The following is a 287,438-nucleotide window of genomic DNA, read 5'->3' on the forward strand; positions in this document are numbered from 1 at the left end:
AGGGGTCCGGATACAACTAGCAAAATGTTGGAGATACTAGTTAATGAAAAACAGTCTCAAACACAGTAAAAACATGAAACACTATAGCATATAGTCCCTCTACATACATTAAGTCTAATAAGCATGCCACTACCCCGGAATTACTACACTGATTGTAACCCTTCTATGTCAAACAAAAGTCAAAGACAAAACAAAATAAAACAGAAAAGCTGGGGTTAGTTATAAGCACAATAGAATAAGGCAAAAATCAAACAGATAGAAAAAAGGCAAATTATGATTTTTTTAAACACATATTAGGCCAGGATTATTATTATTATTTATTATTTTTTTAAGACTAGAACTAACAAAATCTAATGGCCAAGCATTTCTCTGACCATTTGTCCAAAAGCTGAACCTAAAAGGGAAATCCTTTTAAGATTGCCATGCTGCTAAGCTACAACAGGAAACCAGGATGGGATCTACTACTACTATTTCTCGGAATTCACTTACTCCTGAGGGCAGTCTGTGCCAAAAAAGTAAAAATTCTGTGCACAATATTTCAAAATTCAGTAAAATTCTGCAAATGTTATTTGTCAAATAAATATGAAGGCACCAGCATGGCATTGGGGAGTACAGGCCACTGGCTGCACAGAGGTAGATCACACTGCAGCGCCCTCTTGGGACATGGCTCAGTAGTGAGGCTGCACCCACCCTGACACAACGCAAGGACCAAGCCTGCCCCAGAAACACCCCAGAGCCCTGCCCCTCCATGCCAGATGCACTAGGTGTGAGCAGGCAGGCTCAGCCGGGCAGTATAGAAGTGAGGAGGGGCTTAGTTTGGTGTGTGTGGGGGGGGAGATGCAGGTGTAGCTTGAGAGGGTTCTGTGTGGGGCCATCTGGGTGTGGAAGGCTCGGGGGGGATCTGGATGCAGGGAGGATCTGGATGCACAAGGGCTTGTTGGGGGATTCTAGGTGCAATAATAATAGACTCTTCAGGGAGAGTTCACGTGAAGGTTATTGGGGCTCAGCAGGGCAGGGTCTGGGTGTGGGAGAGGATAGAGTTCGGCAGGGGGGTTGGTGTGCAGGGTTCAGTGAGGAGCGATGCTGGGATAATGGGGCTCAGTGGGGTGGGGATCCAAGTGGAGTTTGTTGGGGCTCAGTGGAATGGGGATCTGGGTGCGGGTGGCTTGTTGGGGTGGTGCAGGGGGAGTGGGGTTCAGCAGAGCTTGTGTGTGTGTGTGTGTGGGGGGAGGTGAGACTTGGTGGGAGGGTCTGGGTATGAGGGGGGTCTGGATCATGAGGCTTGGGGGAGCAGCTGCCCATACTGTGATCCCCTGCAGCTGAGGAGCGGTGGGTGGGGAGTTTGCAGAGCTTCCTGTAGCCTGGGGAGAAATCTGGGGGTGGGTCTAAGGAAGAGAAAGTCCCATCTTCCCCAGCCCAGCCAGGACTAGCAGCTGAGCCTGGTGCAGGGTAGGAGCCACGAGCTGGGTCTTCCCCAGTCCCACCCTCTCCTGCTCCTCCACAGTGATTTACCTCTCTGCCAGCTGCCCTGGGCACCCAAAATGTACTGCTAGGGATGGTTGCATGACTGCTTGTGTGGCTTCCCTTTGCTCCCCATCAGAAAGTAATTTTTCTGCAGGGAAGCAAATAAATCTGTGAGGGACATGAATTCTGTGCATACGCATTGCCGCGTACTTTGCACAGGTGTAATTCGCTGTCCACTACCAAAAGAGCCATGGACATAATTAGAGAGAACTGAGGTGTTTTGAGTTTGTTGCCCAGAAAAGTTGAGAAATACCATTTTGAATGAAAAACTTGGTTTTCAAATATATTTTTATAAGAGATGTGCACTTCTTACCTTTCAAGCTATTGGGTGGCTGAGCTGTGCTTAATGACTAACCTAAAATAGTTTTAAGCCTGAAGATGTTTCTAAATAATTGTTGTTCATCCATGTATGTTTTTCTTTCATTATCAGATGAAAAGTCTCTTTTTCTCTAATAAATCTGCCCATTCAGCTGAGCTCTGAGGGAGCTTATTGGTTAAGAGCTAAAACAAAAGTATATTTCCTGAGCAAATCCTCCTATGGATGCCTCGAATTCTAAAACTAGAATCTATTTAAATTTATTTTAATGAAGTTTTGAAAACATTTTGGTTTCAAAACTGATGTGCACAAAGCAATAGCTGAATCATAGCAACATAGTTGGAGTTTAAATGATCAGCGCCACCATCATTACCATGACAATGAAGTAACTGTCTGAAATAAGCCACACATAAAAAGAGCCTCTGCAACATTCATGGAGCAGCAGTAGACAGTATTCTGCTGCATTATCCGCTGTTAAAGCCTGGCCTGGTAACCCACTGTACAGTCACCAGTCATTTGCAAGTGGACCTAAGTGCTGGGTCCCACGTGCTGCTAAAGCAACTGGGTCTGGATAGGGTCTACTCGCTGTTTCCAGCTCTGGATCTATAGCAGTGGTCTCCAGCCTTTTTACACACAAGATCCCTTTTTGAATTTAAGTGCAACCCAGGATCTACCCCACTCCTTCTCCAAGGCCCAGTCCACTCCACACACCCCCTCCACTGCTCGCTCTCCCCCACCCTCACTCACTGTCACCAGGCTGGGGCAGGAGGTTGAGCTTCAGGAGGGAGCACAGGCTCTGGGCTAAGGGGTTTGCAGTGTGGGAGGGGGCTCCTGGCTGAGCTTGGGGCTGGGGGTAGAGGTGCAGGAGGGGGTAAGGGGTGTAAGCTCTGGGAGGGAGTGCAGGATGTGGGCTCTGGGAGTAGGGGTGCAGGAAGGGGCATGGGGTGCTGGCTCAGAGGGAGCTCAGGGCTGGGGTAGGGGCTTGGGGTACAGGAGGGGGCTTGAGGTGCTGGCTGTGGGAGGGGGCTCATGGCTGGAATGCAGGCTTCCACTGGGGGGCACTTACCTTGGGCAGCTCCTGGTTGGCAGTGCAGTGGGGCTAAGGCAGGCTTCCTGCCTGCCCCGGCCCCACTCAGGCACCTCCTGCCCATCACGAGCCAGGCCACCCCCACACACACCTTGCCAGCCATTAGTGCACCACATGGGCACGCCGATCCTGGAAGGGGCCAACATGCCCCTGCAGCCCCTGTGAGGTGCATGTGGCTCTGTGTGCTGCCACTCTCTGCAGACACTGCTCCCACAGCTCCCATTGGCCACAACTACCCATTCCCAGCCAATGAGAGCTGCAGGGGCAGTGCTTGCAGGCAGGAGCAGCATGCGGAGACCCCTGCCCCCCCCACCCCAGCCCCAGGGGCATGCTGGCTGCTTCCTGGACTGGCATGGGACTGTGGCAGGCATGGAGCCTGCCTTAGCAGCAGCAGCCCCACGGAGGTGCTGTGGCTGGAGATTGTGATAGACTGGGAAAGTCTCCAGGATCAACCAGTTGATCGTGATCGACTGGTTGGTGACCACTGGTCTATAGGGTACACTCCCAGGTGCAGACATCCTGTTTGACAATGACCCTCCTTGGGCCACAGCTGCTCAGCCACTTTACACCCCTCCCCACCTCAAATCAATGTTTGAGACATCCAAACCCTCCTAGTCACTTATCCAAATGTCCCCAGAGCTCCACCTAGACTGTTGGCTCTCCGGGCTTCTAGATTAATCTGTAGGGGGAAAATACATCAGGAAAGCAAAGAACACTGGCTTAGCAAAGCAATTTGTTAACCGTAATCACTTTACTGTTAAAAAGCACTGAAGAGTTACAGATCTTTGAAAAATAAGAAGGAAGGTCTGAATTACACTTTCCAATTCCAAGGTTTGTCAGCATTTCGGTCTGGGCAGAGTCCCTCTTGTCTTTAATCTTGCACTTCCTGCCTACTTGTGGCAGTAGTTGGCCCTCTGCACAGAGCATCACTCACTTTTAAAAGGAGTCTCTGTCTCTCTTGCCATGTGATCCACGTAGCATGCATGTCCCGTCCACCTATGGACTCATGTAGAAAATCCATTGTTCCATGGGGATAGACCAGTAGTTCAGAGACAGAGTCAATGGCAGGGCCGGCTTTAGAAAGTACGGGGCCTGATTCGAACAGTTTCAACTGGGCCCCAGCAGGGATGACTGAAAAAAAAAACAAAAAAAAACATGTGGGGCTTGTACTCACCAGGTGGTGCTCCTAGTCTTAGGAGGCGGGTCCTTCACTCGCTCCGGGACTTCGACGGCACTAAAGAACCTGCCGCCGAAGTGCTGCCGAAGACTTGGAGTGCTGCTGGATGAGTAAAAAGTAGCCTCTAGCCAGGAAAGGGATTCTCGGCCACTTGCCCACCCTGGCGGCCATGACCCTAGCTAAAAGTGCCCTACCCATAGGAACCTAAACCCTAGCTCCAAGTGCCCTACTCATAGGAACCCTAACGCTAGGACGGGACACCATACCCATAGGAACCCTAACCCTAGCTCCAACTGCCCTATATTTAGGAACCATACTCTAGCTCCAAGTGCCCTATCCATAGGAACCCTAACGCTACGATGGGGCGCCCTACCCATAGGAACCCTAATCCTAGGGAGGAAAGCTCAACCCAAAGAAGCCCTAACCCTAGCTCCAAGTGCTCTACCCATAGGTACCCTAACCCTAGCTCCAAGAGCTCTACCCCTTAGGAACCCTAACCCTAGCTCCAAGTGCTCTACCCCTTAGGAACCCTAACCCTAGAGCGGGAAGCCCTACCCATAGGAACCCTAACCCTAGCTCCAAATGTCCTACGCTTAGAAACCCTAACCCTAGGGTGGGAAGCCATACCCATAGGAACCCTAACCCTAGGGTAAGGCATCCTATCCATAGGAACCGTAACCCTAGCTTCAAGTTCCCTACCCAGAGGAACCCTAGCCCTAAGGTGGGGTGCCCTACCCATAGGAACCCTAACCCTAAGATGGGATGCCCTACCCATAGGAACCCTAACCCTAGTAGCTCCAAGTGTGCTACCCATAGGAACCCTAACCTTAGAGTGCGGTGCCCTACCCATAGGAACCCTAACCCTAGGTCGGGAAGCCCTACCCATAGGAACGCTAACCCTAGCTCCAAGTGCCCTATCCATAGTAACCCTAACCCTAGCACCAAATGCCCTACCCATTGGAACCCTAACCCTAGCTCCAAGTGTACTACCCATAGGAACCCTATAACCCTAGGGCAGGAAGCCCTACCCATAGGAACCCTAGCCCTAGGGCGGGAAGCCCTACCCATAGGAATCTGAATCCTAGCTCCAAGTGTCCTACCCTTAGGAACCCTAATCCTAGGGTGAGGCATCCTACCCATAGGAACCCTAACCCTAGCTCCAAGTGCCCTACCCACAGGAACCCTAACCCTAGGGCGGGGTGCCCTATCTATAGGAACCCTAACCCTAACTCCAAGTGACCTACCCATAGGAACCCTAACCTTAGGGCGAGTGGCCCTACCGATAGAAATCCTAACCCTAGCTCCAAGTGCCCTACGCTTAGGAACCCTCACCATAGTCCGGGAAGCCCTAACCAGGGCCGGCTTTAGCAAGTGCGGGGCCTGATTCGAACAGTTTCAACAGGGTCCCAGCAGGGATGACTGAAAAAAAAACACACCCTTAAAAAAACAGGTGGGACTTGTACTCACTGGGCGGCACTCCTACTTCAGAGGTGGGTTCTTCACTCGTCCCAGGTCTTCGACAGCACTCAAGGACCTGCGGCTGAAGTGCTGCCAATGAGCTCGAGTGAGTGAAGGACCCGCCGCCGAAGACCCGGAGCTCCGCTGGGTGAGTAAGAATTAAAAAGGAGCCTCTAGCCAGGGAAGGGATTCTCAGCCACTTGCCCCCCCTGGCGGCCCTGCCACTGGGTGTGGGGCCCTCTTAAGCATGGGGCCTGATTCTGGGGAATTGGTGGAATTGGCCTAAAACCAGCCCTGGTCAATGGCCCTAGATTGCCATCTTTAAAAACTGTCACCGAGAAGCCATGAAAAAGGTGTCTAGCCCTTTTCTTGGGTAGTGCATTGTCTGGAATGCATTACAGTAAGTTGCCGTGGACAAGCTTATATATGCGATATGTGCAGTAAATAATACAAAATGCAGTTCATAATTGGCTATAGACGCATCCCACTGTGACACCCATCCCTTATGTGGTGGGGGTGTCTCATGTTTAAAGGTAGAGGCATAGCTACTTCTTGCCACCTTGTCCTTATGTTTTTTTATAAACCTTTCTTAGAAATAAAAGTGTTGCAGATTGTGTGCATAGCCTTGATCTTGTTTAAGGTTTCCCTCAAATTGACAGAATCTACCTTTGGTCTTGGAAAGTTACTACACACCTGTTCCCTCCACATCTTTCCCAGCAAACCAATCAACACAGAAAAACAAATAGCTTCTATTTATTGAACCAGGTGGAGACAGTCCAGCAGAACAGCTCTCTCAGAACTTCAGCTTCTGAATGACTTTTATGGTGACAAAACACTTGCAAACTGATAGAGCCTTATCTCAAAGATCAGCAAAAATAAAAAAAATATACACTTCGCCCTCCTAAACATGTAGCCATTAGGTGTGTCTGGTGATTTGCAAACACCTTCAAATAAACACAGAAAGCCAATATTTAAATTGGATTTTCAGTGACCTTTTCTATGCTAGAGAGAGAATCCCATACAGTGGAACAACAAATTTATCTAAAAGTCCTGAGTTTGATACTTTCAAGTCTATTCTACTCTATTTTACTGGCCAATGGCATTAGAGGTAGCATAGTTTATATTGCATGGCACTTCCACTAAACGAACTAGATTCAGATTTCAGTTATACCAAAGTAAAACCAGACTAACTCCACTCAAGTCAAAAGAGTTACTCCATTTACATCGTGAGATCAGCTCTGATCTAATATGTCCACTAATTTAAGCATCAGCCAAAGTATGAAGATATTAAAAAGAAACATTACAAAATGGCAGTTTTAGTAACTAAGAAGTAATATCAGATTTGAAAAATACCAAATTTGCTAATTTTCACTTTTGACCCTTTGGGTCACTCAGCAATTGTGCTTTTAATTTTCAGAGCTCTTTACAAACATTAACTAAATAACCTGAAGAACAAAATCAAATCAGTGATAGGGAAAAATGATTTATTTATACAAAAATAAACTAAAATTAGGATTATGGCTGTTCACAAGCACTACTCTAAAGCATGTTGCCTCAATTGGCTCTTGCCTCCTATGCTTTGATTTAAAGTTTTTTTCATCACAAAAGTTCTCAGACATCCAAAGTTTCACAATTTTGTTATTTTGAATGCAAAATGAAACTGAATTGTCATGTAGAGCCAGAAACAACTTTGTTGGCCTTCAAGTTCCCTACAAGTTCCCTGATAGCTTACTTTGATAGGACAACGAGCCTTGTGGATAAGGGAGAAGCGGTGGATGTGGTATACCTAGACTTTAGTAAGGCATTTGATACGGTCTCGCATGATATCCTTATCGATAAACTAGGCAAATACAATTTAGATGGGGCTACTATAAGGTGGGTGCATAACTGGCTGGATAACCGTATTCAGAGAGTACTTATTAATGGCTCCCAATCCTGCTGGAAAGGTATAACCAGTGGGGTTCTGCAGGGGTCTGTTTTGGGACCGGCTCTGTTCAATATCTTCATCAATGACTTAGATGTTGCGATAGAAAGTACACTTAAGTTTGCAGATGATACCAAACTGGGAGGGATTGCAACTGCTTTGGAGGATAGGGTAAAAATTCAAAATGGCCTGGACAAATTGGAGAAATGGTTTGAGGTAAACCGGATGAAGTTTAATAAAGACAAATGCAAAGTGCTCCACTTAGGAAGGAACAATCAGTTTCACACATACAGAATGGGAAGAGACTGTCTAGGAAGGAGTATGGCAGAAAGAGATCTAGGGGTCATAGTGGGCCACAAGCTAAATATGAGTCAACAGAGCGATACTGTTGCAAAAAAAGCAAACGTGATTCTGGGATGCATTAACAGGTGTGTTGTAAACAAGACATGAGAAGTCATTCTTCCGCTCTACTCTGTGCTGTTAGGCCTCAACTGGAGTATTGTGTCCAGTTCTGGGCACCGCATTTCAAGAAAGATGTGGAGAAATTGAAGAGGGTCCAGAGAAGAGCAACAAGAATGAGTAAAGGTCTTGAGATCATGACCTATGAAGGAAGGCTGAAAGAATTGGGTTTATTTAGTTTGGAAAAGAGAAAACAGAGGGGATATGATAGCAGTTTTCAGGTATCTAAAAGGGTGTCATCAGGAGGAGGGAGAAAACTTGTTCATCTTAGCCTCTAAGGATAGAACAAGCAGCAATGGGCTTAAACTGCAGCAAGGGAGATTTAGGCAGCACATTAGGAAAAAGTTCCTAACTGTCAGGGTAGTTAAACACTGGAATAAATTGCCTAGGGAGGTTGTGGAATCTCCATCTCTGGAGATATTTAAGAGTAGGTTAGATAAATGTCTATCAGGGATGGTCTAGACAGTATTTGGTCCTGCCATGAGGGCAGGGGACTGGACTCGATGACCTCTCGAGGTCCCTTCCAGTCCTAGAGTCTATGAGTCTATTAGAGTACCAAAAAGATTTAAAAATAGCAATCAAATGTGAATATTCACTCCTTAAAATAGAGGATAATCAGTTATGTGATAACATCTGGATCACGGCTTCAGTGTAATATCACAAATGACAAAATGAACTATCAAAACTAAGGAATTCATTTCTTTTGGGAGCAGCAAACAGAAGGCTGCATTGGTAATGCATAATATTTATAGAATAACTAACCCTTACATAATTTATCAAGCCTGTCCCCCAGCACAATATTTTTACCAACAAGAGTGGAACTTTCAAGGATTATTGTCCCAAAATGCACTTGTTGGACTTGTTGTCACTCACTCACTAATTTCTGTGCCTCTGATTCATGAGTCACCCAGGGTGTGGAGAACTATTAAAACAAACAAAAGAGAAATTGTGCTTTGATATTCTAGTATAATATGAATGGAGACTGGCAATGCAAAAAGATATTCCTTGCACTCTTCAGTACTTAAAGCAATTAGATTAACTTTATGTAAAGACAAAACCAGATTAATGCTTAAACTGTGGAAACCAACCATTTCCCTATCAGTCATACCACAATGAACCTGCCTTCAGTATTTAAATATGAAGAAAGCATGTTGGAAAGGGACTTCAGAGGACCACACTCTCCTTGAGATACTTTGGGGAGAGTTACCAACAAAATCAAAATATCAAAGTAACAAATTTGGCGTGACCACAACAAAATATTTCACATTAAAGCAGCAACTGTAGTAAAGGTGTCACATACAGGAGGGCTGCCAAGACACTGATCTTTATTTTCTGTTCCCAGTCACCCAAATTCAGATCAGGATTACAAAAAGAGTATACCCCTGTCACACAGTGGGGTTCAGTAACCATTGATTCCAGTGGTTATTACAGCAATGTACTTTATGTTCTGAGATTTTAAACTTTGGTGAAAAGTGATTTTTTTTTTTAAATTAGCTGTAACTATCCTTTGGACGGCTTTTATAGCTATTTGTCAGCTCAAAATATATCAAATGCAGCCAAATAAGGTATTTCAGGGGTATGGCAACAATTCCAGTAATTAAAGGAAATGTGAAAGGGGTAAGGAGGATAAATCAAAACTCCAGATCCTAATGACTGTGTAATTTAGTCCAAGTACACCATGGACATGGGACAAAATCCTTAGAAGAGCAGACTAGAACAGAAGTTCTCTCTATAGCCAGGGAGCCACATCCCTTTACCTTTCATATCCTATAAAAATCATCAGAGCTGACATCAGGCAGGTCCCATTCAGAGCTGGTCTACACTAGGAACTTATCCCTGAGACACATAGCTGTATTAATGTGTGAAAAATCCACACCCGAGAGATGTAGCTAAAACCAACATAATCACCAGTGTAGATAGTGCTAGGTCAATGGAAGAGTTCTTCATTGACCTAGCTACCACTTCTCCACGAGATAGAGGTGCTCCTGTAGCATTTTAAAGTGTAGATATTCTCTTTGTTCAAATATTTTACCCTATACATAGTTATATGACCCTTAGAGGACTTACAGACTCTCTCAATCACATTGTGAAACTGAATGACCAGGTGCTGTGGAATAATACCCTAGTTGCATGCCATTACCAAGGAAACATAGGATATAAATTCTAGAAGCTAGCTCTGCGGAGGTGAATGAAAAGGCAGTTAAGTCAGTTTTGGAACAATCTTTGATGAGAGCAAAACAAAACCAAATTTTTTAGTACACTGAAGGGCTGAGTACTTAACGCAAAAAGGCTCAGTCATCTTGCCAAAGACTGAAAAATATGACAAGTTACATGCTGTACGGTATGGTCTATCATGGGATCCAACTGCCAAATCTCCACACAAATTGAGGAATGTAAAACCATCAGAGTTTTGGAATTATAGATGAGGAAACAGGTAAGAGTTATAACTCAAAGTCGCACAGGTTTCCACCCCGTAACTACGTACATGGTGGTTCAAGATATTTTGTTTCCTCCAGCATGTTTTTTTTTCCCTATTGTTGCATTCTTGTACCATGAACAGTAGTATTGGAACCTGTAAATAAAAGTAATAATTTATGTTCACCTACCTGGCGGAAACTATTAAAGTAGCTATAGTAATATAGACAAGAGAACAGACTATTAGGACTACCTTTCAAATATGCTATTTGGTATTCAGAGGGATCCAGAGAGACTACCTTTACTAGAAAAAAATCTGAAAAAAAATTTGGTGACTGCTAAAATATAGACTATTCTACCTTGTAGTAAAATGATCCACCTAAACCAATGTTTTCAGGCTGACATATTAGTTGCTATCCTTCGTTATTAATCTTTCCACACAATATTGTATGGACACCTAGCCCCATAAAGAAGGAAATACCTGGAGATCCCAGGGCTTATAGTCTTGGAATCCAATGACTGGGTGCTTCTCTAGAGTCTCATCTTTAACCTTTTATTACTCAAAGTTTATTACTTTAACATTTTATATTGTTTTTTAAATTTCATATTTATAAATTATAATTTTATATCAAATACCTTGCAAACATGGATCTCCAGAAGAATCCTCTTTGTTAATGAGACTGTAACAAAGGAAGTCTGGTCTGGTGGTGCACACTTTTGTTAGCAATCTTATTCTCCTTAATCATTTTTCCCTTCCTACTATCAAACATATTGCTTAGCTGCTATTTGCTCTTCTCTGAAGCTATTTCACTGGATTCCCACACATGGGTCCTGAATTTCTAGTGGGATAGAGGAGGAAATTCTCATAGCCCTTTAGGTTCCTTGCCCCCCTTAAAGTATTTGCCAGCACACCTTACACACGGACCAAATCCCACTAACGTTTCTCTATCTGAAAGCATAAGCATGAAGAGACCCCAGTGAGCAACTGACCTTTAGGAAGGCCCCATGCAAGTGGCCTTGAAGATCACATCTACATGTTATTCTTACGGACATGGTTGTGAATGTTAACCACCATTGTAAAATGCTGAGGAAATACATTGTGCTAGCTTGTCAGAAAGAGAATCATATCTCAGTAACGCACCTAATTATTTTCTTGTGAGGTACTCTGATATATCAGTGAATGGTGGATGTCTATAGTACCTTATTCCTCCAGACACTGGCTCTTTAACATATAAAACATTGCAAAGCCAGGAAGAGAGTTTTTGAAACAAAAAACAAAACAAAACAAATTAAAAAATCCATCTATCCCAATACCCTAAGAAAAAGAAAGACTCAGAACTAAGACCCCCTTATATCCACATGGAGCTTTAAGTACTTCATGTTTTTCCATATTAATCTCTTTAAAAAACTGTACTATTACGCCTGTAGCCCCAGATTTGGCAAAGATCGGCACATACGCTTAATTTCATACACTTTGCACATGCAAAATTAAGAATGTGTGCAAATCTCTGCAGGATTGGGAACCTAAAGCAGAGTATCTGATAATTGCTGTCTTTTGTTGCAATTTTTAGAGAAAAAAGTGAATATGATACATAAAAGGAAATGGTCATTATAAAATGTAAGTTCCTAGGCATTTATATTAAACCACAAGCATGGCATTTTTGAAGCACTTATTGTCAGATCTATGCAGTGGTAGTTGCCAGGGTCAGCTTTTACACTCTGGATGAAGGGTGTGCTTTTGGAAGAGAACCAGTGTGATTTGGGGAGGTATTAATAAAAGTCTATATTACACTTTAGAGAGACTATTACACGAGAAGGTTCAAGCATAAATGTGATTTGCAATGGAATCTAAGTTTTAATTCTATCTCCTTTAAAATAAATATTTGTTTCAGATGCATGTTACATTAGGTTTGATGTTTTTGCTTTATTTTGGACAGCAGTGCTAAAATAGTTCAGTATTTATGGGTGTAGAGAGATCTATACAATATTTTCCAAACAAAACAGGATAGAATATATATGTTGCCTTACAGGTGGAACCCAGAGCATCCAAATTCGTTTTTTCTCTGGTAGTAACTGCCGCTGCCACCTCCTCCTCCCTCCCTTCCTCCAATAGGTATGCTTAAGGATTTCCAACTGGCCCCAAAGGTTACAGAATATTTGATAGATTACATTATCATCAGTTTTCGCTCACACCTTAATTCTATATTATCATTTAAATTATTTTAATTGCATGCATTTTTAAAATCAACAACCCTTTTAGTATGAGCAGTCTTTCACCTCCAGCCATCATTCTGTGCAAATGCTGAAGTTCACCATAGTGGGCAAACAACATTCCCAGGACTAATATGCAATTCGTGCCAGATGCTGAGAGGTCCATGTAAGTAAAGACAATATGCATGCTGTCTCTCTTTGGATAGACAATGGCAGCTCTGTTCACCTATGAATAGACTATAGCCCAACCAACCCATATTTATGGATTTGAGTATCAGCGACTGGACTGTCATGTGGAGAGGCTAGAAACATGAGTTTTTATCCAACAGACATACAGTGTTGGAGAGTTACTTTAGAAAAGTTGTTCAACAGAAAAAATAGTTGCCCACCTTACATTAACATGGTTCTTAGAGATATGTTGCCCACATGGATTCCATGACCCACCCTCCTTCCCTGCTACTACAGAGTCCTATTCCTTTGGGATTCTGTATGGCTAAAGGAAGAACTGAGGGACAGCTGGGTCCATTCTGTGCTCCAATAGGGAGGCCCAGCTCCAACAGACACTGCTGGCCAAAAAAAGTATGCAGCCCAAGAGTGACCATATGGACAACACATCTCAGAGAACCACGTTTACCATAAAGAGAATGGTGAGAAATGGGAGTCCTACTTAGACTACAGGACAGCCTTACCAGAATATTGTCTTGAAAAGTTGTGGACCAAGCTCCAAAGAGCTGATCTAGATTTCAGAAATAAGGACATCTGCCAAACAGACAGTAGAGGCTGATGGAGCTCCAGTGGAAAGTGCTGATGCAGTTAGATGGATCAAACCTGGCTAACTCACATGTTCTTATGCAGTGATCGGTTTTGATAATTTATGTTACTGCCTGACCCATAACCCTTTCAGCAAATGAATGCCAGTGTGTTCCTGAATGATTCTGTCCTGTTACAGGATCATAATACCCTTAAACATCATATATTTAATGTAGTAACTTTCCCCACAGCTGGATGAAGCTTGAAGACGACTAGATGAATGAATTGGTTCATATGAAACTCAAACAAGTCTGGGGAAGTACTTGGCATGAGGCCTCAGAATAACCCTGTCCTTATGATACATTGTATAAGGGGGACCTGCCATGAGGGCCCAATTCTCCCCTACCCTTCAGATTGATGCAACAGCTGCCAAAAAGCCAGTCTTCATTGGTAGGTGGTAAAGGGAATAGGTGAGTAAGTTTCTAAGGTCTCCAACACAAGGATCAATCAACCCTGTTAATATTACCCTGAGGTCACAAGAGGATTAGGAAAAAAAAATTAATTTGTGAAATAAAGCACCAAGATGAGTACCTCATGGAGAAAAACAAGCATGTCTAAATTAAGAATAAAATGAGTTTTTAAATCCACGGTTTATACAATTCCCTGAAAACTACTGGATGTAATTTACAGAGGCTTTGAAAAAGGTTTTGATAAAGGTTCTCTCATAAGGTCTCAAGAAAATAGTTATCCAAGGGCATTCCTTTAGTATTTGGAAAAAAAAGTGATTTTCCCCATATTTTTGCAAATGTTTAAGGGAAGAAGCATCACCACCTCACACATACCTCTCTCTGTGCACAGCCCTATCTTCCTTCCCTCCAGCCAAATTGATGCCACACAGAGTATTCACGCACCTTCAATTATAGTCTTCCACTGTCCAGGGTAACTCTTGCAGGAAGTACTCTTCAATCTCTATAAGGCTGCTACCTCCCCACATAACTTCTTAGAGAACACCTTTTCCCTCCTCAAATTGCTCACAGATATGACCATACAGCTGCTGCCTCCTCCTGGAAACACTTGTAACCATTTTATAACTGCATGCTATGCAGCTATTAAACAGTATTACTTGTATTACTAACGTTTTTAACTGTAGCATAGGCAGAAATGGAGGTGTTTTTAATACTGCAACAGATAAACATAGCTGACAAAGTGTAACTGAACTTCGTAGGTTTTAACACAGAAAGGACATAGGACAAAGCTGCTCAGAACAGCAGCCGTTTCTGAGACGACCACAGCCTTGCACAGTAGAAACTGGGTGGGTAAAGTATGCTACTCATCAGCTGAATATTCCTCCCTCTATATAGGACATTGTTAGCTGTGAGCAGCTGGTGAGAGAAGCAGGGTGTCAAGCAATTCCTCTCTGAGACCTCTGTGGCTGACCGGTCAGTTGCTGAGTCAGAAAAAAAGGTGTCTTTATTCAGCCAAGACTCAGCCAGCTCAACTCCACTTCAGAACGGGACTCTGCTGCCTTCCACAGAGGCTGGCTAGATAGCACAGTGACCTCAGGCTGAAGTTAAACCATAGGGTGAGGGGTGATGGCCTGTTATGGATAAAAATGTGTCTGAGATCAGAAAAGAACATGACTAAATAGGTTAATGCAAGAGCACACAAGGAATCACTACATATTAACTAATTTATAAGTGGAGATAAAGCAAATGAGTGAATTTGGGGGATAAGATTTAGGTTAGTTTGAGAGGAACACCTTAAGATCCAACACTAATTAAGCAACATGATTGCATTTTGTTTGTATAGACAAGTCTAAGATAATGCTATGGTTTCTGTTAAAGAAATTTAATTCAAAATTCATTAATTGGTATAAGCAACTCGGCTGTAATTTCTAAGGAAAAAAATGTAAAAGTCAGCATGGACAGAAGCAGTACATACAAGTCTTTTCTTACCTAATTAGTATGTCAACAAGCAATACTCTTTAGAATCTTGTAAACATTGACCGGCAAGCTTGAATTACAGTTGAACTAGCAAGTTACTGCACTAATTATGCAATTGGCAGCCCCACTGGGATATAGGTGAGCAATGTTACCTATTTAGTTTGGATTGCTACATTTTCTTCAATGTATTTAGGACTGCATTTGCAGGCTGGACACCTCTATAAATCTCCATTCTTATAAAAAGATGACAGGACAGCTCATGTTGAGATAATATTTCCGAAGCAGCATTTTATTTTATTCATTTAATTCCAAAACATTGAATTTAGAAGTCTGGCATCTCAGAGAGTCATCCATCTTAACATGGGCTAACACTGACATGGTGCTGTCAGAATACACAGACAACTAAACAGCCAAAGAGTTTACAAAAAATAAATTCATGATTTTTCAAAACAACTGCAAAGAAGGTTACAAGTATCAAAACTTTTAAGTAGATGCATTGCATTAAATGAAAGTCTGTGCACATCATAAGTTAGAGAGGCAAAAAGCAAGTTGCTACCAAAACCTCACATTCTGAACAGTTTGTAAACTGATAAATAGAATTAAGTTGTCACTTCACATCAGCTTTTTAACTGTTTTCATTGGTTGAAAAAGTTTTCAGGGTGGCTAATTTGCTTTGCATGCACAAGATGTACTGCTCAACAAAACACTATCAGCTCATTTTGAATGGAAAATTTAAGATTAGACTTTTGATTAATTCACTTTCCATTATTCTTGCCCATGTTTGATAATCAATAGGCAAACTAAAATGCCTCTTTAATATGCATCTTTTTGCACCATTCAAGTGCAACTATGATAAACAGAGCAGATCAATCAATCAATCCAGCAATGCTCATGAATACTTATCCAGAACTGCCTCCTGATAAAGTGGACTGCAGATCTGAACAGCTGTGCTGACAATAAAGATATGCTTAGCACTAGATATTTAGTGAAACTGTGGCAAGGAAATATTGTGGGATGGTGATAATGGGGATGGTGGAGATGATGAAGGGCTGGGACGAAAGCTCTTTAGTTATTGCCCTCTCCTGCTTCCTCATCCTGCTGGTCACTTGTCCAGAGAGTGAGGTTGTCTCGAAGTAACTGCATGATAAGTGTGGAGTCCTTGTAGGAATCCTCATTTAGTGTGTCCAGCTCAGCTATGGCATCATCAAAGGCTTGTTTGGCTAAAAGGCAGGCCTGCTCAGGTGCATTCTGGATTTCATAGTAGAACACTGAGAAGTTGAGTGCCAACCCAAGCCTTATTGGGTGAGTGGGCTGCATGTGCTCTTTGCTGATTTCAAAAGCCTCTTTATAGGCAGCCTCTGAAGCTTCCACAACACTGTTCTTCTTCTCACCAGCAGCAACTTCTGCCAAATAGCGGTAGTAATCTCCTTTCATTTTCAGATAAAAGACCTTGCTCTCATACTGGAAGTCATTGCAGTTCTTGATCAAGAACTTATCTAAGAGGGCCAAAACATCATTGCAGACTGTCTCCAGCTCCTTTTCTATCTTCTCCCTGTATGCTTTAACTTTTTCCAGCTTCTTCTCATTCCCATCCGCCATAGTTTTCTGCTCTATGCTGCTGATGACTCGCCAGGAAGATCGTCTAGCCCCAACAACATTCTTGTAGGCTACAGACAGCAGGTTTCTATCTTCATTGGAGAGGGGCTCATTCAGCTCAGTCACCTGCAAATATACATAGAAAGATCAACTTAAAATAGGTTGGCTTTGAGGAAGAAGAAAATGCAATCATTCAGTATGACTGATTTAGAAACTGCAAGAGGAAAAAATTCCTTCTAGACATGATGGCGTTCTTGTTCACATTAACCAAAATTGAAGACCTGAGTGCAACTCAATTCCTTTAAAAAATTCACATTTCACTTTAAAACTTTACCATACCATCTCCCTAAGGTATTTGTAAACATTTATACTACACTTTTAAGTCTCATCAAGGAGTCTTAAGAACAGCCACTGAACAGCGTGCATCTAACTGGCAAGATGAAGACGTATTCAAGAGGAAGACAACTGATTTGGAAAGTCTTTCCAAAAAGGCAAATACACTACAGGCTTTTCCTATTGAATTCAAATGTGTTATACTGCCCAACAGCCTAGTGGAAGTACAGGGCAGTGCCAGAAAATGCAGTTCCTCTCCATATTCAACCCTGCTGTGGGGTCCAAGGTGCATGCTGAAGAAACCGTATGCTCAGCCACTGGAGGAGAACTGGGTTGTACTGATCCACAACACCTCCTTCACTGCACCTTCGGGATTGTAATTCGCACAATCTGATTAAAATTTGTCCTGTTTTCAGCTAAAATGGTGGTTGCAACCCAGGATTTCAAAGCTGGGTAAGGGAAGAAATTATATAAAATGGAGTAAATTGGAAAGTTCAAAAAACAGAGGAATATTCCTTGGGAGTAAATTAAAAACACATACTGCAATAATTACACAATGAATTGTTACTGACTCATGAAGCTTCAGTAATATTTTTAAATATCGCATATTTATAATACATTTGATTCACTGCACTCTACAACAGTTTGTGAAGAAAGTTTCTAGACTATAGATTAGGATCAGTTCTATTTTAGCAAACAATTGGAGGTTTTAAACTGGGGGGTGGTTCTTGGTGAATGCAAATACTTTGACTTATCTGAGTCTACAATACTAAGCATATCTCATTAGCAACACCATATTAAAAATTGGCGACAACTGTGGAAAAAACCTAACGTGGCAAAGCAAATTGTTGCTTCCCATTGCCAATGACATGAAGCCAACATGATATCATAACTATTAAAAGAAATTTAAATATTTACACAGCAATATACAGGCATGCTACAAATAACGAAATCAGAAATTAAATTTCTCCTCGCCAAATTGAAGAGGATAACTTCTATTTCTAGAGTACCGCAGTAACCCATAAACTATTCAAGAATGGTGTCTAGCTTTTCAGATATAAAACAGTTCATCTTAATGAAAAATCAGAATTCTAAATGTGATGCAACCATTATTGCCATTAGAATCTCTGTAGAGATAGTAACTAACTTCTTTAGTATGTGCTTGCTACCCATTCCTCCACACAGCTCTGTGACTCAAAATTTAAGAGTATGACAGGGAGCAGCATTTTCCACGGCAACCTAGGGAAAGCTAGGTTCTCAAGACCCAACTACAGATCTCTTCAATGACATCTTCATTTAAACAGACAATTTGAATGATAACCAAAGCAAAACTATGTGTTGTGCTTGCTATTTAGAGAAACTATACACCATCTTTAGCCTCAGTTCATTGTATCTATAGCATATTTCTTAAAGCTAATGTAACCCATCAGCAGTCCAACTTCTTTCCATGCCCATGCTTCTCATGCTCCTGCCTTTATCTCTCCCTCCCGCTTAGTTTCTCTCCACTTTCCAAGGCCTTTATTTCCACTTCAAACTTAAGCATCCCTAATTTCCCACAACTGTGTGCGTAATGGAAATTTAAAAAATGTGAAAGTTGAAAATAAAAGTGCATTATAACACATGGATACTGGACAGCAAATTAGTACATATTAATTACAAAGCCATGTGACAAAAATAACTGAAGAACTCTCCCTCTCCAATCATAACAGAAACTCAAGTTATGTACATACCCTCCAATAAGCAAAAGGGTGAGTAACTAGAATACTTAGGGGACTGGTGAAAAAGTCAAACTGATGATCAGACCAACACAGGAAAGCTCGTAGCATCAAAAGACCTCAACTGAGAACACTTTCCTCCAAACCCCTGGCAACTAACAATCTTTAAAACTGACTTAAGTCTTTTAGTGGATCTTAATTTTCACATAAAGCATCAGTCTACACAACAGCCAGGATCCAAACCACACATGCTTTTATAGCTCAAAATGAACACAATTTATTATACCTACAAGAAAAATAGTAGGCTGTGCAACTTCCAGAACAGAGGTCTAAGATGCTCCACACAAGAAGCACCAGTTAGTGAGCCACTAGATTCTGTATCACCTGAAGCTCCAAAAAGGTGTTTAGGAGCACAAACAAGTCACAAGCATGAGGCTAAATGGAGCATGTATTACACAAGAGGAAGGTTGTACCTTCCTCACCAGAGGCACCAGTGAGAAAGAAACCATTATCCAGGATCTTCTCACAGATAGGCACCTAATGGATTTGATTAAAAGATTGAACTGGGTATCACCAGCACACATGGCTACATAGCTCAAACTGTCTTAATATTTCTCCTAGTGGCTTATTATGTACTGACCAGGAGGAACTGACAGAACAGAATTTAGTGGTATACCACATAAGCAGCAATCTCAAGGCAAATAAGCAATTTCCTCAACACCACTCTCTGGAGATCTCTTAAGTCATTTCTGCAAGCAGGTCAACTGGAACAGAGGCTGTTGAAAGATATAGAAGCAGCAGTATGGACATCCAATTCATATCCATCACTGTAATGCCACTAAGCAAGGAGACCAGCAGTGTCTTTGTATCATACTCCAATGCTACATTAAGTGAGGGGTTTCAGAAGAAATCAGAAGATTTTGTTCTGCCATACATACATTTCAAGATTTTTTTTCCTGTTAAAGGAAATTTAAGAACACCTCGGTAACTTCAACATCCCAACAATAGTATGACAAATAGGGCTTGCTTTCCACACAGCTGTTTTATAGATACAGTCCCTTTGCAAATCCATACTGGGGAAGTCATGTGGCAAAACACGAAATTCCCACAGTGAGTGCAAAGCCAGGGTCATGAAGGATAATCAGCATTCAAGTTGAAGGAAGCAAATACCTTGATTTCTTGTAGAAAAGATATTAAAAAGGTGATAAAAACCTAAAAATCATTGTGGGTCCTTTTTTGCTGCTTTATGATTTATTAAGGTAGCCTGAAAGGGAAGGTGTTTTTGTTAATAGAAGATTCATTCTGATCCTTTTTTCTTTTTAAAATGTTAGAAGTTTTCTGCCCTAGGAAGACTACAGATGGTGGAACAAGAAATAGGATTTTAAGATTGCAAGTATCAAGGAAATGAAACCTGATTAACTCAGTTATTTTTATTCTTAGTTCAAAACTGTTAACACCACCTGTTTTTTTCTCAAATATTGTGGTTAGAGATCATTATCAAGGATTCAGCACCCATTCCTTTAATTAAGGGAGGAGAGAACTTCCAGAATACATCTGAAACCTGCAGTGTGAGAGAGAGAATGAGAGCTTTCAGGCTGTCTTTATACATCAAAGAAACTAAAAAAGTACAAAAAATAAGTTTCTTTTTCTTTTTTAAACAGGGTACCTTTAACTACCTCACCCAGTAGTGGTCCCAACACCACTTCCCATTTGCCTTTGCCAGACATGAGAGGTATGGAATCTTGCAGGCTGTATGCTGAAGCTATCTACGCATCACCATGAATCTTCAACCTGGAATTATATTCTGAAAATGTTTTAGATGAGGAATACATACAAGTGAAAAACAACAAACCCACACCATTCCCAAATCTATGTGTTCCATGCCCCCCCGCCTCCCACACCTCTTCACCACAGGATTATAATCAGATTCGTTTCATGCAGAAACTGACATCGACATGATTATCTTCAAAATAGGCGTTGGCACATTGACCTCTGTACACAATGGTGACTACAATACAGTATGTGGTACATACAGTGCCTTCAACTCAGTGTAGAATTAGTGACCATACACTGTTAAATCTCAACAGAGTTTTGGAAAAACCTGTTGTTGTTTTTTTTATCAGGGCTGCCTGGGTGGAGTAAAACTTCACTGCAACCTCAGCTTTTTGGCCTGTCAGTTGTCTACAACTGAGGAAAAGGGACTCAAGATCTGCAACTCAGCAGTAGCTCACGCTAGGAGGAGGCTATTCAATGTACTGAGTTATTTCAGCACTGTTCTTGTACTGCTCATGGCAGGAGTTCTCTACAGTGTTTCTCAATCTTTTTGATTCCAGGGACCAGCTTGCTGCCTTCCTAAACTATGTAAGGGAAAATCTCAGGGACTGGCACTGGTCTCCGAAGCATTCCCTGAGAAACACTGCTCTACACTTTCTGAAGAAGCACTCCCTGCCTTCCCGTGATCGACTGATGGGTACCCCTCCTTTGTAATGTAGCCTTTCCCCTATGTCCCAGAATATCACTTTTTTCTGTCAATTTTCTTTTTCCTGCCCAGTTTTCTCATTTGTGTTTTTGGAAGGGGTTTTTTGCACTATTTTATTGTTCACTCACTCTGCTGTCTATTCATTTAGAAGGTTACCCACCCATCCAGAGTTGCAGGTATCTAACAGGAGTCTCAAGGTTCCAAATCACATTACTCCTGTAGTTTGCTTCAGTGAGAGAAGCAGAGTGTTGCAGGCCTGCACATTTAAGTTTCTTCAGTGGCCAACCGTATTAGGGTATACTGTGGGAGAAGGTGGCTGTCAAGGTGTCACCTCCTGCTTTACCCATTGCAGGAATAAATTTTTGTTGGTGATCAATGACACAAATTTTGATGTAATAAAGAGGTCCATGGCAATGCAGACAGCTTCTCAACCTCACCATCTCCCACATATGGTTGAAAAACACTGAACTGAAGGACAGAAGGCAGCTTCTCTTACCCTATGCCCATAGCCATCTCTTCCAGGAGGTGGAGGGCTCTTGGGCTTTGCAGTTGGTAAACTTTACCTATTACCTGATGGTCAACTGAAAGCATGCTCTCACATTACCATGGTACAAGCCACAGCAGTGCTAGGAATATGAAAAGGAACCACTGACCGTGTGTCTTCATGCAGTTAGCTCAGGTTCTTATTCAGGTGTGCCCTTGACCCTCCTCCCATCCACATAAGATTGGAAATTTGACCAATCCAAAATTAACTGGTCAATTGCCCAGTCAAGCTTGGTCAGATATCAAAATTGGTCAAATATTTTCAAGCACTAATTTATTAGAACAGGATCAACTGTAACAAAAGGAATAAGACTTTACGGTCCCCAATAAGATTAGCCTCAGATAGATAGTTATACCTCATTTACAAAAAACAGGTTATTTAACGGAGTTATTTTAACTCAGAAAAATGCAAAACAATAAAATTCTAACACACTCCCCCCAAAGAAAAAAAGAATGGCACCGTGATGCAATCAAAAAGATAGGCTGGCACCTATATCAGGACATTCTTGCTGAATATTTGACAGTCAAATAATAGGTGGTCAAGTAACCCGACTATTCAACTGACCACCTTGCCAAGCCTACTTCCACACAGAAAATCCACTCACTTGAGTCTACCTGTGCTTTCAACTCAGGCTAGCTGGCCTGTCTGGGAGCGTAGATTAAAGTACAGGTGCCGATTTAACTCAGGCTGGTAACTGCCTGCCATATTGTGCAGTAGTTACATCGACTAAATCATGAGTACTGACAGTTCTCTAATGTCTTTCTACAATTTGACTCCCTTCCTCCCAGGTCTTACCAACTAGGCACTCAAGATATGACCCCCAAAGTCCTAGAGAAACACAGGTGACAGCATCATCAGAGAGAACACAGTAACCTGGGTATGGCTTTGCGGTGTGGCTGCTCACACCTGGGCAAGGCTAACTTGGAAGCCAATCTCACGAGTTAACTCTGTATTGAAAACATACCCTTAGTATCAAACCAGCACAAACCACTAGATAGTCTTGCAGCAGGCAGGGGTAGCACTTAGATCAAAAGCATCCCTGCTTTTCCACATACACAGTACTACCAAAAACGGACAATCACTGGAAAGAGAAAAGAGCCAGACGATGTAATACTGAAAGTGCAAGTCTGTCAAAATTCTTTCACACCTTATATGAAAAAGGAAATTTCAAAAGCTCCCTACAAATTAAGTTACAGCCCTATTATATATATAAAGAAATAAAAATAATATAACTGAAAATGGTGTGCATACCATATTCATTAATGTTATATATTTTCTTTCCATCTGCAGTGAGCCTTGGCAAGGAGTTCAGTATTCCACATATCACACAAGTATTACTTAAGATTACTTCCTCTCAAATTAATAATTCAGTTCTACTTACACTAATTTGAAATGAATAAGTTATTATAAGATATGGTCACTATGTTGCTACATTAAATAGCAATACAGACTAATCAAAATCTTGAGCAAAATGCATAGGAATTCATATATTTTGAGTTCTACAGCTCATGGTGTAATACAGCAGAATAGCTTAACTCCTTTTTGCTATTAGTCAGTATTTCATACCATTTCTGAAATTCATTTGAACAAAGCAGCATTTAATGCAATATTGCTTCTTCATATAATTGTTCAAACATCACAGACATGTGAAGTGCCATATTTAAAGTAAATAAAAATATGCTTTTAGTATACCTGTTTTTTTCACAGCTTTGGCCTGTTCCTGTTCTCTGTATAATAATTAAAAACATCAATATGGAAGTCCAGCACAAGTAGTAATGTTAGTTTGCTGGAGCCCTAGAGAAGGGTTTACTTAAATGAATGTACCACACCCTTTGGCAAAACACCATTTTACAGAGGTACATTTAACTGTATTTCTCATGGAGGGAACGTTAAGGTTCTGAAAGAAAACCAAACTCACTGTCTATGTCACACTGCAGTCTTATCTTCCTCTCCTGCTACTCATCATGGTAGGTGGGAAAGAGCTGGCATTCAGCCAAGAAGAAAAACTCAACAGCAGTTAATGATTGTACTATTACTTTAACAAATATATAGTATTTCCTATAAGGTTTAAAACATTAGAATTTCTACATTAGCTAGCTTTTTACAAAACTACATTAACTTGAAAACATACTGTTAAACTCTGTAGTCTATTAGAAAGCATGGGATGTATTTCTCCCACTATACACAAGTTTTTTTGCATCCTCATATCAAGAAATGTCTTAGTTTAAGACTATTCACGTCAGTTTATATCTGTGTGTGTAATTGTCAGATAGCAAATATTTCCCTCTGTAAATTAGTTAATGTTTTTACAGGGGTAGGGCTACTTTAAATGATAAAAGCTTTTTGTTTAGGTTACATGTACTGAAATTAGAGGAAACAGTTGTGTGTAATTGTAAGAGCCCACGTAACACATTGCCTTTCATATAAAAATCTAAGCTCCCACTCTTTCCCCAAAACCTGCCCAAAATGTACAAGGATGTTCTAGAAGTTGCATCATGTTTTAGAATGAAAACCTGCAAAAAAAGTATCCAGCTAACCAACATTGTACTCAAAAGATACTTGGAGAAACTGGAGTTAACTATTTTTGTATTCAAAGAATAACTACAGTTTTCATCATTTGTAACAAAGTGGAAACATTTTAACTTCCATTTTAGCTATGTTTATAATTGTTTATGTGAGGTATATATTAAAGAAGCAATTAGCACCTTTGTCTAAATTCAATGCATTGAGACAAATATTGAAGTTAGAGCCCTAGAGGAACTGCATTGTCAAATGCATTATTGGAGGGTAAAGGAAATATGGAAAGCAAAGACAAATGATTTTGAAGGATGGAATGATAAAAAAAATAGCAAAATATTTTAAAATTTAAAATGGTCTATTAGACAAACACTAATTCTCTGCAGCATTTCCTGTAAGACGGTAGCTCCACTCTGCTTTTGTTTTCTGATTTCATGCATTCCAATATTTGAATAGGAAATTTTGAATAGTAAAAATATTTCAGCTGCATTAAATTTATTTCAATTTTACCAAGTATTTCCTGGGTCACCAATAGACTTCACTAAAACCTGTACATAGGCTTGGACAAGTAAGTATTTTTTTAGAATAAGCAATGAAAGGTATTTCTAAAGGTAGAGTCATTCCCACTTCAATTAGCAAATCTAGTAGTGCCATTAATATATTTTCTCACTGCAAACATAATAGCTCTGTTACAGACATATCCAAATGCACTTTTGTGTAAGAATTCTATTAGCCATAAGAGGTTGTGCTGTACGAGATTACATACAAAGCAGACCAGAAAAATCAGTACCAAACAGAATGAGAGGTTCTTGGATGAATTTTTATTTTAAAGGCATGTGATATAAACTGAGAGTCTGATGTATTATAACATTTTGGATCATGGATGGATGGATTTTTTTATAATATGAACTCCACATGAAGCCCAGTTCTTTGGGGCAGGGACTGTCTATTTAGACAGCACTACTGCACAACAGGGCTATGAATTAGCTGGGCATCTGGGTGCTAAGACAATACAAACTAATGTGATCATAAATAAGAATTAAGTAGAGCAGACATGTTCTGGAAGACCGGATCTCACATATAGTTTAGACATAAGAAGTTTGGTTTGCTAATTTATTAGGTGTTCAGTACAAGTTACTGTTAAATGCTTCCTTTTAAAGGGGCTGGTTTAATCTACCTTTAAATACTATTTGAATGCATTTAAGTATTCAAAACGATGTACAGATTGTAGGCAATATAGCAAGCAAATTCTTCTACTGCCTCGAGAAAAAGAAAGGCATGCCTTGAAGGATCTTGTGCTGTGAGTGTTTAGGTTTCTGGATGCAGCTATTACACGATCTTTGAATGAAAGCTCCCCAGGTTGGTGGGTAAGGCCTCCTCCAGGTATGCCTTCTTGATGCCACAGAAACATCTAGAAAGGAAAGGGTCCTCTTGCCATGTTAGGCTTCTCCAGACCCACCTCTAAGCACACAGACTGACCAGGCCATACATACAGCACCATCAGCCCATGCCTACCACTTTAGGACTGGTCCCAGGTTACCTGGAGGCGCTAAATCAACACTCCAAGGTCAAACGCAGCATCTACGGCCCACCCCGGAGGACAGGGGGGCCCCGGGCCGGCGTCAGACAGGGGCGGGGCAGGATCGATGGGGAAGAGGAAGTTCCCCCCGGCAAATGCAGGACAAAAGCATGATGCCATCCGCTTGCCCCGGACACGCGCCGCGGAGAAAGAAAGAGGAGGCACCCGAGCACACGCCCTCTGTGAGGGAATGTCAAGAGCGTACCGGGGCGGGGGCTCACACTGCTGCCGGAGAGCGGAAGGGCTGGACACCCCGCTGCAGCGCTGGGGAATCTGGCGCCGGCCGCTGGAAACGGACCATCCCCCTCCACTCCCAGCTCCGCCGAAATAGCGCCCAGGCTCCCCGCGCCGAGTCACAAGGCGCCACCCATGATTCTTGAGGAGACACAGCAGCGAGTGGGCCGTGGTACGGGACTCCACTGCGCCCTGCCTCCCTCAGGTGGGACCCAAAGGCCAGCTGCATCCCCCCACCCCCATCCCGGGGCCCAGCTCCGCCTTTGCCCAGCTTCCCGCTTTCCTTCCGCGTCGGACCCGCAGCCAACACCTTGCTCCCCACTCACCGCCTTCATGGCTGAGGCCATGTCGTCGTATCTTTCCGCCTGCTCGGCCAGGCGGGCTCGCTGCAGCAGCTGTTCTCGGTCCCCCATGGCCGCTTCCGTAGTGACTGCCGGGCTGGGCACTCAGCGGCACCCCTCTCGCGCGGGGACTAAGCGGAGAGTTCGCGCTTCACGGGTCACCTAGCGCGCGAACGCGCTCGCTCCGCGGCCGTTGGCGCCTTGCGCTCAGTGACCGTCGGGCTTTCCGGCAGCCGTTGGCGCGTGGCGCTCGCGGGGCAGTGGTTGATGGGTACCTCAGCGCCTGTGGCGGAGTGAAGATCGCGCGCTCGCTCTGTTCTCTCACCAGCGTGTAGAGCTCGCGAGTCGCGCCTCTCTCTCCCCGTTCTGTGCCTCGCGCAAGGTTGCCGCCGCTTGCGCCTGCGCTCTGTGAGAGCAAGAAGGGGGCGGAGTTGAGCAGACCGCAGGGGAGGGGAGGAGGCGCTGCTCCCCCGCGGTCTATTTCTAGGTGACGTCACTTACTATAAATAACCACCCCAGGACGCAACTGGGGCAAACGCATGCGCACTACGAATGCTGCATTTTACTGCTGCAAAGGTGGAGGTGGGAGAGAGGGAGGGGGTAGTGCAGAGCAGTTGAGGAAAGGAGGCGGTGCTGGGGCTGGCCTGCTGCCATGCATACACACTATAGCTATAGCACTGAAAGCAGCTGTTACTAACCTCTTGAAAGGAAGGACCTGGCTGCCATGAAATCCACTGACCACTCCAGAGAATCCCCACTAGCCAATGTCCAGGCCCCCCTCAGCTGGTGGCTAATACCTCACAAGGTCATACAACAGTGTTAACTGTATGCCAGCAGCAATCATACAACACATCATACGTTGCCTTACAAATGTGTGTAATTTTTCTCCTATGTACAATTTTGCTGAGTGTAGAATGTTTCTTTGTGGTATTTTCTCCAATGCATGATTTTACCTGAGCATTATTGGTATTGTGTATGAGAAACAGAACACAGAGTTCTCCCTTCAATATAAGCTTTGTATTTTTCACATACTCCCCCCCCCCCGCCTTCACTGAAACTGGTGGTCACTGTAAATGCTGCATACCAGCTATTATGATCCTCCCATAATGGGAATATGCCAGTAACATTATGCTGCTTAAATGATGGCACTAATTTATATTTTAGTATATATTTTATTTTACAGTATTAGATATTTACCAAATTGACAAAGTAAATGGTGTACATAAAAATACTTCTAATGGGCAATATTACAGAAGTGCTGCAAATGCTGGCAGAGCCTGCAGAAATGTTAGCTACCACATTGTTCATTTGCAGAAATAAAAATTAAAATAAATAAATATCAACCCAAATATATGTCTTGTCTATCCCTGAAACTCATTGTAGTCAGGGCAGACCAGCAGTGGATTGTTATCCCACTTCATGCTTCCAAAAAGCTCAATCTCATTCATTGCAGTGTCATTAAAAAGGTGTGTGCTTATTCCCTACCAACTCCCCAAATATGCCCATTTATCACTTTCAAATATAGATACCGTACAGTTCTTAGTATTCTGTTGGGGCTGCATTTCCTATAGTAAGTGGATACAATCTTCTTCTTCTATTCACTTAAATAGCTCCGCTGCTGTAGCACTTCAGTATAGACAGTAACTACAGTGACAGGAGGAGTTTGCCTGTCAGCAAAGTTAATCCACTTCCCCAAGAGACAGCAGCTAGGTCAATGGAAGAATTCTTCCATTCACCCAGCACCGTCTACACCAGCAATTAGGCTGGCATAGCTCCATCTCTCCGGGGTGTGATTTTTCACAGCCTGGAGAGATGGAACTATGCCAGAGTGAGTTCCAAGTGTAGACATACACTGAGACACACAAAGTTGAAAAGTGTCCAAGGTGTCTCAGAAGGTGAGTGACAGAGCTACTAGACACACTGCCTCCCTAAAAATGTAAGGTGACATCCAGGCTTTACCAACAAGAATGGAAAAAGCTCATCCATATGAGTTATAGGGAGGTGGTGAATTCTGCTTCCATTCATGCCAAGTATAATCCCATTGTTTTCAGTGGTATTTGCACTGTTGTAACCAAGAGTACAATTTGGTCTATTATGTCAATCTTAAATTTTAGCCTTAACTCCAAATTCCTAGGAGTTTAGGCTCGACCTTTAATGTTAATTGTAATATTGTAGCTAGTTTTTAAAAAGGACTAGATAAATTTAATGGCCAGTAACAACAAACTGTAATTAGGCATAAAATATGGGTGATAAAAATCTTATGTTTAAAGATATAACATTGTCAAAAGGATTTTGACTTGTCCCAATGTGGGCTCGGCCACCCTCAACAGCATCAAGGCACTGAGTTGGGATGAAGGGCCCAATGGCACAGTTGCATACGCCATCGCAGAGGGGAATATCGTGGGCACCTTTTACATAAACAGCACCACAGTTAGTAACAACTTCATCTCTTCATGCTGTTACCCTATTTCTCCCATTTGTTGGTTAGTTTCCCTCACACTAGACAACCCACCGCTCGTGTGTGTCTTTTCAGGGGCAGATCTGCACTGTGAAGGAGCCTGACTACAAGATCAGCCATGGACACTACACCCTGGTTGTCACTGCCACAGACCAGTGTCCAATCCCAGCACGCTGTCTCACAACCACTACAACGGTATGTAGCTGATATGGGAGCACTGTTCCACAATACTCTAGACCATTAGAGAGGGGTGGGACTTGCAAAATTCTGTGCAGCAGTGCCCCTTGGAGAAGTTTCATATCCCCCTTCTATGGAATGCAAATAGTTCTACACATCTGGGGTGATTAGGTCATTTTGTCTAGTAGTCCTTGCTCAACGTGTGGCAGCTGCACGCTATTATCCACAATGTTGTTGCAAAATATGGAAGTGAACAGGAAGGAGGCAAGTTCATTGTGATGATTCCCCCGTACTCCCAAAGGAAGCAGCAGATTCACACTGAATAAATGGGCTGAGACATGAGCCGTTTCTGACCCGTCATCAGAACACCTCACGTGACAGGTGCATTAGGGGGTGAAGGATCAGTCTTCCTCTGAAGAATCAACCATGCACATATCATGGCTGGTGCCAAGACGTTGGTCTTGAGAGGCCAATGGTCTAATAAGACTTGGCAAATCCTGTGTTCTTTAGTGTAGTTCTTTTGTGATGTAATTTTCTTTTCTTTTTAGCATATATTTTTAAGAGAAGGCAGTGTTATCAGTTCTAAAACCATAGGAGAATGAATACTATCAGTCCAATCCTTACTCATGCAAAAGTCCAACTGATGTCAAAAGGAGCTTTCTGTGAGTGGGATCAGGCTCTGAAAAAGGGGTAATTAGACTTTTTGGAGATATCCTTATTGATTCTTACATTAATCGGTAATAATAAAAGATGGGCCCAAACCAAAACCACAGATCAAATGCCCAAACTTGGAAAGAGCTGGATCCAGGGACAAACTTTGCAGCTTGGGTTATCCCTAGTAATAATTAACCAGCCCCATAAATTGTACCTACGCTTTTGGAAACTTGTACTTTCCAGGCGCGTGGAGCTGTTTCAGACATGTGAGGAGCATACATGAATATGTATTTTTAAAACAGGTACATTTATTTAACTGCTAAACCAGATAATCTGTATTAGACTGTCATATGAATGTAGATTTAGCAACAAAAACTAACACTCCCATGAAATGTCTTTTACAAAGTTGCTTCCCCTCTGTAACAGCCATTCTTCAGTCTAAAATATCCCAAGCATTGTGTAACAGCGCAGGACTCACCACCGCAGTGCCTCCTGGAATTAGCTCAGTCCAGCTCTGGAGTGGGTGTCTTGCCCGTTGTCTGCTCTACTCTGCTGTGTTCAGACCTGTGTTGCTCCCCTACTTGACGGTGTCCTCTTCAGGAGGCTGCCCTTCAGCAGTGCCCACTACTTCTTTCTCACCCCTCTTCTGGGGTCACAGCACTCCTTTGGCTTGCACCTGCCAGGAGGGCCAACCACAACCCAAAGTTTAGCCCCTCACTTCTGGGGCAAATTACAGTCTGTATTGGCCATGCTCCTCCCCAGCCAGGTGCAGTGCAAGGGAGAAGGCGGAGGGGACACCCCGGCCCACACGCTACTCTGGGTCCTGACCTAAGGACCCTCTAACAGCAGCCTCTCTGCCCTCCCCCCCCCCCTTGTCTGCCTATCATCCCTGGACCACTTCCCCTTGGCCCTTGCACCTTCTTGGCCCTTTCTCTGGCAGGGGTCTGCAGCCTAGCTGGTGAGCTCTGGTCTGTTACCTCACATTCCCTTGAGCCTGCCCAGCACTGCTCTAGCTCAGGTACTATCCCTAGGAGCCAGTCCTCTTCCCTTGCTTCTCAGGGAGAGACTCCCCTCTGCTCTGCTGGGCAGCTCCTTATATCTGTGCTGCCCCAGTAGCTGCCTCCTAACAAGCCTCGCCCTAATTAGCTGCAGGTTTCCACAAACTCCCTGGCTGCTTCTGCCCCACCACACATCTTTTCTCATGAATTTACAAAATGGCATGTCACATGATGTCAAACATCACTCCTTTAAAATCGAAGACCTTTCCGAGTCTGACAGTGGCAAAATCCAAAATCGGTCAAGATTTTATCTAGTATGTGGATAGTTTGATTATAGCCAAAGAAGGGACAGATAACTGATTTAAAAACACACAAGCTATTTGGGCAGGAACTGTCTTTTTGTTAAACATGTTTACACAGACTAGCACAATGGGGCCTCAGTCCCTAATTGGGGCCTCTAGGAGCTACCACAATACAAATAAGAAATAATCATTAATATGTCACTAAGGACTTGGTGCACTGAGATTCATTCAGTCACAATATCTAGGGGCTGAATTATGAACGCCTTGAAAAAATGAGACTATAAATGGAGATGCTGACAGACCTTTAACTAGAGCATTACATGCCGTGTACCATGCTGCAGAGTGCCAGGGCTTCCCACACAACTCAGACTCCAGGCATTTTGCATAATGCTGCAGAGCTCCAGGGTTCCCAGCAGAGCTCAGAAATATTGTTCTTATAAAATGGGATTCAAAGTTGTTGGCATGGTTACCACATAGAGCAGGGATTTATAGCTGGAGAGATTGGACATTTATGGTGCTGAGAATCTCATCACCACCTAGGGCAGCACCAGTACTTTGTTGGAATGTCAGACAGCTATAAAGAACTGACATGCCACACGAGGCTGGCAAGAGTCCCTTGTTAAAATGTCATTTGTCCTCGCTGCTCTGCTACATATTGGAGCCATAGGAAGAGCAAAGCTGTTTTAGATCAGTTTCTTTCATGTTACTGACATGGAGCAGGAATGGAGTGCAGCAGATGGGGCAGAGCTGCAGGGGCCATTGGCAAGGAGGAAGCAGGTGGCAGGGAAAGCTGCCAGGATCCCCTTCCAGAACCATCTTCTCTCTCCCTCATTTTGCTGCAAGTCCAACCTCCTTGGTTGCAGGTGGTAAGAGGCTTTGAAGTATCCTCTTCCTTCCCTGTACCCTTGAGGGCAGCTGCAGAAGCAGATTGAACAGTGGAGGCACACACTTCTGCATGCCCTCTGCGTCATGGTAGCACCACAATGGCAGCCTAAAAGGTTCCTGCTGCTGAAAGCCTCTTCATCTCTGGAGCAAGCAGCCCTCCGTCTGTCCTTACCCTGCAGTAAGGAGACCTTTTCCCCTAGGGACTCTGATAAGCAGAGAGAATAAAAGGAGCAAAGCACTGAGGAAAGGAGAGTGAGAAGAGGCAGAGTTACCAAGTGATGGGCAGGTAAGGCTAACTAGCTTTCTCCGCCCCCACCCCCGTGAAGAATCTGAATTTGCCAGGAAATAAAGACGGCAGAGAAGTGAAGAGGGCGAGAGAGGGAGATGTTGAGGATCTGGACTGGGACATGTTGGGGAGTTCACCTGGGACTAGGGGGAATGGGTGATACTATGGCGATGGACTGTATAATATAGCAGGCTAAGAGCCACCATTTTTACTGCACTAAAGTGAGAATTTTACATCAGCAAGGGCAGAATGCTGCAAGCAATGGTCGGGTCAAAGCAGAAGACAGGAGGGGGCATAGTTTAAGTATCACATAGAAAAATGGAATCTCTCAAACTAGGTAAGACTGTAAGTCAATCACATATTTCTAGTCAAGCCATACATCCCATTTTAACAACCTGTAGAGGCCCATAAGCAGTCATGGTATGGTCTATAATTCATCATATTTCACCTTGATCATAATCTGTAAGCCATTTGCATTGAAACGTCCTTACAACTGAAAAGGATGAAAGAGTGAAGCATGAGAAAGATTATGCTGGGTTCGACACAAAAGCATTACAGTCATGCTGTGAGAACATATTCAGCAAATGTGGGGAAGTACTCCAGAGAAAAGGGAAGTGGATTCTGCAAGAACAATGAGGCTATTATTCATTAAGGTAGTGGGTAGGAAGGTCTGTATAGTATAGTGAAACCTGCCTGGGGTCATTGCACAATATTTAATAATGCTGAGTATTTACAAACAGTAGCCCTTTGCGTGTTCAAAGCACTATCTCATGCCTGGACAATGATAAACATCCCTCACAATGTGAAATACAATATTCTCAAGCACTTTTCACTTCAGCGTCTAATGAAGAATGAGCACTATGTTTGAATAAAAGATTATGGCTGTGATTTCCCTTGCCAGAATGATTCAAAGATATGCACAGGGAGCTGTGAAGCATACTCAGTAGTGGAATGTTTGTGCAATGGCAAGCACATCGCAGCTAATGCAAAGCAGCTTTATCTTTAACTCTTAGAGGGGTGGTTCAGACCATAGTGCCCTCCACGGTCCTGTCGAGACAGGAAATTAAAAAAAAAAAGTCGAGATCATGTAATTAATCAAAAGTAACTAATTAGAGATACAGGAATTAATAGGAAAACAAGCTAAGTTGTCATCACAAAAATTCACTAGAACACACTACGGAAGAATAGGAGAGAAAAATCTTCCTTCTATAATCAGCAAACATCAAAAGGGAAAAAATTAGGATATTTTGCATGTGTTTTTCCAGCAGTGCTGAGGACTTACAGCTTCCTTTGGCTTCATATGCAGTTTCAGTGTTCAGCATTTCTGAAATCAGGTCCAAATTGACTTGGGTTGGGCACTCAAAACTGAAGCACTAGAAATCAGTGGCCACTTTAAAAAAATTGGCCCACATCTTTCACAAGAAATAATTTTTATGGCTGTTCAAACCTTACGATCTATTTTGAGTCATGAAAGACCTTAGGGATAAGATGAATGAGGTGGAGAGACAAAATGAAAGTACTACACCCTACATTTTCCAAAATGGCTTCTTATTTTAGAGGCCCAGCTAGAGTCACATGGTGCCTGATTTTTAAAAGTGCTCCTCTGAAAACGAGGCCAAAGTTGACTTAAACTGAGCACCAAAAATTGAGCACTGAGTGGTCACTTGAAAATATTGGCTTTGGAAGCTGCCTCTTCTGCCATTTGTTTAGGATAGGTCTCTGATCAACCATTTCAATACAATTGCTGGCAGAGACTGCGCAGGGAACCCAAAGCAGGTAAATCTATTTCCCATATAATTAATTCTCTTTGGTGTTTGAGTTCAGTAGACTGAGTTCAGAGAAATTTTTCATGGGCAACTGCTGTGCAAGCCTCCTCACACTGCAGGGTAATGTACTTCATTCCTAACCCCGAGGACCACCCTTACAAGCAAAGTGACAGCTCAGTCTCCATGTCCCACTCAGTCCTTAGCATCTCTGCTGGGACTGCCAGAGGTGCTGATTGTGGTGGCTGTTTTGTTTTTGTTTGTTTTAAGAAATGTGGATACTTTCCTATTTGGAAATGGATGGAAACCACTCGTCTCGTTGCAACAGTGATGACTAATCGGGATTTGCAGAAGTTGCTTATGGCAGATTTCCATCTCTTTTTTCATGATCATTTAACACAGTGGGTACGCAGAGACTGGTTTTTGTTCTCTGGGGACAAACTTACATTTTAACACAGAAATGCTGTAACTTTGGTTTCTCGATTTGGGGCAAAATCTTTCCTTTGCTAGGCTGTGCCATGTTATAAGGGTGGAGGAATGATAGCAGTACCAGAGCAGAGCAGCAACATGCTCAGCAGCACTTCTTACTGCTGCTTCAAACAGGAAGACCACATACACCCATATCCACAGCGTGCTACATATGGCAGCATAAGCATGGAGGAGGGAAGGACCTGGCTATTCCCAAAACAGGTGTAGCACACTTCTTGGGTCAACATTGTGTTAGCTGGGTCCTGGTCTAGCACTGAAGGGAGCACAGGACTGTAATCCTACTCTGCTGTTGCACAGGTGAAGATTTTCTTTGCATCCATTTTCCTTTGAGCACACCTACAGTAGGCAGGACAGGATATTGCCCTGGCTGGGCTACTCTGAACCTGTTTAGTTCTGCACTCCTGTAGTTTCTATTGACTGTATTGTATCAACAGGCAAAACCTTTAGGAAGCCACAGCAAAATACCAGGGCTGTAAAGCACAGGAAACTAGAACAAGGCAAGATGCAAAGTGGATGATTTTAATACTGACCCAGATAGTGCTAGATAACGTTATTTAAATAATTTCCCTGCCTTCTCCCTTAAAGACTAACTCCTCTCAGCACCACTTTTTGTAGGGCAGGGAGGATCAAGCAATACAGGTCACTGATGTACAGTGCTGACTCATTGGCTTTTCTTCTATACCCTCACCATGGATCCAGTCTGCCAGCTTACAGATGGGGAAATGACAGCATATCTCTGAACTCCACTCTGCTCCTAGTAGGTCAACATGAAAAGCCAGATCCTTTGAGACTTTCTGCAAGAATGTCTTTTCCAAATACCTGTTCAACTGCACTTAGCTCCTCAAAGTCTCTCATAAAAATTCAGTATTATTGAGGCTACATGATGCAAAGACTGGCTGGGGGTCAGATTGGGGTTCTGCTTCAGGCACCTGACTTCATGCATCTTGCAGATGAATATGAAGAACACACTTTTTTTAATTTGTTGGGTACGATAGACCAAGACTTAAATGATCAGGTAAGAGAAGTAATAAAATATTTCATCTGGGAAATGACCTAGAAAATTCAATTGTCCTCTGAAGAGCACTTGTACCAAATTTGGAAACTTAATTAAACAAACAAACTGTGAAACAGAGCGGTTTCATTCCTGCTTTAAGAGCAAATCGTTATGTAAATTTCACTATGGAGTAGCTAGCAGTGCCTCCAGATAAGTGTACCTCAGGAGTTCTGAGGATTTGAGCTTCATTCTTGCATCACAAACCCCCCCCCCAATTCTTGGATAGTTTAAAAAAAATAAAACACTACAAGGTGGACTGTTGTTGTAAGGTAAGAGATCAAAGGATAATTGCCTCCAGCACTCACAAAATAGGATATCTCAAACAACTGCAAGCCTTGGAATGTTACTTCTCTTAGAAAATGGTGTCTTTAATTTTAATCAATAAGAATGTAGGAATTGCTACACTGGGTCAGACAATGGTCTAATAATCCAGTGTTCTGTCTTTGACAGTAGCCAGTACCAGATGTTTCAGAAGGTGCCAGAAATATGCCTCACTACGACACAGGCATAATTTTCCTTTTAATTCAAGGCATTTCTCTTCAGTAACAGTGACATGGAACCCTCCACAGTTCCATGCATATACATCACATACCACAGAATGACTGTATCATAGATAATGATAGCGGAAGATTATTCTGTTGGGGTAAATGATAAAATACCTTCTCTGTTCTATGTCTACATTTACCAGGATCCCTCATGAATTGGGTAACAGAACGCCATTTCAACTCTGGATTTTACACCAGAGTCACTGAGATCACAATGCAGCCCTTTGTTCACACTGGAAATGCCTGTTAGAAGCAGTTTCTGGACGTGCGTGCTTATTTTTCCACGTCTTGTGAAGATTCCAGCATTTCCTCCAGAATATGCTTATTTATTCATTTGCCACTTGCACATTAGATACACAAGGGAAGTGCCCATTGCTTTATTGTTCTTGTAAGATACTGCAGTCTAATGTATCTGTCAGACCGAGCCATCTTCTGCTGTTGCTATGGCGCAACAGCATGCTACAGCCAATTGCGAAGGAGATGGATATATCTGTCTCTGTTGCTAAAGGCAGACCAGGATCCATACCCAATCAGGAGGCAGAAGGAAGCAGGACTGAGACTTGCTTTGAAACATCAGCTCTCTAAAGGGACCAGCATTTTCTTCTCTGCATTTTATTATTTATGTATTTTTTAAGAACGACGAGAGGCCTGTGGCAGCCCTTCCATGCTGCAAGACTATTCTACACATGAGAGGGATGGGTTAACTAGCCAGTGTTGAAAATGACAGCACAAAGCCAGTCTGTTAAAATAGGAACAACACATTTCAAAATGACCTGAAAGAGGCCCTCTGCCTCCACTACATCAAATGACTGCTTCCTTCCTGACCACATATACACTCCAATTCATCTAAATCCCCCTCATTAAAAAACAGCAACAATCTTATATAGCCCCCTCCAAACACAAGTGTCTCAGATGCAAAAGGTTTGGAAACCAAGTTAGAAAAAGCAATCAAATGCCAGCACAGGTACTGAGACTTTGGTAAGAATCATAGAGATGGACTCCTGAGGGAGCTGCCTGCACACCCTGCAGTAGCACAAATATACCTGAGGCCTGGTGGAATTATGCTTTTTAAAAGTCTTTTTATAACCACATAATATCCTACTCTGTGGAAAATGAACCATAGAGAGAGATGTCCACTCATAACCTTTATTTGCAAAATTACTTCATTACAAGAGAGTCAACGTGGACATCAGCCTTCCACCAATGAACCCTAAGCCTGGACTCTGGGCAAGAAGGATCCTCTTTTGTGATCCACGATCTTTTTTAAAAAAGTACACAATTGTGGTAAATACTTAAAAAGCTAAACAATGATTTGCCCCTCAGTGTTTTTAAGCCTGGGTCCAAATGAACTCCTCTCCCCTATTTCTCTCACAATTTCCATTTTCTAGCTCCGGGATGAGATAAAAGGAAAAGTGTAGGGCTCCTGATCTGTGATATAACAAAAAAAATACAATGGAGAGGGAGCAGAAGCAGATGGCTTGAAGGCTGATTTGGGAAAAAGTATCTGAACAGAGGAACTGTTAGCAGTGTACTCCTCCGATCAGAGCTGTGATGAGCCTCAGATATTTGCCCAATATTCAGGTATTAGACTTCAGCTGAATACAGTTATCAATTTCTATTAGAGGCCACATACTCCTGCAGTCTGAGGGAATCTGGGGCTGCACAACCCAAAAGCGGCTTCACAAGGTACTCAGGGACATACAGGGCCTGCTTCTCCACTGCCCTGCACCTCAAGCTGTCAATGTGTACCTGCAAAATAAACGCGAAGTCAATTTAATATGCTACCGAATGAAAATGGCAGTGTTCTACATTCACTTTGTACAGGTGTAAGTGCAAGGCAGTAGAGAATCAGGCCTTCATTTTCACTCTTTTGCAGACTGTGGGAAAGGCAACCATTAGGACCAGTTGCAGAGCTCCTGTCCAGCTGGAGTTGGGAATTCTAAGTGTGGATTGAAAGGGTTCATATGTCCCTACCCTCTCCATTCCTCTGACCTTCATGGGGAATTCAAGGTCCACCTGCTACTGGGCCCTGACACTCTGGCTTTCCCCATCTCATCCTCTATAATACAGTTTCGTTGGGTGCTATGAATTCTATAGTGCTCCAAAATGTGCGATCTATGGCACTATGGGATTTGGAGTGCCCCAGAATTCACAGCACAGGTGAACTGCAGAAGTGGGAGGAGACAGCTTTGTATCAAGGCTCAGCTAGGTCCCAAATTCTCCAGCCCTAACAAACCCACAGGGCATCCACACTGTAGATGACATTTCTGAGGTTTTACTCCCTTTGAACTGAGGGGCTTTTTACACAACTTCATCAACAACAACAATAGAGGGACCCAGAACCATCTCGTCCAGATACACAGTTATGAATACGGGGTGACCTGAACAATTTAACTTCCATAGAACCAGTGACTAAATACTTGCAACGGCTACACAGTTTCAAATTGTCCCAGTTAAAGTCTGTGATCTGCAAGAACCACAGGGAGCATTGCTTTTGTTTGTTACTTTTAAAACTCTTGATAAAACTGTAGCCAAAATCAACTTGGTAACAATTAGAAAATGTCTCCTTTCCCAGTTAACCTCCTTGTGTTATCTGACTGCCTCTTTTGGCGAGAAAGGGGCAATCACTGCAGAACTGCAGACCATCATACAGAGTCTCACTGTGCAAGTTACATTCGACCACCGACTGAGAATTCAAAGAGTAGCCATGCTGCCCAGAATGTGTCGCTGCTCACGGGATCACTTAGTGGATTCTCCAGTACCTGAAAGACAATAAAAGGACCACAAGCTTCATTGTACACTTCCTTTAAGAATGCAATTACCATCTGCAGAGGAGCTCCTGTTTTCCTTCTTGAGCAGAGATAGGAGAGCACAGATGTGTGTGAGAGTACCGGGGTGACAATGGGGTATATGTACAGAGGGGGCTGAATGCAAGAGGTATTCTTGTTCCATTTCCTGAGTACTGACAGGGCAAGTCATTACACAGAGTGAGAGAGCGAAAGGGAAAAACTGTTTACCAACAATGTCCCCCTTGCAGATGGGAGAAATGTGAAAGCTCTAGCAACAGAGAGACTATGAGCCCTGGAAATCTTAGAAAAAGCTCATTCATCATCAGTGTCCGAAGCTTTCCTACGCATCTGGTTCATGTTATGGCTGTAAAAAGGTCATTTTCCAAGATAAAGATCTTCATCCTGCCACTCTTAGAGGCTCAAAGGGCCTTTCTGTTACTGTCTTCAGAGCTGCAGCTGCCTCCCACAATAGAGTTAACAGACATTTTAAAATATATTTTCAAAACATTTGTTCCAGCACATTATCAGTATAAGAAAAACAGAAACTGACGCAAAGTGCTCTCTACGCTAATAAATCTGAGGCCAAGATATAAACGTGACAGGTAGTTCAAAATGGATGTCAGATGGAAATTTCTTAGTTGTATGTTTATTACCATCCAATTCAGAAATGTGTCAACCACAACTCTCGGCCCATAGTGAATTTCTTGCTGCCATCCTCAGGGACGTTGCAGCCTTAAAAAGCAGTGTTAAAAAGCAGGTCATCTAGTAAGGAAACTAACTCATTTGTTTTGTTTACTATTTCCTATTGCAGCATTGCTTTCTGCTTCTATAAGATGGCTGTTAAGGGGGAAAAAAATCCCTTTTCAGGGGCGGTAAGAAACGTTTTGTAATGAATGTCATATCTAAAATGCTAATGACACTGGGAGAATAGTTTCAAACTAGAGATGTAAATATTGTTTTTTTAAGGAACCTATTTAAACTATTCAAATATCGGTTATATCGGTTAATGGCTTGATCGTTAACAAGTTTACAATCTACCCCACGTATATATTATCTTTGTCATTTTTCAGAGGCCGAACTAGCCTAGTACTGGCACCCAAGTGAAGATTTGTGCTTTAAATATATGATTTTTGACCTGATTGGGTCCCTTGAAAGCCGCTGCAGACACATGGCAAATAGGCCAGCAGGAGGGGGTGTGCAAATGGAGGCAATGAACCCCAGAGCCCCAGCCTGTACAGCAACCGCAGGAGGCCATGGGGACAGTGGGGCTGGGTGTCCAGACACACCCATGACGAGCACTTAGAGTCCTGAGCGAGCACGGGCTGCAGCTGTCCGAATTGTGTGGATAGGGGGCCAGGGACAGGCTGTGGCACCACGAGGCAGAGACACATGATCACACATCGGGTCATGCCAACAGCTTGGGTGGAGTCTCATGTGTTCCCTCCCTTCCCTTCCTGGCTGGTGACAACTGAGTTGTCATAGTAACATTAGAACTCAGAGGCTGGGAAAGTTCCGCTTCTGCAGCCCCATCCCATTATATGACACCCCCACCCTCAACCCCAACCCAATGTTAACTGCAATATATTAACAGTGAGACTAATACTTCTGGTTAACGGTTTAACCATTTAATATTTCATATCCCTAATTCAAACCATACAGCTGCTGTTAGAAGGTGCATACCATTTAAGCATGCACAGTCTAGGGTGGTTAGCAATACACAGTTCTGTGCAGACCTCTGACAGTGTGCATAAACAGTGAGTTAAATGATATGTTATAAGAATACGGGCTGCTGAATCAGCAGCTACAGTGACATATGTTTAATTTAATGAGGGTTGGATAAGCAATTTACGTGAAATAAAATCCCTCTCTAGTACTTGGTGGACACTGCCCAGGGAATTGGCTTCTGACAACTTGCCTAGATTGGGTTTGGAGACCTAGGGGCAGAGGGGCGTCTCTGAGCATTAAAAGGAGAAGAATTGCTAGGACATGAATCAACATCTTTAATATGCCACCAGGAGCTAATCCTTCCTGAATGCCTACTGGACTCTGTGACTGAATAATGGGACTGAGCAACAGGGGATTCCCCATAGCAGGCTTCTCAGTCAGAAACCCAAATTGCTCATCAGCTATTCCCATTTCAAGGATTTGCCTCTGAGCATGCAAAAGCCAGTAAGCAATGGACAGCACTGAAGGAGTCTATATTCTTCATAGGAAGAAATCTTATCACACTGTAAATATCCTGAGATTACAGGCAGTGGCCCTAAATATCCAAGTCAATGTACATGAATGTCAGAGCCAGGCTAGCCTGCCTTACACAGGGATCCAAGACCTTTAAGGGACACAGGAATCAAGATAATAGTAAAGGAGAAAGGAGAACACTAGTCACACCTGCCTCAAAAAGAAACACTCCAAAATGTACCAATATCTTCACTTTCTTTTATAGGATGGGATATGATGTCATGGCTGAGGGAGGAGCTAAAAACAAAGAGATAAATCCCACCTGTACTGAGGGAGAAAGCCAGTGGAAATTAAACCTTAGACAGTCAATGCTCAATCTCCTAAAGAAAATGCCACCTTGTAGAAGGCTGCGGGTGGAATAGCTAGGTGGCTCCCTTGCAAGGAAGGCTGGATTTTCTGAAGAGCTCAGCTTCTATACGGAGTTCGGCACCCCCTTTCAAAAGAGCCCAGCACCCAACATGTACTGAACGCGCTGAGCTCTTCTGAAAATGAATGGGAATTATGAGTGCTCAGCATCTATCAAAATCAAAGCACTAAGTTAAGTGCTTATACCAATTTTGGTGACTAATTTTAGGCAGCCACATTTGAAAATGTTGGTCAGGGGAGGGGACCTACCTCTGGTGGGAGAGCCTGGAAATAGAACACTTGCATGCATTTTTTCAGCACATCTTAATAAGGTCAGCAATGGGATATGCTGTTGTTACCTATCCCATCATGATGATCCTTAAAGAAACCCCCTAGTTTCTACGTCACATCTCCATCTGGAGAGAATTACGCTCTAGATGTCTCTTCCTTTACAGGTTGGGTGCATTCTCTTACCTGGCTGTGTCCCAAGGCCTGGATTTCCTCCAGATGGGATGTGGAAACTGGTGGGCACTGGGATTTGCCAAGCACAACCTGAGGGGAACTGGAAAAAACATCAGAACAAGTTAGCTCAAATAAGAACCTGGGACCTCCTTGTGTTCCTTTTGCAATTATGCACCATCCACCATCTACTTTAGCCTCCCAGCGACAGGTCTGGAGGAACATTTGCAGGAGAAGGTTCTGTGCACATACTGGTGAGCACTACATAAACCCACGCCCCCTCTCCACCCTTATTAGAATGATTAAACAGATCCTGCAGTGAGAGCATTCTCACTGCCAGGAGTGCTAAAGAGGGCTGGCACATAGATTCCAGATTTTGCTTATGTACCCAGAACACACACTACAGCAAGGAGACATCTACCAAGGATTGTGACTATCCTGGAGTATATGATAAAAACAATGATTTTAGAGTCAAGATACACAGCTTTTGGAACTAACCAAAACATCCTCAGTGCTGCCTCTACAGTCTTTCAAGGCATCTAGCGGAGAGTCTCAGATCTCAGCCTGCAGTTTGCCTCTCATCCAGACTTCACATCTGGGCTTTCCCAAAGGTCAGAACAGAAATGCTGGCTATGCACAGAGACACAGGTGCTAGGCCAAGGAAGGAAGAGGCCTGGCAGAGGGGATGAACGCATCTCTCCCTTTCTCTCAATAACCATCTCAAAGTCTCAGAGGTACATCCAGATCCTGCCTGCTGTGTTAGCAGCACTGTCCATCCTGCTCCCAGCAACACTCCTCACTGTCACTTGGCTTACAGCAGATGCAGAGCAGAGGACCCATTGCTAGAAGCATTCCCAGCAGTCTGAGTTAGGGTCCCAACAATGCAGACAGCATCCACAATTTGCAATGACCATTGAAGCATTTGTACATCCTAAACCAATATGCTCTCTGTAAAATCCAGCTTTTCTTGCTTCATGAGGGTGAATGGGCTTTTGTTTCAAATGCCCATCACTAGGGAGTTTTGCTCTGCATGAATCATGAGCTGTGCCAAATTTCACCCACTTCAACCAGAGGAGGAAGGAGGATACAGCAAGGTTGGCCATTGCTTGGGGACCCACACTGAGTCACAGTTTACTTGCTGGACACAACTCGTCCCACCCAGCAGCATGACCAGATAGTCCGATTCCTCCCCCACACTCATTCCTTGCACCCCTGGGCCCTGCAAATCACAAAGCCGGATCTGGATACAGTCCAGGGGCTTAAAACAGACTATGAACAGATGCAGAAAATCTACTGGAGTTGTTCTAATGAGCTTTCAGGCTCAGTCCAGTCAGGGTGAGCTCCTTTACAATGAGACAGAAGCAGACTGAGGCTCCCTCGGTTGACCTGTTAATCTGTCCCTGTAACTGTCACCAACCAATAAGGGATAGACGGTGATCTGGTAGCGAGAGCATGTGGTTGGAAGTCCATTCCAGGCACTAACAGCATTTGACCTTGGGTAATTCATGTCCCTCTCTAGGCCTCATTTTTCTCATCTGCAAGGTGAGGACAATGCCATTGACCTGCCTTACAGGGTGTTTGAGAGACTCCTTTCATTAATAGCTGAGATCCTCAGATGGAAGGAGCCAAGTGCAATATTAGTATTCATTACTGTTGTTCTAATTGGGTGGAAGGAACCGGAGCTTTTCCTCTGAGACAAAGATTAGCTGAGGTTACAGTGGCCCAAAAGCACAAAGATATTCCCCTCTCACCATTGGGCCAGATGTCCACTGATTAGAGGTCTAGCCCATACCAATTAAGGACAATCCTCTGTGGCTTCCAGTCTCCATGGGTAACATTTTCAAAAGCACCTAAGTGACTAACGAGCCCCTAAGTCCCACTGGCTTTTAATGAGACTCAGGTCCCTAAATGCCTACGTCACTTTTGAAAATTCTACATCTTGTGCCAATTTCAGGACCCTCCTGGGAGAAACTGAGGTAGGTAATAAGTCAATGTACAGCAGTCGCAGCAGGGATAGGAGAAGCAGAAACTAATTCTGTCCTCATGACTAGGTGTCCTTGCAATCAGCAAGGGTTACCACTGCCAGGAGTATGATAAGGAGGGATGGCATGCAGCTCCTTGACATTGGTTATGTACCCAAGTCACATACTGAAACAAGGAGACATTTACCATATATTTCCCCTAACTGCAGAACATATTTTAAAAATAAATATGATTCATTCCAGAAACAGAACATATGGTTTTAAATCCAGCCAGAACGTCACCAGCAGCTCCTCTATGATCCTTCTTGAACGTTAATTGCTATTTAAGACTGTGTGAATCCCAGAACTCAGTCTGCAGCCCTGCCCCATTGCGTCTATTACAATCCCCAGGCCTGGGCAATCCCAAACCACCCAATATAGGATATTTGAAATGCTAGTTCTGGCATGAGCTGCAGGCACCAGGCCAAGTGGGGAAGACAGGAAAAGTATCAAGATGTTTCAGCAGGGGACTGGGAATGAGAAGTTTTGAGTTCTATTCCCACCCCTCACACTGACTCCCTTTGTGCCCTTGGCAAGTCACATAACCTCTCCATGCCTCAGTATCCTCATATATAAAATGGGGATAATAATGCTTACCTACCTACTAGGACTTCTGTGAGAATTAATTACATAGTGTTTGATAATGTCATTATTACACAAATGGTAGAAAAAATGGAGGAGAAAGGCTGGGATAGGAGGTTGTTGCTTCTATTTTGTCCTGCAGGTCAGCAAACAAAAGTAACTTCATGATATTTGCTCTGTGGCATCTACTGCTATGTAACATCATGATGGTACCAGGACATTTTTGTATCCCATGAGCTGCAAAACCTGCAGGGGGAAACCTGCAACAATGAAACATCTAGTACAGACAGAAACCCTGGCACAGAAGGAGACAGACAGCGCAGCTGGAGTTCAGGGGCTACCACCTCTGATAGCCTGCTGTATGGAACAAACTTGTCCTGATGCTGTGCATCTCCAAAAGCTATTTCAGGTTGATTCACAGGCTCCATAGACCCAGCTGTCAGGATTGAGGATGGGCCCATCACAGTCAGGATGTGTGGCATCCACTGTTAGAAACAAGCTGGGCAAGCAGTTCAGATGCTGAACCCAGTTCAGATGGGAGTGGGAGGGATGGATTTATCCCTTCTTTTACAAGACTGAGGGCCTGATTCTCCTTTGCCCTGCACCACGTGGAGCCATTTATGCTGCGCACAGTGAGTGCAATTATGTAGCATTTCACACCACTGAGCACAGATGAAGACGTCAATACAAGTTCAGGGCAGTGGGAGAATCAGGCCCCCAGAGTGGGAAGTATCATCATACTGCTCCCTAAGCCCTACTCAAAAGGCAGGGAGGCTGGAGACCAGGGAAAGGACTGATCACAGACCTCCATTCTCAGTTGTGTCCTCCGCTCCCGTTACCTGTGGGGAAGAATGGCTTCCAGGGACCCTAGCTGTCCTTCTCTAAGCACGAAACTTTCAATCTCTAATTCTGCCTGGTGACTGACGCTTTCTGAACTGGCCTCAATACAGCCATCTCGAGGGACCCTGCTCATAGAAGCTCTGACACCTGCTGGAGTAAATGCCAATGTTAAGAGAGCTGCAGATAACAAGGCTCAGCCCACAAACCCAGCCTTCCTCATCAGAGGCTGCGTGACCAACGCACCATAATCCCACACCCGCAATTATGGCCAGCCACAGTAATTAGCTGGCACCTAGCTGCTGCACAACTGGCAGCTCCTCTCCCCACCTTCTTCCATCCAACTTCCCTTCTCGGCTCTGGAGACATGAATTAATGTGTCCAAATGAGACCATTCCAGAGAAGGGGGAGAAGACAAGGGGAAGCTGCAGGATCAGTGAACTACATGGGTTGAGACAGGATGGAGCAAGTGAGAAGGCAGGGGAAAGGAAGGGAGAGGTAGGAAAGACGAGGAGTTAGTAAGGACAAAATAAAGTGAAAAAGGGGGTGCTTCTGAAGGACTGATACTCTCTGCTAGCAGGAGGGCTTGGGTACCCTGGAGTGACACACAGCCAGGAGGTGAGTGCCTGCTGAGAGGGATTGCCTAGCCAGTGCCAGGGCAAGCAGCACTCGGCTGCTGAGAACCAAGGGGGTTTAAATACTTAAAAGCCAGCAGCCGAGTAAGGTGAACAGCAAACAGCTGAAGGGAGTTGGCCAGAGGAGTGGCTAAGGAGTAAGTGTGGCTTCACAGAAGTGGCTGGAGGGCCAGCAGCCTGAGCAAAGAGGTACAGGGGTAAAAATAAACCCAGGTCAAGTCCAGTGGTCTAGATTTTCAGACTTGCTCCCTGACCTGTTGGGAGCAGGATCCAAGAGCTCAGGTTAAGCCCAGCTACCCTGCTTGTCACTAGACAGAGGAGCTGCTGATGGAAACAGGAAGGTCTAAGACAAAAAAAATCAAGCAGTTTTCAAACCAACAATGGCTCTGAACAGAGGGCAGTTCCACTAACCTGCTGTACCAGGGCTCCACAGAGGGCACTGACTGCTTGCACCGGAGACCCCTTCTGCACTGGTAGTTGGCTGCCTTGCGTCCAGATGCTCTGTTTGGAAGGGATGTGAGCCACAGGAGCACAGGCCAAAGTTCTCCAGACAGGGGCTAGTGGCAGTGTAACTTGACATCTGTCTGGTCTCCATGGTGGCAGAGCTAAGGCTTATTCCATGCTCAGTCTTAGTGCAGAAAGCTGCTGGCTCTTCACTGTTGAGAGGGGTCACTGAAGTTTTAGTAGACCTCATTTCCTGTAACTCACTGCTCTGCAGAAAGCTGTAGCGATACAGAGAATGAGAGGCTTGACTTTACTGCTCTACTAAGAGCATCATCATATCTCAATGGGAGAGAGAGCTGCTCAGTACCTAAAGCAGCTCCACCCCAAGCCCCCTCTCTCCTAGAAAGGAGTGACTGCCCACTGAACCCCAGAGCACCAGTCCAGGGGGATGGGGAGTCTGTGCCAGCTGCTCAGAATGGCTGAAGCTGATTTGGGGGCACTGATCACTCCCACCTATGAAAGGAGTCAAGGCTCCAAACTGGTCTCACTGGGCACTGCCAGCTTGATGGGAATGTTAGTCCTGTGTGGGAGGTTAAAGTCACACAATCACTGCACTCCCTCATACATCACCTGGGTTCCAGCAATTCTGAAAAGGTCCCATCAGCAGAACAGTCCAGACCCGCAGCTGACTGCTCCCACCCCGGACCACAGGGTCCAAGGGTAAGAATCTCTTTCTGCTCTGAGCCAACACCTGCATGAAATGCCGCTGCAAGAGATAGAACAGGGCAGGTGACACGAGACTCCTGGGAGCCCTAGGGTCAGTACAGCTGTGACACCGAAAGTAAACTAACAAAGGCTGGTGCTAGTGGGCAAATACAACCGGGCTCTCCTCATCATTATTAATGACTGAATTCTGTTTATGACCCTGGAAGGGTGCAATGGAAATGCTCAGGTTTGGTACTGAGTTTTACTGGCGTGAATTGCGGGTCCAGGGTCACAAGTCTGCACTGGGCTACCCCACTTATTAGCTTGCGGAGCAGGATTCCTCTACTTATAAACTATTATTTTGTTGCTAGCAACTCTTAGTATTCATGACCGAGATAGGCACTTTGCATCCAGTCCAACCTTGACAAAACATTTCGATAGCATGAGAGATGTAGGTGCAAACCTTCGGATTTTCACTTGCCAGGTTGGTGAAGGACAAGACATTAGGAAAGTGACATGCTACATCCATGGAGGTGTGGGGATGGAAGGAACCAGATGCCAACTGCACCAATGCATGAGCACTGTCAAGTGCCATGACAGCTGCTATAACCTCTCCAGAGTGGTGTCTACCATGGTAACAGTTGGATGCAGCATTAGGGAGCAACTCTGCTATAACCCTTTTGACACCCACTGTGTCAACGATGCCCAACAGGAATAGAGTGCTGCCCTCATTGCAGGGAGGAGGTGACTGATACAAACTCCCTATTTCCACACACTGATGGCTAAGGGGAGTTCCAAAGAGGATGGAGCTAGGCTGTTCTCAGTGGTGGCAGATGACAGAACAAGGAGCAATGGTCTCAAGTTGCAGTGGGGGAGGTCTAGGTTGGATATTAGGAAACACTATTTCACTAGGAGAGTGGTGAAGCACTGGAATGGGTTACCTAGAGAGGTGGTGGAATTTCCATCCTTAGAGGTTTTTAAGGCCCGGCTTGACAAATGCCCTGGCTGGGATGATTTAGTTGGTGTTGGTCCTGCTTTGAGCAGGGATTGGAATAGATGACCTCCTGAGGTCTCTTCCAACCCTAATATTCTATGAGTCTATTATTCTAACAGCACAAAAAGGAGGCCTGTATACCAGAGCATAATCCTGCCATGTCTGCTTGATTCAGTAATGCTGAGTTACTGATCCCAAGGAAGCAGGGATAGCTAATAATGCCCCTCTGTTTATCATGAGATGATCCTAAAACAGGCTTCCTTTTGCCTGGACCCACATCCCAACCCCACTGGGAGGAGACCAACCTGCAGCTTGTGGAATGCAGGATCCACTGTCAGGCTGATGTTTTGCTTGGCGAGTTGAAGGCTCCTCATCGATTGAGCTGATGAGCTTCTCCAGCCGACTGAGCCGTGTTTTTTGACGACGACGGTAATTGGCAAACCAGTTATAGACCTGATTTGGCTGCAGGTTCATATCCTGAGCCAAACCCTCCTGTAAATCCAGGTAACCAAGGGAAAAAGAATAAACCACATCCAAATAACCATGCTCGTCCCTCCAGTTTCCAAAAGCGATCAGACAATATGAGCTTCCAGACCCTCATGCAGGTTTTTGGAAAAACATGCATGGCTCCCACTGATTGATCAGCTCATAAGGAGGAAGAGAACAGAAAAAGTTAACTCTCCCTTTACATCCTATTTGAGAAAGGTAACCCCAAGAATTCCAATGGATTTTTGCCTTATTTGTAATTTAACTGATATAAATAACCAACTAATGGAAATAAGCAAATTTTTAAAAGTGAAGGTAATTTACTATTGCAACATAAATTATTGGGCTCAATGTAGGAATCACTGGGTGAAATTCGATGGTCTGCCTTATGCAGACTGAACTTTCATAATGGTCGATTCTGGCCTTAAAAAATAATCTACAACAGGTTTTAAAAATCTCCTGTGTATCTCTTTAAAATCTCTAAATTAAGAGAATATTTGATTTAAACAATCTAAAGTCCAGAAATGCCACAGTTAAGGTTGCACATATAACCTTTACTCTTCTCCTTTGTATATATTCATTACTATAATCTTTCTTAAAATGAGCATAGATTTCTTAACTACAGCATAACAATTTTTTTCTATGTTAGATACATGTGTAGCATCTTATAATATATTTTCATACTTTTAAATTTACTATATTATTCTTGTGATAATGAAACTATGTCTTTACTGATTTTGGCTATTCATAGAATAATAGATTTTTTTCTCTCTCAAGTAAGTAGTTTAATAATTTAGTCAACATACATGTATTATATATTTTCTTTTCAATCAGAAGTGCAACCTTCCTGGGGTGTAATTCAGGGAACTAGGAAGTTAACTACAAGGCTAATTTAGTCACAAACTTGGGGGCCTTATACATGCTAGCAAATTTCACTATTATTCTATGTTGTTATATTTTATCAGTAGAATACTGCGTACGAATAGCTTGTCCTGTGCATTGCATAAAATAACTTTAAGAGACTCAAAGCAGTACACATGCACATATCTAAGGCTGCAGAAAAATTATTATATTAAACTACTAGATAAATTACATGATCATGTATCATAATGCCCACACACAACAGGACAACGTTATGGTCTAGTGTGCTACTTTCCTCTGTCATTTCCTGACTTAAGTGCTTAACTGAGCAACCGTAGCATTCTCTTAACACAGATTTTTGTAAGTTGCTGCTGTTTTAATGAAAAATATTAAAAAAAAACAAAACAAATTTCACAATGCAGAACTAAGCTAATCATGCCCAGAATAACCTGTTCCCCACACACCTTGAAGGCTTGAAGAAGGGAGCACCTTCGGTGAAGATTTTAGGAGTGCTGCAGTTTTTACCTTATAAAACCCACTGAATCAGACAAGGATTCCTGCCAAGTCCTGGCTCATCCAGAGGCCACTTTCACTACATTTGTCTCTGTCCAGCTAAGCTAGATGCACATATGCACAGGGCTGACTATCTTGGCTGCAAACTTTACAAGTCTAGCAAGAAAACTCAATGTACTTTTAAATGGGTTATAACTCAGTCAAATCACAACCAGTTAGCACCAGAACACCTACAGTGCTTCTTAGTGAGAGCTATTTCCCTGCCAAATTTCACCCAGCCATTTCCACACCTACAACTGTTAAAACACTATTATAACAGGGAAGACTTTTTCTCCCACTTCTTTGCTCCACATAACAACTGAATTTATTTTGCTTAAGCTTAAAAAAAATATTAAAACGCCCTTTGGGCAACGATCAAACATGAGAAACTTCAGTCCAAACTGACTGAAACAAGGGATTAGATTGGAAACATTTAGGTCGCCTTGATCACAGTAGTTGCTGCTGTTCCTGGGCAAGGCAACATTTAGCAACAGCCTGAGTAACACTGTGGCATATAGCATCCATACCCGCTGATCCTTGTTTGGATTCATTGTCACGTTTGCAGCAAATCTGTGCAGCTTTTGGCGCACTTTTTCTGGATAGTTTCGATTCTTTATGCCTTCAGGACACAGGGAAACTGGTGGAGGATTCCTGTGCAAAAAAGGAAGTATAATCACCAAGGTCCCAAAACTGTGCCTTTAAACTCAATGGAAGTTTTGCCATTGATTGCAATAGGAGTAGGCCAAAGTTTCAAGTTAACGGTAAAACCTGTTCCCCAAGAAATGTCCATCTTAGGATGCAAATACAGCCTTTTAGTTTCCATCCACCACACCCCCAAATCACAGTAAAGGAAGAGCACCAGCTCATCCCACTGCCAAGGTACCTCTTCCTGCACCGGAATTTCTGCACCGGTGTCAGGGAATCTGTGTGGTGTTTCTCCATGACTTTGTGGTAGTGGATCTCATTCCAAAGTTGCAGCAGCTCCTTCTTATCTTCTGTCCTGCAACACTAAGACAATGGTAGGGCTGAGCACTCCCTCTCCAGACAGTCAACCAATGACTTTTACAGGGGGGAAAAAAACCTCAGCATTCTGAAATGTACTGAAAGGGATTCAGCTGAGTTGGCGGCATGCCCCAAAAGTATGAGTCTCTTGCATGGCCCACTGTTGCTTCTCAAACCTGCACAGGACAGCTCGTGCCAGAAAAGAGCTCATTATGCACCTATTGCCTTTTTAAACAAAAACGGTGAATTTAGTCCTGGTGAATGGTCCTAAGCCGACAGCTCTGGAAACTAAAGTCTCTTCTCTCCACAGAACACACACAGCATGATCACTGGCAGCCCAAGCTTCCTCACACCATCCCACTCATGGGCTCAATCCTACAAGGGGTTGAGCACTCAGGACCTGATTCAGCAAGACACTTAAGGACGTGGTTGGTAAGCTTTAAGCACAAGAAGGATCCCAATTCCAATGGGAACTGCACTTGTGAGGTCCCTGGAGTCTTTTACATTCCCAAAATTGTTTTTTTTACTAACAGATGTTTTGTCCATGATTTCCCTACAGAGCTCAGCACTGTATACCCCTCCCTCAAACTGTTGCTGTAACACTGATGTTCTGACCCCTGACATGTATGTTATCATAGCGTGTCTAACACCACTTCCTGCCCTCCCTGTAGTTTCACTGAAGTGACCAAGAACACAATCCTACCTCCAGGAGTCTGCAGGCTGTGTCATGCTGACCTCTGTGGATATGGACAAGCACACAGGCTCGGACTACATTGATGTTGGTGAGGAAATATTCCTGAAGCTTGCACCCCATCATTGCCTCAACCAGCTTCTCCAGGCTGGGAGACATGCTCTGAAGATCGTGGCAGAGCTGTCCTGCTAGATCCAGCAGCTTGGCCTGTGGAGGGTCCTTGTTTTTATTTTTATTAAGCAGCGCCATGAACCGCTTCATGCTTACATTCCTCCGGACACCTCTTCTATGCAACAGAAAAACAGCATCTGATGTTTGAGCTGCTAGACGAACACGCCTCTCCCAATCAAGACACATTGCTAGCTTCTAATTCTCTCTTATACTATATGTTAAAATACTTCGCTGCACTTCTATAGCACTTTCTACCTGAGTTTCTCGAATTACAAAAAGTAATTAAGCCTCTCGATCCTCCTGTAAGACAAACAGCATTCCAGGTTTGCAAGTGGGAAAACTAAGGCACAGATAGGCGCAGTGACTTGCCCCAAACAAGAAGACAGTGGAACACTTTGTCATCATCCAACTTAGAGAGCAAAAGCCCTTTCTTGCTAAAATACAGGGCAAATGAGCATCCGTAAAAGTCAGAGAGCGCTAATACACTGAATACGTGGGATCTTTACAATAATTATTTATAAAAATGCTCCTCCCCCAAAACACTCAGTCTGCTACATAATTATAACCACCGACCAGGTTGTGCAAAATCTAATTACCTAGCAGAATGGAATAACTAAAACCTCAATCCGGATAGGTGAGATCAAGTTACTTACTGCCCATCGGAGCATATAAAATTCCACAGTGCAATAAATTACAGGAACAAGTGACCTGTAGCTGATTCACTGGTCACTTGTATTCTTGTAAATGCCATCCACTGGTAACTGCTCTGCACACTGGACTCTGGAAGGGGCACCTAGAGAATTAGCCATATATGCTCCTCTTGAAGGACAGGATAGAACAGTGGTTCTCAAGTTGTGGGTTGGGACCCCAAAGTGTGTCACGAACCCATTTTAATGCGGTTGCCAGGGCTGCCGTTAGACTTGCTGGGGCCCAGGGCCAAAGCCCGAACCTCACTGCCCAGGTTTTGGCTTTGGCCCCTCCCCCCAGGCAGCGAGGCTTGGATGGGGACTCAGGCTTCGGTCCCCTTTCCTGGGGTCCTGTAATAATTTTTGTTGTCAGGAGGAGGTCACAGTGCACTAAAGTCTGAGAACCCCTGGGATAGGATGCAACTGGCTAAGAGACCGAGAAAGAGTTTAGCTAAGTAGACTAGACCAGTGGTTCTCAAAGCTGGTCCTGTTGTTCCGGGACAGCCCCTGGCGGGCCGGGTCGGTTTGTTTACCTGCCCCGTCCGCAGGCTCAGCTGATCGCAGCTCCCACTGGCCACAGTTCGCCACTCCAGGCCAATGGGGGCTGCAGGAAGGGTGGCCAGCACATCCCTCGGCCCGCGTCGCTTACCGCAGCCCCCATTGGCCTGGAGCAGTGAACCGTGGCCAGGGGGAGCTGTGATAGGCCGAACCTGTGGACACGGCAGGTAAACAAACGGGACTAGCCTGGCCCACCAGAGGCTTTCCTGGAACAAGCAGCAGACCAACTTTGAGAACCGCTGGACTCGACCATATGGGCAAGTCATCCATTGCTGACCCTCGGGCTTTGCCTTCACTGCAGAAAAGGTGAGGTTTTGCATCAAGGTGGCCATCTCACTGTATTACTCTAGTGGAGATAAGGCACAGGTAAGTTTTTACCTCGATGGAGCTGGCAGGGGTTGATCTCAGGTTTCACTGAGGTGAAAACTTCAGTCTGGTCTCCACTAGGATTTTACATTGAGATAATGACATTGATTTAAGCATACACTTTTTAATGCAGCGAAGACAAAGCCGGATGCCTTTTCTTGATGAGAAAAAGGGTGCATTTTTAAATTTGTTAACTAATCTGTGTTAAAATTCTAGCAAAGACAAGGCAGTTGCAGGTTTTAAAACATATTAGCAGGTCAAGGTAAACCCAAGCATTTAATCATTGTTGGCCCATGCTTAAGTCTTCTCCATCCCCTCCCCCCCCTTTTTATTCAAATAATGCCTTTATTTGGCTGGTAAGTATTAGTTTTATTTTTAATCTACTTCTTGAAGATTAGGAAATTCTACTGTAGAATTTACCTTGACTAGCTAACATGAGTTAAAACTACAACAACCTTGTCTTCACCAAGATTTTAACACAGGTTAGTTTAACATGGGTTAACAAAGCACTTTTTTTTTCTAGTGAGGACAAAGCCCTAGTTGCATTTGCAGTGGTTCTGAACTGGGAGTCCAGTTTTCATTTTCAACCTCAAGTCAGACAGGAACAAATCCAACACCCACTGAAGTCAATAGAAATCTCTCCACTGACTTCAAGGGGCACTGGATCAGGCCCTCAGCATGCACAGGAATTTTAAGTGCTGACTGGCTCTGCAGCCTTGTCCTTCAGGTAGGGTCATGTAATATCCATACAACAAATTAATTTTAATAACTCATCTTGGCTCCAAAAATAATCAGGACAAACACTTTATCATCAGACAACCACACTGTCGATCCCAGTTGTCCTTGGACAAGTCACCTTAAAATGAATTTCCTAGCCTGCAAACAATAGGTGAAAATTAAAATACAAAACCAAAAGCATATAAAGGCATCACTTAAAAGACCCAAAACACACAGGTGGGAAAAAGTAGTTATTCTACATGAGTCCACGGCAATTAAAACCAACTGCACATCTGAAATTGTGTTTTTGAATATGTTCAAAGTTGTGAAAGAGTGGTATGGTGTACGTCCAGGGGTTGGAAGTCCCACATGCTGTGGGCCAAGAAGAGTTTCCAGGGCACAATGGGGAAACCCCTACAACACCAGTGGTGTGAGACAGCTAATACTGTTCTGATAGAGGCTCATGAACTTCCCATGGGATATCCACTACATACAAATGCAGCTGTGAAAACTCCAGGAACTCAGGATAAAAAGGCCTTATCTTCTCACATGGCTAACAGGTCTAGCTAGCACACACCCACCGAGGCCCGGGCATGGCAGAGTGGGTAAGCTAATGCCAGCAGGAAAAGCAAGGGGACTCAGGCCGTTACATGACACACAGGCAGAAGCCCCCGAAGGTGTTTGGATGGGTCTGGAACAGCACTTTTAAAACCTCTTTTCCAGACGCTTTTCAGGGGCCAGCAGAAGGTGCTGCGCTGCTGCCCCTCCCAAGCCCGCCTCCTCCAGCCCCTGCCCGCTCTCCCCGCAGCGAGGGCACGGGCCGGGGCGGCTGCGTTGGCCCCGGCGAGCCGGTCATTCGCTGCCCTGCCTCGAGAACCCCGCGGGAGGCTGAGCCGCCCCAGCCAGCCCGCGCCCCGCGCTGTACCTCTCGAGGGCGGACATCGGCTGCCTTGGCGCCGGCCGCGCTCCGAGCCCCAGCGGTGCCAGCCGCCGCCGCGCAAAGCGCCAGGAGCTGCCGCGGGGAGGAGCTCGGGGCCCCACCCCGGCGCCCTCAGCCGGACACGCGGCGCCCGTGGGCTGCGCCCCGGGGAAACACCCACTGCAGGAGCGGAGCTGGGGCTCTGCACTCCGGCGAGCGCTCCTGCTGCAGACCGATTTATTCCTGGTACAGCGCCTGTAACCGCTACAGTTCCCAGGGTCAGAGCGCTCATCCCACTCCACAGCATGCAGGGGCGGGTGCGCAATGGGGGATACAACAGCTCCCGCCCCAGGGCTGCAAGGAAAGCAACGCACGGGCGAGTAGAGACGGAGCAGCATTTTCATTCAAAGTTATACAATCTAACCACACTGCAGTGTAGACTGAACCTTCCAGAAATAAATAGAGCTGCTGAACGTTAGAAAGCAACACAGAGCTGGGGTGGTCTCATTGTAAAAAAGTGGTCGTTTATAAACCTTGAAGTAAACATTCCAACCTGATTTGCTTCCCCCCTTCCACCTTCCCTGCACATAGAAAAAAAAAAGCTTAGTTACACTAAGTGGCTTTCCTACCCACGAAAGCCCATGCTCCAAAACACCTGTTAGTCTATAAGGTGCCACAGGACTCTTTGCTGCTTTTACAGATCCAGACTACCACGGCTACCCCTCTGATAAGTGGCTATTGTATATGTAAAATAGATACTTTTCATACTAATTCAGTTGAGTAAAATAGGTGAGAGCAAGGTATGTGAATGGTAGGAGATAACTAAAAAAAATCATCTAATAGGAATCAGACATGCACTGGTAATTACAATACACTTAGATGAATTAAATGAAGAGGGTGGTAGGCAGCTCAAAGCAGACAGTCTTTTCTACATGCTACTATCTGATATGATATAGTCACTCAAACAATGGGCCTTGGATACAGAAACTTTTTTGTGATAAAGACACATTTTTGTTGAAACAATGTTTATGATCTTTCTCTCCTGTCTGTTCACAATCTTCCTCATTCTGTAATCAGCTGCATCTTATGTTTAGCTGTCATTGATTTCTCTCTAGACTTGGATCCTTGCCTACAGCAACTGATTCCTTGCTCCCGCAGCATAACACACATCTCTGGGTCCAGAGCCCAGAACAGCAAGTCCTGAAATCTTAAAGGGCAGAGACCCACTTCAACTGAAATGTAAAGTAATTGTGACCTTTTCCTGATCATTAAAGCTTCTTGCATGCTATAGGAAACAACTTCCTTCTGGCAAGGCTCCATCTTCTGCATACTCCTTTATTGACCTATAGAGCCCTGCAAATCCACGGATCGCAGAGTGGATAAGGATACACATTTTGTATCGGCGCAGGGCTCTATTTACTCACTGCCTGAACTATGGCAGAAAAACATTACACTTTTGATTTTCTGCATGTTTTTTTATTTAATATATTAAAACATATAAACACTTACCATGACTGTATATTACAGTGTATCTTACATATGCACACAAACATATACGCCAGAGATGTGAGGCATGATTTTGCCTGACATGTCACAGGCTTACAACACCTGGTCATTTCCAAAGATCACAGAAATGTATGGCGACCTCTTCCCTGTAACAAACCCCAGGTCTCAAAGTCTTGCCTTCACTCAGTTTAGCTGAGTACTGGCAAGTAGGGGATGCAACTATTTGAAGCATGGCTCTGTTCAGGTGATCAGTATTGGTGTGATAGGAGTGGCCCTGGGATATAGTCTCTTCTCCCAAAAGCCTACTCAGATTCTACTGATTATCAACAGGAATACTGCTCAGATTAGGCTGGGTTCCAAGGTAAATTCACCCTAAGAATGGTCTTATCTGGTTGTTCTCTGCATCTTCTTCCTCCTCACACTCCCAAGCTTTTAATTTTCAATCCGGCAGATGCACTATGTCATGGTGCACTGGCATGCATCTTATCCAGACAGCCAGTCCAGAACAGGACGAGTCGGCCATCTTTGTTCCAGCAGAACTCTGTGAAGTCTTTCAGCAACCGATCTGCAAACTTCTCATCCCCTGTGGCACTGGACCTCCATGTTTTGGTCAGCATAGTATTGTAGGCCCAATTGTAACCAATGCGCTCTTCACAAAACATGTTCTGATTGGTTGAGCTGGTGGAGTTGCGCCGCCGTCGTTGCTGCCCACAGGAAAATTTCCGCTTGGAGTAAGGCAGCTGCAGAGAAACTGTCCCTGTGGGAAATGGACAGGAGTTTAATCTGTGGTCAAGTCTAGGTCCTAGCATTGTCAGCTGACCCAAATGTTTTCTAAGGGAAAACTAGACTGAGTTTCATTTATTGTCTTGGGTAGCAGGTAAAGATGCACTCAGCATTACCTCACTGCTACCTGCAAGGGTAATGAGGCTCAGAGATTCCTTCAAGCAGGTACTCAACCTGCTGCTTTTTACTAATGGCAAAAGTAATAATGCTTTATACTTATTGTAGGAGATGATTGGTCTCTCCACTGCTTTCTGTTTATGACCCTTTGTCCCAGTTGCTACAGCTATTGCCAGCTGATTAGTGCTACTGAAGGAGAACATTGGAACTAGGAGTGCAAGAATGGCTCTCCCTTGCCTATAATCCCTCCATGGCTCTCATTGCCTACCAAGCATTGCTTACCTGTGACATGGATGTACTGCGGTTTGTTCTCAGATGGGAAGTTGAATGCAGAGGCAGAGTATTTGTCTTGCACAAATCCAAATCTGGGGAAACAAACACTAGAAAGAATGAGGCTATTCCTGTTGGGACTCCTACAATCCATGGGATGGGAAAGCGTCGGGAGGGCGAGGGGGGTTATTTCCCCAACACATATGCACATCCTTCTCATGGCCCAAAGGGAAGGAGGCAAAGAGGGGAGGAAGGGATCCCCAGATTCTCCAATCCTGTTTTTTCCTGAGCATGGGGGTGGGGTTGGTCTCCTAGCTAATGTATGAAGCAATGGAACTGATAACCGAATCTGGGATGTTATCTGGCAGTCTGTTAAAAGGACCCAGCTGTGTGTGCGTGCGTGTGTACACACACACAGAATTAGGAGAAAGCTACAGAAAGGCTTCTGGTATGGTGCATCAAGTTATAGGAATTGTTTGGTCAGGCTGGACAGTCCTGTCAGATGACTAGTACTGCTTTGGGAACACACAGTCCCCTCTGGGCTGAAGAAAACACCATTTTGAAGCAAGAAAAGGTCCATTCCAAGAGCCAGCTTCTCTATAATAGAAAGAGAACCTGAGTTAAGCACTGTGAAACCAACTGCCAGCCAGAGACCACACTGAAAGCTTTGTGAAGATCCATAACAGGATGTTACACAGCCAGCCAAAGGCAGGAATGATCAGCACTGGAAAGCTTATTTGTGCCTTCCAATGACCTCCTCCACTCTTACTGGCCTGTCTCACTAAGTAGTGTTCAAAACAACACCATCAATTCCTCCTCAAATTGTTCCCAGCCTCTCACTACGGGTGTCAGATCCCAGTTACCTGCTTATTATCAGTCACTTAACCCAAAGATGGATTTAACTCTCATCTACGCTGCTCCGCACATACCTGTGTGCAATTGCCTCCTGGAGCAGATGCATGCGATCCCAGTAAGTTTCAGGTTCAAAGCCTGAAACAAGAGAACCAGACAAAGGCCAGCTGAAACCATTTAATCTTTACCAACCCATAGGAGGCTTTCCCAGGTCAACTCCACTGTGTGCTTCCCCCTATTCCTTTAAGCCACCTCCTTTGGTACTATTTTATCTGTCAGCCCTTGCCCTGAATCCCCGCATCCCATTAAGAGAGTTTTTTAAAAACACCAACAGTTGATTCATAAACTGAACCCTGGATTTGGCTTTCGTGACCCTGGAAGGAACATACACAAAACAGTAAATACATAGGATTTGAGAGGGGCAGTTTCACGGTTTGTTGCTCTTGTGATACTATCAAAATACTGTCCCATGTTTCCACTTTGCCCACCTTTGGGCATCAAGAAGATCTTTGTTTTGGCAATGGGAAAGGCCTGGGGTTAAGACCAACTAGCCCTCCATGAGGGTCCCTAAACCCAAATCATGAATACATTTTTATTTAGTGAGGATCAGAAAAAAAATAAAAATGAGCGTGACCACCATTTTGAGCATCACAGCATTAAAAATAGCCTATTTAAAGCCAGTGGGGCTACACCTATACCACAACACATACAGAAATTCCTTGTTCTTTCTGCATTTACAGTCAGACTCCAGGAAGAGTGTTACCAGGGGTGAGAACAATTTAATCAACAAAATGACGACTTTTTAAAATTTGTAAACTGGGTTCCTTTTCATATCATCCCTTTGCACCAGCTGTATGATGGATCTCTCTGTGTGCCATGAAGCTCTAACCTCTGGGCAAGGCTCACAGTTGAGGCTTATCACAATAGCGTCACTAGGAAGGGAGAGAGGTCATGCTGAAGAAAAAAAGGATTGCCATTCCTAGCACTTAATCTCATGAGCAAACCTTCCTATCCAGAATGTAACCATGGCAACAAAAAGAGGATGCCAACCATGGAAGTCTAGCCAACGTAATCTCAGAGAGGAGGGAACAAACAAATGCAAGATACAACTGCAGATAGGCTAGTGGGGTGGATGGGAGCTGCTGGCAGAATGGGCTTTTATAATTTTTACAAAATGACAGCAGGGTAACTACCTGATATGGTTCCTATAGGAGCATTCAGAGTCATGGCAACAGAGGAGAATGAAGGACATGGAACTCTCCCTGATGATGGGCACCTCTCACTACCAACATGATGCTGTGGTGTGTGCCAACTGCCCTGAAGTACAGCTTCCCTCCTCATCTTTCCTCCTTCATGCTGAATGAGCTGTATCCTTCACAACAGATTGGGGAGAATGCAATGGCAGGCATCTTATCCAGCCAGTGAACATACTGTAGGTGTGATTCACATCCCAGTGAGAATTCTCCCTGCAAGAAGGTACCCAAAGCTGGCTGGCGAATATTTCTTACCATCAAACAGATGTTCACTGCCCTCCTTCAGCAAGCAGCTAACATTGAGTGGGATGAACAACTGTGCTCGAAGTGGGTCTCCATATAGGTAACTGGGCAATGCAAATGGACCCTCCAGGACTGGAACTAACAAGAAACCACAGGATGTAGCTTTCCGATGCCAACCCTGAACCTGTGAAGGGATTCAAACAATGAATCACATCATGTATAGCTGCATGGAAAGGAGTACTTATGTGCATAAGAGCAATTTGTCTCGCCAAGAACAAATCAGACATGCTCAATTACCAAAGGACTTTGCCTACTTTGCATACTGAGCATGCAATTATCTTCATAAGCAAAGCAGCACAGATACAAGATTTCAAAATTGTATTTTTTTAAGGCATGCCACATAAATCAGAATGATCAATTAGATCAGGCCGGTGCAGAGAAGCTTAACTGAATTCTTTGCATCAGTCTTCACTGCAGAGGATATGAGGTAGATTCCCCAACCTAAGCCACTCTTTTTAGGTGACAAATCTGAGGAACTGTCCCAGACTGAGATGTCATTAGAGGAGGTTTTGGAACCAACTGATAAATTAAACAGTAATAAGTCACCAGGACCAGATGGTATTCACCCAAGAGTTTTGAAGGAACTCAAATGTGAAATTGCAGAACTACAAAGTGTGGTATGTGACCTATCATTTAAATTAGCTTCTGTACCAGATGACTGAATGTGACAACAATTTTTTTAAAAGGCTCCAGAGGTGATCCTGGTAATTACAGGCAGGTAAGCCTAACTTCAGTACCAGGCAAACTGATTGAAACTACAGTAAAGAACAGAATTATCAGACACATAGATAACCATGATTTGCTGGGAAAGAGTCAACAAGGCTTTTGTAAAGGGAAATCACGCCTCACCAATCTATTATAATTCTTTGAAGGAGTCAACAAACAGGTGGTCAAGAGTGACCCAGTTGATATAGTGTACTTGAATTTTCAGAAAGCCTTGACAAGGTTTCTCACCACAGGCTCTTAGGAAACTAATTAGTCATGGGAGAAGAGGAAAGGTCTTCTCATGGCTCAGTAACTGGTTAAAGATAGCAAAAAAGGGTATGAATATATGGTCAGTTTTCAGAATGAAGATAGGTAAATAGTGGTGTCCCCCAGGGACCTGTACTGGGACTAGTGCTGTTCAACATATTCCTAAATGGTTTGGAAAAAGCAGTAAACAGTGAGGTGGAAAAATGTGCAGACGATACAAAACTACTCAAGATAGTTACATCCAAAGTAGACTGTGAGAGTTACAAAGGGATTCAGAAAACAGGGTGACTAGGCAACAAACTGGCAGATGAAATTCAGTGTTGATAAATGCAAAGTCATGCACATTGGGAAACATAATCCAACTATACATAGAAAATGATGTACTCTAAATTAGCTGTTACCACTCAAGAAAGATCTTGGAATCATTGTACATAGTTCTCTGAAAACATGCACTCAATGTACAGCATCAGAATATTAGGAACCATTAGGAAAGAGAGAGATTATAAGAGAGAGAAAATATCATAATGCCATTATATAATACACAGTACACCCACACCTTGAATACTGTGTGCAATTCTGGTCACCTCATCTCAAAAACAGATTTATTAGAATTGGAAAAAGTACAGAGAAGGGCAACAAAAATGATGAAGGATATGAAACAGTTTCCATATGAGAAATTAAAAAAAGATTGGGACTTTTCAGCTTGGAAAAGAAGTCGATCGGGGGGCTGGAGGGAATATAATAGAGGTATATAAAATCATGAATGGTTTGGAGAAAATGAATAAGGAAGTATTATTTATCCTTTACACAACATGAGAACTATACGTCACCCAATGAAATTAATAGGCAGCAGGTTTAACACACACACCCCCCTGTGGAACTCATTGCCAGGGGATGTTGTAAAAGCCAAAAGTATAACTGAGTTCAAAAAAGAATTAGATAAGCTCATGGAGGATAGGTCAATCAATGGCTATTAGCCAGGATGATCATGAATACAACCTCATGCTCTGGATGTCCCTAGCCTATGGCTGCTAGAAGCTGGGAGTGGACGGCAGGGGACGGCTCACTCGATGATTGCCTGTTCTGTTCATTCCCTCTGAAGCACCTGGCACTGGCCGCTGTTGGAAGACAGGATACTGGGCTAGATGGACCACTGGCCTGATCCATTATAGCTGTTCTTATTAATGCACTTAAAATGGGATATTTCTAAGGAAACTGATTTAGCCTGATTACAGTGAGTGGCCAAGGACTGCTTAACTGGAACAAAATTTCCATTTGAAAGAGGATCTAGGTGACCAATGCCGAGGGGTTGAATGGGCAGTAAGAAGTCTGGGATTTCTGAATGCCAGTCTCTTGATACAGAAGTTGCCAAATAACAAAAAGAAACAAAAGTTAAAGTAAACAGCAAATGTAGAGAATCGTTTTTCTTGTATTTTTATCCTTGGTATTGTCAGTGGGTTTTTAAAAAACCTCTTTGCTGAACTGGGACTACAGGATGCCTACCTAAGGGACTCCATTAAAACGTTTTCACTGCTTTTCATTTTAAAATTCAAGGCACAGTGGGTTAAACTGTGCTGGCTCTTTGCACAGGGTCAAAGCCTACACAGAGTGGCTCAAGCGAGACTTAAAATGATACCTTGGCCTCGTGCTGGCCCTCTGCACAGGGTGAGTTTAACCCATCACAAGTAAGAGAATGCTACAGCTAGGATAGGGTGACTAAACACACTGATTTATAGCAATGATAAGAGACATTCAAACTCAGCAACACATGCATAGCAGTGGCAACAATCAGCAAAATTGTCCTTCAAAAAAGATACAAACTTCACTCCACAGCATCTGTCCTAGAACTTTTCACTGGCTTCCCACTAATTGCCTTGCTGAATTTCCCTGCGGACTCAGGTAAGGACACACATTTAATCAGTCTGGCAAGTTTGAGAGCATCCAAGACACAAGGACCCTTACCATCTCAAAGAGAACAGCTGCTGTTACTGCCATCCAATGCAATTTGATCTCGAAGGCCGCATTTAGTGAGAAATTGCCATGGTAGTAACAACTGCACCATTCCAGGCGGTCAGTACGATTATTCACATCCACATCCAGCGTCACTGTCCGCTGCTCGGGTACTGTGGCAGCTATGCAGATATGGAGTCAAGATTTAAAAAAAAAAAATGTATCCAGGAGGGGTAAGGGGAGAGAAAGAAAATTAAAATGAGACATTAGTTTTAGGCATGGGTTGTTTCATCTGCCTGCCTTGCATTTTAGGGCCAACAAAAATAGTCCAAGAATCTTGCTAGCCTAAATCACAAGAATGAAAAGGAGAAGAGAATTCCACCCACACCAGGGAACTCCGCTGCCCCAATTCCTTTCCTCCAGAAAATACTACTCTAAACAGTCCAGTGACATCTAAACTGGGGTAGACAGGGATTCTCTCCTCTAGGAAGTGAGCCAGTCCCTGAACCTACCAATTAAAAGTGGAGTTGTTCTATAATTTAGTAGTATTCCAGTGTGGAACAGAAGGTGCTATGGACGGTTAACCGTGTAACATTTGCCTCTGAGGCATTCCAATTTGATGATAATGTTCTTTACATATCTCCATATAAATCACAACACTGCACATTTTTACATCAGGGAAGGAGTATTCCAGAGTCCCACAAAAGTGGTCTACATTAATGCAATGTTAAGGCGGCACATTAAAATTTTTAAAAAGGAAAAAAACCGGAAAGGTTCCTACAGCATTATCATCTTTAGCTTATTGCATTTAGGTAACATTCTTTTCCTTTTTTAAATTAGTATTTTTGTAGTGCCTAGTGGCCTCCTCCAAGATCAGGGCCACATTGTGCGAGACCATATAGTACAGTCAGATAGTAAAAGAAGGTCCCTGCTCCCTAGAGCTTACACTCTAAATAAGCGAGGGCTTGTGTACACTTACAACTAACTTGGCATTGCTGCGATCGATGCAGTGATGTCGATTTAACAGGTCTAGTGATGACCGCTAAGTAGATGGGAGGAGTGCTTTCCTGTCCACGAAGAGCAAGGTAAGTCAGTGGGAGAGTGTCTCCCGTTGACACAGTGTGGTGTAGACACCTCTGTAAGTCAACCTAAGTTACATCAACTTCAGTTACGTAACTGAAGTAGCATAACTTTGATCGACTTACAGCTTTAGTGTAGACCAGCCCTAAAACACAAAGGGTGGGAAGAGAAACAGAGGCACAGGAAGGGGGAGGGACTTGCCCAAAGTCACACAGCAAGTCAGCAGCAAAGCCAGGAATAGAACCGAGATCTCCTGACTCCCAGTCCAGGGCCCTACCCCTTAAACTAGGCTGCTATTTCTTGTTTTTCTTATTACATGCCTTAGTTTAATATATTTCTATGCTGTTCAATACTGGACACAAAACACCAACGATATGCACTATGGCTGTGTTAACATCTCGGTGACATTTCCCAAACTGCATATTTGAACTGTCTTTCATTAACTGTTTGGTATTTTTAAAGCAGAAAAAAGGAATTGCTCATATTTTGTAGTCTTAGCATTTAAAAGTTCCCAATTAAGTTTTGAAATTCACCCCCAAGATGGAAGGAATTGGGGCAGGGGCAGAGTTCCCACCTTTGCTTCTGTTCTAATTGGTCTGGAGACCATTTTCTGGGAGGCTGGGTTAACATTGGAACATCCTATTGTTTATGTGCAATTACTTTAGCTTGGCAACGGAAAAAGAGAAAGAAAGAAATAATGATAATAAATGCCAGAGATGTCATCTTGGAGAGCACCATGAAGATTCTCTTTTGTAAATAAGTCTCATCACTTCCTGGCAAAGATTTATCTCCTCCAACTCCCATCTAGGCCAGGTATTGTCAGACATACCAAACGTCTTATTCTTTCATTTTTCTTGCTGCTTTTTACTCAGATATCACTGAAGATGCACTGTTGTGGGTGGCTTGGGGGCTCATCTTAAAGTTACAATACCAGCTTTTCAGGAGCCATGCAATGTAACGTAAATGATGAACCACCACAGAAACCCAGTTTGGGATGTTTGAGGGCAGCATCCCAATAGGAGGTAAAGCAGAAGTAGCTCAATCAGTAAGGAAGGCATGTGCTGTCTGCCAGCGAAGCCGCCAGACACAACAATACACCAGCCAATTTGTATAAATTAGCACATGCTGAAGAATGAACTCCCTGCTCCACTACTAGATGGTTCTGCCTCCAAGTTACTGGTAACACAGGACTCTCCAACAAGATTGCAAAACTGTCTTGTTCTACCTTACCCGGTGCCTCTATTCGCAGACCAAACAACTGGAGGCAAATCCCCATAGGAGCACTCCTAACAATCCCAAAACTTCAAAACTATGACTGGATTAGCATCTTAAGTGTCTCTAAATTTAGGAGACTCAAATGGGTTCTTAGAAAATGGTCCTAATTTGACGTTATAATAGAAGACCTCTGACTTTCCATACACTTGGCTGATTTTAAGAGGACTCACCTGCTTCCCAACTGTGTCTTGTACCAGTATTAACTAATGAGTTATAGTGCACATTGGAGAGGAGCAGACAGGTTATTCTTCAACCACAGATTAACTATGTACATGGTTATAATTACTAGTGCAGCATGCATTGCTATAAATCAAAAGGGACAAGATTACGTATATCACAGATCAGATTTTCATTGGGAAGGGAAAGGGGACAATCATCAGGCAAGTCAGAGGGAAGTTGGCAAGGATAAGGATTTTACGGGTACACAGAGCTTGTTCCAGAGCTCCCAACACTTGCATGCTGTTTCATATCACAGGCTGACATTTAGAGAAGGTGGAGGAGAGGAAGAAATCAAATGCAGCCAAAGCCAAGAGAGGAACAAATGAAGTCACGTGGACCGGCTACCACTGGGATTAGTAAAGCTTCCTGCCTCAGATGGACTGGTAATGTTTTTGGAGTCTTTAGATGAGAAACAGCACTAAAGCGGCACACAAACTTGTTTCCTTCTGAAAACAGGTAACACCACATTGTTTACTGTGGAAAATCCAATCATCCTTTAGAACAAACCGTAATGGACAACAGCAGCAGTATGGAAGCACTTTTCATCCCAGGACAGCAAAACTGATTATGGATCATTATCCCCATTTTATGATGGGGAAACTGAGGAACAGAGAAGTGAAGTGGTTTACCAAAGCTGCACAGTGAGTCAGACATAGTTTCAAGAGCAGAACCAAGGTCTCCTAAGCCTCAGTCCTCTGAACCACACACTATCTGGACACCAGGTTGGGCTCAAGTTCACCTGGCTGATTAATAATGCCAATAAGGTTTTGTACTGGTCAAAATGATAGCTTTAGTGTGTAGCAGATAAAGACCCTCCTGTTCACATGGTAGCTTAAGATAATAGAATTGTTAGCTTATTGTTCTAGGCCCCTCCCCTCATTTTTCTGTTCCTTATGCTGTTCCTCTTCGAAAAAAACTTTCAAAAATATAGACAGATTACCATAGCTTCAGATTTAGAAGATACAGTTACTATACAAGGAGAAGGGTGATGTCACTTTTCTTCAGAAGAGTCAAACATATCATAGAAGAGCATTGGGGAGTCTCTCTTTCTAATTTAGATGGGACTTTATAAGATGCATCTTATAAATCTGAAGTCATGGCAATGACTTTTCTAGCATGTTTTACAGGGAACATATAGCATATGGCAGGAACAAGTGACTCAAGCTGGCCTGGAAATGCAACAAGATGACAAAGCACACATATTAGGACATATAACTAGTGAGTTTCACTGGCTGTTAGTGGTAGAAAAGGCACCATGTGGTCTCTGTGGCACTCCAGTGAGAAGTGCTTTACAATGTAAGGAGGAGATTTCAAGATTGGATAATGATACTCACTCCCATTGCATGCCCTGATGTTCCAGATTCAAAACCCCAGTTCATTCACACTGCTGGTATCTTTTGTAATTGTGGCCCCAGGTGCCTGACCTGGATTTCTTCCCCATTACACAGGGTTTCAGCCTAGACTGATGCCACCACAGTCTCCAAGTGTCACAGTACACAGGACTCTCCTACACTCCACTCTCCACAGGTGGAGTATCACAAGGGCTCTTACCACTGGCAAACACTTGTTGAGCAAGTGTTAGACTTTAGACTTAGTTAAGTGAAGTTTTGGTGCTCTGTTGTTCTTACATGTCATCATTTCCATGTGCACAGCAGGGACTGAACTTCATCATGTGGTTCTGAAGAGTCACACCTGCTCCCCATGAAGATGGGATATGAGTATTAGCTCTTCCTCAAACTTTAGAGGAAGGTGGGATTATTTTACTTTTAGATAAGAGAGAGTACAGATTGTTCCTCTCAGCCAGTGAAACGCATCCCAGAGACATGACAATGAGACCACCTGCATGACAAATGTACGGCCAGCATGAGATCTGCAGCGTGTTACTGGTCCACGTGAGATCATACCCTTGGTTGGCTGCTATTCCCCTTCAGAACTACTCCCTTGTACTTCACCAGATGTCATCTGTGTTCCGCATCTACCTAATAGTGCGGCTGCCTGGCTCCGTCCTCCGAAACTGCGGCTAAAGGAACTGTGCCTACTTGCATAAGAGGCTGGGCGGCTGGGAAGCCAGGGCAGGAGGAATGCTGGGATTTCTGAGTGCAAGAGCTCTTCTGCCACAAATGCCACCTCAAACCATTTCCTCTGGAAAGTGGAGAAATCGTCCATTGCTGCTGTGTGCCACATGGTGGGTGGCTGCTGCATACCCACTGGATAAAGGCAATGGGAAACAGTCGTCAGTCAAGAACAAGGACCCCTTAACAAACCAGGTTACCATTACACTTCCTGAGTTTCTAGAGCCTAGGTTCAGAGGGAGCTGGAGATATCACATTTGTCCTCCGATTCCCATCCTATGAGTTGACAGTTCAAGGTAATTTGGTGATCTTTTCTAAAGGGTATGTAGTGAGGAGGGTGGGGAGAGCTGAATTGCCCAACTGTCATTAAATTACCCTTTATTTTTTGGTGTTAAATTCACAAAGGCTAGGGCATCTCTTTGGATCCCTATACACTATCCCCCATCCTCCAAACATTTATTTAAGAGTGCTCCCCTTTTCAAATCTCTTATCAGGATAAACTTCTGCTGCAACACCTACAACTCCACAAAATTCAAGGTCTACACTGAGGGGCAACAGTGGAAAGCTCAGTAGTTACATAAAAGTCTGACCTCGGTCTGGCTCCTTATCAACGACAATCTTGTAGAAGTAAAACCCATAGATGAAGGTGCGCAAGGCCTCTCCAGATGCGTGAACAATCAGCTGCTCATCCAGCATTTTCTAAAGAAAAAAACAAATGAAAAGCAGCTTTCAGTGATGAATCGGGGCTTTGGGGTGGGAATGGGGAGACATTAGGAAAGTGAGTCTTGCCTTTGGAGATATTAAAGGTTCAAGCACCTCACCTGTAAAGATGAGAACGGCAGAAGTGCTTCCCTAGACATGCCAAAAACATAGCGGGATAGTAGTGAACAGGGTCAGAAGTCTTCATCTTCCAGATAAATTGTGTTTTGTCCCTTCAAAGTTCCCTATTAATAACTAGTCTCTTTCCAATCTGCCTACTACCTCCAGCGTTTGCCCTCTTACTTATGTGCCTTTGTCTTACATATGGGTTTTCAGGGAGCTGCAAGTAGCCATCACGTGGCTTCAGGGCTCAGAAAGGTTCTAGGATTCTCTGTGCTAACTGATGTGGAGTCTCAGTAAAAGTGAATTCTAGAGCATTTCTGAGCCTCAAAACACAAACCCTGATGTGGTTCAACAGGGAAGAGAAAAACCTACCACATGAAAAAAAAGAAAGAAAGTGTGTGTGTGTGTACGTACTTATTTAAGTATCCTTGAACAGAACAGTTTTATACTCACTGTTCTCGTGACAGCCCTAGTACCCACAGCAGTTAGAAGAAAATACAACCACACTGCAGTGACTTACACTCCCAGCTAAAACTAGGGCTTTTGGTAACCACCAGTCAGTGTGAGACTGTATGTAAAACTGCCACCATCACACCAGCAGGGACAAAAATGCAACACCTATTGCACATCATGCTGCTCTGTGATAGGATATCTAAAATCAAACCATTGAAGAAAATATTTTTTCCAGCCAGTATCTGACTTACAAAACAAACATTGTTGTATATTTATTGTGATCTCCATCTAAAACTAACACTTATTGGGGGAAGGAGAGGTATAAAAACCTGGTGAAAGAAGGTAACATTTCCTTACATATACATAGTAGTGGAGACACTCTTGAAAAATATATTACTAAGAGGATTTTGAGAGAGAGAGAGAGAGAGAGAGAGAGAGAGAGAGAGAGAGAGAGAGAGAGACTTTCCCCAGTTAATGGGACATTTCTGGCTCATCCACCAGCCCTCTTGTCAATTCTCTCACCTGCATTATGTCAATGGCCATAGCTTGGGTCTGCACCCCTTCCAGGTTGTTCACCAACCAGTGGACTACCTCAGCACTGATGAAACAATACGGAGAGAGGCCCTTCTGTTCAGATAGAAGCTGGATCCCTGTACTGAATCCCAACAAGTTAAACATGTAATTAACATGAACTGAAATCACACAGAAACACAGAAAAATTACTACTGCAGTGGAGGAAAACCCAGAATGAGAACTCTGAAGTTCTCTGTAGCTTGTGTACCATTAGTCTCTGAGACTGCAGAAGTTTGTACTTTGCAATGGAGAAAGCTCCTAAATTACTCCCTCTACAGTGGTTCCTGCTTAGGCACGCCTGGAACTGTAGCACCTGAACTCTATGCAGCCACATTTGTACCTTAATTTCTACAGTGACTCCTGCTGGGAGAGGCTAGAACTGAATAATACAACGATTGCTAAAGAAAAAAGTTATTCCACCATAGATCATGAAACTCTTCCATTGGATGCCCACCCATCAAATCCTGCTTCAAAGTCTCACAGTAGGATTTGAGGCATGTTTTGACTCAAAACTTACGTTGGGTGCTTCATGGCTTCAAGAATCTCGATCAGAGTGGAGGAAGTAGTCAGGGAGCTTGCAGAAGACTGCTGGGAGCTGCAAAGTAAATAAAATTGTGTTTAACAGTTCTGTAGCTGCCAGTCTAGTTTGGCAGATGTTTAGGAGAGCTGCTGTTTCTTCTCTTCACAGCAATAATTGTTCCATGTTTTATCTTGGGTTGTTGGTGCATGTGCCAGTAATTTGCAAAAGGGAGGAGAGTCCACGTACGTAGCTCTCGCCTCAGGAAACCTCCTTAGTGAAGCATAGAGCAAAGGGGAGGAGTTAGTTACCTTTAAGGAATAAACAGAGATGACGAAAGAACAGGTGAAAGCTGTAAGCACATTTTTGCACTGGATTTACCCATGCTATACAAACCCAATTGAATGCACTGTAGTTCAGAAGCAATTCAAAACACGCTATTTTAAAGATACTAACATGGGAAACAGGTGCTACTGTAGTTTATTTTTAATACCACTTCCCCCACCGTGTTTCACCACCAGATTGGAACCCTTGGATTCCAACAACCCACTTGATCCAACTATGCACTGGAGGGACCCCTTTCTCCTCAGAGAAGAGAAGGAATTGATTTCCATGTCCATTCAAACCCTGGCTTGGTGCTCCGCTAATAGACCACAAAAAAGTTCTGGAAGGAGCAGACTGCTGGGGTGAGGGAAATCAGGCTCATGTCCACTCAGTGCTGGACAACTGGGCTAGAAGACTCGTTTTAGCGCCACTATTCAAGGACAGCATTCTTCATCTAAGTCACAGAACATGGTCTTCAAGTGATATGTGCCTTCCGGTGCTGACACGCTGACACACTGACACTGGCATGAGCACAGCACATACTGTCCTATGTTTCCTATGCTAAGTACCTCCACCCCCGTTACCAGCAAGAGGAATGTATTGAACGGAATATCATTACAGAACTGCGGTGCTCTTCTTACCTGTTCTCAATGGAGCCAGTTGTGGCATGTCCCTGGTCTCCTACATTCTGGGAGCCTCCAAGGGGCTGAGTGCTGCCCCTATCAGCTGACTGGCCTGTGTTTATCAACATGTTGCCATCTAGGGCTGGAGGAACTGTCTGATCTATAGAGACCTGTAAGGACCGCAACATAGCAACACCTTTATGTAATTCACAGCACAACCCTTTTTCCACTACCCCAGCCTCTCGTAAGCACCCCAGCTCAGACTCTTCCTGGGGCAAGCAGTCTTTTATGTAACCATATATATGCAACAAAGACAAACACAGTCTTGTTTTGGTCAGAGTTACTGACAGCTCTGCAATTCGTTACATCAGTGTCCCAAATTGACCCAGATTAACAGAGATCATCAAGTAAGCAGCAACCGTGCTAAGAGAACTGGTGGCAAGGCAGCAAAGCTGGCGGCAGTCTGATATTTTCAAATTTTAAAACGAACAAGAAAAGATTTAGATTTAAGAGAATAAGCACCACCATACAGCCATGGCAACTGATAGAACAGGATCTCAAGTCACTGAATAGAAGCGGTGAGCAATTTAAAAGATAACCTCAGCTCTTCCTCTGAGATTGATGCAAGTGAATTCAGCAGAGGGATTGCAGCTGTCATTATGCAAAACAAAACAAAAAACACCCATGCACACATCTCTCTCTCTAAAAAGAAGCCATAATCCATCTATCTTTGATTTTTTTTTTTAGGGTAGTATCAGGAGACTGATTGGCACTCGCCCACAGCCATGTCACTGAGTGATACTACAGGATACTTTCCTCCCGCAGGAACACTTGTACTAGTCCATGGCAGACTGAATAGTTAGCAAAAATTAACATAAAAGCCTTTCAGAAAGAACGGGAATGCAGAAAGATTCAGCAAAAGACAGGCTGTAATTATCAGCTGCCATCTGCCATTAACACATATGGCTTAGGGAAAGACAAATTATGTAAAAGCTACATAAGAGGAGTGGGTGAAGGAGACGAACAGCAGAGAAAGTCTAACTCAAACAGGTGTACAATTAGGGCTGATCTGCCTTTGTGATTCCACAGTGCCCAGATTCAAGCACAGGGCCTGATTGACGGCATACAGCTCCACTTGGCGGCATACAGCTCCACTTGGCAAGGAATTTGATGGAAGATGACAGACAATTCGGGGGGGTTGGAGAAGGCTTTACTCTGTGTCACCTCTCCTCACTGCCACCACCCAAGCTCTCACACTTTGCAAAATGTGCCCTTTCGAAACAGCCAAAAGTGGCAGATGCTCCATATTGAAGTTACAGCACATTCATCCCTCTCAACCCCAGAGCTGGCTTGGACTAGCAGCACTCTCTGAGGATGTATTACCCTGTAACCAACTACTAAGGAGTGCGCAAATGGCATCTGACACTACTACCCCATGAGACCATAGTGAATTCCACAATGTTTCCATCCCTGAGTGACCTAAGAATTCTAAGGTGGCATCTTGACCTGGTTCTCTACAGCACCAGCTATCAAGCAGATACCACAGGTGATATTTAACAGAAAATTAAACAAGAGCTATTGCCATCCTTGTTTAGTGAAGGAAGGTAGAAATCAGGAACTTACTAACTATGTGAAAGCAAAAGTTTGAGTATTTGGCAAGTAAACAACAACACAGAAGGGTACAGGAGTATCCAAAACTTAATACAAATACAGAGCTGTGGATGGAAATAAGTGCATTCACCAGCAGTCCCTTTATATTAATTACTGTCCTTTTAGTGCAATGCACATCTCACCACTGCAGAAACCAGTGAGCACATGTGGTAACTAGCCCAAGCCTAGTTTCCTCAGTTACAAGTTCAGGACCTGAGATGCACTTCATTGTTTCAATCCTGATGCCAGGGATGGGAAGATCTGATTCAGAACTGACCTGTGGGTGGAAGGTCGAAGTTGTGCGTGGGCTGCGAACAAACTCCATAAAGAAGGCCCCATCCTGAAGGCATCGGAGGAAGTAGAAGCAGTAGCAGCGGCAGCAGTGACAGGAACAAGGAGGTGAAGAAAAGCAAAGACAGCGTTGTGCAAATGTGCAGTCACCACAGGGAAGGAGTGAAAAACCAAAAAGACACCTCTGTCCAGATAGGCAGGCACATCAGAGTTCAGAGCATCAGCAAACTCTGCTCTGAGATATTCTGCCTCCTTGTTACAGATGCCCCAGTCAATCACATTAGACCATCACACTGATCATGGGCCTGTTCAAGCACATGCAGCTCTGAGCACAGCCTCAAATTCTATTCCAGTGCAGGGGAGCGGGAGAGAACACTGTAGAGAAGCTATTTCACCAATGTCAAAGCATGCACAAATTAAATGGGCACTCCCCCTCCTACACACATACCTGGCATGGACTCTTCCCTTGCTGCTAACCAAGGACTTTTGCCAAGAGCCTCCTCCCACAAAAGATAAAGCAATTGATCCTCTCTAGGTTTTCATTTGTGTTTTCATTCTTTGTTGCCTTCTTTAGGCACAAGCCTTTCTCCAGTCTGAAGTTACTAAGCTGGGTCTGTATCTGGGGTACATGTATACATGACTTATGTCCTCAGGGACTTCACTACATGGTTATAAACCTGGCACCTTCTTTGGTGCAGGAACATGGCAGGTGAGCTGTGGCCCCAAACACACATGCCAATGAAAGCAACTTCACAAACTGCCAGGTGTTCCCCAGATAGTTTTTGTACCAAGCTAACTCATCATGCTAACCACTCATAGTTGTCTGAGAACTGCCTGCTGAATTGATCCACCGTAGTGTCCTGCAGCCTGGGAAGGTGCACTGGTGTGACTGACTCAGAATGCTCCCTTTTGTCTGTTGATGTAACACACAGCTGTGGTAGTGTCTGTCAGCACTTGTTGTTGATTGTTGATCCCAGGGGTAGCAGCAAGGATCCCTTGCATGCCAGGTGGATGGCTCTGAGCTCTAGGATGTTTATGTGATGCATGAGGTCATGTATTCCAGAAGTCTGAGACATGCTCATATTGATGTTTTTGGGTGAGTCTGAAGTTGCATGATGACATTTGCTATTGTTTGGAATCTTTCATATACAAATGGAAACAGTTAATTGTAACCTGTGAATGTGAAAATACCCGTTGCTTTCTTTAAAATCTCTATTTGTCGGTATTTATAAAAGAGTTTAATCACTGGAGTATCCAAGCACTGCCAGTGACTGATGAACTTGTCTGAACTCTACACTAAATCTTCCATGAAGGACAGATTTTTATATGGTTATGGCCAGCAGCATTTGTGCTTAGAGCAAGGTCTCCTACATAGCATGTGATAAAACACTTTGCCAGCGGAGTCAGCAGGAATCACTGACAGCCAAGCTATTCCTTCCTCCATCTGTAGAGCATGCTGGTTCCCCATATCACTCTCCTCCCCCGCGTCCTGCTATGCGACATCCCAGCAATGGTGCAAAAAGCAATGTGGTTTTTAAACTAGGGAAGAAGAGTGAAGAAGTGCAGGTTACTATGCAGTAGAGGTTTAAGATGAGATTTATAGCACAAATTAGGGTCTGAAGGTTTGCAAATGTACTTCAGTCTTCATATTCTGCACCTAGCTTTTCCAAGTTTAAGTGTATCGATCTTCTCCTCTCAGGCAGCTCAGCGAGGTCCATGTCTCCAACACAAATACATGTTTATTAATGAAAAAGTCAAAACTTCAGTGCCAGTTCAACTGGCAATACAAACTACATTCAAACACAGATCTTTAGGGGGATGCTGTATATGCCCCGGGTACTGTACCATCGACACTTTCTTAATGGTCCGTACGAAGGTACCAAAGGGGCCCTTCTCAGGCTGTTGGCTGCCCCTCGACAGTTAATCCCAAGACAGGTCAGACTTATGAATCTTGTGTCTTGACTAAGTAGGAACCTGTGTCTCAGCTCTAGAGCAGTGCTCCTTCCAACCCCATCAGACGTCATCAAAGCCAGAACGGAGGCAAATAACTGTAGCTTCTCCGTCAACATAGCTCTGGAGGCTTAGGGTGGAATCTTGGCTCCCTGGGGCTCTGGAGAATGACAGACTGGAGGACTGAGGTCTAGAGTGGAATCCTTCCTTTCAGGGTCCAATGAGCTTGCAGAGTGCTCCAAGAGGAACAATTTTAAGCAGGTTTTTCTAACTTTGAGTTTGCTTAGAAAAGAGGTGATACATGGTACATCGCTCAGGAATATGTCCCTCTCCTAAACAAAATAGACACTTAAAGAGCTCATCATTAAGTGGCATTGAAATCTTCCCACAAGGGGCAGGTTTCAAACCTCAGAGATTTAGCTTCTGACATTTTGCCAGAGCCCCTGTATGGGGCTGTGTATGTGATGTTTCTATCTTAAAACCTGAACCTGTCTAAAATAACGCAAAACAAGTTGTGTGTTGCCAATGGGCAAGAAGACTAACTTAGCACAGTGTACAGAGCAGCAGGCCAACGCCGCAGGGGTTCTATCTGGCTGCCACAAGTGTTAAGAATGAACTGAGGGACAGCTGGACCTGCCCCACCCTTTCTGCCATTTTGGGGTGGGGAGACACACAAGGACATCTAGGATGCAAAGCAGCAGCCCCAACAGACGTCGCTAGCTTTAAACATATCTGATCTCACATGCATGGCACATATGCAAATCAAGAGTGGAATCTATGTGTAACAGAGTTCTTGGAGTGATTGTAATTTCAGAAGAGACTCTCTCAAGTATCAACTAGAGACTGGGCCAGAGTGTTGTTACCTTGCGAGGGCTGTCCACATAGGTGGGAGTGATGGCAATGCTCCCACTCTCAGCAGGTTGGGAAGAGCTCTTCCCAGAAAGCATTGCTGCTTGCTGCTCACCCAGGGTCCTAAAACAAAGGATAAAAAGCCATAAAGATTGTACGGTCCAACCTGGGACACTATGTAACACTGGCTGAAAACTATTGTTTTGGGAAGAAGCATTGCTATGCTTTCTAGAGACAGATGCTTTCCCATACACTCATCCTCAAAAGGGTCTATCTGCTTCTTAGAAAAGGATGATTTTACCCCATATACACAATACCTTGGAGTCCTGAATCTATTAACTGCTTCTCCTAGTGCACAGTACTTGCTGCCCTCTGAATATGTTCAAAGCTCTCCCTTAGTACACGAGCATCAAACTCCTTGTTTTCAGAGGTATATCTAGTACCAGCACTCTTGGAATTTACTCACCATCATTCCTAAATTATTGCTGGTAACACATCTACTTAGCCTCAGTTTTACAGCCATTTTAGGCAGACACTTTTGTGCAAATGCAGCTATCATAGAGCACTTTCCATAGGGATTTGCAGAAGGAATAGTAATAGAATTTATAAAATGCGACTAACTCTGTTGTATTATGATGGGAGTTGTTAGAGTGAAAATCTCTTACAAGTACTAAGCATTTTGTTTGTTTTTAAGAGGAAAATGGCAGTTGGGGCTGCCAAATATATCTTTTTTTTCTTTTTCTTTTTCACATGAACCTATAGACTATTTCTGCCTGAGCTGATGAATCTCAAATATGGACATTCAGTCAAAACAGAGCCAGTATGAACTGACACAAACATTTTTGAGATACAGAAAAGAAGATTACTTGACATTTCATGTACAATGAACAGGTACTTGCCCTCATCCCACAATGTATTGCTAAGCCCAACACAAAAACAGAGGGAAGAGGTAGCTAGGAGGTTTGAGGCCTTGGTTATGCTGAGTTATTAGCTACCAGTGCAGCCACACCCATACCTAATCTTCAGTGCGGATGTGATTTAAAACAAGGTAGCTCAGTTTCTAAGATGCACCAATATAAATTGTATTGCACCAGTGCAAGACATGTCCATTCCAGAGGGTTTGCACTGGTGCAGCTACACTGGTGGCTGAAATCTCAGGTGTGGACAAGGCTTTAGTCTTGCACCAGAAAATCAAACACACTGAAGCTATTCCAATAGAGAAGGAAGACAGCTCATAAAGCTAGCGCCCAAACATAGTTAACCAGCAGTGTCTCCTACAGTGTATGAGCTGTGGCTTCAAAAATCCTTCTGCAAGACTCATCTCCCTGCTGGTGTCACCTGCTCAAGGACTTGAATTCAATTCTCTCCTCATGCTGGAAGGAGCATGGGAGTGTGCGCGTAAAACTGATCAGCACAAGTGGGCGTTAACAAGGAGTTAGAATGTCTGTGATAATGGGACTTACTCTCAAATCCACCCACAGCACTGAGAGCAAAGCAGCCTAGTGTGATAAAGTGCTGGTATCATGCCAAATTCCAATTCCCTGTTTAGTCTCTTTCCTCCCTGTACGTTATATTTCCCGAGTTGAAGTAACTTTCCTACCACCTCCTCTGAAGTGTTTTAGTTCATAATGAAGATTTTGAATATTCTAACAACATTAATCAGGAGATTCCAAACAAATTTCTTGTGTCACTAAAGATCTTGGTTTAAAACCATAAAGATCTCTATGGTTTGGGATCTGGTTAACTTAGAGACTGCCTCTCTCCTACACAGTTAATGGATAGATCATCTGAGTAGCTATGGCTGTTAGTCATAGATGGGTACTAACGGATTGGAAGCAGGGTGTCTTCAGCAAGGGTCTGGAAATAGTTTTGTTTGCACTGACATTGGTACAGCTTTCCTGCTAGCTTAGTCTTAATATATCACACACATTCCCATATAATGTTTAGTACCCTCAGAACAGTAACAGTAATGGATATAAGCAAGCATGAACACGAGCTTCATTACTGAAATGTGAGTGCAGTTGGGAGACCTGCTGATGTCTGATGTTATAACTCAAGGATGTTAATGATATATTACTGGACTCGACAAACCATACCCTCAAATGTTTTATGAACAATTCTATACAAAGTAATGTTATACTGACTGTGTTGTATCCTACCACCTGGATGGTGGTATCTCAAATGTGGAGCTCAATCCTTCTCAACTGTTAGTGTCAGAGATGATCATCCTTCAGAGCCCGGTGCAAGGCTTATCTTTTTACCCAAGACTGTGCTGGGTGGATCTAAACAAAGGCACTTCCTTACCACTTCCTCCACTTTCCTTATTTCTCTCAGAGTGGGTAGGTGATTCATTCGGGGGAGGGCCAGTATTGTTGCCTGTAGCAAGTGGTACAAACATGTTTCACGTGTGATGTACCAAGAAACTACGGTGATAATGTCCTTGTAAATTACTAATATAATCTTATTTCTTTGCTACCCTTGCACTTGTACAGATGTAACATATCCTGTCCTACTGAAAAGGATGGCATTTCCTCACTGTTGTAACTCCTCTCAGGGAGCAAAATCTGAGGTGTTTCCTTTGTTTGATGATAAATTCCCCAATGTGCTGAAGCCTGTGCCAGGTGGATGCTCTGTGATAAGGGTGTTTATTAACTAAAGTGTTCAGACTCACTTCTGACTGGCTTCCATTTCCAATAGGGCTGAAAGGGCTGAGGTTCCCTTCTTCCCAACAGGTGGCCCAGAAGGCTCCAGAGAGTGAGAGGCGATTGGGCCAGCTATCTGCAAGCCTTTCATAGCAGCCCCTTTCTAAGTAAAATGGAACAGAAGAGGAAACAATGAGTCAAGGTCTTCAAGGTTCAGCTGATCAACAATAAAAAGTCACACCTTATAACAGTGATAATACTTAGGAGACAGCATGTAACAAAAGAGTAAGGGCTTCTCTACATGAGGAAACTGACTAGAATAGCAATTCCAGAGTAGCTCCCCATCGGGTGTCTTTTCCAAAATAAAAGTGACTTTGTTCTGGAATAATTACCGTGCTCACAAAATGGAGTAAATATTTCAGAATTTATTCCAGAACAGTATCTCCACACAGGCGAGTTATTCTGAAATAGGTATGTGGTTCATTCTCCTCCTTGCAGACAAAACCTAAGATGGGAAAAATAATTAGACCCCCTGAACTAGAAAAGTTACTAAACATACTCTCCTTCATTTATACACTTCTTAAGCAGCACAGGACTCTTTGGGTGAATTTCATATACCTGTAAGCAATAGCTAATAGTATTGGCCATTTGATGACTCTCAAAGTACAATTATAGACAACAGATCCACCGACCTGTATGACTGCCTTTACTCGAGCTGCTGAGTGCAGCACTCAGCCTGCTCAGTTCAGAAAAGTATATCGTTTCATTCCATAGAGGACGGGGATCTTCTGAGCATCATTCCCTTAGAAGCAGGATACACAATGCCCCCACATTCACTATTGCCACAGTACAAAGCAGTGAAAGAGTCCTTCAGTGGATGGTGGTTCCCAAATATCAGGCTTGTTTCAGCAACAGACTGTCTCTGAGCAGAAAACAATGAAGCCAACAGACGTAGTGTACAGTACAGCACTGCTTACTGCAATGCCAGTCAATTGGGAACGTTACTAGAGGGCTAGAAGTGCTTAAAAAAATTCAGCCTCCCACCCCACTAAAGTTTAGTTACAACACTGACTCACCCTGATCATCCGGTCTGATCGATGGCGCCGACGAATGCGATTCAAACCCTCCACAAAGCGGATGAAGCCATCCAAGAGCTGCCATTCCTCTTCATCGGAGCGGGGCTTGTCTCCATACACATCACAGTGTGCTTCACCTTCTGTAATGCGCTTTGTGGCACTGATGCAGGCTGGGAGCAGCAGAAAGCGCGTTCTCCAGAATTTCAGTGACTCAATAAGGCTGGAGGAAGGAACATGGTGGACAAATTAAAAAAGCAGACAGGGTACAGCATATCTCACAGCTGTGAATGACAGATTCTATACAACATGGTTGTGTGCCAACTTGCTTAGAGTCCAACAAGCAGATTACAATATCACTGAGTTACAACTGCAAAGATCACCAGGTCCCTACTGCATTCCCACTTCAATTAACGGAGTTAATACTTGCTTACATTCATGGTTTTAATGGATCTCATGGCTGTGCCATTAAGCATCTAATGACCTACATGCAATGGGGCATTCAGCAGGATGAATGTCAGTGGGAGGTATTTACCACAAAGCATGTTGAAACAGTACTGAAAAACTAATTTCCAGGTTGATAATGTCACATGGACCTTCACTTTTAATGTAACGCATTAGGCAATGCTGTAACAAGGTTTTACTGTAAAAAAGAAAGGAAAATAAATTTCAGAGATACAGGCTAAGGCACAGAGGATTTCAGCTGAGACTTGAAATGAGATGGAAAGATACAAGGAGGCTGGTTCACCCGACAGATGATACAGAGGAAAAGGCGCTCAACCCCTTTGGAGATACTCTGAAGGGACAAAGAGAAGGCCAGTTTTAAAGCCGACAGAAGGGAGGGAGCAGAGTCAAGCAAGGTCTGTAATTTGAGCAAGTCCACAGAAGGTTTTAAAAACTAAGGAAAGAAAATTTGAATTGTATCTAGAAATGAATGAGAAGTCAGGGAAACTGTCCAAGGATGAGAAAACATTGTTGTACTTTTTTGCATGCACGGGGGATGGAGGCAGGTAAGAAACAGATCACAAATACCAGCACGCGTGAGACTTTGCACCAAAATCAGGCAATACAAAAATGGTACTATGTAAAATTCAGACAAGGGTAACAGAGCTGATAATAGCATATAAATGAAAGCAGGTCAAACAATCCCTCAAGTACCACGTCACCACAGCTATTCAAGCCTTCACAGGGAAAAATGTTGGGTCAATTGTAGATCAAAAGGAAAAAGAAAAAAAAAAATAGGACACAGAGCAATCAGGATGGAAAATGAGATCTCTCACCTGAAGTCTTCAGAGCCAGCAGAGCAGATATACTGATCCAGGTAATTCCATTTGTATTCTTCCAGCCGCTCGTGGGAGAACTCGACCCAGCAGGAGACAAATTCAGAGTTAGAGTGTGAAGGGCACAAGCTGTAGGTGTAGTTTATCTGAGCAGACTCATAAGGATACCTGACAAAGACAAAGCAAGCCTCACCAATCCTGGCACTCCTTGAAACAGAAGGCACGGAATATAGTCATCCAAGCAAATACAGGTAGGAGGAGACAGCAAGTCCGCTGGACAGGTGGTGCTAACTTACTTGACTGGAGAGATACTCACTTTGGCAGATATCGAGTGACTGTGATTATTTTGTCCTTCAAGATGACTTTGTGGAACGTACGGCCCATGCTCAGCCAATATTGATCTTCCTCCTCAGGCTGATTTCGTGATACAAGGCCTATAAGTAATACATAAAGAGAACATCTTTCTGTTCACCTATGTTAATAGTCACAGCTTTGTTGCACAAACGGCACCTATAACATAACATTCCATGAATGAGCCTCCAAACACGAATTAAACCAAGTGTCATCTTTAATACCATTTCTTTGAGGAAGGCTTGCTCAGCAAGATCAGCAGCAGACATGCTGCAGGAAGTGTTGTGCACCTAACTGATGGGCTGGTAATTTCAGCACCATTTCCCATCCTTCTCTGTGCTTCATTCCTGGAACTAATCCCTTAATGTGTTTTTCCAAACAAGTCTCTTCATTTAAGCCTCTCCTTCCCACCCAAAACCACGAAGGGTAATAATTCTCATTCCTACTCTCACACATTCACCTCCCTCAAGCCTCCCCTTACTTTAAACTTTGTCCAAAAGACATCATTAACAACAGTTTAAATGCAGCAAAGAGTCCTGTGGCACCTTATAGACTAACAGACGTTTTGGAGCATGAGCTTTCGTGGGTGAATACCCACTTTGTCAGATGCATGCATTCACCCACGAAAGCTCATGCTCCAAAACGTCTGTTAGTCTATAAGGTGCCACAGGACTCTTTGCTGCTTCTACAGATCCAGACTAACACGGCTACCCCTTTGATACTTAACATTTTAAATCAAATCCTATACTTCGACTGTGATTCCAACACAGGGAAGCGGGACCGCATTACCTCACATAATCTAGAGAGCATCTACACTGGGTATTAAACTGCGTTAGCTGAAGCATGGTTTTAAGACATTTCTGGCTAACCCTGCCCACTCTGGACTAGACACGGCCATTTTAAAGTCATGTTTCAAAAGACTTATTCCAGACTAAAATTGAAAAAAAAAGTTTCAGAAATAGCTGTACCTGTTCTACAGTGACTAGGCAAATTGTATTTAAACCTGTGTTAGCCCGAACTATGTTAAACAGGCTCACCTACATATTTCAAATCCTAGTGGGTACAGGGCCCATTTCTTATAAGTCTCCAAACAGAGTTCAGAACTGCTTTCCTGGGTACACTCTGCCCTACCTCCCCAACCCCATATCCATCTCCTGCAATCACAGCTGACTCTCCACTGTCTGCACTTGTGCTGCTCCCTATCTGGAAATCTCTCCCTCCAAGTAACCAAACTACATAAGACAAAGTAAAATGTGAAGAGAAAAAATGAGTCTGACTGATCACTGTGGAGGCTGTTGGGGGAAGAGGAGTGAAGGAAAGACAGGACAGAATTTATTATGGAGTAAAGGAGCTACAAAGCAGGTTACACTCACCTCGGCTGTAGAGGGGGCTACTGCTCAGAGGGGGTGGTACAGTGGTAGTTGGTTTCTGTGGTTTGGGATGCACAATGATTTGATATCCTTGCATGAGACGCTGACAAATGAACTCCTCAAACACTTGTTGGGCTGTCATCTGCACACCTTCCTCATCTCTCCTGAGCACAAGGGGTTAATCACAAGACCAATCAGCTAAGGAACTGGCCAAACACCTGCTCTTGTTTCCACTTTTCCCAGTTGAGGCCCTATTACTGCAGTGGAATCTGCACAGGTGGAGCCTTGTGCCTGCACAGATCTACTTGCAAGATCCGGATGTAAGACAGCTGCACTTCTATCGCTTCTATCAACAGTTCATGGGGATGGATATTACCAAACTGGCTGGAAATATTAGTTGGCATTTTGCAAACAATTCTGAAGCTAGTGAGAATAAGAGGCATTATGACCATCAAGATTTATTTACAACAGCAGCAGTTAAACTTCTGACAGCTGTATTTTTCAGCACTTGTACTATTTAGCAAATATAGTCATAATGATATTCACTTTTATAAGACTTTTCATCAGACAGTCTCAAAGCAGCTCGGTAACATGAATTTAAACTCAAACACCTTTAAAATGGTGAGAACACTTTCCTTCCTCAGAAAGGGACAATTTAAGGCACAAAGTGGTTAAAAGATTGGCTCATCATTGCCAATCAATAGGAGACCTGAGAATAAAACCCAGAAGTCCTCACTCCTGGTGCTCTGCTGTAGCCAACAGCACCTATATTCCCTTCTTCTCCTGAATACTGCTATCCTGCTCCCAGAGGGGCAGACATTTCTCCAAGCAGATTGATTTACTTTAATAAACCCATATATTATACCTTCTAAGTGCCTAAAGTGTAATATTTTAGTCTCTCATTGCAAGAGGTTTTATTCCTTCCTAACAGGGCAGTAGCCAATATAGCTCTGTTTTGTTACTTCATAGTTGGTGGGAAGTTTCAGAGACGTTGAAAGGAAGATGCATGGTTTTGGGAAGAGTACTCTGCTATCTGGTGGCTACTGCAGAATTGCAAGAGAATCTCACAGTGTCTTTTGGTTTATCACATCACGATGGTTTTCCTTTCAAAAAATTCTCCCAACAAAGCATCTCTGGAAATGCGGTGGAGGAGTGTGTGTTTGGTTTGTTTTTTTTTAAAGAGATACTCTGTATTCCAGGACATTTATCACAAGAAATATGGGGGTTGTTTTTTTTTTTTTCTTGGTAAATAAACAACCATGTCAAAAGTTTTCTACCCAAACTAATTTCTAAATTTCTAAAACTAACAGATGTTACCAGTGGACAAGGTGCAAAGCTGTCATCTACAGAGAAAGGCTATCTATTCCACCACTATGTTGGCAACTCTATATATTGTATGAAAGTCACAAAATGTTAATCTTTAACAGATTATCCCTGCCTGGGATTATCTGGAACTTTTTGGTTCAATGCAACAGACTGTACAAGAGGACGTGTTGGCACAAACCTGTCAATGTCAGCTTCTGGGAGCAGATCATAGCAGCCCTCAGTGTAGTCATTCTGCAAGCTCTGGCGGTCTGGGAAGTAGTCCGTGGTGAGAGGAAGGCATGCCGGAGTAGTGAGAGATTTCCAGTCCACCCCAACTGTACAACAGAAGCCTGGCACTACGGGGGGAGCAGACAGTGTCAGAACTGCCTCGTTGCATCATGGGGAGAAGACAATGGGGGTACGTGTGGTCACACATGAAAAATTAGGGGTGGGGAGGGAGAAGGAGGACGTGTGAAGAGAGGAAAGTTGGAAAGAAAGGCAAGTGTAAGATATGAATCAAAGCACCAGCAGGTTGGATGGGGAGGGAAGGAAGGTGAGTAAGAGAGAAAAGGGGAGGGAGAGAAAGACAGTTTGTTAAACAATGCAGTGCACATGCTAATTCAATCCCATCATGCAAATGGGATTCAAAGTTAATACCTTAAATTATCTGTTGATTGTAAGCTAGAGCTGAAATAGCTGCTGCGCTGCTGAGGTTACTGCAGATCAGGTGCAATTTCATATTATTAAACATATAAAGGAAAAAAATCAACATTCCAAGTCTGGACAAGCAAATCAGACCAGCTGCTTCTCCTGGATGATTGTAGGAGAAGTTGGTGAGGGAAAGAATAACAGCCTGTTTCTGGAATAGGTAGCATACAACAGCAGAAGAGAGAACATTTCTACAGTTACAAAAATAGAAGACAGCCAGAAGAGGTGGGAAGAAAGGAAAAATAGTATCTTGTAACCTGCTTTCCCCCCACTCCCCTCTAAATTTAGGCTATTGTTGTAAGATTCTGGAGATCTAAAACACAGATAATTCAACATCAAATAATATACATCAATCATTTGCCCAGGGATGCCTGAATCAACCAGCCCTAAGAGCTCTGGGCGATTACTGTTACATAAATCATTGCTGCACAGATCTCATCGATAAAGCTGTTTCGCTTTACCTTAAACATTTTAGTTTAACATTAATGAGGGGGGAAATACTGTTGCAAGAAACTGATACAAGACAAACTGTTGCAAGAAATGTTCTCTGAAGCAGAGTCATGCCCTCACTCTTGTAACAGATGGAGGCATATAAGCTTCAGTAAAGGGTGTCTTGTACATAAAATGCTGGCCTTCCTTCTCTTTCATTAGATTGCCCAGCTGGCATCAAAACAGAACCTATATGCTTCAGAGGCAGATCAGGAGAGTCCAACAGCCTCTTTAGCTCTTTATGTAAAAATTATGGGCAGAGGATGAATTGAGGAAATGGTACAGCTATTAATTTAATCAATTCTTAGACAGGAACAAGTAAAGCCATAGTATATAAGGGCTCTACAGAGAGCCACTAACAATCACAGGAAAGCAGAATGTAAACCTGACTGCTGCCACATATTCAGGGCATAACTTCACTACAGCTGCAGTGCCGTAGTTTAATGCTGCATCAATGGACGTGGTTTTTCCATCAGTGAAGTTAGATTAACTACACTGATGGAAAACTCTCTCCGAGAGGTGGAAGCTAGGTCAATGGAAGAATTCTTCTGTCGACCTGCCCTCTTTACACAGAGGGTTAGGACAACCTAACTACAGCGCTCAGGGCATGAAATTTTCCCCAGCCCTTAACAACATAGCTACGTTGGTCTGATTTTTAAGTGTAGACCAGGCCTCACTAGACTCCCAACTCCTTGCTCACCAACCCCTATTGCCTTTGCATGTGCACACACCCCAGCCCTTGTCTACCCAGGTCTCCTGCCCAACCCTCCCATCCCGCTTACTTGGATCCAGAGAGGTGGAAACAGCATCTTCCAATGAATCTTTGTTCTGTGTTCTGAGGTTCATCCCTATGAGAGGCAGACGTGTATTTTATTACAAATAATCATTTGTGCATAACATTCATTCCTCTTCCCTCCAAGAGAAATTCACACAAACGTGCGTAAAGCTCAAAGTAATTGTATAATGCCTCTCCCCACCCCCAAGATATTTAGGGCAATGCATAACATAAAATATGTAAATACAGCCAACACATAAAAAGCCACCATCTTTAAATTCAATTAAAGTGGTCCAGTACTAAAATGGATACCATGGTGATGGGCAGCTTTATAAATGCTTGCAATAAACAATAATTGAGAGTTACCCATAATTATTTAGCTTGCTAACCTCTAGATTTCACATTTAAAGGCTAACCCAATTTTTCCTAAATTGGGCACTTTTTTTTGAACACGCAGGATGTTTCTATTTTTTTCTTACTTAAAGAAAAAAAGTGAGACGAATTAACATATATAGAATGTATCGAGGAAGATATTAAATTTAGTAAAAACAAACAATGGAAACTGCCACAGAAATATTTATATAGCAAAAGAGGAAAAATAAGATTTACTACAGAGTTCAAATAACTTATGAGAGTAGATTATGTGGATTCAGGATAGCCCAGATGTTTTAGACACAGACTACCAGTGTACATGGCTTTCTGAAAAAACAAAAGAAAACCAAAAAAAACGGATGGTCCTCTGGATTCAGCCAGTATAGCTCTACCTGGCTGCCTGGGCACTTACTGAGCTGGAAATTTGGAAAGCGATGACCCTCTAAGAATTATTGCAATAGATTACATCTGCAAAAACAAACCACTGCTAAAATACCTTTAAGTGGAGAATATTTGGGGATGATAAAAGTAACCAAGGCGCTGAAAATATGGACATTCATTTATAAACTGTACTTTCTGCACCATTCTAATATAAAGGGGAAAAAAGACAATATATTCATGATCAAGAGGGAAAAATTACAACTGTTGTGGGCATTTTCAGATTTTGAGCCAAATTTTCTTCTGTGCTAGACTTCATCAACACTAACATTGAGTTAAACGGAGTTACTGTGGATTTATGCTAATGTAACTGACTGCAGAATTTGAACTTGTGTTTAACATCTTAACTATAGTGTTAATGATATGAAATAGACTCATAGTTCAGATAACTTGGAGAACGCCTACTGGGCAGAGTTTCTAAATATTCACAGGGGCTGTTTTTATAAAGCTGGAACCCGCCACTTTATCCAATAAATTAATATCCAAGAAAATCATGTTCTCTACATTATATAGCAATTACTGAAAGAACAGATGGGTTTTTGATTCCATGATGGCAGGAAATCAGAAGAGGAGGCAAGGACAAGTTGCCACTAATCTTACGTCAAACTCATTAATGACATCTGCCATCCACTTAGGAAAATTCATTAAGACTTGTTTTCTCTAAACTGTCATCTGGCATCTGCTGGACAATACAGATAACATGTTGAATGCCAATGTAAATAGTTGGGGTAATTTTTTTTAATTTTTTTTTTTTTTTTTTACTTAGGAGGCACATGTTGCAATACCTGAATGAACTATACTGTAGGCAGGAGAATGATGCCCTGATGTGATTCACTAAAAATCATTGTTGGAAAGATCTGTTCTGAATCACAGATGACTCATACCATAGGAAATGGAAAGATATAGGCTGGAGTCACATCCATGAATTAGTGGCTTCAGCTCATTAGAGAGTTCAGTTATGAAGAGATGCTAATAGGGAATTTGAAGAAGCATGATAACTAGAGACATAATTTTGCCTATAAATCACATATGTAGTGGCTACTACAGGGGTTTTGAGGCTTCTCAAAACAATATAGTTGAAAAAGGAAAAAAAATTATTACTAGGAAAAATTATATATTCTGTGCATTCATGTTGCACAAATTATATACAGTATTTGAGGTGCAACAACTACCAGGTGCAACAACTACCAGAACAAAAATATGAAATCAACTTGGAAGATAGAAAAGTAAGGTAAGAAAATTAACCAGGAATTCAAATGAAATTCAATTGTTCAAATGAAACCCTGAGAAGGACATAAAATAGAAATAAATGTACAGTGGACTAGTTAACTGATATGGATTTACACACAATTATAGCTGCAAAGAAATGTTATTGGCAGTAAGTTTGCTAGCAAATTGTTTTGGACACTGTGGTGTGTGGAGGGATGTGTATAGTAAGTGCAAAAATCTTAACTATACATTGGAAGGCAAAAACTCAAAATGAACCTGTGAAATCAGAAAGAAGAAGAGAACAAGGGGAGTTTAAAATACTCTGCTCGAAGTGTTGGGAAATTCTACCATTGATCACGTTTCATCTAAATAGTAGATGACACTTTGAAAAGTTAGGCCACAAACAGACAGTTACTGCAACAGAATGCTTAGTTTGGCAAATCTGTTTTATTGGCTTTAAAAGAGTCAGAAGAAATTTTCAGTATAAGAGACACACTCGTAATAATCTGCAATTTAACGTTTAAAAGTGCATTTTATTTCCTCAAGTACAGATTCTCATCCAATTGTTCACAAAGGCCCAAATCCAAAAAAGCAGCTGATCACATTATGTAATCTTGTTTAAAAATAGGCACATGCTTAACTGTTTAGTTGGATCCGGGCCTTAAAGGCTGTAAAAAGCTCTGCAACCCAGAACCTACAGTTCAAAATGGAAAACCTTATTTACAACTTCTCAAAAGCCTATAGCTCACTACTAATTATCACAGACTTTATTCTCTGAGAATTATTAGAAAGATGGAATCATCTCAAACAATCAACTCAGATATTTTAATACATATTCAGATTCATTTTGCTTTAACCCAAGAAGGCAAACACTCAGTATAGTATAGCACAGTAAAGCACATCATGGAGCCTTAGAGAAAAGTTGTCTCTGGTCCCCCCCATGTCTGGACACCAGATTTTGCATTAATGGAACAGATTGCCTTACTTTCAACTGAACACACTGTAAGAGCTTATTTGTTAAGCACAAACAAACAATGGACATCTTTTCTATACCATGACATTTATAAAATGTAACTAGAGGAGCAGAAAGACAGATACAAAACAATGAGGGGATAATGGACATTAATTGCTCAATGTACAGTTGTACATTAGTTTGGAACTATTAAGTGCTTAGTGTTATTCATCACCTGTATCCTGTAGCTCCTGGACACACCCATGTTCCATGGTTCCTAGCTCTGTTACTTTGTGACGGTTATCCTCTTACATAGCATCCTCCCATAGCTCCATACCACTAGTCCTTTCACACTTCTATTTAAAATCCCCAAGCCTGCTCTGTTGATTAGTACTTTATTACCTGCATCATTACTGCCGACCAAACTGCTTGAAAACTCATCCGTTCCACTAAAGCTCAGGAAAGAGATGCTGTCACCTGGATGACGAGAAGTGATGTGCCTGGAGAGAACAAGATGCTGACAGATTGGTTCACTACAGGGAAACAATATCCCCTCTCATAGTTAGGTCAAGTCTTTTAATCAAAAACTCAGATGCAAAAGCAACCTGGGGTCTAAGCTCAGCCTTTGGTGAATCAATGCTCCATGCAACACACAGGGACCAGGACAAACCTGGAGGGATTTTAGATTCTGTACCAATGCAGAATATTGATTCCTATAATTTGGTACCCAATCTCCGGCAATGACCTATATTATATTCTCACAGGATAATGGATTTCATAGATAACTAGCTACTCACGCATCCACTAGGAGACAAATACAGCTAAACAAGGCTGAAGAAGATTCCCATGTTATGCGCAGGTCCAACTTTAAAAAATGGAAATTCCAACCAGGTCCAAATCTATCATGGATCTATATATGTTCAATAGGGAGGAACCAACTGAGACTATGCGAGCAGGAAAGCCTGATGTTAGTGACCACAATTTAACAGGTAAGGAAAAGCTTCATATGAAGTATCATGCAGCGTGTATAGATTTCTTTTTTAAAAAGCAAAATTTGGGAACGAAAACTTGGTAAGCGTAGAATAATGGGAATATTAAAATCCATCATGAGTGGAAGGAAGCTAGAGAATTGTAGAAGACACCATTGTTTAAAAGGTGAGACTAAAAATTGTCTGGAAAAGAAAATTGCAAAGAAGAAGAATTAACCAGTGTGACTTCCTGCAAAACTAATTCAAGATTGGAGGGTGAAACAACGCTGTACTGGAAATAAAGAAGGGAGAGAAAACCAAAACAATGAGGGTCAATCAAAGTGAGGGCTTGAAGTGAAATGCCAGAGCAGCAAAAAGTAAAAGTTCATGTCAGCCAAGAGATAAAAGGGGAACAATATGGACTTTTACAAAGGGTATGTCTACACTACTCGCCGGATCAGAGGGCAGTGATCGATCCAGTGGGGGGTCGATTTATCGCATCTAGTGTAGACACGATAAATCGACCCAAGCGCTCTCCTGTCGTCTCCTGTACTCCACCGCTGCGAGAGGCGCAGATGGAGTCGACGGGGGAGCGGCAGCACTCGACTCACCGCAGTGAAGACACCACGGTATGTCGATTTAAGTACATCGACTTAAGGTATGTTATTCACGTAGCTGAAGTTGTGTAGCTTAGATAAATCTCTCTCTCTCCCCCCGCCCCCAGCGTAGACCAGGGCTAAGACATAAGAGAAAGTAATGCTTGAAAGGAAACAGACCCATTAAAGTTAATGATGGAGGAAAGAGATTAAGTTAATGATAATTCTAAAGTGATTAAGTTACTAAAAAACATTAAAAAAACTTTAATAAAAAAAAGTGAAAAACATGGATACAGGAAATAATAAATACCTTGTTAATAGAGATGTAGCTAAAAAGCTAGTAAGGGAATACCTCGGTGGGAGGAGTGGGGGAGGGTAACTTCACAACTCAGCACATAGACCCCTCACGAGATCTAGGCTAACTTCCGAAAGAACTTAAAAAAATAAATAAATCATATACATAGTGACTACTGAATGATTTAGCTCTCTCGGGGGCAAGATGCAGTGACTATGCTGATACTGCAGGTCTGTGTAAGCTCCCAATACTGTTTGGTGCATTGAATGAGATTTGTAGGTAAACAGAAATCTTTAATTTAAGAACAGCTAGCCATTCTTACAAGCAGTCCAGCTCTTGCATTGCATTTTTCACATTTCCCTATCCTGTCAAACATGGCTTTATTTCTCACCAGGTCTCAGTAGTGGGGGAAAAGAGGGGTAGGGCTGAAATTGCTTAAACAGTACTATAAGGCAAAGCCTTTTCCTATGCTTGAAATATACTTCTCTGGAATGGCAAGTTACAGCTTTTGAGATAGCAACTGCTTCCCTGCACTAAGTAGTAAGGTAGTTACTGAAGGCCTAGGGCACCTGCCGTGGCCATTTCCTGGATGATCCCAGAGGCGATACATTGGCCTGATTATGGGTCTCAGACATTCAGCAAGAAGTAACCTAAGTATGGATGGACTATGGGAAAATAAGACCCATTTCCATGCTTGCTCCTGGGGCCTTATGCCTGACAATAAAAATTGTGGCATAGGTACACAGAGCTGACACTGCATACTACAAAATATGTATGTCCTGAACCTTTATTTTCTTTATCCGATATGTGGCTAGCTTTTCACACACTTTTTTTTAAAACTCAGATCAATTTCTTTACTTGGGGGATGGCCTTACCTGCCAGTTGCCTCATGGTAAGCTAGTTCCAGCAGCTCAGCAGAGGAGTGCGTCAGATCCCGCTGCCCGTTGCCCTGCATTTCTGCCATGTTCTGACGAGTCTGGTGGTGGATCTGGATTGCTTCTCCTGATGGACCTATCCAGTTATATATTAATCAGTCTCACTCAATCTTCTCTTGTTGCGTTAGTTTTCCCCAATTCACCCCCAACTCCTCCATAGCAGAAGCACCACTAATTGATATGGAGGACTACAATGTCCCTTGGAAATTTTGTAAGACACAGTCCTCTCAATCTGCAGGAAGTATCAAATGAAATACTGAAGTTTCTCATTCTAAAATACAGACACACTTTTTGGAAGGCCTTTTTACAAGACTCAAGGCAAGCTGGCCATAGTTCAGAATTTGAATCTCAAACCTGGAACATAAACTTGTGCACTTCCATAATAATTCACTTATTGAGCTCAGTCACAGCCCCGCCAGAACCTCCTGTCTAGTAAAGGCCACCAGAAATTCCCATCTGCTGCCGACAATAAAAAAGGAGAACTCTGGGCTTCCATATCCTCCATCTTCCATAAACTTGCTCCATGATATCCAAGCACTGCAGACACTAGCAGATGACAACATTCTTAAGAGACAACACGGCATCAGGTTGTGTCAGTACTTGGCTCAGTCCCCACTGTGCTGCATTCTACCTCAGGAAACCAGAACAGTTCACTCTGCCAGCTTATCTCTGCCCTCCCCATGTTAAAGCTCAAAGCTTTAACAGTTTCAAAAAACATACTATAAGACTCACCCACAGGAAAAGTGTGCATCCAACGCCTCCTATTGGATGTGAGTTTCATGGGCATGCGGGATGGTGCAAAGGGATTTATTAATGCCCGCTGTGGCGTATACCCCCCAGGACGAATGTGCAGCATGGATTCTGCACTGCCTACGTGAAACCGCCCTGGTGCGCTAGAGTCTCGCTGCTGTGACTCTAGCATATTCTCAAGGACATCTGCAAAACACAATTTTCAGTTAACATAAGACCAAACAAGAGCCACACAAAAGAGGGTGCACTACTTAGTAAAACAAGGGCCACTAGGACAAGTGGGGATGTGCAGAGGGAGGCTGAAGGAGGCAGATGGTACTAATCCAGAAATTACACTATAAATGAGAGTATAGACAAGACAGAACCAGGATTTTCTGCATTTAAAAGCATTAAAGTAGGAAAGCCAGAGAGGAAGCAATTTCTAAACAAGCCATGAAGAACTGTTATTTCCTCCTATTTTTCAATAATAAACAAAGGGTTCTCACCCAGAACTCTAGACATTCCTGACAAGTTATAACAAAATATTGATGAAGCAGAAATTTAAAGACAGCAACTACAGCGAAGTTATAGGAGATTGGGCAAAGGGGAGATCTAAGGAAGTAAAGTACTGCATTTTTTTTTAAAAATGGGCAGTTTCAACTATTGAAAGAAGTGGTAAGAATCATTACACTACAGCATGCTTTCACCACAGGATACAAGATCTTGGTGAGCTCGTTTAAGTCACTACTATCTGATGCACAGCACAAAAGCATCTATTTAGAATTAAGTGTAAATGAAGGAAGTGGTGAGGACTGGAGAACACAGAAGAAGTGTCTTAGACAAAGGCATACAGGGCACCTAAGGGAAAGTTAGTGAAGAAGTTAAGAATACAAAAAGGTCCAGACTATGCAAGAGGAAACTCAAGGCAATAAAAGTGTGGAATGCAGAGAAAACTGCAAACAACAATGAAAGAGAATATTTAACAAGAAAACAGAGTTCCCAAAAGCAGTAAAACGAAAGATATAATTAAAGAAGAAAACAGGTGTGACAGAAATACAAATGGAAGAGCTAATAGAATACATCCTGGGCATAGTTATAACAAAAAATGAGAAGGGTGAAGAAGAAGCTTAAGACCCTATCCATATGTGGCAGACACTCCTGTATCAGGTTTAGTGAGGCAAGAGGGATAGTTTCCAGGTTACAGAAGATGACATACACTGATATCCATCAGTACGAGCAGATGGGCTCTACTGCAGAACTCTTAAGAACCCAATAATAGCTAGCTAGCTTATATAATCCTTTTCATCCATAGATGAAGTACATTACAAAAAGGTAAGTATTAATTATCCCCCATTTACAATGGGTAAACAGACTCAGAGAGGAAGTGACTTGCCTATGGTCACACAGTTGGTCAGTGGTAGAAAGGAACAGAATCCAAGTCTTTGACCCACTCCCTCAGTACAGTCCCCCCAGATATTGCTTTACTTTTAAGGAAACTACCTGAAATACCAGCATCTTATTTATATATTGCTTGATATACGGAAAGTACTGGAGAACTTAAACAGCAAAAGCAGTAGTAAGTTTTTAATAGGAAAAGAGACAGTTACAGGCCAGCATGTCCAACTCCTATCACAGGGCTGATACTGGTGTCAGATGAGATGGCAAGACCTCAGTGAAAAGGAAAGCATAAGCAGCCTTCATTAAGAGCAGATTGAGTTAAAAAAAATCTGACTGATTTCTTCTAAAGAGCTTCAAAGTACTGGTGAAGGGTGGACAGAGAGTGCAATTTACCTAGATTTAAGCAGGGCTAAGGAGAAGGCACCACATGCTGTCAGAGGACGAAATTAATAAAAAAGGGCAGGCACCAGTGCTAACATAGCAAAATGGCTCTGTTAGCTGGCAGGAGGAAGAATCCAGAAAGTTATAGTTAATGACAGTAAATCTTCATGGAGAGGAGTTGTAAAGGGGGTCCCGCAGGACCCACTGCTGAGAGCAACTGTATTATACAGATTCATAAGTGGCTTGGAAAATGAAACATTAGTTGCACATATCCACACCACAGACGATCCAAAGGTAGGAGGGGACACAGAAGAATAAAGATCTCTTTAAGGAAGATGTTAACAGGGAAGGGAAATGGGCAGATCAGTGTTATTGCCTATATAGGAAAAAGAACGAGGAGTACTTGTGGCAACTTAAAGACTAACATTTATTTGAGCATAAGCTTTCGTGGGCTAAAACCCACTTCATCGGATGCATGCAGTGGAAAATACAGTAGGAAGACACACACACACACACACACACACACACACACACACAGAGAACATGAAAAAAGTAAAGCAAAACAAAACCTATTTCCCCATGCTAATTTTTCCCCCTACTGTTACTCACACCTTCCTGTCGTCAACTGTTGGAAATGGGCCATCCTGATTATCATTACAAAAGTTTTTTTCCTCCTGCTAATAATAGCTCACCTTAATTGATTACTCTCATTACAGTTGGTACAGCAACATTCATTTTTTCATGTTCTCTGTGTATATATATCTTCCTACTGTATTTTCCGCTGCATGCATCCAATGAAGTGGATTTTAGCCCATGAAAGCTTATGCTCAAATAAATGTTAGTCTCTAAGGCATCACAAGGACTCTTGTTCTTTTTGCGGATACAGACTAACACGGCTGCTACTCTGAAGCCTGCCTATATAAGGTGAGCCAATAAAAGCACAAAAGGGAACTGGACAAGTATAAAGGGAGCGACAGCACTGAACCCAGAGTGCAGAGGTGTGCACTGTGGATAAACATATTTTCAAAGCTGTAACATGAATGCTGAAGTGAAAATTGCCCCCTCTGTGCTGCTTTGAAAGTGACTGATTTGAACTCAGGACCTCTCTCTTCCTACCCCAAAACCAATGCGCAGCAAAGGGACTTCCCTATCTCCATTCGTGCCTCAGTCTGACCTCGGGTGCTGGTGTAGCCCAAGGAGCTGCTGACTTCATATTGGTGCAAATGAGGCCGTGGGATCATCAAGATGTTGGAGATCTTCCCCAGGGAGCTGTCATCGGAAGCTTGGCTCCTCACCTCCTCTGGGAGCAAGGTGCGGCTCTGCATGGAAGGGCTGGATGAGACATCATAAGAGCTAGAACTCTTCCTGGTGCGGCTCTCTCTCTCCCTCGCAGACCTACTGAAGGATACATAGGTTCAATAGCACTGAAGTGAAATCCCACTTCCTGGGCAAATCAAGAGGATTCAACAGCTTCTCACTTATCCAGGAACCTGTAGATTGATAGCTGAATCCAAGCATAGTGCTAAAGGGTTAGCGTCACCATCTTTGAATATATGAGTGCAATGGCACATTTGCCTTCCATGGCTAGCATATTAAACAGTTATCCATCAACACAGGATACTGAACACTAGAAATCTCCTACCTAGGCAGCAGTGCTCCAAAGGAAGCCTGCTCAGCACCTCCCACAATTCTGCAGCCATCAAGCCAGCCATGGCATTGATGGGATTTGGAAGGAACCAGGCTGAGCCCTACACAGCTAGAAAACCAGACTGGCCAAGAAGCTCTAGAGCTCCCTTAAAATTAAATTAAAGGTTTTCAGAAGATACTGGCATCTTTTCAAGCTAAGTTCTATCAGCTCAGTACATTGAGTGAATGAATCCATGTATGCAGATGTTTGTGTACGAAGCTCCCCTAGACCAATACAATGCCTCCCAAGCCCTGAAGCAAAGCTATAACTGACGACATGCTGAAGCAGCCCCATTAGGCCCATCTTCATGAAACTGCACCAGGAACTTAGGGAGATTGAAAGTAATTAGCCAAAAAAAAGCATCTGGCCAGGACATCAGGATGAACGCCCTACTCAGGAGGAATGCCACAGAAATTTTCAGTGACCCCATGGTCATGAGCTCTGTTTCAATTCACATCCAGAAATTAACCCTTTGAGTTATTAAAGGATTCTACACCCCCTACCCACTCTGTTTGGTATCATCTCAGAGGACAGAGCACCAATCTCTGAATGACCATTTCCACTTGCAGCAGCTCCGATGTGTTCCTCAAAAGTCATCCAAGTATGAAACCAGCCTAATCATGTTTAGCTTGCAAAATCTGACAGGATCACAGGAAAGAGAAAGATGGCTACAATAATTTTTCTGTTTGAACAAGCATGCAAAATTTAAATTGGATGGAAATATATTGATAGTTATTCCTTTTACTAGTTCCCATAGCATTAATATGGCTTCACAGTAGCATGGTGCGAGGGCCGCTGGCAGGAAGCTCACTGATATCAGCTGAAAATATTAGTTCTAAACATTATTCTCAGATAAGTTTTAAGCTCTTGGTGTTCAGCCTTCCCCATCTTTTCCAAGAGCATTTTATTTATGTCAGCAAATGCACTTAAGTGGTGAAGCTGAACCAGAATCAGTTTGCTTAAAAGCTTCCTACCTGAAAGTGGTACAGCGCTGGGCTCGGGATGGGCCAGGCAGTCTGAACACTTGGGCATCATAGCCATCATAATCAACTTGAATGGGAAGGGCATTCTCAGCATCTTTAGGAGCCCCTAGTGCTGGAACACACAACATTTAATACTAGCGTCTCATTTACAATTACTGTTAAAGATCTGAGATTGCTGGACAAATTATAAGCAGCCAGAGACAAGGAACTGTCCGCAAATATATGGTGAGGAACCGCAAAGAAGAGTCTCATGTATAGAACAACTGAAACAGATCCATTGGCTCAACTGGGAAAGCAATCATCTGGGAACCAGCGATTTAGACCCACTATTAATTCCTCCCATACATTCAGTCATTCGCTGACAAGTCTTCCTATTTGTATGAGGTGTTGTGACCACCTCCAACCAGGATGTGCAGGTTTGTAGAAATGACCTCATGTGTAAGGACAAAATAACTTCCCCTTCTGTTCACATGCACATTCCTGAAAAAAGGTGGTATTGCAGTATGAAAGCCAGAGATTATGTAATTCTGTATATAAGGCATTTCTAGCCCCTAAAGCACGGCAGTCAAGGCCCATCCTTCCCTCAAGCCACACTGCTAGAAGGCCAAGGCCTATACGTCAACTTGACACCATCTCCTCTAGCCACTGACAAGCAGTCAGGGCTAAGAACCTACCCCATTGATCACATGCCAGGAAGTCAGCTTAGATACCTATACGAGCACCCCAGGACACATGCGTCTTGTTTTGCTGCCTTTTGCCACAATTATCCCCTTTTCAGTCCCATCAATAGTCGTTTCATTGCCTTGTTAGAGTCATTTATTGTTTTTTAAATCAACTGGGTCATTCCAGTACTGAATTACTCACAGGGGTCTCGACCGTTTTTCACTTTCTCTGTCAGCAACTGGAGGAGCAGACACAGGAAATGTGATGAAGAAAATAAAACAGGTCAGCAAGTTCCAAGGAAATTTGACCCCACAGTGACTGAGGGTCAGACTTAACACTTGGTATCAGACTACAGGGTTTATTCTTCTGACTCAGATCAGGCAGCCAGACCATCTCAGTGATGCAGAAGTTTGACACCCAGTCACAATCCCCACAGACATTTTTTTCCTGCTCCCCAGTGTCCCTTCTCCCTCAAACTTTTCCCATGATAGACAGAAGCTTTTTAATATCCCATATTATCTAGAACAATTCACTTAAGTTCCATGAGCTTCCCTTCACCCCATACTGGCAAGTGCAAGTTTTCAAACTAGCCCCCCTTTCATAATCGCTATCACACCGAGGGTACATACTGCAAAGTAAGGTGCAACCAGTGTAGTACTGGCATGGGTAACAGTAGAAATGAGGATATTGCAACATGGGCTTCCATACAGGCTAGCTGGTCAAGTACAAGCCTGCTGGATACTCTAGCTACATACTTAAGTTGCTGGCCTGTGCTGGGTTTCATGATGCCACATCTACACTGCTATTGTTGCCTGCACTAGCTAGATTAAAGCTGTCATGCGTATGCCTACACCATGCTATTATTACACATTAATTTCCAGTGCAGATGTACCCCAAGAATCACAGCTTTGAATTCTGTCACTAGCACAGAATCCAGTTAGTCACCACTGACAGAGCTAGAAAAGGGCTCTGAAGCCTGGCACCAAAAAGAATTACAAGTCCTTTTGAACGATAAGGCGGCAGGGGTTCCTTTAGCTCACAATTGAATTAATATGGACTAGGGGCGATGTGGAAAAGACAAGGACTGTACACCATGCCTCAGCTAAGGAGACACCAGTTTGTCCAGATGACAGGAAGAAGAGAGCCCAGTGACCAGCCTACCTTCCTTCCTGCCAGTTTAATCCGTGGGGTGAAGCTGTTACATAGGAGCTGGCTTTTGGATGTGTAGAAACTAGAAAGGAAAAACAAAAGCTTGTTTAGTTAACTTTTAGGAAATGAGCATTTTAAATAAAAGTGTTGAGTTTGGCTTATTTTCTGTCTGTACAGGCTGGGGAAAAGGGAAGGATTTTGAGCCAGGCTCTTTCTGGAAAAAAGAGATGAAGTAGACATCAGGAAAGATTTGGATAGATGGTTACAAAGGTACTTTAGGTCAAGAAAAAGCTGGAATCTATGAAGCCCCACCCTTAGACTCTCAAATGTAACTTAACTCACAGTTCACCTCAATAATCTAACAATTATAGACTCAGACTCACAGACTTTAAGGTCAGAAGAGACCAATGTGATCATCTAGTCTGACCTCCTGCACAAAGCAGGCCACAGAACCCCACCCATCCACTTCTATAACAAACCCCTAACATATGTCCGAGTTACTTAAGTCCCCAAATTGTGGTTTGAAGACCTCAAGCTGCAGAGAACCCACCAGCAAGTGACCCATGCCCCATGCTGCAGGGGAAGGTGAAAAACCTCCAGGGCCTCTGCCAATCTGCCCTGGAGGAAGATTCCTTCCCAACCCCAAATATGGCAATCAGCTAAACCCTGAGCATGTGGGCAAGACTCACCAGCCAGCAGGAAAGAATTCTCTGCAGTAACTCAGATCCCATCCCATCCAACATCCCATCACCGCCCACATGGCATACTTATCTGCTGATAATCAATGATCAATTGCCAAAATTAAGCTATCCCACCATACCATCCCTTCCATAAACCTATTAAGCTTATTCTTAAAGCCAGATATGTCTTTTGCCCCCACTACTCCCCTTGGAAGGCTGTTCCAGAACTTCACTCCTCTAATGGTTAGAAACCTTCGTCTAATTTCAAGTCTAAACTCCCTAGTGTCCAGTTTATACCCATTCGTTCTTGTGTCTACATTGGTACTAAGCTTAAATAATTCCTCTCCCTCCCTAATATTAATCCCTCTGATACATTTATAAAGAGCAAGCATATCCCCCCTCAGCCTTCTTTTGGCTAGACTAATCAAGCCAAGCTCTTTGAGTCTCCTTTCATATGTCAGGTTTTCCATTCTTCGGATCATCCTAGTAGCCCGTCTCTGAACCTGTTCCAGTTTGAATTCATCCTTCTCAAACATGGGAGACCAGAACTGCACACAGTATTCCAGGTGAGGTCTCACCAGCGCCTTATATAACGGTACTAACACCTCCTTATCTTTGCTGGAAATACCTCACCTGATGCATCCTAAAACCGCATTAGCTTTTTTAACGGCCATATCACATTGGCGGTTCATAGTCATCCTGCGATCAACCAATACTCCAAAGTCCTTCTCCTCCTCTGTTGCTTCCAACTGATGCGTTCCCAATGTATATCTGAAATTCTTATTATTAATCCCTAAATGCATGACCTTGCACTTTTCACTATTAAATTTCATCCTATTACTATTACTCCAGTTTACAAGGTCATCCAGATCTTCCCGTATGATATCCCGCTCCTTCTCTGTGTTAGCAATACCCCCTAGCTTTGTGTCATCCACAAACTTTATTAGCACATTCCCGCTTTTTGTGCCAAGGTCAGTAATAAAAAGGTTAAATAAGCTTGGTCCCAAAACCGATCCTTGAGGAACTCCACTAGTAACCTCCTTCCAGCCTGACAGTTTACCCTTCAGCACTACCTGTTGTAGTCTCCCCTTTAACCAGTTCCTTATCCACCTTTCAATTTTCATATTGATCCCCATCTTTTCCAATTTGACTAATAATTCCCCATGTGGAACCGTGTCAAATGCCTTACTAAAATCGAGGTAAATTAGGTCTACTGCATTTCCTTAGTCTAAATAATCTGTCACCTTCTCAAAGAAGGAGATCAGGTTGGTTTGGCAGGATCTACCTTTAGTAAAACCATGTTGTAATTTGTCCCAATTACCATTGACCTCAATGTCCTTAACTACTTTCTCCTTCAAAATTTTTTCCAAGACCTTACATACTACAGATGTCAAACTAACAGGCCTATAGTTACTCGGATCACTTTTTTTCCCTTTGTTAAAGATAGGAACTACGTTAGCAATTCTCCAGTCATACTATACAATCCCCGAGTTTACCGATTCATTAAAAATTCTTGCTAACAGGCTTGCAATTTCATGCGCCAGTTCCTTTAATATTCTTGGATGAAGGTTGTCTGGGCCCTCCGATTTTGTCCCATTAAGCTGTTCAAGTTTGGCTTCTACCTCAGATGTGGTAATATTCACCTCCATATCCTCATTCCCATTTGTCATCCTTCCATTATCCCTAAGCTCCTCATTAGCCTTATTAAAGACTGAGGCAAAGTACCTATTTAGATATTGGGCCATGCCAATCCTTAACCTCCTTTCCATCCTCAGTGTTTAGCAGTCCCACTTCTTATTTCTCATTCCCTTCCTCTTTCTCCGGAAAATTGTTAACTTCCGTTAACTTTTGCAAGATGTGATGCTACGTGCCATTGGTGACTCTCTCCCTAATTGACTTGCCCCGAATGATTGCACCATAATTGTTTATAAGCTACTCCCCACCCAAGCTTCTCCCATCTGAATTTGCAACCAGTCAACTATTTGCGATAATGTGTATCTTGCAGTAAGAAAAGATTCAGATGAGATGTCCTAGAGCACTCTTTCATATAAGGCAAAGAGCTACCAGAAGTTCAATCTACTTGGAAGGACAGAATATGACAGAATCTGTGTAAGTGGTTACTGGTCAAGACACCCAGGCATGTAGAGACAGAAAGAGAAAACTTACCTATGCTAGCAGCAGCTATATGGATATTGTTGAATGTGTGCACGTGTGTGTATGTGTGGTGGGGGGTAATTCAACCTCTGGCCCAGCCTCTTATGAAAACAGAGAATATTGTCAGAGTACTTAACAAAAAGATACTTGAAACAATGGAATATAACCATACCATGGCTTGGTGGTTGAAAACATCACACTACAGCCCTCAGTGTTTCACTAGGATCATATACCTGCACCAATCTTTACCCACATCAGACCCATTTTCCTTACCCATCACAGCTTATTCAGGATTTACTCCTGAGTTGGTTGAAGTGATCTGACCAGTCCATTCTGATTTGCTTAACTTTCGGCATTTGCTTAACAAACTTCAAAGACAGAAATGAGTTTGCTGGACATTGAGCCTCAGCAAGCCTCCTTCCTTTACAAATTGCTCTATAAGCTTCTAAATTTTGTATGTATACACTTTGCTCTACCTGTGCTTTGCATGCATAGCAGGAGAAACTAACAACATGGAATGAAATGAAGAATTCAGCAGGTCAGTAGAGAAGAACACGCAGCATGAAGGCTCAACACTAACTGATATTTACCTATAACCCCAACAACACACCTACCTATGGTTTATCCAGTGTGGAATATTGTAGTCATCTCCTAAGCGAGAATCTCCAAGACCACTGCGATTGTGCAGCTAAGAGAAGAGAGTTCACAGATGCAACAATTACTGAGAGTTTTGGCCAACTAGTCTCATAATAAGCAGCACTTTCAAGGGAGCCAAGATTCTGTTACCTTGAAGAGTGGAACAGCATGCAGTGGTTGCTCCCCCATGCATACTAAATCTACACCAATCCCTGAAAACAAAGAAACGAAGGGGTTAAGCCACATACGATTCAGAACTGTTGCTGCTGGCCTAATCTAAACAAGTCATAAGTCTGAGATAACGTTACATAAATCTGCTATATTTGAACCAGGTTTTTAAATCTGATTACAATAAACTGCTAATGATCCCATGCTTTCTTCGCATTAACTACCATGAAGCGGAAGCAGCCTTTTTTATAAGCAGGCTGCTCTTTCTAGTCAAATATTTAACACAATGCATTTGCTTCCACGACAGTGATCTGCAATACCAAAAATGATGGCGAGCACAGGTGTGCCCAGATGTTGTTATTGCTGTGGTTTACCCATACAGAATGCAGGAAGGGAGATATGCATTAGTCATGGGAAAACTTTTCCTATCAGATAAAATTGTCTTTCAACGGAAAATTCCTCCTGGCCTGATTTTAAGAAGTGCTGAGCACTCACAAATCCCAGTGAAACTAACTGGAGCTGCAGGTGCTCAGCACCTCTAAAAATCAGCGTATTACTGCACTTAATTTGGAAATAAGTCTTCCAGCTATAAACTGTCTTCAAGATGGATACAGGACCTTGCGATGGTGCCTTTGGGAGAGCTAAGGGAAGCAAAGGACCTAGATGAAATTAAGGCTGTTTGCATACACAGAGGTTGTAAAACATTGCCAGTTAGTTACGAAAACTATTTTACCATTATCTATCATGCGCTGTTTGGTCAGGATCATGAGGAGACGGTCCACTTCAAACACACCCACCCCAGGTGTGATAACCACAGACATCTGTCCAGTCCGGTCAAAGTTGCGGTTTATGTAATGCTTGTCAAACACTATGGAGATAAATCAGAATCAAGGAACACACATATTTTAAAATAAAATCAAGTTAAAGATTTCATGAGTGCTCAAGAAATAACGAACTCACTACTGATGGTGCTAGGAAGCAACCTTCCCCAAACATGAGCGCAGCCAGTTAGTGGCTACAAGACCATGACCAAAAATGTTTTCCCCGATTTTGAAAAACATGGTGGATTGGCAGTAGAGGTAGGAAGAAGGGCAAAAGATGATGGGTGTAGGCATGCATATACATGGGTGCCTGTCCTGTCTGCTAGAGTTTGCTTTATTGCCACCTAGACAAGATGTCAAACACAGTGAGCAACAGGATCAAATAGTATGATATGCCTCTCTACAAAAATATAAAGCCACTGCATCATGGTGACTGGAGGACTCTGATGTATAGAAGCCACACTGATACACATTAGACAAAGGAAAACGAAATATTTAATGCAGACAAAGCTTTGCAGTTGGTTCCAAGAACCTAAACTGCCTAACTTTAGATCTTTCATCTTTAATACCAGTTCTCATTGAAATAGATACAGACTAGTTACTGTTGAATGAAAGACGTAACACCTTAAATAGTTTTCTCCTCCTTGCTTTCCCAGTTAGTGCTAGGCAAGCAGCACTCCACAGAAATCTACTGGCTGTAGCTTTCTGTGGTCCCGCCTCTCTATACTTTGCATAAGTTTATTCTTCATTACTCACCATTGAATGAAAGATTTATGGCCTCCAGGTAGTTCCCTTGTGCTGAGGTAGAATTATACCCTGCGGGAAAGCCATCTGGACAAGAGATTGAAAGAAATAATTTCATTTTTAATATATGCAGACAAATGGACATTTCCTGCATGTTAGAATTATTCCCACACCTCTCCCTTATACAGAGTAGGAACTTGTGCTTCCCAGGCCATCTCAGACAGAGCCACAAGAAACTGGAAGCAGCAAGAATGTCATTTGTGGCATAAGCACTGGAACAGACAACCTCAGTGTAGAGTGTTGCTAGACCCAGAGCTAGAAGCTTTGCAGCTAAGTTTCATTTAAAAACACGAAAAACAAAACAAAGAAGATCTCCCTACCTGCCTGTTCCAATCGCACCAGCACCGGGTACTGAATAAAAAGTTTTTTAATGGTCACAAGCAATGACGTCCACTCTTCTCGTCTCTCATTCTGTACTACAACCCTGAAAGGAACATAACTTTTGAGGACCATAGAAAGAAAGAGAGCATGAGGCTTCTCAGAGGAAGTTTTAAGAGAGAGAGAAGGATGCACAAGTTACAGCTTGAGGAAATGGATAAAGAGAGTGGATACGTCTACAACTCTGTCTCCCAGGTGAGACAGCTATGACACATCCATCTTATGTGTATTAGTATCCATTCATACCTATAATGTGCTAGGTGCTGTACAAACATCAAAGCAGACAAGGTCCCTGCCCTGAAGACCTTACAATGTGTGGATTATACAAGATCTTACATTATAGCCTACATGTAAGAGAGAAATATAGTAACATGTTCTATGTTTAATATGAAAAAGCATCATTTCTTTTTAAAGGAGGAACTGGCATTCCAAGCTAGACCAACTTTACCAGCTGGCAAAAGCTTCAATAACCATATCCCATCCTGATCAGCAGACACAGGACTCAAATACTTAACTGGAAATATAATCAAAGTTTCAGCATTGGCACCCCACAAAGGGTCCATCTATCTTTTGGCTACTCAAAAAAGTAAACATTATAAAGACAGCCAAGTCTTACACAAAATGCTACTATTAGCACTACAGAGAAAGCCCTAAAGCCTCTGAAGTTTGTCATCGATTTCTATAACTACGTAGCAGCAAAATGTGAGTGTGACGAGAACTGGTCAATTTGCCAGGACTCAGAGAGGGATGTTTCTCATTGTGCTAAGATCTTGCCCTTGTGATGTATTCTAGCAAGAAATGTGTCTCATTAATCAGAATTACATATGCGTTTGTTGAAAAATATCCCTTAAAAAAAAAAACTGTCACAGGGGAAAATATACTTGTAGAAATCTTCATAAAATCTTCCCTCGTGATCCTGCCGAATTGAGCCACGGTGTATCTCAGGAAACTCATCTGAAATGGAGAGGAAAGCAAGGATGAAGATGGTTCATTCAGAAATCTGAAGGGGGTCCCAATATGCTTACTCCCTTTTTTAGCAAAGAGAAGTTATTTCTAGAGAACATCTAAATCTGTAAGAAAAAAATCAGATCTCTCCGACAGTATTAAATTTGGTTTACAAATGAAGTCACAGAGATCTTTCTACAAGAGTGAGTACTTTAGGAACAATTTGCATATAAGCCCTACACCCTTTCATGTATCAGAGGGGTAGCCGTGTTTGCCACTTTTACAGATCCAGACTAAGAGTCCTGGGTCTCAAACTCAAATGACCAGGGGTCTCAAACTCAAATGACCACGAGGGCCACATGAGGACTTGTACATTGGGCCGAGGGCCACATTACTGACACCTCCTCCGCGCCGCCCTCAGCCCCACCCCCCCTTCCGTGAGGCCCTGTCCCTGCCTCGCCTCTTCCCACGCCTTCCCTGCCCCCATTCCAACACCTTCCCTGAAATCCCCAAGCCAACTCCGCCTCCTGCAGGGGCTCAGGGCAGGGAGTTGGGGTGTGGGGTGCAGAAGGGATGAGGGGTGCAGCAGGGGGTCAGGGCAGAGCATTGGGGTGCAGGAGGGGTGCGGCAGTGGGCTCAGGGCAGTGGGTTGAGGCGTGGGGTGCAGGAGGGGCTCAGGGCAGGGGGTCGGGTGCAGGGTGTGGCATGGGGCTCAGGGCAGGGGGTCAGGGTGCAGGGTACGGCAGGGGGTTGGGGTGCAGCAGGGGCTCAAGGCAGTGGGTTGGGGTAAAGGAGGGGTGTGGCAAGGGGCTGAGGTGCAGGGTGTGGCAACGGGCTCAGGGCAGGGGGTTCGACTGGAGGAGGGGACAGGGTAGGTAGGCACCCTGCCTGCCGGCCTGCCCTGCCCCTGCACCACTCCAGGAAGCGGCTGGAACATGGGGGTAGGAGAGGCATAGGGGTGTGTGTTAATGTTGCTTCAGGCACCGCCCCCAGCATCTCCCATTGGCTGGGAACGGGGAACTGTGGCCAATGGGAGATGCTGGGGGCAGTGCCTGAAGCAACATCAATACACATCCCTGCGTCTCTCCTCCCTCACATTCTTTCCACTTCCCGAAGCGGCGTGGGGGCAGGCAGGCAGGGAGCCTGCCCTGCCTCTGGTGCGCGTCAGGCTGGAGCCACTCTAGGTAAACTCTGGGGGAGAGTGGGGGGACCGTGAGGAGCTTGCAGGCTGCAGAAAAATAACCTCGTGAGCAGTATGTTTGAGATCCCTGTTATAGACTAACAGATGTATTGGACCATGAGCTTTCGTGGATGAATACCCAACTTCATTGGATGCATGTTAGGTTTTTCTTTAAAGGATTCCCATAAGGACTGATCAAGCACCCACTGTGTTTGGCATGGACTCCTTTGGACCGAGAGTGCGTCCACCTAACACAAAGAGGGAAGCTGTGCTCACCTTGTGAAATATACCTGAGTTAAGGTACAAGGAAATAAGGTTCTCTGCAAGTTTACAGATACACTGATCCCTTCTCTTCCCCACCTGATCCCTTCTCTTCCCCTCCATGTCTGAGGAGAACAAGGACTGAACAGAAATCTTAAAAACAGACTCAGAGTTATACAAGTTGTACATATGCAATATGAAACCATGGAAGACAGAGGAACGTCTGCATCTCCTGAAGCATCCACGATCACTGATACTCCCTGCGTAACACATTCCTAATCAACTACAGAACACAGTACCCAATAATGAAATTAAGTTCCCCACTGGCACAAACTACTGTTAGCTAACACCAGCCTCCAAGAGATAAGGGGGACAGACTGAAGGCAAGAGTATGGAAAGGGGGGGGGGGAGAGAAGGAAGAGAGGAAAAATATTATTCAATAGCTTCTTACCTATGGACTTTGCATCATAAAAAGTTCTAGAAAATAGAACCACTGTCACCTCATGGCTGCAGTTCTTCTCCTGTTCAAGAGGAATAGAAAGAAGTGGACGGGGGGGAAGAAAAATAGTTCTTCTCCCTGCAATCACATACTCATCGGTAACTAATAGTGCACACACACAAAAGAATAGGGAGCGGAGATTATCATAAACAAAAGGAGAGCAAACACTGATATACTTGTAGTAAACAGTGCACAGGGTTTATATGCAAGTGAAATATGGGCCCAGGTGAGGACTGAAGAGAAAAACACTGAGATATCCAATAGGATAACCAGAGGGCAACATCTCATCCTCTTCCCCCATTCCCAATATGAAAACAAAATATACTCACAATAAAACAGACATCTCACATAGTTTCCAGCTGCATAAAGTCTTACACGGCTCCTATCAATTTCATAACATTGCCGAAAAGCAGCATGGAGATAAGATCACCCTAACATGCACACTTCTTGCCTCCTGGACATCTGGCAATTTCAGTCACACTTTGCATGCATTTGACATTTTCAAGCTTTAGAGCTTTTGCAGATTTAAATCTATCCTTGCCCTCTAATTCGTTGATTTCACATTCGCCCCCATCTTAAGTGTCTTATTCAAGATTGCTATGATTTTGCTATGATTTTCCTATTTAAACTCCACTTTTTGGTGCCAAGGCCCTTGTTTGTGAAGGTCCATGGCTAAGGGAGTCATGGCCACTGGAAATTACAACTGATGACTCAGGAAATGTGTATAAATAAATCAATCAATCAATCAATCAATCAATCAATCAGGGTCTTAACTTTGAATAGTCAGTTTGCGGCTCTTTTTAAAGACGCTATCAGCACATTAGGTAAACAAGTGATGCTGGAGAATGGACAAATACATCTCTACCTCAATATAACGCTGTCCTCGAGAGCCAAAAAATATTACTGTGTTATAGGTGAAACCACGTTATATCGAACTTGCTTTGATCCCCCGAAGTGCACAGCCCTGCCCCCTCAGAGCGCTGCTTTACTGCATTATATCCGAATTTGTGTTATATCGGGGTAGAGGTGTACATGGGATGACTTGTTCTTTCAGAAGCAGGCTCTATACGAAACTGCAACAGTACCTTCCATTTGGTGAAAAGATCAGCAAGGAAACCGTTCACAGCTTTCTCAAAGTACAGGTCCCCTGCAAAAAACAAAACAAAAGCAACACAAAGGCATCAGAAAGCTTCCATTTTTATTACACACAAACCCACGCACACCCGTTTTGAGGTAATTTTACCTTGAGGATTCCAGTACAAAGAGTTGTATTAGCATCAGGGCTGCCCACCTTACAGGCATTAAGAGTCACTACTGATGTTACCAGAGAAAGGAACATGACGAACAACAACAGGCAGGGCCAAGGTTTTAGATGATGGGAACAAAAGCACAGCTTTGGTGTCAATGGCAACCGACCCTTACTTCATATTTCCAATGCATTGTCTATGTACAAGGTAGAACTTTTAAATCTACATACCATAGATGTCAAAATCCCACATCTCACAGCTCATCTGGATAAAGATGTAAACCATAGCTGAAGTTGAGCGGAACACCACCTACCAAGGAGCGAGAGAGAGTGTCAAGTGGTGACATACCTGTTGAAGGATTCATAAGGCTATTAACTAGAAAGAAGTTGTTTAGCTCCTGAGCAGTTATCCCAGCATCCCTAACATGGACATGAACTATCAAGCTATACATAAGCTCTGCCTACTAGATAGACAGCACTGCAGTCAGTTCAGAGGGGTTTGCTTTTCAAAGTCCTGTGCAATTCTTAATGTAGTTGAACTCATTGCACTGACGGTGTTAATCACGTGATTTATGGAATATGTTACTATTCCCCACATCCTTCATAGCCAGCAGCACGTGTCACCATTAATTTGTGATCAAGCAATAATGAAAAGAGCTTCACTTAAAGCAGTGGGTCTCAAAACTTTTTTACTGGTGACCCCTTTCACATCACAAGCCTCTGAGTGCAACCCCCCCTTATAAATTAAAAGCTTTTAATTTATAATTTAACACCATTATAAATGCTGGAGGCAAGTGGGGTTTGGGGTGGAGGTTGACACCTCATGACCCCCTGAGGGGTCCCAATCCCCAGTTTGAGAATTCCTGACTTAAAGTATCTGTTAGCGAATGAGGCAGCACATTGTCCCTTGGTAAAATTCCATTTTGTTCAGAGTTTACATTTCAGCATCTGTGTTATCCTTTCTGCCAGTTCAGAAAACAAAAAACAGTTAATAAATGCTTTCTGCTAGGGCTGTCAAGTGATTAAACAATATTAATCATGATTAATTGCGGTGTTAATAATAGAATATCATTTATTTAAATATTTTTTAATGTTTTCTACATTTTCAAATTATGGATTTCAATTACAACACAGAATACAAAGTGTACACTGCTCACTTTATTTTTTATTACAAATATTTACATTGTAAAAAACAATTGTATTTTTCAATTCACCTAATACAAGTGCTGCAGTGCAATCTCTTTATCATGAAAGTTGAAGTTACGAATGTAGAATTATGTACAAAAAACCCTCTGAATTCAAAAATAAAAAACAATGTAAAACTTTAGAGCCTACAAGTCCACTCAGTCGTACTTCCTGTTCAGCCAACTGCTCAAACACACACATTTTTTTACATTTGCAGAAGATAATGCTGCCTGCTTCTTGTTTACAAAGTCACCTGAGAGTGAGAACAGACGTTTGCATGGCAGTGTTGTAGCTGGTGTCGCAAGCTAGTTACATGCCAGCTGCACTAAAGATTCATACGTCCCTTGATACTTCAACCACCATTCCAGAGGACATGCGTCCATGCTGATGACAGGTTCTGTTCGATAACGATCCAAAGCAGTGCAGACCGATGCATGTTCATTTTCATCACCTGAGGTGAGATGCTAACAGCAGAAGGTGAATTTTCTTTTTTGGTGGTTCAGGTTCTGTATTTCCGCATCAGAGTGTTGCTCTTTTAAGACTTCTAAAAGCATGCTCCACACCTCGTCCCTCTCAGATTTTGGAAGGCACTTCAGATTCTTAAATCTTCTATTGAGGGCTGTAGCTATCTTCAGAAATTTCACTTTGCTACCTTCTTTGCATTTTGTCAAATCTGCAGTGAAAGTATTCTTAAAAAGAACAAAATGTGCTGGGTCATCATCCAAGACTGCTATAACGTGAAATATATGGCAGAATGCGAGTAAAACAGAGCAGAAGACATACAAGTCCCCCACAAGGAGTTCAGTCACAAATTTAATTAACACATTATTTTTTTAAATGAGCACCATCAGCATGGAAGCATGTCCTCTGGAACGATGAGCGAAGCAGGAATAAAAATAAAAATCTTTAGCGCATCTGGCAAGTAAACATCTTCCGAGACCAGCTACAATAGTGCCATGCGAACGCCTGTTCTCACTTTCAGGTAACATTGTAAATAAGAAGTGGGCAGCATTATCTCCTATAAATGTAAACAAACTTGTTTCTTTTAGCAACTGGCTGAACAAGTAGGACTGAGTGGACTTGTAGGCTCTACAGTTTTACATTGTTTTGTTTTTGAGTGCAGTTATGTAACAAAAAAATGCCTACATTTATAGGTTGCACTTTCATGATAAAAGAGACTACAGCAGGGGTTCTCAAACTGTGGGTTGGGACCCCAAAGTCGGTCACAATCCCATGGCTGGTGTTGGCCCTGGGCCCCAGCAAGTCTGAAGCCCAAGCCCCACTGCCTAGGGTGGAAGCCCAAGCCCCACCACCCAGGGCGGAAGCCCTTGGGCTTCAGCTTTGACCCCTCTGCCTGGGGGGCGGGGCTTGGGCAGGCTTGGTCTCCGGTCCCCTCTCCTGAAGTCATGTAGTAATTTTTGTTGTCAGAAGGGAGTCACGGTGCAATGAAGTTTGAGAACTGCTGCATTACGGTACTTCTATGAGGTAAATTGAAAAATACTATTTCTTTTGTTTATCATTTTACAGCACAAATATTTGTATTAAAATAATATAAAGTGAGCACTATACATTTTGTATTCTGTGTTGTAACTGAAATCGATATATTTGAAAATGCAGAAAAGCATCCAAAATATTTAATAAATTTCAATTGGTATTCTATGGTTTAACAGTGTGATTAAATGGGATTAATTTTTTGAATCGCGATTAATTTTGAGTTAATCGCGAGAGTTAACTGCGATTAATCAACAGCCCTACTTTCTGCTCATTGTAACCTCAGTCCAAAGGAAATCAAACAGAGAGAACTCCCATTTCACACAGTAACATATTAAACATCAAAACTGCTACCAAACCATTAATATGGCTACAGCCAATGGCATAGTGACCAGACAGTGGTTTGGAAGCCCTGAAACATCAACTGAAAGAAAGGGAGAAAAATGTTTTAAAAATCCTACCCGGGTATCTTCACTGATGTACCCACATGTGACCTTCTCACTCTTAACCCATAGCTCGCCCACTTGTGCCCTATAAGCAAAACAAAAAAAGGAATTAAACACAAAATTAACCTTTGTTAAAGAGAGCTGGTATGGAGATTAGAGAAGTAAATGCTGTGCTCTAGCTAGATATACGACAAACATTGCATTCAATCGGGACATGAATATAGCCCTTAACTGACTGTGAGTAAAATCCATCGAAACAAAACATACTTTAAATGGCTGCTCCTACATGGCACCAGTGCCAAGTGACCTCCCACTGCAGCTCCCTACCACAACTACTCCCTCTTATCACCTCAACACCAATCCAAAGGAGCCCCTCTTTTGCCCACTCTCACCAAATCTTTTGTCACAACAGTATTCCATTACCACCAAATACCAAAGGCAAACTATGCGGCATTCACCTACGCCAAATGAGTAGATTTATCCCATCACTAGCTCCCTCTTCAATTAGATCAAGTCACCAAATGACATAAAGAAGACATAAAGAAGACCACTTAAATGGGGAGCTTTAAGATCTTTTGCATACTGCTCAGAATTCCTGCCACAGGCTTAATTTTTATTTATTTATTATCAGGTACAATTCATTCCTTTTAGTTCCAGACCAGAAATGAGCAGCCTGCACTACACCCATGAGTGACCAGACAAAGAATTATGCCACTGAATCAGTGTCAGAACACAGGGACACAATGAAAATTCCAAGGTAGTATAAACCACTGCGTAACCATGGGAGATAGGCTTTATGGCTCTCTTGGAACAGAAAGCGCTCAAGATAATTTCAGCCACAGACATACATTCAGTTATTCCTGTAATGAGGTCCAGTGTTGCTCACACAAACAGGTCATGTCTCATTTGGTACACTTCCCTCTGCCCAGGAAGTAAAGGAGGTTAGTGATCAAACAGCTTCAGAAGACTGGAAGAAAGTTAATGCTGTGCCAATATTTAAAAATGTTATATGGGATGACTTGGGTAGTAAATAGGCGTGTCAGTCTGACACTGATCCTGGGCAAAATAATGGAATGAATGATACAGGACTCAATTAATAAAGAATTAAAAGGAGGGTAATATAATTAATGCCAATTCACATGGGTTTATGGGAAATAGATCCCAGCAAACTAATTTGATATCTCTTTTGATAAGATTAGAAATTTGGTTGATAAAGATAATAGTGTGGATTAATATATTTGAACTTTTGTAAGGCATTTGATGTGGTACTGCACAATATTTTCATTAAGAAACTAAATGATACAAATGTAGCATGGCACATATTAAATTAATTAGAAAATAGGTGACAGATCTCAAAATGTAATTGTAACTGGGGGACACAGAGAGGATATGGTTTCAGTGGGGTCCTGCAGTGATTGCTTCTATATGATTTAACATTTTTATCAGTGACCTGGAAGAAGACATAAAATTATCATTGAAAGTTTGCAGATGGTGCAAAGAATGGGGGGGGACAGTAAACAATGAAGAGAACAGGTCACGGATACAGAGCAATCTGGATCATTTGATAAACTGGGCGCAAGCAAACAAAGAATGTAAACCATACTTACCAGATGGGGAACTTTATCCTGGGAAGCAGTGACACTGAAAAGCACTTGGGGGTCTTGGCCAATAATATCAGCTGAATATGAGCTCCCAGTGTGATGTTGTGGCCTACAGGGCTTGTGGGATACTTGGAAACTATGCAACCTTGAGTAGGAGTAGAGAGGTTAAATTATGTCTGTATTTGGCACTGGTGCAACTGTTGCTGGAATACTTTATCCAGTCCTGGTGTCCACAATTCAAGAAGGATGTTGATAAATTGGAAAGGATTCAGAGAACAGCCATTGGAATGAATAAAGAATTGGAATTGGAGAATATGCCTTAGAGTGAAAGATCCCAGGAGCTCAATCCATTCATCTTAACAAAGAGAAGGGTAAGGGGTCACTTGATCACAGTTTTTAAACTACCTAACAGGGGTGAACAGAAATTTGATAACAGAGGGATCTTCAACCTCCCGAACAAAGATAGAACAAGAATCTATAGCTGAAAGCTGAAGCTAGACAAATTCAGACAAGGAATAACGCTCAATTTTTTTTAACAATGAGGATAATTAACCACTGGAACAATTTACCCAGGGCTGTGGTAGATTATCCATCACTGGTAATTTTTAAATCAAGATTGGATGTTTTTCTAAAAGATATGATCTAATTCAAATAGGAATTAAGTCAGGGGAAGTCCCATGGTCTGTGTTATCCAGAAAGCCAGACTAAATGATCATAATGGTCTCTTCTGGCTTTATAATCCACAAGTCTATTAAATAGGTAAATTGGGGAGAAAAGGGATTGAGATAGGAAGAGGCAATTACTAGGGAATAAAATATTCCAGAGATTTGAGTCCAGAAAAATATACCTACCCTCTGTTTGTTCTCATATTGGGTGTGCTGAGCTCACTGATTTAATGGCAAAGGCAACAACAGATAAGTTTTCTGTACCTGGGCAGGATGGCGAAAAGCAGCAGCTTTCTGCCTTGACATTTTAATTAACTAATGGCTAGAAGAATTAAAAATATGGTATACAAACCCCCAAAGCATTTCTCCTTTCAGTTACTTGTGCAGCCAAATATCTCTACATATAAACACTTCTCTACGTCTACTCATAAGAATAAATCATGACAATTCAGCACTCACCGGATACCAGCAAATTCCACCTTTTGGGTGACATAGGCACATGTGCTGACCTAAAACAGAAGAATTATAGATGATGGAAAAAGCAATAACTCTCAAAGCAACTAGAATGATTCACAGGAAACAGTTGTTAGAACCCTGAGATCCTGATCCCACTCCCTGAAGTTCACCTTAAAAGCTGGAGGCTGCTTAGCACATTTACAATTAACATCTCAACCCAGAGAGTATTCTACTGGGGCTTGTGTAGGTAAATGGACATAGTTTAATATAGCAGAGAGCAGCCGAGCAAGAGAAACGGCTATCATTTATCTGGTATACTGCTCATCTGATTGGACACTGGCTGCACTCCAGAATACAGAAATGTGGGAATCCTCAGCTGTTGTCTAACAAGTGGCAATGTCATGAAACAGTTATTTCTAGCACATTTTTGGCTGACGTTCACTTGGACCCAACTCTCCCAAATACTCTTTGTTTAGTCAAAATAATTTAGAAAATGACCAACAGCCATTAACACTGTTAGGTACCTGTGATCTACGGGAATGAACACTATTTTCCAGAAAAAAGTTGTGAAGCAACTTAATTAAATACTGTAATATTGTTAGATAAAGTTCTCACTCAAGTCCCCCTCACTAATGCACAGAAAGGAATGAGGCAGATTTCTCAGAAGCAATTGCTCTTGAGCTTTTCCTCAGTGCTCCATAGCTCTGCATGGATAGCCATGTTCATGCCTCGTGAACAGTGAAAAAAGGCAGTGTCCCCTCCATCCCACACATTACACCCATAGGCCTTACCAAGCTTTTTTTCAGTCGCCACATATCCCCACGCCCAATGTACTGATCCTTAAAGGTCAGCTCCACCAAGTCAAGATTCACATCCTTAAAAAGGAATCGGTACATAGATTTCAGTGTGTGTTCTCAATACAACACTCTCTTATATGACCTCATGTTACACGAAAAGCCCTTTCAAAGCAAGGAAATGCTCTTAAGAGGGAAGGCCTAACAGCACAAATACTGAAAAAGCTCATATGGCTGGAATGCAGGGACAATCTTGAGTGGAAGACTGGCATATTCTGGGGATTAGTGAAGTTCAAAGTAAAGGTCTAAGCACACGCTCCACCCCCAGCGCTGATCTGAAGCACAAGAGAAAATACCGTTTAAAAAAAAGGGGGTGGGCTTCATTCTAACTCTAATGCAAATAAAATACCTGAAGGACTCCCATTTGTGCTAAATTAGGGGTAGTCAATAGGCAGACCATGAGCCAAATCCAGACCACAAGATGCCTTTGAACAGACCCCAAAATCTTTTTATTTACTTATCATCATTATTGTTATTATTTTCTCTGGAGTCTGGACTTTGACGAAGAAATATGCACCTTGACAAAAAAAAACTGACTGCCCATGTGCTAAGTGCTGAGGCATATGGAAATATTGTTATTCACAGTTGTAACATTACACACCTTTGGGTCGACAACATTCACATGAACATCCTGGTATGGTCTCAGTCGGAATACCTGAGCTACAGTCTGATCCACACTTATAGTTTCTGCCATAAGGAAGAGAAAAATGGGAGAATACTTATTCCCATTTAATCCATCTCTTGCTACAGCCCCAATGAGAGAACAGGCCCTTCTCATGGACATACAAAGCAAGCCATTATTTTGACAATACATTTTAGATTTAGGTATACCCGTTCCACTTGAACAGTGTGAATGGAAACTGCCATAGTCCTGAGTCTTCCAAGCAGTTTCCTGCAGATAGTAGTCATGCAGTCCCCAGTTGATCCATGAGAAAAGCAGAGATTTGATAAGTTGCAATAAGGAGAGTCATTTAAAAAAAAACAACAAAAAACTAGAAATTGTGCTTAATTTCATTGTGATTTCCTCTGTTAAACCTTATAGTCATACTACAAGAGTCTGGAATCTTACCTTTTTGCAAATCTTCCTTAAGCGACTTCACTTGCAGGAGCAGCGGGCTGGAACACAGGAGAGAGAAGGTGAACAATGACACGGAGAAACCAGCCACCTATCCTGCTATCACCAGGGAGAGTTTGAATACCTCCATCACAATAAAGGGATCTAGTTATATTGCATAGGGGATAAGCTAGAGCATTAACAATACTCATCTAGCAGAAAAGGTACTCAGAACCTGATAATTTCTAAGAGAACAAGTTAAAACATCCCTTCCCCTTGATCTGCTCAGCCATTACCGTTCTTTACCTTAAAAGAGCTAATTATTATTATACAAACCTATTCTTCAGGACCCATGGGATTAAAGGACCATCGCTATTTAACAGCGAGAAAGAAAATAAAGGCCTGAGGAACTGCTTCAAGAACAGGTGCTACTTATCCCAAGTATGGCCAGCAAACCCTCTAATGCCACATGACACAGAACATGTCAGATTACAGAAGAAGGCCATTTGACAAAGTCACTTCTTTATTTCCTGTCAAACAGAAGATATAGCTCTATGCTGCAGCAAAATATCTGTATGGCATATCCAGTGGTCCCTGTGTCTACTCACTCTTCAAGTTGTTACACACTACAGGAATGGAGAGATTAGTATTTTAGGTGCTCCAGCTACACTTGGTGATATTAGCAGAAAGACAATTCACCTGTACTCATCATTAGGGTGTGCAATCTCAACAACATCTCCCAGCTTGATGTGAAGAAACACTTTGGGGTTCATCATTAATTCATCATCTGGAAGACAAAGACAGCAATTCAGTGAGGCAGCCTCCAAACAACAGATGAAAATGGAAAAGCAGGAACTTATGCACTGTAATATGCTGCACATCCACCTGTTAATTTACCACTCAGAACATCCTTCACACAGGAACTACTTTGACCAGACTTAAGAGGCAGGATAATTCTGGGGAAAAAAGACCTTCCGCTCTTCTAAGTCATAGGTTGTCATACAATATTTGTTTGCGAGATGAACCAGTCTTGGCTTAATACCCAAAATCTCCAAACTTCTTTTCTTTTTCTCAGTTTTAAAACGTTGGTGGGGATACAGTGAATTATAAAGGACTACTAACAGAACTTAATTCATATGCTGTGATTGTGATTCCAAAGTGACAGTGGGTAAACAAAACAAAGAGGCTGGGCAACTGAGCATCTAAGTCTCCAGAAAGTACATTTATGAAATGCTGTTTTTGAATCCTATGTAACGTTTGACCTACTACATGACCATGACTTTTATCAAGGCAGCAGTGAGAGCTGTCTGATCAGATTTTTCTCAGGAAAACATCAATACCTTTTCTTGACTGACCACTAGGAAACATTCCTGGACAAATGAAAGGCTCCATTCGCACACAACCTGAACAAGAATAAAGTGGGAAACCCTACACAGAGCTCGTAGATCCTGCCAGTGGGACCCACAAACTCTGAGTCCACACATATCCATGAGCAGCAATCCTAGTGGGCCACTACAGCCTCTCCCAATTCTGTGGCTAAGCAAGAGGCAACAGGGATAGCAAAAAACGAGGACAAAATGACAAATGAAAAGCAGAAAAGGTGTCGAAGATATTTTCTGTCACAGAAGCTAACATTTTTACTGTAATCTGGCACTTGTGGATTTTAATTTATATTCTACAATCAATGGGCTTTCCACCTTCTGACTAGTGACACTGTAGGTTACACAAAGGCTAATCCCTTAATATTTTGTTTGAAAAAGACTAACAAAAATGAAAACCAACTTTGTCACTGTTAAATTAGAAATGTTATGGAAACCTGCTGATTATATCACTGTTCATGAAAAACAGCAGCCCTAAAAACACTTATGACCCAAGGGATACTGACCACTGCCCCCAAAGCCCTTCTTATGTATGACGAGTTTGTAGACCTTGTTGGTTCTCATTTTGAATCCCGGTTCTTCTCAGCTACTCCAAGTAAACAGAACAGATGACATCTTGTCTCCCTGGTAAGTAAAAAACAAACAAACAAACAAAAACAAAGAAACTCAGCTCTTTCCTTATTATAAAACTCTTCAACAGCTCTACATTTCCAGAGGAAACCTTAGAGGCAGTGGTTCCCAAACTGCGGTTCGTGAACCATGTTACAGGAGGTTCTCAGGGAAAAATTCCCTAATGGTGGACAGAGCTGTCCCTACAGACTCTGGGTAGCATGGGGCCAGCAGCACGGAGCCCCTGGACTTTAAAGAGCTACGCAGATCAAAGCAAGTGTATCTATGATACGGAGGAGATTTAAACTTCAAGACTCCTTATAAGAAATGGAAAGGGAGGTGGATATTTTTTTGCTGTTTTTAAAATTAAATAGGCAGCTAGCATTGTTTTTTAAATTATTATGAAGAACAAGTTTAAGCTTTGTTGTAACCTGCATTGTTTGCCTGGATTGTTCAAGACCTGAATGCTTATATAGGAGGAACAATTTAAGTTGGCTTCTTAAATACCTTCATGCTGTATCACATTTGATACTCCTTGATGAAACATAGGAGCCTTGTCTTATAACAGACTTATTTAAAGTGATACAAGCTATGAAAGTGAGATCTTGGAAGACTGTTGCCATTTTCATAATGTAATATAAATACTGTAATGATAAATAAATAATGACAAATAGTGTGCAATAAGCATGTCATAAAAACAAATTTTATATTTCCAAGATCGTGATTTTATAATTTATACTCAGGTAAAGGAGAAACTCCCTGGAAATATTCATTTTTAGCAGGGGGTTCATGAGACAAAACATTTTAGTGAAAGGGGTTCACAGGTTAAAGTTTGGGAATCACTGCCTTATAGGTTCCAGTCTCACAGAGCAACACTGATGCTCCACAAACAATGCATTTATACCAATTCCATAGCTGCCTAAGATTTCCTATTTGTCAATATGCTTCACGCTGGTCACTTCGGACTTTACAGTCACTATTATGACAGAATTTGGGTCTTTCACATGAAAAAGGCAGGACGTCACACCTTGAACTGAAGAACAATTTCTATTAACTATTGACAGTACAACACAGTTCAGAAGCACTTTCTCTCTCACAAAACTCACTCACACACACAATCCAGAATTAAAATTCAAGTCTCACTCTTTAACCAAAATGCTGCAGCTTTTCTGAGCTGCAAACTCTCCATAATCCCACAGATCAACCCCTGCTCTCCACCATGACAAAACCTGGGTCAATATCTCATCTCAGTGACACAACCCATTGCAGAATGACAACCCCCGGACAGCAAAAGGACCCCAGCCAGCTCTGCCCAAAACTCGGACAACTACAGGAGTCAAGGAATCAACAATTAGGGGGTGTCAGATCTCCTGTGGTCCAAGGCGCCACCCTGCTCGTGGGAATGGGTCCCCTGTGGGAGCAGACACTCCCCAGCAAACAGAAACAGAGAAATGAAGGGATAGAGGGGACCCGGTCCAGTCCCCCTGCGCTGAGGAAGGACCATGTAAACCTAGTGTCTCCATCCCTGACAAGTGTCTCTCCGCCACCTCACCCCAATGCAGTGACCATGCCTGAGGGTGGACCCATCCCCATCCCCCTCCCCCAAAGAGAAGAGAACCCCCTCCCCCCCGCAATCTAGGGAGGGCGCAAATCCTTCCGTCCCCATGACAACCACACCCCCAAAGGGGAGGCAAAGTCCCCTCCTCCCCGCGGAGAAGGAGATGAGTGACAGGCAAAGAACCCCCCAAACCAAAAACTACGGGCGGGGGGGAAGGGCAAGAGCAGGCCCCGGCTCCCCGACTCTTACTGGTCCTGGCGGCGGCTCGAACCAGGGCAGGGGGCGGCTCCCGAGAAGAAGCACCAGCGCGGCCCACAGAGCCGCCTCACTTCCTCATCCGGGCCTTGCAGAGAGAGCGCGTGTGACGTGCCTCCCAGCGCGGCACCATAGAGACGGGTGGGGAGAGAGGGGCTTCCTGAAACGGGGCCGCGTCACGGCGGTAGGAGGAGCCCGTGGCGAGGGGAGGTCATGCCCCATAGGTCTATGTCCTGGCCCTGGGGTGGGGGCGGCGGGAAGGAGTCCTTCCTGGCTGGCTCCCTCGCAGGGCCCGGGTGACAGAATCAGACAAGTATCACGGGTAGCCGTGTCAGTCTGCATCCACAAAACAGTGAGGCCGCCGGTAGCACCTTAAGGACTAACAGATCTTTGGGCATAAGCATTTGCGGATAAAAAGCACTTCTTCAGCCTCATGCATTTAGCTTCCTAATATCAATTAGTCTAGAACTTTACAGCCATGGGTGCTGCCTGTTTGGCTGCTTTAATGGGGTAACTAGAAAGAGTTTACAGTTTAGAATATAAAATAACCACAATGTGGGGTGAATAAATTCTGACATTTGAAGGCCCAATTAATTTATTAGACCAGGGTATTGTTACTTGTTAATTAAAAGTAAGCACCATCTGGTTGTTAGGTTGAAATTAAATATTCAATTTTTTAAATTTTTTACAGGAGTTAGCATACTGTGATAACTGGTAGCAAAGCATTTTGATCACAAGTCTTTCCTTTTTCAAAGCTTGCTTTTTAAAGCTGATTCTACGAGGCTTGCTTTGTGACGCTTCCGGAAGTTTTAGGCCTTATACTGACAATACTCTTGTTCTTTCTAAGCTTGACAACACTCTTGTTCAAATTAATTACATAAATAATAAGTGTGAAGTCTCAGATAAAGGGCCAAACTTGGTCCCACTGAACTCAATAGGAATTTTACCATTGCTTTCAATGGAAAAAGGATCAGAGCCTAAATCTGAATGTATGTGATGTATCTTTTCTGAGGAACATGAGTGGCTATGTTAAAAAAAAAAGTTTTCATGCCTTTCTTTGTCCATTTCTGAGAAATGCACAGTCAAACTTTGCATGGATTTTGACTTTTTTGATGTCTCTTCATCCACACATGCTGAGTGCAACAGAACAAATTTTGTTTTATGGCAGGAGTTGGCATGTGTTCCGCTATATCATGCCACCAAGTAGCACGTTGTTATGAGTGTTTATGCCCATCGGCATGGAACCAGGGCATGTTTTACCTGCTTGTAGACTACAAGCCATTAATATGTGATGCAAGTGCTGCTGACTTTATGTGCTTCGTTGTTTAATCCTGGTAAATCGTGATGTGGTGAAGTCAGGCCAGCAGGAGAGGTGTACTAAATTGACTGATTCTGTCACCCGGGCCCTGCGAGGGAGCCAGCCAGGAAGGACTCCTTCCCGCCGCCCCCACCCCAGGGCCAGGACATAGACCTATGGGGCATGACCTCCCCACGCCACGGGCTCCTCCTACCGCCGTGACGCGGCCCCGTTTCAGGAAGCCGCTCTCTCCCCACCCGTCTCTATGGTGCCGCGCTGGGAGGCACGTCACACGCGCTCTCTCTGCAAGGCCCGGATGAGGAAGTGAGGCGGCTCTGTGGGCCGCGCTGGTGCGTCTTCTCGGGAGCCGCCCCCTGCCCTGGTTCGAGCCGCCGCCAGGACCAGTAAGAGTCGGGGAGCCGGGACCTGCTCTTGCCCTTCCCCCACGCCCGTAGTTTTTGGTTTGGGGGGTTCTTTTCCTGTCACTCATCTCCTTTTCCGCGGGGAGGAGGGGACTTTGCCTCCCCTTTGGGGGTGTGGTTGTCATGGGGACGGAAGGATTTGCGCCCTCCCTAGATTGCGGGGGGGGAGGGGGTTCTCTTCTCTTTGGGGGAGGGGATGGGGATGGGTCCACCCTCAGGCATGGTCACTGCATTGGCGTGCGGAGAGACGCTTGTCAGGGATGGAGACACTAGGTTTACATGGTCCTTCCTCAGCGCAGGGGGACTGGACCGGGTCCCTTCTATCCCTTCATTTCTATGTTTCTGTTTGCTGGGGAGTGTCTGCTCCCACAGGGGACCCATTCCCACGAGCAGGGTGGCGCCTTGGACCACAGGAGATCTGACACCCCCTAATTGTTGATTCCTTGACTCCTGTAGTTGTCCGAGTTTTGGGCAGTGCTGGCTGGGGTCCTTTTGCTGTCCGGGGGTTGTCATTCTGCAATGGGTTGTGTCACTGAGATGAGATATTGACCCAGGTTTTGTCATGGTGGGGAGCAGGGGTTGATCTGTGGGATTATGGAGAGTTTGCAGCTCAGAAAAGCTGCAGCATTTTGGTTAAAGAGTTAGGCTTGAATTTTACATTCTGGATTGTATGTGTGAATGAGTTTGTGAGAGAGAAAGTGCTTCTGAACTGTGTTGTACTGTCAACAGTTAATAGAAATTGTTCTTTAGTTCAAGGTGTGACGTCCTGCTTTTTTCATGTGAAAGACCCAAATTCTATCATAATAGTGACTGTGAAGTCCGAAGTGACCAGCGTGAAGCATATTGACAAATAGGAAATCTTAGGCAGCTATGGAATTGGTAAAAGTTCATTGTTTGTGGAACATCAGTGTTGCTGGTGTTGCTCTGTGAGACTGGAATCTCTGAGGTTTCCTCTTGAAATGTAGAGCTGTAGAAGAGTTTTATAATAAAGAAAGGGCTGAGTTTTTGTTTTGTTTTTGTTTTTACTTACCAGGGAGAGAAAATGTCATCTATCCTGTTGACTTGGAGTAGCTGAGTAGAACCGGGATTCAAAATGAGAACCAACAAGGTCTGCAAACTCTTCACACATAAGGGCTTTGAGGGCAGTGGTCAGTATCCAGTGGATCATAAGTGTTTTTAGGGCTGCTGGTTTAATGAACAGTGATATATAATCAGCAGTTTTCCATAACATTTCTAATTTAACAGTGACAAAGCTGGTTTTCATTTTTGTTAGTCTTTTTCAAACAAAATATTAAGGGATAAGCCTTTGTGTAACCTACAGTGTCACTAGTCAGAAGGTGGAAAGCCCATTGATAGTAGAAATCCATGAGTGCCAGATTACAGTAAAAATGTTAACTTCTGTCCCAGAAGCTATCTTTGACACCTTTTCTGCTTTTCTTTTGTCTCATTAAAGTGGACCCCATTCATGCTTGTTTATAAATAATTTTTTTTTTTTTTTTTACAATTTTATTTTATATTGTTTGCTTTTTGATGGGCCACTTTCTAGATGTTACAACAGATCACGGGTTTGGGTGACCTGGGTTCTATTCCTGTGTCTGCAATTCAACTTGTTAATGTGATTTTGGGCAAGTTACTTAACCTCCCTAATACCTGACAGAGGTTGTGTGTGTGTGAAGCATTTCAGGATCACAAAAAAAGGTGTTGTAGATGACTAGAATTTGTTTTTCGTGTGCTATAAGACCAGACTAGAAGAAAATAAATCTGGAGTGTTTTTGCAAATGGGTTCTTCTTCCTATCTTTGGTAAATAAATGCTAAGATTTTGCAACCTCTCAGCTGTTTTTTTCTTACAGCTGATATTGTCATTTTAAAGAGGGAGAAAAATCAAGGTCTGCAGAATTTAACCCATATGTTTTTAGTACTAATTATTGAGGAAAGAAGCCATGCCTGGTGTTTGTTTAACTTGTATATGGTCAGTGTTTGTATTTATCTGTAGATCATTTAGTGTACTAAGACTATATTATGTTGTTTTTCTTTAAATTAGCCATATGCTAGTCAGTATTGTTAGAAATGGTGCAAGCTTTTGAAGATGAAGGTTTTTAAAAAAAAAAATTGAGCAAACCCCCCCCCCCACTATTGTTGAAGGTGGGTTGTTTTCTTTTTGTTTTTTGTTGTTTTTTTTAAAGAATCCTGGGGATTTTAGTTATGTCTAGCATAGAAATATTGAGCTAGCAGAACTGGTGGATGTTCATCTACATTTCTGAGCTGTTTAAAGAGCAGCAAGATCAACATTTGAGTAATAGGATTGGGTTTTATTAACCTTCTTTTGGCTGTTAGCGGAGTGATTGGTGCCACCTGACCTAGCTTTGTGTAGAAACTCTCAATGGAGATTCATGAGCATGTCAGTGTTAAGTACACCTCTACCCCATTATAACACTACCCAATATAAAACGAATTTGGATATAACGCGGTAAAGCAGCGCTCCGTGGGGGTGGGGCTGCGCAGATCGGCAGATCAAATCAAGTTTGATGTAACATGGTTTTTCACCTATAACGTGGTAAGATTTTTTTGGCTCCCAAGGACAGTGTCGTATCAAGGTAGAGGTGTATATAGTATTCTTGCATCAGGGCTCTTTTTTTTTTTTTTTTTTTTTTTAAGTGACCCTTTACTTAATGTAGTTCAGAGAACTTGTGGCTGACCATGTTGTGGTTATGCTGACACTATGGTTAGAACTGTACTAGCAATAACTGTGTTTGAGCATGGCTATTGCTAGCATAGTATTGGTCACTGAATACTGATGAGTTAGACTCTAGGCTGTAAGATGAATCAACGGTTAACTTTAGATAACAAACCTAGCGATAGCACCATCTTTTTCCTCTCTCATAATGGGGAAGTCACAAGGAATGGCAAGTGATAGTGCATGTGTTAGGATGCGTTTTCTTGTATGGCTTGTCCATCTAAATAGAAAAATAAAGGAAATTTGGCTGCCATCAAACTGGCAGGATGTTTGACACCCTGCTTTAGGTCCACAAGTGCTAGCAAATACTTTTTCTCTCCATTTCCTCTCTTCCCATTTTCTAGACGCCCATACACTCTACAAGGTCTTAGTTTTAGGCTAAGAAGTGATGCTGGAGGAGGGAGAAACTGCTGATGTGAGAAGAGAGGAATAACCTTATTCATGGTTTGTGTGGCACTTACTGTAGCGCTCAGTAACTGTAGAATCACTTTCTTACCAGGAATTCAGTTGGAACATGCTCTTGTTGAAAACACACATTTGAAGCACTTACCCTTTTATTTGTTTGGTTTAAACTTTTTATTTAGGGCAAAGTTACAATAGAATGTTGACATACATTTTTTTTATATGACTTATTCAGGCTCGGGTTAATATTCAGAGAACCTGGCTGAACATTTTGGTTTGCTGACTGAGGAGGAATCCTACTGTGAGTGCCTTTTGAGGACCAAACTTTCTAAATATCTGTCCCCTTGTTGGTGCTTCTCGGGCATATGTGCCTTTGTCCCAGACAAGAACAAAAACAACGATTACTTTTGTGTATATGTGTGTGTCTGTAGTGATTTAGTGTTGTCTTTACATTTAGGGTGAAGTTAGAAAGGCACAGTCTTCAGCTGCCTGATGCTATCATCTGGAGTGGAGTCCCAAGAGAGAAGCCACTCTCATCCCCTTGATTCCTCCATGTCTGCTGTGGTACAAGAATTGTACACTGGACTGCCAGTCAGCATCTCTACTGAGCTTACCACTGGGTCTGATCCTAATGTTAGACTAGATACAAAAGCTGAAGCATCAACACTTGTGCTAGCACATAGCAGCAGTTTGCTATCTGAGTCCCCCAGGATTAGTGGGGTGGAAAATTGCTCCCAGGAAACTGATAACCTGGATCATGGGGACAAGCTTACATCTGATAGGCTGGCGGGATCCCTTTCTGAAGAGTCTATGGAGGCTGGAAACCTTGCTGAGAATGAAGAGGCCAAAAGTGGAAGATTTGGGAAGCAGGACACTTGTGCTAATGGGAGCCAGAAGGAAGAGAGACGATCTATGAAAGAAACACAAGATGCAGAGGAAGAGCTTGTTGGATGTTGTTCTTTAGCCTCTGAAGAAAAGTGGTGGTTGAGACAGGTAAGAAAGAAATAGATTACAGTGAATGTTTGAACATAGCAGAGAGGGATTTGTTAGGGACTCCATGTCAATGTGCTTTTTGTTCTCTTTCTTTAAGTCTTGCCATCATAGCATCTTGCTATATGAGTAAGTTTTTGGTTCTTCACTCTTTCAGTTTAAGTGGATATGTGTCTGAATTGGCTACATGCCTGTGAAACATATTATCTTTATTTTCACTTTAAGAAATATTCCTAGAATGGTATTTGGCAGGTGTGTAGCAATGTGAAGAGCAAAACCTTAGAGAAGGACATGAGAAGCAAAAAAAACTAGATGTCAATCGATTAAAAAACGTAATTGCGTGATTAAACAACAATAGAATACCATTTATTTTAACTATTCTTGGATGTTTTCTACATTTTCAAATATATTAATTTCAATTACAACACAGAATACAAAGTGTACAGTGCTCTCTATATTTATTTATTACAAATATATGCACTGTAAAAAAAAATGTATTTTTCAATTTATCTCATACAAGTACTGTAGTGCAATCTCTTTATCATGAAAGTTGAATTTACGTAGGTAGAATTATGTACAAAAGAAACTGTGTTCAAAACTAAAACAATGTAAAATTTTAGAGCCTGCAAGTCCACTCAGTCCTACTTCTTGGTCAGCCAATCACTGACAAACAAGGTTGGTTACAGTTTACAGGAGATAACGCTGTCTGCTTCTTGTTTACAGTGTCACCTGAAAGTAAGAACAGGCATTTGCATGGCACTGTTGTAGCTGGCATTGCAAGATACATGCATGCCACATGCGCTAAAGATTTATATGTTCCTTTCATGTTTCAACCACCATTCCAGAGGACATGCTTCCATGCTAATCATGGGTTCTGCTTGATAACAATCCAAAGCAGTGCAGACCAACACATGTTCATTTTAATCATCTGAATCAGATGCCACCAGCAAAAGGTTGATTTTCTACTTTGATGGTTTGGGTTCTGTAGTTTCCGTGTCAGAGTGTTGCTATTTTAAGACTTCTAAAAGCATGCTCCACACATTGTCCCTCTCAGATTTTGGATGGCACTTCAGATTCTTAAATCTTGGTTTGAGTGCTGTAGCTATTTTTAGAAATCTCACATCGGTACCTTCTTTGCATTTTGTCAGATCTGCTGTGAAAGTATTCTTAAAACAAACGTGCTGGGTCATCATCCGAGACTGCTATAACATGAAATATATGCAAAATGCAGGTAAAACAGAGCAGAAGACATATAATTCTCCCCCCAAGGAGTACAATCACAAATTTAATTGATGCATTATTTTTTTAATGAGCATCATCAGCATGGAAACATGTCCTCTGGAATGGAGGCCGAAGAGTGGAAGGGGTATACGGATGTTTAACATATCTGGCGTGTAAATACCTTGTAACGCCAGCTACAAAAGTGCAATGCGGATGCCTGTTCTCAATTTCAGATGACATTGTAAATAAGAAGCAGGCAGCAGTATCTGCTGTCAATGTAAACAAACTTGTTTGTCTTAGTGATTGGCAGAATAAGTAGGACAGAGTGGACTTATAGGCTCTAAAGTTTTACACTGTTTTGTTTTTGCTTGCAGTTATGTAACCAAAAAAAATCTGCATTTGTAAATTACACTTTCACAATAAAGAGATTGGACTTCAGTGCTTGTATGAGGTGAACTAAAAATACTTTTTCTTTTGTTTGTTATTTTTACAGTGCATATATTTTAATAAAAAATAATATAATGTGAGCACTGTGCATTTTGTATTCTGCATTGTAATTGAAATAAATATTGAAAATATAGAAAAACATCCAAAAATATTTAATAAATTTCAACTGGTATTCTATTGTTATAAGTGCGATTAATCGTGATTAATTTTTTTGAGTTAATCACATGAGTTAACTGCAATTAATTGACAGCCCTAAAAAAAACCCTTCACAAATGCCAAATGTCCCTCTTCCTAACTGTTGAGGATACACTGTAGTCTAAAATGGCAAATTTTGTTACCTGTATTATGACATTATGTGGTCATGCTGTTGGTACCAGATTAAAATAACTAGCAGTGCTAGCTCTTATGCTGAAACCTTATAGGACATCACTTGTGTCTTAAGCACAGTCTCTGCAGTCTGCTGTATCTTTCAGCTTAGCTCTTCAGTAACTGGACAGTAGATCAGTGTCTCTATTTCCTTTTTCAAACAATAAGGCTTTTCGGCTCATATGTTTTTTGTTTTTTTTCCCCCCTCCGGCAGACATTGACATTGCAATTATTATTCCAAGGCAAAAAAGTCTGTGAGTTTAGAGTTAAAATTGAAATTAACACTTCATTGGGGAAAACCCCTAAAAAAACATTGAAAGCTCACGAAAGCTTATGCTGAAATAAATTTGTTAGTCTCTAAGGTGCCACAAGTACTCCTGTTCTTTGTGAGGATACAGGACAGGGCTGCTATTCTGAAACATTGAAGTGTTGTTGTTCAAAAAAAAAAAAAAAAAGGTTTAACTTGAAAATTCCGTGTTACAGGTTTTACTATTTGGCACGAGGAATTCCAAACACTTGAAAGTATGCCAACACAGTAAATGAGAAGGTTTGATTAAAGTAAGGAACTGAAAATTGAGCTTCTACCAGGAAGTAAACTTCAAACTTAAATTTCTGAGAAATAACTCTCTCTCCATAATGTGGTCATATGATGACATTTAGGTTTCTTTGATGTCTTTATAATACGTATTAAGGTGGTGTAAATGTTATAGATGCTTATGTAACTTCACAATTGCATCTGCTGTTTTTCTTTTTCCCTGAGCAGAATCTCTCCCCAAAATCCCCTATCATTTTAAAAGTTTATGAGAGAGGAGATTTAAGTCAAAGCTTGGTAGTAATTTAATTTTATAAAACCACAAGTCATACTTTTTATATTACTTGGTTTTTTTGGCTGGGTGTAGTGAACAAAAAACTATTTTTCGTAGTAGCATTGGTAATGGGTACACAAACTACAAAGCAAATAGTAGGAATTGTACTAGAGATTTATTTAAATTTATCATGTTTTCAATGGGAGACTGAAATTGGTTTTGAATTTTTATTTTTAGACAAGGATGATTCTCTACAGTTGCAAAAGAAGCTGATTTCGTAGTGAAATCTTCCTAATCATATGACTAATCCCACTTTCTCTTTTTCAAAGTTCTTATTTTTCTTTTCAGTAGAGCCACTGTAGACTGACTTTACATTAGTTTGCATCAGTGGTTCATCTTCCAACTATTTCTATGGCTTTGGGTTTGATTAATTGAAAATTAATGTGGAGGGCAAGACAAGATACACCTCTACCCCGATATAACGTGACCCGATATAAGGCGGGTTTGCGTACAAGGCAGTAAAGCTCTGACACGCTGCTCTGAGCAGCGTGTTAAGGGTGCCGGGGCAGAGGGTCTTGGAGGCAGTCAGGGGCTTCCCCCCCCTGGATCTGGGGGGCAGGAGCTATGGGAGGCACTTTTGGGGGCTCCATGGTCTCAGAGTGGCCTGCGGGATTAGTGGGGGGCCGTGAGCAGCCCACTCTGCTTCCCTCACCCCAGCCCCAGCTGGGTCGCTCGGAGGACGGGGCTTGGGGGAAGGGATCCCCCCTGCACTCACCAGCAGCGGCAAAAGCAGAGCAGCCCAGCCCCAGCCGCTCCATTCCGCCAGCTCCCAACCGCAGAGTTCTGCTTCCCGCCTCAGGTAAATGGGGGGGACGTCCTTTCCCCAACCTCTCCGCGCTCACTTGCGGCAGGAAACAGAGTGACGCAGCCCCAACCCGCTCTGCTTTCCTTGTCCCAGCCCCAGCCGCGTTGCTGGGGGGCAGTTGGGGAAAGGTCCTGCGCTCACCTGCCTGACGGGAAGTGGAGCACCACGGCTGGGAGCTTGCGGAGTGGAGCTTGCTGGGCCTGGGCCAGTAGTTTCCCCAGGAGTTGAAATAAGGGGGAGATATTTGAATTTATGGGGGGGGGGGTCAGGGCGAATGAGAGAGAGATATATAAAAGAGATATGAATAAAGTAAATATTTCGTTAGGATAATGCAAATTTAACGTAAGGATAATGCAAGTTAAACCAAAACACATAACAGGTCTAGATTTCTAAAAAAATATAATTTTTAAAAAAAATGTATTTAATTTAAATTGACTTTTGAAAAGTAAGCCATCATGGGATAAGAGGGAAGTCCTCTTATGGATCAGTAACTGGTTAAAATATGGGAAACACAGAGTAGGAATAAATTATCAGTTTTCAGAATGTAGAGAGATAAATAGTGGTATCCCAGAGGGGCCAGTACTGGGACCATTCCTATTCAACATACTCATAAATGTTCTGGAAAAATGGGTAGACAGTGAGGTGGCAAAATTTTCAGATCATACAAAACTATACAAGATAGTTAAGTCCCAGGCAGACTGCAAAGAGTTACAAAGGGATCTCACAAAACTGGGTGACTGGGCAACAAAATGGCAGATGAAATTCAGTGCTGATAAATGCAAAGTAATGCACATCGGAAAACAATCTCAATTATACATACAAAATGAAGGAGTCTGAATTAGCTGTTAAGACTCGAGAGAGAGATCTTGGAGTGATTGTGGATAGTTCTCTGAAAACATCCACTCAATGTGCAGTGGCAGTCAAAAAAGCAAACAAAATGTTGGGAATCATTAAGAAAGGGATAGATAAGAAGAGAGAAAATATCATATTGCCTCTATATAAATCCATGGTACGTGTACACCTTGAATACAATGTGCAGATCTGGTCACCCCATCCCAAAAGAGAGAGATTGGAAATGGAAAAGGTACAGAGATGGGCAACTAAAATGATTAGGGGTATGAAACAGGAGGAGAAATTTAAATTTTCAACTTAGAAAAGAGACAACTAAGGGGGAACGTGATAGAGGTCTATAAAATCTTGACCGATGTGAAGAAAATGAATAAAGAAATGTTATTTAATCCTTCACATAACACAAGAACTAGCAGGTTTCAGAGTAGCAGCCGTGTTAGTCTGTATCCGCAAAAAGAACAGGAGTACTTGTGGCACCTTAGAGACTAACAAATTTATTTGAGCATAAGCTTTCGTGGGCTACAGCTCACTTCATCAGATGCATAGACTGGAACATATAGTGAGGAGAGATATATACATAAAGAGAACATGAAAAGGTGGGAGTTGTATAATCAACTCTAAGAGGCTAATTAATTAAGATGCGCTATTATCAGCAGGAAACAAAAACTTTTGTAGTGATAATCAAGATGACCCATTTAAGACAGTTTGACAAGAAGGTGTGAGAATACTTAACATGGGGAAATAGATTCAATGTGTGTAATAGCTCAGCCATTCCCCGTGTCTATTTCAGCCTAAATTGATTGTATCTAGTTTGCATATTAATTCAAGTTCAGCAGTTGCTCGTTGGAGTCTGTTTTTGAAGCTTTTCTGTTGCAAAATTGCCACCTTTAAATCTGTTACTGAATGGCCAGAGAGGTTGAAGTGTTCTCCTACTGATTTTTGAATGTTATGATTCCTGATGTCAGAGTTGTGTCCATTTATTCTTTTGTGTAGAGACTGTCCAGTTTGGCCAATGTACATGACAGAGTGGCATTGCTGGCACATGATGGCATATATCACATTGGTAGATGTGCAGGTGAACGAGCCCCTGATGGCGTGGCTGATGTGATTAGGTCCTATTATGGTGTCACTTGAATAGATATGTGGACAGAGTTGTCATTGGGCTTTCTTGCAAGGATAGTGGGTTAGTGTTTTTGTTCTGTGGTGTGTGGTTGCTGGAGAGTATTTGCTTCAGGTTGGGGGTGCTGTCTGTAAGCGAGGACAGATCTGTCTCCCAAGATCTGGGAGAGTGAGGGATCATCTTTCAGGATAGATTGTAGATCTTTGATGATGCGCTGGAGAGGTTTTAGTTGGGGGCTGAAGATAACAGCTAGTGGCGTTCTGTTATTTTCTTTGTTGGGCCTGTCTTGTTGTAGGTGACTTCTGGGTACTCTTCTGGCTCTGTCCATCTGTTTTTTTTTCACTTCAGCAGGTGGGTATTGTAGTTTTAAGAATGCTTGATAGAGATCTTGTAGGTGGTTGTCTCTGTCTGAGGGATTGGAGCAAATGCGATTGTACCTTAGAGCTTGGCTGAAGACAGTGGATTGTGCGGTGTGTCCTGGATAGAAACTGGAGGCATGCAGGTAAGGTTAGCGGTCAGTAGGTTTCTGGTATAGGGTGGTGTTTATGTGACCATCACTTATCAGCACAGTAGTGTCAAGGAAATGGACCGCTTGTGTGGACTGGTCTAGGCTGAGGTCGATGGTGGGATGGAAATTGCTGAAATCATGGTGGAATTTCTCAAGGGCTTCTTTTCCATGGGTCCAGATGATGAAGATGTCATCAGTGTAGAGTAGGGGCATTAGGGACATGAGAGCTAAGGAAGCATTGTTCTAAGTCAGCTATAAAAATGTTGGCATACTGTGTGGCCATGCGGGTACTCATAGCAGTGCTGCTGACTTGAAGGTATATATTGTCCCCAAATGTGAAATAGTTGTGGGTGAGGACAAAGTCTCAAAGTTCAGACACCAGATTTGGCATGTAACTAGTTCACAAAACTGGGAGGGGGTGTTGGGGAAATTCAAGGGGGGTGTACGCCCCCCGCCCCCTGGGGGGGGCTTGTAGGGAAATCACTGGGTTGGGCTGCTCCGCTTCCCAGCGCCGGTGAGTGAGGGGAGGTTGGGGAAAGGACGCTCTCCGCACTCACCTGCAGCGGGAAGTGGAGCAACGCGGCCCCAGCCTGCGCCACTCTCCCAGCTCCCAGTCGTGGTGCTCCACTTCCCACCAGGCAGGTGAGTGCAGGACCTTTCCCCAGACACCACCCAGCGACGCGGCTGAGTCAGGGACAAGGAAAGCGGAGCAGGCTGGGGCCACGTCGCTCTGCTTCCCACCGCAGGTGAATGCGAAGGGGGCATCCTTTCCCCAGCCTCTCTGCACTCACCCGCAGCGGGAAGCGGAGTGCGACGGCTGGGAAGTGGCAGACTGGGGCCGGGCTGCTCCGCTTCCCACCACTGCCAGAGAGTGCCGGCCAGGGGGTAGATAGGGGTTGGAGCAGTGAGGGGACAGGAGGGTTGAGTAGGGGGTGGGGTCCTGGGGGTGATTAAGGACGGCAGTCTCTGGAGGGGCTGGTCAGGGAACAAGGAAGAGGGGGGGCCAAAGCAAGTTTTATGTAACGCGGTCTCACCTATAACGCAGTGAGATTTTTTGTCTCCCGAGGACCGTGTTATATCAGCGTAGAGGTGTAACTATATACAGTTGCTCTAGATATTTATCAAACCTGAAACATACATCGTGAGGTGGAGTGGATTTTGGAGTTTTATCGCTAGAAAGAAAAAGTCTAAATGTCTTAGCTGGTTTGGCTCCTCTATGCTCTGGAAAATATTGGACAGTACAGTTGTGAATTGACTGCTCCTTATGTTTGAAAATTTATTCTCTGGACAAGTGACATGGGCTTCAACATGTCAAGTAGCTGTTAAAGCCGGAATGCACACAAGCCAGAGCTTACACCAAGGGACAAAATAGAAAAACTGCTTCTTCCATCAAGAGTCTTCACTGCATCCCTCAGCTTCACCCATCAGTGCAAATTAAATATAATACTGTGCTAATGTGGATACATTTTATAATTCATACACACAAAGGCAATTCTCTCTCTCTATTTCTCAGCTAGGATTTAATAGCAAAATGCTGTAATTAAGGCTCCTATTGATTAAGATTTCATTATTTTACAAAATATACTAGAGAATGTTTAGTACATGAATACTTCATTTTTATAGATCAATATATTAAAATATTTTGTTAAACATTCCTTTTTATTTGCTTGTGAGTTCTGGAGCATCTCTGCATTTCAAAAGTTTGAGGGTGAGGGTTTATTGCAGGGGAGTTAATAAATATGATTGTCACACTGCTGTTGCCTTTAGAAGGAAACTGTAATTTAGCAGTTCAAAACCAGGGTACAGTATTACAAGGCCTGGATTCTATTCTTAGCTTTGCAACTTATTTACTGTGACACACAGGATGAGTCATTTAGTCTTTTTTCCTTTCCAGTATTATAAGGAATATTATAAGCAGTATTGAGACAATGTTTGAAAGCACTTTGAGGTCTCCATATGGAAAGTGTTGTAGAAATGCATAATAGTTCATTTAATTTTTTTGAGGAACACATAGTTGGCCTCTCCAGTGCCTTTACTAATGAATTTCTAGGGCCTTCATATTCTAGTGCTTTTACAAATGAATTCATTTTCATGTGCATCTGGGTGAAAACTACTTAACCCAAGTACATTAAAAGAAAGTAAGCATACACTGCTACCTCAATGTAATGCCACCCTATATAACATGAATTTGGATATAATGCGTTAAAGCAGTGCTTGGGGGGGGGGGCAGGGCTGCACACTCCGGTGGATCAAAGCAAGTTCAATATAACACGGTTTCACCTATAACGTGGTAAGATTTTTTTGGCTCCCAAGGACAGCGTTTTACTGAGGTAGAGGTATATTAGCAAATGCCTTCTTAAATGTACAGTGATATGTGACACTTAATATTGCTGTTTGACCACAAATTATTATTAGAGTATTTGGTTGAGAAAGTTATAGTTAAGGTTGAAGAATGGCTCAACACCTCCTGTTTCATGTGCTCATAACTTCCTTAAAATATTCACCTTTTTAATTAATTTTTTTTTCATGATTGGTCAGTTGTCAAAGATGAGATTTTGGGATTTTTTTCTAAAGTTTGTGTGTATTTGTTTTTTAAGTTTGAGTTAAGTCCCCTTATCCATTTTTGAGCCAGGCAAGGATGAAAAAAGATATGAGTTCTAATGAAGATACTCTTTAGGTCAGAAAGAACGTGTTTTCCATAGACTTTCACCTGGAGCTGCTGTCTCCTTGCTCAGCCATTCTAGCTTGCTTATACTCTCAGAATTTTGTTAATTTTGAGTGAGTGATCAATGATCATACATCCATTTCAAGTATCCAACATCCAAGTAGTGAGACCTTGAGAATGTGTACAATTTTGAAATGGATGACTGGGATGTGGGTCCCCAGACTGCTGATTGACTCTCCTGGGTGGAAAATAGGTCTTTAGGCAATTCTTGACTGAGAAACAGGTCCTAGGGATAATCTTCCTTGTCCTGAGAGAGAGATGGATCCCCACGCTTCTCCCTAGTCCCTCTAACCATTACAGAGAGAAACCAGTGCCTCTGTTATGTGCAAATTTTGTGAACTATCCATATTTCAGTAGTGCATTTAAAGGCGTGTGTAGTTCTTAGAGACAGTAGTATAGTAATTACAAGAAATGTACCTATAGAATGTGTGCGCTTGTGTGTTTCCCTTCATCCTTCAACAAAAATTTAGGAAACATAATGCAAAAAACTGTTAATGCAATAGTAAGTTTGCACAATTAAAGTAGTCAGAAAATGCTAAGTTACAGTTTGGCAGGAGAGTTAACTAGCCCACATCATAGAAACCGGTAGTACAGTGAGGAGGGTAATATTTTCTTGCATGTTTTTCATCTGCACAAGGGATTCCACTGAGAGGGATTATAATAATTGGTTTGGGGTTTAATGAAGGATTACCATTCTTTTTCATATTGGGATGCTTTCCATTGTATTTAAATTCACTTACTGCTTTAGTTGCTACTTTGGCAAGGCTTTACTGATGCAGAGTTGAAATCTTCTCTGGAATTGTCTCCTCCTGAGGATAGGAAAGACTAATGCAGGATCTTCAACAGTGAGTGGATTTAAAAAAAAAAAAAAAAGAAAAAAAAAAAAGAGGAAAGATGTGATGAGACAGTGGGCCAGAAAGGAAGGAGAATTTCTCTCATTAAGTGCTTATGGTTCAGTTACTTGCCTGTATTACCACACTTGTAAGTGTGTTTATGGTGTACGTATGACTTTCTCCTTCATTCCCCAAAAAAGCCTAGCATATTATGTGGTATGCTAATGCGTACTGCATCCAGAGTTAGGACTGGCTGAGCAGGTACAGTCCCTGGAGTCTAGGAATAGTCTCTGAAAACTATAATTACCAGTTAGTCTCAGGTGTTGCTGCTATGGTGGTGACTTGTTCCTTTATTTCAGGAGAAGCCTCAGATAAACCGAAGTGGGGGAGAATTTTCAAGACACTGCTGCACTGAAATGGCAAGCCCTCTGAAGAGTAAAGGTGCATATTTCAGTTGTACAGCTTTTTTCCTTCAGGATCCTCTTTCATTCACAGAAGTGCATGAATGATTGCACGGATAGCTCCTCTGTTCTTTTTGGTAGTGCAAGTTATTGCCCTGTTCGTTTAGAACAATAGCAAAGCTTAATCCTGTGCTCTCTCCTGGCCATATGCTTATGTGATTGAAATGCTCTGATGGAGAGTCCATATTGGTAGTTCTTAGTCTGAAATACTTGTTGACTCCAGTGCAGATGCTCTTGTTAGTAATTATTGTTTGGTTTTGAGAAATAAGGTAATATATAACTACATGAAAATGTTAACGGTAGAGATGTGCAAAAGAAACAATAATTGGCTGACTCAATCACCATCTAACACTTTAGAATATGCAGTTTCCAAAGTGAGAGGGGTTTCTGCCCTAATTCTTAGTCCTCCTGTTAATGATCCGCTCCTGTACACTTCTGTCCACAAATGCTTTGATCACTTTGCCTGCATCTGATGGCTATTCTCTCTCTTTCTCTGCACAGCAAGCAGGCATGTTGTGACTCAGTTTAACTCCAGGATTCTGGAACAACCATATTTTGATTTCAGTTCTGTGTTTTTTGCAAATCAGTCCTGTATCTGTTTGCAGTTGCTGTTCTGTGAATTACTGGCATTCAGACCGAGCATAAAACAAAACCAAGAAAAGACCAGCCTTAAGCAACACATGAAGCTTGTACTTGCATGGAGAACAGTTTTCAGGTCTTGGTCTCTGAAAGTATGGAAGAAGTCTTCAAAAGTTTGAGCAAATACTGTTCAGATGTTTTTGAGCATAAAGAAATTGAAAATTCTTTTCTGAAACTTGTGACTTCTTTTGAACAAAACTATTGTTGAAATGACCAGAAGCAAACACAATGAAATTTGATATGGAAATAACTCTCATTAAGTGTCTTTGAGTGTTGTGGTGCAAAGAGTTTTGATTTGAAAATAATTTGAGAATTCCATGCTGCACAGTATATTTTACCAAGGAGTCTTATTAAATTAATAAAATGCCAGCTAGAAAAACTGCTTCATTGTACATGTTTATGGCTAACCTACTAACACAAGGAAGAATGCAATGAAGAGATTAGGGAGGGCTGCTGCACATTTTGCATAGCACCAAGGCAGGGGCCCCAATCATATAAGCCTCAGAAGGTGCATGGGACTGGAAATCTAGTGGTGTTAAACCAAATAGCTTCCAGATTATGGAATTTGCTTGTTGCCATTTTTTTAAGAGTCAGCCGGTCTGCTAACTCTTGGATGGGAGCTGCTGGAAGCGGCAGCCAGTATGTCCCTCGGCTTACGCCGCTTCCAGCAGCTCCCATTGGCCTGGAGCAGCGAACCGTGGCCATTGGGAGCTGTGATCGGCCAAACCTGCGGACGCGGCAGATAAACAAACCGGCCTGGTCCACCAGGGGCTTTCCCTGAACAAGTGGCGCAACAAGTTTGGGAACCACTGTTCTAAGGTGATATGCTGTTGTCAATCAAGCTGAGACATGATGTGACTATACATCTATATAACACTGTCTTATAAGAGGATGCTTTCCCTACAGTAGCTGTCATTTCTAATATCCTAGCAATATACATAAGTTTTATGAAAGTACTTAGTAATGTCAGTAAACTTTTTCAAACAAGATGAGATCTATGCCTCCTCCTTGCTGGATGACTTGTTTATATCTAAGAGTGCCCTCACAAAGAATAAGTGGAAATGGCTCGCCGGTATGCAGCTCAGTATTTAGATGAGAAAAGTATTGTCATAAGTCCGTACAAGAATCAGTAGACGCCGGAAGAATTGATCTTCCACTGTAGAGTGTGAATGGATAGCAAGAGCCACAAAGAGCTCTCTGCAGAGGAAAGAGCTTGGATGCTAAACACATAGCCAAAGAGGTCCCTAACTATAAAAAAGCCAAGGACTGTTGTTTCTACTAAGTGTCATGCTGTTAGGCAAGACTCTATACATGAAATTGTCAGTTTTCTTCTCTAATTGCCCTGGCATATCTTATCAGTTTATCAACATGTGGCACCTACGTTGCAGGAAAGATGGCTAAGTCTCTGTGCTAATGGCTAAAGAACAATATGTATGTAGCTGGTCAGAGGATTCCTGAGACAGAACAGCATTTTTATAACTGTAGATGCCACCTGAACCGCTGGGGTGCACACACACACATACACGCATACTAAGGAAATCAATGCAGAAGGATCCATGACAGGCACTCGTAACATGAGAATCTACTCTCCTGGAAAGCTGGCTCAGCAGACAGTTAATATACACAAGCAAGTGGAGCCTCAATCTCAAGATTATTATTTAATTGCAAATCAGGTTTTTGGGTGCACTCTTGCTGGATCTAGTCATGTCAAGATAGAGCAACAAGACACACAGATTCCTCTCCAGGAGAAGGAACCATAAGGGTACAGCAATTGACATCCTGTCCAAGAGATGGCTGAAAAACCTTTCTGTATGTCTTGTCACCTGTATTCAGACTGCAAAATGATACAAAGCCAAGGTAATTCTGATTGTTCCTTAGTGTCTAAAGAACCTTGGTTTTCTGACCTGATCAGTCTGTTGGTCTATCTGTCCATCTTCTTTCCCTGCAGGAGAGATTATGCAGTTGGAGGTCCAGTTCTGAACATGAGCCAGAAAAGTGAACTTTAGCTGCATGACACTTGAAGTAACTGAAAAATGAAGGCCAGCCTTCCACACCACCTTATCTACATCACATGCAGTTGCCCAACAGTCTGTATTCTAGAGCCTGGTCATGGGTTCAAGTACCAATGGAGGTGCAAACATGCAGTACTCTACAACTCAAGGCCAAAGATATGTTCTGAAGTCCCTACGTCAGGGCTTGACAATACATCTAACATATCGGACTTTAAAATCCCACATTGCAGCACTGCATTCAACAGAAAATAGACTTCACTCTATCCTGACACTGGAAGGTTCCCCAGGGCACCTTGGCTAATTAACTGTCTACATGTGTATGGAATACAGCACTTGTGTTCAATACTCTGTAGATTTCAGAAAGGCACTCAGAATATACAGTTCATCTCAGTGCAGTCTGATGGAATTTGTAAGGCACACTTGAACCTCTCTCAATATGTTTACTGGTTGTATAAGGTAGACCTGCAAGCTTCATTGGATGCTTCCTTTGGCGGAGGAGCTCTGCGTGCGGTGGCACTTCACGGATTAGGTAGTGGTAGAGAATAAATAGAATGCTAAGTGTGTTCATGGAGCCATACACATAGACATCTTTGGCAATCTTAGTGATATCGTGCTGAACACTTATATAAAAGGGGCATGGATTCCCAGTCCAGAAATATCAAACTAGAAAAAATTTACAAATGAAATGAATTGAAGGAAGCTGGTTGGCACAGAAGTAGAGGCTACTAAAAGGAAAATCCTTTTTACCCAAGAGTGGGAGAATGCACTAAAGGAAGTGGTTAGATAAGAAGATACACATGGAAACAGATTTATTAAAATATTCACAGGTGAAGCAGAGGCACTCCTTTTGTTGTAGAGAAAGAAGAGGCATTAGTGAATAGATTAAAGAAAAAGAAGATGTAATCAGACTGTTTTGGTATTGAAATGGACTTGGACAATCTTATGGGTCTCTTCCACCTCAAGCTACTTACTATTAACCTTGGTAACATTTGGATAGATTGGAAGAGAGAGAGAGAATAAAAATACAAAATGCTCTTGAAATAGTTGCTCCGTTGCAAAATTTCATTTCAACTGTGCATACATATCTTCCTCTAGTTCCTTGTCTGCATGAGAACAGTAGTTGGTAGTACAAAAAATGTAGTAAGAGGAGACTTTTTAATCTTCTCTCCTGTAATACAATTGAGAGTATAAATTCATTCCGTTTTGAAACAGCTTACTCTGTCCCACCAGATAATTTTAATACACATCTTGTCTACTTCCCACTCTTCTAAATCTGTACATATTTTAATTTGCTATTCATCATAGAAAAATGCTACTGAAAATAAGCACTGCCACTAGTTTGATAGAACTCGTATGACACCTGGCTCTGAACTCCTGAATTACAGTGATCTGGAAATTCAGAATATTGGATCCATACCAGTTATGTTTAATATCCATGCAAATAGGTTACAGTTAGGATTAAAATAGAATTTTGATTTGTTTTAAAGTAGACTGGTGATGGGGTTTGTCAAAGTGATTAAGTATGAATTAGCAAAAGTGTGCTGTTCATAATTGTATATTAAGTAAATTAAAAAAAAAACTTCCATTTGACTTTCTTCTCTAGTGTGCAGTACTGATTTTTTTTTTTAATTTTTTTTGTGCAGAAGAAAACCAAACAAATGTACAGGAGGTACCTGAAATTCTGCCAAAGCTCACTGAAGAAGTACAAGGTATGAAGGCTGATGGGACTAGGATATTTAGTAAAGCAGGACACAGGAATGACAGAGTGAGTAAAGGTCTTCCACCTGAGAACAATGAATGCCCAGATATAGCCACATTCACGGCCAGTGGTGAGTTTTCAGAAACCAACACCTTAGTTCCCTTAGAGCCTTTAACAGTTGTGGAGACTGGATCAACAAAAGAAGATCCACAAGAAGAAAAAGAATATAAAGGGTTAACAGCCTGTACTGCAGTGTCATTGACCACAATGGGTTGTGCTATTTTTGAGTCAGAAACTGGAGAAATAGAGTTGTCTAGGTCAAGCCATGTTAATAAAACTAATGCAGCACCTGCCAGTTACCAGACTTACCAGCAAGATGAAGAAAACAGCCCTCATAACAGGGCTGTTCCTGTATCTAAGAGTAGTGTTGAAGTTGATATTTTTCTCTCAAAAGGAAGCTCTGAAGCATTATGTGGTTCATTAAGAAGTTTGTGTAGTCTGGAATCTGGAAATATACCACTGGAAGACAACACCACTGAGATCTGTGAAAAACAGGAGTATCTTGCTGAAGAGAGAGAGAGCCCAAGCTGTGATGGTGATAGTCAAAGAACTGAGTTTCTAGAGAACTGGATCGCCAAACCTGTGATGGAAGAACAGCTCTCTCCAGTGCAGAGTGAAGAAATGTCCAGTGATGAGGCTGAACAATTGGAAACGGATAGTTGCTCTGACCATTCATACAACTATGGTTATGGGAAAGTTGCTGAAATCCAGAGAGAAACTGCTATGAAGAGCAGTTGTGGCATGGATAGTGGGCATGATATTCAAGAAAATGTTAATTCACAGAGCTCTAATTCGCTAGTTCCTAGTTCTGTTGCTTCATCCACTGAGGAGTTTCCAAAAGAAGATTTAAGAATCCCTTCAGAAATTAATAACTTGAAAAAGGATGAGGACCAGAGGCAAATATGTATTGATGATGTATTCTGTGCTGATGTAGTAAAACAGCATACAAAAGAAAATGGAACTTTGTTGGTGGAAACAAAAAATGTTGTCAGTATTCAGACTGGAAACCTGCATACATGTTCTAAAAATAGCTACAATAAATATGTAAATTCTCCTCCCACTGTTCATGATTTTCTGGACTATGGCTCCAAGGTAGGTGAAGTTTCCCTTGAGGCACAATTATTTGAAAAGGAAACCAACAGCAGTTCAGTGGTAGAAGATCTGAACAACAGTTTTGGTAAAGCTCCAGAAGCAAATAGTGTTAATGTCAGCCTTCCTACATGCAAAGGAACTAACTTTGCTTACACACTAAGTGAAGCTCTTAGTCGTGATGCAGAAAACTCAAGAGTCTCTCTTGGGGTTATAAGTGAACTTTCTTCTTGTAATGCTGATGCAGTTTCAAACAGAGATGTGTACCTGGACAGGCGGTCTAAAAAAGAATTGATCATTTCTTCAGCAAAACTGGAAGCACAACATGCGGGCCTTCTGCATCATAAAAAGGAAGAATTATCTTTACTAAATCACAGGAGTTTCAGTACTTCTAATGTAGCAAGTAAAGGTTCCCAGAAGAGCATGCACTCTGCATGGGGGGATACAGAGAAGATGGTCACTGATATGGAAAATGAAGAAAGTGACATAGGTATTCATAATGGCAAGTGTTTAAAAGACCGCTGTTCAGCTGTCAAGACCTGCATCATCTTATCAGATAGTGCCAGCTTGGATAATGCTACACTGAACAAGGATTCCTTTAAAGCGCAGGCTAAATTGAAGACTGAAGAAGTCAATGGCTTGGAAACAGGAGACTTACTTATACATAATGATAAAAAGGCAATCAGCCCTCCTGAGGAGAACACTCACGTAGCATGTGAATCTGTTCCTTGTGAAGATAGTTGTCATTGCAGCAATATGTTTCAGTATATGACTAATCGTACTTCCACAGCAGAAAAGCTATTGTGTTCAGCTTGCACTCCAGATAAGTCCACTACTAGATTATCAAAAGTGGAGAATTCAGATACAAATATCGAAGTAGAAAGCTCAAAACTCTATGATGGCCATAGTGAAATAACAGAGGAAAGGTTAGATTCTGGCACCAGAGAGAGAACTTCTGATACAGGTAAGGGACAAGAACAAATTAACTCTTGTGAATTACAGAAAGATGAAATTGATAGAATAGAAACTGTGGATAGTGTAAAGGCACATAAAGGCAGTCACCAAAATGAGACTAGTGAACAGTCAGTCAACAGAGATTTGAAAAAAAACATATTTGGTATCCATCTTGAACTTGGCAACACAACAGTAGTCCTGGGAGAAGGAGAACTAGAGATGTGCAAGAAGACTGTGTTACCTTGTGAATACAATCTTTCCAAAGGCACTACTTCAAAGAGTGACACAGACTCCGGCATCCCAAGTCATGAAAAACATTTGGCCCAATCCTTTGACTTAGAATTGTCAGATTTTAAACATTCAAAGCAACCAAATAAGACTATTTGTCAGGTGGAAAATCAATATCTTGCATGTCAAAGTGAGCTTAATGGGCCAGTTTCATACAAGCAAAATGAAATCCGAGTAGCCGATGAAGTTCTGGAGTTCCAGCAGTATGACATCGCAAATAAGCAAATATCGAACACTGGTGTACAAACTATGACGAGTTCAGTGGATGAACCTAAAAGATCTATCCGCTTCAAGGAAAATGAACCATTAACTCTAAAGAAAGATGAAGGCACAACTCCATTGGTTGATGAGTCTTTAAGAGAGAAGAGTTTTCAAGGAACTTTCAGAGACGTAATGGTGGATAACTCTTCCAATAGTATGGTAGATACAGACTGTTCAGAATACACAGATTCCATCAGTAATCTATCGGAAGGGGAAAAAGTAGAATTAAAAGAATCTGATAATGTAGGTAGCGGTACAAGGGAAGATCAAGGAACTTTCAAAGGAAATATGGTGGGTTATAGTTCTTCCAAAAGTTTGGTAAATGCGGACCATTCAGAATACACAGACTCTACCAGTAGTGCAAAGGAAGATAAAAAAGAACGTACAATATTGACAGAAAATACCAAAATTTCTGCATTATTGAACACGGGCAGCTTGGTTATGAGCCTGGAAAATAAAATTAAGACCATTGTTGAATCCTTTTCTGTCTCACAGTCAGCCTTCAAGAGTCTTTCATGTGCACCAGAAGATATGACTCTCGTTCCAGAGATCACAAATGAAACATGCTTACTGTTGGATTCTTCAGTAAATCATAGAATCATAGAAAGAAATAAAGCTTGTCCTCAGCCAGAACTTGTGACTTTTACAGTTTCTGATGGTCCAGAGAGAGTGAATCCAGTGCAGCCTGAAGAGTTCTGTGGGAACCAAGAGCTTTCCATTTTGAAAGGTGTAACTTCAAAAACACTTTTGGCTCAGAACTCAGAAATCTGCCTGCCTCAAAAAGATGAGCTGCCTGCATTATTGGAGAATGCACAGATAAATCCTGGTCAACTATCTTCAGCAAATGCCCTCTGTAATGACTATTCTGCTCTTGAGCTGATAGAGTCGTTTGAGAGAAGAGCTGATGGCAACGACAGCGCATCTGAAGAGAGAGAAAAAGCAATTAGCTCCTTAAACGATGCAGTTCAACTAGAAGCGTGTACGGCTTCTCATGCTCACAGCAAGGGGAGGTCTGTAAGTGCAGGGGTTAGTGAGCCAATTGTAAAAGAGATGGATGTAATTTCATCAGACAGTATTGATTGTGTACAGAAGTTTAAAAGACCATCTGTAGAAGACCAGAGACAAAGTGCCGTAACTGCAGAAAAAATAAAGATGCCAATGCATTCCATTTTTGACCATAAAAATTATTTAGGAGTTTTGCTAAAAGACTTGAAATTTTCTGTTGACAAAGTTAGAAGCTGTGTGCCTCTGAAGGCTGAGCCTTTTGAAAAGCCTTCACAAGCCTACTCTACTGAACAGATCCCAGAATGGAGTTTGAATAGCATTTCAGATAAAGGAAAAACTTATGTTAAAGATCACTCAGAATTAGGAGATGTCAAGTTGCTTTCAGAAATCGTAGACAATTATTTGCAATCTAAAGACTTAGTTAACAAAGAGAGGTCAGAAGTCCATTATAATGCAATATGTAACAATAAGCTGTCAAACGATTACACAGAAACACCTTTAAAATGTCTCAATTGCAGTGAAGTGTGTCTGCCATATGAATTAAGTTCACAGAGCAAAGACAACAGGAAGGAGGTTATAGGAGACAAAATGAAGATGCCAAATGACTCAGTCAGTGCAGAAAATGAGGTGTCTGATGCAGAGAGATTGGACAAAGTAGGTGAATGTCAAACTCGTAAGCGAAAGATGTCTGAGGAGACTGAAGTACATCCAGCTCAAAACATCCTGCTCTGTGAGGAGCAGGCACAGCAAATAAAGGAGTCAAACAACCAAGAGAAAGCAAAAGTCCCATTGCAGGAGAGTGTGGTGTTTGATCGTGAGCCTTTAGATAGTTCTTCAGATGAACTGGTGACATCTTCAAGAGTCATGAAGACTGAAGGTCCTAGAGAGCAGCTCTTCGCTGTCATGAGCAGTATAAATGATAGTGACAATAAACAAATATATAGCACTTTACAAGAAGCCAAAAGGCCAAAGATTTCCAAGAATAATAATAATGATGATGATTCAGAGCATATGAAGACTATGGACTCAGAAGGGGAAAGCCTGAGCTTTCATTTAGGAACCTACATTGAATTGTCAGCAGATAATACCCCTTTCATTCCTGTTTCTCTCTCTCAACCACAAACTAAAAGCTTTGCTGGGGATGATGAAATCCATGGCACCCTTGGAAATGCACACAAACTAAGAGGACTTTTTTCATTAAAGAAGCAGCCACGAAGGAAGGTTCCCGCAATAGATATGCTCAAAACTGTAAGAAAAAGTAACAAAGTTAAAAGCTCAGCTTTTAAAAGGAATTGGTCTGAAACTGTTCCTATGCAAGAACACAAACTCCTCAGCTCTGTATATTTTGCCTGTAAACCTTCAGTAATGGAAGCAGAAATAGCCATGAGACTGGACCACATGTCAGAGCAGAGAGCCAATAGGTTCAGTTTGTTGAACAGCTTGAAACTTAGTAAATGTACCAAAGAACCAACACTGTTAAGCAGGCTGTCTACTATGGCCAGTAAACTACTGGCCCCACCCAAAAGCATCCACAGGTTAAAGACTCTGCAGTGTTCCTCTGAACATCCAGTGGTTGAAAGATTCAGCCAACTTAGATCTAAAAAGCTACTGGAAATTTTTTCATGCATTAACATGAAGTTAAACTCTCACCAGGCTGATGGCTTGTGCACCAAGATGTTCAGCCTTCAGCCATTGGCACTTTATCCTGTAGACTCTACTAAAATACACATTTTAGACTTGAGTAGTAACATTCCATCATCAGTCTTCAATACCTCCATTTCCCCAATTTCTTTTCACATAAAATTGAACTCTGATTCTTTGATAAATCTCAGGGGGATTACATCCCAACAGTATGTACCTGATATACCAGCTTTAGAAAAGGCACCATTACATCCGTCACAGTCTTCAAAATGGACCTTCTCTTTCCTCCTGTCCCAAAGCTGCTCAGGTACAGCAGCTTTCAGGGAAGACACTAATCTCAGTAAGGAGCTACAGTCTTCTGCTCTATCTCTAATAACCACAGAGACCGTAATCCCTAATCATGACATTAGGAGAATTCCCATAGCTAAAAGAACAGGGTGCTCCATGCTTGGCCTTCACACAGTGTTAGCACTTTCTTCCCCTGGATGTTACAGGATCTGGACAAGAAGAAGAAATGTAACCAGTCGAATTCCTACTGTCCAGAGACTGTTTATGTCACAATTCACACAGGGCTTGAAAGGGTTAAGGTCTCCAACTTCCGTATCAGATGACCTCTTCTCTTCATTGCCCTACTCACTGGGCAGGGTACTTTCCATATGGAGCCAGCATGGTCCTTCTGCCTGTCTCTCCGAATTCACTCCTCTCCATCCCAGTCACTGCAAGTGGCAGCCAAGTCTGAGCATCGAGAACAGGTAAAATCCATCAACTTCTTTCTGAGAATAAATACGTAGTGTATATAGTTGCAGCTTTTTGGGGAGGGAGAGGGGTATTAGAGCTTGGAGTAGAGGGTCAGTTTCTGGTACTTCCTGTTTAACCTTGCACACTCAAGAAATGGCTCAATAGAAGACACTTCCATACAGAACCGTCTCTGTTATCTGAATTTGAGTACGTTTTCATTGTTAATCTCCTCTTCTGGCAGAACCGCTAACTCTTCTTCTTCTCCCTCCCTGCAATACACACACCAGAATATATTTTGCAGAAAGGTGAGCGGCTTCACTAACTCTGTTCTAAATGACTGCAGAGCCACTGGATTTTTGAGATAGAAAAGTTTTTTTTCAGATACCTGAGCTACCAGTCTAGCTTGAGACGTGACAAGATGGGCTTACGTGGCTTTGCAAATTCCAAATCTGAACAGAGAGAAATAATTGTGGTGCACTCAGTTAAACTTTTAATTGCATTCTGATGAATTGTTCTACATTAATTTTAATTGTAACCTGTTCTGTATAACTATTCCTGTTGACTGTTCTGCAAGATGCACTGTTAGCATAAATAAGTGCAGCTCCATTGAGATCACTGATGAATTTTGCCCTTTTTATCAAACTAAATAGGAGTGAGAGAAGAATAAAGATGGGTTTTTTTTTTTGTTGCTAATTGCATGAGAGGATGGGTGGACTTGTTAAGGCATTACATGGGGAATGAAGAGACATGGGACCACTGGCTCTGCAGCTGCTGCAAGCTTCCTACATGACCTTTCTGTGCCTCAGTTATCCCATCTATAATATAGGATAATTCTGCTGCCTAACTTCACAGGGGTGGGCTGTTTGAGAGGTACTCAAATACTACAGTTATGAGAACTATAGAAAAGCCTATAAATTAAAATAGATAAGCTGATGAATTATCTTGCCTACCGCTGTGATCTCTAAAGAAATGTTGAACCTGGCTTCTCTGTGTCCCTGTTTGGTGTAGGCAAAAATTTTGCCAGATAACTAACTACATACATTTCGCTATCTGAGACCCCTGAGGTTTAAAGCGGCCCTTGCTGGCCAGAGCTAATCATGTATTCAATCCACTGATGTAAATTCTCTTGGTCTACCAAGGTCTTGACAAAACCTTCTATACTAATTCAAGTGTAAAGCATAAGCTTTGGAACTTTTTAAATAAAACTCCTAGGGAATAAAAGAATGGAGCTAAATAGTGTCCTACGGAACCAATTTTATAATCAATTGTCCCGTGGAATTGTGATCTCTTTGCCAGACTTTGTGAAGCAATATTTCAAGTACAGCTTTCTATAATATAGATTCTTTACTGTGTTGGAGTGACCAGGTCCAGCTACAATTTGAGAACTGAACAGAGTTGGTAACTCTTAATCACCACCACTAATCGTAAGAAAAAGCATAAACCCTTTTAAAAAATGTACATCTGTATCAGGTGAGTTTTTAGTCTCTTGAGTTGAGAGATGTAGCACTTGGCATGGGAAGCTAATGCTGAATGCAGCACTTGATAAGCTAGTTTTATGGGCATCAGTCTTTCTTCCCACTCTTTTTCTCACACAAGTCAGACTGTCTAACAGGGTATGCTGTGATTGCAGACTATCAGTCAGTTAACATAAGTGAAGATTTAATCCCTGCATCTAAAGGCCAATTTTAAAAAATCACTGTGAAATGTTCTTTATTACTAATGGAGAGAAGTCAAGTAAAGTCTAAGTACTTCTCTGGACAGATAACAAGAGACTGAAATGCAGTATGCTGTCCCTAAAATTTAGTTCAAGAAATGTTACACTCTTAAAGTGAGAAGAAATTGTGGTTGACTTTTCTGTCCCACTCACAGCTTCTTTAAAGAGAAGTTATTTAAGCCTGCTATAATAGCTGGAAAGGGTGATACTCAGTGAACTCTCACGTACAGTTCTGAGCAAATTCTGCTTCTAAAATAGGCGATGAAAGTGACATTTTGAAGGATTTGGTCATAAGACAATGTGGGAGGAAATGCCAGCTGAAATGTTTAAAACAAACTGTGAAATATAATTTAAAAAATTTAAAAACGCAAAACATATTAAATATTTAGGTGAACTGTTCATTTTTTTTAAAAAGGGTGTAATCTCTAAATTAGGGAGAAGTGTGAGGGGGACTGATTCTTGTACTCAAACAATCTTTCATAAAGGAATTGCTACTGCTTTGTGGAGAAATATATTTGCTGCAATGTACGCCAAGGTCAACTAATCATCTCCTTGCCCACACTTAATAGGATCAAAAGTTTATTAAGCTATTCTGATGAGGATGGGTGAATATCAGGAAAGGGTATGACATGTACGAGTGTCAGCAGAGTTTGACACTATCAATCATAGCAGTCCTAAGCTTCACATGGACCTTTTCTTGTGATGAGAAAGTTCCCTTCCAGTTGGATTCTTTAACTTCGCTTTGGCTTTTTCATAACTGAGGAGGCAGTGAACACTGAAATAGTTTTTCCTTCCTGTAAAGCTGTTGCTACCGGATAGTGATCAGAATTTTTACTTTAAGCAAAACCTTTTTCCACATTACTGCCTTTCTGAGACTAAACTTTTTAGAGGAGTGGAATGTTTTCATCATTCTTACTTGCATTTTTGCTGCATGAAGCAGAATATTTTGTTAGCAGCAGGTGAGACTTCCATGCACATACCAGTTCAAATTCTAGCACTACCAGACAGTAGTGACTAGAATACTGGTGGATAGGAAGCACTGTACATGTGGCACTTAATGATAAATGTGGTAAATAAATTCATTGGGTATCTGTGTAAGTGTCTTTCATGCCTACTGCTGCTATGGTTTCTGCAATCTACGGTAAAAGCTTATACGCTCCTTAACAGTATATAATGCTTCCTTACATGGAAAACAAAGTCTCAAGCTTTCTAACTTTAGTAGGGTTGAATATATTTAGCTATAGGCACATGGAGAGAACAGATAAGGGACTTGGGTCTGGTGTACACTACAGCGTTAATTGGATGGAAGTCTGCTTATGTCAACATAACTATGGAAGTGTCTACACTTAAATTTTGCTCCTTCCAATGTAACTGCTCTGCTTGCTGACTTAATAGCTCCACCTCCACTAACAGTGCAGAGTCACACTGACACTGTGTTGCTTACTTTGAATGTTACTGGCTTTCAGGAGCTGTCCCATGGTGCCCGACACTAACAGTACAATTGATACAGGCACCCCTGGTGAGGACATACACCACCAACACAAGGAGCGAAGTGTAGACATGCAGAAGTGATGTAATTACTGCAGTGGCTGTATGCCAATTTAGGTTAGGTTGATTCAATTTTGTAGTGTAGACATGACCTTAATCTTAACAAATGAAGTCAAGGCAGTTCCAGATTACTGAATTATTTAATTTTTCTTGTGTGTGTGATGCTAATAGTGCACACAGAAAAAATAGAAGTTTAGCGTTAGAAGATCCCAAACCGTTGTGTAGGTCTTCTTCCTATAGATCTGTGTAGCCAGTAGTCTTTCTAGAAAAGACTTAGATATTCCCATCAATTAAGAGCATTGCAACAGGAGTTAGAGGGGATGAGGAGTTAATCTTGTGGAAGTCCTTGATCATACTTGTTTGGCCACTGTGCTCCTTTTGTTTGGCAGACAAGTCTGTCAGGGCTTATTTTTTTTGTTACTTTAGATTCACCTTCCAAACAAACAAACAAACAAAACCAGCTTGGAACGGAGAACCCAGGCTCTCTTGAAAACACCTCCAGCTTTCATACTAAAACATGCTTCCTCCCCTTCTGAAATTTTCTGAATTTCTTCATCATACTTTTCGGTTAAGAAGTGAAAATAGAAGTATTTCCCTCCTGGATAATTTGTCAATGAATCTTAGACACTAATGACAAATGTCGATTGCTGCCATGTTGGGTTTTTTGGGGATGCAGTGGGGTAGAGAGAGGGTCCTTCGACATGTCTGACATTTCTTTGCTTCCTTGGAGTCTAGATTATACTGATGAAGTCTTTCCTCCCCTTTTATGGTGTAGTCCTAATTTAGCTGTCTTTTTGTTTGTTTTTTGTTCTTTTGGAACTAGTTATTCCATGTTACCCCACATGACTGTCCAGGGAACAGAAGCTGCAAGGACCACGGGTGCAGAGAGAAGGTAAGAGTCTTACCCTGTAATATTTGTTACATATGGTAGGAATGTGAGTTTTTCCACATTCTGGCAGTCTGGTTTCCCAGGTTTTGGTAGATCCCCTTAAGGGTTTGTCTGCCAAAACCTCAGTGTAACACCGATTCTGAATGAGTGTGTTTTTTCATATATACACACAACAGTAGATGACTGGATGTAGCAAATGTAGATAATCTTTAAGCCCTTCTGTGCTGCTTGTCATGAAGATGCATGAAATTATTGTGGTCCATTTTTTCATCCCAGATACTTTATCTTGTTCAAGAGTTGGACTCCAAACACTGGTATTTACTCACATGTATCTTCGGTGCTTCTGTGGGAGACCAATCTCCTTTTAAATATATCTAGTGAACAAAGCAAACAGTTACAGGAATCCAGTCAAGGTTCTAATTTATAATATGTCCTAGATGCTAGAATGCTGTCACAATAAAAATCCAGCATTAATCTAAATATTCTGTCATCTTCATCGCCCTCATTTTTTTCCTGTCTTTTTCCCCTCCTCAAATTTATAGGCTGGAACGTTCACTCTGTGATTTGCTACCAAAGTCTTGCACTTTTCCGGAATCAGCAATATCTCCACTCAGGCTTTCAATACCTGAATTACAGGTCCATCCCTTTGATGAACTCGATGCTTCTCTCCCACTGTGTCCCACATCTCAGAGTGCCACCAAACTGAAAAAAGTGAGTGACTTCTTGTCTTTATTAGTGGAAGTAGGCAGGCAGCCAGTGTTTGTGCATACAGTAAAATGGTGGCTTTATTAACCTGGAAATCTAGTGTTGCACTGCAACTAGACAAGGATTAGGGTTTAGGTCTGAGCTTGGACCTTCGTTCCCCAGGCACACAAGACCTGGATCACTATAGCTCCTTGCATTCCTCTGGTCTATGCTACTCCTGCGTTAGTTAGGAGTAGCTGCTGCTGAAGCAGAAAGAGGTAAGCAAAACATAAAGGGATAGAGGGCCTATGAGAAGAGAAGACAATTCTGGAAGACTGCTTTCCTCCTTACCTTTCCCAGAAAGCCTTTGATATGTTGCACTGACAAACACTAGCAAGATTCATTGATTTGATTTTTTTTTTTTTTTAAAAGCCAAATGGGACCTCTGTAACCATCTAGTCTGATGTCCTAAGTCATAGAATTTGTCCCTGTAATTCCTGCATCAAGCCCAGTAACCTGTGGTGGAAATAGAGCATTTCTTTAAGAAACACATCCAGTTTTGATTTTAAAAAAACTCAGTGGTGAAACTGCATCACTCTGTCACTCTCCTTGCTCCTTTATTTTATATTTTATATTTCTTTCTCTTTATCCAAAAGGCTGAGCCAGAGAAGAGGCCAAAGAGAGTTTCTCAGATCCGGATCCGGAAAACTGTTCCCAAGCCAGATCCTAACCTCACCCCCATGGGACTCCCCAGAGCAAAAAGGTGAGATGTGTCTCTTAAATGGACAGTGATACTGGGATCTGCTACTTCTAAGATGTGTCTCCAGCACTGTAGCATCACTATTCCAATAAATGGCTTTCCTCTTCTGTCCATTCTCTCTACTTGCCCAGTTAGTCTTTTCCTAGTTAGGTGGGCTTGGTGTTCAGTTTCTCCATAAGCCAAGGTTAAGAGCCGGGTATGTTGTCTGAGTAGAACAAGGTTTCTCAAACAGGGGTCGCCATTGTGTAGGGAAAGCCCCTGGCGGCCGGGATGGTGTGTTTACTTGTCCCGTCGGCAGGTCCGGCCGATCACGGCTCCCACTGGCTGCGGATCGCTGCTCCAGGCCAATTGCAGCTCTCACTGGCCACGGATCGCCGTGATCGGCTGGACCTGCAGATGGGGCAGGTAAACGCACCGGCCCAGCCCACCACGGGCTTTCCCTACACAAACGGCGACCCCTGTTTGCAAAACCCTGGGATAGAAGAACAAGGAGGTACATGGCTGTCTCCAAACAAACAGAATGTTACAGAGGACAAAGATCAATTTTCATCAATCAGAAAAGAAAGAACTAAGAGTAATGGACTTGAACTACTCCAAGTAATATTGAGGAAAATATGAAAAACTTTAGAAGTAGCAATGGAATGAATTGCCAAGGTAGGAGATGGAATTCCCCTTACAGTGTAGCCTTGAATGACTCAAATAGACACAGGTATGTTAGAAATAAATCAGTCATGCTACAGTTCAGGGAGAGAAAACTGATTACCTTCTAGAATCCCCTACCAACCCAAATTGTGAGATTTTTTTTTGTCTGCAATCTCAATTTACCTGACGGTCCAACAGGATGTAAGAAAACCAAAGCTGAATGTTAATTTGGGCAGGCTCTATGTCAACCACATACACAACTTTTCCAATGTATTTGAGTCTGATCAGTTCCAGACCAGGGCCACTGTTGAAGAGCAGAAGTGGCAAGTTGGTGGATGGTTGAGGATAACATGTTTCTTCAGAGATTACATTTGAAATTGCATCATAAGAATTACCATTGTCTATAGTCAAATTTTAAACCAAGTCTCAAGAAATGAAATCCATTAATTAATATTTTGTGCCATTGAAATGGTTTTTTCCTCCACTCCATATTTCATAACTAGGGATCTACTTAAATTGTGGAGAAATCACACATTTTTCATGGGTTGGTCATGGCATAAATAGCAAATTTCATGGATGTGTATTTATGCCATGACCAACCCACAAAAAAATGTGTGATTTCTCTGCAGCCTTTCTCAAACTGGAGGCTCCAACCAAAAAGGGAATTGCAAATCTATTAGGGGGTATAGTATTGCCACCCTTACTTCTCCAGTGTTGCTGGTTGTGGTGCTGCCTTCAGAGCTGGGTGCTTGGGCAGCAGCTGCCGCTCTCTGCTCTGTCTTCAGAGCTGGGCAGCCAGAGACCAGATTTCATGGACATAATTTTCACAGCCACGAATTGGTAGACCCCTATTCATAACCCAGAAGGCAGTGACCTGTGAGGGTATTTTTCTATTTTGCCTTTAAGTATCATTGTTTAGAAATGTCACTTCATGTTGGGAAGAGCATTCATCCTTGCAGAAATGCCAGGTCACAATCCACAACTTCCTGAAGCACCATTTGAAAGTTTCATCAAAACTAGCTTCTCAGATCTCTTTCTAAAACTCATTACAAATTAATTAATGGAGTTTGAGGAGGGGGAGGAAAACCACATTTTCCCCATGTCAGGTGGCCTGTATAGGGGAAGATGGTTCTGAAATTCTCCTGACTTCATTGCTTCATTCACTACTTGTTTTTCCAGGCTGAAGAAGAAAGAATTTAGTTTAGAAGAAATTTACACAAACAAGAACTACAAGTCCCCTCCAGCGACCAGGTTGGTTACATTCACCAACGGGTGAGGTGAGGGATATGTAATTGAACTGGTTGGAGATATGAAACTACAGGTCTTTTGGAAATAAAGAGAGACAAATAAGCACCCTTCAAAACAGAGTTGAAATTATGGCTCTGATTTGAACTGCTGAAGAAAGGTAATTCAGAAATCAGGTTGAAAATCTGTCCTTAATATCTGTGACTGATTGGGGACAGGAAGTTTACAGTAGTAGAAATTGAGAACTTATAGATGCTGAAGATTTAAATGTCACTTTTTTGTATTTATCTTTTATTTGCGTTCATTTAATTGTGCAGCCAATGTGCAGTACCCATTATTTCCCAAATTCAAAAGCAAACAAGATATTCCAAAATTATACTGACATGGAATATAGGGTCTAGACAAACACCTCAGTGCAAAATACCAAGAATGCTGCTTTACAGACAATGTAACGCCCTCACCCCCTTTAAAAAAGAAAATCTGTTGTCTAGGTCTAAATGCCTCTGTTCCTTAGGATAAAGATGCCTCTGTTCCTTGGTCTGCACTTTTGGACTAAAATGGGCAGAGGGAGATTCTACCTGCATATCTATGTACCAACAAGAAACTATCCAGGAAATATACTAACAGTTGGGTGATGTGAAACTGTTTCTAAAGAGAAGTGGTCATTGGTTAGAAGCATGAGCTCCAGATAAGTTTGCATGCGAGAGGCCCTGGAAGGATCATTGAATTGAAGAATCCTAGAAGTTAGAGATGTTAAAGGCCTGAGTCATATAGTCCATTTCCCTGATGCTGCAGGATGGTTCCTTTCACTTCTGTGAATGAAGAAGTCTATTACTCTGATATTCTAACTTATACCCTTTGCCCTTCCCAGGTGTCTGGAAACCATCTTTGAGGAGCCCAAGGAGAAAAATGGATCCTTGATCTCTATCAGCCAGCAGAAGAGGAAGCGGATTCTGGAGTTCCAGGACTTCACTATTCCCCGGAAGAGGAAGGCACGTAGCAGAGTCAAAGTGACGGGTAGTTTCACCCGGGCAAAAAAGGCTGCACTACAGGGCAGAGAGCTAGATGCCCTCCTGATTCAGAAACTAATGGACCTTGAAGCCTTTTTTGCAGAGGAGGAAGAACGGGAGCAAGCATCTGGAAGCTGATGGAAGCATGGAAATGGCTCAGTTCCTTTAATGCTTTGATCTGCTTGGGAGGGATCTGCCTATTTCTCCAGACCTTGCCAACCACTCAGTTCTAATACCTGATGATCATTTGTTGGCTGTCACCCTCTCTGAGGTGCTAGAGTGTGTGTGTACATATATATATATATATATATTTTAGTGATGCAGGAGAGAGTCCTTTAATTCCCCTGCATGAGTGTAGCACAGCCAGGAGACATGCTATTCCTCCCCAACCTCTTTAGAAATTGTGACTAGTATTTAAACACCTCCTGCAGGTGGGATAAGGAGAGTGAAGGAGGAAATAGTAACACCTTCAATGACACTAGGATTCTAAATACTCCTGAACTTTTGCGTATTCATGTGAGTCTGCTGTTTACTGCAGTGGCTTGTCGAGACAACTTGACAGAGGTAGGTGAGATGAATTCAGAGAGATGAATTTAGGGAGGTGGGTTCTTGAGATACCACAAACTTCAAAAATTAAAGAAAAATAGTTTGTTTGCTTCTAATTACTTCCATGTCTGTGCCCAGAAGTTTTCTTCTGTGATTCAGTTGCCCTTCCTGCACTCAGTCAGCAGCAGCCATACAGGACCAGGTCTTAAATAAGTTGCACTTTGTATGTGTTTTTCCTTTATTTGCTGCATGAAAGACACCTTTTACTGTTACTTACCTTGTTTTTTTAATCACACATTAAGAAAAATGGCGCTAAATGCTAAGTTCTAACAAATTGTAGAGTGGATTTGTTAACCTGGTTTGCTGGTGCTTTGCCTTTGGAGGGAGGAGGAAACGTAGCAAGTAGCAGAAGGACATTACTAATGTTCAGTTAGTGGGACTATGCTCAGAGACATGGCACCAGGAACTTCAGTGTGAAATTTATACTCTTTTTAGCAGTTTTAATTCTGACAAGAATACTAATTTGACCTAAAAAAGCCAAGCAGTTTTTTCTTCATGTCATCTTTCTACCATTGCAACTTAGACTTCTAGTTTGGGATAGAGCTTCACATAGCTTACATAATTAGAGGTTCAGTATACAGCAGTGCTGTACTTAATGGCTAGTGTTGTACAAAGAGTTCACTCAAGCCTCCTAATGTATAGAAAGTGTGTGTTTTGTTTTGTTTTAATACTTAAGGCCATTTGTAATTTGAAGTAGCACTGGGTAGTCTCTCGGCCATACTTTTGAGGACCAGTGTTCCCCTCTGGGATCCTTACTTGAAGCTGCAATTCAGGTAATTTCTGTTCTTCAGTGCCTCCAGGAGTTATTCTGGCAAAGCTTAATGGGATGCTGTCATTGCTGACATTCTCAAAGTTTAACAATTCCATTGTTTCTTTGCCCTGCCACTTGCAACTTGCACTTTTTTACCTGTGTGCCCCTACAGCAACTTTCTATTTACCTCCAAAATCAGTGTGTAGTCAGACATCTAGTGAATGAGCTTTCTGACCCAGTCCAAACGTGGGTTGAGGATACCCTGCTATCTTTTTTGCTGCTCTGCCAGCTTTGTTGTTGACCTGACAGAGAACTTAAACTGACAAGCCATCTGTTTAAATTCAAGAACTTTGAACAGGCAGGAAATGTTGGATGATTGTACTGTGTGACTTCAGTGAATAATATCTGGGGTTTGTTTTGTTCCCAGCTTATTTGCTGGGATTCTTGCACTGTTTACACCCTTGTTTTGGGGGTTGATCATCTTTACCCAGTAAGCAAAACTGAAATAGAAATGCAAACTACTGCTTTGGCTGTTTTATGCTGGTGGAGGCAAAATTTGGGCCTATTGAGATACCATTTTGGCTACCACTGTACAGGTCCATTTGATCCATTGAGGCTACTAAATGATACCTTAGTCAGTCTTCCTCATATTATGAAAGGGATCCCTGAAAATAACTAATCACACTACTGTGGATATTGGCTTCTAAAATTGTTTTTAAACTCCCCATACATTCATGACATCAGCACAGATATTGACTGACTGGAAGCTGAAGTAGGGGACTTCGCTTTCATTTTATGTACACAATGTGGGATTTCACGACACACTATTACAAAACTGAATTAATACTGATGTGGAATTAATGCTAATGAGGGATCTTCTGGCTTTATGGTGGAGTTGGGATGTAACCTCTGTGGGAGTTTGTGGGGTGGGTGGGTGGGTGGGGAGAAAACTCAGGTCCAAGCAGGGTTCTGCCTGCTTAGCGTGTGCTTTGAAACATTTAGTTTGTTTTTACCTTTTTGTTCTTTGCTTCTTTCCCCTAGGCCTTGTTTGTCACTTTGAAATAACATTTCACAGAAAGCTCTTTTTGTTGCTACAGCAGAGAGAGGCACAATGAAAATATTCAGCTCCATTTCACTTACAATCGCTGGAACTGTTCAGGTCTGTGATTTCCCCAATGTACCACATTCCCCAGGAGTTTTGAAAACTCTAACACTTCAGCATTATCATGATCAAGAGTTTTTTTTATAGCTGAGTAATGAAGGTATAAGCTAATCTAATTACCCCCCGCCCTCTTTCAGGTGGTCTAACTTTAATCATGCTTTTGTGCTTCTCCACAACTTTCTGTTCCTGTTTGCAGTGTTCCTGGAGCAGCAGCCTTGCTCTGACTTTTGGTTGTGGCTTATACTGGGAGGAACAATTGTGCAGTGATTGGGTGTCTTAAACTCCAATCTGAGCTGCTTCTGTCCCATATAGTCTTTTTATGAGAGAAATGTGGAGGATGCAAACTTTTGGATATTGACATGCCTCTCTAGTGTGAGGAAGTGTACGCTTGCCTTTTCCTAAGATGGAGCCACCCAAGTGAGGATTTTTTTTGTCATATGGAAAAGACCTTGTACATATGGCTCTGTGAAGTATTGTAAATACATTTAAAAGGCGAATTTGCAGAGCTGTCCCCATATACTCTGTCAGATGCTCAGCTTGCACTGCTGGGCTCTTTCCTGAGAAACATAGCTGGCTGGGGATGGACGGGGTTTTTATTTTACCGAAATCAAAGCTTAATGTTCTCATCCAGCTGCAAACCAAGCCGCAAAAGGTAATTGATGCATATTGAGGGGGCTCTCATGACCCTGTATCCCCAGGATTGTGTACACTTGAGGTCTGATGCTTTCTGGATGTGGTTTTTGGCAAGCCATTCTCATTTACCGTATCCATTTACCGTATCCTATTCAGAGTTGGGTTCTGTGGTGTGGTAGATGTCCGTCACTCTGCTGGAGAGTGGATGCTAACTACCTGAATGAGATGTATGTCTGATATTATCATATTAATAAATAGCTCAATAGAAATTTGTACTCTTTTTGTAACATTGGCCTCTGTTATGCCTCTGCAGATTAGTTTCTGTTCAATAGTTTGTGAATCTAAAATTCCACTGATTTTTTTTTCTTTTGTGTGTGTGTTTTTAATTTATGGAAATAAATTTTTTTTGACAACCTTTCAATTGTTTACTAAAGACTTAGGGTTTTTATCCCTTAAATACCACCCTAATTTTGTCTCTTAAGTTAGTTCAGGTTTCTCACCTGTGAATGGGGGATATCATCTGTCTTTTAGTGGAGCTGTGAGAATGAATTCATTGTCTGTAAAGTGTTTTGAAATCCTTGAATAGAAGTGCAAATATTGCTTCTCTTTAGCCAATAGCTGTGTAGGCTACTGTGTAACATTTTGCATACACATGAGATGAAGAAACTGCATGCAGGCGTGCGTACAATGCAGACAAATGAATCTTCAAACACCACCTTGGTGCCCAGGTAAGGGAGTGTGATGGTTTCTTGGTCCTAATGTTTTCCTGTTTATAGACTACCCAACAACACTGGCAAGTGCAGGATGGTCTGCATAAATTCTGTATTCTTTCCCTGTCTGATTCATTCCTATTTTTCCTTTGCTCTCTCCTGTCCAAACTAGAGGCTCCATGTTGCAAGCACCGGCATGCCAAAGAAGTCACTGATTAGCTGGGGTAGCTGCTGAGTGTTGCACTGCGCCTCCTGAATACCATTGCTTCTATGTAGCTTTGCTACCCCAAAGACGGTGGGGAGAGAACTGCGGAATTAAACACAGGCCTACTACACTATACATAGCAGTTACTGTTGGGCGAAAAGGTTAATTTCTGCAAAGTAGCAAAGGTATTATAAGACACTATGAGACACTGAACAGTCAGATTGAATTCATAACCCAAGAGAGATTAGAAACAATTGACTATATTCATATACTACATTCTGGAAGAGACCAGGCTTATGACTTCAAATTAAGATTTAATCACTTTGATATAAAGTTTTGTGTCTAGTCATTCTTGCAGAAAACTGATTTTTTTTCTCTATGATTTGTATTTCTCATACAGCCATCCAGCATTCTGGACAGACCTTAACTACATATAAAAATGTTGCTGGTAAAACAGAACTTGTAGTTGAAGTTGTTACGCTTTTTAATTGTATTAATCCTACGTTTGACAGTTGTCTTATTAATGTTTTCTACTAGTCGATGTATTCTCAGCTGTGGAAGTCCCTTCCTGGGTTCAAAGTGCAGTGCTGCATCTGTCCAGTAGATGGTGTGTGAACTCAAAGGAAGGAAGTGTGAACTCAAAAGGAAGAGAGTAAGAGGAAGCCTAAACTTGCATTAATTATGGTGAAATGAACAGATTCAGCCCAGAAGCAGGATCCTGTGTACTCTGCAATTCAATGGCTGCAGTATTTGACAAGTTTCCAAGATGGTCCAGACTTCATCCTTTTTGCTGCAGCAAGATGCGCTTGGTTTCGTTTCGTTGTCATGTTGGGACTCAGCTATAGATAGCTTTCCCCAGGAGGGCAAGTGAGTTGGATTACATGGCATGCTCCCTGCACTGTTTCATCAAGCCAGGCAGAATGGAGCCAGGGAACAGGGGAGCCAGAAGTAGAGAAACTGCTTGGAGAACAGCACAGCAGCCAGGGACTAGAAAGCTATGGGGAGACACAAGCTGATGATAAAGAGGGCTATAAGCTTCTCTCTTCCCTAGAATGTATGAGACAACCTGGAGAACATCACAGAAGAGGCCTGGAAATGCAACCAAGCCATCTGGAGAATACAGCAAAAATGTTGAAATTCTTATCAACAAATTATATATCCATCAGTATTTTTGACTAATGCTTCATAGTCAAATACTCGGTGACCAAAAAAAGGTGAGAGATTTTCAGCAATGATTATTTTCAAGTTTTGTGTTGGTTTTTTTTTTTTGCTATGCTAAGTGGCATGGCTCCCATGACCTCACATCCTGTGCTGTTCTCCAGATAATGCACCAGGCTAGCCTTCACTTCTTACTCCTCCTCCTTTAGGTAATTTAGGGTAATCTAAACCCAGTGAAGATGGGAGAGGATGGAAATGAAGAATATTTCATAGCAACTGAATATGTTCATCTTGTTATGTGATCTAGGAGTCCTTACTGCAGAATCTGATGAAATGATGATGCAGAGAACACAAAGATCCCTGTCCAGAAGTAATGTCCAGACCACGGGATGTCCTCTGTTATGGGAAACAAAAATTACAAGTAACGAAACTAACTTTCTCTCACAGTCCCTACTTAAATTTCCCATCATCTGTCTGAAGAGGACTGGCTTGGATTTGTTTTGCCACTCTTAATATCTTGCTGAATGGTGGTGGTCTCTGCACCCTGGGCTAATGAGGCTGCCTGTACAGCACTCCCAGCCCATTCTAACTAATGAAGAGAATGGGTCTAGGAATCAGCCTCTTGCCTGGTAATGTACAATGGTTCCACAAGGTTGCAACTGAGTTCTTAAAGTTAATGTGAACTATAATGTGTCACAAGACAACACTTTTTTTTTTTTTTCAGAGATCTTGCACTGTGTTCCAGCACCACCTCTAGTAAAAAGCATCCAGTTTAACCATATACATTGTGAGAAGGTTCCCTAAGGTTTGGATGAACACAAATTAGATTATTCTCAGTCATGAGAAATACCTTGTTAAGTACTGCTGTTTTGGACAAGAATGGGAACTCCATTGTTGTTCCCTTCCCACCATCCCCACCTTCTATTAAGAATATAGGAACCTGGTTCTGATGGTAGAAACTTACTCGTTCTAGATTGTTAATTTGCTAAGGGATAAGTGCAAAATGTATTGATTCATTTGGGACACATTTTTGGTTGGTCATACAAACAGAAGAGAAATAAATCCTTCCCTATTCATAGCAGACATGGATACACTTATTGCTTGTCTATGCTAGATGTAAATATATACGTCGTGTGTAGTGGCTAACTATAGCAAGATCTATGCATATAAAAGTAATGTTGCAGTTACCTCAGATAACAAGTTGTTTTAAATGGAAATGTAGTATAAAGAAAACATGTTAGGGGAATGAGGCAGTAACCTCTGTTATGTACATGGTCTGTTAAAGGAGGAATAATTCCTAGGCCCAATGTGGCCTACGGCGTGGCCTTTGTCCTTCTTATAAAGATGCTGAATTGTGGAGGTGGGAAGTGGGGTTTAAACTGGAAATACTGAGGAGTTTTGATCTTAATTGTTGGTGCTGCTTTTCTGATACCACTGGCCCAGTCTCAAAGTTTGCTGTCTGATCTATACTGCTCTGCATGATGCCAGATTCCACACCAAGTGGAGTGAACATTGGTAATAGGCAGTGTTTCTGGATAGGAAAAGGGAGTGACATTTGAGCAGCATTATCAGCGTATATATTAGTAGGTGCAAGGTAATGCAAGGTTCAGTTTTTTTCAGTATTTAAATGAGGTCTCTCCTGCTTCTATGAAACAGAAAATAGCCAGTCTCAAGTAGTGAAAATCCTCTTGGCATCTCTTGATTTCAACTTGGGTGGCAGTGGTGGATGTCTTGTGGAACTTCTGTGTGTTGCGTCTGTAGATATGTCTGCGTATCTAAGATGTGCAGATATCCTGTTTGCAGAATTCTAAGATGTCTATAGATCAAAATACAGTGTTTTAATTAAAACTCTCAACTATAAAATTACAGTTCTGTCTGAACAGTACATACATACTGCACCTAAGGTCAGTAAAACTGAAATGCTAGTATGAATCTCTTGATTTTCAGTTTGTTTACTCTGCCTTTAACAGCACTTTATATATAGTTGACTTCATTGGTTTTGTTGATGGCCAGTTGCATGCCTTGATATTGCTCTGAGTAGCTTTGTACAAGATTTTAATAGTAATTTAAAGTTCTCCAGCCACATTATTGAAAAGTTTGTTTTTTAATAATTCAGTGTGACAGTGTCCCTTTTAAAGGCAAAATAAAAATTTTAACTGTAAAAAAAACTGACCTCTCTCTCCCCCAACCTTGGCATCTCCAAGTAAGAAATAAGGGACTCTTTCCCACCCCCTCCCCCCCAGCCCCAGAGCTGGTCTGTGGAGATCAAGGGGCAACAAGGGGCAAAATCACAACTAGTAAAAATGGACCTGTCTTCAGTAAACCTGTGTTTGCTTTACACTATCATTGAATTTAGCCACAAAATTAAACTATAACCTGCTTAGCTATTCACGGTACTGTATTCACTGTCTCTCCATAGTGTGATGATCTTTTAAATCATGCAGTCAATGGGTGTTACTGCAGAAGTGCTGTATCTACTGCAAGCTGATGGCAACGATTATTTTAACAATGTTGTCTGTGAGGAAGCTCCATAGAACACTCATATTCAAGTGCCCACGGGCAGAAGTTGCTGTAAGGAATTTTGGCTTTGGGAGAACTCCCTAGCAGCAGTGGAACTAGCAAAAATGAGTTTGTCAGTAGGGAGCTGACAGTTACTGTCCAGGCATGCTTCTAAGGTTGTGTTCTAGCTCAACATGAACTACATCACATTACCTGCATGTGTGCAGTTAAACACAGATTCTGCCAGCTGAAAGAAGGGCTTTCCAAGAATTGACTGATAGCCCAGGTGACTTGTGTGAACAAGATACTGAGTGGCATCTTTAAAGAGCAGATCACTTTCTCCATACTTCTGTGAGTGAAATAGATGGAACCTAGAATCCAGATTTGTTTCCAGAGTTTCCTTAACAGAAAAGAAAAGAAGAAAAAACTCAGAAAGCAGAAAACAAAATAGATGAAGCAGGTGAATGTTCAGCCATGTAGCATCCTCATGTAGAGAAAGATGTGTAGGATTCAGCTAGTGCTAGCCTTATTTGGGGCTCTTGCAGTCTCCTCCTGCATGTTAACTCATTGTCTGTTGCAACACCACAGAGGCTTGTTTCTCAACAAGAATATGATCATGATGTAGGAGCTACTGGTGCTGAAACTCTCCTTTAGTGAATCTGAATGGTCTTTTCATTAGTTTCCTGTGCAGTCTTAAACCTTTAGTGCTAGCTGTGGAGGCACTTTATTTCTTAATTTGTTTGGAAGGTTTTGGACTCTGGACCTTGATGGGGTTTTCAGTAGTGTGTAACCAGAACAGGATAACAATCCTTTCCATCTTCTGCCTTACCTGGGATTTCATCAGGAAGCCATAGATCTTGGTGGTAGTCACTGGTCGAGTCATAACTATGTTAGGAGGAACAGGACCGAGGTTACAGTCTGCCCAGTCTGTGACTGCAACACGCCTTCCATCCAGACACAATATCTCAAAGTCATTTAAGGTATAACCCATAGCCCAACCTGAGCTTTGCAGAGCTGTAAAAGAGATAGAGAGGCAATAGAGTTGAGCTCAGTAAATCCTGTGTCCACACTATCAGCGAGATCTCAGTTGAGACATGGTGAAATCCCATGCAGAGTATTAGCATTGGAAAGGAAAAACTCTCAGTGCACTGTGTCCAAAAAGTACAGCTTGCCCCAGTCATTTATAGAGGATATATAGTGGGCCCATTGGAGTTTCTGTAGGCTGCGACAACTGCAATGTATAGCAATGCCATATCAGCCCATCAATCCATCTTAACCTGCAGCTGGAAAGACCTCTTAGAGAAAAGGTAATTCAGTCTCCATGACCATTCAGCCATTAACTGCTCTGCAGAAACTGCTAATCGGTGTGTATGTTCTAATAAAGGTCCAATTCCTTATGCAGACAGGTATCTTTTCTGAAAGACTACACAGTGTCTTACAAACACCATTCTCTGGAATTTAGACTGCAGAAATTTCAATGTGCTTTTGGGAAGACTCGACTTAGTGGTTTGTAAGGCCAAATGAAAATGGAGTTTGCTTTTCTTCTTCCCGCCCGAGGTTGTGATCTGTTTTATCTGCTATTAAGATTGGCAAAAGAAGTGTTTGGGGGTTTTAATGCTTTTCTATTTTAAGCTACTCTAACCAAAACTGACTTTCATTTTAAAATATGCCAGTTGGCAGCCCTTCTGTCCATTGTACTGCTCTGCTTTTTGCCATTTGTACAGTAACTTAGTTGAGAACTTTGACATGTAGCTAATTCCACATGGACAGTAGTGAGATTTTGTACCCATTTATATGCACTGTTCTTGTGTCCAAAATAACACATGATAAAGTCAGATCAGTTCTCTTGTCATGTAGAGTCTGTAGGAGCCACAGAGCATTTCCCAGCACAAACAGCGGTTTTACACTTCAGCATATATTGTGGTATCTCTCTGGTCAAGCATAAGGGTATACAACTACTACAACTATACTAGCCTCTGGACAAGGCTGTGATGGCAGGGGGAATCAATGGGTCTTCTGACGCTATTAAGGGGCCTTTTTCCCAAATGGGCACTTTGCAAGTCTTGTTTCTCCCTATCTTCCTGTTGTCACTGATTATTTCCTTCTTTCTCCCTCAAACTAAATTGTAATTGAATCTTGTGCTTTATTGGAGCATTCAAATGCAGACTTTAAACCCAGACAAAACAGCCGCATGCTCAGATTAGATCTATGTATGTGGATGTTTTGGAATCATGATCACTGTGTGGGAAGAAACTTTGGTACCAGCTGAAATTCTGAAAGGATGACTCTCACTCTCAATATTCTTGAGCAGGTTATGATGTTCCAGGAAAGCCACGTCCCCAAAGCTCCTTCCACTGGGACTGCCGACTAGACACCTAGTGCAAGGGAAAGCAATAGTTTGAGAGAGCAATATCAGATTGAGAGACTAGAACTTCTGGGAGCGGTAGATGACTGAAGGGTTTGGATACTAATTTGATTCTAGTCTAGGTCACTGATTGCCAAAAGCTACCACCATATGCTGAAACAAATGGATAATCTATGTGTGAAATGAGTTAGTGGTCTCAGCGCTGGTCTTGGGGAATGAGTGTCTCTTACAAATAACTCTTTGCCTCCTTGCTGGCAATCTCAGCAAACAGGCCAAAGTCTCAGTGGGCATGGAGACTGAATAACTTTCTCATTCCTAAAGCTGACTCCCAAACTGGAGTTGAAGCATATTGGCAGGGCAGTATAAAGAAGCTCGCAATACCATATTGCATCTGGATTTCTGTCTCTAGGGCTGCCCAGCTAATACTATTCAACTACATTCATTGTAAATACAGAGATTGGAACATTCTATTTATGCTTTCTCTGTCTCCAGTTTATTTTATATTCTCTTTCCATTAGGTGGTGGGATTGATTCCCTCCCTACATAATTGCCTTTCATATCCTGCACTACTACTTGCTCAAATTCCACACCAGTTGTGCCGGCTGACCCTGTGGAGCAACTATTACCCCTTCAGTTGGTCTCTGTGTAGGCTTGGGTTTGGGCACCAAATATCATTAGTGCATTCTGAGTTAAGAAGCACTATCTTGTCTAGTTCGCCATTAGAAATGGCTATATAACTTGTAAATTGCCAGCCAGCTGAGCGGTCCCATAGCAATCACAGTTGAAATAAAATACACTGACCCAAAGGCAATCTTTACGGTCACCAGCTTTTAAATAAGAGTCCTTCCTAGGAAACCTGTAGGCAAAAGAAATGAGCCATTTCTGGGTGATGCTTTTAAGCTGCATCCTTGCCTCAAACAGAGGGACTTACCTGAGCGCACCCATGTTTCCATAGTAGCGTTCGTTATGGTTCGCAGCACACCTGCTGGACACTTTCGCCCCTTCCATCTCACCATCTCCAATACAGACTTTGCATAGGTTCCTGTCTGCTCCTGGCATACAACCCTTCCAAAAGTAACTCTGGTAAGCTAAGAGAAGGAAGAGATGAGGTTAGTCAATGTGGGGCATTTCAAAATATGTTCTTTCCTAATAGAGGACAGGGACTGCTACTGTATTTCTCCATGGTGTTCACACCTCAGCTGCTAGAAGAGGGCCTCACGCTCCCTGATTGAACTAACCTCATTATCTCCAGACTGATTCTTGCCTGCATATTTATACCTGCCTCTGGAAATTTCCATTACATGTGTCTGACAAAGTAGGTATTCACTCATGAAAGCTCATGCTCCAGTACATCTGTCAGTCTTTAAGGTGCCACAGGACTCTTTGTTGCTTTTTACAGATCCAGACTAACATGGCTACCCCTTTGATACTTGTATTTCTCCATTGTAAGACAGTTTGCATTTCCTGAGCCTGTGGTCTTGTCTCACCCAGCTGCTAACATTAGAGGACCAGACACTTTATCCACTGAGTAGGTATGCTCTAAGACCTACCGTAAAAGAGTTCACAAATTAACTCCTGCTTGGGTGAGGGAGAATGGCAGACAGCAAATAAGTAAAACTAAACCTTGCAGGTGAGTAAGGCTGTCCCTATGTGGAGGAATACTGACTGCATAACATTACCTACAGACAGGGATGCTGCTCACCTGCCAACAGCTGGAAGTTTTAATTAGCCACACTGAGGGCAGCTCAGTTCCTAACACTTGACCCATTACAGACAGAATCCGCCAACCTTCTGAGCATGGTGCAAGATGCTTTGATCAGGTATTAGATTTTGGGTTTTAAAGCTGGTATGGAGGGCAGTTGTTGGGGAGGATGGGTATCTGTCTCTTATAGGCAGTATTTAATATTTTTAAACATACTGTGGTGATAAGCACATTATAAATAATTTCAGATGTTGAGGTTAATTAGCAGTGCTCCCACTAGAAATCCATTAGACCAGGAGAGTGTTCTGAAGGGACATAGTGGAGCAGTGGTGAATGTCATAAGTGATGTGTACGAATGACTGAAGTCTTCCACTCTCTCTCCTTTCCTCCCTCCTTCTTTCCCAGACCCCTTTGGCACCATCATTCGTCCACTTGGTAGATATTCTGGTGCAGTCCTTACCAGAGGCGATATCACAGTTCACAGTGTTGTTCTCCAGAGCCCCCACTGTGTACGTGGAGAGGAGCAGCCACCCCCCAGGACTGTACAGGTGACTGTGGCAGGAACGCCGTCCCCTCAGATTATGGATATTTACATGCCTGGCATTCTTCTTTGCCAGGGCTACAGCATAGACAGGTGGCAGTGCTGTGTGACAATGACAACCACCAGTTAGACTGAGACAGCAAGACGTCTTGGACAGGCACAGTCTCCATGTTAAAAGTAAGTTTTAGAACTGATTGTATCCTCCCTAAAATGATATTCCTGCCTCCCCTTCCCTTGTCCTCTGTACTGAGTTCTTTCAGTTGCAGGAAACTGAGAGTTGTATTGTCTTCTGAGCCACAAAAATCCAGTCCTGGCACTGCTGCCTGGGACAGTGAGGCCTCTAGCCCCCAGACAGAAGGATTCTCCTCCTTCCAGAACCAGTGCGTGAACACCCCTTATGCTAGCGTTAGTCTCAACAGCTGCAGCTCAGGGCACAGTACCATCCCTACCTCTACGTACAGTGAGAACTCCTCTTCGTGTCTCCTAACTTTCCTCTATCCCTAATAGAGCCTTATTTGAAAGGGTTTGGGTTTTTTGGCTTAAGTTCGAACGTCTGCTGCATGACATCATCACAGCTCAGTGAGGGTAAAGTATGAACCAGCAGAGCCCTGCAATTGCTGTTAGCTGCTCTGCTGAGTAGTTGGGAGTCACCCCACTTTCACAGGTCTTAAGAATCCTGTCTTATCCCAGCAGAGTTGTCTGAGGCCTGGTCTACACTAGAAAGGGGGATTGATCTAAACTACATACTTAAGCTACATGAATATCATAGCTGAAGTTGACATACTTAGATCTACTTACCGCGGTGTCTTCGCTGCGGTAATTCTACAGTTGACACTCCCCATTGACTCCACCTGCGCCTCTCACGCCGGTGGAGTACTGGAGTCAACGGGAGAGCGTCGTGATCGATTTTTATCACATCTTCACTAGATGCGATAAATTGACCCCTGTTGAATCGATCGCTCCAGAGTTAAGTGTAGACATGCCCTGAGCATCCTAGTGGAGCCACTTCACTTAATTAAAGTAGAAACCCAAACCTCAAAGATCTTCCATTACCTTTATCTGCAAGGTGGGTCAGCGTCTTTGTTCTCCCAGCAGCTGGGACACACCCCTCTCCTGGGCAGGAGAGACAAGCAAGAGCAGAGTGATGTTTGAAAACCCAAAACCATATACACAAGAACTGGTGCCTGGCTGCTCAGTGTGCACTGAGCATGTACTAGATACCAACATAATCACTAAAGAATGCCACATGTATACAAAAGATGCATCTGGAGTTTCTAATCAGGGGGCAGGGGGATGGCCTATTCCAGGGCTCACATTGCCAGCATTCCCGCCATAGAAAAATGCACTCATGAAGTACACGTGGCTTGTGGATCAGGCAGTGAGCATTTACTCAGTGTAGGGGATCTAACGACACTGACTGTTATTGAGACAAAGGGACTCTGCTCAGCTAGACGAAGAATTGGAATATGTGAATGTTTTCTTCCTCATATCCAAGTATCAGATCATGGACTTCTCTCTTTCCCAGCCATGCTGGATCAGAGAAGGGTTTAAAATCTGCCACATTCCCTGTTCCCAAAATGGATGTGGTCTCATGGACATCACAGGTGCAGAAAAAAGTTGTTTTTCCCGCACCTCCCTCCACCCACCACTGAAGGTATGTCTACGTTGTAATAAAAGACCTGCAGCACAGCTGAGGCTGGTTCAGCTGACTTGGGATTTGGGGCTAAAAAACTGCAGTGTAGATATTTGGTTTCAGGAGGAGGATTCCAGAGATCAGGTTCCAGCCAGAGCCTGAATGTCTACTCTGAAATTGTATAGCCCTGCAGCTTGAGTCAGCTAGCATGGGCCAGCCACAGGTCTTTCACTGCATTGTAAATTTACAAGAGTTCCTGGGGAGATGCAGCTTCCTCTAGATTTTGGTTTCTCAAAGCTAAGAATCTTGCACTCCATCCATTAATTTCTATAATCCTTGGCATTTACAGCATTTTATCCAAGGCTTCTGAATCACTTAGAGACTTGCAGCACCTCTCTTGAGGCAGGGCAGTATAACAGCTTCCTTTTATAGGTGGGGAAACTGAGGCATGGATTAAGCAACTTGCCCAAGAGCTCACAGCCAGTCAGTGGAAGAACTAGGAAGAATATTCAGATCTTTTGGCTCCCATTCCCCTGCCTTTGCAGCTAGGCACACAGCTATGTGGCAATTTTACCAGGTTTTTCAATGGTAGCTTGTGCTGTCTTTTTTGTTTGTTTGTTTTTTGTTTTTTTTTGTTCCCCACCCCTGGGATTATCGTGAAACAGAAAACTCACCATAGCATTCTGCAGCTACTGAGACCAGCCCACATATCCCTGCAATGTACGCATGCGTGGCATCCAGCGTGGCTGCATCGGCCTCATTACTCTGCCAACAATATCCGAGAGTAACACATGGGACTGTGACCAATATTGCAACCCCATGCAGTATCTTCGGGGACCATAGTATTACATTTATGCATGATTGTGTTCTACTCCATGAAGGAGGGCTACCACCGTTTCTTTAGGAACTAAAAACTGTAGGGGGTGATTAAGGTGAGTCACTAAGATGAAGAAACTCTAGCGAGGTACCATCCACTGGGGAGTCTTGTGTAGATCAATTCAATCCTGTTTTTCAAACAAAAAAGGGCTTTTGGTGTCAGAAGGCCGAGTGTGAACTAACTTTCAACATTCTTTTAATTCATAAAAGGGCAGGACCTTGTGGAAGGATTGGAAAAACTTTGGCCTACTAGGACCAATAGGTGATCTCTAATAAGCTGTTAGCATACATATAGGAATGTGTGTTGATTTTTATACATTTTCCTCTAGTACTTTTGCCTAAAAATGAATGTATTTTGCTGTGTGAAGGCTAGTTGATAACTGCTATACACTGTTGTGTAGCCTATGGAGAAAGGTTAACAACAGATACTGGACCACAAGTCAGACCTGCTGGAGGAATCACAGTGAGGTTCAGAGAGACTGCAAGTGTAAACTCTCTGTCTGGAGGGAGAGAGATGCAAAGAGGTGACGGTCTTAAGTAGGTGCCCTTAAGACCAGGACAGGTGGTGTCAAAGGTGCAGTTAACCCTGAAATTGTGACAGTGACAATTTAGAACCTGCATAACCTATGTAACTGAGTGCCTATCTCTCCCATACTCCAGTGGCTGGGGGGGGTCCTGAGGACCCCTTGGTCTTATTCTCTGCAGTGCTTCTGTTGGTTGGTTGATCTCCATTGTCCCCAGGTGTTTGGGACAAGAACAGACATGCCTGTGCCTTGCATTCCTGTATAGGTTCTTACCTTGATCAACTCAATGCAGTTGGTCATTGAAGTGGCTTGGACACAGACCAGGGGGTCAGATTTGATGTTCAGGGCCCACTCTTCACACTTGTGGAGCTCAGCATTGCTGGTGCAGCACCAGCGTACCACACTGTTGTCCAGTGAGCTCCCTGCAGCAGCAGAAAAGACAGTGCAGTGGGGTTAGCATCACCCATGTACTGAGCTGTCTTTACCAACTGGCTTCTTGGGGTCTATTCATGTCTCCCCCTTCTGAGGGGGTGGGGGCCTCTTTATCCCATTCCCTTGGGAGAGCTCTTACCTTCATGGCCTAGTCCCTTCAAGAGGGCTACGTAGTCCAGGCCAAGGATGTGGGAGATCTCTACTTTGTCCTTGAGCAGCTGCAGGTGCTGAGTGGCATCGCGGAACAGCAGGTTCTTCCCCTTGAATGGCACTGAAGTGAAGAGCTCAAACTTGGCCCTTTCTTTTCCATTCTGCCCAAAGAGATGCTAGGAAAAGTACAATGGCTTTAGCTGTAGAGATGCTGCTTGTCTCCTCTGTGACTAGCAGCCTTGTTGCTACATCTCCTCTGTCTAGAGTCATGGCAAGTATGGGGTGATCATAATGTAGTACTCAGAACTCTAACACTCGCTGGGATTAGGGGAAACACTCTGTGCATCTGTCTTAGGTGTTGGTTTCCATCCCTACATGGTCTGGGACCCAGTTATTTGAGGAACTGATGCTTCTCCTGTCCCATCTGGATGATCATGATTTACTTTGATGCTCATTTTCTGCTCCAGTAGGGGAGCCTGCTGTCTGCAACTGTCCAGGCAGGAGCTCCAGACTACAGCATAATATGTATCTATTTTGGTTAAATTATTCACTTACCCTGGGCTATTTCAGGGGCAGGATATGGAGGTTTGTAAGAACTTTCTTAAATCTTATGTAGATGGTGTTCAGTTTTGAATTAATACGAGATGCCTGGAGGTGGAGGCAACAAGCATTATTAATCCACTAGGAAATGTAAATACGGCGATGGAGAAGTAATCGAGGGCCTGCACCCAGAAGTCCCTGAACCATATGACAAACTGAATAATTCACATTGATGGGCACTTGGAGGTTAAAGGGAAGGAGACCTTGTTTGTTTGTTCTTTCAATTTCAGTGGCCTGGCCTCTCCCTGTCCACTGCTCACTCCTACCTGAGCTTCTAGGAGTGAATCAGATTAGAGCTAGAGGAGACCTAGCTATCTTCTCAGGGCCATGGCAGGATGGTTCCTCAGTCAGTGCTTTGTGCCTTGTAATTTTAAATATCTCCAAGGGATGGCGTTTTGGTCACTTTGCTTAGGAGACTATTCCAGAGTCTAATGGATGTTGCTGTCAAGATTTTCCTGATATTCATCCTATAGTTTCCCTTGCGTAATTGTTAGCCAAGATTCCTTGTTACTCTTACGTAACTCCTCCCACCTGGACAACAAGGAGTCCGGTGGCACCTTAAAGACTAAATGCTGAAGAAGTGAGGTGTTTTACCCACGAAAGCTTATGCCCAAATAAATCTGTTAGTCTTTAAGGTGCCACCAGACTCCTTGCTGTTTTCGTGGATACAGACTAACACGGCTACCCCCCCTACTCTCCTCTCACCTGAGCATTTGCAGTCTTAAGTACTCAGATGTTGTTACTGCCCCCTATTTACTCATCTCCTAGTCAAGCTATACACCCAGCGCCTGCCTCAGTGCATCAGCAGAGCACAGGTGATGGTCTGTGGTGGGAGAAACCTGACCTGGAGGGAATAGAGCTTGGGACTGTAGCACCATAACCCCATTGTTCTATTTGGGGGGGGATGGGAAGAGAGATGAGGAAGAGATACCTGGGAACTAGTGGGCATAGCCTGCAAAATGGCTGTAGCTGGGCAAAAGACCTAGGAGACACACTAATTCTGTGTGTATCCCAGGAAGACGCTGCCAGAAGTTGGCTGAAGTTTAAAGCTCCCCCATGGGTGAATCTCCCCTCTGAGTGCAGCTGCCCCTGTGAGCAAAGAAATGGCAAACTGCACTTCCTGAACCCACAAGGGTGGTCCAAGCCCATACTATTAAATTACATCCCCCTAATATATGCCATTACTACTTTCCAAGCACTTACCTCTTAAATATGTTTCAGATTATTTTTCCCTCAGATTTGAGTCCAGGCTTGGAACTGGGAATTGAGACTCCTTCCCAGAGGCCTCAGTCAGGATCAGACACTGATTTTAATACATGCTGTATAAAAAATGGTCCCTTCCCCAAAGCTTTTAGGCCCAGAGCCCCATAGATATTTAGGTACCTAACTCCCATTGACTTCACTGGGAGTTAGATACCTAAATATGTTTGAGGATCTGGACCTTACTATCAAAACATCTTCACCCTCCCCACACTAATAGCAAATGGAGGGATGTAGCAAGAGCAAAGATCTCTCCAAATTTACACTGAGCACCTGTTAGTATCCTGGAGAGCAGAGACAGACTTCCACTCTTGCCCTCTCTCTCCTAGATTGTATTACTTTGATACTCTGATCTAACTTTAAAGGCTGTGGGCACTCACCCTCTCTCTCCAATAGCCTTTGGAACTCTCACTGGGGTACCTGTCCTAGATGCCAACACTGGATGTCCCAGAACAACCTCAACACCTGCAGTCTAGCTCATTCCATCTACACCCAGAGAGGGCTTAGAACCTCATTAGCAGTTCCAAATTACCTGGATCAGGGTAAGGAATTTCTTGGTGATCTTCTGGAAGTTGTGGCGGGTGATGATGGCACGCCCAGGCCCACGACCCAGGTTACAAGTGCCATAGGCACTCAGCTTCGCTGTGGATCCATCAGGACACAAGAGCTCATATTCCTCTTGGTCTGAATCTAAAACAACAGGGCAGCTATCAAAGCTGTGAAGTGAAACACAGCCTGGCAGAGGAGAGGCAGCATTTTTCAAGGGAGCCTGATGCAAGTCTCAGTGCCCAAGCAGGACAGCAAATGCCAACTGTCACCAGGGAAGATTTCTCTCTGTGCTGCTCCCCTTACCAAAGAGATGTTCAAGCACAAAGGCATTGGCTGGGGAATTTGAAATGCTTTCTGAGAAGGAATAATTTAAATGTTCTTTAAAGAAAAAGAAGCTGCTAGACCCCTTCAAACAACTGACCTTGGGAATGTGATGCAAATTTTTGGTCCTGTAAAAAGCCTGGCCAATGAAAACTGCTCCTCTAGCAGAAGTACCCATGCAATTTTAAGGAGTTCCTTATTATATACTATCAGCCATGCTGTATAAATAGTGACTTCTTCAGCCAGCTGAGAGCTAAGGCAATGATCAAAAATGGAAAGCTTTGGTGGTTCTGACAAGGAACATCTCCTGTGAGCCACCATTCCCCTCCTAACCATCCACTCTCCATTTCCCTCCGACTCTTGGAGATCTGAGGCATACCCTCGAGAGCTGCTTGCCTAGATTAAACTCAAACTGGAATAGATAATGCATTAGGCATCTTTCCCCCCCAAGCATCCATTTAGAAAAGAATACAAATTGCAGGCCAACAGAAATTGGAGTACCTGTGCAATTCATTATTGTTAAGTGATCTAGGAAAGCAACATCTGCTACTCCATTCTTCAAGCACCTGCAGAGAGATTAACACAATCCATTAGCACTTAAACCTGCTTTTCTCCTCCCGCCATCCCTTTTTCCCCCCAAAGCCACTTTTAATGCAAGCAGAGTGGGGATGAGGTCACCTGAAGGCTCCGTCAGAGTCGTAGAAGGGCTCACTGCTGCTGGTGTCACAGAAGTGGTTCTTGTTCCTAACGTAGGATTTCGGTCCTTGACAGAGAGCACAGAGCTGAGGGGAAGTGACGCCAACACCTGGGATGCAGCTGGCATTGAAATACTGACTGATCACTATAGACATAAGAAGAACAGTTAAGTGGCAAAGGCTGGAAGAGATAACAGTAGCATTCCTTATGTGCTACTTGTAAAAAGTTTAGTCTCCAGTAGGGCTAGCTTGGTTGTCTAAGCTTCAGGTATGAAATACTTCCTGAAACTACAGAGTCAAATCCTGGATGGGTTAAGTCCATCTTTCTTCCTTCTGAGGGAGTTAAATTCGGTTTTGTGCACTTACTGCATGGGGGCCCCTACCCTTAAAAACAGGGCCCTGTCTGCTCTGTGTGTTCATTAAAGAATCTGTGGCACTTTATGTAAGAACCTGGAGTCTTTGACCAGCCTCCGCTCACTGTTGTGTACTTTCTATACCACAGATGATTGCTACTCTCCACCCCAAAGGTGGCTGCACTTCACTGGTGCTGGGCAGCCGCAGGGGGAGGGATAGCTCAGTGGTTTGAGCATTGGCCTGCTAAACCCAGGGTTGTGAGTTCAATCCTTGAGGGAGCCACTTAGGGATCTGGGGCAAAAATCAGTACTTAGTCCTGCTAGTGAAGGCAGGGGGCTGAACTTGATAACCTTTCAAGGTCCCTTCCAGTTCTAGGAGATCAGGTATATCTCCAATTATTATTATTTTTATTATTAGGATACAATCCTCCACTTGGTGAGATTTGAGTGAAGAATCAGGCCCATCATTTGTCAAAGGCTTTGGGATCCTTTTGGAATTAAAGGCATGATAGAAAGGTAAGACGAAGAAGCTACTGTACAATGCTTCCTTTCCCCTAACCTCCCATTGAATACAGAACACAGGTGTTTCCTGTTGCTCTTGCTAACATAGCTTTTCTGTTGTGTGAGGGATCACTGAAAAGGCACTGGCAGAAGACGGCTAGCAGCAAGTGGCTAAGGTTCCCCAAGTGGATATTTGGTCCACCAACCCAGAGGCTCTTTGGTCTTGGTGTGTTCCATATAGTTCAGTAGGTGTTACACCTGCCACTACTTTGCTCTCCTTTACATAGGCAGGAGCTTGGCCCCGAAGTGTCTGTCACTGTCCACTCACTCACCTTGGCTCAGAGGCTGATCCTCATCCCAGAGGAGCTCATTCCTAGCCAGGAGGAAGCCCAGTGGGATGTTCCAACCTGATGTCCACCTGGCTCCATTGTGGCAGCTACGCACCCCCCTTAACCTCTGGATGTTCAAAGTTCCTCGTCTGGCAATGGCCACAGCAAACACACAGTTTCCTAATGATGGGAAAGGGAGATACAGGAATTTAACTATCACTTTAATAAACTTAGGACAACTGCTGCAGTGCACAGCGATGCGAGGATCTCTGTGCCAGGGCTAAGGAAAAAGTCTCAAATAAAATGTAAGAAATGCAGTTACCAGCATAAGCCAGGAAAGGAGAGTTAGTCCGAAAGGAACATTCTGTTGGTTACGTCATTGCCCAGTTTGCCAAGATGCTACCGCCTAGCCAAGAGCTACCAACATGCAAAGCAAGGAATATAGAATTTAGAGATGGAAAAGTCTATTAGAAAATCTAGTCCATCTATCCAAGGCCAATGTAGCCTTCTTTCTATGAAACATTGCACTGAGCATTTGTGCCATCTAGTTTCAGATTCTGCAACCAGTGGGGCTTCTGGCAGTAGCTTACCTTCTGAATCTTCCACAGCCTAATACCTCTTAATTCCGTGATGATTCTGATATTCAGCGAAATATTTTTCCCTTCCTTAATTTAATCCCATTTCTTCCAGTTATTCCCCCAGATATCACTCTAATTCAACTCTCTCCTTGGGTTAACTCCCTTCAGATCTTTTCAATTGTATAATTTCAGTTTTGGCTGGGCCAGGCTTTAGTTCTTACTCCTTCCTTGTAAGTCAACGCCCTCCCACCCACTGCTCAGTCCTGTCGCTCTTCTCCCTCCCATTTGTCAATGTCTTTGGTGAGGGCTTTGTGAGAAGGGGGAAAGGTAGGGATGTATCTTCAGTCTATCTGCAAGGCCTGGAACTCCAGTATGCAGTGGGAAATGGATCTCCAGAGCCAGAGGAAGGGGTGGGTTATAGGTACTGGGGACAGGACTGGAGGATGGAAAATGTTCTTTAAGTGCAGGATATTATTGACATTTATCTCAAAGTGCTTTACAAACTTGTATTAAGCCTCTCAAACCCCCTCTGAAATAGGTGAGAGCTCCTCAGTTAGAGCTACTGAGGCACAGAGATGGGACAAATTAATGTTACATAGTGAGCTACTGTCCAAAGCAGGAATAGAATCTGACCCCCTGCTCTAACCACTACAGATACTTTCTCTCACCGAGGATAGGATTGACTCTCCTATACTGCTCTGGGCTGTCGTCATCTTAGAGTTATCCACTGTAGTGCTTTCTCTGCTTCTCTCTCTCTTAGTGATAACATTAGGTTACAATGAAGGTATTTTAGAAACAGGTGTTTGGCTGCTAACTTACCTTCCTCATAGATCTCCTTTGCCACCACAGTTAGACCGTACAGCTTCACAGCAGAATAAACATCTCCAGCATCCAAGGAGACAGCATCTGCTTTATTCACCTTTTTTTTTTTTTTTTTTTAAAGAAAAAATCCATTTAAGAGAGTCTCTCTGTCCAGGGGAACAATGAGTGACATGAAGACTAGAGCTCTCACCACAGACCTTTCACAATGCTTTCTCAGTTTTGGTTGGATCCCTGTTTCTCAGCATGGTGGAATGTCAACTTGAATTGATTGTCAAATATATAACATGTCTGTATCAGTACTCATCTTGCATGAAGCCTGAGTATTCTTCACAAGCCTAATGTGGCAAGATGACATCCCTTCTCCACCTTTCCTTTGATCCTTCCACCCCAAGGATGAAACCCTGGTTCTGCTGAAGTCAATGGTAAAAATTCCCATTCACTTCAGTGAGGTCTGGATTTCACTCCAGATCGTTCTTCTCTCCCCCTCTCCACCACCATCCACAAATAGGGGCTGAGTATTTTCCTTACCATGCATCCCCAAAAAACGTTCAGACGCTTCTAGGCTGGGTTCCTTCTTTAATCATACTATCTGCAGCTCCTACTAAGTATAGCTTTATCATTTATTAACAAGGCGCTCAGGAGTGAATGAAGAGGTGGAGACAAGGTTCTTCTCTGACCTCAGGAGAAGTTTTTTTTTTTTCCAAGTCAGAGCTGAATGAGCATGAAGACTGAATTCCCTTTTCCCAGTCAAGTTTCGGATGCATTAGCGAAACTGTACTATTAGGAAGGCCAGGGCTATATTTTTCCTTTCTCCCTAGAGGAATTTGTCCTTAAATGCACAAAGCACTACGAGAAGCACCATCCCATCAGTGAAAGCTGTCTTAAACCTCCAGTCACTTTGCTGCCTCATCTCATATAAATTCTAATTCAAGGATATTTTTATTTGGAAAAAGGACAGCTCCTTGGTTCAGGAAAGATGAACTAGAGGTTAAAAATGGTGAGGGGCAGAAAAATTGTTAAATATAGTTGAACTAGAATTGAAACCTAAAAGCCAAGGGGACTCTTGGTATGTCTTCATGATTTAACAGCTGTAGGGAGGAGACAGGTTTCACTCATTTGCTCCCACACAGCTCTTACTTATTTCATTGGGGTTACAAAGCCATAACAGAATCTCTGTTTTGGCTCATCATTGGCTGTATCACTGACAAGTGATTCTGATCACCTAGATTCTTCTTGCCTGCCCAAATACTGTGTAGTTTATCACAGATGAAATATCACTATGATTGCCTAGATTTCACTTCCCTATGGATTCTATTTACTAGTAGTTGTTATACCCCCTCCACCCCCCACACTACAGAACTAGACTTGGAGTTAAGATAAACTCTGGGATTCTCTACAGACTCACCCTGATCTTGTCGATACAGTCATGAGTATTTTGAGCTCTGATGCAGGAAACCCTAGCAAAGGAGTTTATTGTAGCCAGAGGTAGGACAGCCAGGAGTGTTTTAGATAACTCAGCACACTTCCTCTGCTCCAGGTCAGACAGGGTGCACCATCTGAACTTCTTCCCTGCTGGATCAGAAGGCAAGACACATGCTCTTTAAATGGGGAGAGGGAGATTCAGAAGAAGGGACATGGAGGGAGGAAACTGACCATCGCTGATTTTAGTTTTTCGTTCTTTAACAGGAAAAAGTAGACTGTTTTCTAGGGTCAGAGTGCTCAAGGGAGGAAAGTCTCATATTTAACTGGAACAGCATTTCCTGACTATTTTCCCTACAACTACCCCTTCAGTGCTAGGATTCTGTTTCCAATAGTGAGAGGCCCACATTAAAGCACCAGATCCAAAAACAAAACAACACAACCGCCTGATCTAAGGGTGAGTTTGAAATCTATACCCAAATCCGTAGTCATTTGCAAAAATCAGATACTATATATAATATGCTGAACCAAAACCCTAGATCCAAACACTACGCAACTTTGGACTTTTGAGATCATGATGGGAATTTTACGGCTTGGGCCTGTTTCTAAGATGCTCCATTCCAAATATACAAAGGTTATGTCTACACTACAGCAGCACAGCAATGGGATTGTAGCTGTTCTGCTGTAGCACAGAAACATAGATGCTTTCTACATTGACTAAAGGAGTTTTTCCATCAATACAGGTATTCTCTCTCTCCGAGAGGCGGTAACTAGATTGGTGAAAGAAAACTTCCATCCACCTAGCTGCATTTATGCTGGAAGTTAGGTTGATATAACTGCAGTGCTTAGGGCAAGAAATTATTCACAGTCCTAAACTGTGTAGGTAGGTTGACCTAAATTTTAGGCCTAAATTGTTTCACTCTGTTAGGGCTAGAGAACAAACAGGCCCCATCAACTATTCAAAGGAAACAACGTTGCAATGAAGTGCAAAGAAACAGCTGCATGAAGCTTTTTCAAGGATCACTAATGAAGTCAACATGTGCTACAGATCAAACAGGGAAACTAATACCAGATGAGAACTGAAGTAATCAGAATAGACACAGACGTAACAGCAACCATTTTGTACCATAAGAAGCAAAAAAAACCCCAAGCATTAAGTGCCTGAGAATTCATGTTCTGATGACTGTTGCCCTTCTCCCTCCCTCTCTGCACCAGTCTTACCTGAAGAGAGCAGGGTGCAGGTAGCTAGGACAAGTATGGTGGCTGTGGCTGCCTTCATGATGACAACAATGCAGCAGTAACCCCACTGTACCCGAAGCCTTCTCCAGTTGTCTCATACCAGGGATTCCAAAGCAATGACTGGAGCTGCTGACCGAAAACAAAAGGGGTTAGGCATCAGCACAAGAAACCAATAAAACAACAGAGAAGACTGAAAAATGAATGGGGTGTCTGAGTAGGCAGAAGGAACAGCAGCCAGCCATGAGGTGAGAGGAGGATTAAGGAGGTGCAAGAGACCCTATTCCTAGGCATAGACGGAAAGCATTAGTGTATTTTATGCTCTACCACGTGCAGGTCTCTCTTGGAGGTACAATCCTGACAACTTTCACGCAGACACAACGTGGGAACATGCAATATCCTGGTACCTAATTTTTTCCTGTTCAAAGGCTTCCAGCAGTAACTTTAGGCTCACAAACACCACATGGACCTTGAACAGAACTCATTAGTTGCCTTGTCTGTGCTTGTGAGTCTGTACCTTAATGTTCACCCTTTTTACAAACTAGATTTTGTACAAAGTATGCCTTGTGCAGTATCATTTGAAAAGTCATCTGCTAAACGCTACTGTCCTGGTAAAATGTTTGTGGCAACATTGTACCTCAAGTTATAAAGTTCTATTGTATAAGACATGTTCCAAGTCTGGGGAAACCACTTCAACCAGTTCCCCAGAGACAAAAGGCTAGCCAACACCTAAGCTAGGTGTCAACATAATCAAATGGACTATCACCTGGTTAAGAGGCCATTCTTCGGCAGGCAGAAGGGTCTGAGCAAGAAATATACATCTTGGTAATGGAACAGCTGGAGGTTCCCTTGCAAACAGACTTTCTGTTGCTTGAACCCTAGCTGGAGATGAGTCTCAAATAAGAGAATTGCTATAAGAAACGGGAGAAAATTCCCCAGATTCTCTCTCCTCCCTTTCTCTCTGCCCCTAACATCCACGATGTCTGAATGACAAGGAAAGGAGCACTGGACTGGGGAGGAGTTCTGGCTGAAAGGCATCCGATAAGACTGCAAAACCATCTGACGAGAGACACAGTCTGCTTTGAATTTACTTAGCTTGTTAAGTGAGATATTAGTTACATCTTACCTTTTATTTTCTTATAGCCAAATTCTGACTTTTATGCCTCATTACTTGTAATCACTTCATCTTTCGGTCGTTAATAAACTTGTTTTATTGTTTTATCTAAGCCAATGTGTTTGGATTGAAGTGTTTGGGAAACACCATTTGAGATAACAAGATTTGTGCACATCATTTTCTATTAATGAAATGATGGACTTTCTATGAACCTGTATTGTCCAGGAGGGTACTGGGCAGTACAAGACTCACATTTCTGGGGACAAGTCTGGGACTGGGAATTTGCTGGTTTCCATCTGTAATATAATTCAGGAGTGGCTGGCTAGAGCACTTGTACAATATAGCTGGGAGCGATTTACATCCTGGAGACTGAGAGAGAGCAGACCTGGAGTGGTTAGTCTGACAGGGAAGCAGTGTAAAAGTCATCCCAGGTTGGAGAATTGAGGGGCCACAGCTGTTCATTGGTCCAGACAGTACCCTGGATAATGTCACAGTACTCCAGGAAGAAGCTGTGGTGGTTAAATTTAAATCTCTGTCCTACACCTACCTGGCATTGTCTCACTTTGTGGCGTCCGTTCTAGTATAGCAGCATGAGGAGTTATTAATTCAAGATGGTGCTTTTAATCTGTAAAGTACTTCACAAATAGTAAGAACCCGACTTTTGTGCCTGTCTTTTCCTGTGCAGTTATTTTGACTGCATATGCAAATTGGATATATGGGTATCCAGAGTAATTAAACATGTAAAGAAAGATAATTGTGTAAAAATATCTGCATATCTGGGGCTTTTACTCTTTGAAAATCAGCCCGTGTGATTAATCCTCACAATTTCCCTGCATAAGTCTACCAGTAGTTGAAGACTGTTAATGAGAACTGCACACACTCTGTACCATAAGAAATAAATTAAATCTGTGCCATTGGTAAGAGAAATACTGTAGTCACAAAAAATAGATCTTTAGTAAAAAGCATTGAAGACATTTTTGAGAGACACTGGGAAAACGCTCTTTGTTGTGGGTTTTTTTTGGTTTTTTTTTTTTTTGCTTTTTAAATGAATAGGTCTCTCCCTTTTCACTGGACATCTATGCCTCTGAGGCAAGTAAGAATCATCTCAATCTCACAGATGGGGAAATTGAGGTTGAAACTTGTGTGGTCCAGGAGTCTGAACATCTCTGAGGGCCACTGTCAAAATCATGTTTTTAAAAATTGCTTATACCTGCCATATAGTTACAAATAACTCTAATCAAAAGGCTCAGATTCTCAAAGATATTTAGGGTACATACAATGACAGCTGCTAACATAACCTCAACAGTGGCACTGTACCTGTGCCACCATGATCCTACAGTGTAGATACTTCCTGCACTGATGGAAAAACCCTTCCATCGACGGTAGTTAATCCATCTGTCTGAGAGGCGATAGCTACGTTGATGGAAAAATTCTTCCATCAACCTAGCTATCTTCACAGGGGTTGGGTCAACATAACTATGACATTGAGGGCATTAATTTTTTTATAGCCTTGAGTGATGTAGCTAGTCAATATATTCTTAAGTGTGATTAGGCTCCCAACTTACTTTGAAAATAAGAGCCTGTATACCTTTGAGATTTGGGCAAAGCAATTTCCTTGTGTCTTGCCTGGGCATCAGGCCAGGCCATTGCTTTAAACTCACATTCCTGTCTCTGCTGTTTTCATGTTTATAGCATGAATGTCCTCTAAATCTAGGTTTCTTTGTATTATATATTCTCCCTTCTCTGAACACTTAGAATGAAAGGTACCTATTAGTCATCCTAGAGGGGATATGATTAGCCCTATTATTTGCACACTAGGCCTCATGCCTACATTTAAAATAGAGTTTGAGCAGGGTGTATATCACTCATGTCACAGAACTGAGCTGGTGCATAAACTATTGCTAATAGGGATTTCTTCAATTCCTTTCCTATCACTAGCAGGGATGGGCACATATACTCCAGTTCCTGTGTATGGAGAAGAAGGCTAAATCCCAAGGGTTTGTTTGGGTTTTTTCCTGCAGTAACCCAACCCCTATCCAAGGACTTTCCCAGCACACTTTCTTCCCTCCCCACTAATTCATTTTCCCCCAGTATTCTTCCCACCTAATACACTCCCTCTTATACTTATTCATTTTCCCAGTGCTCCTCCCCTTCCACATTCCCACTTACTCCTTTTGCACTTCTACATTGGGACTACACTGCTCCTTTCTCTATTCTTAGATGCTTCCGCGACACATACTGTAATGCATTTGTGCCTTGTAACTTTTCTCATGGTCATGGTTACAAGACTAGCTCCACCTCTAAACTCTCTCTGGTCTCTGCCCAGTCTCAAATCTCCCATCTTTACCCCTCCCAAGGTAGAATCACGTGGTTTTTTACCACTCTGAAAGTGGGGCACTGGCCTGCAGTGTCCCATGTATTGACTGTCCCTACCAAAACAGGTCTGCCTAGGCTCACGTGTGGATCTGCTCTTTAGAAGCTCATACCCAGCAGTGAATACAGGGACCAGGCAGCCCTCCTAACCCAAAGTGTTGTTTAATCTAAACAGTATGAAGAAAATATCAGAAGAGGAAAAAGGATTTTAAAGCAGGAGGTCTACATACACATCTATTTTGCTGAGAATTATAACTGCTGGAGGCTGGGTGTCAGTCTCAAAAACCTGTACACTGCTTGGGCAAGTGCATGTCTCTTAATCCTCCTGGACCTTTCGATTCCCATCCTCCTCCACAGGGCCTGAGTCACTCCTGCGGCAACCTGTGTGGCAGGTCCAACAGACGATAAATTATGACATCAAAATTAATTACTTCTGCATTGCATCTCAAGTGTTTGCTGAGAGATGTATCCACCCCCCATGCCTTTCCTGGGTACCCTTCCTGACAATCCTGCTATTGCATCAACTACAAACACTAAGTATTACAATTATCAAGTCAACACATAATATTCATTCATCATTACAGGCAACTCCAAATCCCTCACGCCCACCTCTCTGACATACATCTTGTATTATCTTTATTTCAGCTGCCTCCATGCATGCATGAAGCAAGTTTGCACATGCAGGGTTTTCTTTTGGTTTTGTTTTTTTTAAAAGGCCTATGTGGATGGCTAACTCTAATCTTAGCATTACTCACCTACTTGAGTCTTTGCTTCCCTGGCCTCATCAGACCAGCTCTCCATGAAGGGATGGGGTTTTCGCCCCAGCTCTGTAAGGTGGAGAGCTTATACTATAGTATAGTTACTGTATGGCCTAACAATAATAGTGCTGGTGAAAGGGAACCTTTAAGAAAGATCAATATAATAGTCTGTACTTTAGAGAAATAACAGATGGAGATACACATTAGGCTAAATTAGGGTGACCAGATGTCCTGATTTTATAAGGACAGTCTCAATATTTGGGGCTTTTTCTTATATAGGCACCTATTATCTCTTTGTCCCCCATCCCAATTTTTCACATTTGCTATCTAGTCACCCTAAACCAAATTGATTCCTGACATAACTGCTCATTTTAAAGGACTGGATCAACTGGGCCCATCTTGCATGGTACTTTTACAGACAATTTAAAATGTTCTTGCACCTTTATGACACCCTGGGCCTAACTGAGGTGTGGTGCTAATGATTGCTGTTCCTAATAAAGTCATACCTCTGAGACTAGGGCTGCATTTAGTTCCCTACGTTTAAAGAAGACTGAGATGAGGTATTTTCAGTGCAGATATTAGTTCTGTAATAGTGAAGATGCAGGGAGCTGGGGGGGAAATGCAGCTTCCTTGGGGCTGCTTATGTCAAATGTTCAATTCTGCAGCTCTTTGTTGTGATGTGAAAATAACAGACACTGGAAATGAAATTATGCTAATTGCTGTTTAAGCTTGGCAAAAGAAAGAATATTAATCACAAATGTAGAATAACATTTCATTTCACAGGGGCAAACATCCTTTAGAGCTTAGGCTAAGGTGATATGGCAGATGGACTGGTGAGTTCTCGTCCCACCTCCACCACTCACTTGCTACATCATGACAATTACAGCCCCTTTCTGCCCCATTTTTTGTACAATGGGGTTAATACTTACCCAGCTCCCGGAGGAAGGGTGCAGGGTGGTTCTGAGCCCTAATACGAGTTTGCAAAATGGCCTGCGACTGTAGGGCATAGATGAGCGAGGTCAGGGAAAGGCAGAATGTTCCTGTGCCCTCATGCAAGGACAGTGCTGCCCCTCCTAGGTAGGGACAGCCCCCCACCCCGGGGCCTGCCTCGGTTGCGGCTGCGCTCCCACAGGCCGCCGCCAGGGGTGGTGCGAACCCGGGCCCCGGCCCCCTGCCTGCCTCCAGCACCCGCCGACAGCGGGGCGTGCGGCACTTCGCTGCAAGATGGCGACGGCCGTGGAGCGGCTGTGCGGGGCTGCGCTGCGGAGGAGCAGGTAGGGGGAGGGCCCGCGAGGCGGGCGGCTGGTGGGCATCCGCCTCCCTCGGCAGGGCAGGGCAGGGCAGGCAGGCACTGCGGGCGCGGAACCGTCCCAGCGGTTCCTCTGGCGGCCGGAGGCGGGTCCTTGCCTCGCTGTCACCTGGGAGACCCCAGCACGTGTCGCGGTGGGGTGGGGGGCACCAGATGTCCCGATTTTGTAGGGACAGGCCCGGTATGGGAGCTTTTTTCCTTTATAGGGGCTCCTATTAACCCCCTACTCCCGTCCTGATTTTCACACTTGCTGTCTGGACACCCCACGGTGGGGAGAGTGGAGATGGGCTTGTGAACCCGCCCGCCTCCAAAGCTGCTGAGGGCACAGGGGCTGGGCACCCTCCACCACACACACACGTGTCTCAGCTAGGGTTAGTGAGGGCTGGGGCTGGGCACCCCCCCCCACAGGTCCCTTAGCTAGGGTCAGTGAGGGCTGGGGCTGGCACACCCCCCCACACACACAGGGCACCCCCCCACACACACACACACAGGTCCTTCAGCTAGGGTCAGTGAGGGGCTGGGCACCCCCCCCCCCCCCCACACACACACATACATACGTCCCTCAGCTAGGGTCAGTGAGAGCAGAGGGGCTGGGCAACCCCCCGCCCCCCCCACATCCCTCAGCTAGGGTCAGTGAGGGTAGGGGCTGGGGCTTGGCACACTTCCCTGCATTCTTCAGCTTGGGTCAGTGAGGGCAGAGGGGCTGGGGCTTGGCATCACTCCCCCACATCCCTTAGCTAGGGTCAGTGAGGGCAGAGGGGCTGGGACTTGCCACCCCCACCCCACATCAGGGTCAATGAGGGCAGAGGAGCTGGGGGTTGGCACTGCTCTCCTACATCCCTCAGCTAGGGTCAGTGAGGGCAGAGGGGATCTGAACTCTGCCTCGCTCCTTCATCTCCTTCCTACAGACAACCCCTCTCAGCTCAGAACATTGGGAGTGAGAGTCTGAACATTTGTGTTCATTGGTTACACTTCAGTTATCTAGGATAGTCAGGTACATAGGTTCTAGTTACTGAGGGCAAAGTGACAAGACTGATTTACTGACAAAAAAACCTCCCTTAACCTACAGTTAAGTTGGCCCCATTGTGCCTTTCCGGACCAGAAGACAGAGTCAGCAAAACCAAACTTGTGAAATCAGGGCACTTCAGAGTTAGCACAACCCCAACTCTGCTTCCCGGAGCTAGCAGTAGCACTTACATGGACTCAGCTGCATTCCGTGTATGAATGGGAAGGATTATGTGGAGCAGCTTGGCAGAGATCTGATTTATTAAATGAGGCCACTTGAGGGGCTGTACCCTCAAGGGTGTGTGTGTGATCCAGGGAAAGAGGTGCCCATGCACCTTGAGAGATTCAGCACTGCGCTCCCCTTGAGTAGCTTGTTGATTGGCAGGCACAGGAATGTTCTTGCCATGGGGTGTTAGCAGTTAGATGGGAGATGACTGTGGTTTATGGTGGGCAATGAAAAGTACAGTGTTGGATAGCATGTGCGTAAGGCACGTGGTATGCTTCTTGTGGAGTAGGCTAGTTTGAGTGTGGAACAGCTATAGGTGCTTTTGCACTATCTGAACAGGAGCTGAATGCAAGTATGTGCTATGGCTGTATTGGAGCATTACTCAAAGATGACAGAGTTGCAGCTGTGTGAATATAAAACCTTAACTCTTCATTTCCTGGTTTTCAGAAGGTTGAGTTTTGCTGAATTCTGTGTTCTGGAAAGGTATGGGATACCAAAGGGCAACCGTAACTCTGAGTAATGAAGCTTTTTGTCAGTGAATTTCCTAGTGTGTGTGCGTGTGTTTTTTTTTTAAAAGGAAAATGTTGTTAGTAGGAGTTAGTGGTCATTAAAGCTGTTACCATGTAGATTTGCTGTTGAGATGCTGCTATGGCCAGGTAATGGTGATGATAACAAGCTCTTAACTCGTAATTTCATCAGCATATTTCAAAGAACTTTGAGGAGGGAATGATGTTATCCCCATTTTACAGATGGGGAAATGAGACAGAGACAGAGTAAAGTGACTTGGCTAAGGTAATCCAGCAGGCTATAGCAGAGCCAGGGATAGAAGCCCAGGATTTCTGAGTCCCAGTCCACAGTTCTTTTGACTGGGGCACACGGTTGCTATGTGATTCTAAATGCCCCCCGCCTCCCCTGTATGTTTTGTTACAGTGGGAATGAGGATAAATAGTCATACATTACATGTTTGAGTTTGTAGTTGCTAACAGGGTCACTTAGTGTATAAAAAGCAAGGTTTTTAGGGGCTGTTGTCAGAGCTTTTCCCTTATCCCCCCTGAGTCACAGGATGGTAAGAAGGTGTCTCCTAGGCCTGAATCTGTTGTAAGTGTTTTGGCCATTATTTATAACTATATTGTTGAGGATTAGAGAATATAGCTGTATACTTGCTTATATCTGTACTTTGGATTAACCAACGCCAAGTGGCCTTTGGGACTAATAAAGGAATACTTAGTGACAACTAAGTCATAGTAAACCTAAACTTACAAGGAAAATATTTTCCAACAAAGTGGCTACACTATGGCCAAATTACACTTTAAATGTTGATTGACCTATCTGTGTTGCTCAGGGTGTGTGAAATTTTGCACCCTGAGCGGCTGCCTGAGGTTGACCTAAGCCCCAGAGTAGACGTGGCTAGATGGATAGAAGAATGGTTGTGTCAACCTAGGGAGCACATTTTGGAGAAGTGGATTGACTTGCACTGATGGGAAACCACCTTCCATTGATGTAGGAGTCTACACTATCAACTATCAGGCACAGCTTCAACACAATAGCTATGCCGTTGTAGTGTAGACGTGGTCTGTGGCACTACAGCATCATCGCTTGTGCTGCTATAGCACCTGTTGTATAGACATGGCCTCAGTTTATGCACAATCAATGTGGGACAAGAGAGAGCCTTTTTCTTGGGTGCCCTTTGGAGAATTTTAATAAGGAGATGTGGTCCTAAGTGTAAAGTCCTGTAGATGTGTAGGACTCTGTCCTAAAGTCAAACAGTTATGAGCCCTCCATTGATCAGACTGTGACATGCACATAAGAAAATGACAACTTATGTAATCAAAAGACTCTAGTTGGTGCAATGCCTTGTAGTGTAGTAAGACACTTTTGAGTCAGTGTGGTGTCAAACTAAAAAACACAGAGATTTTAGAGAGAGAGCTACTGAGAATATCACTCATGGTACCCACATTCACGGGATGAGCAGGTTGTACTAGCTTCTGCACGAGCTCGTCCTTCTCAGGAGGATAAGCTCATTAGCACTAGACACTTGAATCTCATTTCCAATAACTGGGCCTGTAGTCCCATCCAGTGGTAGCATATGGTGTGACCAAGCTTCAAGAACAGTTTATTCACAGACTTTGAACAGGCATATTTCTCCTGTTCCCCCTTTCAGATATCTCCTCTTCAGATGCATAGTTGTGGAAAAGCTTAAACTGTAAATTTTAAATGTGTAATTCTTGAGAGAAGCTCCTCACTGTGCTGGCTTGTTAAGAGCTTCACTGTGTGTGTTCAGAGCTGCAGAACCACTTGACATCATGGTTCAAGAATGCACAAAGTAACAGGTTTCAAGGAAAGAGAGAGAGAATTTAAGCTCTCCATAGTCCATGGAGTGATTCTAAAATAAAGGGACAAGATGTTTCACAAGACCAATAATAGACATGGACCCTCTAACCTTTGTGTTTGAGTCTGCATCAAATGAGTTGTCACTGAAGAAATTCCCATGTGACAACTGTTTACTGACCTATTTGAGATTAAATGTTTCTGGGGCCAAATGATCACACTACAGAATTTACCAACAGAGTTGGCAAGAGGCCCATTTGAATTGAACATGGTGACTGAACTCCTTTTCTCCATGTAAACATTCCCTCCAGATCAAAGTTGATGCATGTTGGCAAGTCTCCAGAGCCTGTGTTCTCTCTCTGGCATGATACAAATAAACTCTTATTAACTTCAGAAGGAGTTATTGGTATCTGATAGGGGAAGAATTGGGCTCCGGGCACTCATCCAGCTCCTCTTACCAGCACTAATTTGCTGTTTAAAAAAGAAGAGAGAGGACAGAACTTTGCAAACAGTGTTGTAGAAAATCTGAGCCCCAGGCAGTATGTAAACAGAAGATGACAACTGAATTAAAAGAAGTGAACTAACTGTAATAGAATATTCTAAAATCTTAACCTGGAATAAATCTTGCCCCAAACAGCATTGCAAATAAGAACATGGTATGAAGCAATTGTATTCACGTCACAAACATGGTGGTAAATAGAACAAAATATATATGGGGCGAAGCCATTAATAAATTGTACTGGGAAGGATATATCAGAGATCCACACACAATACCTCCCTCAAGGGCGAATCTCTGTAAGAGCATTAATTTAACTTGAACATGAATTGATATTTTGAAAGAAAAAAATCAAGATAAATTGGATTAAAATATTTAAATAACCAAATCTTGTGTGAGAAGTTGAAACAATCTCCTAGAGATGGTGGAAAAAACTGTTAGAGTAGGCTAGGAGGTAATGGGTTCAGTAGGAATTTCATTATAATCTTTGAGATCATTTCTTATTTGTGGGTCTGCTTCTGAATATTCAGCTTATCTAGATGTATTTGTTTAATTATATACACTTACGTGGTAAAATATGTCCTGTCTCTTTTGTGTTGTATATAGTGTGCTGAATGACTGTCGTTTCTCTTGGCACAAGAACCTCTCTCTGAGGAAGACTCTGGTCATCTGGAAACAGCCACCTTTCAGAACCTTTTTCACAGGTATGTGAGGGATCTTTTTCTCCTATATATTTTCAGTTGCAGGGTTGCTAGTGCTCTCTCCAAATACAGCAGTTCAAAGCTGAAGTAATAGGTGATTATAAATAGGTAAGTCTTGTTGAGGGTATTATGGCCTAGTGATTAAAGCAAAAGACCAAATTAAGAGACTGCAATCAGTTTCTGAGTGTACATGAACTTATTGTGTAACCTTGCAAAAATCACTCAGCTCTTCTATGTGCCTCTGTTTTCCTACCTGTAAAATGAGAATATTTACCCATCTCATAGGACTTTTGATAAGACTTAATTCTTAGAAGGGACTGTAGCAACACAAAGTATTACATTAGTATGCGAAAGGAAGAAATGTTAAATGAAGGCGAATTGGTAATAATAGAATCTCTTTTTCCCTGTTACTTTAAATAGGGATGTAATTGGTATATACATACTTGAAATATTGTGTGTATATTGCTCTTGGAATCAATGCCTGTTTCCAACCTATTTCATCACATAAAACTGGCAAATCTCCACTTCTCGCTGTAGAAACCGTCCATGCAGAAGATAGATAAAACTGTGATTGAGCTCATATTGGCTAATACTCGGGAAGGAGAATTTTTAACTTAAGCAGCAAGAGTGTTTCAGACAAATAGTCTGGACCTCTATTGTAAGCTTCCCCAATCATGGCAAACAACTTCCTTTCTCTTGCCCCTGATCTGCCATTACTTGTGGAAGGAGTAGATTTAAATGACAGCAATTCTAATATCCTGGGACCAACACAGCTACAACAGCACTATTCAATAGCTACTCAAGAGAGGTTTCTCCAGAACGCTGCTAAACCTCTGTTAAAGCAGGAAAAGCAGAATTGATCTCACTTTCAACCATGCAGGGGGATGTTTCCCCAGAAATTAGAAATACTTTTGTTGGGGTGGAGTTGAGGGTATTTTAGTTACCTGGAAATCTTGACTGCAGCGCACAGTTTTTCTTTTGAGTTGTTTTTCACACTCTTTAGTCCTTATGATCCTCGAAGCTTTGCATCATAGCTGCTGTCCTTTCAGTCTGAGGATGATAGTCGTGGTTACAGAGCTTGCTGCACTTCTTACCCCTCTCTGGCCTGTGAGTGCAGGCAACTTAGGTCTTGGTTCGCTCGCCCTTACCTCTCTCTGAGTGGAATCTTGTGATTCTCCCAATCTTAAACCTGGTTCTAGGGTACAATATTGTGCATCAGCCATGCTTACCCAAGCAGCTCTGACAGGGTTCAGTACCTGCAATTCTTTTCGTTGGGAGCTTGTACCAGGGGTGAATAGTGACTAACCAGACTTCTTAAACCAAAGTATTGTTTTAATGTTAACAGGACAAAGCATCACATGAGAGAGAGGATTTTAAAACAACAAAAGATCTGCATCCCTGTCCATATTAGCTAGATTCCTAGGCAGGCTTATTTTATCCCAGACTCTGAACCTCTGGAAACTGAGTTCACGTTAGCTCTTCCTCTGTCCTTTGAGGGGTTGCCTCTTTAAATCAGACAAACTTCTTTGTTGTGTCTGCTCACAAGCTTTTGACCGGCTGCTCCAAAACCAGGTTGGTGAGCTCTGGAAGGTGTCAAGTAGAGCATCGAAGTGAACAGCTCTTGCATTGTCTCTTAAATGTTTGCTGGGAAGCGCATCTCAGGATCTGCACTCTCCCTAACAATACTGTTATTAACTTACAGCCATACACTAGACATCACAATGATCAGGACAACACATAATATTCATAACTTATCACAGGCAATTTCAGAATCATCTCAAGTATCAATTGCGCTTCCTCTGGAACTCACGGATGTTATTTTTAATCTTCCAGAGATGATACTGTTTGTTAAGGCAAGGCCCTCCCTCTCTTTCCTAGGAGCTGTGTGGCTCACTGCAGTTTTTTTCATCTTGGTGAGTGGGAGGCTGGGTCTCAAACATACATCTGCATAGCAGGATGGAGCGCTAAGCACCAAGTCGTAGAAACCAGGTGTTCCAGATTTACCTCTTTTTCTAGTTGGGTTGATTGAAGCACAAGGAAATTAAGATATGCAAATCAAACAACAAGCTAGTGTCCGAATCATTCTTATTACACAGTACCTTCCTAGCTCCTAAGCCTTTGCTCTAGAACACATTTCCTTTTAAATTACTAACACTGGGCCATTAAGTGTACTCTAGGGAATTTTTAAAGAGCTGGTATTGGCAATGTCCTATTTCCGCAAATACTGAAGCTCAAAACTGCTATTCTTTTGATACCTGTTTTAGAACCAGTCAAAGTAATTGAGTCAGCATTTTGTAAGAGACTTGGAATGAGGTTGGGTCATTAATGAGTAAGTCTCATCTTTCTATAGACTGGTTTCGTTATTTGTTCTGACCTCCTTTGATAGCTAATTACTTGTGAGTACCTGTGGCAAAAAGGCTGTGGCCCAAGAACCAAGCCAGGTCTGTCTATCTTGCAGGTCTTGCTGGACAGAAATTGTGAAGGTGAAGGCATTTGTATGGATGCATACTGAGCTCTGTGTAATAGCATAATCATAGATAATAAATCTGACGATAAACCAGACCATTTTAACTAATATGAAATCTTCTGAGATGATAGTTTTGAGTTTTACGCTGTGAAGTGAATGATTTACTATGGGGACATCAGGCTTAACATATCCTGAATAATAATAAGAAAAGCAACAGAGCTTAGCAGATAGATTAGCAGGCTGAAACCTCTTTGACTTTTGTTTATTGTTTTGTTTTTTTAAAATACTTCCCTCAAAACAGGACATAAATTGTGACCTTGAAGTCAAATTTCAGCCATGTAACAAGTGGAAGGATTAAATACAACTTAAGGTTGATTAGAACTCCAAGTTATTTGTAGCCTTAACGACCCTGAACTTGGGAATCAGGGCAGGGCTAAGGGAGGGACTGTCGCCTTTCCAGCTTAGAGTTAAAATCGAGCATAATTTTCCATGTAGCTGGAGCAAGGCTTAAAAAGCAGTAGCATGTACAAAATGTTTACCCTCATAGTTATGCTGCCCATCTGGGATGGCCCTCTCACATTGAGGGCAATATTACAGTTCGTTTTCATATAACTGTTTATTTAGGAAGTTTGATAAATCCTTGCCATATAAATATCAGAAACTAAATGATCATTACAATTGTGAGCTTTTTTATTGTGTTTAAAGAAACATTATGCAGTAATATAATAATCAAATCTCTCATTAATAAGGTGTCACCATATTACAGAGTGAACCTCTTAGCACCATCCAAGATGTGTTGTTTCTAGTGATTTTATTAATTCAGTGAGACTACTGACTCTACTCCTATTTAGTCAAACCAGGCAAGTATCAAACATTAATATTTTAAAAATATTGGACAGGTGTGCTGTTTTTTTCTGCAGGCAAATATACATAGAATGGCATACTGGATTAGAGCAATAGTCCATCTAGCACAGTGTTCATTACAAGGCCTGCGAGCCAGTGGCAGCTCCCATCGACCCGAAGTGCGGCTCCCTAAGTTCCTCTAAGCTGCGCGGCCACACGCAGGCTATAAATAGCTGCGCAGCAGTGACTGGGGAGGGGAGCAAGTTGGGCCTTGAAGTGCGCTGTGGGCCTCTCCTCTGGTCCTAGAGCTCCTGTGCTGCCTGCTGGCAAGTGAGGAGAGAGGCTCCTTCTCCAGAGCTAGCTGCTGCTAGCAGGGAAAGGGCGGGGGTTTGTTCTCAACCTGCCTGCACCCCAAACTCCTCATCCTCAGCCCCCCCCAGAGCCCCCAGCCAGAGCCCTCACCCCCATACCTCACTCTCTGCCTACACTGGGCCCACCTCTCACATTCCAAACGCCCTCAGCCCCACCCTGATGTGGCTCTCACATGAATTTTTTTGCCAAAGTGGCCCCACACTTCAAAAATAGTGACAAACACTGATCTAGGCCCATTGTCCTATCTTCTGACAGAGACCAGTGCCAAATGCTTCAGAGGGGAATGAACAGAACAGGGCAATTATTAAGTGATCCATCCCTTGTTGTCCAGTCCAGCATCTGGCAGTCAGAGGCTTAGGGACAACCTGAGGTTGTGTCCCTGACCATCTTGGCTAATAGCCATTGATGGACCCATCCTCTGTGAATTTATCTCATTCTTTTTTTAACCTAGTTATAGTTTTGGCCTTCACAGCATCCCCTGCAATGAATTCCACAGGCAGAGTGTGTGTTATGTGAAAAAGTACTTTTGTTTGTTTGTTTGTCCAAGGATTGAATAATAGCAACCAGATATCTAAATGTCCATTGTCTTCTGTCTACTGTGTTGAGTATGTAATTGCTGCGTTAATTTCCCCATAACTACCCATTTTTTGAACCATTCCTCTAGTTTTGGACGCTTTTTGTTTTTTTCCAATGAGAGGTTATCAGTAGTCTAGCAGTTACCAGCAGATGGAAGATTAATTCTTATGAGTGTGATCAGGTCCACAAGGAAGCCCCAGGATCATTTGGTAATAAATATCCAACAACTTATAATATAATATTGTATAATAATATTATAATATATATTGTAATCCAATATTACATTCCCATTGCCCTCTAACAATGGGACTTGTCCACCATATATACATAAAATCTTTCTACCACAATTTTCTCCAACATTTATCCTCGTTTTAGTCTATACATATATTTTTAACCAACTGGTACCTCAAATACCTCTGAAACAGTATCTTAAAGAAATTTTGTTTTAGTGTGCTACAGACTGAGATTGCAGGTCCTCTTTTCCAGTTCAAACCCCTTTCCTCTAGGATAGTTTGTCTATCTAGATCCTTTTCCCAGCATGTCATATATGGACTTTTTTCATTAGGAAAGCTATCTGCCAAAGATTGATATAAATTAGATTTTTGAGGAGACTTCCTAATCATCCAAAAGCCATTGCTTCTATTAAAATTAGCTTTCTATATAAAACAAATTTTCTAGATGAGAAACATAATACCTAATTTGAGGTACTGGTACCATGGGAGAGTGGACCAGTTAAAGTTAATTTTGATTTCTAAATAAGTTTAAAAAATTCTTTGGTGAACAGCTGGTCAACCATGTATGTATTTGATGTCTCTCCCAGTTTTTAAAATTTCTCTGGTTCATGGGTTGAGTAAAATATGGATTATTTGCAGTGGGTGTCACTGCCAAGGGAAAAGAATTTATTTTATCTCTAGTTCTGTCCCAAACCCGTAGGATAGCCTTTGCTAAAGGATGTGTGTACATTTCTGAATGGGTGATTCTTTTAAATTAATCCATAGTAACCTATTAATATTTACACAGCTACAATTTTCTTGTTCAATAAAGTCCCAGTGTTTGGTGGAATTCGAGCACCACCAATCGACTATTGCCTCTGTACAGTTCACTTTTGTTCTGGGTGGGTGGTGGTGGGAGGAGGAGGGGGAAGTGTTGCAGCAGGGTCTATGTCCTGCCCTATGTCCAGAAAGGAAAATTCCACTTCTCCTTGTTTGCTGCCCCGATTAAGAGGTTAGAAGGGGTCTGAAACAACCTGTGAGTTTGATCTTGTCTGTACAGAGTTCTAACATTAATCCGAAGACCTAAACTTATTCAGATGCTGTTTCCTCTTGTTTAAATCTGCCTAGACACAAGCTTTCCTTAGCTCCTTACTCAGCTTACTGCTGAACTCTCGTCACTCTTAATATCCTTAGGGAATGGGATGTTCAATTGAAGTCACTGGGCAGTATCAGCTGCAGTGAACATGGCACTGTTGCAAAATAGTAAACTAATTTCTGCAATCTTGTCACATTGGAGTTTGAAAACCTATTTTGTTCTTTACGAGGAGATGGAGGTTCATCCAGAAAAAATAACTTGACTTAGGCACAGCATGTTACACTGCCATTCCAAAGATCAAAGGTTAGATCCCACATTTCCTGAATTAGAAAGACTGTGGCACTTGTGCTGGGGAGTGTGGAGAAGATAAAACTTCCAGTCACTCTTGAGCAAGTTGAATTCAAGGTACTAAATTTTTATCCATGAAGCTCTAAATGGTTTGGGATCTGGTTACCTGAGAGAACTGCCTCCTCATGCCATACAATCACAGCTGAAATCAGTAGAGACTCTTGATCTGGAGTCTCCTGGATATAAATAGGAGGGAGCTGTTCTCTGAGAGATGCCTTGATTTTGGAACTTGCTACCCTTTCATTTCACCGGAGCCTAGATTTGTTAACTTCTGGGCACACTGCAAAGCCTCTTTTTTCTCTCCCCTGCCCCTTTGGTTTTAGGGGAGGTGGGCAGCTGTGCGATAGAGGGCTTTGATTGATATCTTTTTGTCTATTGGACGTTGTTCATATTTATTTATTAAGGCAGGTGCCCTGAGCATAGGATGGGTGTCTATAGATATTTTTATAAATTCAAAGAGAAATAAATGAGACTTCCCCTCAAACATCTAACAATTCTAAATTTTCCCCATCCTTTACTTAATATCCTCCTCTTGATGTAAACTTTTTCCTGGAGCTTCAGAACCTTTTTGCCACATTGTTTATTTTTTCCCAGAGCCTGGAGCAATGGAGTACCCCATGCCAGCAGTAGCTGGGAGCTTGGGAGCCATAGCTCCCAGCCACCGCAGGCAGCGGCAGGGCCCTGCAGCTTCCAGCCTCAGCAGGCTGAAATCATGGAGGTCTTTGGAAGTCACAGATTTCGTGACATTCGTGACAAAGTCACAGCCTTAATTATATGTAAAGACAGATTTTAAGGTACATTGATCAGAGTACACTTTTTTAAGTTTATGTGCATAAAAATGAAATTAAATAAAGTAAACAAGACTTCAGTGAGGCAAAAACTTGATAGATGCGTCCTTTTATCAAGTTTCCTTTTTTTAGTATAGCACTGAAGGTTAGTAGAGCATCCAGACACTGAAAATGATGCATACTAGGCTAGTTGTTTTTTGCTCATGGTTAAAACTTCACAGATTTTGATAAACCATCTTACCGTTGTGTTGCCGGCATTACTAGAAAGGGATTTGGTCCTTTTTAGATGCCTCACAATTCAATATCTTGTTTCTTAAATAATATGCTAGTTTGTAAGGGATTCCTAACCTCAGGGCTCTGTGCTACTTGTTGACTTCAATGGGATCAGGAGCAGGCCCTTCGTGTTTGATTCTGGTTCATCCACTCTTCAGAGGAATGCTATGAGATGATACCCAGTTCTTTGGAAAATTGATTCTGGGACCTTGTTCCTTGGGCAGTGCTTCCTAACTCCCCACTGAGTCTACACCCAGACAGATTTTTCCTTTGGTAGTTCTTTCCAAAACCAAGTGATTCTTATTCATTAGTGCTGCCTCTTTGATGTGGTACATTAATGATGTGGTATCAGATTGGCTGTAGTATGAATATCAGAATTGTCAACGCATTTTAAAATACCCAATTAGCCTATTAGGCCTGGATTTTTCAACATTTTTGTTATAAAGATTTTGAGAGGAGAACACTTTTTGCAGTCACTTTCCCTCATTTGTTTTGTGCTGCTATTGTAATGTACTGGTATTAGCATTCGCTATTATTGCTCTCTCATTGTTGCTCTGTAACAATGCAGCATAGAAGTATCCGCCTTGCCAGAAAATGGAAACATTGCAATGTGTAAGGCTTGTTTCTTGTGCAAGAGGAGCTTGCCAAGTAACAATTATTATTAGCAACATTAGTGGTTCTCAATGTTTTCCGTACCATGACCCAATGCTACAACCAAAAAAAGTTTCGAGGACACCCCTCCTCCCCTGCCTGCATCTAACCATAGGGTTTCAGGATCCCCCTTACCATCTAGCCATGAAAGCTATGGTAGCTGGGACCTCTGTGGTGAGAACCACAAAGTTATATTATACTGTAATTCTATATAATGCCTTGTTTTTGTCTCCGGCAACTGATTATTCACTGTAAAACTTCTAATATTTAACCATGGTGAGGTAGCACCTCTTTGAGGGATGCCATATATAAAGATAGAAAATAAATCTAAAATACTGTGATGTGGAGCTGTTTGTTCCTTGCCCAAGATTGGGCAATGTACCTTGTTAATATGAGTCTCGATGATCCAGCCTAGATTGGTGATTGATCCTCATGTATGAGGCTATGCTTTCTTACTTTGTAGTAATTGATCTTGACGACTAATGGTGCTGATTTCCTCAAGGCAGGCTCCTTTAGTCCCAGGTCCCATTACACAAGTATATATCAGACCATGTGCCCAGCTGACAAGGGAGAATAAAGGTACAGACTATTTGAAGATGGGAAGGCAAATGTAGAAAAAAGATAGTGGTAGACCATAAAAGAAACCCAGGGGGTTATATAAATGGAATCTATGAAAAACAGATGATGTGAAGAGCAAACAAATTGCAGGAAAGGTAGAGTAGAGGAAATGAATACAAAGCCAAAGATGGAGATAGGGAATCAGAAAAGCAAATGAAGCATAGGCGAACTGTGTTGCAGGGGGACAGCAGGAGGAGTAATTACTCCTGGGGGAATTCTGTGCCACTGTGCATGCACAGAATTCCTGTTCCCCGCAGATTTCTTTGCTTTTCCACAGAAAAAATGACTTTCTGACTGGGAAGCAAAGGGAAGCCACAAGAGTGGTCATATGACCCTCCCCAGCAGTATGTTTCAGGTGCCCGGGGCAGCCAGCAGAGAGGTAAATTGCAGTGGGAAAGGGGCGGGACTGAGGAAGACCCAGCTGGTGGCTCCTACCCTCGGCCAGGCTCAGTTGTTAGTCCTGGCTGGGCTGGAAAAGACGGGACTTCCTCTGCACGGCATTTGGGGCCATGTCCGACCCACCTCCATATTTCTCCCCCAGATGTAGCTCTGCAAACTCACCCCCCCTGCACCTGTCTCCCCTCAGCTGCAGAGGTGGGGGGATCACTGTACAGGGAGCTGCTCCCCCATCCACCCAACCCCTATGCATCCAGACCCCGTCATACCCAACCCATCCTGCAAGCCTCACCCCCCACCCCTGCACCCAGAACCCCTCATGACAAGCCCCACTCCCTTGCACCTGGACTACCCCGACCAACCACCTAGATCCCCACCCCACTGAGCCCCACTCTCCTAGCATCTGGAATCCCCCCACTGAGCCCCCTTATCCAGACTCCTCTGCCAAGCTCTATCCCCAGATACACCCAGACCCCTCCCCCCCCCGCTGAGCCCCAACCACCTTCACCTGGACCCCACTGCACAATTCCATTACCATTGCACCCAGAATCCCCCAAGAAGTCCCTGTGCATCCAATCCCCCCGCCCTCAGGTCCCCCACTGAGCCACGTGCACCTAGATTGCCCCACACAGAGCCCTGTTAACCCACACTTGGATTCCCCCACACTAAGCCCTGCCACACTGTGAACCTACCTTCCTGAGCCTGCCTGCCCACACCTGGTGCACCTAGCACGGAGGAGCAGGGCCCTGGGGTGTTTCTGGGGCAGGCCCAGTCCTTGTGCTATATCAGGGTTGGGTGCATCCTCACTGCTGAGTCCGTGTCCGAGGGGAAGGAGCGGGAGGTGCTGCACAGTGATCTCCCTCCTTTGTGCAGCTAGTGGCCTGTGCTCCTCAGTGTCATGCTGGAGTCTCCACATTTATTTGACAAATAAAATTTGCAGACTTCTAAAATATTGTGTGCAGAATTTTTAAATTTTTGGCACAAATTGCCCTCCGGAGTAATTACAGTAATGCATATATCAAATGGAGGGAGAAATAGAGGGAGAAAGATGGGAAAGAGCATTTAAATGTGGAGTAACATAAGAGCACATTTAAAAAACAGAAAAAACAAAAATCCTCCATAGCCATTGCAGTTTGTTAAACGCTTCCATCCTGCACACACTGGGAGCAGCACGTTGAACAACTATGTTCCTTATTAGTGGCGAGTATTCCTGTCTGTCACAAGGGAGATTGGGGTTCAATTCACCAATGGGGAGGCTGCCCTTGGAGGTCAGACTAGGGTCCCTTTTGTTCTAAAGTCTATGAAATTACAGCCTTACTTAAATGTGTTTGATGCTAGCTACAAGGTGCCAGTGCAGCTTCCCTGAGCAGTGTTGACAGGATTGTATCGCTGAGAACTGTGCTAACCAAATGGTATTCTAGATCCCCACTTCCTAGTGGGAGGGGTATAATACAGTTTGATACCATCCCTGTCTGCTTTGGAGAGGGAAATTGTGTAAGCAGTAACCATATTTAAATATTTTTGTAGTTAGAACAGTTAAGCTTCTGGTGTAGAAAGAGCCTTCATCTTTACATTTCTGCTAGAATTCAAGTGTACTTCCCATCTGTTTGCTGGAAATGGGATCAGGTGACGTTTACCACTCCAGTGGATATTTAAAATCCCGGGAGGAATTCTGGATATGATCTTTTGGTTTTGGTCAGTATCATGCCAGTGTCAGCCTTCAGCTAACTTCTCGTGATTTATCTGTTTAAAGTTTGTACTGGAAATATTGTCAGCTCCTTTCCTCATGCATCAATAATGGGTGCTGTTTTCATCAGGCCCCAGACAAACAATCTGAGAAAACAAGATTTTCATGATTTCCAGAGTGTCTTCTGATACGGAGGTTGGGGATCAGTGATACTTTTAAATCACAAGTCATGCTTTCAGGAAGTGGCTGCTGTCAGCAGTGACCCATCTTTATGTATGTGCATCCTCAATAACAGGACCTTGTATGCATCTTGTGTGTCAGTGGGACATGACTGCATGCGTCTATAACATTCTCGGTATCTGATATGACCTTCCTCCCTTATAACTTCGTCTTTACTCTGTAGCTGTCCTGTTTCCTAAAGATCTGCCTCTTCTTGTTAGACAGGAGAAAGCTTCACGCTGCACCGGTAGTGCGAACATTTCGACTGCGCCCCTTTCACTTTCTGGTGGCCACAGGTGGGGGATATGCAGGATACAGACAATATGAAAAATATAAGGAGGAGCAGCTGGAGAAAATGGGCATTGAGATACCAATCAAGCTTGCAAGCGAATGGGAGGTAAGATATTTGTGATGGGTTCGTACCACATGCCACATTTTGCTACATACTTTTCTGCTTCCTTTCAACAAGGGGAAAAATTGGACTGTGTTCTGTTACGAGAAAGCGTTTTTCCTCACCTCTCTGTCCTGCTTGCTAAAGCCAATGTAATGACATATTAAGAACTGTAGGTGTCTCTCTCTTCTTAGTACAGCCAACACATTTCTTCTAACAATTGTAACAGATGCAGCTTGGACAGTTAAGGCAGTTTCTTTTTTACTTGTATCTTAGTGATAGAATTTAAAGATGATTGGCTGGCATAAAGCATAAGGCGTGGGGTTTGCAGCGATTCTAAAGGAATTTCAGTTCTTATGCTCAGTAGAAGAAATGTTCTCATGTCCCAGCCTTGGAGTACTCTTACAATGCTAGTGAGTTGGTAGCATATCTGAAGATTTAATGCACTTTGAAAAATTTGCTAACGGTTGAGTATTGAAATGGAATCTAGCATAAAAGCCATACAAAGCCATCCGTAGCTAATTTTTTATTAAAGCAGGAAATACAGTCAGTGTACATCAGGGCACGTGTACACCTATGGCACATGTGCTGAAGGCGGCACTTGAGCTGATTTTCAGTGGCACTCACACTGCCCAGGTCTTGGCCACCAGTCCGGGGAGATCTGCATTTTAATTTAATTTTAAATGAAGATTCTTAAACATTTTAAAAACTTTATTTACTTTATATACAACAATAGTTCAGTTATATATTATAGACTTACAGAAAGAGACCTTCTAAAAACATTAAAATGTATTATTGGTACGTGAAACCTTAAATTAGAGTGAATAAATGAAAACTTGGCACACCACTTCTGAAAGGTTGCCGACCCTTGTTATATATGTTACAGTAGTGGCCTTCTGCAGTTACATATAAAAGCATTGAAAAATATTTTGTGATGAGTTTATTATCCTACTGGATAACAAATGTGTCTACAGCATGTGAAGGAGATTGCTCTGTCTAATTCGTAAACAAAGGAGTGGGAATCAGGAATTACTTGTTGTGTTCTCACTTCTGCCACTGAGTTGTAGCATGATCTTTGGCAAGTCACACATTCTCTCTATGCGTTCATTTCTTCCCCTGTGAAAGCATGGGTAATTCTTGTTTGTCTCACAAGAAAGTTGAGGCTAAATTAATATTTGTGAAAAGCTTTGAGATTCTTGGATAGGGAGTGTACCATGCAAATATGACTACTATTCAGAATTAGTATGAAGGCAATTCTTATCTAGATCCCTTGTGAACATCTGCTGAGAACTATTTCCTGCAGAAGAATATCATCTTAATCTCTAATGATTCTAGCTCATCCACACCATTAAGAAGAGCTTGTCCCTTCAAAGGTGATTCCTTCTCTACTCTAGTGATTGTAGATCTTTAGTGTTGTCACTTTGTCTTTAAGTTGTTGTGAAGCTGAAGTATGAATATCAGGTGTATGGACGTGTTCTGTAGTACCCTAAATGACCCATTTAAAAAAAAATACACAACCCTGTTTAATGAACAGATGATTACAGAACATTAAATACAATATACAGTTCCACATTGACCAAACAGTTCATAATATATATGTTAGGTTTCTTTTGCTGCAGAACATACAGGCAGCTAGTTACAAACTACTTTATTCACCCCACCCCGTTTTCTGTTTTTGAGTAAATTTGGCATTTCTGAAAATGAGGGTCTGGTGCCAGTGCAGGACATGCTCCCCTGCCTCAGTCTCACCTGTAGCATCCTTCTGTTCCTCTTCCATTTCTGAGTGCTTGGTCAGTTGTGTTTTGGACATATGTATATTAGGGACTAGACTGAAATTCCTAAACTGACCTTTACTTGGGACCCAAATTGGATTTGGTCCGAAGAGTCCAGATGTGAACAGTTTGGACTGTAACAGTTTGTGAGGAATCTATCTGTGATCTGTCCTCCATCCTTCCCTTTCCCAACCTGCTTGAGCTTATTTAGAATAGGTTAGTAAAATATTTTGTGGCTTTACGTACCATACATGGGACTTGTAAGTTTCTGGGGAGTAGTCTTATTTAAAAGGACCCTAAGGTATTTTTCATAGTTAAAAAAAATTTTTTTTTCATTGTTCATTGGAAGTGTGAAATTGGAATATTTCCTTACCCGACTGTTTTTATTCCATTGTGTTAATACCCTGGCTTGGGTTTTTTGGGATTGCTGTTAAGTTCTGAGCTGCAAGCATAGATTTAGCTTTAGACAAGACTAGTACTGAAGGATTTATTTGTGTAGGGGGGAATTGCACAAAGAATTTCAAACGTGTAAACAGGATTCCAGGTGAGCAGGTACACACACAGCATACTGTCAGGTTTTCCCACTGCCTTTCAGGTACCTTCTTTGTTGGCTTACGCTCCATTGTATGTTTTCATGGAATGAGGAGGGGAAGGCTGCTAAATGGGAAATACCTGGAAAAGAGAGAAACAATTTTCAGACTTGAAAGAGGGTGTTACAAACAATGGAGGGTTTGAACAAAATAATAGCCTTTCACTGGAAACTGGAGCATCTATGTTTGCTGACTTATGGTTTTGCATTATTTCCCTTCTGTGCATTTTTGGCATCCGTGGAAGCAAACTTGGCAAGGGAGAGAAGAGGGTTATCTCCTTGTTTATAAGACCAGGAGATGAGCCCACAGACAGCTTATAGAGAGAGAAAACATGAATATGAGAGATTTCAGAGTAGCAGCTATGTTAGTCTGTATCCGCAAAAAGAACAGGAATACTTGTGGCACCTTAGAGACTAACAAAATTATTTGAGCATAAGCTATAGCCCATGAAAGCTTATGCTCAAATTAATTTGTTAGCCTCTAAGGTGCCACAAGTACTCATGTTCTTTTTATGGATATGAGAGGCATCTGAAATGCTGCAGTACTGGACTGGGGAAAGAAGCTGCTGTGCATACCCCTAACTTCTGAACAGTATTGGTCTTCTGATGCAGTTTCTAATTCTGCAGGTCCTGGGTTGTGTGTGTGTTTGAAGAGACATAAGTCAGACTATCCTATATTGTGTTCTTCGACCTGACAATTTCATATAGAAAGAGATTCACTTCTGCAGGAAAGGCAGCTAGAGACGTAATATATTCAGGGAGTCTCTCCCTAGTCTAGGTCATCTTATTGTGGTGTCTGTGGTCTCCGAGGTGACCCATACACTATTTTGACACAAGGTCAGCTGTCCAGGGCCAGTGAGTGTAGGGGTAAAATCTAATCTCTCTGTGCATATATGGTCCCCATCACCATAATGTCTGCCCCTCCCAAGTATCTAAAAATAGTTCCTGTTTGTAGTGTGGTCCACGGGCTAACAAAAGCAGCTCATAAAAGTGGCACTATGAAGAATAAAACTCCTATTTAAAATGCTGGACCTATTTTTTTTCAATTAAAATATATATTTATATATAACTGGTACAAAAGCACGACCCAATTATTTTTATCACAAATATAACAGCATATGTTTAAATGCTTTGTGGTCCTGACTATAGATATAAACATACAGGAGAATAAATATGTATCTTAATACTAAACACTGACACCAATATGTGTTGACGCACAATTCTAGTCACAATATTGTGATAGTCATTATATAAATAGTAAAAATAGATTCAAACAATTGTCTGATTTCAAGTATTACAATAGTTACTTTAAATACAGTTATTTTTATCCTCCTTCAATATATGGGTTTCCACTGAGGAAGATTCACCTGATGACTTAACATTATTCGTTTTTTTTGCTTTGTAGAAGATGAATCCATTAATCACGGTAAAAAATAAATACCTTCCTAAAATCCTAGCGTTTGCTAGGATGTCACATTTTGAATTCTACATCTAGTTGTTTTAATTCTTGTACCTAAAGACTTAAATATTCTCCTGAAGTGAAGTATTTTGGGTGATAACTAGCAAAACGCTTATTATTTGTGCTAGGTTTGGTGAAAACACATAGGTAAATATGGTCCCTTGTGAAAGAGCTTGGTTTTTAATTCTGTTTAGCAAAGTGTATATATTCATGCATAATCAGAAATAAATTTGAAAATAATTATTTCTACTTGAATTCTTTTAGTATGTAACTATATATAATATGTCAATATTGATTCATTTTGATTAACAAAAAAGTAGAGTTGGAATATCAAAGAATGAAACTGGATAGAAGCAATTTCTTCTCTCTGCCTCAAGTATATTTTGAAAAATTTCATACAGGATGTATGATTAATATTTAACACTAAACGAAGGCTTAAATATTGTTTTCAAGGCTTTGTTGTCTTCTCATGATTTTCCTTCATCAAAGCATTAAATCAGTCCTGAATGGAAGAGCTGTATGTCACATGTAGTTTCTTTAAAGCTGAAATTTTACGTATCTCATTTGTTTTTTCACCACTGATGCTGCACATCATTGAAACTAGTACAGTCATTTTCAGTAACTGGTTCTTACACACTAGCACAGTACTGGTTTGTTTGAGGATATCACTGCAGTAAAGTTGATGCTATTTTTCAGTGAATTTTAAAGATCATGAAAATATTTATGACAGGAGAACAGGGAACACTTGGTTTCTGGCTTGGACCTTTCTTTATAAGTTTCCTGTGGCTTATAGCTTGAATTGATAGATTTTATTGGTATGTCTCTTGCTGTGATTACTAAAAGGGATTAGCTTTCATTTAATTAGATGAGAGCTGTCAATGAAAGAGGTAGATATTTATCATATAGGTGGAAGAAGGAATTTGAGGCAGTAAGCGCAAATCTATCTGGGAACATTTCCTGACCAAGGTCTCTGTGTGCCTAGTACCTTGGATATATAGTATCCAGGAGCAATTCCACTCGCTTCCTTCTCTGTTGATACTGTGGCATTGTTGATATACAGATAGCATAATTTACACAGGGAAACCTTGGCCAAAGAGTGAGTTTGGATAAACAGTGTGACAAGATGAGTAGAGTTTAAATAGAGAGCTATTCATTACTGCTGTCCGTTATTTGCTTACACAGTTCTTATCTAATTTGTTTTGCAATACTATTTTTTGTGTAATGGTGGCTGTCATAGTATGAGTGGCAAAAACCAAGTAAAGATGTAGCTTTAGAGAGAACCCAGTGAACTTTAGGAGGTGGCACTAGTTTATAGTGACATCTGATATCGTATATGGCAGATAACAGGGTGAAAATCAGCTCTGCTAGGGGGAAAGCTTCATATCACAGGCCAAGACTTTAAAAAATAGAGGCCTAAAGTTAGGTCCCTAAATTCATGTTTAGGGATCTGTTTGGTGTTCACCACTTTGGCAAATCAGTGTTTCCTACTGAGGTGGATGGGTAGCACAGGGATAGTTCTGTAGTGCTGCTTGTGGACAAGTGAGGCAGCGTTACTCAGTACCATTTCAGTAAGGCAGCACGTGGTGTAGTAGTAATAGTATGTTCTGTGATGGGAGATCCTGAATCATAGACCAGGATATCCCAAGAAAGAATCCATGAAAAATCCTCCACCTGTGCGACTCCATACTCTGGCTCTTCTGCCGGTGCAGAGTAAAATCCTTTCATTAGACCGGATAACCTGTTACATGTCATACTTTCTCCTCTGTTTTTTCTGATGCCCGAGTGCTGTATGGACATATGTCTAATTATACAAAAGAAATCCGATTTCTTGTAGCACTGATCAGAAAATTTCAAAAAGGTTCAAATTTCAACGGGGGAGAGAGGGAATGATGGGGTGGGGTGGCAGAAGTTTTGCCTGCAATTTCCCCTACATTTTTCAGCCAGCCTAAGATGATGTAGAGTTCAATGTCACGTTCAAACTGTGTTTTCAGATGGATAGTTTTTGCTACAGTGTCTCTTCCGTTGCACAAGACACCTTCTGTTGAAATGTGTGTAACTGTGACTATTGAGCAATCTATCTAAATGTTCTGAAGGGTTTTATAAAACTGTATGTACTCTTTGGCTGGAAACATGTACATCAACGTTTCTGGTAACATGTCAAGAAACAGCAACAGAAAATTCAAACTGGATCATTTTACATACATGCTCTCTGCTATCCAGCTGGTATCAAATGTTATCCCTGGTCTGGAGAATTGCTCTGTAGTGAACATTTTCTGGTGCTTTGTCCATATAATTTTTAAATTTCCCAAATAATATGGTTGTTTGGGAGACTGTTCCATGATCAACCAACATTACTGTCAGAAACTTTCCCTGGTATTCACCCTAAACTGTCTTAATATGTTTTCAGTTGGTGATTTGTTAAGGGAGGCCTAGATACTGTCTCCCAAACCCCTGATATGAGTCTGCTGTTTTGTAAACGCACTTCTGGGAAGCCATCTGGGGAACTGAAAACTATGTTGTCATACAATCTTATCCCCCTCCTTTTTAGTTTCCTTTCAGTTTTTTCTGCCTTGTCTCCTCCTCTTAAAGGGGAAAAAGAGAGCCGGGGCTTTGTGGGAATGCAGATGCTTTTGATGATATTGAGACGTCCTTAACAGTTCCCACCCTGGAGTCTGAATGGCTGAAACATGAGCTGGACAGGAGCACTAGCTGCATCATGCTGCTTTCTTAAAGCAAAGAGCAGGTCAGATCAGATCTAGTAGACAGACTGCGATCCAGCCAGCCATTGGGAATCTGAGAAGTTACTCTCCTGGAGTGTTTTTAGAGGCTTATTTTGGCCAACAGCAACAGCTGCAGGTGAAATACATATACCTACTGTGTGGAAGGGAAATAATTTGTTGGTATATTTTAGTAAAATGTATTTTTTCTGCAGAAGGGTGTTCACCACATTTACTGAATTTAGTGTATAAACTGTTAAAAACTGTATAAATGTGAGAGATGATTGTTTTGTTACTTGTTTGACATGTGAAGAGGATTACAGCTCAGAAATCCTGATGAACTAACTGAACATTTTTTTGCAATATCAGTGGGTAGTTTTAAGGGTATAGAAAGTTGCATAGGCAGCTGGGTTAATACTTTCTTTCTATTCAGAGCGGGTGTGTGGGTAACAAAGAACACAGATCGCTTTAATGTTAACCCTCTCTCTTATTTCTGTGCCTTTCAGCATGCGTAGACACAGCTTCCTTTGTCTAGCAGGGTGCTGGGTTGGTCGGATTCAGTGTCAGGCCAGAGGGCTGGGATTTAGTATTATTCAAGGTGCAGAGTGATCATGATTGGGGTCTGGTGGCCTGTTGAGTTTAGCGGTGGTCTCACAAAATCATCCTGCTCTCCACAGAAAGCCATCCAGCTGAAAACAAAACTATCTCAAGTTTCACATTCTTGATGAGCTTGTTCTGTTGAAGAGAGTAATACTAAACTCCACAGCATGTAGCTCTCCACAGTACAGCAGACTCCTACTTAAATGTAGTGGGTACATCCAGCTTCACTGGCAGGAAACGGAAGAAGTCGTTTAGAACCGGAAAGTCACAATCAGCTGATCTTGGAAACAGGACCATGGTTTGGGGCTAATAGGATGGGCGTGTGGACACATCGGTGCATGTGATTTCTGCAGGGCATAGATTAGGGTTTTTTCCTCCCTCTTGGTGCACCAATCTTCTGTGCATTTGTCAGGAACACTTATGTGGGTTACATTCCATTGTTTTGTTCACTTGTCTTAGAAAACCCAAACAAAAATGCCAGGTCAGTGTCACATTTCGGTAGATTAAAAACAAGAAATCCGTGAAAGAACTGAAACAAGCTTCATTCAGAGTCAGCCTCAACAGTTGCCAGGAGTGCTGTACAGCCAAAGTAAGCACTTTCAGACTTCCAGACCACCAATTCTTAGTCACTGTTTTCTTGGGTTTTCAGGCCAAATGACAAAGGAATTGGTGTGTTAGAAATCTCTCAGTTCTGCTGATCTGAGGAACCAACACTTACAAAGTTAATAGTCCCTTTTTAAAAGAAGTATTTGTTCAGTTAGGATTGTATGTAGGTTTCTGAATTGTATGTGAGGCCTCACAGCTTTTTTGTTCAGTTTCCAACTGAGGATTCTAGAGTGCTTCACAGAGCTTTCCGTTTTAATAGGAAAGTCTAAAGCAACCATTCCCCCCCCCCCCCCGCCCAATATGCTTCCATTTTAGACGTCTGTATCCTAGAAGGGAATTGGCTTTATGAATATCTTGGGTGAAAGGCATTTTATCAGATAGCATATGAAATTAAATATGCGTCTAGAACCATAGAGATGACTATATTACAAAATACTTAGAGTGCCATAAATGTACATGTTGCTTTATGAAAGTAGATAAGACATGTTTCCTTGCCCCAGAAAAGAGATCAATAATTGTTTACCAAAAACTTTGTGCAGTCTTTAGAGCTAAATAAACAAATGTTTTATGGCCATTCTAAATAGCTGATTTATTTCTGTTTGTTGAGAAGTTCAACTATCCATTTAAAGGAAGCTAATTACACAAACCTTTCTCTTAGAAGGGGGAATTACAAGAAGTGTGTTTGAGATAAAAAATGGGCAAGAGAATCCTCGAAACTAGAGATGGAAAAAAGACCTGCTGTATCAGGGCATCTGGTACATTTCGCAGTCCGTGCCTAGAGATTCACAAAGAGAGTTAAGGTTTACATATGTGCCAGCAGGAATCCAGAGTGTGAAATATACAGCATTAAAAATCATGTGACTGCTAAAACAGCCAATCCACAGTTGTTTCCCTAATGTCCAAAAGCAGTTACTTGGTATCCTCTTAGAATAGCAGGATCTCCTGATTGATTGGCTGTTGAGGAAGCTATTGTTTCTCTTTCTGGATTTCTGCAAAATAATAAAGGAAGGAAGAGAGATGATACTTTTTTGTACATATAAGTTTAAACTGAAGATATTAACTGTGACCAGGGGAAAGGAATGAAACTGTTGATGATAAACTAATACGGTCACTATCAGCGGATCTCCTCTGTATAATAGTGTGATGTGGGTCTCAGAATACCCCTATCTTTGCTGCTTGATACTTTCTTTTGTTCCACTTTTATGGCTTGTGCTTAACCATACAGCTTTCCCCAGCAGTATGTGTTAAGTTAGACCATCCATTTTAAATGGCAATACTGTTAACAAGTGAAAGAAGTGGGGAGGGAGAGGCTTCTAGCATCCAGACTGGATGATTCTAAACCCAGCCCCGTGTGCTCATGTCATTTCAGTTTAATGTACAGTTGTGCGTTTAATCCAGTCTCTGATTCCTTTAAATCCCCAGGCTTAGTGTTTCTGGAGTCCTGAGGGAAGGGCTTGGAGAAATAATAAGACGACCAGTAGTTAAACTGGGTCACTGGATATGATGCTTGTATGAACTGATGGAGCAGAGTTGAGTTGCATAGCTGACAGATTAGCTGTTTGTTATTAGAGAATTCTCCTCAGGGGATTAATGGTGCACCTGCATTACTTCCTTTATTCACTTAATATGCATTCTGGATGAGTTCAAGGAGGTAGGAGTGGTTTGGGGCTTAAGCCCCAGACTCCCCATAGAGAAGAGTTAGAGAACTCTGAGTCCATCAGTGAAGCTAGTAAGAGGGGCTTTGCAGCACTATCCTGAGATTTGAGAAGAAGTTCAGGTGTAAATCCATTACATTCATCCCTCAGCAGAGAGAGGAGGATTCAGTAATTGATGCCCAGTCTCAGTTGGCCAGTCCCTTCCTTCGCCCTTCCTCAGAACACTTGGGCTGAGGGTAGGGTTGGCATGGTCCAGGATCCAGTCATTTCCCCTTTGTTCCATTGCAGGCATCTTTAAATTCTGAACAGCCAAACCCTACTGTATCCTTAATCCTTCCTGTGCAGTAGCTGCTGACATGGCAACCTGCCATGTATGTTTGTATGTCAATATTTAAGTAGGTCTCAGCCAAGAGGAGGGGCAGGCTCTTATCCATGGGTAATAGTCAGGTATTTGCATCTTGGTGAGTGTAATGGGGTCAGTAGGACAGAACATAAAAGAAATGTAAGGCTTCTTACTTAGAGGAGGTGAGCTTTGTGTAGCCATGGAGAAGTCTGGCTTATATAGCACTGAAATCCATCTCTCTCCCTGGGAACTTCACCTAGGAAGGTGAGTCTATCATGACATGTTTTTGCCCCAAAGGGAGTAGCCTTCACCACGTGTGCCCTTTCTATGAACTTTATCTGAATTTACAGTAGTATCAACATGAAACAATGGAATTATATTTTAAATGTTCATTCACTTCTGGGGTACAGGTTCGCTGTTCAATTCACTCCACTCTTTCGTAAAATCTTGGGGAAATAATCCCCTGCCGCCTTGATTTAGGATGTGGTAAGTTCTTTGAAAGGAGAGCGCAGTTTGGGCTGTTTCCACTGAAATAGACTGTGCTGAAATGTGTATTTACCTCACATGCTTTTAAAGGAAGAGTAGAATAAATGGTGAGTGCAGATGAAACTTGTTTGCTCTGGCTTTTCCCTCATCCATGGCAAATGTGAAGGGGGGGTGGGGTCCTTTGGAGAATAAGATGAAGATCACAGCAAAGAGGAAAGCCCTGTGCGGGCTCCTTGTGTGTGGACGTCCCTGCATGTCTGGAATGTGAGGAGGAGGAGAAAAAGTTTGTTAGACAGCACTGTTCATCTCCTGGCCTTTCTGTGCCAGTGCTGTATTTTTCCCTTGTCACAGATTCTGGAACTTGCATGCATGCTGAGCATTTCTTGTGATCTTGGTGGTGAAAATGATTTCCACTTTGGTTTAGTTAAGTGTTTTTAAAGGGACACTGTTGATTTAAATCACACTTCTGTTGAAAATTTGCACCTGTTGTTATTGCTAGGAACTCCTAATATTCCTGTCTGTGACAGAAAGGAAATGTTTCGGCTATTTTTCCAGGTTTTTCTTTGTGAATTTTGACACTTTCCCCGTATATAGCCAATTTCCCCTTTTCATCTGGGTATTTCACATAGCAACAGAAGAGAGAGAAGCATTGTAAAACATAAGACAGCATGATTATAAAACCACGAAAACTGGCAGGGGATCGCAGGAGGGGAAAAGGGGTAGGCGTAGTGCCTGGAATTACTTTTAACTCTTTTTAAAACTAATAAGATTGTAATTTACTAGTGTCCCTTTAATATACAGTTGCAAAAAATCAGTCTATACCTGATTCTTGTAACAGATCTGTGATAAATAATTTGTCTCCAATACGTTTCTATTAAATGAATTTCCTCCTGAAAGGTTCTCTCAGGCTGGCACTAAACACGGTTCCAAATATTGCCCCTCCCTCCCATTTTCTCTTTTCTCCTCAGCACAATATATAACATCCTATCCAACCTTGGGTTAATGCAGCAACGTCCTTATTGGCTCACTTCACGTCACTTGTGGCACTAGCAGGGTGGGCATGCTTTGGAGATACTAAACTGTCGTCTACCTTAGTTTTGACTTAAAACATTAGTGTTTAACCATTTTGCTTAAATATTGAACCATAAAATATTTCTGGTATTGGACTTGACACAGAAGTCAGGTATAAGCTCAGTTCTGATTTCTGGCTCTGGGTTCCTGTTGCTGCCAGTTTCCCTCGTTAGCAGTCCAGGTGCAGCCAAGAGATACAGGAATGCCAGTTTTTAGTCAACAGCTTTCAGATATAATTTGCAGTGTGGAAGAGAACTTCTGACCCTATGAATATTCCAAAAGCTGTGCCAGACAAAATGGGCATGCAGCCTTCAAGACTGCAAAAATCCCTCTTGCCCTCATGGTACTGGTAGTTTGGCTTCTGCGTTCTGCTGGATGTAAAAATTGTCGAAGTACTGCACACTGTATAAAGCATCTATTGAACTTCTGCAGAGCCTGTTTCTCAAGCTGGCGGTGAAACTTTTGTTTCATTGCAGGGAAGTATATCTGTAAAGGAAGGCTCTTTCCCTTTTTCTGTCTCGGCCCGCTCCCTTGCCGGACAGTGTGGGATGGAAAGGGTATTTCTGAGATGGGTGTTGGTCTCTAACTAGACTGTATGAGATAGAAAAGCTGTTCCCTCCCTTTCCTCTCCTCTGTTCCCAGGCTGGATGGTGTGAGAAGGAAAGGGTCTTCTGGCAGAGTGAGTGTTTGCATACACATCTGCTTGCTCAGTAGCCCAGAACTGATCTAGCTGCAGTTACTGCAGTGCAGAATTGAAGCAATGAGTTATCTCCCTCCTCCTCTTCTCCGCCATTCCTCCTCCTCCTCCCAGCCTCGCATTCAGGCTGGCTCTTGGGATAACTGTGCATGGCTAGCGAGCTGCAGTTCTGATAATAGTGCATTAGTTCCTAGCAGCCTGAGACTGCAGGGTGTTTGTTTGGGAGTTGAGCTTCGATGGCAAACTTGGCTAGAGAGGAGCAGGGGCTGCTTGTAGGCACAGGTTGCTTTTAACTCGCACAAAGCTGCTTTTGTAGAGGGTTGCTGAAGTGTGACACAATGCCTGTTTGTTTGCAATAGCTGGGAACCTCATAGCCGAGTTGCAAGTGGGAAAGAGACAGAGAGGGAAGCCGGAGACAAACCAGCGGGGGAATTAGGAGCTGTGACGTCGTGTCCTCCCTCCTGTGCTGAAGTGAGCAAGGGAAGGGGAGGTAGAGGAAAAAAGAGAGAGACTGAGACTTACGACCGACCGCCATCCTGATGATGTGTCAGTCAAATACCCTGCAGGGACCAGATCTGCACACAGGGAAATGGTGAGATGCTGTAAAGCTTTATCTAACCCTCCTCCCTCTTGCTACAACCTTCGCAAAGTTAAAATTCATGTCCGAAGGCTACGTTCAGGGAACAGCGGCAGCTGTGCCGGAGAGCAGCACCCGCAACTGGACAGTCCAGGCCCAGCTGGCTCTGCTGGGGGCACACCAAATAGGAGAGCCCGTTTCAGGTACTGTCTGGTGTTTTCTGCTTTGCAGGATGGCGACTGAAGGGAGAGATGAGAAAGGGAATGTAGAGGGGCAGGAGTGACCACCAGCTGCAAAGCCTTTGTTTGGCCTAATTACTATAAATCTCCTTCTGCGCTGAATTGGCAAGGGAGGGGTTGCTGCTGTACAACAAGAGAAATGAGGAGGTTTCCTTTCTCTTCTGATCCCCTTCTAATCAATGGGAGAGCAAAAAATCTAGAGAGGGAATCCTCTAAAACCAGGCCAAGACGGTGGGAAGTAAGGGGGTTTTAGAGCAAGCTGCCAGGATGCAGCTCTGCAGGGATTGGTTCATGATCGTCTGCAGTGAAGGGAGGGAGAAGGAGATGGGAGGGAAGAGCAGTACCTTGTCCTCCTAAACTCTTGGAGAGGCCATCTCTCTGTCAGGCTCTTGGGCCCTGGCGGATGAGAGGGAGGAGGAGCTGCAGGTGAGTTGTCTCTTATTCCTGTGCTGTTGCACTGGTCTTGCCTCACGCTGTTGAGGCCTGCTGTAGTGCTGCTGAGACAGACCTGAGTAGCTGAAGTATTGTCTTGCACTCCAGCACACAGCCATTCTCTGGCTTTGGCGGAAGTAACGTTAGCCTAGAGTAAATCAGTGAGCCAAAGGCACCATCTTCAGCCCACATGGTGGTAGCAGCAGCTGCTCAGGTGATGTTTTAATTTTTGACCCAAGTCCCGAAAAAGGCAATTTGGCCCTTTCTAGTCTCCCAGCTCCTTTCCGTCTTGGAGAGAACTGTAGAGCGTGTTACTGCTCAGTCTTCAAATCTTTTCATCCTGCAAGGGATGGGAGCGATCTTCAAAATAACTTGTAGCAGGAGCCTTCCCCTCCCATCAGCATGCACATACAGTCATGCTCAGTACACTGTGTCCCCTCCAAAGATGCAGGGAGAAGAATTGTTCCCCAGCAGTTAGCACAATGCCAAACAGACTTCGATGTTTTGTCCTGAGTCGGGTGGACATTAACCTAATGCTGAGACCCAGAAAGTATTGAGAATGAGGCTAAGCATAAGGTACCCTTGGGAGACCCCAGGAGAAGAAAGGAATAAGAGAGTTTGCCCAGGGAAGACTCGGACGTAGCATAAACTGGAGCAATGAGATGTCTCATGGAAACAGGAATGGCGTGTGGAGCTTTTCCATGCTGAGTCACTGGTTCAGTTCTGGCCCAGACTGGTAATGACCACAAGTCATAGATGGCTCTTTATGTGAAATGAGTTTGTTCTCAATTCAGGCATCTAGTTCACAAGAAAACCCACCTAAACACAGTTGCTTAAGAGGCCAAAGTTTGAATGGGCCATGAATAGTAACTACCCTGCTGCACTAACAGTATTTGTGTTAGTTCTTGTATCATCTGTCTAAGTTTGAGGTGCCCAGTAAGGAATGTAAAACCTGAAAGGTGCCTTTTGACCTCCGTGCACACTGCCCAAATAGCTAACTCACAAATCCCGTTTCTGTTTGTCTCTGAGGCCTGCTGCAGGAGTACTTCAGTTTGTCCCCAGTGGCTTTTGTGATCCTTTATAGGACTTAAACACAATACAGTCAGAGTACGGCCAGCAGAGTACTATCTAATGTTGACAGCTTCTGCTGCTGCCTGTTTCTGGGGCTCACCTAAAGAGACCAGGAGGTATAGGCATGATTCTCTCTTGCTGCTGCTCAAGACAGGCAGGAGAGAGAAGCAAGTGTATACACTTCCCTTTCCCTTAGCAGCAGCACATTGTGCTTATGGTACTGCAGCTGTCTCTCCCTCAACACAATGCGAGTCTAGGATTAGGTCAGTTTCATCCCACTGTTGCATGTAGGAACAGCACTGTAGATAGAACTTCTGAAACGCAGGATTCCCATAATGCCAGATCTTGTTAAATCCTGGAGCCAGAGACGACATTGCCCTGAGTTTGTGGCTGTTTGCTTCACTGGAATATCATCTGTTCTTTCCTCAGCACTTGCCTAACACTTTTGCCCTAAACAGGGATTTTATTGCTAGTTTTCAAAGTTCTTTAATGTGCTGATCACTAACTCTCCAAGAGCGGGAGAGGGTATGGGAAAATGTTTCCCCTCAAGTAGCTACTTCTTTCAAACACCAGAAGAAGTTGTTCCTGGGTTTTCCCTGCTGGTGTTCTGTAACATATTGTGTATGTTCTAGCGTTAGCTGCTGGACCAGTTGCAGCCTTGTTTTCACCTGTATCTCAGACTTTGTTTAATGCAAAATGTTTTGCCTTTAATTAATTTGCCAGTAGGCACGAGTAAGGGAAGTTGTCCTGTGCCAATGAACACCAGGCAGCTCATATTCGTTTTTGAAGTGACCTGGTCCTGTATTTTGGAAAAGGAGCAGGTTTGAACCAAAGTCAGGGAGCAGGGAGTTGCAGAATCACTTGGGAGCTGGTGTTTCTGAGGCTGAGTTGGCTGACCGTCTTGTGTGTGTGTGATCCTACAGGTTGCAATTCCCCCAGCTGGCCCTGAGGCGGAGGTTGGGCCAGCTGAGCTGTATGTCTAGGCCTGCTCTGAAACTCCGTTCTTGGCCTCTGACTATTCTCTATTATCTTCTGCCTTTCGGTGCTCTTAAACCCTTGACCAGAGTGGGATGGAGGCCTATGAGCAGGGTAAGTGTGAGCAGGTCTCTACTTTGTAACAACCCTGTGAGCAAATGTTCTGTTATAATGGAGGGAGGCTGGCAGCAGGGGGAGAGACAGACAGCATGGTGCTGGTGGCTGATATTAAAGCAGAACTGCATACCTTCCTCTACCACAACTGTCTGTTTTGTTTCTTTGTTGTGAAGCTTTAGGGATTATGTAATTCTCCTTTCAGAGACAGATGATGAATTTCCAGGAGCATAGAATTTGTGTATGATCTCCTAACAATCAAGTTCCCAACCTAGGGAATCAACGGAAACAGCTGATTCATTCAGACAGTAATACCCACAAGTATCAAGACTAGGGCTAAGGCAGACCAAGCCTCTTCTCCATCCCTTTCCATGGACACATCCATGTAGTCTCTCCTTTGCTGCAATTTTTCTGTGAGACTGGTTGGCTGTTCAATTCCTTCTTGGATGCCTGGAATCCTGACTGCTCAAAGGATGTACTAATGCAGACATCCCGGACTCAAACTACGAAATTTAGTTTTAGTACATGGACGTGCATGCATCTGATTACAGTGTGCGAACATGATCTAGACATTGTTACTGCAAACTTATACAAATGTGCCCGCTCTTGAGAGGATGCCATTTCGACAGCTATTGCATTAAACAAAGACTATCAACTTGAAACCCCATCACTTGCAAAAGTGAAGTATGTATGTATTTTCAGGCGCTGCACCTGTCCCCAAGTTGTCTTGCCAATTTTTGTGGTTTTGCAATCACATTTTCCTATTTTTTTTTAATCTCTTCTGTAACTGTGGGAAAACCACACAAATAGGTGAAACTGTTTCTACAGGGGTACCATGAAACTGATTCTGTCCAAGGCCTGTCAAATGTGCAAAGTGTGAACACGAGAAAAAACGGAGCAATATTTCTCTCTAATCCTTCTATTGTCATGGTCTAAAGTGTTACCTGTAACAATAGTTGGTTTAAAATGTTTCAGTCTGAAATAAGATTAATCTGGCAATCTCTCCCTCTCTCTCTTTCTCAAATGGTTGGATTTTATTTGTAAGCATTATCCATAGCACAGTCAAAACTCAGAGTACTGAACTGGTCCATTAGCAGGTGAAATAAATTTGCTTAATAGAACAAGCAGGCTAAAGGACTAGCTCTCCAGAGGAGTCTGTTCATATTTATTGCTACGTTCTGCAGGTCCTAACATTGAGGGATACCCATAGAGTAGAGAATAAATAGTGCCTCTTTCTCTGATGAAAGAAACAAGAGAACCCTTTTACTGACAGAGTTGGAATTAGCCAGCCACCTTGTTCTGCAAACTTTTACCAGAGGTTTGGAGAAAACCGCTTCCTGTGTAAAACTTAGAGGAAGGCTGGAGCCCTCTGAAATATCTTTGAGATTACAGCATGCTCTCATGAGCTGTGTGGGTGATACCAAGTACCACAAACAGGTGAGTGAGTTTTTATACACACAGTTCTTGTACTGATAAAACTATCATTTGTGGTGTGATTTTTTTTGTTTCTTTGACCACTATAGTTACACTGTTATAAGCCCTAGTGTGGGCACAGTTATGACAGTAGAAAGGTGCAATATATGGATATAATTTATTTGTCTTTATGGTAATAAGCTACACTGGTATAAGCACAGCGTAACTGTGTCCACACCAGAGGAGTTGTATTGCTTTAACTATGCCAGTGTAGTAAAGGGCAGTGCTCCTTTTATGTGTAGACAAGGCACTTTATAATTCCAGAAATAGATGGGCTTGGGAGAAGCAACACACTAGACATTGAAATGCAGACAGAAATGTATTTCTAACTCAGTTTCTTTGGGTTGTTCAAAAAAATAAATATATTAGTCATGTTTCAGTGCCTCCAATTAGTGCTATAATAGAATGTCCCAAATGCATTAGTCTGTTAGTCTGTAAGGTGCCAGAAGACTCTTTGCTCCAAATGCACTGCTTCTCTGTGAGCCTCTTGGGAGCAGTTTCCACTAACTCGCATATGAAGCTTCAGCATACAAGGGGAAGAGGGTGCATGCATTGTAGCTGCCCTCCATGGTACCTGGGTGGCAGGGCTTCTGAGCTGCAATTGGAAGGGTTTACATTGAGCTCCATCTGGTCCCCCATCCCTACACATCAGCATGAGGGCATGGAGGGTAAGGTTCTGGTCTTGTTTTATTGAAGACTTCAGGTTAATTTCATCCTCTGTGTAACTCCACTGAAGTGATGGGAGTCACAGTAGGAATGAATTGGATTCTTCCATTTTGGGAGCAAAGGGACAAAGGGCTGAGCAATGGAAAGAACAGAAATTGCATGGTGTAATTCCTTTCTTTCTAGGTTTCTCTGTACAAATCGGTACCAACACGACTGCTTTCACGAGCCTGGGGTCGTTTGAACCAGGTCGAGCTGCCCACCTGGCTCCGGAAGCCTGTCTACAGCCTGTACATCTGGACATTTGGAGTGAACATGAAGGAAGCAGCTGTCGAAGATCTTCATCACTATAGAAACCTCAGCGAGTTCTTCCGCAGGAAGCTGAAGCCCCAGTCCCGGCCAGTCTGCTGCTATCACAGTGTGGTGAGGAGGAAGGAACAATGTTTATTTTGTTCCAGTGGAGCTACACACTGATGTGTAAATGTCCCCATCCCTCACCTTGGAATGTGTGCTATGTCTGTAGGCCAAAACTCTGAATATTGGGCTGGGCTGAGTGAAGTTGTGGGTCTATCACTCACCCCTTTTCTGTCGGGGTGGTTGTTCTTGGTTACACCCATATCCAGCCTGTTTGTATGGCAACAGATCATGGCCCTCACTGAACTACTTGGTTGGGGTGGGTAAAGTCCAGCCTGACTTATTCGAGGCACAGGACTAGACCAGGCACACTCATTGAAAGAGAAACCTGTAAGTCCCTTTAGTGGTCACAGCATTGGCATTCACTCTGAACAAATGATGGTCTTTCTGGATCTCACTTAGGGGCCTTCCTATTTGCCTTTCTGGTCTATGAAAATATCAAAGGTCCGAAATAAAAGAAGGCTAGGCTTATCCTTTTGTGGGAGTGAGATGTTCTATAATGGGGAAGAGGTGTGAAATTTTGGGGTTCAAATGATCAGTGGACTTGTGTTTCTGATGGCTAAGCGTGAGGGATGCATGGATTTTGACTGCATTTTACGTTTTTTGTTCCCTGTAGATCAGTCCCTCAGATGGAAAGATTCTGAACTTTGGACAAGTGAAAAACTGCGAAGTGGAGCAGGTGAAGGGTGTCACCTACTCGCTGGAGTCCTTCCTGGGGCCGTGCACCAGCACAGAAGACATGCAGTTTAGCCAAAGTAAGTTGCCTCTTAGCCTGTTTGTCATTTCACTGTTCCCAGTAATTGCAGGGAGGGGGTGAATCATAGCTGTCTGCTCTCAAAGCTTTGCCAGCAGCATAGGCAACTCTGCTTCATTATAGCTCAAACTGAGGAATAACGTGGGGTGTAATGTTCCATGTTGGATTCCCCAATCTCCTTAGTAGCCTGTCTCTCTCTTGCAGCCTCATCTGATTCAGCCCTTTCCTCTACATTTTAACTTTTCAGTTCCTTCAGGTGCATTCTGGGTAATGTCAAGGTCTGTGACCATAATGAGGCTGCTCGTGCTGGGAGGCTGAAACATGCCCAGATGTTTGGCTAGCAGAAACTGAATCTGTAGGAACTACTCTATTAGACCCAATTTATGCAGTAGCAACACTTCCCTCCCCTCACCCCCATGGAGACTGATCTCTGCTCTCATGCCTAGAGATCTGCCTTTCAGGTCAGCGCTGGGGCACTGTGGAGATAGAGCTCTGTCTTCAACGCTCTTGGGTTGGATGTTAAGATCTTTTGTTAAAGCTGTGTCTGGGCAATATGCCACAGAAAGAAGTGCTTTCTGAATGCTGCAGGATTGTTTTTGTAATGTTTATGCAGATACAACTATAGCATTTTGTAAGCTGGGACATTACCACAACTTCTGTCAGCACCCCAATAGTTCTGAGGTATCTTTTAAGACAAATTCTTTGTGTTCGATGAGACTCCGTCTCAAGCCCCTGCTGCTTTGTCTGGGGAAGCTGGAGCTCTTTAAAGTTCTTTGGATTCTTCTGGGCTTGGACTTCAAAGATGTTAAAACCTAGCTGTGTGTTAAAGGGACACGAGCTTTTTAAAATGCTGATTCTTGACCTTGAAGCACTACCTTTCAAAGCTTCCTGTAGCCAAAATGGGGCTTTGAAGAGGGACATGCAGTCAGCTTGAATTGTCCCCGAAGTAACAGGGAGCAGGCAAAGGACAAATTGACAAGGCAAATCCCTCCCACTGCATGCTCTGTGTCCCCCTCTATGATCCAAGTATCAGCCTCCAGTTTATATGAAATATTAGGGGTTAATGAACCCTGTCAACTCAGCTTGGTGTAAAATGTACATTTTTGTAAAATAACATTTGCCAGAAGCCTTCTCCTGCAGCATTTACACAACCCAAACACTGACAAGTCTGATTTCACTGTCCAAGCTGAGGGAGGTGGAAAAGTGAACAGCATCAGTAGTGAGAAGTAAATTAGATTTTTGTAGTTCTTCCTGTTTTAATAATCTAAGGGTTGTTAATAACACAGGAAAGAAAATGTTTGGTTTATAGTTGCAGAAGGTGTGGCCTGAGAGCATGCTCAACACTGAAGACATCCAAGGAATTAATTCTGAGGCTGACTCATCTACTTACCATGCATCCTGAAAGGGATTTGCATGGTCCCAATAAGTGTGTTCACTGAGGGTGATTACACGTTTGGAATTCTGTTGCTGATTCATCCATGTAAGCTCTCTTGCCAGTGAATGCCCCCAGAGTCACTGTGTGGGCTGTATTTAGTGATCTGCTGTTAACATGGGTTTTCTGAGTATCACAGTAGCACATTTCCCATTGAAGACTTGTCACACAATACGTTCTCACAGATTTGTTTGTTCTTTTTAACCCCTTTTTGTCTTCTGCTGTTCCACTGCAGCCTCATCCCGCAACTCATTCCAGAACCAGCTAGTCACAAAGGAGGGGAACGAGCTCTACCACTGTGTCATCTACCTGGCGCCTGGGGACTATCACTGCTTCCACTCACCCACTGACTGGAGAGTGTCGCACAGACGCCACTTCCCAGGTAGCTTCTACTTCCATAAGTAAGAAGGGGAAACAGAGCAGGTGTAAAAGCAGGGGGATTACTGAGAGATGCCTCAGTCAGAGCACCTGAATTGTGATGTGCTAGAGAATCAGAGGGCAGCAGTTTGTCATAAAAAACACCCTGAGGATCATGCTCCCCCCAAATCCTGAATACTGTGCTCATGAATTTCAGGGCTAAATAGTCTACCAATTTAACTCAAATCATCCATGCTGAAGATGAATAACTTGATCTCTCAAATAAACACAGAGGTGTAGGGAGACCCAGATCTGTTTCCAGCAGACTTTACTGAAATGGCTGTTAAGAGCTTGAAGAATGCCAGTCAGCATCTTGAGAGGGAACAAGGGCATTCCCCACCCAGCACAGTAAACTGCCCTGTTGCTGGTAAAAGAGAGGATGCCCTAGAAGGGCATCTGATTGTTGTGGATAACCCTGCACATCAGAGACTCAGAGGATGACTAAGCACACTCACTTGATTTGAATTGGTTATGGAGTTTTGCCCTCTCCTTCGCAGTCATGCTCCTTAGTCCAGCAGATGGAAATTCATTTTTTTAATTACCTAGGAACAAAGAGAGGAGTTGGACTTGGTTTCGGTTTCAGATGCTATGTGTGAGAGAGAGACAAGACCTGGCAAGAAAGTTGATCTGCCAAGCTTCAGCGTGAAGCTAAGGTTTGTGGCTGAGTAAACCCTTTAAGCCAGGGGTTTCTTAGGGAAATGCTGCCAGGAGATCCATTGTAATAGAGCAATGTGCACAGGAGTACAGGCTCTAATGAAACATTCTAATGCACTGTGTGCTCCCCTGTATTGTGTGACAGGGTGGAAACCTGTAAGGTTCCTATTGTGATTCATTTTTTTGGGGATCCTAGATCCATTTATTAATCCTTCATGTTCACATCTGGCCAGCTATGGTGACTCAGATCTGCAGTACTGCAGAACCACTTCTTCACACATTGCAAAGGGCATCTGAGAGACTGGCAGGGGTTGGCTGGGGTGTTCTCTCCCCCCCCCCCCCAATAGCTTTGGTGAGGCAGCCCAGTGAGCTCATCCCTTAGATATAAAGACTTTTGTCTGCGTCCGTAGACTTTAGAGGTAGAGCCATTATGTGTCGTCAGATCTTAGCTCCTGTGGAGCACTCAGTAATCCAGGCTCAGAAAGAGGCTTATTTTGTTTTGAGTTCATTAGGGAGCTGGGTTCCTCCTCCTCGCCTGTTTGGTGATAGCAATGTTTTCAGGGCATGTAATGGTGATGCTGTGAACTCTGAGAGATGGCATTATGGTGAAATGGTGTGGTCTGAGCCCAGGGCAAAAATTAATTAGGTTGATGCATCTTTTGTGGAGGGGTGTTAATATGCCTTAGTTTCTGGCATAAATATTTTCCCTTCATTCAGCTCCTGTTGTTTCTAGGGGATGTAGCAGGACCTCGGACATGCTGAATGATAGAGCAGCTCTATGAGCTAAAGAACACTCATGTGTTATCTGCTCCCCACCTAGTATATCTACAGTGGAGCTGGAAGCCTGGGCTAGAAAGCACACTCCCAGCTGCAATGTAGACATAACCCTTAATAACAGTTCTATTTCTGCTAGTGCCCAGCTGAAGGCTTTACTTGCTGTGCACAGTGCAATAGAACCTCTGTGCATCTTCTGATCCTTCATATTCTTGGTAATAGTTAGCATTTGTCTCACTTTTTAGAAATGAGTTTTAATCTGGCCCTTTTTGTTGGTCTCCAAACTATTGTGCCTTAAATCTATCAAAATACTGATGCAAGAACAAAGAATACTTCATCTTGTTCTTCCTGTTTACTACAGGCTCCCTGATGTCTGTGAATCCTGGTGTTGCCCGCTGGATCAAGGAACTCTTCTGCCACAATGAGCGGGTTGTACTTACTGGTGATTGGAAACATGGCTTTTTCTCCCTAACAGCAGTAGGAGCCACAAATGTTGGCTCCATCCGCGTCTACTTCGACAGGGTGAGTGGGAATCCTGCCTTTGAAGTCTCACTTTGTTAATGAGTCAGTGGTACTATATAACTCATGTGAGGAAACAAGGCATAGCTGATTCATTATTTGATTTCCTCATAACTAATAGCAAGCTAAAGTTAACTCAGAAGATTTCTACCACATATTACTCAATTGGCACTACTGTTCATTAGACTAATGTAGTCTAGGACCAGGAGGTGAAGGTGGTGTCTGCTGTACACATCTTTTCTTCCACCTTGTATTTAGCACTGTTGCATGTTACTATCTGAAACTGTAGCCCAGGCATAGGGAGTTGTCAATCCTAGTAAATGGACAGAGCATACTAAAATTTGCAAATCATATTCCTTTCTCTCGTCTCTCTGCAGGATTTGCGTACTAACAGCCCCTCTTACTCCAAAGGCTCTTACAATGACTTCAGCTTCATAACCAACAATAACAAGGAGGGCATCCCCATGAGGAAAGGAGAACATTTAGGGGAGTTTAACCTGGGCTCGACCATTGTTCTGATCTTTGAGGCACCCAAGGACTTCAACTTCCATCTCAAACCTGGACAGAAAATCCGCTTTGGAGAGGCTCTGGGGTCCCTTTAGAAACTACAAGAGGATTTTGTATACAAAGGAACTCAAACTTCCAAGAAAAATGTTTCACTAATGGAAACTATCACTCAGCAGGACCTGGGTGAGGAAAATATTAAAACAACACTGCTGTGTAAAACTGGGGTAGGAGTATTTGCCCTATAGCACGTACCTATGCTGAGAGCAGTAAAATAACCAGCTGATCCATATACATATCAGGTACAGGTGCCTGTTGACCAGGGTGGTTTCTATCCTATCTTGTGCCTACAGTCTCTAACACTCTCCTCTTCCATGTGTTGCAAACTAGTTACATTCATACAGAGCCTGTAGGTCCTTATCAGGGACGGGAGAAGGCAGAGAGGATTAGCTACCTTTAAAGGGACACTGATAGGTTGACCTAGACCCAAGGTTTCACTTCTGTAAAATGTGGTTTTCAAACTTGCAGTCCCCAGAAGTCTCTAATGCAAACACGACATCGAAGTATGGAAGCCAGGAAGTCAAATTGCCTAGTCTTACTTTCATTGTCCAACCTAGGTGAAATGCACAATGTACATTAATGGCATCAGTGCTGAAACCAGTAAATTAGACTCAAATTCTGTTTAATAACATACTGGTAACAGGTATGGAAACTAATTTTTAAATGCCTTTTAACCTGTTATTGTCCCTTTAAAACTGGACTTTGCACTGTATTTTAAACCTGAAAACACTGTGTCTACATTCCATGTGGTTGAACTTGTCATCTTTTTGGAAAAAAGTGTATTTTTTTAGCTTGTAGCAGTCAGACTGTTGCATATTCTTCTCCCAATCCATAGTTTTATTTTTGCCATTCCAGGCCTTAAGGATTTCTTGTTTATATGAGTGGTAATTACTCTCCTCAGTCACCCAAAAACTACTGCGAGATTAATCTTGTGACATAAAACAGTAACAAGTGGTTTGGGGTCTGCTCCCTTCTGTATTGATGGGAACTCCCCCATGCAATGAGGAGAACTTCTCCGTTGCAGGGGGGATGCAGCCAAAGGATGTTTCCCCTTCTGCTGTACAGATGCTGCTGCTTATTGTGTTGTGTCATAACCTTCAGGGTCTAACACTGAGATCTTGATGTGGGAATTTCTCTCTGTACAAAACAATTTTAAATACATCAGGGCTTATAGTTTAGTGCACGGAGTGAAATGCCATGGGCACTGACTGTGTATTAAAAACTATTATGGACCTTGGGGGCAATCCAAGCTTGCTCCCCATGTGCACTAACTTGCTTTTCTATCCTTCAGTGGACTTACAAATATTTGTTTAACTTACCAAAAAAAGCCAAACTTCCGTTTTTCTTTTGCACTCATTGCTGACAGAGAGAAGCTGGGGCTGAGTGCTCTGCAGATTCATCCTGCAGCAACTTTAGGCTGTGTTAATTCATGCGAAGAAGGGTTAGATGGAAATAGTAACAACCTCCTTCATTAATGTATGGAACATGACACTAAGAATAGGAGTTTTAAGCTTCACGTTACCAGTAATGAGATTAACTGGTGCCAAAAGGGTTGAGAGCAACTCACTTCTCCTGCAATGTATTGCGTGTTCTTACTGAATAAATTCTATTTTGAGCCAAGGAAGTCTATTGCCTGTAAGTGAATGGGACACCCTGAGCTTGAAGGAATGGACTAGCTTGTCATCAAACCTGGCCCTCCCCCCTTCCTGTGAGGTCATCTACTCTTTCCCAGCTTGAGGGGGAGCTAGTGTGTTCTTTACAGATCTGCCTGCAGTTCCAAGGGGATCTTCTGAAACAAACTTTTAGAATGAACTAAAAATGAGACTGAGCACTGTAAAGGAAAGTCTGTCTCCCCTGGATGTGCTGGAGAAGACAAAATCAAGTATGTACAGCTGGCCACGCCCTATACACTTAACTGGTCAGTAGGAAAGAAAAGAGATGCTCAGTGTCTGGTAATATAGCCTGCCAAAGGCTCATAGGATGAGCTTGATTATTTAGCCTGTCTTGGTCAATGCAGGAGAGAACTAATCTTTTGGCTCCAAGAGTCAGCATTTCCTCATATTAAATGGGGGCTGCTTAAAATGGCTCTTAGTCCCCCGTCACCCCCCCACTTTGTTCAGCCCCTTACTGCTAGGAAGTTCAGAACCTGTGTATTATTCATCACAATGTTCTTATTCCAGCTAGGCATGAATTTTTTAAAACTCGATGTGAAATGCATGCAGACACCATTAGCCCTAAGGGTTGAAGCTATGACTAATTACCCTTCAGGTGCTAGAGGCTCTGTGAACAGCACAAGCCTGTTGCAGTGGGGTAGAGGAAGAAAGATTGAATCTCTTCCTCCACTGAGGCCTTTTGTCTTAGTTGTGGCCAAAACAAATTTAAGCTTTAAATTCCTCACTCCTCAACCATCACAGTATCTGAGCACCCAGTTCAAACGGGGGCTGAGAAAAGTTGCTACTGTTCTCTTTACTATGAATGTGTCAAACAGATCATTCTGCAGCAGATCAGCTCTTTTTGTAATGGTCTTAGCACGGTGGAAACTTGGCTGGTTAGCAGGAATGTCTTACCAACTGATCAGAGGAAATAAAAGCAGGGTTTCTGGAGAATACTAGCCATGCTGTAAGTAAGTTTCTCCTGCAGAGAGAATCCATTTAACTGGAACACTAGCCCAGTATTTCTGTATGTCGCACTATGATTTATGAACATTAACTCTTAATTTCAAACATTTTAAAATAAAAGTCTTAGCATTGTTTAGCTTGTTAATAAGCAGGGGCGTTTAAATAGATACTATAGTAATGGGCTCTATGAATACTCAGCTAAGGACTGTGATGAGTGCAGCTTTGTGCTGCACAGCAGTGTCCTGTTCCTTATCACAACTATGGTAAATAAATGAGGTCATGTCTCCCATATGCATGCAGCAAAAGGAAACATACATTTAACTGGAAGAGCAGTTTGGTTTACTTCCCTTCACAAAGTTAGAGATCACGTACATTAGGTGTATGTCCTCTTTGACATCAAAGCACATAATCAAAGATCGAACAGCCAGCCCATCCTACCACTGAGCTTGAACAACCATTCCAAGGTTTTAGACTTGTTACATATCCAAAGCAGTGCGAATGTCCTCCACGCGGGTGATGTAGCTCTGCAGACAATGTCTCCCTTCTAGCAGCACTTTAGTGAGAGCTTTGATCTGCACCTCCAACTACAAGAGAAAATGAAGGGAAGATGAACAGGCTAAATGATTAGTGAAGTCAGGAACGATTCATTCTGATGCTGTTTGGTTGAACAGCTTTCACACTCCCTCACTTGAATAGTAAAGTATCAAGTGCCAGGACTGAGTTACTCCTTGGGCAGCTGTGGCGTGGTGAGAAAAATGTGAAGAGTTTAATCCACTTTGTGCCCTGTTTCTCACTAGCCCCTTTGCTTGGAACAGTTTACCCATCCTCCTGTTACTAATCGCCCACAACTGCCTCCTCGGGCCTTCAGTCTTTGTTTCACAATCGTCCAAATTAGACTTAATCCATTCAGGGCAGGTTCCATTTCTCATCATTTTTACTCAGTAACTGTGTGGGACTGGCCTTCACACCACTACTTGGCCACATACCTGATCCAGCTCTTCTTGAATTTGCTGCGCAACATCTTGCTCCACTGCCCCGGTACTCATTTCTAGCCACTTGTGCAGAATGCGCGCCTGCCGCCGGCATGACCTGAGGGAACAGGTTAAATGGTGCCTGTTCTGAATAGGATCACAGCAAGCTAGGGTGAGACACAGAAGGCTCATTGTGCATTCAACTCATTTGCATCAATAGTTGTAGATGCCCAGGACACTCCTTACCAGCGAACATTGATGGGAAGGAGTTCAGCATCACTGCTCTTTCTAGATCATGTTATAAAAGAGATTGCATTTCCAGTGCCTTTCAGCAGTAAACATGCAATGCCTGGCTGCCAGGTGGGAGGTATAAGTACTTTGGGATGAAACCCAAGCCACAGCATATTAGCTGAAAGCTGGGTGGTGAGAGCCAATTTAGAATATTCCTGAAACTTATTTTAAACATTAGGCACCATCAGACCCACTGTAGGAAAAACTGGCTTCACCACTGCCATATAAGGGACCCATTTTCCAGTCTTTGGGCTCTGGATGTTAGAAGGAAAATGGTGAGAAAGGGTCCTTGGAGAATACAAGAAAGGTTGGGTGTTCCTCTCCTACTTTTGATCCACTGCTGCTTCTTTCCATAGCAGTAGGTTCCCCCTTAAAGTCCTGTTCCACTCTGAAATGTGACTACAAACCCACTTAGGGTTATAGGTTTGTGTCTAATTAACTACTTACATCAACGTTTTTCTAATTGCCTGTTCTACAAAATCAGGCTGGGATCTGAAAGCCAAGCTGGGGTCTTTACTAGGAGTCTGAATTTATGAGGAGGAGAGTCTGAAGTTGATATTCTGACTCAGTTATACCAATTCAACTCACTGATTTCAGATTATGCCCTCAGTATCACCAGTATAGCCACACTTCCTTCAGTGGTTGCTACAGGTAACAGTAAACAATTGCCAAGGATGCACAAAAAGGTAACTCCCTCCAAGCTGTATTGGCAGTACAGGTCTAATAGGAGTAAACAGAAAAACCAGAACTCTTATTCTCTTAGGTCAGCAGATGTAACTGAACAGGCCTAGGAGACAGATCTGCTGAGTAAGAATGTCACTCTTCAGAGCAGAACTGTACTTCCATATAGAAATGCAACACTGGATTAAGAGCACTCAATGAGGCTGGCTAAAGGAGACTTCACTACGTACTTGAGCTCCTGCTTGCTATCGTAGTAATGCTGCATTTGCTGTTGGATGTGTTGGAGCTCTGCTTCCAGCTGTTTCTGCAGCTCTGTTCTCTCCATGGAATAGCCTTGCCTCCTCTGACTTTCAGCTGAAACCAAACACAAAGCACACACATTATGATGCTGTTGAGGTTCTGTCTATTTCCCTGCTTCTTCCTCTCTGGGAAACAGACAGGCTTGTAAGCAAAAACTTACCACTGTGCCATGCCTGTGGGTTCTCATTGCTATCATGTGATGTGCTGCCTCTGTTATAATAACTGGAGCCTGAAAGATCTATCCCACTTGTGTGCTTAACTGTGGAAAAGTGGATAAAAAAGTTTATAAAATGATCCAATCACCTAACAGTAACTGTTGATGGGAAAAGATAATGAAAGTCCAACTCGGCCTGTTACATAAAATTGCTTATAAGAGTCAGCAAAAATTAAGACAGACTGAATTAGTCCAAACAAAAAGACCTTCTGCTATAAGTCAGCAACTATGTTGATATGTCTGGTAAACAAAAGAGTGTGGGACTGGAAGTCAGGCCTAATTTCTGACAAGTTTTCTGTTTAAGTGGTGAGCAGAACAATGAGAAGATGGGCTAGTTCGCTCATTACTTGACGTTTGAGGTCCTTAAAAAAAAAAAAAAAAAAGACTTTGGGGGAGGATTGAGATGGGTGAACTAAAGGAAGCAAGCTTCATATCAGGGCTTCCACTCACATCATCTCCTGGGACCTCTGGATCCTTTGGGACATCATTGGCCCTTCACTGTCTTGATTTCGAGATGAACACAGATGACATCACCACGTCCACTAGCTTTGGCTAAATTCCAAATACCACCTGAGGTGTAAAACTTTGGTTCTGGCTTTCACCTATTCTCTCATGCATCAATTTCCTCCCACACCTTATTTCTTCTGTTTCCTTTTGTGTCTTTCTACTAAGAATCTTTCTTAGCCTGCCAGGACTGCCACTTTTGCAAAAGTGCTGTGAACCTGCGAACAGAGAGGCAGCTAAAAGCAAAGCCTGATGCTGGTACAAGTTTGCCAGGCCTCGGAGTGGTGTGCCACGTACTGGGCCTGTGCTTCTCCAGCAGCAGGGCTGTAAGTAAAATTCAGCACTAGAGGCAGAAGCTGCATTTTCTCTCTGTACTGTTCTTTACTCTCCCTTTTAGTGTGTCTTTGTCTTGTTTGCAAGGAAACAGGATGAGACTTTAAAACGAACTAATTTTCTCCATTCCCCCCCAAAAGGACAAGCTATTACTATCTTTAATACCATCTAAAAGACTGTCAGAAATGGGGGTGGGCAGAGTTCTTGTACAAGCACTCTACAGCCAAAGAGAAAGAGAATAAGGGATACTGTTAAAATGAAAGGCTTCATATATTACATACATTTCAAATGCTTTAACTGTTTTGACTTTTTCTCTACCTTTAATAAAAGGTTAAAAAGATTTTTAATGGTGTATTTGGCCTGGTACTAGGCAGGCTGAGGTTTCTGTATTCAAAATGCTGAGCCTAGTTTGACTGTTTAGAGTTGCACAGTGACAGGGTCAAGTAAATGCCTTTAACTCTCTGACCCTATTTATTCTATCAAAATAGACACCCCACCACCTCTCGCCTCTCTTCCCGGGCTAACAGCAGAGTGGTTCTTCACCTGTGACTGGAACATGACCCACAAGAGGTTAAAGGAGCATAGGCCAAGATTTCCAACATACAGTACCCTACAGAGCCTGTACTAGTTACTGTTCATTTGACTCACTCCAAATTCAACTTGCGTATGCATGAGTTGTAGGGTCCTTCAGCATATGGCTTAGCAGTACTAAGGATCTGTGGTTTTGGACCTGTTATGCTGTGGGCCAGGAAGAACAAGATACTCACTGTACAATTTACATTAGGCGGAAGCACCTCACCCCAATCCTATGCAACATTTAGAACCTGCACTTCATGCTATAATTCAAGATAGACCCTGGGCATAGTGCAGACAACCACTTTGAACTGTAGGCTGCTGTGTTCACATCCTACCTGCTCACTACGGTTCACGTAAAATTTGGCATTCAATCAAAGCACTGCTGTGATGAGTGCTATAATGTGTCACTTGCTTCCTTGACTATCCCTCTCCCTCCATTGGGTTCTCTCCATAAAACCCAAAGCTGTGGTTTTAGCTGCACACGTGACCTCTTTTCCCTAGCCCTTCCCCTTTCTGGGGCCCTCAGAGTGTTTTTAATACCTTGATGGTAAGCACTACTCCAGGAACTACTTGTATCAGTAAAATTGTTCCTTGCATTACGGGACATCTTCTCTAGCAAGTTTTACCATTCTATGAGGCAGGGAGGAGGATGTATTTGGGTTATGCTGTATGAACTCCTCAGCATTAAAATAGGCTTTGCTCTTGGTCTCTCTGGCCAGGGTAGGCCCTAGAACAGTGGTCCCCAACATGGTGCGTGGCGCCCGTGGGAGCATCTTAATGCGCCTGTGTCCTGGCCCCCAGGAGAGCACCCACCGAAATGCTGCCAAATTTCAGCAGCATTTCAGCAGGGACACCTCTCAATGACGCCGCTTGCCGTCGACAAATGACGTCATCGGGAGGCGTCGCCCCTGAATTTCCGCGGAGACGCCTCTTGATGACATCACTTGTCAACAGCAAGTGGCGTCACTGAGAGCCGTCGCCACCGAAATTCGGCAGCATTTCGGCGGGTGCTCTACCGCCGCAGTGGTCCTTCATCTGGCACCCGCCAAACGAGAAGGTTGGGGACCCCGGCTCTAGAGGTTCCCACCCTTCACTTCTGGAGAACCTGTCTCTCAATTAATCCTCTGAACACCCTGGAGCATAGAAAACTGTATCACTTGTATCTTCCCTTTCAAAAAACAAATGGCTGACTTCTTCCTCCAACACACAGTCAGCTCCCTCCCACTCAATGAGCAGGTAGCTTTGCCTCTTCCCCAACCCAATCTTGCATATATTGGGGGAGGCTTTCAGTGCTGCCACGTCAGGGATGGCTTGGGGATGGCTGCTGTAATTTAGAACTGAGAACATACCTGCAGTTTTTGGCCTGTTCTCTTTTCCTGTGGCAACTTCGGGCTGCAGCAGATGTGCCTGCGAGTTTGGCTGCTTCCTCTCCTTCCCCACAGTGGCCTGTTGAGGGTCTTGGAGAAAAGTTTCCAGGTGACCCTTCAAGGGCTGACCCTTATTCTACAAAGCCAGGCATACAATAAGGTGACACAAATACAGCCATCTCACTTCTCAACTAGGATTCAGGGGAGCAGGGCCACAAAGGGCTTTAGAACAGGACTCTCTGTACATAGCCTAACATACTACGCCCTCCTTCCACTGAGGGGGACCCTGCATTTACTTGGTGTCCACAGGTGCCTATAGTCAGCCTTGCTCCTTACATGATACTTCATGAAGTCAGAGCTTCTGCCATAGAGCAGAGGAATTTAAATGCTGTTCAAATGTTTGCAGAATCCCATTCCTTCCTTCCCCTCCATTTTTTTGCTAAAGAAACCTGCAGGCATACAAGGGGCTGCTGAATTTAGTCAGTCTCAACTAGATTTCATCTGGCTGTAGGTACTCTGAACCTTTTGATAGAGCAGCACTCTCAGATGTCAGCAGCTAGTAATGACAGCTTGCTGAGAAGGGGACAGGACCAGGAAAGACGTGAATTCTAATGCAATACCACACACATCAATTAGCCAAAAAGCAAATTGTTGCTTCAGATTGTCACTGCAGTGACTGTGGCAAGTGGAGGAGAAAGGACTGATGTGCATTTGGAGTCTATCTAACTTGATCTATTAAAAAGGCAGGACCAGGAGCTAGAGGCGGCACAGGCCAGCTCAGGCAAGAAGGGGTGGGAGCCCTGGAAGAAAGTCAGACAGTAAAGCTGCATCAGCCAACTCCAGTTGTCCGGTATTCTAGTTACTTCTGCATGAAACTCACCTTTTCTGATTCACATCTCAAACGTGACATGAAGGACGAGGGAGGCAACAGCACTGGCTTTGGACTAGTCTGAGCAGGATGGCATGTGCCATGTGTCCAAGATGGTACACAGGTTAGAGGAGTAGGCACAGTAAGGGAGCATGAGGAGTAACTAGTGCTACCCATCTGGAACAGCTGATTGCAGCTGCTTCGCTCTGTATGAGTTGAGGCAAGTGAGGCCCCAGCCTGAGCAGGATGTTTGTTCATGGATGTTTGCGGCAAAGGCACCTCTGGTCCCTCCAGTCTAGAAGGGGAAGGAAAGGGAGAAGGGTTTGTTACTTTCCAGCCAGCCCCATATTCTTCTTTATATTCAATCCAGAACAGCCAGAAGGGAAACACACAGTTATAACCATTCACCCTGGTGGAGGTTAATCCCCTGCAAGGAGTCAGACAGCCCGGTAAGCAACTGAAAAATACCATATATGTTGCTTAGCAACACTGCCTTCAATCTGTGGCACAGGATAAAAGAAACTGTGCTGCTCCTGCCATGAAAAGCACTGTTCCTAAGGGACAATAGCAACCTGGTTAGGACCCATGTTAAGTTCTTTAACAGGCATGTAATGTTATGAGTGTGATATAATATCTCATTGAAAGGTGACAGGGCCAGAAAGAGTTAAGGATTCACAGACTAACCTGACCCATGGCCAAACTTTAAAAACTGGTTAGGAAGATATGTAAATGAATAGAGCTTTGAAATGCAAGTCTGCATTGTTAGAGGTAGAAGGGTAGATGTTTGCTCAGGTCTTGTAATGTAAGCAAACAAGTCTTGTCTATTGCTATGGCTTTAATTCAAAGATCAAAAAAGAAATATTAACATTTAGGAAGATACTTGAGTAAAATAGTATTATTGTCTATGTGTCTCTTTGAAGGTTGTGGTAACCTGTATCTAAACTGTTTATTGGATAAATTACCCTGTGTTAATTGCCAGGATGTTTGGGAAAAGAAAAGTTAAGCCTATTGTTTTCTCAAGCCAAAAGGTTGCTGAAAATGTATAAGAACCCTGGGACACGATCCTACTTCATCTCAGATCCTTAAACCATAAGGATTAAGATCCCCAGTCACTGACTGGAGTCACCCTGAATATGGACATTGGACTGTAACCTGTGGACTGTTTCTAAAAGGACTTTTGGCAACTACAAGTTCATCTCTAGTAGGTATCTAAACCTCAAGAATTGAATTCAAGTCTGTCTGTATATCAATCTTTTAACCAACACACACTCTCTTTTAAAATATTTTATCTTAGTTAATAAGAATTGGCTAATAGTGGGTATTTGGGGTAAAATCTAAGTTATAATTGGACCTGGGTATGTGGCTGATCCTTTGGGATTGGAAGAACCTTTTCTTTTATATGATGAGATAAGGTTTCCAGTAATCATCATCATATTTGACAGGTGTGTCTGAATGGAGGCCTGAGGCTGGGTACTTTAAGGGAACTGCCTTGTTTGGACTTCTAAGTAACCAGTGAGGTACTGTAGAAGCTGTTTTGTGCTGGCTTGGTAAACCTAAGTATTGGAATATCCACCAGCTTTTGGGGTTTGTCTGCCCCGTTCTGTCTGCAGTTCACCTTAATTGAGTGACCTCTGCTGTCTCCCACGGGCAGCACTGTCACAAGGCAGCAAGCCTGAAAGAACCAACACAATCACTAAAGATCAAAAAAGCATCAGATAGAGATGGTGCCTGGCAGTGTTTCCTCTAATTTTTTACATCCATGTGTGGAATGAATTTTGTTATGTGCACCAGTATGGAGGTGATGTGTGACATCACCTTCATATTGGTGCACATAACAAAATTCATGTGAGGGGTGGGGTCGAGGAGTTCAGGGTGCAGGAGGGGACTCAGGGCTGGGGCAGACGATTGGGTGCAGGTGGTGAGAGCTCCAGCTAGGGGTGAAGGCTCTGGGGTGGGGTTGGGGGAATGAGGGGTTCAGGGTGCAGGAGGGGGCTCAGGGCTGGGGCCAGGGATGAGGGGGTTTGGGTGCAGGCTGTCCCAGGGCTGCAGTGGGGAGAGAGGACTCCCCACAGCCTGCTCTTGCCGCAGCAGCTCGGGGCCGGAGGAGAGGTGCCTCTCCCCAGCTGCAGCAGCTCCGGTGGGGCTGGGCTGGGCTGAGGGAGGGGCTCCTCTCCCTGGCAAGTCTGGGGCAGGCCCATGCTGGGGCTGGCAGGAAGAGCCACCTCTTCCCGGCGTGGCAGGTCCATGCTGGGGGAGAGGCATCTCTTCCCGTCGCACCCTGAGCCCCTGTGCAGGGCTTAATACTGTAAGCCGCACAGACATGCAGCTTAGAGGGATCTTAGATGCCTGGTATCTCCCCTCCTAGAGCATTTTAACCTGAAACTGTTGACAGAATTTTTTTTTTTTTTTTTAAAGGGTAGTGTTCAGAGAGTATATTTCTACATCACTTTGGTCCCAGCAGTGGGGACCTGATCCAGGTTTAGACAGCACAGAGAATGGAGAGGGAGAGAGAGAGAGAGAGACTTCTCTGAACTGCAGTATCTTCCTTCTCTCTGAAGCTGTACCATCAGCTATAGAAGTGGGGTTTCTAAAGAGAGCATGGAAAAGAGCCTACTAAATACTTTCAATAAGGTTTTCCTGTTGAAAAACTTTTGTTTCTACAGCAGGTGCAGCTTCAACCCATTAATTTCTGAGAGAAGTGATATCAGAGCTAGAGTTGGAACTGACAGCATAACAGATGGCTCCTTGAGCATCCTCAGCACTGTAAATCACATGCAGAAGAGTGACTGCAAAAATTGTAACTCCTTGCTCAGCAGCTCTGCACCTTGTGGTTTGTTAATTGACTAGCAAATAATTCTTACTCCTCTTAGCCCTGCAGAGCAAATTCAGCCAAGACGGGGGGGAGCAGGGGTCTATTCTAGCTCACACCTCATTAACAAAATTGTTGATGAGGTTCCACTGGCAGTTCCATTCGTATTGTCTGGTGTCTCGGGACAAAAGAGGGCAGGGTTTAGGATCCATTAGCCAGCAAGCAGTCAGTGTGACACTCAGATTCCAAGTTAAGCTGCAGGGCAGGCAGTTAGAAAAAACAATATTTGCTTGTAAATTGAGCCCACAAATTCTGGAATTCATTGAGGCTCCAAACACAGACAGCTCCAAAGCCTTTTTGTGCACTCTTTGCAGAGTAGAACTTGCGCCTCTTTTTGGGGGCACACTGTGTTTTAGATGAATTCAGTCTTTCCCTCAAATTTACGTACTGGTGAAACTAAGCTCTTAGCACATGGTAGGTTAACCCCTCTGACTGCTCCATTATTCTGTTCCATTGTGTAAGCAAGCTTAAGCTTTCAATGTCACTGTGCTGCTCTTCATATTGCACAGAAGAGACGTCTATGCAGAGTAAGATCTCAACACAACTTAATACATTTCACAGCTCACAAGGTGGTACATTCAGCTAGCATGGCAGGAGCACAGAAAGAGGGTCATTGCAATCACCACTCCAATTCGATTCTCTTCCCCTACTTTTAAAGAGTGAGTGTTCTTACTCATTGAAAGGTATCCCCAACAAGCCCTCTCTCTCCAGAGACTGCAGCAGGAAGTCAGGTCTACGGGGCTGTAGTCTTGCCTGGCGGACTGCGTTTCTGGGGAAAAGAACAAAAACTTAGGCAACTGCTAAGATCCCTGGGACTCCAGTCCTTGACTGAGGCAGCTTTACAAAATCCCCCCTCCTCAGTCATCCTCCTGCCCAGACAAAATGCACTCTCAGCATGAGATCACCAGCAAGGTTGGCAAGAGATTTTTAGGGAACAGCTTTCAGAAAGCACATAGTTCCCCTTTCCCATAAAGCCAGGGAGTGGACTGACCAATTTCAGCACAGCTAACACCTAGCACAGTGAGACTTAGCAGCAGCTCTGGGACCTTGCTGTGGTAATATTTCTATCCCTGCACCACTTTGCAGGTATTCCTGTGAGAGCTCCCACTTAGAGATCACCAGGACCCCAGTAATCCATTGCCATACAGTGAGGAAGTTCCATTGGGAAGTCATTAAGCTGGGCTAGTAATGGGCTGCCAAAGAAGAGTCACGAGTCCTTCCATTATTCATGGGCAGCTGTATACATTATGCAGCAGTTCTATTATAACTCAGGATTAACAGACATATCGTGCAGCCAGGAGGGAGGGGAAGTTGTGTGGAAATTCACAGCAGCCACTGTGGGATTTAAGAAATGAACTTAGAAATGCAATGCAAGCGTAATACAGGATATGCTGAAACTTGATACTCACAGCTCACTAAGAACCAAATCCTCAGCAGCAAGAAGGAATGGCAAATTGTCGCTCTTCATGGGCTGCAGCATAGAGCATGGAGTCACTACCTTTGCTGCGTCTCCTCCTGCCCCAGGGTTGGCATCAGGCATGGGCATCTTAAATGTCACCCTCTTCTTCAGAGAAGGCAAAGAAGAGTGAGGCTTGTCCAGGTTCCTGCAGAGAGCCTTTCGTTTCCACAGCATGGCACAACGATACACTGTCTGGTGAAGGCTGTAGGCTGCCTGCCAAGCAGAAAGAGAATCAGGTCATTAGATGGATTAGAATAGGGGGAAGCAGCAGCATGCCACCCAGGAAGGAGGCTTCTCCAAGGAAGGGATGTCCTTGGGAAGTAGCAATGGATAACAGGATGGTGTTTGGCTTCTAGGTTTGCCCATAAGCTCTAGGTCTAACTGATCGCCACATTTAGGGTCAGGAAGGAATTTTCCCCCAGGTCAGATTGGCAGAGACTCTGTAGCATGGGACATGGGTCACTTGCAGCTTTAAACTAGTGCCCATGGTGGATTCTCTGTAACTTGAATTCTTTAAATCATGATTTGAGGCCTCGCATAACTCAGCCAGAAGTTATGGAACTAATACCAGAGTGGGCGGGTGAGGGTCTGTGGCCTGCAATGTGGAAGAGGTCAGACTAGATCAGAGATGGCCAAGCTTACTGACCCTCCGTGTCACATACGACAGAAGTTCGGGAGCTGACGTGCATCTGCTGGGGCTCAGAGATTCTGTCCCATGGGAGGCACCTGCCAGGGTTTGGGGCTTCTGCCCCAATCCTGCTGAAGTCCCAAGCCCAAGCAGGTGTGTCCTGCAGGGCTGAAGCCCCTAAACCCCTCTTCCCACTGGGCAGAAGCCCATACCCCACCACCCCGCTGCAAGGCAGAGATCCTGGGCTTCCCCCCAAAGTCTGACAGGTGGAGAATTGGGGGGGCCTCCACGAGCCACACTTTAACTGTAAAAGAGCCACATGTGGCTCGCGAGCCAAGGTTTGGCCACCCCTGGACTAGATGATCACGAGGAGACCGTCTGGCCATACTGGGTGAGACCAAAGGTCCATCTAGCCTAGTATCCTGTCTTCTGACAGTGGCTAATGCCAGGTGTCCCAGAGGGAATGAACAGAACAGATAATCATCAAATGATCCATTCCGTTGCCCAGTCCCAGCTTCTGGCAAACAGAGGCTAAGGACACCATCCCTACCCATCCTGACTAATAGCCATTGATGGACCTACCCTCCATGAACTTATCTAGTTCTTGGCCTTCACATCCTCTGGCAAGGAGTGCCACAGGCTGACGGCATGTTGTGTGAAAAAAATACAACCTTTTGTTTGTTTGTTTGTTTGCTTGTTAATTTCATTTGGTGACCCTTAGTTCTTGCGTTATGAGAAGGAGTAAATAGATTCATAGATTCCAAGGTCAGAAGGGACCACTGTGATCATCTAGTCTGACATCCTGTATAACACAGGCCATAGAACTTCCTCAAAATAATTTCTAGAGTGGTGGTTCCCCCACAGGAAAAACAAAACAAAAAATCACACCACCACCTAATCTTGATTTCAAAATTGTCAGTGATGGAGAATTCATCATGATCCTTGGTAAATTATTCTAAGGGTTGATTATCCTCACTGTCAAAAATTTACACCTTATTTCCAGTCTGAATTTGTCTAGGTCCTACTTCCAGACTTGGATCGTGCTATATCTGTCTTTGCTATACCGAAGAGCTCATTATTTAATATTTGTTCCCTATGTAGCTAGTACTTCCTTATTTACTTTCTCCACACCAGTTATGATTTTATCTATCATATCCCTCCTTAGCTGTCTCTTTTCCAAGCTGAAAAGTCCCAGTTTTATTAATCTCTCTTCATACGGAAGCCGTTCCATACCCTTAATAATTTTTGTTGCCCCTTTTCTAAATCTTTTGCGATTCCAATACCTCTTTTTTGAGATGGGGCAACCACCTCTGCCCACAGTATTCAAGATGTGGGCATACCATGGATTTATATAGAAGCAATATGATATTTTCTGTCTTATTCTCTATCCCTTTCTTAATGATGCTCAACATTCTGTTAGCTTTTTTGATTTCTGCTGCACACGGAGTGGATGTTTTCAGAGAATGATCCACAATGACTCCAAGATCTCTTTCTTGAGTGGTAACAGCTAATTTATATGTATTTTATATGTATAGTTGGGATTACGTTATCCAGTGTGTACTACTTTGCATTTATCAGCATTGACTTTCATCTGCCATTTTGTTGCCCATTCACCCAGTTTTGTGAGATCCTTTTGTAGCTCTTTGCAGTCTGCCTGGGACTTAACTATCTTGAGTAGTTTTGTATCATCTGCAAATTTTGCCACCTTACTGTTTGCCCTTTTTCCAGATCATTTATGAATATGTTGAATAGGACTGATTCCAGAACAGACCCCTGGGGGACACCACTATTTACCTCTCTCTATTCTGAAAACTGACCATTTATTCCTACTCTTTGTTTCCTATCTTTTAACCAGTTCCCAGTCCATGAGAGGACTTTCCCTCTTATCCCATGACAGCTTATTTTGCTTAAGAGCCTTTGGTGAGGGACCTTGTCAAAGGCTTTCTGAAAATCTAAGTATACTATATCCACTGGATCCCCTTTGTCCACATGCTTGTTGAGCCCCTCAAAGAATTTTAGTAGATTGGTGAGGCATGATTTTCCTTTACAAAAACCATGTTGACTATTTCCCAACAAATTATGTTCATCTATGTGTCTGACAATTTTGTGATTTACTATAGTTTCAACCAGTTTGCCCAGTATTGAAATCAGGCTTACCATCCTATAACTGCCAGGATCACCTCTGGGGTCCTTTTTAAAAATTGGCATCACATTAGCTATCCTTTAGTCATTTAGTACAGAAGCTGATGTAAATGATAGGTTACAAGCTACAGTTAGTAGTTCTGCAATTTCACATTTGAGTTCCTTCAGAAGTCTTGGGTGAATACCATCTGGTCCTAGTGACTTATTACTGTTTAGTTTATCAATATGTTCCAAAACCTTCTCTAATGATACCTCAATCTGGGACAGTTCCTCAGGAATGGGGGGAGGGATAGCTCAGTGGTTTGAGCATTGGCCTGCTAAACCCAGGGTTGTGAGTTCAATCCTTGAGGGGGCCATTTAGGGAACTGGGGTAAAAATCTGTCTGGGGATTGGTCCTGCTTTGAGCAGGGATTTGGACTAGATGACCTTCTGAAGTCCCTTCCAAACCTGATATTCTATGATTTGTCACCTAAAAAGAATGGCTCAGGTCTGGGAATCTCCCTCACATCCTCAGCCATGAAGACAGATGCAAATAATTCATTTAGTTTCTCTGCAATGGCCTTTTCATCCTTGAGTGCTCCTTTAACATCTCGATCATTCAGTAGCCCCACTGGTTGTTTAGCAGACTTCCTACCTTCTGAAGTACTTTAAAAAAAATTGCTATTATTTTTTGAGTCTTTGGCTAGCTGTTTTTCACATTCTTTTTTGACCTTCCTAATTATATTTTTACACTTCGTTTGCCAGAGTTTATGCTCCTCTCACTGCTTCTTTTACTTTGTTGGTTAGCCAAAGTGGCCCTGTTTTGGTTCTCTTACTATGTTTTTTAATTTGGGGTATGCATTTAAGTTGAGCCTTTATTATGGTGTCTTTAAAAAGTTTCCATGCAACTTGCAGGGATTTCACTTTTGGTGTTTTATCTTTTAATTTCTGCTTAACTAATTTTCTCATTTTTGTATAGTCTCCCTTTCTGAAATTAAACGCTACAGTGTTGGGCCGCTGTGGTGTTTTCCCCAACACAGGGATGATAAATATAATTATATTATAGTTGCTATTAGCAAGTGGTCCAGCTATATTCACCTCTTGGACCAGCTCCTGTGCTCCACTTAGGACTACATTAAGAATAGTCTCTCTCCCTGTGGGTTCCCAGACTAGCTGCTCCACAAAGTAGTCATTTAAGGTGTCAAGAAACTTTGATCTCTGCATCCCGTCCTGAGGTGACATGTACCCAATCAATATGGGGATAACTGAAATCCTCATTATTGATTTTTTTTGTTTTTAATAGCCTCTCTAATCTCCCTGAGCATTTCACAGTCACTATCACCATCCCGGTTGGATGGTCGGTAATATAGCCCTACTGCTATATTCTTATTAGAGCACGGAATTACTACCCATAGAGATTCTATGGTATAGTTTGGTTCATTTAAGATTTTTACTTCATTTGATTCTACGCTTTCTTTCACATATAGTTCTACTCCCCTACCAACACGACCTGTTTTGTACCCTGGTATTACTGTGTCCCACTGATTATCCTCATTCCACCAAGTTTCTGTGATGCCTATTATATCAATATCCTCATTTAATATGAGGCACTCTAGTTCACCCATCTTATTATTTAGACTTCTAGCATTTGTGTACAAGTACTTTAATAACTAGTCACTTTTTAGCTGTAATTGAATGGAACTCTTTTTCATTTGACTGTTTCTCATCAGATCCTACCCGTATTTTATCATCTTCAATCCTCTCCTCCTTATAGGACATAGAGAATCTCCATTAATAGATCCTCCCCCAAGAAATGTCTCTGTCTGAACCACATGCTCCTACACACCTGCCAGCTTTCCCTCAGCCCTTAGTTTAAAAACTGCTCTACAACCTTTTCAATTTTAAGGACCAGCAATCTGGTTCCATTTTGGTGTAGGTGGAGCCCATCCTTTCTGTATACCCCCTCCTTTCCCAAAAGTTTCCTCAGTTCCTAGTAAAGCTAAATCCCTCCTCCCTGCACCATTGTCTCATCCACGCACTGAGACCCAGCAGTTCTGCCTCTCTAAGGGACCCTGCGTGTGGAACTGGAAGCATTTAAGAAAATGCTACCATGGAGGTCCTGGACTTCAATCTCCTACCTAGCAGCACCTGTCTGAAGTGTTACAGACCCCGCTGAGCAAAGGGACAATGAGGTCTGCTAGGAGATGAGGACAGAATGGTACCTCTATATCAAAGAAGCAATGAACATAAAACCTGAAATCCCACTTCACTTCAGGGCAGGTGTAGTGCCCAAGACAGAGCAATGATGTGAGTCTTGTTTACCTTCAGCTGGTGCTGGGCTTGAAGCTGCCCCCGTAACTGTTTCATGCCAGCCATATATGTCAGGATCTGGGTCACACCCTCCTTCAACAGGGCAGCACGGTAAACCGCTACAGCTTTTTCAATGCGGCCCTTCTTCCGCTGCCGCTCCAGGGCAAACCCCAGCCAGGCATCAAACACCTGCAGTAAAAAAGAAGGAGCAGCAAGCTGCAGGAGTATTGCTACAAGAGTTACTGCCTCTCAGAGGAGAGAGACCTAGGCACCAAAAACTCCCCAGCAGACCATAAGTCCCTCCACAGGACAGTAACATCCAGAGATGTATCATGGCTAGTTTCTGTCCTAAAGGGATGGGGGACAGTGTGTGGAAATCAGCTGGAGTTAGACAGAGAAGTCCCAGGCCAATGGTTTTTATCAGAGGAGCATCAGGGACCAAAGATACCCAGCACCTCAGAGCAGCACAGGGAGCTCTGAAGATGAAACAGAGGAGAAGGTGCTCCCTGGCCCATCTGCCCGGGGAGCTGACCCTACATGCATACACAGTGCAGACCCCAAAGTGCACACCTTACCTTCCCCTGCAGTGAGAGTGACCAATGCCACAGTGCCCGCACTGTCTCCTGCCGTTCCCATTGCTTCTGCGCCAGCTGTTAACAAAACAAATCACACAGCACCTGGTTCAGCAGTTAGGCATGTATGTGCTATACCACAGAGATCCCAGCAGAAGATGAAGAGATGTAATTTACAGAGGCGATGGAGATTGCAGAGGGAGAATGCATCAGCTCCCTGTGCCTTCAACTCCTTCGTAAGGGTCACTCACACTGCATATAAGCTCAGGGAAAGGCCCCACCTATGGAGCGCCTGAAGGGCATTAACTTTTCAGTTTTGAAAGCAAAAGGATTAACTCTTTAGCCTGCAGGGCTGCCTCTCATCACCCACGGGACATTTCCACTGGCCACAAGAAAGAGCTGCTGAATATCATTCATTGGGGGTGGTTTTTTCTTTAAACACTGCCAACCCTTGCACACTGCAGCCTGACACCGACACCCAGTGCAAGTGGGTGATGGGGATTTCAGTGAACTCCATCCCTTGTCTTTAGGCTGAGAGGGTTACCCTAAGGCCACAGGGATGGGTGTACCTCATGCTAATGGAGCCACCAGCCTAGATGATATTTGGACACAAGCTTCCTTACACTCCCCCCATATCACTGTATTTCAGTGCCGCAGATGGAGTCTGAAGGAGAAAGTTGGACAGGACGAGCAGGAGGCTCAGTGCCTGTCTCTGTGGGATAGTTTCTCACTTGTCTCTTCCAGCAGGAAAAGCAGGTAGAGCAGAGTCTCTGAGTCATCAGCTGGTCTCCCCGTCTCTGCAGGAGCTGTCATGGAATCAGCACAGTAAGTCATACTGACAGACACACACCACTTATCTGGGCCAGCTGGCAGGAAAGCAGAACAGGGACCCAACTATAGTAACCTTCCATTAGCATTAATGACAGCCAGAGAACATCAGTATGACAGCGCTCGACAATCCATCCTTTGGCAAATATCCCTGAGCCCAGCATGGATTTCCCTCACCAACAGCCCACACAGGGCAATCCCAGCCCTTCCCAATCTCCCCTCCCAAATGAGAATGCTCTCCACTCCCTTCTCCCAAGGGCTTTATGCTGTGACAGGTGATGCACAGAGATGCCAATTCCTCCATGTTGCACAAGGCTCCCACTGCTCTCCAGCTTAGACTGTGGAAATGAAATCTGCCTGCAAAAGTGCCCCTCGAAGGGGACATCTGCTGTGGAGAGAGCTTTCTCCATCAGACTGGAGCTTTCACCTCTCACTATCCCTGCTCCTTCTCACCATCTTTCCTATGCACTGCAGATGATACTGCTTCCACTTTGCCAGGCACTCTTGCAGCAGTTGCCTCTGGTGGTGCTGAGCTGCAGTGTCTAGCTGGACTCTCAGCACCAAGGACCTCGTGGTGAATTCCTTCCAGTGAAGAAACGTGGCCCTTAAATGCACTGTTACAAGAAGAACCCATGAATCAAGGAACCAGCAAGATGCCCATTTCTATCTCAGTCAGGAGCACCCAAGAAACCAGCTTTTTAATCTCCAGGTTTGTTTGACAATATTTCTCAGTGCCTACGATAGTATTTCACCCGGAAAGAAGGTGGTCTTGTTGTTAAGGCACAGGATAGGGAGTCAGGAGACCTGCAGTGTCTTTCCGGCTCTGCCAATAACTTTAGTTGTGACCTCAGACAAGTAACTTGACTTCTGTGCCAGTTTCCTTATCTGAAAAATGGGGATAATACCACCTCCTACCTGTAAGTGGGGGGGGCTGTAACATTAAGTCAAAAATGTATGAAGTATTTTGTGAGTCTTGGACAGAAAGCATTATTAATCCTAGTTACTTTTAATTAGGGCTGTCGCGGGCTTAATCGCACTTTAAACAATAATAGAATACCATTTATTTACATATTTTTGGATGTTTTCTTCATTTTCAAATATATTGATTTCAATTACAATACAGAATATAAATAGTACAGTGCTCACTTTATATTACTATTTTTTATTACAAATATTTGTGCTATAAAAAACAAAAGAAACTGTTTTTCAATTCACCTCATACAAGTACCATAATGCAATCTCTTTATCATGGAAGTTGAACTTACAAATGTAGAATTATGTACAAAAGAAAAACTGCATTCAAAAATAAAACAACATAAAAGGTTAGAGCCGACAAGTCCACTCAGTCCTACTTCTTGTTCAGCCAGTCACTCAGACAAACAAGTTTGTTTACATTTGCAGGAGATAATGCTGCCCTTGCTTCTTATTTACAATGTCACCTGAAAGTGAGAACAGGCTCTCTCATGGCACTGTTGTAGCCGGCATTGCAAGATATTTACGTGCCAGATGCGCTAAAGATTCATATGTCCCTTCATCTTCAATCACCATTCCAGAGGACATGCGTCCATGCTGATGATGAGTTCTGCTCGATAACAATTCAAAGCAGTGCAGACTGACGCATGTTCACTTTCATCATCATGAGTCAGATGCTACCAGCAGAAGGCTGATTTTCTTTTTTGGTGGTTCGGGTTCTGTAGTTTCTGCATCAGAGTGTTGCTCTTTTAAGATTTCTGAAAGCATGCTCCACACCTCGCCCCTCTCAGATTTTGGACAGCACTTCAGATTCTTAAACCTTGGGTCCAGTGCTGTAGCTATCTTCAGATATCTCCCATTGGTACCTTCTTTGTGCTTTGTCAAATCTGCAGTGAAAGTATTCTTAAAATGAACAACATGTGCTGGGTCATCACCCAAGGCTGCTATAATACATGGCAGAAACACATGGCAGAATGTAGGTACAACAGACCAGGAGACAAAATATTCTCCCCCAAGGAGTTCAGTCAAAATTTAATTAACACATTTTTTTAATAAGCGTCATCAGCATGGAAGCATGTCCTCTGGAATGGTAGCAAAACCATGAAGGAGCATATGAATATTTAGCATAATTTAAGTAGGATTGAGTGGACTTGTAGGCTCTAAAGTTCTCCATTGTTTTGTTTTTGAGTGCAGATATGTAACAAAAAAAAAATCTACATTTGTAAGTTGCACTTTCATGATAAAGAGATTGCATTATGGTACTTGTATGAGGTGAACTGAAAAATATTAATTTTATCATTTTTGACAGTGCAAATATTTGTAATAAAATCATATAAAGTGAACACTGTACACTTGGTATTCTGTGTTGTAATATAAATCAATATATTTGAAAATGTAGAAAAACATCCAAAAATAGTTAATAAATTTCAATGGGTATTCTATTGTTTAACAGTGCGATTAATCACCATTAATTTTTTTTAATCGTGATTCATTTTTTTGAATCACGGGAGTTAACTGCAATTAATCAACAGCCCTACTTTTCATCAAGATTTGCCTGAACCTCCTGGTATTTGTTTGGCCCTCATCACTGTACTTTTTGAGCTTCTCACAGCCATTAATGAATTTTATCTTGACAACACCCCTGCAAGGAGGAAGTGTTATCCCTATTTTAGAGATGAGGAACTGAGGCTCAGGGTAGATTTAGTGACTGACCCAAGGTCACACAAGAAGCCTGTGGCAAACTGCTTGAATCCTGGGCCAATGTCCTATCCAGTAGACCATCCCTCCTAGCCTAGGAACGATCTCTTAATTTGTACACAGCTAGTCAACCCATGAACACCCATTACATTGCAGAAAACCCTGTAGAACAATGTCACTACCACACAGTCTTCATGACACAGTCAGTTCATCTCATCTATGCAGAGTAAATACATAGTTGCCTTACAGAGATGTGTGTTTCTCGGTTCCACACATGGACAAATGAGTGTCAAAATTCATGCAACAAAGCCACACCCTGCTCTAACACAGTGACCAGGTCCTTTGCAGAGTGCTTTACATTCCTGGTCCCCGCGGCTCACCCATATCCAAACACCTCCTGGCCTGCCTCAGAGCCGCTGCCTCCTGCTGACGGCAGTGCACCCGCAGACAGGTAGTGTCCCTCCACTGGAGTAGCACCTAGGGAGTCAGACCAGAGGGACAGGATACAAACTAATACTGCAGTACTCTTTGGAGGTTAGAATTGAAGTCAAGTGCCTCCCATCACCAGCACAACAAACCCTGTCACCCCATCACACAAGTGAACTGCAGCAGGTGTGGGAAAACCCTCCACTAATGGAAATTATATGCCCCCAGAGCAGGGTTCCTAAGAGCAGCCGTTCATCCCATATCCCCTTTGCATTTCTTGAAGGGGTTTTCCTCCACACAGCCAAAGCTGCCATGCTATTCCCTTCCAGGAAATGGAATAGGGAAAGCTGTGGACTCCCTCACAGCCAGTGCCGGCAGAGACTCCTGCTGAGATAGGCTGGGACTCAGAGCAGCAAGTTCCCCAGCTTCTGCAGCCTTCTTTGTAGTGGCTCCTATGCGAAGCTGTAAGCTTCCCCCGACTAAGAACTACTGTACTATTCCCTGAAGTGACTCCTGGTGGACTAGTTCTACTTCTTGGCTAAAATGGCCTCCAAGTCCCCTACACAGATCCCACCTTTGAGAGAGTTGATCTCCTGTAGTGCAGTTCTGCCTGTACAGCTTTCTTAGCCTCACCCACAAGGGCAACAGTATTTTCTCTCCAGATACTCAGCATCTGTCTAAGCACAAAGTGGGAAACAGAAAGCTAAAGATCAACAGTGATTTTCACCACATACTTTTCCCCTCCTCTTGGAAGCTGGCTCAACCTTTGGCACCTTTCCATTCATGGAGAGGAACCCACAAAATTGCTGTATCCACAAACCAACCTTTGTTTCTAGTGTCTTAAACATAGCCAAGCACCTGACATCATGCCCGCAAGTGCAGCCAGGCAATGAAAAAAAAACAGCAGCAAAATACAGTTTCCAGTTGATACAAAAAACTAAAGTGACTGCAGATAATGCAGGGTGACCAAGGCTCTTCCTGGGCCTGCCACCTATAAGAAACCAGACAAACTATATCTGCTCCAAGAGCACCATCACTTTAAGATCATAGCAGAGTCCATCCACTACAAGGATAGGATTTAGTTTACTAGCCAATATGTTTATTGGGGTCTGATCCTATGTTGGTGTTCTGAGTTGTGGCTCCAGCAGGCACCACAACAACAGTTCTGCCACAAGAAGAAGGCTTTGAAACTGGACAAAAGATGCTTTAAGGGACTGGTGCATAATGGGCAAAGTCACCCAGGGATTTCTTGATGCCCAAAGAGGGATCTGCTGGGATATATGCACAATAGCTCACCAAATGGTGGCATGTGAAGTCTCTCCTGACAGCCAATAGCGCTCTGGTCGTCATCGTTGCAAAATGCATGTAAGGATAGTAGTTAAGGAGTTATGTATCTCTACTGAAAATTATGTTCTTAAGGTCTTGGAGTTAAGGCAGGTCACCAAGAGGTGACATACAGAGATGTTTCTTTCAGGCAGGAAGCAGCAGACAGCCTTCCAAGGGGAGTAGTGGGGGCAAAAGACATATCTGGCTTTAAGACTAAGCTTGATAAGTTTATGGAAGGGATGGTATGATGGGATAGCTTAATTTTGGCAATTGATCTTTGATCATCAGCAGGTAAGTATGCCCAGCGGTCTGTGATGGGATGTTAGATGGGATGGGATCTGAGTTACTGCAGAGAATTCTTCCCTGAGTGCTGGCTGGTGAGTCTTGCCCACATGTTCAGGGTTTAGCTGATCACCATATTTGGGGTCGGGAAGGAATTTTCCTCCAGGGCAGATTGGCAGAGGCCCTGGAGGGTTTTTCGCCTTCCTCTGCAGCGTGGGGCACGGGTCACTTGCTGGTGGATTCTCTGCAGCTTGAGGTCTTCAAACCACAATTTGAAGACTTTTAATAACTTAGACATAGGTTAGGGGTTTGTTATAGAAGTGGATGGGTAGGGTTCTGTGGCCTGCTTTCTGCAGGAGGTCAGACTAGATGATCATATTGGTCCCTTCTGACCCTAAAGTCTATGAGTCTCTCTCTCTCTGTCTGGTCACTTGTATACTGTATGCCTCACACTCTATGTGTACTTGCATACTGAACCACAGGCAAAAGAAGAGATTGTGAAATCTACAAGAAAGGAAATCTACAAGATGAAACAAACAGTGGGGGGAAGAGGGGGCTCTGTTTATGAATAAAGACAATGGATGGGACTGGTATGTGTTTGGGGCTGGGGGAATATACTGGGGCCTTCCCTAGGAGGCAAGTTGACAGTGTGTGTCATGAAAGGAGGGTCTCTGCCAACCTGGCTGTGAAGCACTGCAAGGATGAGCATTACTCTACAAGACTTGAGAGTATCTAGTTAATTAACTCTAAGATCTAGAATATGTTATGATTTTATTTCACACATAACCAAATGTTTTCAATACTTCTATTATTTCAACCTCTATGTTTTGTTAAATAAACGTATACTGGATTTTACTATAAACATATCTAAATGCTAGTGTGTTCGGAGGAGCGATGATCTGAGGTGGAACTAATAAACTGAGGTTTACTGTTTTGTTGGAAGCAGCAAATCTGTGAATACTGTGAGTGTCCAGTGCACCCAGGGCTGGACACACCAAGGAGACTCTTCGAGGGCTCAAGGGTTGGAGTGTGCCCACTGCTAGCCTGTAGAGAGACAGAGGGGCTGGTGGGGCCTAGAAGGGAGTGCTCATGTTGCCTGTGGAGCTGGGGAGCTGACCCTTGAGAGGCACAGGCAAGGCTTACGCATGCTAAAAGCAGGTGGCAGCGAGGTGCCTCACAACCCTACGTATCCACAAGAAGGTCACAGCCAGCATCGAATCCCATGAGAATGTTACCATTCCTTTTAGGTCGGCTGAGATGCAGAAAAACAGTGAAGCAGGGGAGAGTTAGTTCTCAGTGTCAAAAGTTCAGGGATTACTGAATGTGCCAGTCAAGGAGGTCTAGGGCAAGCTGCTTCTTTCTAGAGTTGCATGGGATGGGGCAGGCTTACCGCAACAGCGCCCTATTACGCTCCTCATCCTTTTCATCGACTTGGCGTAAAATGCACTGTATGTTTTGCTGGTAACTCTGCAAGGAAAGCAGAGTTGAAGTGAGACTTCCCCTAGCTGTTAGGAACACTATGATGAGGAGTTCTCTGGGGAACTCTCAGCAGCAGCTGTCCAGGAGCAGATGCAGAAGCTGCAGCCACCAGAGTTTAGCACTCCTCTTGTTACTCTCAATAGCAATTATACATTAGCAACATGGAGTTTGCCATCCTGAGTGACGCAGCTATCTACATCCCACATATATACAGCCACACAAGCCAGGAGAGACCTCAGACCTCTGTACTCCAAAAACACAGGACTCCATCAATGGAGCTCAAGGGAGAATCTCCAGTAGCGGCAGCAGCATTAGGCATCACACTCTTTGTGTGGACCCTAAAGTTCCCTCCTCAGAGTAGTGAGTGCAGACACAGCAAGCTTCAGCAATGAAGCGAACATAATCCTCCTACCTTCCAGGCAGCCAAAACCCTGGCCAGCAGTGAATGCTGATAATACATGTCTGCTCGCACCAATGTCTTCCACTTCTTAGACCGATGTCCCACATACTACAAGCAAAAAAGAAAAATCAGACTATGTGGGAAGAGAAGAGAAGTTAACCACCTATGATCCCCAACCTCCACGGAAGCATCACTCCCACAGAGCAGCATAACAGGGTCTTACCTGAACTGGCACCAGACCTTGCTGCTGCCTCAGTTTCCCCCTTCAGGTACTCAAACTGCCCCCTAGGCTCTTGTGCAAGTTAAACACCCCCCCTTTTTGGGGATTCATCTATTAAAACAGTTCCAATGTCACCTTAAACCAGAACCACTCTGTCCCCCACTCCATAGTTTCTTCATCCCTTTGCTGGGCCCAACTGCTCATTCCAAAACCCAGGTTCTGCTGCATGGTATAGCCTCATGTCTTCTTCTCAAGGCTGTTGTTCCCCTTACAGCTTCTGCTCCCACCTGTCACTGCAGGTCACTTCAGGCAGGCCTTTCCTTTCTCCTCTTTGACCCTGGTCCCCTCTAGATCCGCTAAGAGCACTTCCCTGATGGGTTGTCTCCCAGGTACCCTTGTACTGTGGCTTCAGGCCCCAGTTAACTCTCAGATCTCTCTGAGCAGGAGAGCTCTTCCAGGCCTACTCCAGACTCTGCTCATCTCTGGAGAATCTTCCCCATGGTCTTTCCTAGCCCTGACCTTCCTCCCTCTGATGTAGAAGGCTCTCTCTCACAGGAAGCCACAGGCTACTGTCACATGATTCCTGGTCTCATCACCCAACCACCAAACCAAGCCTAAATCTAATACCTGGAATCTGATGACAAGTCGTATGTAGGGCAGAGCCCAAATAAATTAAAGGTCCAGCCCTCCCCGCATGGCTCATGAGATACACCTCACTAGCAGTAACAATGAAGCTGGAGAATACTCAGATGCCAGGATTTATTTAATAATATAAGGGTAATTTAGGGAAAAGGGAACCTGCAATCAGATTGTTCAAAAGAAGGGAAGTGCAGTACTGACTTTGTTCCCCTCACATGAAGAGGACACAAATCTCTGATTTCCTTATGGCTTACTTTGGTGCCAGTTAACAAGACAACAGAAACCCCACTCCTGTCTATGACCCCCCAGCAACACAGGTCTGACAGCCCTGCTTCTCCAACCATTAGATCAGCAAACCTTTACATTCTGGGAAAAGGCTATCATCCCTGAGGCTGATATGCCAAACAGCATATGATCCTCCTCATGAAACGTGGGCCCCAAAGGAAGGCTGAGCACAAGAGACCGAAATTTTCAATTTTTGCTGTATGTCAGCTGCTCCATAGCAAGTGACAGGACAAGATCAGAAACTAGAACATTCAGTGCCAAACCCAGCAGCCACCTTCATCAGCACTGGTTTGGTTTTGGTGGCTTTCTTGCTCTGCACATATTATAGGAATGAAAAGGCAACAAATTTTGTAGTGCATGTACCAAGGAATGCCGCTACAAGGCTGGCAATTATGTGGCACCAAAAGCTTTGGTGGCACAACATGATTGCTAGTGATGGACATAAATAAATACGCTATCAGACCACCTTAAGCACCTTATCAGAAATTGATCCAGGTGGCACTCAATTTGCAAGGAGGCCATGAGCCTTTGGGATTTGCCATGGGGATGATGATATGACCCTTCTCCCACTCAATGTATCTGGAGCATGCTAGCTGGGCTGCTACTTCCAGCCAGCAGCGTACATTCTCCTAGAATGGTTGCAGCAGTGAGAGAGCACTAGCTCCTGTAAAGGGTGCCCTTGGAGTAACAGTCTTTATTGAAGTCAGGCTTCTTGAAACATCTGCGGACATGCTTTTTGCTAATATCCCATTCACAAGAGACGGGAAGAACGGTTACAATCAGAAGGTTGCCACAAGGTTCTGTGAACTGGGGATAATGTTTCATGCAGGTACCAATCATCACAGAGCTAGAGATTGGTTTAACGATTTAACTATTGGCGTAATATTTAACTATCATTTTTCTAAAAAAGGTTATTTAATTAAAACCTTCCTGAGAACCGAAAGCACTGTGTGGTATTTCCCAGGAGTTCCCCTCAGGGACTGGAGCACTTAAGTGATGAACTGGGAAGCACAAGGAGCGTACTGGTCGGGGAAGCCTTCACACAGGCATTCATGTAATAGTCCCAAAACCATTGTCTGGGTAACACCACTGAGCCACAGCTCTGCCCTCCCCGCCTCTGCGAGCAGGGGAGCAATGCAGGACAAACAAAGAACTCCCTCTCATCCTCCCACACTATTCCTACTCCTCCCTTACTGCAGTGTTTTACCCCTCCTTGGAGAGAGCAGCCTTTGGTTAGGGTAGCCCACGACTAACTAGTATTATGACCATAAAATACCTTTGATATGGTGTTTGTTAAGCAGCTAAATGATGAGCACAGGTGATCTATAAATAGAGGAGGATTCAGAACTCTCTACCTGCTCCAATTCTCACCTTTCTCCACTTGCTCCAAGACCACTTCAGGCACGTTGAATAGTGAAACCTAAGAGCTTTCACCTTCTTTATCCTCCTAAAGGAAAAACAGACCAGACAGTTCTCTTACTGACCCAGACCTGTTGTGCTTCTCTAGCACCAAGCCTGAATCCACATTTGCTATTGTGCTGGGAAAGTACATGTATTAAAAATGTAAACATTTAGGATGTGCTAACTGCTTCTAAAACATGTGAGGAGTCAGTGTTGGTGTGAATCAGAAACTCCTTTGTGAAAGGGGCCAATTTTGAGACTGAATCAGGATCAGTCTCCCTTTCAAGCTGCCTCTTACTCTGATCTAATCTCCTGAATGTTCTTCTTCCAGAAATGGAAAGTCTTCTGCAGCAGTAGGTGGCAGTAATGATCATGGGCAAGAGCCGTGCGCTCTCGCTCCTCCAAACACACCACTGTTCTCCTGCGCCAGGAGCACCAGAAACGAACCAACACCTGCTGCTTAGAGTGAAGAATGGCCTGCAACAGACAGGAGAAAACTGGTGAACTCATGATATGGGCTGTAAATGAGCAGCAGGGCAAGCTTCCTCAGAGGTGGTGATGGACACAGGGAATCGTCTCGTGGTCTCCAGCCACTCAAGCAGAATAGCAATGGGTGGAAGCCCATCTTGTGCTGCTCATGTTCATAGGAGGTGATCAGGAAACTGTTCCATCTATCCCCTTGGTGAAGTCCAAGGGAAAGTGCTGCATTTACCATTCTCTCTCTCGTACGGTTCTCTCGATGCTGACATGCACTCAGCCACCACGTGTCAAATACCTGTCTCATCAACAATTCCCTGCAAGCAAGAATGAAGAATGTCAGTGGAACCAACGAATCCTGTCTAACATTTAAGGAACTGGCCTTATGGGCTCTGATGACAATGCCAGTCTGTCCAAATTGAAACCATTTGTTATGCAGTTGCTTAGATTTTATAGCATCAGGCAAGACTGTTTTAGAAGTCAATTACACCTCTTTATTCCATGGATTTTTAAAAAATAATTACACACACAAGTATATAGTCCATTCCACCACTCCTTGAAATCCCACTTAGACTACTGAATGGTAACATTTATTGTTCTGCTGAATTTGCTAGAATTCCCTATTTCCACCCAGATTATTCTAATTTCCAGTTCCCTCATTGACAATATATCTGAAAGAAAATGATATAATATAACCTTGTGCTTCTTCTTCAAAAGCTATAAACACAGCCCTGCTACCTCCACACACTGACAGACCTTAATCTACGATTTGTTAAGTTTAAAGACAGGCACAACTTCTTTTCTTTTTCTTTTTCTTTTTTTTAAACGTGTCAGTGGTTTGAGTTACAAATTTAGCAAACGTTGTAAAATGGACTTGCAGAAAAGTATCAAGACAAAAACGTATAGGAGGTAGAGTGGTCTAAGCACTGGACCAAATGGCTTCCTGTGTTCTATTCATTCCTCTGCCAATACCTCAATGTGTAACCTTAAGCAAGTCATTTAATCTTGTTGCCCCCGTTTCCTCCTCTATAAAATGGGCTAATAGATTTGCCTGCCTGCCTTCCTCGCAAGGGTATATGGGGATATGTTTGTAAAGTATTTCAAAATGTAAAAGCAGTGATTTCAAAATAGTGGGTCCTGACCCACTAGAGGATTGGGTTATCTGTGCCCAGAGATGTGCCCCCACCCCAGCACTCTCACTTCCCTTGGGCGACAGGCAGCAGTGTAGGGAGCAGGATCCAGACAGCAGCAGCAATGCAGATGAAGCCAATAGAGCCAGCAAGCGGACAGTCAGCAGCCTGTCCCAGCCCCGCGCGTGCCCTGGAAGTGCTTCCACCTGACTCTTACTCTCACTTAACATAGGCAGCAGCCTTGAGAACCGGGTCCAGACAGCAGCACAGAGAAAGCACCCCAGGACGCACACGGGTTGAGGACTGGCTGAGGACTGTCCACTTGCTGGCTCCAGTCTCTTCCTCTGCTCTGCTACTGCCACCCAGACCCTGCTCTCACTTCCCCTGGACAGCAGGCAGCAGTGTGGAGAGTGGGATATGGGAAGTGGCAGCAGTGTAGAGGAAGTGGCTGGACCAAGCAAGCAGAAAGTCATCAGCATGGTAGCAATTGTGGCCTGGCTGCAGGGAGAGAGGGGCTAGCTGGGGTTGCAGGAGCAGGATGAGCTGAGCAGGAGACTTGGGGGCAGGATGGGACAGGGTCAGGCCAGGCCAGGGATGGGGGACCAGGGATGCTCCCCTCACCTTGATACAAGGGAAGACTGGGATTGTGTGGCCCCCTGGCTGGGAGAGGAATCTGGTTCTTTGGAGTCTGTTTCAGTAATGCCTCCAGATATGAGAAGATCTCAGAGAGGCTAATTCCTTCCCAGCACAGAGACAGCCTGGAAGGCTCTTTTGTGTTTTCTGTGGTAGCCTGTCTTCCACTCTTACTGGAGGGAGTAATGGGGTGTAGCAGGAGCCCTATTACAGTTCTCTAGCCACAAGAGGGGACAGGGCTGGGAAAGTAAGTGCAAGATGCTGCGGGGGAGAGGGGGTTCTTTTGTGTTTCAATTAATAAAAGATTAAAAAATAGTAAACAGTAACACACACACACATACCCCATTTGTAATGGTGGGTACCCAGAAACGATGAAATGCAATTGGTGGATCCCCTTACTAAAAAGTTTGGGAACCACTGCCGTAAAGCACAATAATGTTATTACCCCTCCCCCTAGAAGCTTAGGCTGCAGCCCAACTGGAACGGCACCAATCTCAGACTGAAACAGCAGTTCCAAGGAGGAGCTGTTTCCAAAACTCTTTAACCTGGATAGACTTCAGAACCTGCCAACAGGTCCCAGCCCTTCCCTAGCCTCAACACAACCGGAAGATGACTCAGGGCTGACCAGGTAACTTCTGAACAGGAGGCTACTGCAGTTTATTAGATGTTTTCAAAGGTACAAACAGCAATTTAATAGATTGAAAATCAATAGGGTTTCGGCGTGTTGTGATGGAGGGTGTTGGTGGCTGCCAGCAAGCGTGTTAGATTTAGGGGCAATCGCAGACCTTGTTGAAGCTGATGGTCATGCTACCCATCTTTCATTCAGACTAAATGAAAGTAGTAATTAAGATCTTTAAGGAGTAAACAACAGAAGGTGCCACCCAAGGCCCTGGATAGCATGGGAACGCCACAGCAATAACTAACTCAGGGAGAATAAGATGGTATCCATAGACTGATTGAAATGTAGGGGCTGGGGCACTGAGTGGTGGAGCTGTGTGTGTGTGTCAGAAGGAGACAAGATCAGAAAGCGAGATAAGCATTGGTGAGTGTGGCCCTAGGAGGAAGCCAAGAGAACTTCTTCTGCACACAGAACTGTTTGGAAAGCAGGCTTGGATTGTTTGTTCCTTGTTCCCTGCGTTCAGGGCAATGAGACTGCGTGTCCTTTTTTTTGTAAATAAACATAACTGCATCAAACAAATACCTGACTCAATAATTTTCTCCTCCTAACTGACACAAATCAGGCAAGGGCCCAAATATTGGCTAACCATTCAGGTCAAGGGGCAACATTCACCTAACAGTCATTTGTGCCTCTAAAAATCTTTCCCCATTCCCTCATATGTTCAACCCCTTTTCTGGCTGAGGAGGCACAAGCTATGTATCAGCAAACAAATTTTCCTTTAATCACCTCATTCAGACTCCTGAGCTAGAAAAATACAGGCTCTGGGCCTGCTCTTTATTCTGTTCTCCAGTGTGTCACAGCTGCACTCCGATTTAGCCAAAACAAACTCCTCTAATTGCTTTCAGAAGAGCAGCTGCCCTCATTACTCAAGCCACTCTCCAAATCTACATGTGTGTCTCCTAGAAAGCAAGGTATCTTCTAAAACAGTACCAAGGTGCTCTGTGGCTTGTTTTTAAGGTGTGCAGCCTGGCTTTTGATGGCAGAAATTCATCAACCTAAGATGTAATCATTTCTAGCCCATAAAAATAATTTAAAAGCCAGCTGGGTTCAGGGCCCAGGCATGCTGGGAAGGAGGAGTCAGTGTTAAAAAAGATGTTTTTCTTCTGACTTAAAAGGAAAAATGCTTCCCAGAAGGGAGTCCATTGTAGGAATCTAGGTCTGGACACAGCCCCCCTTTAGGGAAGCTGTGCTGCATCATGGGCTTTCTAATCAGAAAACTGAAGTGATGCTTAAGTTTAGTTGCATCACATCCCTGCCAGCTCAGAATCAGGACTGAATTCATGCAAACAATAAGAGCCCACAAAAGTTCTTTTAAAATCTCTAAAGAGTAATATTTTTCTCAGTTTTCCCCCCTATCATTACAGAAGTGAAAAGATGATAACAACGTACTGAATAAATATAGCATTGTATATCCTCAACCCACTGTACACATCATTAACCAACCACCACAACACCCCAGTGAAGTAGGCTAGTAATTTCATTATCCCTACTTTACAGATGGGGAAACTGAGGGACAAGCTAGTGGCCTTTCAGAGGTGATGAGCATCCATTGCTTCTGTTTATTTCATTGGGAGAGGGAAGTGCTGAGCTCCTCTGGAGAAGGAAAGCCATTAGTGACGTGCCAAGGCAACAGTGCAAGGACTTATCTATACAGAAACTAAAAGCAGAATAACTACATTGGTTGGAGGTTAGTTATTTTAGTGCAAGTCTGCAGCTGGATACTTATTTCACTGTGACCAACACTGATTTTTACTCACTTCAGTTATACATTTGGGGCTTGTCTATACACAGAAGTTGCTCAGGTTTAACTAAAGCTGTAATGTTGTGATTTAGTTAAAATGAGTACAAATTTGCATGAAGACTGCACAAGTTTAAACTTGGCTTATAGCAGTTCAGCTTGCTCATGGTAAATATTATCCCTGGTAAATAACAGGAGCCAACTGAAATGATGTAAATTAGCTTTAAACCAATGCAGAGTGCCCATGCAGAAAGTTGCATCAAAGTAAACAAAGGTGTGAATTGCAAACAATGTGATTCCAGTTGCAGTGGTTCCAGTTTATGGGCAGACAAGCTCCAAGTCAGTGTCAGAGCCAAAATGAGACATCACGGGTTCCTGCCTCTGTCTTATCTCAATTCACTAGAGCACACTGCCTCTCAACAGCCAGATTCTTTCTGTTATCCAAAATAACATTACTATTTCTTCAACAGCCTCTGAGCATTCCCACCTGTGAGATTCTGTAACCCTTGGTGTCAAGATGTAAGGAACAACATGTAGGAAGGCGCAGAGGCAACTATTGAAGAACGACAGGTTCCAGTAAGTCACCTTTTCTTTTCATGGGCTGACCTAAGTGGATTGTACAACACATTTTAGTCTTAGTTACACGTGGCACTGGTTGCTGCAGCCCAATGCACATACTCTTTTTAAAGTCAATCTGTAAGAACAACCCACTGTACCTATGAAAGCATGATGCCGTTTCCTTCATCTCTCTCCACCAGCGTTGATAGTTCTTAAACCTCTTCCAGGCCTGGAAGGTGACAGGCAAGATCACTCTTCCATAGTGACTGTCAGCTTTGGCATATTGTGTCTAAAAAGCAAATGACAGGCTTGGTTTCATTTCAGAACTGTGCTCCCCCTACCCAAGGGACAACCACAACAAGGCCATCTGAACTAAACTATCCTACTTAACATATAGAAATGTTATATGTACCCAGCTTTTGGGATTTGTTCCTAGTCTTTATAAAACTCTGCTCCACACTTCTCACAGGGAAGGAGGTGGAAAAGCAATCCCACCCAACCAGCTCAACAGTTCCAGCTCATTCTGGAGGCTGCACTCAGAATAAATTAATATTTCAGAACAAGGCTTACAGTGTGGGCTCTACTGGAAACTAAACAATAATAGTAATAATGATCATAAATCAACTTCCTGTCATAAATCAAGGCTTCCTGTACTTCCTAGAAACTCCAGCAGTCAACATTAGCATGCTTTGGTTCCCAGAGAAGTGCCCTGACTGGCTCATGTACAATTCTTTCAACAAGCTATTGATCACATAGGACATCATTTTATCCTATGAACCTGCTGCACCACAGAAATGACTGGAACACTCACCCATTCCTTCATCTTCCAGCTTTTAGAATCATTTGGGTTGAATCTCGTGTAAGAGCTACTTAAACATGACAAATACTCCATACCTGCCTGTGTCTTCTCCACTTGGCATTCCTTAACCACAACCTGACAGACTTGTGCAGAAGCGTTACCCTGAAATAAAACCCAACTATTCAGCAAACAGCCTCTCTCTAGTTGAAAGTACAGCTCTGGACCTGGATGGCTCCATATAACTTAGTGTCCTGAAGAAGTCAGTCTCAATCAGGAAATAATAATTGTGTTACCTTAAAGTGCTTTAAGTATGCCATACAGATTTGTCCCACCCACCAAAAGAAAGGCAACAAAAGCAGAAGTTACATATTTATTTTAAAACACAATCTAGTCAGGTACAATTGCAGAAGTTTCTTCTACTGCTTCATAATTATGCACTCAACCCTGGAATAACTTTCTTCACTGAGATGAAAGAGGAATTTAGCCTCTATGGTAGTCAACAACATCCATCCAAAAAATGATCTCTCCCACTCTAGGCTCCTATGGTTATAGCACTCATGTAAACAGGGAAGATGTTTTACCACCCTATTTTCTAAGCCTGCTCAGTGCTGGTCTATGCAACCTGGTGGCAAAACTGCCTATGCCATGTCTACACTAGTACTCCCATCACTGGTGGGAGATTTTTATTTTTTTTTAAATAAGTGAACCGAGACAAGGCTTATGGCTTACCAATGTCAATTTCCCTCCCATGTTTCTCAGATGAGGTATGGTTCAGAACTAGACCACTCTTTATAATGTGCCAGGATGAGCTCATCCATCAAAGTACTACCAGATTTAAAATCAGAACCAATAGCTGGTGAGTTCCAGCTCCTTAGTTACATCTGAAAATCTATTTCCCTGAAGTACCTGTAGTGGTTGCGAGCTGCTAGTGTCAGGGACCGCTGATGCTCTTCCTCCTCCTGTTCTAACCGATACTTCCAGCGATTCCAGAAGCTCTGCAGCAACTGGAGCAAAACAGCAGAGACAGAAAAACTCAGGTAACAAGAGCAGGAGAATCCAAAAGAATGACAATGCAGATGTTCTGCTAATACATGCTGGAGGGAGAGTTCCTTAAAGAACACTGTGCTGCTATACAAAACAAAGCAGTCTAAAAGCCTGATGCAATTCTGTTTTCTTTCAGCTGCTCTGAATGTCTTTAATGCAGACGTGGAGTCTTCAAACAATTGAAAATATAAATGTTGCTACATCCAGGTGCTGCTATAATGCGAACTCTGCTCAATTTATTTGAACCACTTCACTCTCCTTGTCACAGGGTTACAGCCAATTGTTCCCTGCATACACAGAAAGGCTATAAATCTTCTTGGCTACAAAGGGGTTCGTAATGGGACTGTATGACAACACATAACTAGGCCAACATGTCTGTGACTGACCCTAGACTTACACAGGAGATATTTTCTGAAATTGCTGGTAGCAAGGGAACAATGCAACTGACTAGAGAACACTTTGTGGGAACAGGTGTGAGAAGGTGGGAAGGTTCAAGGAAAGGTCTCATATAAAACACAGCATAACACAAATTAAACCCACCATTACTTGATACTGCCGATGAGCCAAATTTCTTCTCATTTGCTGGAGACGAGCATTTATAATGTTCTTCCGCAAGGCATTAAACCCAAAGCGCTGAGAAAACAATCAGCAGAATTTTACTTACCATTGACTGTGTAGCCTGAATAATCAAGCAGCCAAGAGCTAATTTCACTTGCGACAACTGCTCCTTACAGATAGCCAAAGCTGGGCACGCAGAACCCAGTTTTGTTGCTACTTGTAATGGTCAGTCTTACTGCCGTGTCATGGATACATAGCCGAGCCTCAAGCTCCCTCCCCCTGGTTGGAGAGTTTAGCTCTCCAGCTAAATTAAAAACGTCTCCCTTCCTTGGGTTTCTTCTTGAGTCATCCAGCTCTCTCCCTTGCTCTGTCAGCAAGCACTGCCCAGGCCCCTTCCCAAACCCTCTCTCAATGGAGTGATTAACAGGTCCTGCCCTTTCCCTGTCCGACTGGAGAGCCACAATTTGCTCCTACCCTGAAGCAAGGGAGACTCACAACCTATCCCTTCCCAAGATCTCTCTGTACTGGAAAAGGGGATCTTAAATACTGCTCTCACCTCTCCCAGCTCTTTACTGACCTCTTACTCTTATGGTCTCTCTGAACTACAAATCCAAGAATGCCTCAATTCTGGGCTCAACTGGGAAGAATTATGTGCTGAGAATGCACCCTGCCTTAAAAGGCCAGCACTTCCTGTTACTCTACTACTGCTATTTCAAAAATATAATCTCACTGCCTTTAGGGTCATTTTTTTGATGGTCAAAACTGCCTCACACTACAGAATAACATCTTCTCCAACAAGCCAGAGGCCCTGTGAATGCCAGAGATAAGGAATTTATTTATGTTGGGAAGTGGGAGTGCTTTCAGAGTGAAGGGGCCAGGGCGCACACGAGGGACCAATTGGTCTGAGTCAATTTGCTTCTTGATTGAAACAATAACTTGATTTGCTCTTGATTGGAAAGGTATGTCTCAGATGAGATTTCCCATCAAGATATGAGTGTCAGTCCTCTATCTTATTAAAGTTAAGCGACAATGTGGACACAAGAACAAATGGATATCACTGACCATGAAGTTTAGGTATGAAATTAGATGGTTTCTAACCATCAGAGGAGTGATGTTCTGGAAAAGCCTTTCAAGGGAAACAATGGTGGCAAAAAAAACTAACTGCTTTCAAGACTGAGCTTGATATGTTTATAGAAGGCATGGTATGATGAGACTGTCTACAATGGTATGTAGCCAATCTCCAATGGGCAGTGATGGGACACTAGATGGCGAGGGTTCGGTGTTACTACAGAGAATTCTTTCCCAGGTGTCTGGCTGGTGGGTCTTGCCCATAAAGCTCAGGGTCTCACTGATCACTATATTTGGGGTCAGGAAGGAATTTTCCCCTGGATCAGACTGGCGAGATCCTGGGAGGTTTCGCCATCCTCTGCAGCATGGGACTTGGGTCATTTTCAGGTGTAAACTAATGTACGTGGTGGACTCTCCATTACTTGAAGTCTTTACATTATGATTTGAGGACTTCAGTAAGTCAGCCAGAGGTTATGGGTCTATTACAGGAATGGGTGGTGAGGTCCTCTGGCCTGTGATGTGCAGGAGGTCAGACCAGATGATCATGATGGTCCCTTTTTGGCCTTAAAGTCTATGAATCTATCTTCTCTACACACAACACCCGGGGGAACAGAGAGTTTGGTGGATTCCATGACAGTTTGAATCTGTGCACCTAGTATCTGAGCTGAACATTTCATGGAAGGAAATACTATACATGACACACTCACCATCGACATGAACACACACGTGGCTAGGTGTGGCTCTGGGAAATCATTCCAAATAGCCCAGATTCCCTCTCACCTGAGATATTACAAAGCTCTTACCAACAGATGGTGCCGGTGATGCTTTTCTGCAAGCTTGTGCTTCCAGGTTTCTTCCATGCACAGTACAACATCTGTCATCAAGTTAAAAATAAAGTATCTTTTATAGACACACACAACACACCCTCTTCTTCAGGCACAGGCACTGAATTCCAGTCCACAATTGCTTTAGCATTGGGTTTTCTGCACTGGTATGCACACAGAGACATTCTGGTTGCAGCAAAGCTGTTAGAGGCTTCACTGGTTTAAAAAGATGCATCTTTTGTCTACTGTCAACAATTCCCTGCTGCCATATCCTAGTCCCTACAGGTTTTTACTTAATGTGTTCCAAGTGCTAGTCTTGCTCCCTTCCAATGCCCATTCACTATGGACTAACCTGCACCTTTCTAATGAAAGAGTGCTTCTCAGTCCAACCATGCCTGACCCAAATGCTGCTTCTTGCATTAATGCTCATGTGCCCCGTTCACCTGCAGGAGTATCTTGAACCTGGCATCTCTATGGCAGCATACACAAAGGATACAATGCTTCCAGTGTGTGAAGACTCTCCGTAAGGTAATCCTTGCTGCTAACTCACCAATGCACTCCTGGTGGATTTGCATGCTTCTCCTGTGCTCCCAGGCCCGTCGCCAGCCACAGAAACAGTGTTGGAGCACAGAGACTTGGTGATGTTGCTGAGCCAGCTCTAGAACAACAGACACAAATTACACATCATTAGTGTCAGGACAAGGCAATGACATGCAAACTCTAGGCTCTCAAGTGACAGAATCTCTAGTACCAGCAAGGGATGATGGGAATTTTACCACCACCTATTAGTTCTGGTTGGTCAGGAAACACATTGTTCTGGTTATTCAGGAAACCCTTGCAGGAACTGATAGTAGCTCTGAAATTGGCTTCATACTTCTTCCTGCCAGGTACTCCAATCAGAGTACACGTTACAATGTGTAAGCTTAGGTCAATACAGCAATTTCCTTTCTAAGATCATATCCATCCTCTTATCCATCCATCCATCCACAATAAGGCAACAGCATTCTGAATGCGTCAGTACACAAACCACACAATCCTTGCTAGCCCAGGCCATAGCTCTTCAGCTGCTGAACCACCAAACAGAAGCATCAAAGCGTCTCCTAAAAAGGAAAATATATCAACTTCTATCAGTGGCAATGAATTGTTTAGATAGTGAAGCCCTATTCTGTCCCAGCTCTCCATTCAAATATAGTATCTATCTATAAAATGTGGAATAAGGATAAGTCAGGGAATTATAGACCAGTCATCTTAACTTCAGTACTCAAAATGATAATGGAGCAAATAATCAAACAATCAAATTGTAATCTCCTAGAAAAAAATAAGGTAATAAGTAACAGTCAACCTGGATTTGCCAAGAACAAAATCACCAAGCTACTATCCTTCTTTGACAGCAAACAAGCTTTGTGGATAGTGGGGAAGCAGTAGATGTCATATATTTTACTTTAGTAAGGCTTTTGATACTGTCTCACATGACCTCTTCATAAAAAAAACTAGGGAAATATAGGCTAGATGAATCTACTACAAGGTGGGTGGACAACTGGCTCATAAACCATACTCAGAGAGTAGTTATCAATGGTTCACAATTGAGCTGGAAGGGTATACTGAGTAGGGTCCTGAAGAGATCTGTCATGGGTCTGGTTCCATTCAAGTATCTTCATAAATGATTTGGATTATGGCACAGAGAATACACTTGTAAAGTTTGCAGATGATACCAAGCTGGGAGGGTTGCAAGCACGTTGGAGGACAGGATTAAAATTCAAAATGATCTTAAACTTGAGAAATGGTCTGAATTAAATAGAATGAAATTCAATAAGGACAAATGCAAATTGCCCACTTACTGAGGAATAATTGTACAAATACAAAATGGGAAATGACTGCCTAGGAAAGAGAACTACAGAAAAGGATCTGGGGTGATCTCACAAACTAAATATGGGTCTACAATGTAATACTGTTTCAAAAAAAGTGAACATCATTCTGGGATGTACAGAAGGACTGTGGCAAGCAAGACACAAGTAGTAATTCTTCCACTCTGTTCAGCATTGATAAGGCCTTAGCTAGAGTACTGTGTCCAGTTCTGGGTACCACAATTCAGGAAAGATGTGGACAAACTGGAGAAAGTCCAGAGGAGAGCAACAAATGATTAAAGGCTAGAAAACAATGCCTATGAGGAAAGATTGAAAAAACTGGGCTTGTTTAGTCTGGGAAGAGAAGACTTGGCAGGGGACAGATAACAGTCTTTGAGTACATAAAAGGTTGTTACAAGAAGGAGGATGATAAACTGTTCTCCTTAACCATCGAGGACCGAAAAAGAAGTAATGGGTTTAAATTGCAGCAAGGAAGATTTAGGTTAGACATTAGGAAAAACTTCCTAACTGTAAGGTTAAGCATTGAAACAAATTACCTAGGGATGTTGTGGAATCTCCGTCATTGGAGGTTTTTACAAACAGGTTAGACAAACACCTGTCAGGGCTGGTCTAGATAATATTTAGTCCTGCTTCAGTGCAGAAGACTGGACTAGATAACCTATCAAGGTCCTTTCTAGTCCTATATTTTTATGATTCTCACTCACTGTCCTGATGCTTCTTTTCTCTTTGAAGCTGCAGGTGCCTGAGCCAGGCCTTCATGCATCTCCTCAGCTCCCAGTGCTGATGATGATTCACAGCCCAGGCCTCCTTCTGCTTGTCATGCTGGATGTGCAAATACAGCTCCATCCACTGTAGCCAGGCCTGACAATACAAATTAGAAAAAATGAGGAGAGGGGTCAGCCAAGAATAAGCAGAGGAGAGAAAGGAAATGTTGAGGGAATGGGCAAGACCAGAGGAAGGGGAAAAGGAAGCACAAAGGCAATGGAGAGGGAGAGCATATCAAATAGAGACCAGGAGACAGAAATAAAGGAGCTATGGGGAATGAGGTTTAGTAATTATTTACGTTCAATTCTGCTGGTCATTTCCAATCTATTTAGGCCCGGACTTTCATTAACCTCCTTTTCCCCCCTCCCCCTCGTTCCCACCCTGGCTTTCCCTACATGTATAACCAAACTCCCCTCACCTTGTCAACAGCACTGAGCTGTTTCTATACCCAAAGCATACTGCAGCGTGGAAGGTGAGGGAACAGGGAAATCCAGGGTCAGTCTTACAACAGCCTGCAAAATTTTAAGTTACACTACCATTTCTTCCTTTTAAAGGGCAGAATGCTACTTTCTGGGAATTAATAATGGGCTCCCAAGTACAGTCTTTTCATTTCAAGGAGATGAAGGAGGCTGGTATCTAAAGTCCTAAGAGTGTTTCCCAAGTCATGGGACCAGTCTCCCTGGCAAAGTGCTGATCCCATGCAGGGCTGCCATCTGTCAGTCAGGCTAGAAGCAAAGACTACACCCTAGTGGGAAGAGAGCAAGTGCCTTGCTCTAAATCCATGACAGCAACCGCCACCCTTCCAGGGAAAGGCAGAACAATTCCAGGGCACAGGAAATAAAATATATCATCTTGACAAATTATTTTCACTTTGGATTTCACAAAAGATTAACTGTGCATTGTACAGTGAGTGTCTTGCAGTAGCTTCGCGTCTGCTGGGTAGTGAGCGTAAATGACCCAGTGCGGAAGATAAGATGACTGACTTCTTTTGGCCATGTGTTTGAAACATACTAATAAAAACCATTTTCCTCCACCTCTTATTTATCGATTTGTTTTCAAGTGGGGAGCTCTTTGGGGCAGAGACCACATCTTGTCTTTTTAATGACTCTATAAAGCATCTGCTATCTTCCTGGGCATGGTGTAAAAAATCATAATAATTCCCTCTGGCCACGCAGCTCCTTAGAAATACACTGAAATCTAGAAAAGCCTGGATGTTGCTTTTATACCTGCATTGTAGAGAAGAAGGGTGTTTGAGGACCCTATGTGGAGAGAACCCAGGGATGGTTCTATTTTGCTTGCACCGCTGAGAAGCCGTTCACAGGTAAGATCTTGCCTGGGGAACTCACACCTGCATGCACATCTGGAGGGGTAAGGTCAAACCTATACCACGCATCACCCACTCTGTAAATATCCTTTCATTAGAGGTACCTCAGTGTACAAAGGGATTATTGAGGGCAGAGAATTCTTTATTCATTTGCTAGCTATTACTCACAGCCATGTGTGATCTCAGGTATGAAGAGTTGGGGTTTGAAAGACTTACCCGAAACTGCAGGCTCTGGGCCCAGTGCTGCAGAGCCAGAGTATTCATCTCACGGCCAGTACGCTTCTGGCACAGTCGTCTTGTCCACACTCTCCACGACACGCTGCCAAAAGCATTTAAGACACATTAATTCTGCAGTCTGGGGTGAGGAATAAACCTCCTATCATCAGGAAAGGCAGGGCTCTCTACATATACATGTTACTTATGCACTGCCTTCTAGATGGAGTCATGTGGTCCTCTGAGGGGTAGGGGAGAAGGCAGTTGAGACAAAATCATCACTACGATCCAGGAAGATTCAGCATGGGAGCAGACCATGAGATAGAGAAGATGTTTGTGGTTTCTCACCGCAGAGAGCTTGTTTCCCTGAACACCAATGCCTCGGATCGCATCCTATGCTTGGTCCTACGAACATCAGTGTAGAGCAGCCAATGCTGCCATGTCCAGCGCAGTTTCTGCTTCTCCGCTGTGCACAGCGATAGTCATAACATTTTTTTAAAATGACATACAAGGATTTGGTATTTTTAAAATCATTATCAGCCTTACATTGTTATCTATTGGGAAAGGCTAAAACTGTAGCCATTCCAAGAGCTGGGGGGTAGGAGGCGCACAGATAAGCCTTGTCTGCACAAGGAAATTGTCCAGAATAGCTAATCCTCAATAGCTCCCTGCATGGACACTCTTATTGTGGAACATGTGTGTCCACATGAAGACTTACTGCAAAATAGCTATTGCACTTTAAATTCATACACTACTTAATTCCAGAATAATTTACGTAGACAAGCCCCTTAGAAGCTGGCAGAGCAATGGAGATGGGTTTAAGATAAGATCTGAAATATCAATAACTTCACATAACCCACAAGGTATAAAACAAAACACTGTTTAATGACTTTGTTCAGGCTGCACGATTCCTGTGGGCACATACTGCAGCTTCAGATACAGTTACTGAGAATGCTGAGGAAATATTATTTGTATAGCAGTAGCTGCCTGTCACTGACCCATTGTGCTGGACTCTGTACAAACACAGAACAAACCAGCGCTTGACATCTTTTTAAATCTTCCAGACCTCCTAAGAGTATGAAATACTCAGCATATCTGGCTTATTGGACAAAATTAAAATATAATATCTAGTTCTTTATAGAGCGCTTCACCAGTAGTTCTCAAAGCACTTTACAAGGGAGTATTAGCCCCATTTTAATGGGGACATTGAAGCACAGAGAGGCGAGAATAAGAACTTGCCCAAGTTCAGCAGCATAGCCAGGAACACAATATAGGTTTCCTAAGTCACAGTTTAATGGTCTATCCATTAGGACAAACTGCCTCCCTCTCAATCTCTTAGAACAAACCCATAGCCCAAGACTGATGGTCTTGATTTGGACTATTATTAATGAGAAATGACCCGAAGTCTATCTTTCCCCAAACACAAGCTGGTTAATTTTATGCTATTTAATATTTCAAATCAAATAGAAAACTTATATCTTTCTATGGCAACATCCTCCAAAATCTAGTGAGCCAAGATCTAACATATTTTAAAAAGGATTACTTCTTTTTCACTTTTTTACTGATTAATGGGAGGTTTATTATTTTTCTTTGTAAGCCAAATCATTTGTGTTAATTTGATATTTGGTATTAACATTTAAAAGCATTGCTCAGAGCTACTGGCATAAGTATTCTCTCCTCTTCAATGTTGTGAATTCTAAGGTTTTACAATCAACTCCTCAAGATCCAATTTGTGAAAATGGGAGTAGGGTTGCATGTTAACACCTGGCCTCCTTACTTGGAGATGGGAAAAATATTTTACATGTATATGATTTCCCTCCATCCTGAAGGATCCCCAAGTGCTTTACAAACTACAGCCAGGTCCTAGTCCCAGTACCTGACTAAATAAACTGGCTTGGGGTAGAGGCATCTGCAGCAGTCGGGAAGGACAGAATCCTTCCTCACTCCTGGCCTCACTTTACAGTTGCCACTTGGCCTAAGGGACACATTTACTTCCACAACTGCTGGGACCTCCCTCCACAAGAAGGTAGATGAGTCTCTTTTGAGTTACTATACCTGACATTAGGTGCCGGTTTGTAACTTTACAGGGTTGCACATATATACAAACACCACAGTTGTCAACTAACCTCCCACTGGACATGCAGTATGGGACAGAAATCTTGACTTCAGCTTTAAAATACAGTCATTTACCACTTGATCTCAAAGGAATCACTCTATCTTTGTCTGTAGTCACTGGAAGTTGAGACCATTACAGGCAAGTGGGTCAGTGGGTCAGGTATTTGCAAAGAAAAGTCTCTTTCTCCCCCAGTGCATCTAGAATATGTACCCCCTTTGCATGTGTGATTCCCCATCTGGGTTTCATAGCCATGGTAGACTAGAGAACATGTGCACTAAAGTAGGGTGCACTTAGGAGCTACAAAATCCAGAACTCAACATAGCTCACGCCAGAACTCTGTTTCACTGTGAAAATGTTATGCGCTTCATTTCACTCGTAACATGTGTTCTGAAAAGAGAGGGGACTCAGGATAAGGTGGGTAAAAATTAACATATGCACAGAGAGGAAGCCAGAGCTGACTCCTACATCAGCTGAGGGGCTGGGGAAATCCACCAATAATTTGTTCTAGTGAAAATACCCATTCAAATACATACTGTACCAATGATCAGACCCACAATGAAGAGCAGACAGACAGTCTCTTAAGCTTTTTCACTGGCATCCCTAACTATCTGTATAGCTGCACAGTACAATGCATCAAAAGCAATCTCCCCTGCTAGCCTTAGGTAGACAATCATCTGCACATAAAAGAGTCAGAGATTCCAAGGCCACTGTGATCATCAAGTCTGATCTCTTGTATTACACAGGCAACAGAACTTTCCCAAATAATTCCCAGAGTATAACACCCAAGTTTGATTTTAAAATTAGCAATGATGGAGAACACACCACAAGCCTTGGTAAATTACACTTGCACACAGGAGTCAGGGAGGTAAACAAACACATACATGCAGGGAATAGAGATTTGTTCACACACATCCCTTGAAAAACTGACATTTATGTTTAAGAAAGCTGCTCCCTCTTCCCCTCTCACCATGAGCCTCTGCGACATGATATTTGCTCCTCTTTTCTCGCTGCTGGCATATAAATGTCTTCCAGGCTTGGAACATCAGGTTGTACAGGAAATATCTGAACAACAGATATTAGAATTGAATAAGATACAGAGAAGGGCAACAAAAATGATTCAAAGAAATTAAGGAGATATTAAAAAGACTGCCAGTGTTCATTTTAGAAAAAAGACTAAGGGAAGATATGATAGCCTATAAAATCATGAATGGTGTGGAGAAAGTGAATAAGAAAGCATTATTTACCCCTTCACAGAAGACAAGAACCAGGGCTCACACAATGAAATTAATAGACATGTTTAAAACAAACATAAGGAGTATTTCTTCATACAATACACAGTCAACCTTGGGAACTCATTGCCAGGAGATGTCGTGAAGGCCAAAAGAATAACTAGATTAAAAAAAATAATTAGATAAATGCATGGAGGATAGGTCCATCAAGGGTATTATCCAAGATGGTCAGGCTGCAACCCTATGCTCTGGGTGTCCCTAAACTCTGACTGGACTGAGTGACAGAGAATGGATCATTTCATAAGTTGCCCTGTTCCATTAATTCCTTCTGAAGCATCTGGCGCTAGCACTGTCAAAAGACAGGATACTGAGCTAGATGGACCATTGATCTGACCCACTATGGCCATTCTTATGTTCACATGTTAAAAACAAAACAAAAAAATCCATCATAAGCCTTGATCCAATCTAGCCAGTTCCTGTACAGCAGACCTGGTCTCAATTGCTCTGGAATGGTCAGGAGAGATTCCTATCACACATAGCAGCTTCTAGTGAGACTTCACAGTCAGATTTTGAAAGGGAAGTATCTTGCAGCACAGAATCTGGACTTTTTCCTCTGCCATTCAATGGAAAAGTCATGGTGGCACAAGGAAAGTGAGGCTTCCTAACATCCAAGGGGGAAAAGTTTTGGATCAACTTTGATTGCCCTTTAGATAACCCATTCTGCAAAGACAACATCTTCACAGAGATATTTTTAGTGAACGTGTGTGGCCTAGACTCTCAATCACTCATCCATCTATGTTTCAGTCTACCTCTAAATAATTACATTGTCCCATACTGAGACATTGAAAACAAGAGGATTCTGAAAGCTTTCTCAAACTGCAAAGGACTGCAGAGAGACAGCATGTAAAAAAGGGGACAGAACTCTTAGGGTATCCATTAACTCCTCGCTCTCTGAGACAAGATGAAGAAAAAAGAAACGCCTTTGTTCCGACAAACAATAGCCAAAAAACACTTGTGAGAAAGAGAGAAGAGTACAAGAGGCTTTGACGTTACAGTAAGAGGTTGAGGGGAAGGTATAAAGGGATTATGAGGTTACTCAGGATATATAAAAGCCTCTTGAAAAGGAAACTTACTTTGTCCCATTATACAGCAATATAAGCAGAAGAGGATCTAGAATGCCTGTTTCACTGCTAATGGGCTCAGAGTTTGTGCCAACGTGGAAGATAATCTGGGAGCAAGACGGAAATCAAGTTCCCAAATCTTAGTCAACATGTAAGCAGTAGACAAGAGGCATGGCAACTACTCTGCATTTTGACACAATAAAAAAAGAATACAAAAAAGACAAGTGTCCAGCTGCTCATTTGTTCCTTCCTTCCAAGTCAAATAACAGCATACCTAAAGAGAACCTGGCCACTTAGAAGACGAGAGAAATATCAATATGAACATGTTTAGAGTGATCTAAATTAATTATTGATTCATGGAAATCAGGACATTTGATTCATACAAGGTGAACAATACTCCGAAGACACCTGAGCTATGACATCTGATTTCATCTTGGGACACAGAAAGAAAAATGTACTGTTTGTTGGATGAAGGGTAGCACTAAGGAAGGAAGAAAAAGTTCTAAATAATAAGTGAGGAAAGCATTAATATTGGCCTTTCCTCACCTAACAGTGCTGCTGGGGTAGTTTGTTTACTGACATACACTCCATCCTCCAAGATCCAGGGAGGATTTCTCACACAGCTGTGAAAGCAACAATACAAGGTGATTTCACAGACCTGTAATGGCAGTCAGCTCTGACGCTAAGCTTCCACTCTCTGCAGACAATCCACCATTCCTCCTTCCACTCGCCAAAGGTTTTTTGCAGAATCTTCCGATTATAATGACATCTATACAGTTGAAAGATTTTGAGGATGGGAAGATTTGTAAAAATATCTTAGTCAATAGCAAATACATTTTAAAGGAGACTGGACTTCTCCTTTTTCCAATATTAGCTGCTTAACTCAACTATATCTAACTACATAACAAAACTTTGCCCTTCTATACCACATTTAATCTGAGAATCTAAAAGTGCTTCAAGATACAATTAACTGAGCCTCACACAACCCTTGTTAATAATTACCCCTCTTTAAAAATTGAGAAACAAAATACAGAGAGGTTAAGTGACTTGCCCAAGATAACAGTCAGTTGGTGGCACATCTGGGAATATAACTCATCTCTTGAGCTCTGCTTGAGCCTTGAACCATTAGACAACACTCTGCGACATTTACATTTCTAGTCAGTCTTGTTTGGTATTGGTTTGTGTGAACGTTTTTTCCAAAAGCTAACTTTTGTTTTAATTTTTTAAAGTATATTTGTAACTCATTTGGATTATAGGTTTATATTTCTCTGAAATATACCCACTGTGCTCCATGAAACAAATTATTCTGAATTTAAAATTCCAAAAAGGGATGATTAAGAACCTTAGATAACATTCTTTCTACATGCACCATGTGCTAATAGTGGGGCTGCTTGTCCACCTTTAGTTGCCATGTACAAAGGTTTATGAATGAGCTACTGCCTCTAAGTTTATTTACCTAATCCTTTAGCACAAGCCATAAAGGTCTTTGGTTTTAGATCTAGAGATCCTGGGTTCAATTCCCACAGATAACCAGGCCAGCAGATGGTGTTAAATGAATATTCATGTTAACGCTAAACTAATAAAAACTCAGATGGAATGAGATTTTGAACTGAGGAACTGGGGCTCTGTCATAAACAGATAGTTAAGGGTTAATGTCTCTCTTACCTGTAAAGGGTTAACAAACAGGGACCCCAAACACCTGACCAGAGGACCAATCAGGAGACAAGATAGTTTAAAATCTCGTAGAAGGGAAGCCTTTGTTTGTGGGTTTGGGGTTTGGCTTTGTTCTCTCTGAGTCTTGGACGGGGCTAGAGGTGTAACCAGGTTTCTGCCAATCTCCCTGCTACAGTCTCTTATCTGTTCAGAATTGTAAGTAGAAAAGGCGATCATAGTCTTTTAATTTGTTTTTTTTTTTCATTTGCATATGTGTACTTGCTGGAAGTAGCTTAAATTGTGTTTCTGATGGAGAAAGTTTCTTTCTGTTGTTTATAAGTTGAAAGACCCTGTCACTTTTTACCATCTAAAGTGCAGAGATAAACCTGTTACTTTTTTCTTTCTTTTTTTATTAAAAGCTTTGCTTTAAGACCTGTTTTCTCCTAGTTAAGGCTCAAGGAAGCTTGAGTCTGTATTGCCTGAGGGAGGGAATGGTAAAGTTCCTCTTTGTGTTAGATTCATGGAGTTGAATCAGGTGATCTCCTAGTGTTCCCAGGGCGGGAAGGAGCTGGGGAGGAAGGAGGGAGGGGGAAGGAAATGGTTTATTCCCCTTTGTTGTGAGACTCAGGGAATTTGGGTCTTGGGACCCCCAGGGAAGGTTTTTGGGGGAGACTAGAGTCGATCAGATGCTCTACTCTAAGTCCTGATTGGTGGCAGCCTATCAAATCTAAGCTGGTAATTAAGCTTAGGGGAATTCATGCTAATATCCATATTTTGGACGCTAAGGTCCAGAATTGGGAATTATATTATGACAGGCTCAGATGAGGGATTTGAAAGAACATGATTCTCTATAATTAGAAATAACAATGACCAGTATATCTATTGTCCCTGCCTGAGATACCTCAATTCTGATTTCACTTAAACATTACTCTGGGGAAATGATCATTGGCCAAAATGACATCACTAATATTCTGAGAAATTTAAAGTCGCACTAGGTGCAAATGTGAATAATTTCCTTGTGTTTCTCATCTACGTACATTTTTCATAGAGATTAGGAAAATGGAAGGATCATCTTAAGAACAGGTAACAAACAGAGAGAGATAAGCAAACAATGGGCCCAGTCTTGCAGCCTCTGTTCATGGGAAGAATCCCACTGAGTTAATGGCGCTGTTCAAATGTGTAAGGACTGCAGGATCAGGCTCAAAATGACCGCCCTAATCCCCAAAAAACAAAACAAAAAACAAAACAAAACATATTACAATTCAAAGCTACCTACCCTATCAAACCAAGCTGCTAAGCCATTCCAAGAACTCAAGCAGGAAAAAATGAAAGAGGCATAGGTTATTCTTCCAGACTGACTGAATTGTTAAAACAACAGGAGGGTGGGGAACCAGGGCAATGCGGGATTTGGGCAGACCTGGCACTATCAGTGGGGCAAAAGGGACATTTTGTTCCCCCAAATGATCTTCAAGAGGCCCCAAATTATTGTCAGAAAGGCCAAAATATGTACAATATGTACAGCTTTCATCCTTTATTTAAATGATCAATCATAGCAAAATATTGACACAGTAGCCAAATTTCACTTTTTAAAATTTTTAACAGCCCAAGACTTTCCAGGGATCTAACCACCTCCTTGGAAAGTTATGCACTTTAAAATAACAACATTCAAAGGCCCAAAAATATCTACTTGCCTCCCCTAATAATGTGACTATAGACCTGGTCCTGGATTTGGGAACAATATTTTTTAATTTAAAATAAAGTTATTTTCGTTTAATTTAGCTGGCTGAGCTCTAGATTTCAAAAAAGGCATTTTTACTCATTCACCAGACTCCTCATACTAGATCTGCACATTGCCAAGCAAGCAATTCACACCCAATATGTGGGAGGAAGAGGGGAAGAGTTCTGTTCTGGCTCACAGGACAATTCGTGTTCACCAGCTAATACCGTCTTGGTAAGAACCTATATTCCTCATAGTGGAATGAAATGGGATGACTTAGGGCCTGATCTAACTCATACTGAAGTCAATGCAGGTCTTCCATTTTCTTCAATGGGAATTGGATTACGCCCGTAGAGCAAGGGCAAGCAAGAGTGGACACACAAATTAAAGCAAAATAGGAAGAAATTCCAAAGAGAGTGTTGCTTTTTCAGTCATGATTTAAAACCAAATTGTAGAAGCTCTATTGCGGTAGCAGTTCAAAGATCAAATACGCAAAGCTTTTGTGAATACACATTAAGAATAGCCTTGTATACTGCAGGATGAAGTGAACTAAATTATCTTGGGTCTTTCTCACCTTTACTGTCTATAATATTCTAATTTTAAAAAATGTATAAATGAAAGGCCAAATTCTACTCTCAGTTTCATTGGTGTAAATCCCACAAATCAGCACTAAACCCAGTGCAATGTCTCTGGATTTACAGTTCAAGTAAAATTTGGCCACAACTATTTAAGAATAATATTCAGAGACAATTCTCAAATAATTTCAAAAGGCATCTGCAAATATTTTCCTGAAAAGCAGGTATCCCTTTGCTTAGCTATACAAATTCTCAGCCATGTCAAGGTAGAATTTTACTACTTGGAGCTTCAATTACCTGGCTTTGGAAGGAAGAACTTGTCCAAATGTCTTTTTCACCCACAAATAGAGGAACTTCCTGGCCAGATGCCTGGAAGACAAACACAGATTAGTTGCCTTTCTGCATTTTTGTATTCCATCTCTTAATTCCAGGCAATGGTTTTAGAGACTCAGAAGCTTGATACATAATAACTACAATACACAACACTAAGGTCCCAATCCTTATACGCACATTTAACTTTAACCATCTGAGTTGTCCCATTAACTCAGGCATGTGTACCACTGCAAGACCAGGGACCTAATCAGGACACACTTAGCTGGGAAATCCATGTAGACAAGATGTCTCCTCTGGAACCTATTTACACCTAATGATACTAAACAACAATGATGGTTGCTTAATTGGGATGCTGTCAGGTGACTTAATGGAGCTTAGGCCCTTCTGTGTTTCATTTGCATGGTGACTCTATCCGATCCCATAACAGAAGGGCTTTTTCTAAACAGTTTGTAGAGTGGGTCTTAGATCACAGAACTAAGAGCTAAAATGCCTGGCTAGATTCCTGTAATTATATTCTATTCATATGCATCTTGTTCACTACTAGTTATTTACATTTTCCTATAGGAGGAACAGCAAAAGATACCAAACTCCTCATAAAGCAAACTATTCAAAATACAGAATCAGCCACAGTGAGAAGGACACTCATAGTACTACTTTGTATTTAGCAAGCACTTTTCCCCTGGAAATCAAAAACAGTGGGTATTATTAGTCCTATTTAACAGATGGAGAAACTGAGCCACAAAAAGGATAAGTGACTTTTCCAAGGTCACTTTGCAAATCAATGGCAAATATGAGAGGAAAACTCAGGTCTCATGACTTCCAGTCCCCTGGTCTAACCACTAGAAAACGCTGCCTTCCTTAGTAGGGTTAAACAAACAAAACATACAGAGCACAGCTTTCACTATCACCTGATACGGAGTTCTTTTAACCTCCCACCTCGGTTCCAAGTGTATGTGACCCGATATGGAACCAGATGACTTCCATTCCAACGCTGATTCCCACCAAGCCAGGGAGTAACAGATCGTCCAAATCCATGGACTTTGGGAGTATGCAATTTCTGGGCTGCATCTGTCTTGAAAGATCTTAAACTTAAAAGGAAAGAGAAAAAGAAATCTCACTTGTAAGGTCAGATTCACAGTTAGCAGATGATAGTGTCTATGTGACCTCATCCATACAAAAGTATCACTCTAAAAATCACATATAAAGTTAACACCTGCAGGCAGTATTTTTAAAAGTTTCATTTGATTAATTTTCACGCTCAGTAAACTGTCTCCTGAAATTTCTCACCCATTCCCCAAAAGTTGCAGTAGCACATGGTGATGGGAGCACAGTGGTCCACGTGAAATCATCCCATTAATATTTCCTCTTTCTTTTAAAGGTTACATGGAAAAGAAAGAACGTTAGTTTGCGTTCTCTTTTACTTCGTTAATATTTATAAAGACCTGAAACTTTTGTGCAGGTGGGTTTAAACTTGTTGTTCTGCTTATTTTTTACCTTTTGAATAAAATAATATTACCACCTAGTACTTTCTTACCTATTTTTGCTGAAAGATTCCTACTAGAGTACTGAAGTGGGAGCTTTCTCAACCTTCAGCTAAAGGGCAAGAAATATTTAATCTTTCACATAAAAATGCTTTCTCCTAGCTGTGTGCAGACATGTGAGCTAAATACGTTTTTCTTAAATAATTAAATACTACTACTACTAATATTAATAATAGTTTTAAGAAATCTGACTAAAAATCCCTTCCTGTCTCTTAGTACTTGTGATGTCACAGTCCTATTAATTCTCCAGTGTTCCATATAATCTTGCAGGAAAGATGGGACAGATGAGACCTGAACTTCTGAATTGAAAAACAAGCAGGAAAAAGAAAGAACTTTTCTGGAAAAAAAACAGTTTCAGACCTTTATTCATCATAAAGAAGCCAAACTAGGCAAAACATGTTTCCCCTTTGCGGGTCATCTTTAAACAGTCTGTCTTAGTCAAAGTGCAGTTCCATTCTGAAAAGTGACTTTAAAAATGGTGTTATGGGATTCCATGTTTAACATTCCTGATTGACTTTATGATAACAACCACAATTTAAGACCAGCCACAACTTGTTGAACCAGTTGCATCCAAGTTTCCTTCCCAGAAGCAAACACCGCCACCACCCTCCAGATTTGAACATTAGAACCATAAACACATTCCTGAACTCCCCAACAGGCAACAGCAGCTTCATCTCTACAAATAAAGTGGAACAACTTTTGAACAGATGTCTATAAAACATTGTTAATAGCATCTTCTGAGTGAAATACACAGGTAACACAGCTTTAATTAGATCCAGTGGAGTTGGATTGATAGAAAAACAAAATAATATAACTGCATTCTTTAACATGGGAGTGCCTATCCACCATTCCTCACCTGCCCCTGGATTTTTTCTCCATTTTTCCTCCAATCTTGGGTCCTCTATAATCAAATCCACTACTCTTTCTGCACTGGAATCTCATGTGTTAGCAGTCAAACACCTTTGGACAATATAAAAGAATTATTTTGAGTTATTTTTGGTGAATCAGTGGTGCTCATATGACATGTACATTTTGTATAATCTCTCAGGTGCACCCCAATCACTTCTCACGCAAATAAAATAGTAAACAAAACTTCTAGATGTTCCGTCAGTGAGAATGATGGACTGATAAACATTCACAACCCTCTGATTTTATAAAATTGATCTCAATGGGTCTATTCAGTGAATAAATGTCCAAATATCATGATTAGGTCCTATATATGCATTTCTAATGTGCCCATCTCCATGACATCTATGTGCTCAACAGACTGGTTTAGTCAAATAATGCAATTGGACCACTCAGAATTTTTAGTGACACCTGGTCCATATGTATCAGTATCACAAACAAGTTGATGTATTTTGTTGATTGTCCCATATACAAAGGAACTGAAAAATATGAAGCATGGAAGAACTTGACAGCTGGATATAAACAGAGCAATCTGATTGGCTGATAGGGATTTCACACCATATTGATAATGCCCAGTAAGTACAAGTCTAATTTGTTTTTCTTATAATAATAAGGTGCATTTCTTAAGACAGTGAATTTATAGAGGATTTTTCTGTTTCTCAGGTGATTAAAGTCAAGGAGCCTTTGGATTTGTGCTTTAAAGAACCATCAAATCATGCCAGACACATCATACTTACTGTGACTTACTGCTCTTTGAAAAAACAACTTTCTTAAAGCAGAGCAAATTATCTTTGTTACAGACTATTAGTTTGGAAAAATTAGCTTTTTTTTTTTTGCCACCTTAGAATGGGTGCTTTATTTGCTGTTGCTTTTTTGCAATACAAATTTCAAGGCTAATTTTGTCCAGTTTTGATTAACCGAAAAATACCTCCCAGATTGTGACCTTTTATTTCAAATTTTAACTCACAAGGAATAGTGTATGTTAAGTTTATAAACCCCATGGCACTCAACAGTTATGATGAAACACTGAGACACTCTAATGATAACATCAGTCAAGATTACTTAACTCTTGAGACAACAAGGCATGTCTAAATAGAACTGCTGCTGGATAGCCAAATCTTGGTATTTATATGAACTAGGTCCCAGTATCTAGACATACTAGTTATGAGCCAAGATACAAGTAAACATAACAGGTGAAACTGCTTCAAACACAAATGAAGAAAATGGAATACCAAATACAACCCCTGATCTTGTAATGAATTCTGTGCAAAGGGATCCCTAGCCAGCACAGAGTCTGACTGAAATTAATTCAGCTCTGAAGCTGCAAGGGTCTGTCTCCACAGAGCACACTGTAGGATTAGGGTCTAAAAGAAAAGTTTCTCTGAGCAAGGCATGAAAGCTTGGAATGAAGGGGACATTAAGGCCCCAATTCTGCGAAGTGATATGAGTGAAGATGGAGCCCTGTCCCAGTGAAGAGAGTCACTGAAGTCAATGGGGCTCTGCCCACAGTGAACTCCTTGTGGGATCAGGGCTGAAGAATCTAAATATACTTATTTTCAATCAAACTTATATATAAATATAACACCCATACTAAAGAACTACACAGTAATGCTCCAAACCCTTGCAATAAAAACAATTAAGATGTTATGTTTGGGGTCCTGTCTGTAACATAATAATAGCAACCTATCTACTACGAAAATATTTGTATTGTGCTGGTCTCTGTGGTGTTTGTACTTTCCCTATTTAAAGAGCAGTAAAACATTAATAACAAAACTAGTCTAATGCTTTATATGGACCAGACAGTTCTTGGGAAGGGCAACTTCTCACTTAAAATTCCAATCCCATTCGATTTGTGAGGGTACACAACTCCCCTGGAATCTCTATTTCCCCTGGCACTACAGGGAAGTGTCATAGATTCAGAACAATCCTGTTAATATGGAAGACAGTCCTTGGGAGTCCAGGTTCCTCTGGTGCAGAGTCCAGCATCAGAACCCCGTCACTCTCATGTGACTTTCTCTTTTCATACCCAGAAAAGGATCTGAAAGGTGGGAGAAGAGAAGATCATGGCTTCACAGCCCAAGCTCAGACCTACTGTGTTCCCTTAGCTGCTTTTACAAGTAACCAGGAACACTTGTGGGACCCCTACGTTTTACAGGACACCATGTGCAGACTCAGCAGTTCACAAGATGGCTAGACTCCCCAGTTACAAGGCAGAAACAGGGAGGCAGAGTACAACTCACAGTCCCATAACACACTCCTCCAGCAGCAGGACCAAGATTACCTTGACAGCTGACCAATCCACCAGTCTACCAACAGGGGCCTGAGGATGACTCACTGTCCTAGACCCACCCCCCGCAACTGTGGGGCAATGGGACCGGGAGGAGCGGGGAACTCACTGCCCTAGAGCCACCCCCCCCCCAACACACACAGCTGTAGGACCTGAAGAGGGGGCAACTCACTGCCCTAGAGCCCCCCCCACACACACACACACACAAACTACGGGACTGGGACGGGGTCAAACCACTGCCCTAGAGCCCCCCAACACACACAAACTACGGGACCGGGTCAAACCGCTGTCCTAGAGCCCTCCCCCCACAAACTACAGGACCGGGATGGGGTCAAATCGCTGTCCTAGAGCCCCCCCCACAAACTACGGGACCGTGAGGGGGTCAAACCACTGCCCTAGAGCCAGCCAGCCAGCCAGCCACACACTACGGGACCGGGAAAGGGTCAAACTACTTCCCTAGAGCCCCCCAGCTCTGTAACTAGGGGGACAATTCACGGCCGGACCGCACCCCCCACCAGTGGACAACTCATATCTCTCACAGCAGATACCGTGCGGAACCGGGACCAACCCGTGCCCCAGCGACTCCTCCCGCGGAGGCCCCAGCGCAGCCTCCAGGCCCCCCGGCGCACCGCCTCTATCACCATGGAGACGAGCAGCAGCAGGACCCCAGCCCGAATCTCTGACCGATGCGGTCCTGCAGCGGCCTCTAGCGCCTGGGAGGGGAATGGGGGAGAAGGAAATATAGCCAAGGCCCATCATGTCCCCTTTGCTTCCTCAGTGCATGCCAGCTCCCACATGGCTATTTGGTATTGTGAATGATACGGCCCAGCAGCCACGGGCCAAAGGACATGCTCTTAAACACCCAGGTCCTGCTCTGAGTAACCTCAAACAATCCCATGACACATTCTCTGGGAGCACCACTCAGAGCGTGTCCCCACTCCAGCAGCAGGTTAGGGGTGCTATATGTAGCCAGCTAATAGCACTTATAACGCTTCACCTTCAGCACTAGATTAACTGATCCTTACAACACATCTGCAGACCTAACCATTATCCCTCTTTACCTCAGGTACAGAGAGACAAGATCAATCAGCCAATGGCAGAGTTGGGAAGAGAGCACGCGTGACTAAGATGCTCTAGGGACTTTGGGGATGAAAACTGCTATACTAATGTAAGTAAGTTATATTATTATTTAGTTATTAGTTATTATTGGTTTTGAGAGGAACAGGTAAGTTTGAATGGCTTTCCTTGCTAATAATCTACTTCTTGTGACCAGTGTTCTTTAGTCTAAGCTTGACAATGTCCCTCTCAGACCATTTGCTAAGCTTGATCTAATTTGCCAAGCTCGTTCATGAACCCAGAGATCACCTGTACTTCAATACAGGCAAAATTCCCCAGGGTTTCTGCCAAGAGAGAAGCCATCTATCAGTGTCCAAATCAAGAATTTTGTGGCCCTGTGCACATTGGCAATTGAGAGAACCCCATCTTCCCTGCCACCAGGTGGATGGGAGGACGAGAGAGGGTATTGGAGAGGAAAAGAAGAAGCCTCCCCACATTCACCCTGCAGTGACTTCTGTCCTTTAGTGCTGGCGCAGCTCCCCACTCCTTTTTTTTGGCTCTCTCCACAGTATGTAGATAGGGCCCTCCACTGACCCCTCATCCCCTGCCTGCCCCACTGTGTGTGTGTGAGAGAAAGTGCATGTGTGTGGTTTGTTTTGGTTTTCTACCAGTGATCAGGGGCCCTCCTGAGGTGGGGGCCCGGTACAAGTGCACTGAGTACCTTTGGTTAATCTGGGCTCACCTTCTATAGCCATCTTCATGACATTGCTTTGAAACTTGCTTTTTAAGCACAAGACATGTTAAAGAATGCAGTCCTTATGTAGACAAAATTCCCATTAAAATAAATTTATCTGCATGAGAACTGCAAAATCAAGTCTAAAATCAGCCTAAAAGGGAGTAGTATATCTTAACACAGTATTCCATTGGATTAGTCATCTTTTGCCATAGCTGTAGAAAGAGGAAAATACAGTCCTTCTTATATATTGCTGCTTTATAAAGTATGTGGCTATCTCCTGATTTCTAGGGTGTTATAAGAAATTACAAAATAGCATTTTAGCTTAGAATGCAGGGATATTTACAAAAGCTACAGTTAAACTAAACAAGTTTACAATCAAAAGTGTGTATCTAAAGTATTTTACAAAGTAAAAAAAAAAGATCCACAGATACCTCTTAGTTATCTATTCTAATAGTGTATTTGTTCCGGTCCTTCTTCCTCATTACACGCTTTTTCTTATAGAAAGCTGACTTGAATAGAATTTCAGCTAAGAAATTCAGCAGGACTCCAGTTCCTGAATATGTTGTACATGCACCATTATTTAAAAAATTCTAAATCTATATGCATAATAATCAATGAATCTTTGTACATAGACAGTCATTCAATAAAACCCTGGTTAAACTGTTCTTTTTAGATTAAATGCTTAGTTATTTTAGAGTTCACAAAAGGTGCCAGTCTATTTGACAGCCCTGGAGAATTGTATCAGACATAATATACCTGAAGCAAACAGTTACAGTACCAATAATGGCAAGTACCCTGATTATCCTGCCCTAATTTGTAAAATCTATCATGTCTCCCTTCTAACAAATATCCCCGATTGACTCAGTTTCAGACTTTCCCAACCCTAGAAGTTCTATGTGGTTCCAGATATCTGCCTCAAACCTCACAGGTATTAGGCTCTGATCCTGCACTGAGAACTGCATACCAGGTGGACCCTGACAGCTGAGTGGGGAAAGACAATGGGTCTCTGTGCCAACACAGGGTCTACCTACATAGTTTCTCAAAAAGGCCTTACTTTATAGTGGGCCTTTCAAAATACTATACCCTGTAGAGCTCTTGCTTAACCCTCAAGTATGACATTTGGAGCAGTGCTGAAGAGGTCGTCATCCTGCAATAAGCTAATTAGGGTGGACAAAAGGTGGATCAGCCTGGCAAACTTGCTGTACATGGAAGTTTTCAAGAGGAGTCCATTTTAAATGTTTGTTTAAAGGTATTACTGACTTGTAATGAAATAAATCTTCATATAATATCGTTTCATTCTATAATAAAAGTTGATGTGAATGTACTATCTAATATAGGCCTTCTGTTTAATTGGAAAATAGTTGAAGATAGTGACTTTTGCCCCAATAATGCAAGTTGTTCCACATAGTCAGATCCCTGTACTTATGTAGAGTTGCCTCAACAGGCCTCCTGTTCTGCAGTTTTCACAATTGGGACCCTAAATGAAGTTTTGTGGACATAGGGGGTCCACTTAACCTGGAGCTCAATGCAAGATCAAGGCCTCAGATGCTGTTAATTGAATATAGTCTTATAAAGTTCTGTAAACAGGTGTTGGAAATATATTCTCTATTTCTTGCTAATAGCATAGGTGTACCAGGAGACTGAGAATAAAAAAGATTAAGTAATACAATTCCCTGTTCTTATTTTTCTCCTGTTATTATGTAGACATACCAAGTCTAACTGATTTGAGAAGGGAAATGCCTCATTTTGCATTGATTTAAAGGATAGTTTTTAAAACGTGTCTTTGATGAAGAATGATTTTGCAGCGTCTATATGGGTCCCTGGCAGGCGAGTATAGTGCACATGACCCTCTTCCCCCGCAAAAAAACCATCCCACATACAAACAACAAAAATAACCCTGTGCGGGAACTACGCACTCGCGCTGCCTAATAAGTCTCTATCAGTCTGTGTGCACATGGCCCTTAAGCCATACCCCTCCCCCGCAGCATGGGCTACATGGGCACCAGCTTCCATCGCAGGGCTGGCCGGTGATAGTGCCTGAGGAGTCCTCGCAGTTCGTCAAATCATCCGTCTCCTATGGGTATGTCTATAAAAAAATCGGTACTAGGCCATGATTCACTTTTGAAGTTCAATAGACGAAGGCGAGAAGTCGCCATACGGCGGGGACCTCTGCTTTTCAGTCAGGCATTACAGCCGAGAGCCCCCGGGCCGGGCAAGCAGGCCGCGCCTGCGCGGTGGCTATTAAAGGGGTGAGGGGTGGGCTCCAGAAAGCCCCGGTTACGGTGGCTGAGAGGAGACAGAGTGTGAGAGTCGGGCAAATCGGGAGAGGGCGCGCGAGCGAACGAGCGAGCTGGAGAAGGGAGCGGAGCGGTGGGGGAGTAGCGGCGGCGCGAGCCGGGGGCGGGCGAGCGGCGGGGCGTGGAGGGAGCCGTGTGTGTGGAGAGCGCGGCGCGGGGCGCTGCTGGGCGGGGGGGAGAAGCCGGTCACTAGGACTAAGTAACGCCGCGGGCGGCGGCAAGGCCTTGCGAGGAGCTGAGCGCTCTGGAGGGGACCTCGTCTACCGCACAGTGAGTATCCTCTTTACCCGGGGGGGCGGGGGACCCCTACTGCCAGGTGAGACGTTACCTGCGCCGGTGCCTCGGCGTCCCCGCTCGCCACCGGCGTGTTGGTGGCTGGGCCCGGTATGATAGGGCGGCCCTGGGTCATCGTTTCCCCATCCCGGACGAGGGCCTCCATACAAGTCGCAGACGTATCGCTGTGTGTGTCAGGTCACCAGTAGGGCAGGTAGAGAGGGGTTGGCACCTGCGCTGGCGGGGCCGTTCTGTCTGGTCTTGCCAGCCATGAGGCTGGGGGCGCCGCTTTGCCTTGTCAGCTGTCTAGGCTTGCCAACAGCCCCTTACTGCGAGGGACAGCCCCTGTTTGTTTGTCTCCATACAATAAGAGTGCTGCGAAAAGCAGTAAGAAATACCCCCGGTGAATACAAGTCCTGTTGTTAACAACGATATTGATTGCGATGGTATCGGGAAGAGAGGTGGGGCGGGGGTGCTAAGAAAACAGCTCTTTATTTTTGAAATAGGGTTGGTAACCATACAGAAACTGGCTCCCTGTGTAGGACTCTGTTTGCTCTGGAAGCCATGGCTTGGAGGCCCAGCCCCCTCCATGGTATGCATGTGGGTCCACTGTCCTCCATGTCCCAAAACGGGATGCAAGTGGCTGTCATGGTATCTAGGTTGCATAGGCATCTAGGACTTCCCAGCCCAAGGGAGGGGGCTTCCTATCCAGTCTTTCTCTTTCATTTCATGAACTTCCCTTCTGTACTCTGGTTCTGTCCCTGTGATAATCTCTCTTGTGCTAAAACTGCTTAAGAGCTGGCTCTCTGAACTGCAAAGGTGTCTAGGGTCCTATGATTGATTAAAATATTTGTTCTAAAGCTGTTAAGCTATTTTACTGCCAGTTGTAGTTTAGGTGCACAAAACAGCCAACATATCAAACAGTAAAAATATATTTTGTGGAATGTACTTTCTTATGTTAAATGTAAATGGATGACAGTTCCATGGGCAGTAAGGAAGGTGTACACCATAAAGCCTTCAGCTGTATTGTCTATTTTTTATTAACATAATTCTTTTTTTAATCAGGTCCATAGTCAGGCTTTCAAGTAGCCATGGATAAGAGAGGGGCTATAGCAGAAATTGAAAATGGTGACACTTTCCTTGACTTGAACAGAATAACAGTAAAATCTCATCGTTACACAAAAGTAAGCTAACTTTTTTATTTAAAAATTATGAGTTCAGTGTTTATGAAACACTTAGATTAAAAATTATCCTCTTTTGGGGGATGGGGTGGGGGAGGAAGACCTGTCCAAATCATACTCTAGAGAAGGCCTAGGAGGAACATAGAAGGTGTGCTATAGCTATATATTAGCTAGCATCTTTTAAAGATCTAATGTAAAGAAGTAATGCTGTCTTAAATAGATACTACAGTGAGGTGATGGTGTCCATGTGACTCACAACATGTGCTAAACTGATCAAGTTGAAGCCTGTGCCTGCCATCCACTATGCTTTAAAATGTGTGGGCAAACATGTGATGACTAACACACGTGATAGATAACATTTCTTAAATTTTAGTCTGGTCAGGGTCCAAATGGACATCATACCAAACATGGAGGAGACTCCTTCTAGGAGGAAGGATAGTGTAGTCTCCTTGGAATATTGAGTTCTCATGGATATAGCTATATCAAACATGGCTTATAATACATAAAGTATACTCAGATGCCTTGTGCAGTGGATACAGTTTCAGAACTTATGAAGTGAGTTCAGTTGTGAAGCAGGGGAAAGCCGAGTCCCTACATAAGACACTAACAGATATTTAAATTTGGAAGAAACTTTCAAGTATTGACATTCTTATAGTTATGATGGCTTAAGCTTTATAGTTCTCACCATACTCTAATTGGTTCATGCACTTGCAAACTATCCAATTCTTCTATATTAGAGGAAAACTGGTGGCCTACTTCTGTTAATGTTGGTATTCTGCATTGGCAGCACTGCTGAAACTGTTTCACTGTGGGAAGACATGAGGAAACTGTTATGTTTGCACAGCACCCAGCATAGTTAAATCCTAATCACCATAGCAAACAAGTTAAAAAGATGTTTCCTGCCCTGGAGAGCTTACAATCTGAATATAAAACAAATCCCAACAAGTGGGTTTAATAGAAGGATGCAATTTCAAGAGATGCCAAGGGTAACAGATAAGAATGCAGTTACATAGGCTAGATAGTATATGATGTGAGTTGATTCGATTACTCTCTTGATAATGTCTCAATTTTAAGACACAGACTTGTATTAATCTCTTCAAGGCTTTTACTAAGTTTACTCATCTCAGTTAAGTGAAAGACTATCTTCTTTCAGCATGCCTTCTAACATTGACTCAGATATAATATAAAAAACAAACAAGATTTGTACACAGAGATCCTTGCTTTTTGTTAGACCTGGGCTCCTTTTGCCCTAGATCTCCATTGGTTGTACTTATCTGCAGATCATTATGCTCAGTTATGTATAAAATGTTGTCATTCTTTGTGATGGGAAAGAACTTAAAATGAGGGACTGAAATATTGGGATGAGGCAGGGTTATTGGTTTTACATCAGTAATGACTCATCAACTGCCAAAACACCTTTTTGAGCAGGGAGGTGAAAGTAAACTGCTTAAATCTTGTGCATGCCTTCCCCTCAGTGTTTAGTTCTGCCAGTGTGCCCAGTCCCGTTAGCTGTTCCCTTTCTCAGTAGTTTGAGATGGCCTAGATGGAGAGGCAGAGTCTGAAGCATAGTGTTTTTCTCTAAAACAGTACTGTATGTAGCTTCCTTCAGATTCTGGTAGATGCATATCATTTGTTGGGCCTGAGGTGGCTGATAGTCAACAAGGTACAACTTGTCCAAAAGCTAAATGTTTGCCTCTGCATTGCTCCCAGTTCCTACTGGCATGGGAAACAAAGATCCAAGCTTGGTCCTGAATCCTGATATGTGGGACCTAAACTGCTAATGCCCTGGAGTTTCACTCCTCTGCCCCAGGAGTGTGCTGCCACTACTTCTGTGTTCCCAGCACCAAAAATAGTAACAATGCAATATTAATTTCTCTGGCATTTCTGTGCCCCTCATTTTGATCAGGATGCAGTTGTTAAACTAATGGCAAGATACTTCTAGTCTCATTCAACTGATATTGCAATTTTAAGTGGCGATTGACTTCTTTCCTCTTGAAATTGCATCCTTCTATTAAACCAAAGTGAGGAAAGAAGTCAATGGTAAATTACAAGACACTTTAACCCATTTAAAAAAAAATTTTAAGTTATCTGTTCTCTGAGGTAAAAGGATTTGTTCTAGGGTTTAGCTAGTTACCACAGCACCTTAATCCATGTAAAAAGCATAATATGATTCAAATCACCAGATTCCAAACTAGTCTGAACCACTG

The 287,438-nt window shown here is 42.9% G+C and overlaps 8 protein-coding genes and 3 long non-coding RNA genes across 57 annotated transcripts in view; 6 read left to right on the forward strand and 5 right to left on the reverse strand.

Moving 5' to 3' along the window:
• Positions 1–15,526: 15,526 nt before the first annotated feature.
• YWHAH (tyrosine 3-monooxygenase/tryptophan 5-monooxygenase activation protein eta) lies at positions 15,527–27,008 on the reverse strand. The gene is made up of 2 exons (XM_030582502.1): positions 26,588–27,008; positions 15,527–16,986 (listed from the first exon to the last, which is right to left on the reverse strand). The coding sequence occupies exons 1-2, from the start codon at positions 26,672–26,674 to the stop codon at positions 16,330–16,332; spliced, it is 744 nt and encodes a 247-aa protein (XP_030438362.1). The 5' UTR covers positions 26,675–27,008; the 3' UTR covers positions 15,527–16,329.
• Positions 20,468–51,922, forward strand: LOC115660797. 4 transcript variants are annotated; one of them, XR_004002938.1, is made up of 4 exons: positions 20,468–26,466; positions 29,136–29,255; positions 51,474–51,595; positions 51,835–51,922. It is a non-coding gene; the product is annotated as an uncharacterized LOC115660797 (long non-coding RNA). The 4 variants fall into 4 exon arrangements; XR_004002939.1 differs by having other exon boundaries at positions 51,723–51,873; XR_004002937.1 differs by having other exon boundaries at positions 51,474–51,873.
• Positions 36,362–53,230, reverse strand: LOC115660794 (anomalous homeobox protein-like). 2 transcript variants are annotated; one of them, XM_030582501.1, is made up of 8 exons: positions 51,867–53,230; positions 51,045–51,169; positions 50,689–50,812; positions 48,568–48,754; positions 47,194–47,329; positions 46,531–46,841; positions 42,060–42,147; positions 36,362–38,975 (listed from the first exon to the last, which is right to left on the reverse strand). In XM_030582501.1, exons 1-8 carry the CDS (start codon positions 52,209–52,211, stop codon positions 38,957–38,959), a joined length of 1,335 nt encoding a protein of 444 aa, XP_030438361.1. In that variant the 5' UTR covers positions 52,212–53,230; the 3' UTR covers positions 36,362–38,956. The 2 variants fall into 2 exon arrangements, with proteins under 2 accessions (XP_030438361.1, XP_030438360.1); XM_030582500.1 differs by lacking the exons at positions 36,362–38,975; positions 42,060–42,147 and adding an exon at positions 44,902–45,637.
• Positions 53,231–56,731: 3,501 nt separating this feature from the next.
• On the reverse strand, positions 56,732–120,179 carry DEPDC5 (DEP domain containing 5). 12 transcript variants are annotated; one of them, XM_030583455.1, is made up of 43 exons: positions 120,043–120,178; positions 118,133–118,250; positions 116,947–117,034; positions 116,263–116,309; positions 115,795–115,880; positions 115,131–115,214; positions 114,343–114,392; positions 111,633–111,702; positions 108,727–108,805; positions 108,335–108,396; positions 107,202–107,271; positions 105,246–105,318; positions 104,307–104,410; positions 103,939–104,013; positions 103,095–103,229; positions 102,344–102,405; positions 102,172–102,245; positions 98,736–98,805; positions 97,776–97,812; positions 96,903–97,023; positions 95,416–95,636; positions 92,466–92,669; positions 91,674–91,809; positions 89,342–89,439; positions 85,976–86,041; positions 84,196–84,352; positions 82,695–82,855; positions 81,287–81,404; positions 80,971–81,138; positions 79,694–79,913; positions 78,647–78,780; positions 75,990–76,098; positions 73,163–73,225; positions 71,254–71,405; positions 70,289–70,366; positions 69,721–69,853; positions 68,514–68,622; positions 67,831–68,058; positions 63,290–63,459; positions 60,308–60,479; positions 58,877–58,937; positions 57,960–58,042; positions 56,732–57,534 (listed from the first exon to the last, which is right to left on the reverse strand). In XM_030583455.1, exons 2-43 carry the CDS (start codon positions 118,188–118,190, stop codon positions 57,239–57,241), a joined length of 4,782 nt encoding a protein of 1,593 aa, XP_030439315.1. In that variant the 5' UTR covers positions 118,191–118,250; positions 120,043–120,178; the 3' UTR covers positions 56,732–57,238. The 12 variants fall into 12 exon arrangements, with proteins under 12 accessions (XP_030439315.1, XP_030439313.1, XP_030439314.1 ...); XM_030583453.1 differs by having other exon boundaries at positions 84,196–84,379; XM_030583454.1 differs by having other exon boundaries at positions 95,416–95,639.
• Positions 120,180–121,582: 1,403 nt separating this feature from the next.
• Positions 121,583–158,542, forward strand: PRR14L (proline rich 14 like). 6 transcript variants are annotated; one of them, XM_030583359.1, is made up of 11 exons: positions 121,583–121,749; positions 122,801–122,915; positions 125,140–125,205; positions 125,362–125,897; positions 135,994–136,075; positions 140,390–146,495; positions 150,567–150,635; positions 151,175–151,343; positions 151,973–152,079; positions 153,898–153,969; positions 154,835–158,542. In XM_030583359.1, exons 4-11 carry the CDS (start codon positions 125,397–125,399, stop codon positions 155,109–155,111), a joined length of 7,383 nt encoding a protein of 2,460 aa, XP_030439219.1. In that variant the 5' UTR covers positions 121,583–121,749; positions 122,801–122,915; positions 125,140–125,205; positions 125,362–125,396; the 3' UTR covers positions 155,112–158,542. The 6 variants fall into 6 exon arrangements, with proteins under 6 accessions (XP_030439219.1, XP_030439218.1, XP_030439217.1 ...); XM_030583358.1 differs by having other exon boundaries at positions 122,801–122,875; XM_030583357.1 differs by lacking the exon at positions 125,140–125,205.
• Positions 150,663–179,647, reverse strand: LOC115661147 (melanotransferrin-like). 4 transcript variants are annotated; one of them, XM_030583363.1, is made up of 17 exons: positions 179,569–179,647; positions 178,334–178,497; positions 176,926–177,025; positions 175,532–175,708; positions 174,329–174,491; positions 174,152–174,216; positions 173,313–173,470; positions 170,910–171,096; positions 170,612–170,760; positions 169,613–169,703; positions 168,359–168,418; positions 167,225–167,407; positions 165,994–166,150; positions 164,960–165,072; positions 163,527–163,711; positions 162,911–163,097; positions 150,663–151,006 (listed from the first exon to the last, which is right to left on the reverse strand). In XM_030583363.1, the coding sequence occupies exons 1-17, from the start codon at positions 179,624–179,626 to the stop codon at positions 150,951–150,953; spliced, it is 2,253 nt and encodes a 750-aa protein (XP_030439223.1). In that variant the 5' UTR covers positions 179,627–179,647; the 3' UTR covers positions 150,663–150,950. The 4 variants fall into 4 exon arrangements, with proteins under 4 accessions (XP_030439223.1, XP_030439226.1, XP_030439227.1 ...); XM_030583366.1 differs by having other exon boundaries at positions 150,664–151,006; positions 164,990–165,072; XM_030583367.1 differs by lacking the exon at positions 150,663–151,006 and adding an exon at positions 161,759–162,014 and having other exon boundaries at positions 164,990–165,072.
• LOC115661148 lies at positions 167,315–179,622 on the forward strand. Its single transcript, XR_004003022.1, has 3 exons — positions 167,315–167,482; positions 175,117–175,214; positions 179,276–179,622. It is a non-coding gene; the product is annotated as an uncharacterized LOC115661148 (long non-coding RNA).
• Positions 179,648–185,046: 5,399 nt separating the features above from the next.
• Positions 185,047–225,517, forward strand: PISD (phosphatidylserine decarboxylase). 9 transcript variants are annotated; one of them, XM_030583321.1, is made up of 8 exons: positions 185,047–185,102; positions 189,799–189,896; positions 200,661–200,836; positions 218,556–218,792; positions 219,400–219,538; positions 221,205–221,351; positions 223,176–223,336; positions 223,711–225,517. In XM_030583321.1, the coding sequence occupies exons 1-8, from the start codon at positions 185,053–185,055 to the stop codon at positions 223,933–223,935; spliced, it is 1,233 nt and encodes a 410-aa protein (XP_030439181.1). In that variant the 5' UTR covers positions 185,047–185,052; the 3' UTR covers positions 223,936–225,517. The 9 variants fall into 9 exon arrangements, with proteins under 9 accessions (XP_030439181.1, XP_030439182.1, XP_030439178.1 ...); XM_030583318.1 differs by lacking the exons at positions 185,047–185,102; positions 189,799–189,896 and adding exons at positions 213,185–213,605; positions 216,068–216,233 and having other exon boundaries at positions 200,748–200,836; XM_030583323.1 differs by lacking the exons at positions 185,047–185,102; positions 189,799–189,896 and adding exons at positions 213,185–213,417; positions 216,068–216,233 and having other exon boundaries at positions 200,748–200,836.
• Positions 201,639–280,335, reverse strand: SFI1 (SFI1 centrin binding protein). 12 transcript variants are annotated; one of them, XR_004003018.1, is made up of 36 exons: positions 280,237–280,335; positions 277,352–277,455; positions 275,863–276,042; positions 274,919–274,990; positions 271,335–271,445; positions 269,294–269,388; positions 266,559–266,676; positions 266,214–266,316; positions 264,613–264,769; positions 262,540–262,701; positions 262,023–262,093; positions 260,134–260,226; positions 259,456–259,553; positions 258,645–258,711; positions 257,909–258,039; positions 253,248–253,329; positions 252,834–253,012; positions 252,506–252,581; positions 250,003–250,098; positions 249,502–249,578; positions 247,078–247,180; positions 246,458–246,554; positions 243,861–244,021; positions 243,311–243,385; positions 242,583–242,657; positions 242,020–242,196; positions 236,899–237,161; positions 236,163–236,258; positions 232,633–232,915; positions 231,735–231,888; positions 228,919–229,017; positions 228,689–228,812; positions 227,502–227,604; positions 226,888–227,099; positions 221,842–221,928; positions 201,639–203,274 (listed from the first exon to the last, which is right to left on the reverse strand). XR_004003018.1 is itself a non-coding variant. In XM_030583313.1 (34 exons), the coding sequence occupies exons 2-34, from the start codon at positions 277,435–277,437 to the stop codon at positions 226,992–226,994; spliced, it is 3,918 nt and encodes a 1,305-aa protein (XP_030439173.1). In that variant the 5' UTR covers positions 277,438–277,455; positions 280,237–280,335; the 3' UTR covers positions 226,410–226,991. The 12 variants fall into 12 exon arrangements, 9 of the variants coding, with proteins under 9 accessions (XP_030439173.1, XP_030439168.1, XP_030439172.1 ...); XR_004003017.1 differs by lacking the exon at positions 201,639–203,274 and adding an exon at positions 219,550–220,353; XR_004003016.1 differs by lacking the exon at positions 201,639–203,274 and having other exon boundaries at positions 221,361–221,928.
• Positions 280,336–280,428: 93 nt separating this feature from the next.
• On the forward strand, positions 280,429–282,741 carry LOC115661107. Of its 2 annotated transcripts, none has more exons than XR_004003013.1 (3): positions 280,429–280,637; positions 280,755–280,856; positions 281,982–282,741. It is a non-coding gene; the product is annotated as an uncharacterized LOC115661107 (long non-coding RNA). The 2 variants fall into 2 exon arrangements; XR_004003014.1 differs by having other exon boundaries at positions 282,346–282,741.
• Positions 282,742–283,733: 992 nt separating this feature from the next.
• The window catches only part of EIF4ENIF1 (eukaryotic translation initiation factor 4E nuclear import factor 1), a 38,718-nt gene continuing 35,013 nt past the window's right edge, over positions 283,734–287,438 (forward strand). For all 4 annotated transcript variants that reach the window (XM_030583510.1, XM_030583512.1, XM_030583511.1 and 1 more), the window contains exons 1-2: positions 283,734–284,047; positions 285,116–285,234. In XM_030583510.1, the coding sequence (XP_030439370.1) occupies positions 285,142–285,234 (93 nt within the window). In that variant the 5' untranslated portion in view covers positions 283,734–284,047; positions 285,116–285,141. The remainder of the gene's footprint in view (positions 284,048–285,115; positions 285,235–287,438) is intronic.

This window comes from Gopherus evgoodei, chromosome 13 (assembly GCF_007399415.2).
Source record: "Gopherus evgoodei ecotype Sinaloan lineage chromosome 13, rGopEvg1_v1.p, whole genome shotgun sequence".
NCBI lineage: Eukaryota > Metazoa > Chordata > Testudines > Testudinidae > Gopherus > Gopherus evgoodei.

Coding starts and splice junctions, on each gene's coding strand:
- LOC115661147 (XM_030583363.1), bottom strand. CDS start 179,626: ATGAAGGCAGCCACAGCCACCATACTTGTCCTAGCTACCTGCACCCTG. Junction 174,217..174,328: donor GACTCTGACGGAGCCTTCAG/GTGACCTCATCC, acceptor ATCTCTCTGCAG/GTGCTTGAAGAATGGAGTAG. Junction 163,712..164,959: donor TCCTTTCAGAATTTCAGCTG/GTACCAAAGTTT, acceptor TCTCTTTTACAG/CTCTGCAAAGCTCAGGTTGG.
- YWHAH (XM_030582502.1), bottom strand. CDS start 26,674: ATGGGGGACCGAGAACAGCTGCTGCAGCGAGCCCGCCTGGCCGAGCAG. Junction 16,987..26,587: donor TGGCCTCAGCCATGAAGGCG/GTGAGTGGGGAG, acceptor GTATATTTGCAG/GTGACTGAGCTGAATGAGCC.
- PISD (XM_030583318.1), top strand. CDS start 213,415: ATGGTGAGATGCTGTAAAGCTTTATCTAACCCTCCTCCCTCTTGCTAC. Junction 213,606..216,067: donor AATAGGAGAGCCCGTTTCAG/GTACTGTCTGGT, acceptor GTGATCCTACAG/GTTGCAATTCCCCCAGCTGG. Junction 216,234..218,555: donor GATGGAGGCCTATGAGCAGG/GTAAGTGTGAGC, acceptor CTTTCTTTCTAG/GTTTCTCTGTACAAATCGGT.
- DEPDC5 (XM_030583452.1), bottom strand. CDS start 118,190: ATGAGAACCAACAAGGTCTACAAACTCGTCATACATAAGAAGGGCTTT. Junction 71,406..73,162: donor CTTCGACCTTCCACCCACAG/GTCAGTTCTGAA, acceptor CGGTCCTTACAG/GTCTCTATAGATCAGACAGT. Junction 68,623..69,720: donor TGGCCATTGACATAATGCAG/GTGAGAGAATTG, acceptor TTTTTTCTTTAG/AAAATGCTGGATGAGCAGCT.
- LOC115660794 (XM_030582500.1), bottom strand. CDS start 52,211: ATGTGTCTTGATTGGGAGAGGCGTGTTCGTCTAGCAGCTCAAACATCA. Junction 51,170..51,866: donor CAGCCTGCAGACTCCTGGAG/GTAGGATTGTGT, acceptor CCATTGTCTTAG/TGTTGCAGGACAGAAGATAA. Junction 47,330..48,567: donor CTGCATTCCACAAGCTGCAG/GTTGGTCTCCTC, acceptor TATCTCTTGCAG/CGGCATTTCATGCAGGTGTT.
- SFI1 (XM_030583308.1), bottom strand. CDS start 277,437: ATGAGATTCCAGTGCAGAAAGAGTAGTGGATTTGATTATAGAGGACCC. Junction 259,554..260,133: donor ATCGGCAGTATCAAGTAATG/GTGGGTTTAATT, acceptor GTTTTGCTCCAG/TTGCTGCAGAGCTTCTGGAA. Junction 243,386..243,860: donor TGCAGTGCATAGGAAAGATG/GTGAGAAGGAGC, acceptor ATTCCATGACAG/CTCCTGCAGAGACGGGGAGA.
- PRR14L (XM_030583359.1), top strand. CDS start 125,397: ATGCTATCATCTGGAGTGGAGTCCCAAGAGAGAAGCCACTCTCATCCC. Junction 125,898..135,993: donor AAAAGTGGTGGTTGAGACAG/GTAAGAAAGAAA, acceptor CCTTTATTTCAG/GAGAAGCCTCAGATAAACCG. Junction 153,970..154,834: donor AAGTCCCCTCCAGCGACCAG/GTTGGTTACATT, acceptor TGCCCTTCCCAG/GTGTCTGGAAACCATCTTTG.